This window comes from Pezoporus wallicus, unplaced genomic scaffold, assembly GCF_028554395.1.
Source record: "Pezoporus wallicus isolate ANWC-B61680 ecotype Strahan unplaced genomic scaffold, APGP_CSIRO_Pwel_v1 contig_593, whole genome shotgun sequence".
In the NCBI taxonomy this organism is placed as follows: Eukaryota; Metazoa; Chordata; class Aves; order Psittaciformes; family Psittacidae; genus Pezoporus; species Pezoporus wallicus.
The window spans coordinates 6,404,822-6,637,332 of record NW_026642342.1 but is presented as its reverse complement, the minus strand read 5'-3'; the positions used below and the strand labels follow the sequence as shown (position 1 = coordinate 6,637,332).

Here is a 232,511-nt window from a genome sequence, read left to right as displayed (position 1 = left end):
CTAGGGTGATAATCTGCTCTGAAATCTGAGCTGCAGATTTCTTTTGCTGATTCTACACTTGTGCCTTGCTGATGCTAGGATGGTCAAAGTGCAAGATATGCAATAGATGTAAGTGCCCAGGATCAGGTGGAATATTACTCATTTTAAATCAAATCTGTTACTAATCCTGCAAGCATTTATGCATGTGAGTAACTACACACCTTGTCCTTGCTAGTACAAGCACATGCCCAACTCTACATGTTACGGCTATTCTTGGAGTCCTTGCAGATGGTCAGTGTATAGAGTTGCTTATACCAAAAGTGGTTTATGTTACCAAGCCAATGAGCTGTGCTGGTACCATCAGGAGGATGTCATGAAAATGTAGTTATTCCCATGCTTAAGGGGATGCAGGATTGGCTCTGTTACGAGATGTTGGGAGGACGAGTATGCCTCCTTTGTGGTTGAAAAGGAAGCGCTTTGCCTAACCTTCAGCAGAATGTATTGTATAAGCATATTCTATGTGTAAAGTCTTTAAAGATGTCTTCAAAGAAGACTAGAGTCTTTAAATTCAATCATAGCTATATTTTACTACATTAAATTTCTGTATAAAGATATATTTAAATGTTTTAGATAAATGTAAGTTACTCTATATGAAATGTTTAATTTCAATTACTGTGAAATTTATATATCTTGTAAATTCTTTTCCCTGTTTTAAGCCTTTCCTTCCTCAGATATTTTATTAAGTAGTTTCTCATAGGAAGTATTGGATTTGGTTGTTGGGATGGACAGGTTGAAAACTTTTATGTAAAATAGATAATTGTATATTTTTGAGAGAAACTTGCTGCATTATCGGTGTTTTTTATTAAAAAAAAACCTCTAATTTTAAAATAATTTACAGATTTATATTTACCTTTGGATAAACCAAAAATATAGAAAGATGAAAGATTCAATTTTTTGCCTTATGTTCGAAATACAATTTAAATGAACTGAACGTGGTGTACTCAGCTATTTAATTCAGACATTTTAATCAATCTGAGCTAATTACCTGTTGGTGGTTACCAGAACTACGTTGGCAGATGGAACACCCATTTCTGCTTCAATAAAGGCGGAGAGAGAGAACCAGACCTGGGCATTCCCAGATAATAGCTTTGTAATGAAAGTGGATAGTACTTCCCTGCAGCTGGTAGCTGCCTTCAGTTCAGAGTACTGATCCACCTATAAGCTCTACTTTTATCACAGCCATTTGTCTCTACAGCAGGTTTCTGTGTGTGGTGAATGTGTAACTGCAAAGCCACTGGCTCCTGCCTCTGTCAGACCTGGTCTCGCCATGCTGGAAGGGCAGCAAGGCACTCCTGTCCCAGCAGAGGCTTTAAAGCAGGGCTTCAGGAGGACGGGCACAGGGGTAAACTGTAGCATGATGGAATCAACTGCAAAGGAACTTCTTATGTAAGAATGGGAGGATTAGGCTTAAAAGGGACACCTTTTGTCTGTAAAAGCTATTGGTAGCATACTTAAACTCCAGGGTAGACTGCTTGTTGTGTCATGCATTGTCTAATCACTAGGTCTAACTTTTTACAGCATTTGGTTTTGGACATTACTATATTCATGTTTTGAGAAGTCACATCTTTCTGTGTTAGGCTATTTTTGTAGCATTTTACACATGGAAATGGATTTTGCGAAATGTTTGTAGATGCTGATGATTGTAACCTTCCCCCTGCCCTTTTGTAATCATTTTTTCTCCTGTATGTACTGTTCCTTGTGTTACGTATATCTACCTCATGCTTCACAAGAAGACTGTACTGTTGGTTTGCTGACAGCCCTTCGTGTGAGGTGACTGTTCTGCCCTATTGTTGTTGGTCATTTGTAGGGATGTTCATAGTGTTATGAGATCCTTGCTGCCATGTTCCTACCATTTCTTAACACAATATTCTCATGTTTGAATTAAATAAGTACATTTCTTTAGGATCTACATGCCAGATGTTTTTTAAATAAAAGAATGGGAGAAATTTACTTGCTAATACCTGTGGCCAGTCTGAACACCCCATTTGTATTTCATATTACATTCAGTATTTCAGAGACTTGTGGAAATGCGTAGTTGTACAGTTTTGATAACCACAGTGTCATGTCATCTTAGTCTCTTGTGCATAATAAAGTATATATCAATTTATTAATAATTGGTGCTGTGATTCATTTATTTGAAGTTGTGCAGGGGCAACAGCAGTAGATCAAGTTCTGTCTCACTGCTGTGTCCTCATGCCCCATAAACTTCAGTGGGACTTGTGTATGTTAAGGCGGTATATGATTTTGGGTGGCAACATTCGTTTTCCTTCTGTGTTCTTTTATCCACAGGCTTCTCCGTATCATGGCTTCTTGCAGAAACCAGTAGATCTATTTAGGTAAATGCTGCTGTTCTTCACTCTAATTTGAAGTTCAAAGCTCTGATTCTGCAGGCATTTAGTTATTGCATGTCAAGGCACAGCCTCAGTCCCGTCCTGCACAAAGCCTGTCTTGAGCGCAGTCAAGCCAAGGAGTCTGCTGATAGTCCTGTGTCTGAAGAGCTCCCTTGGGCTGTTGTACCCCTGACTGCAAGTACACTGGAGCCACGTGAGCAAGGCTGAGGTGTTTTCATTACTTACTGAAGGGTCTTCCTGTGCTAGAGCAGATAGTTTGGCCATGTGTCAGCAGGGCAAGGATTTGAGTGTTTACTGTCCTGCTTATTGCTTTGTTTCCTGTATTTCGTGTGCAAAATATTCTTTATGAGCACACTGGGGGAACCAGTCTCAGCGGTATTTCACTGGGTTATTCAAAGGTTGTGGTTATTAACTCAGGAAAGAAAGTTCCCCAAGAAAGGGTTCTGAAATGTTTAACGATTACTTGTAAATATCAAGATTCCTTCAGTACAGAAAGGGCCAGTAATTAGAAGCAGTTGTAAGCTTACGCGTTGCCTGTGACTTACATCTTGCAGAGGTGCAGAGATTTATTGCTTCATAACAACCATATTTCAGTTTCTGTGTAAAGACTTTTTTTTTCCCCTTTGGAAATTAACTCCATAGAGCTGACTCTCAGCCTGAAGATACTGGAGCTGTTCCTCACCTTTAAGATTTGAATTCCAACTGAAACATGACGTGAAAGCATGATCAGTGTTTCAAATGAGGAATCAATTTTAAAATGCAATTTTTAGCCATCAAATTGTGATACATTTGCATGATTATTTTTTGACATTAAGAAGCAAGAGTCTCCCCATATTACAGAGGAGGTGTCAGTGTTGGGCGTGTTTGTTCCCATCAAGCATTTGTGATTGAAGCAAACATTTCGGAGAGTCAAAAAATACCAAGTGCCAGTTTTGGCAAAAACACAGTCCAGAGCTCTTTAAATTCAAACAATCAGATTTATCGCAGTGTTCCGTCCAAAATAATACAAAAGGGGAAGGAGCCAATATTTTGATACATTTTCAGAGCTGTCACTTTGTAATTGTAAAGCAGATATTTATGAGGCTGGAAGTCTGTTTGATTTTTGTATTGTATTCCCAGATCCCCGGGCCCTCGCCCTGGCCTTGCGAACCTGTGTGCATTCACTCTGTTTGAATTCTTTGCTTAAAAAAAAAGATCAAATTACATCACTTCACCTTCCCAAAGAAGGATACGGCTCAAGTTACGTTTTTATAGTCTCTCCTTGCTAGAAGCCTTTAGGGACTCAAAGCAGCAGGTCCAGAAGATGATGTGCACTGGGGTGGCTCCGGGCCTGCTATGCAGCCAGCCTGGCATTTAGTGCTGCACTCTTCCTGTGTTCAGGATAAAGAGGTTTATGGACAGTCGAGGAAGAAAAGCAGCACGAAATTGTTCCTCTTGCACTTTCTTAAAATGACAAGGTTTTTTCCATCCAATTATTTTGGTGCTTATTGCTGGAGAATTGGTTAAAAGATATTTGGGTGGAGTCTCTTTTTCACTCTGACGTTACTTACTGCTGCTTGTAAACTGCCAGCTCTGGTAAGGAACAGAGTGTACTGACAAAAAACTGAGTTAGTACTGTAAAAATCAGGCTATTGAGTGTTAAGCACTGATGGTATTTAAATATGCTTTAAGTGGTTCAGCAAACTCCCTTTCTGTTTGGTCAGCCGTGTCCATTTTTTATGATATGCCTGCTAAAATTAAAGTGCAGTCCCCTGCACTTTGGTGTTCCCAGTTCTCTATAAGCATTTCACTTCCAGCTTTGCTTTGTAAATAGGGTGAAAGGCTCAAAAGAGTTCTCAGTCTGTCCTTCAGTACAAGCAGGCATATCCCATGGGGTCGTAAGCGCTTGGGATGTAGGGAAAGTCTTCGTTCTGTGCTGTGTTTTTATTAGCCTGTGATCCTAAAAGTGATTAGTAACGTTAGCTGTTAAGAATTGAAAATAAAATAAACAGGAAGGTTTAAGAGGCTCATACACACAGGGCACTTTCAGCAGGAATATTTAGGTTTTCACAGAACATTTGAGTGCCAAAACATGTCACAGAAAACTTAAATCATTGAAATAAAATAACATGAAGGAAGCAGTTAGGAAGTGTCTGGAAATGGGAGGCTGAAGACTCACACCACACTCTAATCCTGAATGGAGATGGAGCTGGCTGGCTCCCAGGGCCACCACACACCACTGCAGCCATGACCTGGGTGTTCAGGTGGGATGTTACCCATCACCAGGAACTCACAGAGCGTGAGGCATCGGCAACTGAAGCAGGATTATTATGGACAAGACTTGGCAATACTAACTTCGGGGTATCTCTTGTGATAAACCCTTTAATAACAGGCTTTTTCAGACAAATAAGGTTTTAGTGTAAGCTCTCTCTGTCTTTTGCTTCAGGAAGAATGGCTGTGAAATACAGAAAGCTCTAATTAGAAGTCACAGAACCAAATGACAAGCCACAGTGCTGGCACTTGGGATGTGCTCAGGTGGCGTGTGTCCATGGTGTCAGGAGAACACGTAACTGCTTCTGGGGAGCTCCTCTGCTGCTGGAAGCCATGCTCAAACTGAAACTAGATTGAATCCTAGTTCTAGCTAACAGTCTCTGTCGTGAATGAGAGCAGACTCCTGCCTCACGCTGGAGGGGAGGGGCAAGCGAGCCTAAGATGGCAGCTGGACCTAGGGGGGTCTGTGGTAGAGCTCAGACAAAGCAAGAGGGGAGGCAGCTCCAGCACAAGGGGCCAAAGCTGAGGGTGTCCCTCTCAGATGGGCTTGAGATGGCAGCCAGCCCAAGGGGGTTCTGTGGTGGAGCTCAGACAAAGTAAGGGGGAAGGCAGCTCCAGCACAGGGGGAACAGTTGAGGGGTGTCCCCCTCAGGTGGGCTCAAGATGGCGACCGACCCAAAGGGGTTCTGTGGTGGAGCTCAGACGAAGCGAGGGGGGAGGCAGCTTCCAGCACAGAGGTGCTGGGGCACAGTCGAGGGGTGCATGGCAGTGATCACAAAAGGCTCCTCAGGGTTTTGATGGAGGTTTGAGGGAAGGTGCCTCACTTTTTAGCTCCATAGTTACACTGCCATCTAACTGAACCACCATATGGGGAGTGATGAGAGCCCCTGTGCCCTCCGGAGGCTCTGTACAGCACCCCTGCATGGTCTGCGGCTCTGGTCACAGACCTGCCTTCACTCTTTTGCTTTAAGTGGAAAGAGACCCAAAGGTGGGGTTTGGATCCCAGTCCTCTGACTACATGTTTCAAACCCTCTCCGAGAGCCATAAAGCATGGCTCTCTTGTCAGCAGCTCCAGTGCACAGGGCCGCATGAATAAAGCAGACTACTGCAAGTGCAAGATGGTGAAAGGTGCTGAAGATGTGGAAGATGGTCGGCAGAGACAGAGAAGACTGAGCATGGGATGACAAATATCAACGTTAGGAAGAAGGTAAGGCTGTGTTTTTATTTCACATAGACTAAGTTGGCTCTGCCCTCAGTGGGGAGGCAATGTTGGTAATTAAGGGTGGAAAAAGGAAGGAATCCATGATGAGGTTATTGTCAAGTTGTCTGACAGAGAAAGTTGGATCAATGCTGCAATTACGAGTATTGTAGCACAAGAAGCAGAATGCACTGGTTCTGTCTGGGGAGGGTTGAGGGACGATTACACTGGAAAGCGTGTACCCTGCTGACATGCTTTGTACCATTACAAAGCCAGAGTAAGAACGCCCGTGTTTTTACTGGCAGTGCTTAGTTAATTATTCTGTGACTTCCCTCAAATGTGTGTCCCTGAAGTGAGTCATGGTTTATTAGATGTCAGACAACAAGGGTCTGTCATAAACCAAGAGGCTTTTGCCAGGCTGGCTGCCTGGCCTTTCTCCTGTAGCCATAGGCCATGGAATGCACAGGATGATCTGCTCTGTGGACAAGTAGTGATTTCTCTGCTTGCATTGTGCTTGTCACCGGCATTATGAAATAGCCTACTGAGGAAACCATAATTGTACTGGGAACTTCAGAAATCTAACTCTGGCAAGGCATTGTGTACACTTGATTTTGTTTTGGGGTTTAATGGTAAAAGTAGGGTTATGCTAAGCTAATTCTAGAAGATTTCTCCATTGCTTGCTTTTGTAAACTTTCATTTGTGGCATTGCTTTTTCATTCAGAGGTAAAATACAAAAAGCTTAAATAAAAATGTATGTCATAGGCTAAGTATACAAGAGGCTGAAAGTCAGATTTCATGCTTCTAGAGCACATACTTGTTAGTCAATATCTGGTTAAGCAGCTGTGAACCAAGAACAAATTTGACATTCTCTCTCTTAGAAGCTGTAAGAAATCTTAATTACTGTGTTTATTTGAGTAATGACAAATAGTGTGGTTAAAGGGACCCCAGCTGTTATTTTTGTATTTGTATTGTATTGCTGTTATTGAGCAAAGACAAAACCGTGATACCAAAAAGCTTGGTTGTCGTGCATTTACGTTTTTAAACCCACGTGTATATACAAACACAAATCATTCCATCTAGTAGTGGAAGAACTCAAGAAGGGAAAGTGCCAATGTATATGCCAGAGGACAAATGCACATGGACACATGAGTAGTGCAGAAAGCATCTCGAGTATGCAAGCCAGCGCTGCAAGCAAGCGTTGTACATCTGGAAATATGGCTTAGTTGTGCTCTTTCAAAATCTTAGAGGTCTGGATTCCCTTTGCTTAGTTCAGACAGTTAGGGAATCATCAGCCTGTGCTTCCTGCGTGGTTGCTAGAGGCTGACTGAGCACACCTTGCCTATCTCCTGTATGGGCACCAGGGAGATCCTAGAGCAGTTTCATTCCTAACTGAGCACCTGCAGCTGGCCAGGATGAATCTGGACATCCATCTTCTCTAGATTGCGTTGCTCAGGCTGGGGAGTTCTCATAAAAATCATGTAATGGGAATGAACTCATAAATTCTCAGTGTTTATGTGTGCTGTGGTGCCGGTGTAGAGTTACAATGATGTAAGTTTATTTTGACACAACCAGTGAAGATAGCAGTTACATGGGATGAGGCTAAGAGGAGACCAGGGTCACTGCCGTGCAGCTTCCATCTCTAGGTGCGATAATTCAAGTGTTGCCTTCTGCTTACTAATCTTTCAGAGGTTTTTTCACATAATTGAAAGAAACCAACGTGTGTTAAACAGGAGGCACTTGCCCACTTGCCAGCAGCTAGGCTCAGTGCCACGTTGGAAGAAAAAAAAAGTTTGTTGTTACTCAGAGTCCATATTTCATTTTTAGAGCAAACTAAGGGCCAGATTCTCAGCTGGTATAAACCTGCTCTTCTGACTTCAGCCCAATTCTGTCTGTTTACACCAGCAGAGCATCTCTCAAGTGTATAAGCTGCTCTTTAGCACTGAATAACAGAAACATAATCTGGCAAGCAGCCAGTTTGAATAGCTGCCAGTGTACTTCAGATGCAAAGATTTCTTGAACCCCAGCTCTTCCCTCCTTCTTTAGACTTTAATTGAAAACAGGACCTGTTCCCTAGTCTCTGAAGTCATACTTCTTGCAACTTTACTTCAGCACGCTAGTTCAGCTGAATTTTGCTCTGCAGATTTAAAGCCTTTATCAGCATTAAAAGCTTTTATTTCCCACCGAGGAAAATTCTGACACTGCAGTGCTGGTCTTCCTGTTTGCATTTAGGTCAAGATGACCCACGTTTCAGATCAGCCAGTACAAAATGCCATGGTAATTTTTCAAAGATGCCTGTGGTCTGAGCAGGGATTGCAAGGTAGCAGTGCACTAGAGCCATTCTGGCACCAATGAATTGTGTGTGAATTCACTATAAAATAATCCCCAAAAAGTCTGAAGCAGGTGTTCTGGGCAGCACACATGCACATATGAATAATGTGTTGATTAGTCACAGAGATTCTCTACAGCAAAGCCCACAAGCTCTATCTGACACTGTAAAGTCTTTGGTGGTTCTGTACCTGTTTACTCACAGAGTGGTTGTGGGCTTGCCCAGACAAGTACACCAGGATATATTTGACACATTGTCTTTCTGGAGCAATGTCATTCTTGTAAAGGTAGAGAAATGCTGCTGCTGTGTGTCTCAGGTACTGTCACTTCGGAACTTGTGAAGCCAAATGGCTTCCTGGCTGCCTATGGGCTTGCTCCTGACAGGGGTGACAGCAGTCAATGGGCCACTGCTGCTCTTGTGTCATTCCTCTAAGCAACACTTGGTTAGGCTTCCAAGGAAAAAGCTAGCATTAGTCATATGTGATTCAGCTGTAACTATCCCACCTATTATAAATCCTACTCACATTGCCTGTTTCCAGATGTTTTTAACTAGCAATTACTTTAAAGTATGCCCATGCTCTGGCTGGGACTGGGCTAGTTAGCACTGCATGTGGTGAAGGCTGCTTACCAGTGAGGCTTAAAAACTGTTTAATTGATCCAAGTTTTTAGGAGGGTTTCTTTCTCTTTTTCCCTTGAGCTCATTACCATTCCTGCATTGAGTGCTGTCTCTTCATGCTTCTGAGCATGCTTTTTGGACAAAACAAGCACATCTCTAGCTTGACACTTCTGACATTGTCTTCTGGAAGTGTGTAAGAGAGGTGACCTCACAGGAAACAAAGAAGTAGCATTTGAGCCTTCAGTAATAACTATTTCCAGAAAGCAGCCTGCAAACAGCATATAGACTGCAACTTGCATTCAGGGCTCATCAAATGCTTTGAAATAGCAACCGAAACAGCAGAATCACACACTGCTCTTAGACAAGTCGTAGGTAGGAAAACAAACAGAAGAGCTGTAAGCACTAAGTATGTTGAACTCTTGGGGGAGGGTTTTAAGTTTGTGGAAAGAAATGACTCTCCAGTTCTGTAAATACAGACACATGAAGCTGTTGTACAGTGCTAAGATACTTTATTTTTTTTTAGGAATTAGAGTAGTTCTTTTATCAGTCATCAATTTAAGAAAACCACTCTTCATGTATCATGGGCTATGCTTTCAACATATTCTGTGATTCATCATCCAGGACTGAGACATTGCAGGGATGTTCTGTGAACTTCGCATTTTCACAGGACTGACTGCCACGTAAGTGCTCACTAGATGACCCTAACAAAATGTGTATACAACATGTGATTCAGACTGAGATTTCACCAAAGCTTTCATGGGAAATCTTGTATTTTCCCTGAAGCCTTGCTTTATTTTCCTGAAGATTTCTGGTGCTAAAATTAAGCCTATGTTAAACTGCTTTACTGAATTACGTCATACACCTTTATGCCTCTGGCTGTGAACTCAGATATGTACTGGCAGCCAGCTGAGGAAATTTCACACCTTTGCTTTATTCTTCTAAAGTAGTTGATAACTTCATGTGGATGTCATTGGGATACTAAAAACGTACTCATGGAGGAGATGCCCATGTGTTTTTTCTTGAGGGAAATTGGTTGATCGAAGCTAGCACGTACGTCTTGCAAAGCCATCAGGTTTTACTCTTATGACTGTGTTAGTCATAAAAACCTTTCACTGGTGATGCCAATTAAGAAAAATGTTTCTCCATGGCAGTGGTTTCTCTTTGATGCTCCTATCAGGCCGATGCAGACAGGCAAGTGCCAGGGAGCTGAAACTGTATTGCTTACTCGTATCTCAATAGTATCTAATACTGCAGGTCTGTTTTCCTATCAAGGCACGTGGGGGTTTGTGTATAAGTTGTTGGAGCCCTAATGGGAATTTCCCATGTTAATCTCTCTCCTGCAGATGAGTTGAACAATTGACTCTTTACTGTTAATCTCCGTTTATGTATCTTCCTCCTCTCACAGTTTGAGTTCATTTTGCAATAAAAGCACCTTGTGTTTATTTCCTTTCTAAATCCTGATAGTGACAAATAGGTCTTAGCAAACTATTTCTTGTTAGTTTTTGTTATTTCTGCATACTCCAGGTACTGCAATACAGTGGAATTACGTTTAGAATAAAAGGTTCACACACTGTAAATTAGACACAGAAAATATCTGTTTAGTCCAGCTTGTCTGCATGTCTGAGACATCTGGAGGTTTGATGTGGATTTTATAGCAGAGAATTAGTGCTGATTTCTGTGACACAGCTCCTGATTATTACCTGAGTCAGATTCTGGTACCCAGATGCAGGAAACTCAGAGCAGATCTTGATAGGTCTAAATCCAGGGGATTGGGGGTGTATTACTACATTGTTTGATATTTATATAATCTACTTGAAGCCCTTTGGGGGAAGTTCTTATCTGCTCTGTTTCATTTAGGTATTGGTTCTGAAGAATGACATCCCCTAGCCAAATGCCATTCAAGAAAGATAATCTTTGTACTTCCTATGGAGCAATGTAAACCACTCTGCAGGGCACAGCACAGTGGAGAACCCAACACTTCCAGTAGCCCTGCCAAGGCATTTAGCTTTTCTATGCCTCACTTTTCCTGCACATGAGCCTTTCACATCCACTTGAGCACGTTAAAGATCATGCACATCTGAGAGCTGGCATTCAGGGGGGGAGGTCTCTGTTCTGCTTTAGGTATTTTGGCAATCTACAGTAAATACTAAAGATTAAAACACTTTTCTGTAGGTGTTTTCAGCCTTCTTTTGCTGAAAGGCATATTTTTTTTTGGCAGGTACAAAAAAATGTAATCCTTCACTATATTTTTAAAGCAGTGCATCAAGAAGATTTCTCTAAAATTTTAAGGTGTGGATTTCTTGTTCCTATTGGTAATTTGTTTTCCCCATGCTATCTTCAAAGGTAAAACAGTGAAATACTCAGTACTGTTTGCTACTGCAAATAACACTATGAATTAGAAACAAATGAGGCAATTTTACCACTAACAACAGATATGTCCATGAAGAAATGGAACTTGGGAGCTGTTATTTTATAGACACAATCCCTTTCCTGACAAAGCTTGTAAATTCATAAGCTACAATAAAGGGTAGTACATAGGATGTAAGAGGCTGTTATCCCTCTTTCCAGTTATCATCCAGTGTGTTTAAAGCACAGTGCATCTGCCACATCATGCAGAATTTGTGGAAGAGTGGATCTACATGAGTGTTAAATGTCAGGCTGTAAACTAAACACTCCCAGGAAAGGGAGGCATCATGAAGGGATTCATGTGTGGAGGAAACATATTGTCCAGGGTAAACTTGAAACAACCGTGTTTTGTTGACTCCATATTTCAAAAGTAATTGAATGCTCTGAGATAACTTTGGCTCTGAGCAATGAATGCTGTGTCCTGTATTATTTAATAAGCTTTTCATTCTTGGGAAGGAGAATGTTCTGCAGATGGACACAGAAGATATTCCATCTTAATAAAGTTGATTTGTAGGTCAAGAGAATTAATCTAATAATCATCATAGATGATTAGAGGATGTTGAAATACACTGGATCCCACATTTCCACCGGGGCTAGTGTATTTAACAAGTTCTCATGCTGAGAGGATGAATGTTGTATCACAGCCGGGTGAATCACATCATCCAACGAGACATTAGGTACAAAGCACCCTCCTATTTAGAGACCTGTGTGACCACAGCCGGTGCCTCTAGTGTGGCTGAGTTCAGAACTGCTCTTCCCAGCTCCCAGGCAGAGGCTGACCACCAGACTGGGAGCTGGGATACCTTGGTCTGACCCAAAGCTCTGGCTGCTCTCTAATTTGGATAAACAGTTTTCCCTTTTTGTACCGCTGTTTTCCTTGCCCAGCCTTTGTCTTCAGGAAGTCTGAATGCTTGGCAGCAAAATCTGCCTTTTCCTTTGTCAGACTTTGCACTGTGGTGCTCTCATTTTACTAGGAATGAGGGATATCCTGACCCCTTGGGATTTGCTGGACTCCTGCCCTCCATCCACTGCTGCACCAGGCTGGAGCATCCTGCAGCACACATCTTCCTCCTGCTCTGGGACATCTTGCTCCATCTCTAGCCAGGCATATCCAACACACAGGAAGGGCTTCTCCCATAGACTGTCTTCTCCATTCTGACTTCTTCCTGCTGTGCACTCCACTGAGACTGGAGAGCAACTGCATTCAAATAAACAAGAATACTGGCCATAGGCAGCGAGGGTGTGCTTTATCCATGATGACTTCTTTAAGATTAGGATGAGAAACTGAAAGACATGGCAAGAGGCAGCTCAAACTGTTTTGGAGATTTCTTGGAAGCACAGATTGCTTTTTGAGACATTTATTTTGTGTGATCTGATTAGTGTATGCTGGGTGCATTATGGAGCTGACTCATTGCTTGGGTGCAGGGGGTGCAGAGGGAGACATTTTCCTGCCTGTGCATCCAGCTTGGAATAAGGGCTACAAGGGAGATGAGTAAATAGCAAAGGAAGGAGAAGTAAAGGGTAAAAGGAAGATTAATTAGAATCAGAACTTTGAATATATTGCAATTCATGGTTGTTTGTGGTTGCATAAATACTTCCCCTCAATGTAGTCATCCAGGTATTATCCTAACAGAAATCCATGCAGCCCATTAAATCAATAGGCACTAGAGTATGGTTCATGTATTTCTTTACTCCATTTAACTCTCTCATGCTGTGTATGCACTAACATTCATGTTTCTACTAGAGTATCTGTTTACACAGAATATTAAGTTCATAAATCTTACTTTGATTTCTGACCATGACAGAATCTATTGTCCACAAAAATCTGCCAAGCACAGGAGCCTGTACATGGAGATAGGACTCTCTAGAAGGAAGACCACTTCATTTAATCAGTGACTTTGGTGGAATAGGATTACATGAAGTTATTCTAATGCTTCTTTTTCCTCATCATGTCAGCTCATTGAATTGACTTGAAGTTTTGGTGCCAAAAGTAATGGTTTGGTTTTAAATGACTTAAATTGGATTTCTCCTATGTGCCTTCTGTTAGAGCTAACACAGCTGAGCACAGTTTGTTTCCCCAGCTCAGCTGTGTTAAATGCACATCAGTGAGTTGACAGCCTACACCTGCCACCAGAGTGTGTGGGTTGTGTGTTGCATGTGGGGATGTTGCAAGGGTCTATTTCCTGGTACAGGTGGAAGGGTTTGACCATTTGGGGTGTTGGAGCCTTTTCTGAGCTCTGCAGACTAAGGTAAGGCAGCTTAACAAAGTTTACATGCTGGGGTTTTATTTTTCAGACAGGCCTTTGAACCTAAAATTGCAGAGGTACAGTGAATATGAACCCTACAGTGATTTTGCATGTGAAAGTAAAGCTATATTCAGTAGTGGCGGGGGAAAATGCCCTTGAACTGTCTTTATTTGACTTACATCAGAAGTAGCGTATTGAGGCTAATTTGAAAGGCTGTGTGGACAGATCTTGCAGATGCTGAAATGGAGGGGTTGGTTTAGCTAACATATGGGAAATATTTACAGATCTTACACATGGTGATATATAGGAGTAAACAGAATGTCAGATAAGCACTGCATTCCTTTATTTCCACTTAAGACTCACAAAAGAGAATGTATGTGCTAGCAGGGAGAGAGGAATGGCTTGATGTTGGAGGGCAAAGTGGGGAAAAATGTGCATGTTAAGCAAAGAGAAATATCAGCTTTAAAATCCTTAATCAATTCACATGTCAGGATGTTTTCTGACGTCTGTGTAAAAACTGATTTTTGTGGAGTAGGAGCTTGGGTTATGGCTCAGTTTTCTCTCCACTTCTATTTAACTTGCAATTAAAAATGAAACCATCACAGTGACTTTCATCCTGGCCACGGTGGCAGGAGATTAAGTGAGTGTGCAGGCAGGGAAGGGGGCAAGTTAAACCTTGGGGATATTATTCTTTTCTTCAGCCACCAAGGTAATACCAAAGGGTTTCTCATGGAAGCAAACATCTGGGAGACTGAAAGCAGCAGGGTGTCCCTGTGTGGCTGCTCAAGCAGAGGAAACAGTGTGATATGCAGCACAGAGCAGAACCTTCAGCTCTTGCCTTCATAGTTGTGAGCTGAAGTTGAGACTTGGCTATTGAGCTCTCATCTTCTCAGAGCTGGGCCCAGCTGCTTGGGCTTAGGTGTGGTTCCATTTTCCTGCAGTTTTATGCTGTTTCAGTATTTGTATTACTGCAGAAATCTGTATTTTCCTGCTCCTCAAGCTCCTAGGGATTCCCTGGGAGCATTGAAGAGGAATAGAACTGTGACCAGGGTCCAAGCATCCCAGGGTCATTGCTCAGGAGGGGAAAGGCAGGAGCACACTGACAGCCCAGACGCAATGCAGCACAGCTGGTGCTGACTGTGCTCTGCCTTCCAGCAGCCAACAGGACTACAACAGGCTCACAAACACTGGCTGGAGTTGCAGAGTTTTCCTGTAGATTTATTAATATGGAGCAGGGTCCTATGCAAATGGTTTCTCATCCACATCAGCTGGTGGAAGGCTGGACCAATGATTTATTTATTTTTATTTATATTAAGGCATAAAAGATGCTTTCCAACATAAGCAATGTTAATACATAGGAGATTTAATACATTGCAAACTTGGTGAGGATAAAACACAACTTTGAACAAGTGTATTACTAAAGCTGAGAGCTAAGAAATGTTGGCTTGCGGAAAATATTGGTGGTTTGAAACAATGATTAAAATGTTGCTGACTGAGAGTTTTCTTAGACTTCATCTGTTGTTTTTTTTGGATATGCTTAGCTGTTTATCTAAGCAACTCTGGTCACTGAATGAGGTTTCAAGAGAAAAGGTAAATAGAGGAAAAATTAGTACACGCAGACATAAACAGCTTTGGCTATAGTATCAATCTACACTTCTTTCATTTTGCAACTCTGAAAATGTATTAAAATGTATGGATTCATTAAATTTCTCCATGTTTCTATATGGAGCAAGATTGAGGATACTGATCCATACCAAAATGCTTAGGAAGTACCTAAGACTTGTTAGCTTGGCACAGGCCTGCAAAGGCAGTCTAATGTCATCATGTTTGAAAGAGGAGGACAGTGGCAAAGGGTGATTCAAGAGCACCATAAACTTGGTTAATTTTCAGCATGGTCTTGGTTTGAATAAAAAACAGGGGAATTGGTATACGATGCTGGCAGAAAGAGCTGAAATCAAATTTAGCTGTAGATACCAATAGGGAATCATAGCCAGTGATTGCCATTGCTACATTTATTTATTGCTGCTTAAACTTCTTCAGATGACTAAATCTGTGTGTTGGCAGTGATTTTCTTTGCTTGTTTCATGGTTTTTTTTTCCTTTAGTCTGTAACTGTGTCTGAGGTACTTTTTATATGACTGCAGTGTCCTGGTCTGCTCTAAGTTCCACTGACAAACAGGCACCAGATCACTTGCTGCTCAGTGCTCACTCATGTCAGTGCTGGGTCCAAAAAGAACCAGCTGTGAATGCATCTCAGCTGTCTCTGATACAGCTCCAAGTCTGGAAAAACTAATTCCTCCCTCTCTGTGCAGACAGTGTTGTGCAATGGCCTGAGCTCACTAAATACTTCTAAATACTTGTACAATGGAAAGTAACCTAGGTACAGCATCTGTTTTAACGGCAAATGGCTTGTTGAGGCAATAGATATTTGGGGGTATTTTTTTGCAACCTGTGCTCTGTTTCTACCAACTAATTTTTTGTTTATGGAGTTACAAGAGGTTGGTACAACTATGCCATCTTGGCCGCCATTTTCATGCTGTTTTGTCTGCTAAGCAGACCTGAGAGACTGTTTTATGGCAGATGGCCAGGAATAGGTTAATTCTCTCTGCTGTATGCACAGAGCCAGTGTTATGGAGTTTCTGTTACCTGCTTACAAACTGCTTTGAGGAAACATTTTATAACAGATTTCCTAGAGACGTTAAATGGTACTACGAAATAAGGTGGCTTATTACTAAACCATATGGAAAATCAAACGGTAAATCAAGGAAAACAACCCTAGGGGGCCTGTAGGGATGCTGGGGAGGGACTCCTCATTAGGTACTGTAGTGACAGGACAAGGGGTAACGGGTTAAAACTGAAACAGAAGTTTAGATTGGATATAAGAAGGAAATTCTTTCCTGTTAGGGTGGTGAGGCACTGGAATGGGTTGCCCAGGGCTGTTGTGAATGCTCCATTGCTGGCGGTGTTCAAGACCAGGTTGGACAGAGCTTTGGGTGAGCTGGTTTAGTGTGAGGTGTCCCTGCCCATGGCAGGGGGGTTGGAACTAGATGATCTTAAGGTCCTTTCCAACCCTAACTATTCTATGATTCTAACCCAGGCACTTCAGTATGTGATATTGTAATGTTTCCTGAAAATGGTGAGCTTGGCCAGCAAGATTTCTATCATCATCCCTTTCCTGTGCTACTCCTGATATCCCTTGGTTCTGTAGTGCTCTTGCAGGTGGTGTTTGTTGCAAAACACTTCTAACCCCCAAGGAATCTTGAGGACTACTTCTCAATATACAGTACGCTGTTTGTGCCAACCGATCTCTACTTCTGCTTTTGGAGTCAGAAGTTTGCTGTAGTTTTTCTTGAAGAGGTTTTTGCCAGCTGCCTTACTTATTTTAGTGTTTACAAGTCTGCAGTTGTTGACAGCATTAACAGCATTGTTTGTTCCCTTCCCTTCTGCAAATAGTTCATTACATAGAAACACTATCTCACCCACTTTCCTATTTTAGGACTCCAGCAAGCAGTGTAGCATTCCTGAGCTGTTTATTCTCTGGAGCCCTACTCCAGCACCAAAGACAAGGGTTCAAACTGAGGGATGATGGATAGAAGCAGTTAGAGCATTCAGGTAGTAGAGCAATATTTGTGCTTCAACTCATAAAATACTAAAGCTAAGACAAGAAAATGTCCACAAATACAGTTTACAACAGCACTGTGCTTACAGCTTGCAATGCTAGCAGACTGCAAGCTGGTCTGTCTCTTTCCTTCCCACGAAATACAGGCTATACTCAGGGCCAGGATAGTGAACTTCCAGAGTCAGTGGAACTGCCCTAAGATTAGCAATGATCACAATGCAGGACTAGGCTGGGTTTGCCAAGACTAATTATTAAAGTGAAAAAGAGCAATATGAATCAGCTGTTGATAAAGCTCCATTGGTCTTGGGGAATGTGGCGAAGACAAGTCCAGAGTTAGAGTAAGTGGAAAAAGCCAAGGGCTCCAGGTGGTGTAGAGGCAAAAAGTGGTTACCAAAGGAAGGGGTGGGCTGCATGAGGACTTTGTCCATGACAATTTAGGGGGTGACTGGTGGATGTGGAAAAAGGTTCAGTCCAGGTTTTATTATACTTGGGCTCAGGGTTAGCAGAGAGAAAAAGCCCAGGTAAACACTGACCCAAAACCTGAACCTGAACTCTAGTCATGGGCTGAGCCCATGACTCCCAGTTATGGCCCTGAAGCTGTCAGGGTTAAAATGTTTGCACAGCCTATCCTTCCCTCCGCAACCCTGGTGCTCCTAACCCTAGGAGTTCTTGCTTGCCCTAACACTAACTCCAGGTGTTGGCTGATCAGTATATAATAATGCCCAGTTATGGCCCAGAAAAATATGCCAAGAGTTCATTTTTGGTAACCTATTCTTTTGGCTGCCCCTTTGCATTCTGGCCCTGCTTGGAGCTGTGTGTCTCTCATAACCCTAAATGTGGGCTGAACATGAACCCATGACCACCAGGCATGGTCCAGAGGCCATGGCTGAAATCCTTGTGCAGCCCACCACTTGCTTAGGCAGCCCCTTTTAATCCCACAGCACTTGGAGCTATTCTTTCAAGGTAGTAAGCAGATTAGGTGGTGATTATCCAGTTCTGATTACATCGTGTACCTGAGGACAAGTACACTTCAAAGAAAATGTAAGACAAGATGCCTCTTCTCCAGGCCTATCCTACTTGGCAGCCATACAGCTTCTATGTGGGTCTGTACTGAGGCTTGTAGTTAATCTACTTGGCAGAACCTCTATCAAAACCTCCCTGTCATGGTCATGGTTCACATTGTTCTCAGACACAGGGCAAACGGCATCTCTGGGTAAGGCAGTTCGGTATGTCCTTTCTCCAAGGCCACAGTTTCAAAGGTTGGATAACTGCAATATTTCATCACTGTGATTCTATGCTCGGAAACTTCATTTTATATGTAGCCTTGATTACTGTCCATTACAAGCCATGCAGCTAGGGATAGATTTGCTGTCAAGCCCATGGAAATACACTAACGAATGTAATGCTGACCAAACGTCTAGTACATCGTAGCACATTTTTGAGAACAATCACAAAGTAAAATACTCATTCTTTGGCAAGGGGAGATCTCAATTAGGAGGTGCCAAAGGAATCCACAAAGCTTTGGAAAGCTCTATGTATCCCTTCCTCTAGGGAAAGGGAGAACTCAAACATTATTTCCTTGACTGTTTACAGCTGAAAATGAAAGCTGGAAGCCCATCAGGGACACAAGAATTTCAACACATTTTTTTTGCCACAATTAGCCCCCTGTGGAGTATTGATTTTGAAGCCATTGAGCTTGTTCTCAGGAGGCTGTTTTGTAATTTACATTGGAGGGTTTGCATTTTATAATCTCATTGGAATTTGCCAGATTCTCATGCATGCTGAGAGTCAAAGCTATGTACTGAGATTTTTAGATCTCTACTGTGTTAGCACAGATAAGGGTGAATTCAACAGTCCATGCAGTGTTAACTCAAGGACTAGCAGACCACATTGCCTGGCCTTGGATAAGGAAGCTAAGATCAATTAAGATACAGAAGGTCATTAACAGCAACTTCTCTTTGTAGTGTCCCTGCAATAACAACTGCTAGAAGCAAATGCTGATGTGAAAGAATACAATTTGTTCAGCAGTTTTCCCTAGTATGGAACTTATTATACTATTGGCGTTTGGCTGTATAAAGAATCTTACCCTGAATCTGGTGGTGTGTTTGGTGTAAGCACAGGTACAGTATCTAAAGCAGCAGTGTCTGAATCCTCTTACCATCCCTGTTGGTAATGAAATCTACTCTACCTTGGCAAATAAAGTGGATCTGAAGGTCTAAAGATCCTTGAGTATGCTGTACAGTACCCTGTTCACCTCTTGTACATGTGAGGGGTTGTTATAATCTGCGCACCTCCCAACCTCTCTCTCTTCCTCTGCCTGTGTTTGGGTGGAAGGCTGAAAGGATTTTAATTTAAAAAGAGAGGAAATCATGGTGTCTGGGGAGATTCAAAACTTGTCCTGCTGCCGCTCCAGGAAGGAGTTGTCATCTTCTGTATGGATGAATTGGCCAAAATGAGCACCAGCAGAAATGAATTTGCCCAGATAGCTGGACAAGGCAAGTTCTTTTGTTTGAATTTGCTGTGAGCATTTGTCATGTCATTAATAACATGGCAAGAACTCCCTCTCATATACTTGTCCCTAGCTGCTTTGCTCAGGTATTCCTGCTCTTAACTAGGCTTAGTTCCCCATACTTCCAGCTGTATTTTCTGCTCACCTGTCTGTCTGTCTTTTTTTCCCTGTTTTTTTCCTTATTTCTTTTTTTCCTCCCTTCCCACAACACCCTCTTCTTTTTTACCCTCATGTCCCACTGGATATGGCATGCAGTTAGTGCTATATTTCAGGCCTTCCAATCACATCTAGTAATAATCTTGTTAAGTTGGGCCTCACACTGTCAAGTTTGCTGAAGCTTTGTGGTGCAGGATTTGGAGCACAAAGCTCAGAGAGAGCAAGCTACTCCTGGTACTTAGCCTGCTTCTCTAGTAGGTTTTGAAACCCATGCCAAAGCATATACTAGGAGAGAAAAGTCACTGCAAGTCATGTTCAGTGGCTAAAACTTGGCATGGATTTCTGGTCTCTTATCTGCATAGCAGTTACTATAGAATTAAAGAAGACTTCTCTCAAGGACAGCTACAAACGTATTATTTTTAATGAAATCTGAGGGGTTTATTAAATAGGTCCCCAGGACAAAATTGAAGAGTGGTGATAAAATTGCAATAGTTGCCAACATGGACTTAAAACAAACTCTCAATCAGTCTCTTCCTTCCTCTCCCCTCTTTATACAGCAGAAATTCAAGTTGGCATCATTTCTGCTCTGGGAGAGCAGAGTCCGTCAGAAAGCTTTCTGAGAGGAGGTCTTCCCTGCTTGCTCTTTCAGAGCAGTTTTAGATATGAACAGTCCACGATACTCCATTTCCAAAGTCAAATCTCCAGGGTAGCACACAATTTAATATGTAAACTCTTTTTATGACAGTCACTAATTTGTTGCTTTTGATGATTTATATCCTACTTGAGTGAATAATGTACAAAAATTGAGTGGCAGACTGCTGGTTATCGTTAATCTCTTGCGTTACTGAGGCTGTTGAACCATTAGCAATGCTGGGAAGCAGTACAAGTTAGGCTGGAACTGATATTTCATCATGTTGATATGGTGGTAGGAGCTTGCTGACACAGTCTGCAGCGACGGATCCAGACAGTTGGCCTTGGAGAAAGTCTTGCCTGTTTAAGGGCTAACCTAATGAGAGGAAAGATAGCTGTCATGCCTCCAGACCATTCCTGTTTAAGAGAAACAGAGCACTGGACTGTTTTGCTAGTTAGGGTGGAAAGTGTGTTTGGTTTATGTCTCAAATAATAAAAGTAATAAAAAGACACAAATACCTCACAGCAAACAAAGTGGTCAGGAGCAAACTGACGAGAAAAACAAACAGCTGACCAAAGCACATTAACCACTCAGACTGAAATCTAACTTCAGTCTTCAATAAAAAGCTTTATTAGCCTCTACACTTGATGTACTTAGTTGATTTAAGCACCTAGGTGGTTTTTCCTGCTTCTGGTGAAACAGGAACTGATGGGGATAATTATGCTCACAAATGTCACTAGCTGGGGAAGAGGAGAAGGGTGCTGGGCCTCCTTCACTTGTTTGCTCTTGTCTCTGCCCAGGAGACCAGCCAGGGCAGACACTGGCAGGAGCATGTGTTTCCTTGGCAGAAATGCAACTGCTCTATTCACAAAAAAAATAGCACACAGTGTCCTTGTTCCTCAGACCCTGGAAATGAGCAGAATGCTGGTTACCCAAGCCTGCCTTCCAGTGAGTGCCATGCCTGGGTCCTGTACCCCAGCTCTGCAAGCCGCTGTGTGGAATGGGGCTCTGTCTCACTCTGCAGCGCAGCTCCCATCACTGCAACCCCTCAGTGCTCCAGCTCATGTCTGTGCTCCATCTCTGAGAGAAGAGCTGAAGCCACATAGTTGAGATTCAAATAGCGCAAGCCTTGCCCTCTATCACCCCTTATCCTGGGCAGTAGTTTCTGGTTCTGTTTCTCTGAAATGCAGAGCTGTTTTATTTAGCCTGAATACAGTTTTCTGATGTCACATAGGTACATGAAGGCTATTGTCATCTCTTCATGTAGTCTTTTGTGGGAGGTTTTGATTGACAATGGTCAACTTTGTGTTCATGAGGACTAACTCATATTTAGGTGATGTCTTTCTTCAAAGATGCTGGATCTTTAAATGTTTAGGGTTTTTTCTGCCTGTTCATTGTTCACAAAGGTCTGAGTTATTCAGTGCTGAAGAAAACACTGTAGATGCCTTCTGCTGATATAAGTTGCCATTAGCAGAGGCCTATCAAACACATCAGCAGACAACAGCGGTTCTTAGGAAGGATTCCAATAGTTATTGTACATATTTCAGTCATTACTACATTTCTGAGCTTTATTAGATGATTAGTTCACACAGGAAAACTCACAGACCAGTCTTGTTATGCCAGTGTGGCATGTAGGGGCTGTTCAAACACTGCCACCATATTTAGAGGGGTGGGAAGGCAGAGGGAAGTACAGTGGAGCTGTCAGCTTCTGAAATAAAACTTATTTAAACTAAGCATTTGGTTGTGAAAGAAGCTACCTGGATTATTTCTGGAAGGACTAAGTCTTTGGTCCACAAGAAGCAGCAAAGGATTTTCAAATCCCTTGGCCTGATCCACCATGTGCCAGCTGGGTGATGCTGCAGGATGCCCTGCCTGGCTGCAGATGCTGGTGGAGAGAAAGCTGAGACTGAGCAGACTACTAGAGTTTGTCTGAAGACATATTTTCCAGATACCAGGAACTATAATCTTTCCTGACTTCCTTGAAATGCAGAGTCCTAAAATAAGTGCAGTAGATGGAAAAACTGAAGGCGAGCATACAAACAACAGACCAAGCAGAGTGAAGACACAAACTTTCACATTTCAGGAGTCCTTCAGAAAAGCAGGGTTAGGTTGAGAAAGATCTAGATGATGATGTATTATGAAAAACAAGATTTAAAATTCTGTGTGATGTATATTACCTCCAAAGAAACACGCAGCCCTTTTAAGTCTCGAGAGCAAAAATGGCTTTTCTGAATACGGTAAATCAGGTTTTCAGGATAGAAAATGTTGTCTTCAGAGTCTGAGGGAAGGAACAGTTCTGTGATACGGAAGACAGGACCAGTGCAGGATGGTGCAGCCTGCCCACCAGGACAGAGCTTCCCAGGATGGGCACCTTCAGCCACTGCCCAATTAGCTGTTTCAGTCTTCCCAAGAATGCCATGTGGAATGTTTATAATATAAACTTTTCTCAGTTTATACTGTAGTTGAATAGGCAATTATAATAACTTGCAGTTACAGCAACTTGTTCTCTAGTTACAATCAGTTTTACGTTGTAAAACTTAAAATGGTTTGGGATGCTGTTTGCAGAGGAAGTGCTGCCTTGCTGGAGGTTGGCAGTGGTGTTTGAGCTGGAGTGCCCCCAGAGAAGTGGGAGGGAGCTGCTGGTGGGGACTTCTTATACACACAAGACGGTGTCATTGGGAGCACACTGCTCCAGGAGCCTGCTGTGTGCTGGACACGTTGTTTCCGCGGACACCCTGCAAAGGCCATTTTCTTCCTTTTCCACCTGGACTCTTGGAGGGCATGTGCGAAGGTGGACATGTTCATGCTGTAGTTCTTAATTCTTGCTTGCACTGGGAACACTCATAGCAAGCCAGCTTGTTATGAGTGGCTCCTGGCTCTTAGGAGTCCAACTGACAAGGAGGAGTTGTGCACAATAGATGCAAAGATGTGGAGTTTGCAGAAAGTGTGAACTTTGTGAAAATAATCATGTGGATCTGATTCTTATATTCTGCATAATGATTCATGCTGGAAGTTTAATTTGAAATGAACAGGATAAAAAGAATTATCAATGGCTTGAATCTGATAGTTGCTGCATGCTCTCAGTTCCCTGTGGATGTTGCACAGAGCTGGAAAAGTTGTTTCCTGTTGCATGTTACTATTTCTTCTTTATTCAGTATTCTCTTGTGTAGTTTTATAGTATCTTTACAGGCCTGGATTTTTTTGTCTGGGATGTTAATTAAAGCCTTTTTTATAAACAAGGCTTGTGAATGTTAAGTACAAGGGCTGCTCACTCAGAAGGGCTGCAGTGGATTTTAAACAGAGCAGACTAGAGTGCCACCACTGTGCATGCAAGGCAGCTCTCTTGGGGAATGTCATGTTTGCTTAACCGGATTTTTGACTGCTTCTTGGGCAAGAGTGTGTTTGACAGTATGAGACCAGCAGAGTGCATTGAGGAAAAATTAAAACATAAAGGACACTTTCTTCCTTCATTTTAATAGAAAGCAAATTGATCTTCCAAAGCAGAATCAAGCTCTGATTGCAGGGATCTGCCCCATGGGACTTCATATTCTCTGCTCCCCTTGGCTATACTGAGGTGACCAAAATATTACTGGGTTCACAGTTTAATGTTGCTAATGAGAACTGATAGATTACAACATTTCTCTCTTTGAAAGCCTCTCATAATAACCTTGTACAAAACTCTCTCCAGCTTCCTTCCGTGGGTACTGAATCAGATAATGCACCACATCTGTCCTAGTCACCTGTGAATGTACATAAATAACATGCTGTAGAAGGTGCTAAAACTGTGCAATTCAGTTCATGAGTTTTGTAGAATCTATAAAATCTTCCCCCAGTACCAGAATATGATGAAATCCTAAAAAAAATAAAAAATAAAAACAAATAAAAACCACACACAGACCCCCAAACCCAAAACAAAACCAAGCACACACAAAAAAATCCATCTGGAGGACTGAATTATTGAAGGCAAATCTTGAAGGTTTGCTTTGAAGAAACACTCTCTTATTGTGAGAAAACTGGAGACGAAAAACAGTCAGAAGGAGTTTTGTGACATTAAAAGAAAACAGAATTTCCTGTTGTAATAAAACATCCTCGGGGAGCCTGTGGAGCACTGTGTTTGGAAAGAACAGGTATATTAGCAAATGGATAACAATTGCTTCATAGACTTGCTTGCTTTAGTGTTCTGAAGCTCAAGTCATCTCTATTGACAAGAGGTTTCATTACACAGATACCTATTTCCTGCTAATGTTAGTGAGTGGATGTTACTACTTATTGGCACAGGATTTAGCTTTATCTATTCCTGACTAGTCTCAAGAATGAGCATTTTGTCAGTAAGCTTAAAACTCTTAATAAATCTGTGCTTTTCCAGCAGTGGTGCAAAAAAGCAGTAGCAGTATTGCAGTGTTTTCATGTATTGGTTTTATAGCATGTGTGTGTATGCACATATGTATATGCAAAAATACAATTAATTTTGAAATGGGGCCAAGTACCAGAAAAACTCTTGCACATGGTGTCTATGGGCAGTTTAAGACTAATTTAAAGAATTACAGGCTTTCTCAAATGGATACTGCTTTTTGTGTGGAGCGAAGTAGGATGTTGGTTTTTATTTAGTGGCTAAGAAAGGTAAACAGCAACTGGTCTGGTGCTTTACTTCTCCTTCACTCTTTAAAACATGGTGCCTCATGCTTTAACTATCTTTTTTTCCTGGTATCTTCAACATTATTTCAGACCCATGGTCCTGAGATCCCATTTAGTAAGATGCTTGTGACTAGATGCTCATGAAATCCTTGTTAGAATGATATTATCAGTCATCTTTAGAAATACCTTTTGAACCATTTAAGGTTATTCTAATGATTCTGTCAGCTAAGAGGCTGAAGGAGGCAGAGGGGCTGCAGCAGCAGTCCTGTTCTTACAGCAGGAACTAAGCTTTTTCTTGCTTATTAGCTGTGATATCCACTTGCTTCAGGCTCTTATTTTCCTTCCACATGATCCTGATCTTCTAAGACCTTTCTCCCCAGTGCTGGAGATACCCACTGACAAGTTGGTCTCTTTAAAATCTCTTTGCATGCTTTTTCAGCGCTGGAGTGGAAAACTTCACTAAATTAATGACAAGCTCATTTTCAGAAACAAGAACATTCTCCTTTAAACCTCTGCTGGGGGAGGGTGAGAGTTGATATTTTCAACTGTTATGGTTGACATTTGAGTCTTTTTAGTTAAATGGCTTGATTTATTTCAGTTGTCAGAAATTTGCACAGTCAGAGCTCTGGTAATATGTACAAATATTTACAGATGGCAGCAATAGTTTGGGGTAATGTCCTGATAAAGAGTCCTCTTCACAGCAGTTAGCAGGGTATCCAGAAAGAACTGCAACTACAAAAGGGTTTGCTAGACACAGGCAAGAAGAGACAAATAGCCTATTCAGTGAAGATGGCTTATCGCCATCACGATTTTGAGTTTCCTTTTTCTTCATCTTACTATCATCTTATTAGGTCACATATTGGAGAGAAGTGTCATCTAAACCAACTTTCTTCTGGCAGAGCCCTTTGTAGAGCAATTGAATATACACTCTGGATTACATCAGCTCAGGGTTTGAAGAGAATTTCACATCTCGCCTCCTATTTCAGGAGTTTTCACTATGATAAAGTAGACATTTGTATGTACATAGGGAGGTTGCTTCTGTCCGCAGCTAAACAAGTATGTGTCACATTGTGATTTTTGTATCTTCATGTTACACATTGTGTCTTCTCCAAAAGAAAAAGGGTTAGTCTAAAGAGACTACTTGTCTTTCTGTCAGGAAAAATAATAGCAATGGCAAGATTTCATAGTCTAAAACATGATCCTCTTTCCTCACTTCTTGAAAGTCACGAGCTGCAGAAAATGGTCTCTGGATCAGTGACTGTGAAGCTTGGGTCATGGTGACACTGACGCTTTCATCAGATGAAAGACTGCTGCTGTGACTGGGGCAAACCTGCACAAATGAGAACAGAATTGGGGGGGGGGGGGGGGGGAAGGAGAGGAGAAAAAGGTTAATTTTCAGCCAGATAATCTCCATTATTTGTCTCATGGTTTCTCACTGTTGTTGCTACTCATAAAGGAAAAGGAGAATGTACAACTGTCTCTTCTGACAGCAGCCCATGCTTTTGTCAGAATACGGCAAGTGGAAAACGATGGCTCAAATCCTGGTCTGTATAGCTCTCACATCTGGCAGGAAAATCAGAAGCACGGTTCTCCACAGCTTTTAGTTTGCTGTTTTAAGCATCTGGCTTAGTCAAAAACAGCAAATGAGAAGTTGTCTTATCATTGCTTGTAACTATGAAGAGCACGTGTTACGGAATTAATGCAAATTATTGATATTTGAAACAGCCTCAGATGTCCAAAGGGCCTAACATGCTCTGAGGGCATAGCTGTATTCTGATTAGAATATGTCCACAAAATCCACAAATAAGATGCTACAAATGCTGGTTAATTATTGAGTGTGGCTTTTACAGCCTTGCCCCTTTACCTCCCTGGAGGTGAAATTATAAACAGATGCTAACAAGAGCCAGATTGTTGCAACCTGAATGGGTCCTGAAAATACATCTCTTTCTGGAAGTTGCAATGAGCTTCCTAAAATCAGGTAGCTCAGTTCATCAGTAGGAGGAAAGTGCTTGGGATGTGGAGGTGACTGGTTATTGAAGTCGAAATACACCGTTATTTATATGAAGGCTTCTTAGTCTGTTGTAGCATGGTAGACCTAAGTTCCATAGACATCCAAACAGTCGTGTGTCGGTCTACTTGTTCTTCTTTCCAAATGCTCTTTTGTTTGTTTCTTCCTTTGAGGAAGTCCATTTCAGGTTTCTTCAATCCTTTTGACATTCAATACCCATGGGCCATCAGCTGTACTTGTCTCTTATCAGCACCCAAGTGTTTGCAGAGACCATACCCTGCAGTCCCCTCATCTAATTATAAAATAAACATCCCGATAACTGTGTAAACATTGAGTATTCATAAATAGTTGCAGAGCAGCTCCAATTCATCACAGCAGGATCTTGATAAGGCTAAAGCTTGTCCACGTGAACTGTGTTGCAGCAGAGCTTCTTGACTACACTGTATTTGTAATACGAATCAATCATTACCCTAGCATGGATTTATGAAATCATTTTGTCATATGGTAGCCACTGCACACTCTGAAATAGAAGCCACACTGGTACCTTGCTAGCATGAAATACAGCAAAATGGATGGACTGGCTTATGCTCTTGTTCAGTGCTCTCTGACCAAGTTCTTCCAGATGTGCCATATGTGGAGCATTTGTTTTTTATTACCAGCTTTACTTATTTGAAGTTACTGGACATTACAAGCCGAAAATCAATTGTAAAGCTAATCCTGCACTTCTTATGCATCCAGTATTTGTACTGAAACTGGTGCCTTTGTGTGCACAGAATGAGAAAGTGAGTTTCCACTTTTACAAAGAGAAGTGCTCTACAGAAATCATTTTAAAATTCCTTCAGAAAAGTCAAGCTAAAAAACCTTAGTGGAGTGCTACATTGTAGCCATGCCTAATATCTGGGGCAAAATGGTGCTGTGTGGTAGAGCTGGAGATGATATGTAAATGCTGCACACGCAGCTGCTGCTGCCTGAGGAGTACAGGATGCCTAGGTGCTACTGACTGGTATGTCCCAGAAAACAGCATGCAGATGATTTCAGGATGCATGGTAGTGCCTTGCTGCCTTGCACCTCTGCAGCACTAATGCCTAGATCTCTGTTGATTTTGATACATACAAGTCACTTGGAGACACTACATCAGGTAGCATGCCATGGGGATGTGGGCTCTTTCAGTGTCTGAGCAGAGAAAAGAGATCACAGCTTCTTTCAGAGATCAAAAACAGCCTCTAAATCAAGCCTTGGTATGGGAGTCAGAAATGCATTTGGTGAAGAAACAAGAAGTGACCATGCTGTTCTCCATGTAGCACTTAGCACTAAGTTGCTAAGAGTGATTTCAGCTATAAGATGTCTCTATAAAAGCTTTTTCAAAGCTCTTTGGTCACTTAACTTAGCAAATCCAGTCTTAACCAAGATAGGAAAAAGTATTACTTAACCTAAAGATATCAAAAAATCATTTGTGTAGTTAAACCAAAATGATGGAAGATTAGATTCTGACAAAAAAACATGTTAAATGAGGGTCAGGTTGCTCTCTTAATCAAATGACTTTGCCAAATATTTACTAAAATAGGACAGGCTCTTGTAAAAGTATAAATAGTTTGTTAGTTATTTAAATAAAAGATTCTTACAAACCTTATTTGGTATGATTCTTTAATAATGTTTATGACAGGCTTTTTTAATAGCAGGATTTCCATTGTGATTTTTCACTAAAAAAAAAGTCACTTTTTCCCCTGGCAAAGTAGATTTTCCCTATAAAAATTTGATAGAAAGCATACAACTTAGTAAATGATATATTATAAACACTCCATACATGAACTTTATCACTAAATAAATATTTAATTATAAAGGATGTTGCCATCTGTGGGATTTGAGTAGATATTTTGTTTCTGCACAGTAACTTGTAATCAGTAAGTTCTGAATCCCTGATAAGAAAGGACTTAGAAATGCAGGGAGGAGGGGAAATATTCTGGAAGAGAAGGCTTGCAGTCTTTTGCCCAAGCATGTTCTTTGTGCAGGCTTGTATTTTGCAGAACAAAACATATCCAGAACAAAGAAGACAGAAGTTTTTAAAAAACAGTATTAGACAATAGGTATAAGACAATGCAACATGAATATTGAGAGCAAATGTGCACATTTTCAGTGTCCTTCATCTTTCAGGTCTAAACAGGATCTAATCCTTTTGACCTCCACTATGCATGGGCCACCAGCTGTACTTGTGTACCAGCTGTGTACTTCTTAACAGGAGTTAGAAAACACAAATTATCCTTTCACAGTCCTGTATAAGGAATATAAGCACTTGTGACAAGTCAAGTGTAATTACAGCTTAGGCACTTCTTAATATGTGGGAGATAGCAGAATTGTTTGATTAGGTCTTGGTGGCTTAGACGTTAACACCCCATATCTGGTGTAACTACAAATGGGATGAGGATGGAAAAGTAGTAAACGTTACCAAATATGAACACATGGGGTTTTGAAAGCATCTCTGATGAATAGATTAGGCAATGATTGCTCACCAGGAGGCTAACCTGAATCTTCTTCTTGGTCATCTTCTGTCTAGTATATTTCAAGATTCAGCAACTATAAGGCCATGGTCCATTTTAGCTGAATGGAGGATTACTTAGGGTAGAAAAATGTCATGTAAAAAAGGTTGGATTGTGTTGGAGAGAGATTAAAACAGAGACTCAGCAATTTTTTTCAGCCAATCTGTGTATGAAAAGTGATTTGGCCTGAAATCTTGAAGGCTGAACTGTCTGGGTCAAGATTTGAGAATAACACTATGTCTGTGTAAATTTTGCTGCTATTTTAGGATTCTTGATTGTGCAATCTGTAGTTCTGACGGTGAACGTTTGTGTAGGTCATTTCTTTGGCCCTGGTGGAGTGGTCATGGGAGTAAGATTTACAACACTACCAACTTCTACTTTCTAATTTTCCTATTTCTGTCCACCCTTGCTCAAAGCACCTATAGGAAGTAGGTGCATCTTGTACTAAAGCACTGACCACAAGTATAGAGACATTCTTTTCTTTCTTGATAAGAAAATGGCCTGCTTCAAAGGGATTTTCACACAGGACTTCATAGTAAGTGCTGGAACTATTGGAAGTGACTTAATCCAAGAAAGGATAGAGCCTGCTGTTCTTCAGGCAAGGTCAGAAAACCAACCAGAGTCCCAGTTGGAAGCCACCAGAAGCTCGACCCATGGAATAAAATGGTGGCTGCAGAAGCTCCATCCTGAGGTTCTGCCTGTCTGCACATCATAAAGAGTAATAGGATATAAAATTACTTTCAGTTGAAAACAAAAGATTATTGATGTGGCCATAAAAATGTGGAGTATGTTACATTCCTAAAAAGACTTGCAGTCACCCAATAGAAAACTGAAGGTAGCTAAGAGCTAGACTGCCATCTAACTCAAAGCATAATCTCCTGCAATGTTGTTTTAAAAGTCTGGATATATTCCAGATATGCGATCAGATGGTTTGAGTCCAAATGATACCTAAGCAAGTGAGGCAATAGAGAGATTAACCGTAGTTGAAGCAACTAAAAACATGTGAAACAACTGACAAAGGACCAGTAGAAATGGAAACAAACGTAAGGGGTACAAAACCATAGCAACAGTCAGTGTTGCTGGCTACAACAAGCTTTTATTAACTGAAAATAGAACTAAGTAATGGAAGGGATTGGAGAATAAAAGATAAAGGCTGTTTCAGTATTTTCTGTTGTAACCTGTGCCATTTAGGGAGGAATGCAGCAGAAAGCAGTGCATTTCAAACAAGCAATGTAAGAAGATGGCAGTAGATAATTCTGTGAATTAAATGCATTCTGCATTTAAAACTCTTCAGTGAAAGAAAATTCAAAGCTTTAGCAGTTTGCGCTTAACAGGGAAAATCCTGCTGATGTGAGCAGATTACACAGGCTCTTTCCTGTGCAAACGTCTGCAGAATGATCAATCACGATTAAATGGCAGTTTTTAACCAGCGACACTGTTTATGTGAAAGGCAATTCGTGCCCTGAAGCCATGTGAAATATAATGGCAAAGTAGGAGAAAGGAAAGATAAGCAATAGTAGCAAACTTGCAATACTTGAAAAATTAGCGAAAAAAAAATCAAACTCAGCCCTGAAAATAGGCAACAGCAAAGAAAGTGAACAGCAGGATTATGCAATTCTGTTAGTGTATTTCAAGGGCTTGGGAGTTTGCCAGTACTATGTACTATATGGCTCTACTTCAGCAGATTTTAAAGCATGAACGTGCGTTATACTTGTAGGTATTCCTGAAAAGCTGAGGTTGTGCATGTGGACATCCAGCTGGGCGCTGATGTAATGCTTCAGGCTTTGTGCTCACGGGTTTCCTAGCATGCTTGTGGGTGGATTTCTTGCTGTCTTATACTGTGCTGCCATACATGCTACAGATGGTCCCCTTGTGGGCAACAAATCTGGGTCTCTATCTATGGGCCAGCTATTAACAAATCTTAGAGATTTCTACACTTTAGCAGATTTTGTAGAAGAGGTCAAAAGTGGTTTTGTGGAGAGGGGTAAACAAGTGATAGGTGTACAGACAGTACAATCACTAAATCATCCTTACTGTAGGAAACCAGACTAGTAAGCTAGGCCTATGAATGAATGCAAGGGAGAATGTATCAGTTCTGTAAGTGAAGGGTGTGTTGAGTTGAGTGAAAGAACATGTCGGATGGGGGGATGAACGGCTGGGACTCATTTGATTGTAACACTCAGAGTGCCAGACAACAGCATCAGGATTTCTACAAAGCGGAGAAATTCTCAAGAGGGCATGTTCATCTGCTGACTTGAATGAAATAGTGGGAAGAATAACATCAGCCAAATGACTTTTATCTAGATTTGCTCCAAAGAATACTATTTGATGAGGCAAATTCCAGCATATTTGCTATAAATAAACTATTTGAGCAGTGTCAATTCCTGTCTTCTATTAGTGTTCTGCACCCCTTGTACCACAGGACACAAATCCAAGTATTTGATGGACACACAGTATGCTTTGACCAAAAAACAAAAAAGCAGAAGCACACCAAAGCAGTATTCTAAAACCTGTTGTATATTTGGAGCTGCCTTTAAACCACCTTGGCAGTGTTGTTACTTTTCCAAAAATCAAACTATTAATCAGGTATTTCTGCTCTGAACTTCAGCACCAACATAGTTGAAGTTGTAGTACCAGCAAAAGAAAAATTTCCAGCAAATACCACTTCAAAAGCGTTGAGCTGAACAGAAGAGATCGTTTGTGTTTTAAAAACCTATAAACATGACTGCAGTAGATGTATGTGCTATATATATGCTTGGGTTGGGATTCTGGTGTGCCCATTTCAACAGCTATGTTAAACATGAATTTTGATTTAATGAACTTGAAATTATAGCTTGATACTGGCTTTCCCACACCCCAGTCCTTTCATGCCCCTGTGCTTTTCTTACAGTTTACTATCCCTTTGGTTGAATTCTTGCAAGTGTTGGTGTGGTTGTGCACTGATTCTGCCTCTCAAGTGGTGCACCAAAGTCTCCCAAACAGTGGAGGCTCCTTTGTTTCAGTGATTCACTTTGCAGCAAGGACAAAAAACAAACTGTGCCAGTGTGAGAGAAAGGGGGAGAAGGAGCGTAGAGGATGCTGCGCTGCAGGAGGGGTCCTCTTAAACCAAATGTGTTTTGGAAGGAAAGGTGTTATTGCTTCATTCTTCCCCCATTGCATTCCAAGTGTTTGAAGTCTGTAGATTCCCATCACAATCTGGAAGGTAAATGTAGTGAAACCAACAATTGCTCATACTATTATTTTTAAGTGATCCTACCAGTGATTTGAGGAAACTCACAAAAAGCTGTGTGCTGTATTCTGGCTGTAAAGGCCTATGCCTTTTCTCCTTAGGACACAGAGATTATCTGTCAATTCCTACTTTATTTAGGTTTTAACTTGAAACTGAACTGTTATTGGGGACCACAAATAGCTCAGTCAAGTCTATTCTGCAAAGAGCCTCAGAGCAAAGAAGAGATTAGTCACGCCAGCTTGCCAGGAGGCTATTGCCTTATATGTAATACAGAAATTGTGAAGGAGAATTTCTGAACTATGAAACTGTGCACACTTATAGAAATACATTAATAGCAGCAACAGCATAAGGCACAAGTGAGTCAATGTTGGAGTCAGCATTGCTTCACAAAGCCAGGAGCTCGCAGCTGAAAGACTATGTTGTTGCTTTGTACTTTGGATCAAAACTGTTCTGTCATGGCTGGATCGCAACATGCTCTGAAATACCCAAATTCTGAATGGCTTGTTCAGAGAAAGGGTTTTATTCAGAAAAAAAACCCCTTTGTTTATTGCTCCTCTTTATCATCTAAGAGGAAATGGTTTGCATATAGGAGGTTGTACCCAGCCCAGGATACCTGGACTGAACTGCAGGTTTCGTGGCCTGAGCCTGGAGATGAGCCAGTGCGGGGCAGTTTAGACAGTGGCTCTGAAGTCTTCTGGTTGTACATAACCATGACGATGACCATCAGAGAGATGAGGCTTCTGTGACAATGTGCATGTGGTGTTATATACATCCCATAGTGGGGTAAAGTAGCCTAGTCACTGTTAGGGGAATGGGGGAAAAGAGACTGTTCTTCATCTGGTAGCTGCTGGCATGTATAAGCTGGCAAAATGGGTTGCCTAATGTATGCTGGTATCTTATTTAATATAGGTCAAAATATTTTCAATTACACTAGTGAAGGAGTGGTCTGAATATATCCACATATTCCCTGGACTTGTTTGGGTCTTTTTTACAAAGCATGGTCAAATATACTGTGCTTTGAAATCTAACTTTAAGTGCTTGTTAAAGTTAAATGCGCGATAAAAGCCTATTCTGTGTTTGCCTCAGTGCTCAAAGATACTCAAAACTTTACAAGCCCAGATTCTAGTTTTTAGTATCTATATTATTATTATTGTTGTTATTTAATTTAGATTTAGAAACACTAAGTACTGAAAAATACTAGATTTCTGTGATGTTTTCCTCCACACAACCACCCGCAGTCCTCTGTGTAGTATAACGCCACTTTCCATTAGGGCAACCACTGTCAGGAACAAAAAATCACTATGGCCAACTATTTCCCACTGCCTCCACCTGGTCAGAAAGTGGTTGGATAAATGTGATTTAGCCTGCACACAAATGGAAGCAGGATACTGCAGGAGTTTGGGGGTTTCCTCCATTTCATTGGTATGTCAAAGAAATAGACTTGTTAAACTCTAAAAAGTTAAACTGTATTTGATTCCAGCTTCAGAAGCACAAGCAAAGGTCTAGAGAAGTAAAACTTTCCCCTCTTTGACGTTTTTCTCTGTGAGACATTAGATATAAATATTCTAATATTAATAATATTGTAATAATAAAAATCTAATTTTATGTAGAATTTAATTTTTTTTTAATGTCAATATAAAAATAAATTCAGTCAATGACAGTATATATTTTGGCCTTTTAAATCCATCAAGTAGTACAATGTTGGACCCAAACTCTTCTTTCTGAGTTAGACATACCTGATTCGGACATGTCAAAAAGGTTTTGAGTTTGGGGGTTTATTTCTTTATTGCTTTTGGGGATTTTTTTGGACATTTTTCAAAACCAGCTTTTCCCTATGAGAAATTTTCAGTAAATCAGGATATTTTTTTATATCTTTTTTTTTCTTTCTCCTGAATTGAAAACTTCCTACTGAGACATTGGCCAAAACTTCTCACTTCCAGGTTTTGGTTCAGGAACTTGAGCTATCCCTAAGCTTACAGCTATTTGACAGAATGCATCCTCAAAGGAATGCTATAAAATGAAATGAAGGAAATTTAACTGAAGAAGTCCATTAAAAAAATTCCTTGATTAAGGGATAAATTGCCAATGCTAGGGAAAATCGGCCCTGAAGTTTTGCAGCTATTCACTGGGAATCTTGGTAGGGTACAAACAGATTTGGGTGAAAAGCCAGACATAGAACAGCTGCTGCTGGAAAACTGGGAGATCTTATTCTAAATACTTTAAGCCAAAAGAAATGTTTTAAAAAAAATCTGTTGTGTTTCAAAACGGTCTCATGTGTGCAATCCCATTATCTTCAGGGGAATGAAGACTATTTAACTGTTGCTAGATCGTGTCCTTAACTGGTGATGTGTTTATAATCCTGATTCAGGAAGGAAAAAAGAAAATGGAGAAAATGCTGAATTCCGGAGAATATCGGAGTTACTTGGATCTTTCACAAAAACATCTTGTTAAAAAAACAAAGGGAAAATGATCTGTCAAAAACCTGAGAGGATTTGATTTCTAAATTTATCATAACAGATGTAACTATTTCTTAATAGTTTTCTAATATAAATAGTTTTTTTAAATGAGTAACACACATAGGGAGGAGGGGTCCTGCTTATATTTCACTTTCCACCACCTTAGTGTGGGGAGGAGCTCAGTCAGTAGGAGTCCCATGATGGTGGCCCCTGTGCCAAGTTAGAGGGAAGCAGCAGAAGCGTGGATGTGAGCTAAAGGGTCAGAGTGCTGCGTTTTGCTTACAGCAAATGATGAGCTCCTTTAAAAAATGGGAGAATATACCAACGTCAGTTGTTAATCATTGACTCATGGGCAGCGCTGAGCAGAGGTGCTGTGTCTACCAGTAACATGCTGGGTGGTACAGAGTGATGGAACCCTCAGACAGTGAAGAAATGATCGTACCTTGATCCTGATACAAACACTTCAATTGGGAAGAGCTGGTTTGGGTTCTAGCTCTTAAGGAAAGTCATCTCAGCTAGGAGAGGCAGAAATGAAGAGGGTCACTAGTGCATGCTTACTAAATAACAGTTTGTGTCAAGCGACACTGGTGGTAACTCAGGCACCTGCTTGGGTATCAGTTGGGATGAAATTCAGAGAGCAGTGGGATTCGGGAGGTCAAGTCTCCTGGGAACAGCAGGTATGGGAGCTCTGCCACCAACACTGTCCCTTTGCAGGGACATTTCTGTGAGTTGGACACTTTGGTTCTGCCTCCTGTACTAGCTGAACTTAAAAGAACTTACTGCTCTCATAATTTTGCATGTATAAATTGTTCAAAACTATCCAACTAGAATCCTTTTCCAGAGTTCCCAGGGGTAGTGATAACACTGCCCTAAATTACCAGTATGAAACTTACTATCTCTGTTATACTTAAGCTTTCATGGAAAACATGAACCACAGGCGTGGGGTGGGGGAGAGGACGTGTGTGTCTGTGTGGGCACTGAGAAACGTAGCTGTCCCTGTTTTGGTGCAGCAGTTCAGCCCAGTTCCAGGGGATTTGCAAATATTTGACCTATCTGAATTTAGCCTATTGAATCCTCTATCGAATCTCTCTTTGCTTAATGCGCTCCATTTCCACAGTGCTCCTGAGTATTGGGAGAAAGCAGGTAACATTCACAGTCAGCGGACCTGCTCTGGGACTCCGGGTCTGGGCAGCCTGTCCTGCAGCAACATCTCCTGGAGACTGGAAACATTTGGGGTGTATGGTACCAGAGCCTGAGAACAAGACACCCCTCTGTAGATCCAGTACTCACAAGAGTAAACTCACTCTCCTTTTGTTACTCAGAGCAGCCATCTGGTTAGAAATGAAGCAGCTTGGAAATATTTGGGCATGGAGAAGCTGGGATAGGAGTTAGGAGAAGAGAAGGAACAACGGAGCTGGTTCGCTCTTCTGAGTCATGTTGAGTTGGAGTCCTGCTCTTGTATGTTCTGCTGCAGCCCAGTGACCCACAGGTGATTTGACTAGAGTGACCACTTACTCATCTATGCAGTGTGGTGTGCTAACCTACTTTAAAACCCTTGATTCCAGGTGAGTTCCGCTCTGCAGACCTAGCACTAGGCTTTGTTCAACGTCTGCCTCATTTGCCTTTCCCGGAGTAACTCTTTAGTGGAATAATTACTGTACAAAAGCCAAAGCCCAGCAAACTGCTCTGCATTCCAGTTTCACAGGAAGTAAAATCTGAGCTTGCCAAGAGTGCTCGCTCATCCGCGGCCACTCGGCATCCGAAATTCCCGCTCCTGTTAGCGTGGCTTTACGTAACAGGAGCATGCTGGGCCTCTGACTTCTGTTTTTTATGCAGAAAACTAGAAATGAATGTGATGTGGCAGGAAGCAGCTTGTATGAAAGGCATAGAGATTGAAAGATGACAGTAATATGTTTTCAATACTAATTTAAAGCAATGAAATACTCGCTTGAACAGCAACTCTGGGGTCCCTGAGGCTGAGTTTAAAAGGTATAAATGAAGTAAACCTCAAAAATTGCATGGTCAATTTATTTGGCAGCATAAGCTTAAATTACCCAAACAGCTGGTTTAAAAACTGGCCTCTTAATAGAGAGTCAAAGTATTGGGGAAGCTGCCTTTCTGTTTCGAGAACATGACAGTAAAAACAATAGGGTGACAATAGTGACCTCCTCCTACAAGGAGGTGAGCAGTTAAGATTTGAGCCATTCTGCTGGGGTCCCCAGTGCAGCACCAGCCCTGACCAGTGCCCCTGAGCCTGTGCTTCAGGTCAAGTTTATTAGTGCTCCTGCCTCCAGTCCTGGCCCTGCCTCCTGGATAGGTCCTGGGCCTGTGTTGTAGCCTTGTCTCCAACTCCATCTCCTTTTGCTATTGGCTGGACCCTCTGCATAGATACTGGACCCAGTTTATATCCCTTTTGCTTCACTTGTGACTGCCCATGTGCCAGCACCCAGCTCTGCCTGTCCTGTTCCCATGCTGCGAGATTGTGGCATGTTGGTGAGGGGGCTGTTTGCACTGTGGTCACCTCCGCTCTTGCCTCCCATCCTCTCATGGAGCAGCACTGCTGCTACTGCTCCTACTTTTTACTGGCCTTCAGTAGGCATTTCCTTGCTGCTGAATTGCAGATGATGCTGGTGCTGGGAGGTACCAAGCAGCTGGCACGTAGCAATACATACCAACTGTGCAGTCATGTGCCTGCTGAACTCTCCTGTGCTTCACCAGACTGCAGAAGCTGATGGAAACCAACTTCATCCTGAGCAGGACTGTGCCATTTATGCATCTCAAGGGGTATCAAAACTTCTGAAGTGGCTGTGCATATACTGAGACTGAGCTGATTGCCCGCATGTTTCCTGACCTCTCTTTCAAGGTCGTATCTTTTTCCTGTGTACTGGGGGCATTGATTGCTTCTTGGGATGAGATCAGACTTTTGTTTAACAAATTTCCTGTTGTTGTAGGGACTAGAGCAGGAACAACGCTCAGTTTCGTCAGTGTTCTTCCTACAGTGTGCTACCAGGCTCTGGGGCTCTTGCTGCAACTCTGAACTTGCCAGTGTTTTTTGAGAAGTGTTTTACAGCCTGGGGTGATATTTGGAGCCCTTCAGAGCTCAACAGCTATAGTGCAGATATCTTAGACTGGAGCAAACAGAACTCTTGAGCAAGATGATGTAAGGAGGAAACTTCTTTTTTCCCCTGTATACCAGGTGTGAATGATGTTTGATGTCTGATGGGTAGGGTTGGGACTGTTGTGATCTCCCCTGCTAGAATGCAAAAAGACAGTTCCTGCGTACTTTTTCTGGTATGAACAACCTAAAACAAAAGAAAGGAAATAAAAATCCTAGCCAAGCAATAAATCAGGACAGACTGGGATCCTGCCTCCCCTGCTGCTGCAGTGGAGGATGAGGTTGGTGATGTGGGTGCTGAAGAGTAGGCTGTGCTTTACTAAAATTTGGTGTTGTGTGCATGTTCCCTTCTATCCTTCCCTCATCCTGGCTGGCCCTAAATGGCTCTGACCCAGAGGGTGAAACCTCCCCTGGTAGAGCCCACCTGAGCATTGGTACCTCCATGCTTATCATGTATCAAAGACAGGCTAACCTGACCTGAAGCAGAACCTGCAGCTCCAGCAGCACTGTAATGACTGGAAACAACCAAACACTATCTAAAAACAAACCTGTGTTTTGAAAGAAATATATAGTAAAGTCTTGCTAAAAATCAGCGAGTTCTGAACTGGGGTGTGGGATGGTCCTTTCTAAAGATGAACTAGAAATGGGAGAGGGAGGGAGACCGTGTGCCTGTCTATAGCATTAGAATCAAGATACAAAAAAGATGGAGGGGAATTGTGCCATAATTAATCTACCAGGATGCTATAGATCTCATTTCACTGTGCTACAGTAATAACTAAATGAAAATCCAGATCATGGCTGAGCACATGAAGAAATAAACAGTTCCTGTGTATTTCAGAGAAGGATGAATTTCACGTTGCTGTGGTTCCCAGTGGTTCCTCAGTTTGCTTAGGAGATGGTTGTTATCAGGATAGTGCATTCTTTAGAGATGAACTAAACTTGTTTTTGTTTTGAAATTGCATACTTCTATCATCATCAACACCTGAAGCAAGACACTTTGTAAACTTTTCTTGTATTACAACTTTATAATGACAAACCCAGGCTAAAATAGATGTATGAAATTTAGAAGGTCATGAAGTACTGCCCTTATCTTTTGGGGTGTATTTTCTGGTTCCTCTGAAAGGATCTTTAACTCAATGCTGCAGAATTCTGGTACCTCCAGAACTGCCTCATCTGAGGGATCACTTAAAAACTATGGCTCTCTAGGGAAGAGAAGTATCTTATACACTTCTAGTGCTGTTTGTTATTATGAAAGCTAATGGGAAAATCAGGTTTGGAAAAAATATTATGTAGATTTGTGCTACTAGAAATCCAGCATTTTTATAAGGAATTTTAATCCTTTCTGCTATGGATCTGCTGTCCTTTTCTGTGTGCTTGCTGTGGGCTCTGTCTGTATGGAGGCTGTGGAAATTATGTGAAAATCCAAGCAGGGCTTTTGTCCTTTCTGCTGGCCTGACCAGCAAAGTACAGCGAAGACTCACACAGGTTATTGATCATCTTTAGATCAGATTTCAAAATCATGTGTAGAGTATTTAATAGAATGAGTTTCATAAATGTCATGATATAAAAGCAATCTTTCATAAATTTTATAATCTTTTGTTGTTGTTGATATTGTTTAAAAATTGTAAATGAAAATATTTCCTAACACATTTATCTGCTTCACACTGCATTTGTTTCTGTCTAGGGCATATTTCTGATTGCCTGCACTTGTGTGTGCATTCATCACCATGACAGCTGAGTTTTTTGGGGGACCAGTCTGTTTCAGCAAACTCAACCAGGTAGGAAAGGAAGAATCTGTGAATATCACTGCAACTCTCACATGTGAAGGGATTAAATTCATTTAACCTTTTAAGAGAAAGGCTTGGGCTTTCTCCCATGGATTCTTCTTAAATGGATCATTTATCTTGCTTCTGCACTGCATGCTTCAAAACCTAGGAAGAATTAGGAAATAATTCCTTTTTTATTCTTTTTTTTTAGCTGTGGCAAGACTTGAGCATTTGTGACCATTTTACCTCTTCCTCCCACATGACACGCACATCTGAGGCTTTGGGGACAATAAAACTGTAAGAAAAAGGTATGCTCACTGTAACTTGATTAGCAAGTCAGTTGCTGTGCGTCTGTAGTGCTAGTGAAGGATCTGTGTGCCAGTTTGTCTTCATAGTCAGTAACACTTTGCAGGAATACGCTCATTTATTCAGACTGCTTACGTACCTCTGGCACAGACACTTTCTTTAACCAGCAGATCTTGAAATCTATTTCACAACCACTCTTTTCTCTTATATGTGTTGCTTGCCAACCATAATTAATGGACTGAGTTTTATAGGCAATGCATGAGCATGTTCTCTCTATATATATGCCCTAATTCTGGCAAAAGTTGAATTGCCCAGGCCTCCCTATGAACTGTATTTCTGTATAAAATCCTAGCATGCGTGTGTGTACTGAGATGGCTGTTGGAAACTTATCTTTAAAGCTTTATTGCAAGCCAGAATATTCTGAAACTTGGCATACTGCTTTTGGAGTGGGTGCAGTTCATTTAGTTAAATCTGGGTCTGTCTCCTGCTCTCTTTTTATAGCCCAGGTTCCTCAGGGTAGAGGGAAGTACCTAATTGCAAATCTGTCTTGCCAAGTGCTTGGCAACTAGAGCTTCCCCCCACAATGGAGTTTGTCTCTAAAGCAGATAACGTCCATTTGGAATAACCTGATGTTTTAGGCTAAAAAAGGGCAGAGTTTTGAAGAATGGTTTAGAGATTAAACCCAAGTATGTGTAACACACTGATTTGTTTCCAGGCCCTGTGGATAAAATACTCTTTTAACATGTCACTACTTGAAAAGAGTGTCCTGTAGCAACCTTAACTCTATATTTTTTACTTTCTCTTGCATTTCATCCTTTCCCACTGTTGGTTTAATATGGCATTATAGGATATTTGGGTCAACAATCAGATTATGAAAATATTTTGTACCTATTTAGCACACAAATACCTATTTCATTTTCAAGAAATGTATGTGCTTTATTTGAATCAGGTAGAGTGCTCGAGTTTGAGAGGTACTTTTATGGCTTTGTGTACGTTACAGAGGTCTGGCATCTGGGTCAGGGTTTGCAGTATGTGCATACCAAGGATCCCCTATCAGCAAAGCAGAGGTACCAGCAGAATTCAGGGCCTGCGGTTGCTGCTAGTCAGTCCTGTAAATCTGCAGTACTGCAGAGTCAGCACAGGCCCCACTCGGGCAGAAACCTAAACATCTGTTTAACTTTAGGCATGAGCTTTAAGCTTCTCTCACATGACCTACTAAGTAATGGGGGGGCGGGTTTGTTTGTAATCACTGTACTGGGTGCTTTACTTCATCAGGTTGTGCTGTCGAAGCACTTTTCAAGCAGGATGGAGTTTGTTCCTTACCTTCAGACTGTCTTTTCATAGTGTGGCAAGACATAGGCATGCAGCCCCAAAATTTCTCTCTTCCTTTTCTTTCTCTTTTCTGTCTCTCCATATGTTAGGTTTGCAGAGCAGGGGGAACCTTGGGTGCCCCAGCCTAAAAGAGAGCTGTAGCTTGTTCATATGAGTCTCCAATCTGGACAATCAAGAGATGGGGACTGCAGGGCTGCTGCATGCACACCTGCCCCAGCATACAAATAGCCTATAAAATACTCCGAGTGTTCTCATTTCATATTGAGGTAGGGTGGTGTGCCCAGTAATACTTCCGTGCGTAGGCTGACCAGCAATTCCTGCAATTATCTGAGGAGTCTGGCTGTGAAAACTTGCAGTGGGCTTGCTCCTTCTACTCCTCCAAGCTATGAAAACAAATTGCTCTTCCTTTTGGACTGAATTCCCTTCCCATTTCATTCTGTTGCTGCTCCTCCTGTGTGTTTCTCTCTCATCTATTTTCTTCTGGGTTTTGCCTGTCCAGACTCTTCCTGCATTCATGCTGATCATTAGCTGGAATAGGCTGTGTAGAAATATTCTATATATTATTTATAATAAAGGTCTGAATTAAAACCTCAGTTGTCCCAGCAGGGTTATAGGGAACCTTTTGAGAAGAACTATGGCTGAATATGTTTGGAGAGGATGACATTCTTGCTCTGACACTGATGTGATACCTGAAAAACTACTGACAAAATAGCACTAGTCTGCTGAACACTTTTGGTTGAGCTCTGTTCTCCCAGACAGTGGAAACTGTTGCTTTGTTCCATTCAAATGATAGAACTCAATTTGAAGGCCTCTTCTGACTCTTTGGTCACTAGCAAGTTTGGAAAAGTTAAATATCCCTCCTGTGCTTAGGTCTGGTATACTTAATTATGCATTATCTATTTGATAAACTCATTTTTGGGAAGATGAATGTAGAAGTGAAAGGAAGGGTGCAGGGGGGAAACATCTTTTGCTTATTGCCATTAGGAAGACTTCATTCTGAACCAAGGGAAATATGGCTTAACAACAAATGACATGTTTCTGTGAACAGACCAACAGGAAGATCTCCCTCTATCTGTGTGGGGGATGTTAATGATTCATTACAGCCTGTTTGATGGGAGTTGGAATTTATTGTGGTATCTGGTAGCATCCATCGTTCAGTTCTTCATCTGTTTTGATAAGGAAAAAATCCTGTGCTGTTGTATCCAGCTCTGTTCCTCCTGATAAATAAGCTGCATATCTTTAAAAGCCATCTATTATCCTCTGTTTGTCAGTTTTATAAACTGGAAAAGATTAGTGGGAGCAGAAAGAGAGGATTGCTGATTATCTGAACCAGTGTTAACTGTTGAAGAATGATTTCTTCTGCTGGGCCATAAGCAGTGCCCTGGAAGAGCTGCCCTCGTGGTAACCACCGCCTCAAGGGCCTGTGGCCAGCAGAGCTCCTCCTCTGCACCCACAGCTCCCTTACTCAGTCATACAGGTCACTTTAAACTGTGTCAGCTCCAGTGCTTCTGGGACATGAGTTGCCTGTGCCCCCAGACACTGAAACTAGCAGAGGTAGCTTAGCGCTGTGTCCTGCTTTCCTTCATCTCTTCCTTAGCAGACTTCCAGAAAGTGATGGGCATGGGATGCCTGCCATCCAGGCACATAAAGCTGGAGAACAATCACGGCCATCTAGAGCTGACCTACTCCAGCCTTGGCATCTGACAGTGCTTCATGAAACGTACGTACACACAAAAATGAGCCTGTGAAGCCATCTCAGGGCACTGCTGATCAGTGTTGTCCTGCTCTCCAAAAGGTGAGCACTGCTCTACCACTGTCTGTAATGATTGCAGGTGTTGCGCTCCCTGAATTTTCTTTTGACCTCTTATTTAATGTAGTCCTTTTTTTACAGAAGCTTTTACAAAATCCTTTCTCGTAATTCCCAGAAAACTCATGAGGAGGAATTATTTTCCAAACTCCAGTTTGTTGCACTGGAAGATACAAAATAGACCTGCTGTGATTAACCCAAACAACATGCACTTGGCTGAATCACAGCACTGAATTTCTCCCCTGGATATTCTGAGGCTTCTTTGAACACTTCAAATTAGCATTTCACTTAGGCTGATACCAGCAATAGGAGATGAGTGATGTTAACATTTGAAAGTTATGTGGTAAATCTAATTTTCAGGTTTGCATGCCACAGCTTAGCATGTACTGAGGCACTTAAAACTGACATATGGATGTTGTAGCTACAATTTAAATGTGTGGTATATCTCAGCATTTCATGGCCCTGATACACAAGTCTTAGAGGTAAAACTAATGAGTAATAAGCATGATGGTACAGCTTCCTCTTTTGAATGAGTACGTATTTGTACTTACTCAAATACCACCTCACAAACTGTGATTATGGTCAGTCAGCATGTGAAAAAGAATTGGTTTGGTAAAGGAATTTTAAGTTTTCACCTCAAATTTTACTGTGAGGCTGTAGGCAGACTCAAGCATGTCCAGAGGATACTCTCATCTCCAAGGATCAGTATGTAGTCCTAAAGGGGGTGTGAGAGCAGGACCTGTGTGGTTTAGCAGCAGTCAGCTGAAGTGGCACAGTGATGTCCTACCAAATTCATGAGGATTCAAAATGGGCAGAAGCAGTTTTATTAAACAGCTTAACGTGTTCTATGGAATTTGTAGATGATGGATCTTCATGGGAATGTCTCAAGGAAAAGCGCTAGATTAAGTTGCATTTTATAAGCTCTGACACAAGGCCAGGGAATGCAGTTCTGGAGCACTATTGGTCCAGTGTATTTGCATAGACGTCCAAAATAATTTAGCAGGGATTCTGCAGTCCTCATTTTGCTGGCTGTTGGGAGACTTACTGTATACCAGTCATAATGCATCAAATTAATCAGATCATTGATACTTAGCAAACAAAAAGCATAGCAATCAGGAGGTAACCCGAACCTCTCTCCCCTCCCAGAATAGGCTGCCTGTAAGTGAAAATTCCACAATACTGTGATTCTTTTTAACAAAGGCAACGGGGGTAAGTACCTATAAATCCAAACTATACACTGTTTTTTCATGAAACAACTATAATGAATGTGGCTCAAGTTACAGAGTTAGTTGCAAGCAGATCCACAATGGAAAACATATGCCAGGTTACATGTGTGAAGGATCCCAGCAGGCGATAACCACTGGGCTATAAGCTGTGTGCAGGACAGTTCTGCGCCATGGTGGATTTACTGTGGTAAACTCCCCTGGTTCAACCCATTAAACCAGAAAGTACTAAAGGAACAAAAAGATTCCTGATCTGAGCCCACAGGAATGGAAAGTACAAGAGATTTTATCAATGAGCTGCCTCCTGCTCGACGTGACCCATAGCACTCATTAAACCAAATTATATAAACTTTTTCTCATAAAAAGGGAATTTCCTTAAAATATTCCCATTTTCAGGCCACATCCTAGCTCTTCACATGAAGAAGTAACACTAATTATGCATTGTTTGTTACAAGTAGTTTGTTCATGCCATATGAAAGAAATGGATTGAATGGTCACCTTGGGTAAAGCACTTCTTAGCACTAGTATTTTTGGAACAAAGGTATAATTAGAGCTTAGATTAAAATCTGACTCTTCTGACAACCATGGAAGAACTTCCTGCAAGAAAGCAAATAACATGTAACAAAACCACCCTCTTCCCTGCCATAGCCCCACAGGAGAATTTAAGTCTTTCCAGAAATGGAATAAACAATACTCTGGGGATACTCAGGAATGTTAGTAGTGGTTAGTTTTTAACATGATACACTAAAGCATTGTATAGGGATAAAATTCCTGCAGAGTCAAAGGACATGAAAGTGAAAAGGGCTGAGTCATGGAGAGGCAGAATTAAGTATACAACAGGCCCATTTAAATCCCCTCTGTTATCTGGGTTACGCTGTGCCTTCCTGTTGCAAAATACCCAGTTTACTGGACCCTCACCTCAGTGGTACCAGAATACTTTTGTTCCCAGGGTAGCAGGGCTCTATAGACTGGCCTTCAGAAGCATACGATCAAAGGGACTATCCAATTTCCACCCACTGTGCGCAGGCTGCCAATTTAAATATTTACTACCCCTTGAGCTGGTCAGGCAGGAACGCAGCAGCAGAGAGGAGTATGAACAACGTATGTACTGCCACTGACCTGGTACATGTTCTGCTCTCTGGAAAAGGGACGAGGAATTTGAAGCGAACGTTCTGTGGCTACATTAGTAGAAAAACTCACTGTGTGTTTTAAGAAAACCCCAAACATACAAACCCAAAGAAATTAAGCCCCATTTACAAGTCTGCTGCAGTAAGAACACTGCTTGAGTAATGCCTTGGGGAACTGTCCTTGCTATAAGCCTAACAACTGAGATCTATTGTTCCATTATAGAAAAGGAATTCATTAAGCCATTAAGTATTAATTTCCTTTCAAACACTGTTGTTCTATGAGGCACACTCAATAGTTGGTAATTTTCCCCCGTAGCTGAAGCAGCTTTGAAATGTGGTGATAAACTGAACAAGTGGGAGAAAACTGGCTTGGGTTATTTTGCTTCTCTTGTGTGCTCTGCCTTCAGAAGGCAGGAAAATTTCAGGTGTGTGCTAAATGCGAACGCTTTCTTTTCCATGTGTTACCTAGTTCAGAAGAACATACCTCTTCATCACCAACAAATAGTTGAGGCGAGCGCTAAAGATTTTGTCTTTTTCTGTGTATTTTGCAGCCTGGTAGAAGGTAATGGTCAGAGATGCTAAGAAAATAACACATCTTCATAAAGGGAATATTTTCTTGCTTGGCAGTTATATCCAAAATGAGCTGTTGGACTGTAGCCAGAACAGATTAGAGAGTCCACTGTGAGTTCGATGTGTGTTTTATTTCTGAAAAACCACACTGCACCAATTGCTAGATTACCCACGCCAAAGGCGCTTTGCAATGAAAATCTCCTTCGTATTCTACCTTAAGGTCCAACATAGCTCCTGACCATAGGAACTTGGCTGGATATTGGGCAGTTATGGAAACACTTTAGGATCCCATCACACCTGGTAGCCTCAAGAGGCTACTTGAGGATAAAGGGGAGCCTTTTGCACCTGCACAGGAAGTCTCAGCTGCATATTGCTTTTACTTTCTGGAGAGCAGAGTATCTAAACTCTGCCTGTGGCAAATACATGAAATAAGGAGCATACTGATTATTTCCAGACGGAATAATGACTCCCCATTTATTTTTGTTTCATCCACATAGTACTTTGCTTTAAATAAACACTTGGGTACAATCTCAAAAGTGATCTGACTACAAACTCAATAGAATTTTGTTTAATTTATTCACTATTATCAGTATTAGCCAGAAAAACTTTATTGTCTTGCACGCATTTCCTCGAGCACTCTTTAATAGGATGCCCTCCCGTTTGCTAGTTTTCATTTACAATTAGGAAAAATACCATAAACTTAATGCATGCCACTATTTCCTAACCTGGTCTGGCTTAGCACCGAGACTAATCTAGTGTTCTCTCCGGTAGATACACAGATGGATTTAGATTTGCTCCCAGCATTCTGTTCTCAGGATTTTAGGTATCAGTTTCTCTTCATCTTTCCAAGTCTGTGCTGCTTTTTGCTGCCATTTTTGCTTTCTAATTGATTAATATCGCTATTGTAGCATGATGGCCAGCACCTAACAGTAACCCAGCAGCTGCCTCACCACCACTGAACATGTGTTGCAGCAATGGCATTTCTATGCAGTTTCTTCTAAATGCAGCTCTCATGGTAGGAGATTCACATCCAGTTTATAAACATCTCAAATAGTGTAATTAAACTTTAAAGGAATATGGTACTTGGCTCTTCCCTATGGCTTTGAGGGATTTGTAGAACCATAGGGGAGAGCAGCAGAAACTCAGTGACAACCACTGCTCACCTCTAATGTTTCCTTAATTCTCTCTCTCCATTGAGAGTCTATTGCATTTTATTTCTGGCTTTCATTCTTTTGTAGAGTGCTACACTAAGTACTTCATAATCATATGCTTGTTCAAACAAATTATTCTATTCACTTTATCCTTCTCCTAGAAAAAAAAAACCAAACCTCTCTGGATTTTAACCTATTTATTATTTAGCCTATTTAATAGGTATATGGAAGCAGGAATAACAATGTATTCTTCTAGCACATTATGGAACATATAAAGCTTAGAATTGTTCCTTACAGAATTCTGTTTACCCCTAAAGTTTTGATAAACACACCATCAGCAATGATTTTTCCCTGTTTGGCTGTTAAACTGCTGCAATGGTAACGTTTGCAGTGCCGGCTGCAAGGAGCTGCTCAGTGCTGTGCCTGGCAGGGAAGCTTGAAGAGCTGAAGCCCTTTAGAAAGCTCAACAATAGATAGTTAACATATTTTTGCTTCTTGTCAGCTAGTGCTCTCATTAGAACATAGACAGCGTGAGTGAACGTAGGAGGAAACAATACATCTGGAGACACTGGCAAGACAGCATTGCTTGCCAAATTTGGCCACAGTTCTTTTAGACAAATAATTTCTCAGTGACGTGCTGTGTTTAAATTACATAAACAGCAAAAATGACCAAGACCTGGGGCTTGTGGGCTTCAAGAGTTTCTGCAACCAATATTCTGACATGTGCAAGGATTTTTCTCCAACAGCTGATGCCAGGAACACAGCAAGGTTACCCCCACTTTGTGTGTGTTGTAGGGTCTGAATAGACTGAAATGTCTCTGGAGCCCCAGCCCTGGTCAGGACCTTTGCACTATCAGAACCACCAGCTCATATGATAGGACTTATGTAGGAGTTATCAAAGCAACGGTTTGTAACCTCTTATACCAACTCCATTAGCATTTCAAGAAAGGCACATGGAAAAACACTGTATAAAGTTTCAGCCTCCAGAATTATCAAGGGGATTAGAGTAACTTTTGCTGAGCATAATGTAACTTACTTTGCACATTGAAAGTATGGGGTTATTGGTTGGTTTTTCTTTTTAGGACCAGAAAATAGCTCCTAACTCTGTGGTAAGACTTCCTTGATAATTAAGATACTTCCACTTTAACAGTTGAATACACTAGAGCTATCTGAAAAGCGTTTCTATCACTGAGGAATTTATGCAGGAAACAAACGTGCACGATTCTTCCTGAACAGCGCCATCCCACAGGAAGACCCTACCTGACTTTTATAGAACATCTCGAGACAATCTTCTGAAGTTGTAAAAACAAATCCTTTATTTAAAAGATATTATTTTTAAAAAATCAGTTTCCATAACAGAAATCAAACCTATGTACATCACATGAGACATTCTGAAGGCAGGAGCTGTTGAATATTGACAGTTACCCATGGCACTGAGGAAACATGGGCTATGCAAAATTACTAACTGCATTTATTACTATTGCCTGCATAGGAAAGCCCAGACAGGAACAAAAAATGCACTTTTAAAACAGTTATGCTTTCCTTTTGATGATACAACCCCCATCACCTGGCCTTTCCTCCAGCAACACTCTCAAAGAAACCCTGCTCTCTGAAAACGGTCAAAATGAACACACTTTGTTCCACTGTCAGTCCCCCATGTACTAATGGGGAACGAGGCAGAGATGCAAGTACGGCAAAAAGTCTCTCAAGCACTTCCATATTTCAGTTGTACCTTAAGGCAAGTTTGTAAATTTTAAGGGAATATCTTGAGAATTAAGCACAGAGCTTGTGAAATCCTTTTTCTTTGTAGTTTTTGATCAAAGTTAACTTTCTCAGAGAACAGGTAAGCATAGCAATAACCCCTCACAAGTGTCTTAGGATAAGACCGTTAGTGATGTTTATGTCATTTTTACATCTGCAAGTATTAAACTGACATTTGCAGTCCAACTGTACAAGGCAACTTCAGTAGTTGTGTGCACAGTGTGATGGCATTTCACAGAGTGTAAATGTTGAGAGCAACGAGGCAAAACTATCTCAGTATCCCATTTCCACATAAAATGCGCAAAAGGAAGAACAGACCATAGGATCTTCTCAGAGTTTCACGTCTTTAAAAAAAGGATGCAGCAAAGCCTCTTTTGCAGTTATTCTTGTTGCAGGGTTTAAGTCTAGTAGCTTGTCAAGTAGGTCATATGCTTCATCAGGAACCTGATCCCATCCTTTCATGACTGTTGCCTTCATTTCTAAAGCACCATCACCTTCCGGAAAACTCTTTAACTGTTGAATTTGCTTTCCAAGTGGCGCAGGAGCACACAATTTGTCTGGCAAAGCTGAGTCATTTCCAGCTTTGCCGGGCACTTCATCCTGGGATCTCATACAGCTGCTATGTGTTCCTCTCAGCTTCTCACAGAGGGTTCTTAAGTTTTGTGCTGGGACAACTTGAGTACACAGAACTGATTTGCCTAGAAATAAAATTACAGGAAGCAATGTTATATCTTCTATGCAACTGTAACAGAATTCTAAGTTTGTTTCAGAGAAACTTCATGTCTTACACCTCTGGAGAATAAAATTACATGCTGTGTTACACTGCCAGGTAGCAAGTGCTGCAGCATTTGGCCTGCAAACAATTAGGGGAATGGTTATTTCGGTTCTTCGTGTGTTTGGTGGGGGTTTTGTTGTTTGGGGTTGTTTTTTAACAGGCCATCTGTTGGGATTTGGTTTTGTGTTTTCTTTTCCTAGCCCTTTGGGGAGGGGAGGTGGGCAGGAAGCACGGTTTACATCATCTGAATATTAAGTCATATTGACATAAGCCTCCAGGGCAAATTTTGCAGGAATAGAAATGTTTCCCTCAAGAATTCTAACTAAATGCCAGCAGAAAACATTTAGTTGGCATGTTTCACCTTGAGTGGCCTTGGCTTAGTGAAAAGTAGTAGAAAGGTTGGGAAACCTATGGCAAGAAGTGCCCTGTATGGGAACTATAAAATATAGAAAAATACAAAGCTTTCTTAAAACTCTGTACATATAGACCACTGCTTTCAGTATTTTACATGCAAAAAGCATGATTTACCCCCAAGATGACTTGCAAACCTATAAATGTATTTATATATATATTAAAAACCTCATAGATTGTAAGTCACTGCATGAAACTGTGGACCAAGCACACATTTTCCCCTCTTCCCCATTAATTAAGGTTTGCATACCAAAAGTTTTAGCAGCCTGAATGGTTTCTCTGGATCCACGAACTGTCATGATTTGTGCCAAAGCAGTTAAATCATCACTTGCTTTGTAAAACGGATACCGTCCACTGAGCAGAGAAAGGAATACAATTCCTGCAGACCACATGTCAATAGCTGGAATAGAAAGCAAACTTAGTGATAACTAAACACAGGGTTTGATCACAAACAAAATCATAAGTTTCTGTAGAATATACTATGACCTGAAGAGCTTCTGTCAGGAGAAGGTTCTGTTCTGAAGTGCTAACTTTGGTCACACAGATAACACTTCAGCAATGGAAATAGCTATTGAAGATGCAAAGGGACTGTTTGAGATTTTCCATAGAATTCATGTGAGTAATTCCATTAACTTGCTAAATTCATAATGTGCCAAAGCAATGTTTGAGGTTGTTTTACCCATGGTGATGAGAGGGGGCAAAAAAATGACTAATTTTGATATGAAGAAAACCTTATCCAAGGATCATAAATAAAAATTAACCCACAAATGAATGCAAATCTGACTTTTTCTGGTGCTGAGACTGCCACAGTTAGGCAGTACTAGAGAAATTTATCTTGCTATGAACTTTGTTCCTCTTGAATATGAAATCATTTGACAAGATAGCCAGTTTAAGAACTGTAATAGTAGAAGTTATTCATCACTTTCATTGTGTTATGAAGAGTACAGAGAGTGCTCTGGGGATGGACGCCAAAGCATGATGGAAACTTTAATACTGAAAGTTATGAGAATACCTGTCTGCCATAAGTTTTTGGCTCACTGAGGTGCACGGTTTGTGAGATGGCAAGGAAAGTGCAGGAGAGAGTTTGAAAGGTTCTCAAACTCTGAAGAGAAAAAAATAACAATTGAGAAATAAAGTCATAGTTATTCTCCTCTAACTAGTAAAATAGGCAGTAACTAATTTGAATGCTTTAGTTAGAAATACTATTAGCACAAGACTTAGGGGGAAAAAAAGAGTATTAGGCTGACTTCGGTTGCAAAATCAGATTCTAAGTCTTTCAAGGAAAAAATAACCCCCAAGTTAATAATTTGGCATAATTTACGGTGGAAAAAAGTTGTATCTTCTTAGTTCCTGTAAAAAAAAAAACACATTATACTATTACTGTATCACTGTTGAAAAGACCATACTCTCTGTCTGAGGTGGTGTACATCACCCCAACTGTGTGGTAGGTCAGGATCTTTAAAGAAGCTTAATTACTCATGCTGAAATTAATAGCCATTATATATCTGAATGGCTGGTAAATCCTGGCCCTACAGTTCTGGTAGAGCTGGGATCATGAGCACACTGCAAGATCCTGTGCAATGACATCAAAGTCATGACTCTATGCTTTGGTCTAGTGACAACCAGTGGGCAGACTGAGGAAGGGGGAACAGAGGGAAAAGCCGAGTTAAAGTGTCACTGGTGCCGTATAACGTCAGTTTTGGGGTTTAGGTTGTATTCCCTGCACTGTAAGCCTGGATCAGACGCACTAAAGTAGCTCTGGATAGAGTCAGCTGGATCCATCTGGTAACTTGGTCTCAGCACAGAGACCAAAACTAGTAGTAAGACTGGCAAAAATACAAGGAGGTGACTGCAGGAGCCCCAGATGGAAGTGGACAAGACTTGTTAGTTCAAATACAACATCATCTCATAAATATTAGTATTAGTCTACGCAGCTTTAATGAAGGCCTTTGTTGACATACAAGAGCTTGGGACCAGTGAGTCAGTACTTTCAGGGCTGTTTGTGCCACACCCAAGGCTTTCCAGATTTATCCATATTCTTTGTAATCCTGCTCTCCGTTAGAGAATAGAAAGTGGTCTGAAAGCGTATTTAGCACCAGCATGCGTCCAAGATTTCCTAGGTATGTCTTCTTTCTGCCTAAATTCTGTCTAGACAGGCTCAGAGATCGTCTAAACTTGTCCTGGATTTCTGGATGTCTTCTGGCCCATAAAGCTGGCTGTTACAGCACAGGCATACAGACTCCAAACAGCCTGCCGTGCCTCTCGAAACCCCAGTCATGCCCCCAGCACAGATGTTGTTTCAAACAACATTATGCTATTTGGGGATAAGCTGATCAAAGACGTTGTATGCACACTCAGAAGAGACTTAACACATTTTAAGTACTGCAAATTGACAATTTTGTCAAAAGATATTCAGCAAAAAAGTAGCTAATTTTATTTTAAATCAAATTTTTTACAATGTTTGTATTTATTCCCCAGGAGTGAAAGCTCCTGTCATACACCAAATGTTTAACAAGTAACTTTGCTTTTCTTTGTCCTCCATTCTCCAGGTAGGCATAATCTCTCCCATCCTACTTGTATCAGTTAATGCATTAAAGCGTCCCTCTGCTCTGCACTGGTATTTTCCCAGACTATTGAAACTTCACTTGATAGTTTTTAACCCTGAGAAATTAAAAATGCAGTAAGGAAAGAAGCTGTCCTTCACAGACCAGCTATTTAAAGCAACAGCAAAAAGGAAAAAATCTGATAAAAAGTATTGAGCAACGATTTCTAAAACACATTTGTAATTATACCATTAACTGCCTGCTATGACAGCAAACTACATGTGACAATCTGACTAGAGAAGTCTAAAGTTACGAACTCTCCCTCAGATTTATTCATGATTTTATTTGAATAAACAAGCCTGTAAGCCAAGAAACTTGAGAAAAATTACAGCTTAGTTTTCTTTTAAAATGCACTGTGTTCAACTCCTGCACACAGCACTGCCCCTAAAGTGAGTAACGACACATTCAGGTTTCAAACACAGGAAAAACATTCCTAACTTGTTCTTACTCTGAATAATACTTTTAAGTAAAATCAGGAAATGCTTCATGAGTGTTAGAAGGGATGATAAAATGAATCTCACAGGTAAACAAAAATCCTCCCATAAAAAAGACAACATAATATGCGTAAGTAACAACGATCAAAAGGTGAAAATGGCACTGGCTTCAGTCTGTGGTGCATTACCTGTGGTCTGAGTGGGGCACTTTGTTAATACTTCTGGTGCTCTGAATCCTGGTGTTCCTGCCCTGGGAGCAACTTGCTGACACCTTTTAATAAGAGATAAATACGTTCAGAATATAAAAGTTGATAAATAGCTCTAACTATAGTAATGCTAAATATTACTCGTGTAAGATATGCAAACAGCCTAACCCAGTCTTACCCCAGTTGTATAGGAGTTTGAAGTGTCTTATAATTACCTAGTATAAAATTATGTTGTATAAGATAATTATAAGCCTTATTCTATTATTGTATTATTTTTATAGTTATTATCTACCATAAGGTAATGCCACAGAAATACTTATTGCGTACTTCACTCACAATGACCTTTTTTAGTTTCATTCAACAGCGGCACTGTTTTTGCTAAAGGCTTCTTTCCATAGGAAACCTTATAGTTGAGACTGATTAACCAAAGGCAAAAATATGCACTAGGTTCTTGAATGAGGCTGGTCTCGCCTCAGGACTTTGTATTAGTCCACAGCAAACTAATGTTCACTATTTCTGAATGCTGACAAGAGATCACTTTTCATTAGATTACCTAAAAGGTGTGAGATTGTCGTTATTTAAAAAAACCCAAAATACTTTCCAGAGCTTTCTTGTATGACCTCCTTCTATGGCCACTTCTGAGTTGGGCAAATTCCTCAAGTTTGAAGTTGATAACACCGTATTTTGACAGTCTGGGAAGAGGGGACCCCACAATTTCATGGCTATGCCTAGTAAGCAGAATTCTCTGCCTTAATCTGTGTGCCTTAATGTGTAGATAAAAGGCAGTAGCAGATCCTAACCAAAGCTAACTGCAGAGGGATGTAGTTGAGCTGAGTTACTAAGATTCTCTAACCTATTATTAAAAATTATAAAAAAAGCATTATTTTTAAATGAACAAATACAAACAGTCAGATTTCCCTTTTAAGTTCCATGATTTCCACAATCCAAACCATTGGCTGATTCAGGCCTGTTAAACAGGTAACTACTAATGACAGATTGATGTATTGTCTGCTTTAAGTGTTGTAATTAATTCAAGCAATTTTCTACAACGCATGAAGGTGGATAATTAAATACAACAAAATCATTAGCAGTGAATCCTTCTTGCTGCAGACAGTGAACCAATTAGTCCATGAACTCCATGAATGTTTCTTGTTTAAAAAGAGAATGCTCAGCGTTTTAAGGGTTGCACAGATCAAATGCGTTTTTTTACCTACTTAATCAGCTGTCCAGAAATCCACGTTTCTGACCCTGCTTGACAGCACACAGGCAATTTTACAACGTTATCAAAGCAAATTACCTTGAAAGGCAAACACTGCAAACTCTGTCTGTTGCGTAACAGTCACAGGTCAGGTTTGAGGGACAGGCACTGGCAGCTTTCCTGGCTGCCCCATTGCTCACTGCTTTGGTAGAAATAATCTTCTTCTTTGTTACTAACTTCCTAGATGAAACATCTATCATCTTGGATTGTTTTATGAGCTGCAATGTAGATATTTCAGAGAAGGTGACATATTTAAGAAACTTCCCTTTTACATACAAATAGGCCAGTTCCTAAAATACTAAGACTGAAGAGATGCTCAGGAGCAAGAAGCTGCAATTTTAGAACAGAAAACAGCAAACCTTTTCAATAATATCACAACATCTATAAAACAGACACTGGAGCTTTCTACGTATCCTGGTTTCCTCCCATTTCCCTTCAGAAAACATTTTCCAGTGTTTACCGAAAAACAATATACATTAGATATTCTGAAGCTACAACACAGGTATCTCTCAGGTTAATATAGTGCTTCACAAATTCTTTTGCCTCAACATAAGAATAAAATAACAAAGTACATGAAATGCCACAGCAATACACAGGCAGTACCTCTAATTTAGAATAAGATGATCACTGTTGGCCAAACCTTCTAATTTAATTGGGTTTCCCCCCTGTCATATTAAATACTAACAAGAAAAAGTGCAGAAAAATATTTACTACAAGTTTTATCTCCAGCTTCAACTGCAAAATAAAAGAAAAAAGTCTGACAAGATAAGTGTATCTTAGTTGTACAGGTACACGTGTAGCAGAAAAGACTGATTCCACACACAAGATCAGTTCGGGGGACAGCGACATAACTAGCTCTTGAAGAATTTCAAAGGGGGCTGAAACAGACAGGAAAAATTATTCAAGCCTTTCACCAAGGACAAACTTAATAATCTGCTCCAAAACTTGTAGTTTCACAGCATCCTGGAGTATCTAATCTTACAGAACAACCAGTTCTGTAATTTTTCAGATATGTAACAGATTGCTCTTACTGGTAAGTCATACTTCTTACTTTTGTACTCGAGTTCTCTTGGTATGTGGAACTATAGACATTGAAATTCCTCTCTCCAAAGACAGAGCGCTGGACAGAATGGTGCACAGAATCCTCCTGCAATACCAACAGAAAGGACAGTGAGGATCCTACCTAACACAGCTGCACAGCGACAGTTCAGAAAAACAAAGCGTGAAGTGACATAAAACAAGAACAGCGGCATGGTAAGTCATTTTCAGACATCAGTTTACTGGGAATGAGGAAAACATGGTCTAGACAGAACAGCAAACATGCTTACAAAACCAATCACACCTCAGAAGCGCCCCAAGACAATCTGAATGTCATCTGTGCTGTATTTGTTATGCAATTTAGAAACCAAGCACAGATGAATAATTACTGGCTTGGAGAGGAATTCCAAAGCACATCACTGAAAAGTTAAGGCTGTCTAAATAGAAACCCATGCTAGGGTTTTTTACACAGCCTTTGGCACTGTATATCTAACAGGTAATGAATGATGCCAGCAAAACCAGTCACTTTGATGTGAAAGCTGTAGCTCTGTGCATCACATTAGGACCTACAAGACACGCACGTACAGCTTTTATTCTAGTATTACACCTCCCCCTGATGGATGAAGCAATACATTAAGCATACAACAATATTAATGAAAAAGTCTGAGAACCTTTCCTCCTCTTCCTTGTTTAATATGTATTTTTGATAGGGAGCTGGACCTTTTATCAGCTGCTTTTGAGGCTGACTGTTGAGCTATCTGTGTAGGTGCTGTGACACTGACAGAAACCCCATTTCCCAAGGCTATGGTGGGATTATTTTGCGAACAACTTCCCTGCTGATCTTCACAGTGGGCAGTTTTGAGAAGTTCAATTTTTGTATCAGGGGTTCCTTGTGCCAAGCCAAAATCAACCAAGGCATACCTGAAAGACACAAACTTACTATCAGAAACCACAAAGTACCCATCAGTAAGTTCAATTTACTATTCATTACTTGGTTACTATCTTTCTTTCAAGCTTTACTCAATATATTGCTTATCTATACTGCGGCCAGCATCAGAGCCTTATTTTCCTCCTCTTTCTCTTGCCCTTTCTTAGCTATCCCCTCAATGTTTTCACCCTATACCCATTTTATTTCACTGTTTTTTTGCCTCAAAATCTGCTCCACTTTCTCCAGTGGTGTTAAAAAAATATTCCAGCAGCTCCTTTATGGGATTCTTCTAATTCTACAGCTCCAAGCCTGCAGCCAAGTCAAGTGACTTGACCCCTGCAGGACTCCCATGGTCAGAGGACAAATGCAGGAATGACGGAGACAAGGCTAAAAATGCTGAGAGTTTTGTCAGACTTCACCCAGTACTACTGGAATTAACTTCAGTCTTCAAACAGGTAAGACCACATTCGCTCACACTTCAGATCTGTCTTTAAAAGAATTATTTTCTGCTACAAGCAGTACAGAGACAAAACCCCTGTCTCTGGGTCTCAAACTTAATTCCATGGCCTCCACACCTGAAGTAGAGATTAAGGCTCAAATAAATGCTGGAAGAGGAAAACACCACTACAAATTCATTTTGACAGATTGAATAAATAAACAATCGGTACTTCTCCACTTTTTAAGCTTACGGTTTGGCAAAGTATAATCAAACCTCCCTTACAAACTTTTACTACATAGAATTATAGAATCATTACCTTGAATCCCTAAACACAGAAAGAAAAGGTTTACAAATGAGTACTTTTTCGCTTTATTACTTAAGCACATTTTATGCAGCTGGAAGGGAAAAAAGCCCCAAAAGCTTAATTGACTGTGTTCTGCCAAGGCACACATCCCCACCTGAGATCACAACATGGGCATCTGGACAGACTTACTGCTTTAGCTGCCTGTTGTAGAGGAAGTTACTGGGCTTGACATCACGGTGAACAATCCCAAAGTGGTGAATGCGCCTCAGCGCTTTGAACAGATTAAACATGTATTCCCTCACTTCTTCAAAGGAAAGAGAATTCAAAATGTCCTGAAAGATTATACGGATACTGTAATTATGCAACTGTTTTCAATTAAAAGGTTTTAGTACACGTAAGAAGTCTGGGACTCACCAGGAAGGATTCATGTTCCAGGTATGGCATAACAATAACCACATGATCATTCTTCCTAAAGCAGTATTTAACTCCCATAACATTATCTTGTCCCCTAGAAGATAAGTAATGCCACTGAATAAAGACCAGAAGCTAGATCTTTATTTCCATTTATTTCTTAAAAACTTCATCCAGGCTTTCTTTTATGATCTAGTTTATATATTTGACAACAGTCAGTTGACATCCTGGTGCCACTCATTGCTATGTTCCGTTTGCAATTTGCAGTAAAGGCTCCAAAGATTATTTCTGGGGCCATGGTTTGTAGTTACAGCTGTAATTAAACATAGGGCCTAACCTTTATGATATCAACTCCTTTAAGAAGGTGTCATTCAGCACACTCTGGTAACAGTTATTTATACCTGAAACCACATTTTCTGATGAAGACATTTTTTTTTCCAAGCATTTCAGACCTGGAATTTTTGTTATCAGAGATATCTCATAGAACTTCTCAGATGGAAAACACATCTGCAAACTGAGACTAGCAAAAAAGGGCATCCATTACAGGTAAGACATTCCATTTCTTATTTGCTCTTGATAAAAGGAATATACATTTCTGTGCTTATAAAAAAAAAAAAAAAAAGCAAGTGAAATGCCAAAACTTAAAGAACAGTGAGACAATGTTCAGCAGCTGAAACAACCACTGTTTCTTTGTTTATGTACCCTGCTACTGTGAGGCATTGAAGTTCAGCAGCAATTCGCAGAGGGTGGCTGGTTGGAATCAAGTGTTTCAGAGCCATTTTTTCCTCATGTCCTGTTTGTAGTTGTGCTGTGGCCAAGTAAACAGAACTAAAAGTACCTGTAGGGAAAGGAGAAGAACACTGTCTTCAGCATTTTTAATTAGGTCAATTCAGATTTCTACAGAAGTGATCTAACTGTTCACAATCCTGCTGCTGTGTATTTGACGCTACATCAAAAGCCAACTCGAGAAGAGAAAAATGCAGCTCCTTTTTTCTACTCCTGAATTCAGTGATCTTGTATACAAGTTTTTTATGTCAGTAAAAATGCAAATGTAACACTGTCTAACTTGCCTGAGACACAGAGCTCTTTGAATGTAAATTTCCTATCTTTGATTTGCGTTCTTGTTTGGGTAGCTTACTTTCATCTGACATCTAACTTCTCTCCTTACAATGTAAGTGGGCTATATAATGCTAGCTGGAAAGCACTGCCTTTACTATTCAAAGCACCTCTAAAATTGCTATATTTTTCTTAATTCTGTTACCTATAAAGTAAGACTTCTCACATGATGTATAACTTTACTATTTGTTTGCCCAGAGCATTGCTGCATAGACAGAATGTGACAGACTCACTTGAGAAAGGAAGTATTCAGACTCACCCATTTCCTTTTAAGTATATCCTAACATACCTCTTGGAAAGTTAATTTATCCTAATGATCTGAGATACCTGAATACACAAGTTGAAGCATTCTTCCACATGAATAAACACTACAAATCACGCTGATTAAGTACTGCGTTTGCATCATGCCAGTTCAACATTCTGTAAGTGCATGCATACATGCAAAAATGCAAGCAAAACCTCTAAATGCTTCTTGCTGTGACAAAACCCCTGGAGTCCGCTACATTCAGTAACACTGATTATAGCAACAAGGGTTACCAAGTTGACCTAAGACATTATTTTTGGTGGTGAGAACTGCTAAAATGAAAGTGACTCCAGAGTGGAATCCTAAATTGTTTTCCCATAATGCTGCAAACTGCAAATGGTACTTCTTAAAAGCACTGTTTGCTCCCAAGAGCAAAAGCAAGAGTACTTAAGAGTACAAAAGCAAGAGTCCTTAACCAGAGACTTACTTTAATTATACTGTCTTTTTTCATGACAGGCGGAATTCCTTTTGAGACTGTTTTGGTCTTGAAATTGTTATTGCTGCCGTGAACGGAGCTGGGTTTGGGAGGGTTTTTTTTGAGAGGATTTGAGACAAGAACTTTTAGCCCTGCAGCCTGCCATCACAGGTATTCCATCATGAAACAGCCATAGAACAATCCAGCTTCTCATCAACATCTTTGTTTAAACTGTGGAGTGTCATAAAGCATTTCAGAGATCAAGTGGGTGAAGTTCCAAAAAGTGCTGAAATCCCTAAGCATCTACTTACAGTCCTGCCTAACATTAATTGAAGGTATCTGCAGTAGTGTCTGTTGAAGGCAAGGTGTACACAATCATCCTAAAATTTGATACCACGTCTTTAAAAGAGAAAGTAAGTTTTTGGTGGTTTAAATAAAGCAGCTATAATCTTTCAGTCTCCTCCACTTCTGCCTACAGGGTTTTGGGAGAAACAAGGCCACCTTAGGGAACAGTAGTTAAATATGTCAAAACTCAGCTGCATATGAACAGATTCCTCATGTAAAAGACATAAAGAATGGAGCGCTAAGGCATTTACTCAAGTCTACCTCAAACTTTGTAGTTGTCAAAACTGGAATGCTGTTTTTTTGAAAGGCTTTAATACCCCAGATTGTCAAGAAAATACCTTGCAAATATCCCTATGTAACATATATATACCGGCAGCAACATATATACAGAACTAAGAAGTAAATCAAGTAAATTTAAGTAAATGTTTAAATTGCATATACTGGCATCCTAGATTTATACTTTTAAAGTTAGAAATACCAAAATAAATCTAAGTTTAAGGTAGCTAAAATAAAACGTTTACCTTCTCCAATTTTCTCCTTGATTTTAAACACATTCACAAGCTGTGGCACTGCTTCGTAAAGCTTTTCAATATCTTTTTTGATTCCTGCTTTGGAAAGAATGGGGAAATATGAATTTTATTGCTTGATTCAATATTCTATTTCCATTTGAGATCACAAATCATAACTTGAGTTCATAGGACAGTGAATTTACATACACAGAGGAAAAACCAGCAGAGACAGATATCTGTCCCTGCTGGCATTGCCATTATCTGTAGTTCCTGGCAGGGCAAAAGGCTCCTGGTTAGTCAAACATTACATTACAGCTCACTGATAAATGTTTTCATGAGATTTGCAATGTCAAGTACATTAATAGACAAAACTACAACAGCTGCTTCTGTGAGCACTGGAGCACATCCATCGGATGAAAATCCAAAATGCAGGAAAATCCTTTTTTTAAGCTCAAGAATGCAGTCCTTCACACTGTTATTTAAAAGAGCAAACCCCATGTTTGCTCTGCATTGAAGCTGCTGCACTTCGTGTTGCGATCACTAGATGGCAGGACAAGGACGTTGTACTACAGTAGTGCAAAAAATGAGATAGTTTTCCATTCAGTTTACAAATGCTTGTACTTTAAGTGTTCTCTATCCCCTGCATAACAACTCACTTCTTTTGAATCTATCAGGTAGGAAGAGGCTGTGACTCATTTCTGTAAAGCAACGGTAGGGAATGTTTGATTATACAGAACTAAGCACAAACTGGTATTTGGAAAGTCCGTCAAATGGAAGGAAAAAAAAGTGTACAGATTTTTTCACCCCCCCCCCAAAAATAAATGAAGTTTAACATAAATACATAAATTGTATTGTATCCATTAAAATGTGCTGTTGCACCAGGTCAGAAAACCATCCGCAATGGGAATTTTTAAAATATCACTGATATGCTAGAAACAAAGTATGGGTTAGCATGAAACCACAACCTCCTGTGTTAGCTCACTTCATACAGCAACAAAAGCTGAAGGATATCTAAAGAACCCTTTCTTCTTGGTAAAAGCACAAGAAATCAGTTGGTAATTCAAGCTACAGGTAACTTCTGACTGTGACTTTTCTTGTTTCAACAATTTATAAAAACCAACATACTAAAAATACTTCTGAGAACTGGAGCCCGCTGCCTCTCTTGCTATATCCAGTTACTTATTGTTTTCCTCTAAGGTGTTCCCTCTGCTTCTCCAGGTTGTTTTAAGTCATTTCAGGGGAGCTATTTCAGGAATGGAAGAAAAAAACAAACCTCTATACTACACACTAGAACCTCCAACAGTCATTTAAGATGCTTTTGATCAACAAATACAAGTAAAAGGATAATCAGTTATGCCAGGAATCATACCTAAAACTGCAAAGCTATCCTAGGATAAGAATGACCAGATTTGACTGTTAGTACAAGACGTACAGGGCCCTGCATCCAATAATCCCTGCAGGAAAAGGCTAAGGTCAGGCTGGACAGTTATTCTGGGTATTCCTCAGTTTTACAGAGAGGAATCGCTTCATTTTCCTGTCAACATTGTAAAAAATTCTATTGAAAGTAACACTGAAAATTCAGGAAGTTACTACATAACATTTTTTGACTTGACGGTATTCAGATTGCCCATGTGCTCAGAACTCTTATTAAGAAATGTATCCAGTATTGCCGTAATTCTTGTCACTTTGTCACTAGAAAGTTTTGTCATTTAAAAAGTGGTATATCCAGGTAGTTTGTGCAGTAATTTCCATTTTTTACACAAATGCTCATGTGCTACTTGCCAAGTATGAGACACACACAAAAGCTTTCTGAAACCTTCAGAAAGGAAGAGGAAAGGCCGAGATTTGCACTATGCTCCATTTTCCTCACAAATACTCAAAGACATCAAAAGATGAAACCATGTACCAGAACTATAAAGAACTTCACATTGAAATGTTATTGCAACGCTCAAAGACATAGGCCTTTCCCCTCAGGAAGATAATCCTGCTGCTGAATTCTGAAACATCCTACACAATCTTCATCCCAGAAGGTCAGCAGCTACAGGACAGAGGTTGTTTAATAGCAACACAGTTCTAACAGGCTCTCAGTATACTCATCACCTATTCTCTTCCAGGGCCTGAATCCCCAGCTGGGTATAGAGAACATATAGTCATTATTCCATCAGAGTGTAAGAATAAATCCTATCCAACATTTCCTGTGAGAAGATTTTAAAGTAATTTCCTTTACTTCCAGGAATGAAAAGCATTTACCAGAAGTGAGACAGTTAAATGTTATTCAGCATCACTCTGTAATTCCAGACATGGGTGTGGCAGGGAATGACAGGACTACCTATTTCTAGGAAAATCAACAGTCATTATATATACAATTTTATTCTCAAGGGCTGTCTTTTTTGAGTTCCGCTATTTTCTTAGAACATTTTGTAATAAATGAAAATAAAGGGTGAGCAAATTGTGACAAATTGTTGATGATGATGTTCTGTAACATACAAAATATGCAGGAATAAACTTAAAATCAAGAACCACCTCAAATGTTTTCATTTCATTACTGCTTTATACAACAGGGTCACATATAGAGACGCTTACAATCGATGCTGAAACTTCCTGAAGCGATGAAGAAGCATGTCAGCAACAAAACGTAGTGTTAGCAATCCCTGCTTTAGCACATACCTGAGAGCCTGCCGTTCTCCTCGCGCTTTCCATGGAAGTCTTCAGCCTGATGAGGGTGCTGTTCATCACAGTGAGACCTCAACACTGCCTCCATCACACAACAAACCTGAAGTGAAAAAACCCAAGACTGTGAGGACCACGTTGGGACACCCTGGGAAGCCAGCACAGCAGCAGATCAGGTAAGACACTTTCTGGCCCCACACTCAGTTCCCCACATGAGATTTAATGAGTCAGAGGAGTTCTTCTGTGCTACCTAAAACAACAGAGCGTCACCTATCATCCCAGAGACAAACCAGTAAATCCACGCATCTCTAGTAAGAGGTAAAAAAGGGGGAAGGGAGGGAAGACTGCAGAATAAGCTTAGGCACAAGTGATCCTCTTTCATCTCTTGTGTGTTTCCTCATTCACATAAAAGCATTATCTTTTCCCTGAAGGTTGCTTTGAAAGGCAAAGAACTGAGGCACACAGAAATAGCTGCACTGCGTTCCGCAACATACAAAGCCAGACATCCTGAAAGAACTGTAAGAGAAAAAATTATCTTCTCAACATGAGAGATTTTCCTCTTCTAGGTAAGATTAACAAAGGGGCATAATTAGGTGTCATTCTCCCCACTAACAAGAAATCATAGAATATGCTTATTTTGAACTGCTTCTTTCCAAATCTTGGAAACACTGTAATAAAACTGTAAATTAGTAAAGTGTACTCATACTGTACAATCAGAAACCATTGATAATCCTATTTCATTAAGAAAAGAAAGGCAGAGAGCCTCAGGGCAGGATAACGGGTGATCGGTATGCCTGGAAGCACCACCTCTCACAGCTGCCCAGCCTTGGTTCCATCCAAAGACCTTCCTTGCTTGCCACTTCACCAAACCTTCCAAGTTCTGGCTGAACTTTTCCACAAGGGGGAAACATATCCTGAAAAACTTCAAATCAAAGGATTCATCTGTTTGAGCTATGGAGCTAGAAATGTATTTTATCCCCGAAGAATTTGAGCTACCTTTAGTCTGTCATCCTCGTGCAACAGAATAGGGACAGGGAACAGCCTCTTCTTTTGAAGGAGCTTTGCTGGAGAGTGGGACTTGGAAACTAAAGGAATGAGATTAGAAGGATTTTTGGTCTCTCACGGGTAGACGCTCCCTCTGCTACTGCTGAGTAGGCAGATAAGCCTGTTCCAACCATGAAGTAGCATGGCCTCATTAGCAGAATAAGGAGAGCAAATTAACACAGACATCCTCACAGCCTCCTTGCTCTATTCGGCCCCATGCCAGCCCCAGCTCTTCCAGTTCAAAGCTGGCTGCAAGCATCTTGTTGGGGAAAAGCACGTAAACGCTTCTGCCAGCAAACTGCCATGGGAACACACTCAGGGCTTGCTGGCCATGAGAGGGTGAAGGGGGCTCAAAACCCCATGTATCATTTCCATTAATTTATGGTAAACACACAAGCTACAAAATGCAGAACTGAATACCTTGACTATGAGCATACATTAAAAAATGGTTTACTGATTTGGATTTGGACTTAACAGGTATAAAATGGAACATGAAATCTGATTCAGTCAGGCATTTAGTTTTATATTAAAAAAACACTTAAATGACATCATTAGACATAAAAAATTAAGACAAAATGATCCAAAGTTTCAGCTCAAAGAACCTTCCTGCAGTTAAATCACATCTCCAATGAAATAAACCATAAACCCCACACACAACAGATAGTGACAGACTCAAACAGCCCACACGGCTTCAGCGGTTTCTGAGTCAGGTACCTGAACCTTGTACACAGAAACTGGCGATCCTGCTGCTGAATCCTTGGCTAAAGCAATGCTGCTACTAAAATGCAGAGCTCCTTTAAGTGGGAACTCCACACGGACACCCCTGGGAGAAATTTCAGTGTGACCAAAATAAAAGTTGATATCTCTACTTTGTTGAATCCTAGAGTGGTCTGTGTTGGAAAGGACCTTAAAGCTCACCCAGTTCCAGCCCCCTTACCACGGGCAAGGACACCTTCCACTAGAGCAGGTTGCTTCAAGCCCCGTCCAACCTGGCCTTGAACACTGCCAGGGATGGCGCAGCCACAAAAAGCAAACGCTGTGGCTGGGTTAAAGCCTTGCAATGAGCTGATGTTTTGTACACATGCACAGTAAAACCGTTTACTACAAGACAAGCGGCAGAAGCCGCACACCAAAACTTCGGTTTGCCACAACGATGCCACTACCGCCAGGCGGAAGGGGAACATGTGGAGCCCGTCACCGCAGCTGGCTCAACAGGGCAGCCTTGGCAGCGAAACCCTCGTTCTCCGAGCTGCACTCTGAGGGGGCGCACCAAAAGGCGGTCTGGAGCGCGAGCGGTTATAACGGGGTCAGGAGGGGCGGGAGTGAGGGAGAGGGGAATCTACGGGGGCTCCCCAGCGGGCGTGGGGCTCCGACCGGCACGGCAGGGATGGCCGGGCCCGAAAGGGGGAAACGGGGCCTTCCCCACAGCCGAGCAGGCCGCGCTGCGCGGGTCGGGGCGGGCCGGGTCGGATCCCTTCTCCCATCTCCCATCCCCCATTCCCCGTCCCCCATCCCCCATGCCCCATCACCCCCCCGACAGCCGCGGCGGGGCCGCCATGGCGCAACCCACGGTGCGGGTGTGGGCTCTCGCGCCGGGACTCACGCGGAGCGCGGGCTGCTGTCGCGGCGCGCGCCGGGGTTTTTGCCTGCTGCCGCCTTTTGCCGACCGCCCCTCCGCCACCAATCCCGGGCCTCGGCGGAAACCGCGGCCTCGGCCAATGGGAGCGCCGATCGCAGGAACGCGCGCTGCTATTGGCTGGAAAGCTCGGAGAGGCCCGCCCAAAGAGGTGCGGCGGGCGACGTGCTCGGGCTGGAGCCCCAGCCCTGGTACCGCATCCGCCGGTGCGGCGGGGGAGAGGCCGGGTTGGGGGATACATCCCCCACAGCCATGCCTGGCTGCCTGGCATCGTACCGAGCGCCGTGCGGTGGGGCCTCAGCGGGTCCCTCGGGCCCGCTGTAGACCGCGGTGTCGCGGTCGCCGCAACCGGCGGCAGGGGACCCTCAGCGTCCCGGTGGGAGGACGCGGCCGGTGGCACCGTTAACTGGAGCTGTGCGGGAATAGCTGCTCGGGATACTCGTGCTCTGAACAGCAGCACCCAGCCCTCGGAGTGCTTGCTTTTCTGCATGGGATCGTTGTGTAGTGATTGCAGTCCCTGGACAAGAGCTCGGTCGCGTTAGCTCTGCCATAAATTATGCTATGAAATGGTCGATGGTCCGTGAGACACGAAGGCGCAGAATACAACAAGAAGTATCTTATTTTGACTTGTGCTATAGCCACTGACTAACAACGAGCACGAGTAGGAAAAGTGACTGTTGGAATAATGGTTTGCTGTTGTTCAAAGTAGTTGTTGGATTTTACTGAAGCTGATGAAGTTGCATGGTTGTAAATAAAAGAATTTAGCACTTTCTGTCTTTATCCGATTTTGGTTATTGTTTCTTTTAAATCTAAGATAAAATAACACTGCTCTTACTAGAGACTCGCTCTCTGGCATTTGATAATGAATAGAGCTCTTGTTCACTAGAATATAATGCTCTCGTTTAATGCATGCTTCATGTAGAGGTATCTAACTGCACCCCTTGGTAAGTAACAACAAGCAGGGGTTGCCAGAGTTCCCAAGGCAATGCTGGAGCCTGGCTATTTCCTTACAATAACTGTGCTCAGGTTAACAAAGATGTTAGAAACAAGTTCCATCACTTTTGCTAACCTGTGTTGTTTCCCATTACACAGCTTAGAAGGATGGTGCAGGACAGAGCTATGAGCTGCTGTGGTGGATTTTGTGGGGTTGTTGTGATGTGGGGGGGCTTTTTTCCAACAGTTGCTCTAATTTGTGCTTATTTAGACCTCTAATAAGCCCCATGCAGCAGCTGGGATTTCCTGAAGTACTCTCAGAATTCCAGTTAAGGGTGACAGTATTTAAAAGCAGATTGTAGCAAAAATGAATTAAATGAAGGATCATGACAAAATAATGCAGGACAAGTTCCCCTCTTGCTTGTATCCAGGTAATCTTACTGAAGTCGCAAGGGCAGCATAAACATTTGTGAGCGCTTGTCTTAGTGCTGGTGACAGGTATGGTCACTCTGAATTAACCTCTTGGGAAAATCTGACCAGCAGTGATACCTGAATCCTCTACTGAACCATCCCATCCTGTGCAATATGGAACTGTCAGCATTTCTGTACAGCTCCATTACTGGCACTGCTCTGTCAGTCGTATCCATACCACCTTTCTCCCCATCGTTTAGGCTGCATTCATACACAGGGAGAAAGCCATTTCATTATGTCTTTGGATCTAAACCCTGCCTAGTTGTGGTTTCTTTCCCTTCAATACCTCAACTTATCTTGGTTGGATCTGAAGGATGAGAAGCCAAATGACAAGCCAGGCCCATGCAGAATGTTCTTTACAGCCGACAAGCAATTGCCAAACCCCACCTCTGGGAGCTTGCCAGGAAAGGTTCCAAACATGGCTGTGGATTGCATCCACTGCTGCCAGAATCCACAGCTCAATCCAACTTTTTCTATCTGCTGACAGATCTAAAAGCATCCCTGCTGACACTAGAGCACATCTATTAACCTTTCCTGGGTCAGTTAAATCAGTAGAAGAAGCCTAGAATTAGAAATCAATCTATTTACAAATGAGCAAATGAAAGTGGTTCTTGCCCTGACAGCACTAAAAATATTTATACTTACATACATGTATATAAAAAATCAATTTTAGTGATAGTATAGACTGTTAAATGTATTAGTCTTCATTAGCCTAAATGCCACATGCCTTCCAACTTTTAATTCCTCTTTCTGTTAGGCAATACAAGTCCGCAGCAAAATTTTGTTCTCTTTAGCACCAGGTTGAGACAAATCTCTTCATGCTGTTGTGCCCTTTAGGAATCCTGTCAAATTCAATCACTCAGGACTCATGAGTCTTGCACTAACATGAAGAGATTGATTTGAAAACCATGGGACTAAAGTCCTTTTTTCTGTTTCTCATTTTCCATTTTCATACCTTAACCACTTTGCAGGAAGCTGAGATTGCCAGCTTTGCTCTCACATGCAGATGAGCACTTCCCAGAGCTCTGCAGCCCTACAGTAATGCACTGGGATGTGGCAGTGACTATCTCTGCCAGTGTTTTCTGATCACTTGTATCTGAAATGTCAAGAATTACTGTGGTGTCAGGAAACATACTAGAACACAGCCTATTTAAAGGGGTTAAAAATAGATAGAAAAATTACCTCAGGCAAAGATGCAGAGGAATTCTTGACCTTTTCTAAACTGTGCCTCATTCAAACAAAGTATGCTGTAATAAAATCAATAGAAGACATACCTGGGAATAAAGAATGCAGGCTCTCCTCCACAATGCGAAGTTTGAAAAAGACTGATAAGCTTAACTGTAGCAAAAAGGGCTTATGCAAACCTTAGCTTATAGCCGGAGTGCAGATGTTCATGGTGGCAGTTTTTACCTGTCTGTGCAAATTCTGAGGCTGATTAGGGCATGGTGTGCACAGTCATGATGCTCACATTGCAAGATGGATACTGAGTGTAGAGAAGGGCTACAGTATGATCTGGAGTCAGAGAAAATGCCACGTAATTGAAGATACTAAAATCTTTACCTATTCACTGGATCAGAGAGTTGATAAAAGTGTATACATTAATGCACAGGAAAAAATACTGAATATAAGGGCCACCTGAACCTACCAAAGAGTGCAATATGAAGGGGTAATGCCTAGCGACTGGAATCAAGCAAATGAAAATAGAATAGTCTTCAGTACCTGATTCAGAACCACTGACGGTAAATAAATCCTTGGAACAGTCAAGAGCTGTGGTTGGTTCCTTGGCTCTTGATGCCTTCAGACTGAGGCTTGATACCTCCCTGGAAAACACAGGCCAGCCAAATGCAGGCTGTATTGTGTTTGAGTGCAGCAGTCTCAGTTTAGGCTTAGATGCAGCTGCTTGTAATTTACAGGAGATCAGACCATATGCTCCCATAGTCCCTCTCTTCTAGGCTTCATATATAAATTTCTATACTTCAGACTCTTCAAAATCTCTATAAATAATTATGTTCCTCCAACAACCCCAGGTTTAGCTTTCCTTCCCATTTACACCTCTTCCCTATTTGACTATTCTGACCCACCTGCACAGCACTGTGGCCAGGAAAACATCACTGGCAGGTAATGGGGATTTCCTGTCCCAGCTGCTGAGCTGCTCAGCAGTGCTCAGAGGAGTTTCTGACACAGTGTCCCCGGCCCTCACCTCTATTTGTCCTCGAGGAGAACACACTTCATCCAGCTTAGCTCTCTCCAGCTGCACTTTGGAGACTTCTTCAGCTTTTAGAACAAATCAGACTAGACAAAACCCAAACTTTACTCAGCAGCAACAAGCCATTCAGAGTCATTTGAATGTTCTTAGAGTTGCTGCAGGTTTTGCTCACAGTCTAACAGGAACATTAACCTTGGCTAAACTGGTACTTGGGTAACTAAGGGGACAACTGGCACCTTATAGCTATGAGCAATTGCTTTTCCTCTCCCTTTCCCTATGTTGCCTGTTTTCTTGGAGCATCTGTTTGAATGCAGAGCTACAGTTTTCTTTGTTGTTGTCTGTATTTTATCAACACACAAGGTTTTTCTCATGGTTAAATAAGAGGTTCTGTTCTCCTAATAGATCTGTAGATAACACTGTGCTTTTGCTCCATCTATCTGACATAAAGCTGACTCTGGTAACCTCACTTACTGAGTAATTGTGTTGTCACTGGGAATACTCACACATGTAAAATGAGCAGGACTTGGCCCTTTGGTCATATTTTTGTAATAAAAGATAAAATGAGATTTTTAGAAAACTGCAACTTATGACCATAATATTTATGAGGCTGTCAGGACTGCACTGTAAAAATTCCTATTATTTAATTCCTCACTCTGACACTAAAGCATCATTTCATTTATATGCAAATAAGAATATACTCTACTGCTGTTTCTTCACTGAAGAAGCTGTTTGAATTATTCAGATTTTATTAATAAAGCTTCATAAATAAGTATTTTTTCTACTCAATTGGTAGTAGCCAGGGGAAGTAATCTATTTATCAGACTTTGTTATTATGAGCTTCATAACAAAATATGAAGATTTATGGAGTACATAATTAGACATTATGTGATTGTAATGGAAACGTTGGGCTATCCAGATAAAATACTCTTTCCTTATGTATTTCTCCTTGGTAGAGGCACTTTGTGGAAAATGGCAGAGGAGCTGCTCTGCAGACTGAGGACTAACTGTGTGTGTGACAGCACAATTCACAGCCTGACACAGCGGGCTTTGAAACCACCACTAAGTGTCCAGCACTTGATATTCCCTTCAGGTATAGACCACAGTCAGTGTGCTCCTGTAGTGAACTCAGTTCTACCTGTGCTGTGAAAGAGGCTGAGCCCTGGCAATGAACCCTGGTTTGCGACAGCCAGGTCTGTGACTTCCAAATGGGGTCAGGCAGAACAGGGATGCCCTGATGCCCTGCTTAGTCAAGGCATCAGCCTCTTCATGTATGCAGCAGGGGGAATTTAGGAACCGGACCTAAGGATTTTCTTCAGCAAGTCATAGAGACTGAAGTGCTTAAGTTTGTGTAAATTGCTTTGTCCAAGTTAGGTCCCTATACTGCAGCTAAAATAGGCACTTTTTGAAATACTGGCTCTGAATTCTCCCTGTGGAGTTGAAGCATGAGACCTATAGAGCAATACAGTCATGAGATAGATACCCAGTGCTGTGGCACCTTAGGATCCTTGTTTGGTCAACAGAATCAGGAAGGCAAAGGATATGCCAAAAATGTTCAACTCTGCATAGTCATCATGAACCTAGTGCTGGTCAGAGCAACATTTAATCATGTATGTTAATTCTGTGCTACTTTACACAATGGTTAGCATTACAAAAGTTCTAAAATAACCACTGTTTATGATACCTTGGAAAACCAGAGATTTCATTTATGTTGATAACATTAAGTTCTGAAAGCACTAACCTATAAGTACTCACTGCATTCATTTCTGAAGAAGAATCAATACTGAAGTACTCACTTCAGGAGTTTGATTTAAAAAACAAGCATTACAGTAAACATTTTTCTGCAGACTCTTTAATCTTCTGCATGTGGAATACAGAACTAAATCTTCTAGACAACAGTGTAATGATGTTATTCCTTTAACAGTGTCTATTTGCTGCCTGTTCACGGTATTGTTCACAATTATTCACAATAAGCAGAGGCAAAACAAGAAGTAAGTATAAATGTCTGGTTTGCTGAGGTGTCTGTAAACAGCATTATAGCCAAGAATAGCAAATTTTTAAGGCTACAGACATTTGATATGCCAAAACCAAAATCCTCTTTGAAAGTAGACTCCAATTCTAACCCCTAGGACATGTTATGAAGCTTTATTTACAAAGAAAAAGAGTAGTAAAAGGAGCAGAAAAAAAGCTTGCAGTGTAATGTGAATTTTGGTATGTCTGGTGCCCTCATTTCAAACTGAAAATTAAAACAGTTTGTATGTCATCTAGAAAATAATGCAGACTATGTGCAATATTCTAGTAAGGCTAGAATTAAATGTAGAGTGAGTTCAGAAAATGTGCACACAGTATTCTTCAAGTATAGTTTCACCTATGGAATTCAGTATGTACTGAATGTGGAGGCATGAGCTGTTAACCTGCACATTACATCATTTTGTGGGCCTGAATGGAAGGGATAAGCTACTGGTCCAAAAATTCATAAGCAATTCCTAACTTGCCGCCCCTGGGAGAGGACAGATGCTAATTCTGAGTACTGAAATGGATGGGAATCTTAATCCTAGCTCTGCAAAGGGAGGAAACCAGGGATATGTTGACTTTTCACCCTCTGTTTTTGTTGGAAGTGGTTACACACATTTGGACTTGCCACGGCCCTGGATGCACTGATGGGCCTCATCAGCCCTGATCAGCCCCACCTGGGGCCTCTTCCCACCCTGCCCAGGACTCTTATTTAAGCCCAGACTGGGGCCATCACTCTGCTTCAGTGATGCTGGAACAGTGCTGGTCTTCTGTTCTTCACAGCCTTGCATGGATATGGGCCAACCTGTGGGTTTGATGCCTTGGGCTGCCCTGTGCCCAGGGAGGCCTCAGATGGGTGCTGAGTGCTGCCCCTAGTTGGGGCTGGTGCGGTTCTGCTCACCCTGGGGACCCCTCCCAGCATGAAGACAGCTGCCACCTTTTGATGTGCCCTCACAAGACTATTACTATAGCTGGATTTTAGTGAATTAAAAATCCAGCAATCCTCTCTCCATGACTTCTCTCCTCCATTACAGAGATGTACAGCAGAGACTTTCCATGAAAACCTTCTGGACGGGTAGGTCTTGACCTGTGCGTTTCCAGCCTGGCACCTCTTTGCATGTAACTGTGTGCTTCTGGTTCAAACTCCCCGGTCAGTTGGCCAAGGGCTAAAAACACAGGAATTTAAATCAGGAACTGTATATCCTGGCATAGGCAGCTAAGTAACCTGATTTTTAGGCTTTACTGGCTCAGCAGTAAATAAGAACAATTGGTCAGAGTTGTGATATACTTGTTAGCTTGCTTCTGTTGCCACTTCAGTTTTTCCCTGGGGCAACTAATTTCCTGCGATCTGCTTGTGCTAGTAGTCATCATACCTCTAACTCAGCTGTCTCCAATACTACAGCAGTGCCTACCAGCTACTGTAGGGATAACAGTTATTGAACTTGGATATTACAACCTTTTCTTTCCTTCAGTAAGAGGAGAGGATAGCATGCCTTGGAAAGGCATTACTTAGGTATGTAGTGGTGCATTGCAGAGCTTGTTCTGTATTAAACTCCAAGGATGAATTCTCTTGTGAGTAGTTTCCTATTACTTGACTGATTCATTTATTTTTAAAGAGAATTGTCTGAGTTTTTTTCCTTTCCTTTCAGCTGCAAGTAATGAAATGAAAATGAGCTTCATTGTTATGAGAAACTACAATGAGCTGACTTTCTAATTGTGTGAAAAGATGTCAACATCTATGGACTGGCAGAGGATAATGTTTAAGTTCACTGTGGCTTCCATCCAGGTGAAGCTCTGCGTCAAAATACAGAAGGCCCTGTGTGGGTTCTAGCAAAGATGTGACATGAGAGGAGGCTGCTTTTTCTTCTCCTCCCTGCATGGAAAAGCATGCCATCTTTTTAGTCTACTGTGGCCCCTGGCAAATAAATGGGAGCCATGCTTCCCTTGCTGTCAAGTTACACGCTTGGATGCATGAGACAAGCTCTCTCCAGACAGGTAAGAAGCAGCACATATGGCTGCATGTTAGATAGGCAGGATGGTCATTTTAAAATGAAAAATGAACCCTTTTGAGTCCTCAAATGCCATAGTTTCTAACATCCCTCTAAATATAGAAACTAATTGAGAAAACCTTACTATGTCACGTTGCCTTGCCTGAATCTGCTTGCCTGCTTTCTGCCATAGGATGGTTTCTGGAGGGTGGTGTGTAGTACAGTTTTTTTTCCAGAAGTCCTCCCACACATCATTTTTGGAGTTTGTGGATCATATCTTCTGTGAGGGAACACTTCAGCGCTGTACTTTGGTGTGGGCATGCTCCAAGTGGAGGGTTTGGCTGCACATGAACTTTCCAGGGTAGGGTTTTTAGGATTACATTCTGATTTTATTTTTGTTCTTCACTCTGGTATGCAAACCTGCTCCAGCAATGTACAAGCTCATCATGCAACTGCTCCCTGTTATAGCCACAAAATATGGAAATGATGAGTTAAATAGATCAAAAGTAATGTCACACTTAAGAAAACAGCAAGCCAGAGAAAGCTGTAATACCACTGTCCAACAGGCATTTCTAAAATACCTAACATTAAGAACACAACCGAAAATAAATTTATGAATAACACAGGGAGGTATTTGAGTTCTTTTGCCTAGCTGGAAATGGACTTGCTACTAGCATCCCTGAAAGGGCAATGAAGGAGACAATGGTGGCTGTTCACACTTTGTCCATATGAGCTGCAGCTACCTAGTGACTACCTCATGTACTCAACAAACATGAGGTGCAGAGATGTCGCTGGCTTCCCCACAAACGTGGTAGCAAGCTGACATTTGTGCAAGTCCATGGCATTCTTCAGATGTTGCTCATTGTCACAGCGATCTCTTACTCTCTTTTGTGCCTCTGTTAACTGGAATTTGTAGCAAAATAAAAGGAGTTTCTCAGAAACAGTATTATTGTATGAAGCTTGAAGACAAATGCAAAAGCAGTAGGACTGGATGGAAGGACTGAGAAAAGTGAGGTGATTTTAAGCTGTTGTGGAAGCATACAACTTAGCAGGGTGTCTTCTTCAGAGATTTATGAGTAAGGGAAAAGAAATAAGGCAACTGTAATGGCACCCTTCCCTATGAACGCTGCTTTTTGTGCCAGGAGAAAGGCTGAGATGAATACCATCACAATCCCTTTATTATTATATTCATTATTCTTGTAGCCACAGGCTTTGTGTCCTAATCATTCCTTCTCAACTGAAACCCTATTTTTCTTTTGTTTTGGTTTTTTTTTTTCCATCCAAAATACACCCTTTGGACACAGTCTGTTTATCCCAGGGCACTCTTGCATAGCACTGACCAATGGGACCTTATCTGCCACTGACTTTATCTGCATTCATATATATATATATATGTATCAATGCAAATAAACTTGTGTGCAATGCTATCTCTTACCTGACAGCATTTGGTACCCACACAGCTCTGATGAAAGTTACTTCCTAAGGAAAAGTGGAATGGAAAGTCAAGCTTTTAGACTAAAAGGAAGCCTCAAGAAAACCCGCGGAAGAAACAAAAGGAAAGACACTTCCTAGCAGATTTTTCAATCGAAGAGCTGGTAGGGATAGCTGAAGATGAAAATGGTCATATTTTTACACTTATGTGGCTTAAGTGGATCAATTTTTAATGTTTCTGCTGGTTGTTTATAGCGAGAACCATTAAGGTCAAAATACAAGCATTTCCAATTAGGAAAGCAAATACCTTCAATTATAACTTTAATCAGATTTCTCAATGAAAGATTCCAGTGAGGATAGAATTAAGGTAGCAAAATAGATGGCTAAAACAGTGAGAGCAGTAAGATCCAGCAATAGGAGATACAGAGAGTGGAAGAAAGCTGGGGTCAAGGATGAAGTCAGCATCACAGATGACAGAGGCAACCATTAGGCCACAATAGAGCAAAACAAAATAAGCACTGTATAATAAGAAGTATAATAGAAATAAGTATAATAGAAGCTCAGGTAGAATTTGGCCCTGCCTTTCATATATATCAGTACAACTTCATTGGCTGAATCCTGTTAATGTCACTTTCAATATGATCTAATGACATACATGCAGGCTTTCATTTAAAATGATGCAAAAGGCTAGATTTTGACTCTTAACGCTGTTTCTAAGCAATTGTAATTTCATTGTTGCACTGTTGTTACTATTATGGCCCTTTAATACTGCTGAACTTCTGTGTATGTTCTATGAGTATTTACCTGTTTCACATCTGCATTCTGCTTTAGCAAGGTTAAATTCTTAAAAGATCATTCTAGGAAAGCATGATACTGTACTCTATTGCTTGAACTGTACAGTATTTTATGCACACTTTGAAACTGTGAATTCTGTCTACATTCTACCCACTGATGCTCATTTAAAAATATTTAGGGCTGGTTTTTTTTACGGTGTTAGTATTCTTGTTTCCCATATTTTGGCATCAGTGGTGTAAAAAGGAGGGATAAAGAGGAGAATCGGCTCCCAGAATCAATAAGCAGGAAAACTGACTTTGTATGAAACACTTTTCTGATAACACCTTTCATACTTGTAGTATTTATATTACTTTTTGAAGCTGTCACTGATGTGAGAACATGGTTTTGCATACTAGTAAAACTCTGTCCACTTGTCTGCTATTTAGCTTATGCGTATGTGCACGCACACAAGGTTTTACTACTGTAAAACCAAAAGAAACTATGCATACTTGTGCTTTAACTTGAGCTCTTTCATTCTTGTTGCTTGGCAGAAATCCCCTACAGATGATTTTTACAGAGAGCCAAACAAAACCAGCAAGCCTTTCTAAGCCCACCCCTCCCATGATGAAGAGACTGGTATGGTTTCAGTCTTTGCCCCCACTCATGAACCACAGGAAATTGCCTCCAACTTCCACTATTTAAAAGAACAATTAAAATTGTAAATCTCTAAAAGTTTCTACCTTCCTGCCCTGATCTGCAGGTTTTTTCTTGTTCATGTGTATTTTATCTTAGTTTAGCATTATAGACCAGACTGTGTTTACTCCTTGATTACAACAGTGTAACAGAGGTAAAATTAACCCCACAGTTCACCAATTAATGACAAGCAGCAGTGGTGCTGTCTGGTATTTTCCATGTGCCTACCATACTTCCGGCTCTGAAGAGCTATGAACCCAAGAACAAAGCCCCACAGCTTGTAAGAGAAGTGTTCCATACCCCATGCAGAAGAAAGCAATGCATACAAAGGAAGCTGTGCTTTACCCTGCACGGCAGCAGCCGTAGCAGAGGTGTGCCGGGGTCCCCATGGACTGAGCAGACAGCAGTGCTGGGGCCCCCAGACCAAAGCAGTCTAAGAAACTGTATACTGAAAGGAAATACATATATCACTTAAGGCATGTAGCTTAAAATATTAAAAAGGAGGACAGAACTATGGAAAAGGAAGTTCTTTTAGAAAACTGCCTGTGGACTGTATTTTAATGTTCTGAAGCTGTTCCCTCAAGCTATTTTACACAACACCCAGTTTTCTTAGTTTCAGAAGTACTAATGATTCAACGGATGCAGAATCACAGAAAGCTCCTGAACTCGTCTTATGCTTCCCACTACTGCCTTGAAGTCCTATTTCTAGCTAGTGTTTCAGCACTATAGCATTGCAAAGGGGCAAAAATCCCTCTGTAGTGTTAACTGTTACCTTCTTTGAAAAGAATTCATTTTAAACCAGAAAAACTGAATGTATATGATTGAAATATTTTGTCTTTTTCCCAAGAACTGGTAGATTACTGACCTAGAAGCTTGGCTTAATGTAACAATTAGGAATAAAATGCATAAGCATCTTTAGTATTTAACATTAGGGTTTTTTCTTTTCTCAATATCTCTATAGTATTTCTTGTGGGTTTTGATGCTTAAAATAGCAGTTACTTGAAATGCTGTGGCTATCCAGTAGAAATTTGCTAAGTAGCATGTCCCTCTCCCCCCATTTAATGAATATTTTTTAATACTTTCCAAATATATGGTCAACAGTTCTTAGCATAATGTCAAAATTTAACATTAAAAAATACTATTTCATGTAAATTTCAACTCGATATGACTTCAGATGCACACTTCCTGCTTTCCAGCTATGTAAGTCAACGTGTTAAGGATATTAAGCAAATAACACTGCCAAGATTTCTGCTATTAAATTAAAACTAGGAAAAAAATGAAGATAATGCAAAAATATAATTTAAATTTAAAAACCTGTACCTGCAAAATCTCATTTTCATGTGGTTTTCCCACAAGACTGCTCTGAATGAATTGGAAATTACTGAAATGTTGTTAAAGCAAAGCCATGTTCTGCTAAATTTTCACATCAGAATATTCCACTTGGAGATACCTGCCACCTTTGCCTAAGGTTTTGATGGAAAGTCTCAAAACAACTGGGTATTTTAAAAGCAGTTGGAGTTATTAGAATTTTAGCTAATACCTGTGTCACTTTAATGATGATCATGGTATCTCATGAGCTTTTATTTCCCTGTTCTCTGTCAGCAATGAAAGCTGCCTTCTTGGTCTAGAGAACAGAGCTGATTCTGTCCTATTCTACCACATCAAGTGACATGGTCTTCAACAGAAAGATGGCAGTTCTAACAAAGTAAAGCAGAATATTAAGGTAAATGTCTCAAGCATCACCTTGAATCTGTACCAAATTGTTCAAGTGTAAAGACAAAGCCAACCAGACTTCCTAGTGCTAGGAGCATGTATCTTTGAATCTCACACTTCTGTGATAAGGCCTGTGGAATTTCCAGAAATAATCAAAGGAACCACCAGCTATAACAGTTAAAAATAGAATTACTACCAGAGAAAGTGACATGGCATTTACTGGGAACGCAGTCTGAATTCTTGGAATTCTTTGTATTACAGTGACACATTGTACAACTGCTGAATTATCAGGAAAGGGGTAATGGTTGAACACTTTTTTTTTGGTCCGGACATGCAGCAGTGGTGATTCCAAAGAGGGAGCTTTGCTGCTCTTTTGTTCCCAAAGATTATTGCTGTATATTTTTTATTGCTGTTTGCTCTTACAGCTATGTATACTAGTCCATGTGTCTATTTCCAATACATGTTGGTCTGTATTTAGTACTGGAGGCATGTTTTTGTGTTTTCAGTGTCAGATAGGAAGGACAAGGTGACACCCAAGCTGCATTTTCAACCATTAAAATACACACAATGCCCGCCCCATGAGCTAATGACAAAGCAGAAAGTTTCTATGGAAGACCACTGTGAATTCCCTTTAGTCTTCATGGAACAGATGAAATGGTAATGACCCTGTCAAAAAGCTAGGAATGCATTCGAGGAAATAAGAATGGCCTTTTGAAGCACAAAATACCCACAAGTAAATGGGACCAAATCTTTCTTTGGGAACTGACCAAAGCAGGTGCTATCAAAGTTGAGATCCAGTTGCCCCTTCTTCCAGGAGTCTCAGCCATTCTCAGAGCCTTTCCCTATGCTGCTTTGCTGGTTTGGGGGCTTTTTTGCTTGCTTGGTGGCTGTTACTGTTACTGGTTAGGGTGGTTTGTAGGTTTTTTTATTATTTTTGTTTGTTTCTCTGTTTGGTAGTTTGCATTTTTTTCTTTCCTTTACTGAGTAAACCTCCCCCACTGAACTGATACCTACTATTTCATTGCATGGTTTGTACTGTGATGATAGTTGGAGCAAGGCCAGAGGAGGCCATAAGGATGATGAAGGGCTGGATCACCCCCTATATGAAGACAGGGTGCAAAAATTGGGGCTGTTCAGCCTGGAGAAGCTACATGGACACCCAAGAGCAGCTTCCAGTATTTGAAGGTCGCTACAAGGATGCTGGAGAAGGACTCTTCATCAGGGCTGCAGTGACACGACACGGGGTGATGGGTTCAAACTAGAACAGGGGAAGTTCAGGTTAGATACAAGGAAGAAGTTCTTTACTGTGAGGATGGTGAGACACTGGCACAGGTTGCCAAAAAAAGTGGTAAATGCCTCATCCCTGGCAGTGTTCAAGGTCAGGTTTGACAGAGCCTTGGGGAACATGGTTTAGTGTGAGGCATCCCCACCTGTGGCAGGGGGTTGGAACTGGATGATCCTAAGGGCCTCTCCAACCCAAACTATTCTATGATAGCTGCATTATAGTAACTGCCTTGTGTTTCTTGCTCTCCTTGGCATCTGGAAAGCAGTGGTTAGACCTGCCTAGCAGAGCTCTCAGATACAGTGCTGACTGGCAACACAATAAATGTGCTCTAAAATTGCATGAACACTGGGCTTGTCTTAACACTCTAGAGCATTTCACCCATTAGGAAAAAATTACTGTTCTTTCTAATGAATACTGTGAGTTTAAGTTAATTCTAAAGTTCTGTAGATCTATATTCTGTACCTCATGTGCCGGTGGTTAATATTCTTCCCTTATATGTATGTATAGCTGGGAGGAATAGCTTGGCACTGTGACTTCTTTTCTTTTAGAGGAGATTTACCCTAACACTTTGATTTCCTTGGGACTCTTGCTGTTGCCACTTCTATTGCCCAAGGAAATATTTCTGCCTCAAATCCCTCTGCTTCCACAGTCTAAGCAGCGATTGTGAATACAGGCCAAAGGTCACACTTTGGAGGAAACAAAAGCGTGGAGAGAAAAGTTACAGGTCTCAAAACAGGGATGATGAGGTAAAATTTTATGGCTTTTTACATGAAGGAGCTCATGTTGGAGATTTTTAGGACCTCCCTGGTCTTACAACTCTGGCTCTGTAGAGGTAAAGTCATAAGAAAAGCAAGAGCTAAAACAAAGTGACAGGATTGAAATTTATTTTTATATCTATGTTTAATTAAAATACTATCTATCAAGAGAGTGTGATCAGCAACTTCTCAAGCTATAACTATTCTCTTCACAAAGAAATGTGTCTTTTTTCACACTAGGTATTCTGTAGTTAGCTCATGAAGACCAAATGTTAAAGTCATTTGCCTAGAGGTTGCAATTCTAGCTTGACAGGAAAATAGTTGCTTAAGTGAGTTTGAAGTAAGGAATGCTAGTAAACACCCAAAACCTACAGCTTCTAACACTTTGTGATGCTGCAGCAACAGTTTAGGTTAAAACTGACCATACTATTTTTTTTGTTATGATTTGCAAAAGATCTGTTTTGTACTTGTGGCTGTTAAAGTATCAGTTCTTAATCTTTACTTTTTTTCATACTGAAACAGTTTTAAAAGTTACATAATATCCACTCCTGCAATCCAGTGTTATAAGAATGTGAACAAATTACATTTTCCACTTTTAAATATTGATTTGACCTTTTGGGTCTCCTTGCAGATGTTATCCATGCATCACTGATGTCATTAGAAATGCTTTGCTTGCTTATAGTAGGTATTTGGTTGTGTTCCTTTGCATGAATTAAATAACTGGACAAAAGTGCACATGACTATATTTTCCTGTAGCCCTGGGGAAAGCAGTGATTTGGTTGGGGGGTGAGGGTGTCTTCAAACTCTGGTGATTTTCCTGAGCCATATGGTTGTGTTGGCATATATGTACTTTTTCTATAAAAGGCTTAATTATTCCATACCATTTCAAATGCTTTTACCCTGACAAAGCTGAGAGTCCTGGCCCACAAAACCCAGTGATCGAGTAATTGGAATTTTCACCCAGAAGGTGGGATCATAGAATCATAGAATGCTTCAACAATTGGTGTTGGACAGGACCTTAAAGCTCACCCAGTTCCAACCCCTGCCACGGGCAGGGACACCTTCCACTAGAGCAGGTTGCTCCAAGCACTGTCCAACCTGGCCTTGAACACTGAGAGGGATGGGGCAGCCACAGCCTCTCTGGGCAACCTGTGCCAGGGCCTCACCACCCTCACAGGGAAGAACTTCTGCCCAGTATCTAATCTAAATCTCCCTTCTGTCAGCTTAAAGGTGTTTGCCCCCTTGTCCTATCACTACATACCCTTGTGAAAAGTCCCTCTCCAGCTTTCTTGTAAGCCCCCTTTATATGGATTGAAATCCCTTCATAAAAAAAGGAAGGGGTCTTGAATGAATGCTATAATGCTGTCTGAAACATATGAAGGAAGAACAAAGCACACTATATATTTTGTAATGACTTGCTAGACTCTGTAAGTTCCCAAGTCTTCCCCAGAATTCTACAGGAAACCAAGACTTTCAATTTCCCACAGGACATCACCACCTTCCAACAAAAGACACATAAAGCATGGCGGCATCTTGAGTTCTTCTGTAGATACAGTCCACTGCCTAATCCATATTTTCTTCATGTATTTGAATTTATATATCCTCTTCTGAGTATCTTACAAAAAATTAACCAGTAAGTCTATATGGTCTGAATTAATATGTGAAAGGGCTGATTACTGAATAGCTGGACTAAATATGCAAATTATAAAGTTTTCTTTGTGCCTTTATATGAGATGTTTTAAAAACTTTTATCAGTGTCAATGCGTCAGCCTGCATTTCTCTGTGAAATCTTGAAACTGCTCTTTCATCTATGTTGTAAACACATCAACAAGTATGTAGAATGTCTTGACTTTGAAATGCTGTCACCTACTTTCTGTATCGTTGTCAGTAGTCAGCTTGTTATAAAAGTGTTTCATATCTAACTCTCTTTCTTTTGGTAGCATGTCGACATCGACATACTGCGTTCTTCAGCTGTGTTCCTTGCCGCGTCTTCCATCTTTATCAGAAATTGTGTGACAAGTTTTCCTCTTTCTTCACAACATGTTGGTAACTCAGGTTCTCCACTGTCACCAAAGCAGTTGTGCTACTTTGAGGATATGTTGAGTCTGTGTAAGCTATCTTCAGCCTTTTGTGCCAAAGTGCAGTGGGATTTTGAACTCAAATGTTTTTGTGATGGTGAGAAGTCCCTAAACTTCAGTCATTGTCTTTACTTCCTGGTTTGGAGGCTTCCAGAACATGTTCAGCCTAACACAATGCCTACTCCAGACATGATCTGCATTGTGGAGTCCACAGTTTGCTAGGAACATGTCTGACAGACAATTTCTTAAGTATGAGTGTACTTGGGCTTTCTATTCTGCTGCTTCTCATGTAATTTTCTGTTTTATTCTGGGTTTTGTTTTCAGAAGATAGCATGTCAGGAACTGGTACAATTGCCTTAGGTGCCCAAACTGAAAGTTAAACACATTACTGCACTGCAGAATGAAAGATGCTTGCTATTTTTTAAGTTTTGAATTATACTTGTTTCACAAGGATTTTCAGTCCACTGCTGAAGTTTAAAGTTACAAATTTGGCTAAATTTGAAAATATGTTCAAATGCTTTCAAGAATTCTGCAACAGAATTGCGCAGATCAGTACATGAAGGTCAGTGAACCCAAAACCTATGTTGAAGTATTCAATGTAATGAATACTCTAATCATGGAATTGTTTAGGTTGGAAAAGTCCTTTAAGATTGAGCTCAACTGTTAACCTAGCACTGCCAAGTCCAGCACTAAGCCATATCCCCAAGTGCCACATCTACTTTTAAATACCTCCAAGGATGATGACTCTTTTAACCCTTTCAATGAAGAATTTTTTCCTAATATACAATCTAAATCACCCTGGCATGATTTAAGGCTATTTCTCTCCTACTATTAGATACTTGTATCATTCTTGTGTATACTATAGTGTCAACATCTTGTTGCGTGTACAACAGTACAGTTTCCTTGCACCTTTTAAAGGCTCACATCATGTTAATTTCTGAAACAATACAGTCTGAGCGCTGTAAAATACATTTTCCTGGTATCTGATGTGGAGTCAGGAGGGTTGGCTTATGTCTCTTCCATCATCTGCAAGGATATGTAATAGTTCTGCACTCATACTTCCTATTGTTTATTACTTGCACTGCAATGCTGCAATGCCCTAAAGCTCTCCTCGGGACTAGATCAAACTTTATTAGCTGTGTACAAGAGGTGCAGTTTTGCACATCACCTTTTTGTGATGCAATCAGTAAATAATATTATATATAACATATAATCAAGCATAAAAATACTAAATTTAAAGTAAGGCTCAAGGCAATGTTCTTTATGATCATAAAAGTTAAAATAGATAGGTATGGGAGAAAATACAAACTGAGGAATGTATGCTTTCTACCTTAATGCAAGAATAAACATATCTGAAGAAAGATCACGGCATGAACTCCCCCCCCCACCTCCTCCATTATAGACTGCATTCCTGATAACTAAGATACCATAAAGAAATACCTTTCTAGTTCAGGTGTGTTTCAAAACCAGGTTGACATGAACCAGAGATCAAACAAAACCTGTATACATGGACCTACTTTGAAAAAGCTAAGGATCTGTAGGGTGTTCAGATCATACAGTCTGCAGAAACTTAATTGGCATGTTGTTGCTGTTTAACTTAAAATGCACAGCATAGCTACAGTATGGAAGATTATTAGAAATAACGGAGTAAATAAGCAGGCTGTCATACTAGGAAAGGCAGTTTAAAATTATGAGAATTATCTCTAGCTCACATAGGTGTCTTGGCCTGACTGAATCAAGCTATTAATCATATCGGCTGGACCACATTCACTTCACATGTGGATCACACTGCTGCTTTATCCAGTTTATGTGACTGAATTGCTTTATTCCACCTTAATCAACCTAAGTTTAGCAATTAAGGATGGGACTAGGGAAGGAGGTGGGAAAGATTAGCTTTTCTAGAAATCTTGGGATAAGCATTTCAAAGTGGACAATAGCTAAGATTATTTCTTCCCTAAAGAAAATGGAGTGGACACAAAACCAAGTTCCCTTGAGGAAGAATCAGACACGTAGATATTAAGCGGCCAGTGTTATGCAAAGAATCAATCTCTCCTTACCTCGTCTCCTCCTCTAATTTATTATCTGCTAGGATAAAAACACTTCAACAGATACAAATTCTCCTGGAGACTAAAAATGCTCTGTGTAAAACAGAGCATATTCTAAAAAGTCGTATCAGACCCATTATTTCAAAATTCACAAATTCTCTCCTGTCTCTGGTATGTGGATAAATACTTCCATCATATTAAGATTTCTGTATTAGCAGATTTTCCAAGATGATTTTCCTGAGAATTACATTTCCTGACTTAATCTGTGGAAATTTTCTTTCTGTGTGTGTTTTTTGCTGGTTTAATGAGCAGCAGCAAGTTAGCAGGCTTCCACCTACAATCCTAACTAAAGTCAACTGGTCTGTATTACTGAGGATTTGGAGTACAAGTACTTCAGTCATTTATTCAGAGTGATACATGAAAACTACTATGAGTAAATATTTTTTTAAACTGACAAAACTGTACACAAAGTGAAGTTCATGACCAGTGCATGTTACTTCAAAATACGGGCAGAAGAAAACTTTATTTTCTCCAGGGAATTAGTTTGATAGAGTGGTAAATAGCCTCACACTAAAATAGGAAAACATTGTAACTTAAGTTCCTGCACAAAGCCCACCACAGAACTAAGGCTATTCATAATATTAATTTTTATTAGAACTATTTATATTTCTAACAAATGAGAACTATTCTATGAAAAAAAATCTGTAGATTTTAAATTTATCTAATAAAAAGAAATCTACAAATGTCAGATGTTTCTGAATAATTTTTTTCAACTACAGAATTAGAGTTTCCACTCCAAAGCAAGAAATTATGCTGACGGGAAACCTTGTTAAAGTGCATGAACCATCAGAGGATCTGGAATCCAGATGTTAGCCATTGCATAGAAGTAAGTATCAATGATTCATAGTAATTTAGAGCAAAAAGCTGATAAGAGCATTTTGTTACTCTTCTGTGGAGGTCTGACTTCAACAAAACAGCTCCAACTTATAAAAACATCCATTCCCCTCCTACCTTTAAAAAAAGTACAGTGCTAGAACTGATAGGATGAAAATAGCCAAGTATTTTCCAAGACAGTAGTTGTAGATACAACTTTCGGGTTTATCTGTCATTTGTAAAAAAGCAGACTCCATGGATGTTCTATCAATGAGACCTTCCTCATGTTTTACTTTTAAGGAAGTAACAATGACTTACCTCCTAGGAGGTACTTGCCAGAGGAACAAGTATCACCACAGCATTCATTTCCTTTCTTTCTTTCTGCATGTGTTTCATTTTCTCAACTGTGCCTATGTTTTAAATACACAAGAATTAGAGAGTATCTGCTATGAGAACTGTAAAATCTATACTCAATGTTATATTATCTCCTTTGTCTACAGAATTGTTAACGTCTTTAGTATATGCCATAAAATAATGTGTTTCTACATGAGATTTGTGCAGGGTGGAATTATGAACATGGCATGTGCTTGCTTTGTTAATCTGAAGATGTTAATACTATACGTAATGAAAACAGCTCTTGGTGGTTAGTCTATACTCAAGGGGTTCAGTGGGAGTCCATCTCTTAAAAGAAAAAAGCAGATGGGTAAGGGATTGAAAGATGATACAAAGGTAAAATAAGCACAGAAAAGAACCTCACCATAGCAGGAAAAAATAGTGTTAAAAATATTTTACTTTAGCCACATTAAAACATCAAAATTCAAGAGCTCAACTTCCCGGGGAAGCATATGTTACGGGCACAGCAAGAGCAGGCTGCTTGCTGCAGCCCTGGGGAGCAGTGCCTTGTATCAGGACTGGGAGATCCCCTCCAGCACACATGCAGAGCAGTATTGCCAGGTCCCAGCAGGAGCTGCATTTAGCTCTCTTAAGACCCAATCTTGCAAACACTTATGCACATGAGTAATTTCAGCTGCCACAAATCAGGTTATTCACCTGGTTTAAGTTTTTGCAAGGCTGGTGCAACATCAGGCCAATGTTTGTAAATGCTAGCCAACAGGATAAAATGGAAGAAACTGCCTTTGCCTCATCTCAGCAATGTGGGGTTTACTGTATTTTTATTTCCCAAATACGACTGGGAAAGGTTACAGCTGCAAATATTTAATTCTTGAATTTTACAGTTTCTTTAATAAATGAACCATTGCAACCATCTCAAGTATAGGGTAAAAAAAAATCATACAGTTCAAGAGTAGCCTGTGATTTTAAGAACTTCTAACATTTCATTGTCATTTCTGTTACCAGTTAGGGCCCTTTTTAGAGACCAATGGTTTTGTCATGACTCTCAAATTGTGGATAAAGCCAAATGAATGGCACAGAAGACATCTACACGTCTCAGCTTACTGATGTCTTCATACTTTTCTGCATTTCATTTGTTTGTAGCTGATTTCTTCAGTTTGTAAGTTCTGGAGAAAACTGAATCTTCTAACAGATTTGTATTTAGTAAGTATGCGTATTATTCTCTTATCATACGGATCACTGACCAATGTCTGGTGTTTGTGATTTTCTAGTTGCATTGCTCCAGAACATGCAGGTTTATGACTTAATATGTGATCTCCATGAGCTGGAAAGACTCAGAACATATGGCAGATCAGATGTTAGGCTTGGGGAAAATCAAAAATTAAACTGTCTCCGAGACAGTTGAGAGACTGCTTTGCTATATATTTTATGTGATTTGTGTGTGTGTGTTGAGGGAGATGTCACCTAGGGAAGGGAACTGAAGAAAAAAATAGCTTTAAAAATGAACTGTTTGTATTACGGCTCTAAACATTAAAGTCTGGTCAGCTAAAAGCACATGTTGTGAACTAAAATGGAAACTTGCCTGAGGTCAGAATTGAAGAAAGCGTTCTCTAATGCCTCTCCTTACTAAGGAGTAAAAAATGCTTTCTGGTCTTGGAATTTATTATAAGCACAAAATGAATGCTTATTGTATGCTTATAAACACATCCATTTTCCCACTTTTATTCCAATTACTGTGTAACACTGGCAGCTTCAGAACTGAGTTTCAGACAATGGGTTCATAAGCAATCCTGACTGCATTCTATGCTCTTTATCATCAAATCTTTTGTTGTTCTGTGCTGGCCAAGATTCTGTCATGTTGGAAATAGGAATGAAGTGCTTCTTACCCTTGGCTGTCTGCCCAGTAATTAGATGGTGGATTAAAGCATCCAAACATGTGGTGTAAATTTGGGGATACTGTAATATGACACAGTTCTGATGAGAGACTTTTTAAGGTTAAGAATAATAAAGACCTCATATATGTTCAATTGCAAAAATGATCATAACCTTTACTGCATTCTTTTAATTGACCTAGGCTTGAACAACCTGAAGGAATACACTTACATTACGTACACGTACAATGTCTAAGAATTTGAAATGCAAAGTTAAAAATCAATATTTGCCAGAAAGAAAAAAGGTGATTAAATAAAAATTATTTATGTTAAAATCAATCAATATTTGAGAAAATGTCTCCTTTTCATCTATTTATGTATGAGGAAATACATATTTACAGTAGCTGCCTCTATAGTATTTGTTGACTGGCACGAAGCTTTGAACCAGCTTAAAACTTAGTCTTTCTGAGACAGTTCTGCTATTTATTTTAAATTTAACAGTTCACAAGCTTTGCTCTAATGGCAAGTCCAGAACTGTAAGTGGAAATAAAAAAATAAAACAACCTACTTCTGCATTTTACAGTATTTTATGTGATACTGTTTCAGTTCATGTGAACTTGAGCTTTGTTGCTCGAGATTAGCAGCAAGGAAAAAAAAAACTTTCTGAAACCCACTAGAATGTATTTTTAAGGATCAATATGTTCAGTATATTTATCTCCTTTCTGTAGGAACCCCTTTGATAATGCAGTCATACAGCGCAGGAATGAGCCACCTCACCTATCTGTACCACGGGAAGAGTAATACGCCCCCAGAAAACATCCATGTTTGCACAAGCTGTAAATCTGGCACCAGTGGAGTCCCTCCACATTCCTTTCTTACCGTTTTAAGGGGGATTTAGCCCTTCCCCATGGGTTTCCGCACTCGCGAGTGCAGTTGGTCCGTCAGGTGCCACGGCCGCCCCTGACCTCAGAGGAAAGGCGGCCAGCGCGGAGCGGACCTGTGTCCTCCATTTCGTGACACCGGGAGCCCACAGACCCTGGCCGGCTCCTGCGAGCCGTGGAGGGCGAGCGCTGCCAGGGAAGGATCGCCACTGATAGCTTCTCCCGCTCGCTTGGCTGAAGGGCGCTGAGAGTGCTGCCGGGGCGCTGCTGCGGCACCGCCTTGGCCCCTCTGTTGCCGCCATTTCGCGCGGCGGTGGTGGGAGGCGCTGTTGGCGAGGTGGGAGCGACTCAGCCGAGGTCTCTTTCCTTGCCGGGTCGGGGAATGAGCGCTGTGAGGTGGGGATGGCCCCTGGCCCTTCAGGGTACCTAGTGCACTGTTGGAAACTGAGCAGCTGTAATTGGTTTGGGCGGATACCCTGGAGGTTGTGACCGTCACTTGGCCCCTTGGAGGGAGCGCTGAGGTGAAATACAGGGGTGTGAGGAAACGATTTGGTTTTAGGAGGGAGATGAGAAGCAAACCCTCTTGTGGCCTGCAGTGTTTGTAGTAAGCTGTCTTAAAGTGGATGCATGAGAGGACTTTGCTTACAGCATTTGGCAAATATAAATGTGAATCAGTGGTCTGTGCTGCTCTGCAAATGCCTGCTCATCTCCCTCATTCTGCTATCTTGAATATGCATTTTTCCTGGGCTGTCATACCCCTGAAAGTATGGAAAAGACTCCTGGATTCGTGTCCATCTTGGACATGTGTTCCCCCACGTCATTATTATTGGTCTTTAATTTTTCTTCTTTTAAAAGTCTGAGAGACTTCTCACTATTTCTTGGCTGGGAATTTTGAGGGGGATGTCTCAGCTGACTGCCAGCAAGCAAGTGGATGAATGTAGAACTGCCCAAAGGAGAGATGTACCAGGGTTTTCCAGTCTCTTAGAATGACCTTGACATCTCTTACCATTTTTATTTACATTATCAAGCAATTGGAATTAATACAGTCAGACAAAGAGTAAATTATGCATAGAGAGTAGGGGCCTGAAGAGCTCTGGATATTAAGTATTGTATATAAAAGACTGTTCAAGGATGGGAATCCAGATTCTTTAAATGGAAGTTGGGTAATCATAGATTGACAATACCTAAGGTATGAAAAGCATTTCATACTGGTGTGCAGTGTTTGCAGCTCCTAGGAGCTGATGGAGCGGTGGTTATTCAGCTGGATAAGTGCTTAACACAGATACTACTACTTGAATAGCAACAACTTGATAGTACTAATGACAGATGCTTTCTGCTGATACTCAAGCCTAAGAACTCCTGCTTTGGATTACTGACGTTGAAAGAGTGTGTGAGCATGGTGGCAGATTAACCAGCTTTGTTAGATTTATGAATGTGATTTCTAAATTCTAGGTTTATTAGTATGAAGGAAAAGAGTGGCAAACCCTGGCAGTGGGGGGGTTGGCAGAAACTGGCAGAAGTGGTGGTGCTCAGAAAAGGAGTATGAAAGGGCATTGACAGATTTTAGGTTTTAGAACTTCAAACAAATCATCTTTGCTGTGCTCACAGACAGTTTAGATTACATGCTCTGTGTTGTGCTGGTACTGTGAAATGTTTTCTGGTTTCAATTCGAAACACTTCTCTGGAATATTTGAAGTTTTGCAGCTTCTGTAGAAGAAAAAATGCTTTTTAAATGTTTGCTTCTCAGCTGACAGTATGCAGTGATTAAGTAAACCTGAATCCTATTTGCAAAGTGCTCTGAAGGACTTTGTTCATGTGTTACTAATGAGATGCTAGAGTACAAAAGAAGTGTTGCCTTTGGTGTATCTCTGCAGGTAAAGAAGATAGCTTTGTTTTGTTGTTTTACCACCAGATTTGGCCTTATATTGAGTTGTGTAAACTTTGTTGGTTTGATATTTTACCATTTGTTTCAGTGAAATTAAGATTTTTGAGTCATAAATTTCTTTATTTGGTATTTTTTTAGTGAGATCTTTGATATATAAAGTTGTTCTTAAAATTAAGAGCTCTGAAACTTCTCATCACAAATACATAAAGAAAACATGTCTAATGCCTAGAGTTGATTATAATTGAAAAAAACTTAACTGGAGTATTTTTAAAACTTGTATATGATCAATTTAGACATAACCTAAGGTCTTGGTATTTCAGAACAAACCTGCTAACAACATTAAGGAGTTGGGCCCGTACTCCAGTTACCCAAGTAAGCAACTTGTACATGGGTTACAAAAAATAATCTGATTTGCTTATAAATTGAAATGATTGTTGGGATTTTTTTAGATATTAGAACTATTTTGTTTTGCAAAAATTGATGGAATATGTTCATAAAACAGATTGTATTTTTCCTTCAGAACAGAAACAATCTGGAAAAAAAATAGTCTGCAGTTGTACAAGAGAATCTTAGCATTATTCTTAGAAGTTAGATAACACAAATTTTATCTGCATCTTCACTGTTCAGCACTTTTCCCTCCTGACATATCAGTAGTGTAAAGATTGTTTAGGCCTCCCTACAGTATTTTTTGGTCATAAGTAATAGGATCCATATTTTATCAGGAGAGAGATTTTCTTTTTTTTAAAAGAATTAAGGATGTAGGCAAGAGCTCTAAAAGAAAATAATCTAAACATAAAATATTGGCACTTATAGCTAATAAGATTTCTATTGCTTATACAGGTTCAATTCTAGTCACTTCAGTTTCATGGTTCCTTGTGCTGCCTTTTACAGATTAAGAAACTTCATACTTGATCTAAAAATGTTCAACTCTGCAAACATGGTCTTTTCACTGGATAATTTTTTTTATGAAAGACCAGATAAAAACCAAAGGTAAATCTTCATTGTTAAATATATATAATTGTTTTCCACAGTCTGAATTGTTTTACAGCAGAATAATTTTTTGTAACTCCCTTTTCTGTCTACCAATAGAAATGGGCCAGAAATTTCCAGGTTCATAACCCATACTTTGAAATGTTTTCCCAAGCACGCTGAAGTTTGAATGGTGCAGGTGTGTCTTAGGTTATAAGAAATATGGGTTAGCAGAAGTTTTGCCTGTTAAATTTTTCTATGATTAAAAATCATACAAATTAAAGAATATCTTTTAGCAGGAGAAACAGTAGGTTGTTTACAATTAGTGATTTTGAACTAAATGTTGTGAAGGGTGTTTAAAAATGCTTTGACTTTACATTTGTGTGTAAAAAATAGGTATCTAGAAAATGAAGAGCCTAAGGTTTGGTGTATTGCACCTGCTCCGTCTATTTCTGAAATTCCAGCTGCAGAAGAGTTGCAGAGGGAACTGGAAAAAACCACAGCCAACACTCATAACGGTAAAATATCATACAATAAAATGATAGAATCATTTATGTTGGAAAAGACTTTGAAGATCATGGAGTCCAACCATAAACCTAACCTTACCAATTCTTGCTAAGCTATATTTGACATTCATTTTTAATAGTTTAAGAAATGATTAGCTTTACAGATAATTCCTCCTCTCTTTTCTATTGCTGTGAAATATGGAATATTCTAGCTATGTAAATACAGACAAAGAATGTATTTTAGTTGAGGGTGAGGATCTTACATATGTTTGGAGTGTTAGCAGTCATCTTTGGGCGTATGCAAGCTGCATGATTACTGTTCAGAAGTGGGCAAGGTAAGAAGTATGGTCAAAATTTCAGCTACTCTGCATTGTTCCATGAACACGGTGGAAAGCAGCTGTAAGAGCATAATGCAACACATGGATGTGATAACCTGTCTCCCACCCAAGGAAGAGAGATACTGCTTGAACCTAACTTTCTTCCCTTTTGTGGCTTTTTTTTTTTCAAATTGCTGTTCAGAAGACCAAGTTTGAATCTGGCCATTGCTTTCTGCTAAGTGAGGTATTCCTTCCATCTGGACATTGAGGATCACCTTAAGGAAATTTATTTTCAAGAATTTGGTTACTTTATCTCTGTTAACTAGATTTCTGCATTTCTCAGCTGCTGTGCTGATTTATGATAGTCTCTGTTTAGGAATTATATTGTTAAGACAGAAGGGTTTTTTTCCTAGTTTCTAGATGGATGATACTGAAATTAATAGGCTGTGTAATACAGCTGTTCTGTAATCTTGTTGCATTCAATTGCTCATTTCTGCTTTCCTTCTGCTGACAGAAATGCTTGTTTGGGCATCTGTATCAGGACACAGATCCTACTGAGAGCTAACCTTTCAAAATGTGATAATTAACCAAGATGACTATAAAACCATCAATATGAATTTTGACTTTTGAGATTGCAGGCTTTATCTCATGGCTGTTTGTAGTAGGAGCTTCAAGCTTGGTCTCTGTCAGCTTTTTTAAAGACCATCTTTATTCTGGGACAGGGTGGAGAGTTTCAATCTTACAAACTACTTTGTAGTTCTGAGGAATAGTTTTGCTCCATTAGTTTGTATATAAGGCATAGAAAGTGACCATGTTTTTATAACTTTTTAATTAACAACATGCATTGCATTCATCAGCATGAGTCATAAAATATGCACTAAATTTCTTGCAATAAAATAGAAATATCAGTTCATGTAAGAGACATGAATTTGTCTTATTCTGTGTGGAAAATATTTACTAATATGAGTATGAATAGGAAGTTGAATATTAATAGGCATACTAATCTATTGTTTTTACAGGAGAGAGAAAACATAAGAAGTTTATACAACAATGTAAGAGTACCTATGAGGAAGGACATGATACAGCACCAGTACCAGCACCAGCTCAGTTTGGCATAGCCTCTGAAAAAGAAGTGCTCCAATTTAGTGTAGGAGAAAGAGAGAAAATTAGTTTTTGTCCTGAAAGTCTGAAAATAGTTTCATTGTTTCTCTGTTCTGATGAAAATAAAACAGGAACAGGCGTTTCTCATCCACCTGGTGCAAATTTTTCACAAAACAAAAGAGAAAGTAATTTTCCAGAAAACAGTAATGATGATGACGAGAGTGCCCATTCAACATTAAGAAAAAAGTATGTGTCTAGTCAAGTCTGATCATTTATCCACTGTCAGAATCATATTACTCTTTTAGACACGTTTATTAAACAGAGAGCTTTACATCCTTCAATTGAAGGTATATAAACAGGATTCCAGTCACTAGTTCTTTTCAGTATAAGGAAGAAAGATGTTTCCTTTTGTCAGTGTTTCAGTACTGTAATTAAATGTGTCCTGAGCTCATCCTCTTTTATAAGAAAAGTAAGGATGAAGTTTGTTGCTTTAATTTTAAAGAAATTGTTAGATAACAAAGGATTTTCAAAATACTATTTTGAGTTCTTTATTGACATGGTAATGAGCAACACATTTCAGAGCAGAGGTCTGCCAGCCAGGAATACCTTGATCAGTTCTCAACATGTGCTTCAGTGCTTCCTGGGAGGAGAGGTTTTACAGATAAACTCATCTTCTGCCCAGCTCTTCTCATTGCTCAGAACCTGTGTGTTTCTATTGTTCCTTATTGTGCAGAGATTGACAGTTTATCTCTCATTGCAATTCAGAGCTCATCTGGACAAGCAGTTAATTTGGGTTCTTTCTGGAATTAAAGTTAAAATGTATCTTGGAAGGAGTCTTCTTTAGGTAGAAGGGTGTCATTAACTAAAGTTAGAGACAAACTTTTCTTATGGATGTATCTTACTAATTCTGCTTCTGATACAAATAGATGTAATTTTAAAATGTTAGAGAAACTGTGTAACATTACAACAAACTAATGAAATTCTTGATCTTTTTCAGCTTATTTAAAATGCCTGGTTATATGCACACAAAAACAGAATTGAAAGATAGTTATGTTGATGTGAAAGGAGTTGATACTTACTTAAATACAACTGAAAACATGAAAGAAGTAAAAAAAGAAGATTTATGGAGAAATAATCATCATTCCTCAATAACTGAAGACTCAGATTTAACTCTGTGTAGGGTAAATAATGGGAACATTGCATCAAAAAATGGAATGAATATGAAATCATTTCCTAATGCTTCAGAGATTCTGGATATGACAGGTGACTATTATTACTCTCTTTCAAGAAAAATAGTCCACTGTCTGTCTTTGGTATGTAATAGTAAGGGATATCCATGATCTCAGGTAGAGTGAAGAACATTTTCCCACCAGCTCAAGGTGAGATAATTGGCTCAACCTGGAAGAATATACCGCATTTTTAGGTGACTTAATTGCATTGGGTTTTAATATGAGCTGGGTAAACAATTTAAGAAGTCACATTTTCAAAAGTGCCAAGTCACTCCAAATCAGTCCCCTAAATTTGAGAAAGAGCAGCCTCATTCCTTCATGTGGTAAATAGTCTCATCTTCATTTGAAAATGGAATGTTTCTTTGTGATGTGGTTTACGTCTAGATTTTAAGCTTTTTGGGACAGGGACTCATTGTGTTGGTAGAATGTACCTTGTGTACCTGGTTAACTCCTGCAGAAATACAGAGTACAAAAATAGTTCTAGCAGAAAATTGTAGGGCAGAGCTGTGGCTTAGGATGGGATTTGGAAGCTGGTCAGGAGTGGAAAACATGATTCCTCTCTGCCTGTTGAGCAGTGGTGACTAGCTTTGTGTATGAGTGGAGAAAAGTGGATGTCATGTACTTTGACTTAAGTATGACTTTTCATAGACTCATAGAATGGCTGAGAAGCACTGTCTTCCACAACATTCTCGTATCTGAGTTAGGACTCAGGATTAGCAATGGATGTCCAACTGCATGGGTAGAATAATGGTTGAATGGTCGGGCTCAGAGGTGAGTGTTAACAGGTCACATATTGCCCACATGCTGGCTGCAACTGCAGGGGTCTGTCCGGGGGGAGGGGACTGCTAGTGATCTCATGAAATTCAGTAGGAACAAATGCAAAGTCCTGCCCCTGGGCAGGAGAAGAACTTCTGTGGGTTCCCTGGGATGGACTGACTGGGTGCAGCTCTGTGGAAAATGCTGGGGTCTGGCAAGCAGCTCTCTGAACATCAGCAGTAACACAGGCCTACAGCATCCTGGGATTTGTTAACAGGAGCAGAGCCAGGAAAGTTGAGGGAAGTGATTATCCCCTTCTTGGCACTTTTGAGACTGGATCTAAATACTGCACAAACTTTTGAGCCTCTGGTACAGATAAGACATCCTTAAACTGGAGTGGGTTCAGCAAAGGGCCACCAAGATGGTCTTTCCAGATGATGAGCTTATGACCTCTTTGTCCTGTCCTCTCGGCAACTTCTGTAAAACCTGGACCTTGTTATAGCCTTGTAGTGCCTCACAGAACACACAGCTTGGGGTCAGGAATGTACTTTTCATGGGTATTGGTTGAAAACAAATCTGATTTTTTTGTACATTTACTACTTATATTTCTTTAGGAGTTACAGGAAGAAAATTGGAAATTTTGAGGGCCGTTACAGAAATACGTATCCTTCTATTTGCTGTATCTGATTTACTGATTTTAATACAATGCTTTTTACATTTACAAAATTACAGTTTTAATTTGTAGCCATAGGCGCTCTTGCATTACACTGTAATAGTTTTGATTCGTAACATAATGCTGGGAATCAAATGATGAATAGGTGTTTACCCTTTGGACTTCCAGAGCTAGCAGGAAAATAGGACAACTTACGGCTCATTCATTGCTAAGCAAATTTATTCTTATTTCAAACATTTGAAATTTATCCTCAAAACTTTTATTTTTATAATGTAAAATTTTTTGTTTGCACAATATATATATTTCAGGCAAGTTTTTATATGCAAACATGTACATCCCCATATACTTTAAATAAAGGAAGAGTAAATTATTATTTACGCTTATTAGGAAAACCGAATTTTTTTTTTTCCCATTTTCTCAGGAGAAAATAAACTTCACCTGCTCCTTATAGGTCTGTATTTATGTTGTAGTGTGCCTAAAGTGTATTTCCATTCTTTAAGCAGGTTTCACAATAATTTTCCTTCTTGGCCCTGCCTTGAACCCATAACACAATTAACCATCCATCTCTAGATGTCAGTTTACTTCTTTTTCTATTTTTACATTGTCTCATCAATATTTTGTTTCTAGTAAGCTGTCAAATGGTACGTTAAACAGCAGGAAGAGGAAATATCTAAATTTAGGCAACTTAAATTCATGTGAATAGCTTTAAGAAGTGTCATAATTTCCAAAATTAACAAAGACTCAGTTGGTCTGAATTTGCCGTAGTGAATGTTCTTCATTTTGAAAATACAACACTTACTTAAGAAATTTTAGAGAAGTTTTTTAAAAAAATCCTTATTTTATTTAGTGTAATACTTGCTTATCTTCACCCATTTTTAATGGTTATACTTAACTGCTTTTGTTTCATGTTCTACTCCATTTCTTTTTCATCTTTATTTAGTCTCTGAATGTAACATAAATTTGAGGCCTCAGCAGTTCATTGTTCTTGTTATTGGAGGTGTTATGTCTGACTGTGTGTGCATCCTCAGCCTGATCAGACGGTACAGTTAGCCTGCTTGTGGCTTCAATGCAAGTCCAGACAAGGATCAACTCACTTACTGGATGTGTAATGTAACAATGCTCTCTTTTCCTCTTAATCATTTTTGAGATAAGAATGTTGTTGTTTGATGAATACATGATATTAGACACTGGAAAATATCTGTAAAACCACTGATGTAGGTGAATTTTCTTTGCTACTGTTATGACCAGACAGACAAGATTATGCCAATTAATTTTTGCTATAGTACAGATATAATGTGACCATTGACACGTTAGATATGCAAACAGCAGTGCTTTACTTCTCATGTCTGGTTTGCAGTGTAGAATAAAGCTTTTATCGCTTACAGTTTCACTCTCCATAATTGTATGCCATTCCAGGAAGCCTATGCCAGGGAGCAGGTTCTTGATTATTGGTATAATCCTGAGACCTCTCAAATAGGTAGTGGATTTTTTTGGCAAAGTGGAATTATATGGCACACCAAGAATTTAAATAAAGCTACTAAGTAGTTTAATAGGTTGCCCTTTGGTAAACTTTCCCAAGCCTGTATCAGTGAAAGATTGTTGCATATGTTTTGATTTGCATTTAAATTATAAGAAAGATATTAATTTACAGTTCTAAAATAAATTTTGTGACTTTCAACTGTTTTAAAGTCCTTAATGTTGTCAAGCAACCCAATTTAGGAGTATTTTTAAGGAGTTCCCATATTTCAACTATGCACAGTCTAAAGCTTTGGATGATGTAAGTATGAAACATTAGATGCAGTACAGAGTAATACTTAGTAGATAAATTTAAAAGGGGTTAAAGTAGATAACTTAAAGGGGTTAGAAAAAGTAGATAACTTAAAAGGGGTTAGAAAACTGTGATATATCTAGAACCTCTCCTGGAATAGTTGAGCAGGGTTGTGCTTAGCTGGGAGAAGGGACTAGAAGAGCTTTTAAATAATGTTGTTGTCAGTTTTAAATAAATTTGTGTGAAGATGTGAATTCTGTGTGGATTTCTGCATACAGATTAGTAATATTTTTAAAGTTATTTTCATAGGAAGATTAAGAAAAGCAGAACTTTAGAGAAAGTTTTACTTTTGGAAAAGTGATGTTTATCCAACGCCTCTTGTATCAGCTATGCTCTCTTTAAAACCAGAACTTCTTTTGAAAGGGACCAGATAAAGACTGTATTATAGGTATCACAGAGAGGAGATACATGATCCATCAGCCTTCATCACAGCATTTGAAATCGTTATTCAACACTAGGGGAAATCCAGTGTCATTTACAAGCATTTATAAGCATGTGTTTTTCAAGCTACTTTTGATGTTGCAAATGTTTTAATTTCTTATCCACTAATTATAGAGTGAAGTCTTTAAGAATGGTATTTATATGAGCAGAATAATCTTGTATTAAAATTATACAAGGAGTTATTATACAAGCTTTCCACCCCCCTACATTTTTAGTTCTGTGCATAAATTTGGGTTATTTTTTGCTTTCTTCCAAATTTGCATTTATTTGCTGAGGAGAGCTATACATCATATTGGCCTGTAAAATAATCTTGTGTGACTGTCCCTAGAATAATGGGAAACAGCATGTAACCAAGATTTACTTTCACAGAAGCTGCAAAAACAGGGAAATAGTTTTAGTTTCCAGGGAAATAGTTTTCAAAACTTAACATTCTATTAAAATGATAGCTATTAAAATTATACATATTCAACACTGTTGCAATTTTGACTGCAGTTTGCATTACAGAATGCAAACAAATTGCACTTGGAATTTGAGCACAAAATACCTCTTTCTGATGAGCCTATGTTTGGTTCCAGTCAGATGTTGGCAGTGATTCTGTTTTAATGTAATATAAAGCTAGACACTGCTTCTTTTGTTTGCTGCAGAATGGTAAACTTCATTCCATAATAACCTTAAGATGAACAGTATCTCATTTATGGTTCCGTGGCAGGTGTGTGGCAGAAGATGATGTTCTTGTGCTGTAACATAAAGTTCACAGCTAATGCAAACATTTTTAGAGGAGTACATATGTCAATGTAATAATAATTTCCCTGTGTGGTTTTTCCCTAACAATGCTTTTGGAATGTATGAATAGGTACAATGGATAGCTGTGCTATATTTACTACTTTGCAATTCTTTCCTAGCTTCTGTATACAGATAGGAATTTTGTGATTTGTGCTCCGACTGGCTCTGGAAAAACTGTAATGTTTGAGCTAGCAATTACCAGATTACTCATGGAAGCCCCACTGCCTTGGCTAAACATTAAGGTTGTTTACAGTAAGTATTATGCAGCTTTAAGCCTTTTGGTAACAGCAGTAGAAAAGGTCATTCTCTGTTGTGGAGATCTAGAGTGACTGCTTGAATTATATGGAAATTAAATATGTTAAGAAATTGTGGCCTACCTTATTCTTTAAGTAGTTGTTTGTTTTAGGGTTTGTTTCTGTGTGATACCATTGTAACTCTTACTAGTGTTTAACAGCACTGTATAATTGTAGCGTTCAGCATTGCCTATACAAATAAAAATAAAGAAATCTTGTGAAGAGTTTGTCATCTAGGAAGGCAAGATAGACACTAAAAGGGAAGAAGAAAGCAAAGAAAACTAAAATTCTTACTGGCAGATGCCTGCTTGTTGCTCTAAGATGAGGATCAAATCTTCCATTTTTATTTACCTGTCAGGGTTTCTGTTTACTAGTTCAAAGGTAACAAAGCTATGATCTTTGAGTTTAATTGATCTGTGTAGGAACTAATGAAAATACTTGAGAATAGTCACAACCATTAACACCTTTTATTTTTTTTCCTTTCTGGAGAATTGAATTCATAACACGTAAATCAGGTGAAATTGGTGGCTTTGTCCCAGTTTTAATTAATACATACAGTGATATATTTGTCAGTCTTCTATTAATGGTTAATCTTTATATTTACAAAAGTTTCAGCTTGATGTATTTATCTTAATTCCAAAGTGTTCAAGTTCTTACAATAAAGCTAGTGTAGAATTTACTGTGTATTTTAAACAGGAGGTATACAAGCAGGCATGTATTACAGTTTCTCTGTCAGCATATCGAGGTGAAACATTTCAGTGAACTGTAATGGTTTTGATTGCCTTGGTAGAACTGATACAAACTGTCCGGTTGGAACTTCAGTAAGGAAGCCAGTTACCTGCTGGTGGAATTAGATCTGCTGACTTTTCCAGGTTTGACAGTGGTGGAGAAAGAGACCTAGTTTTCCAAATGTTGGAACAGGGGTGTTAATCAGATTCTGTACTGCCAGAGCATGCTGTGATACCTACTTCATCAGTGGCCCAATCTGTATGAAATAGCTTGCAGTAGTTTTGTAAATTAGAGTTGTTTCCCAAGAGCTTTAACACATGCTGAGGATTGGTCACTGAAGTCACCAGAGCAATCATAAGCTTCTTGTATTCTTCCACAGCAAAAGATCATTACTTTTGCAATTTTGAGTTACTTTCTCATAGCTTAATCTGTTTTCTGGAGCTGGTGATTTCCATGCTTTATAGACCACTGATGACATGAGATTTTATACCTCTTTCTGAAGCAGAAACTGGTTCTTTAAATCTCTTCATTTTGGGAATCACTTGTCAACTGGTATGATGCTGATGGGTCATATTCCAGTTGCTCTAAATAGCGTAGTGTGTGATCACTGCAAGATCTATTTCATTACTGCTGTTTTCAGATCATGTGTAGATCACTTCTTTTACTTAAATCACTGCATTTTCTGTATAGATTACCCATCCAATATAGACTTACATGTGTTGCTGGTATTAGTCTGTCTAGAGAATTACTTCTGATTTCTAGGAATCAACTTCCATCTGCAAAACATAGTAAGTGTCCAGTGGAAAAAAAATATTATGAAGAAATAGGTTGTTCTAGGAGTCTGTTTTTATAAGGCCCAGCATCAGAACTGCTACCTGCCATGTTAGTTGCTACTTGCTTTGTTAGCTGCTTGGTGCTGACTATGTTTAACTGTACATCTGGTTTAGATAGATTTTGATTTTTTTCTAGCATACTGTCTCTTGCTCATGGATGGTTTCTCACTTATGACCCTTTTCCTCTCTGAATACAGAGTGTTCAAATCATTCTGAACTGGCAAAAGGTTGGTATTTGTATGATCTTCTCTTGGAAAAGATGTCTTTCCTGTGGTTTCTTCCATGTGTGAGAAAACCTTTGGTAGCTGAGTAATTGTTTCCATGTGGGACTGAGGAAAAAATTAGGATTAAGAAAGGGCATAAATAACTGTAGTAAAAGGGTTCTGTTTCTGATTGCTGATGGGGAAGAACTGGGGACCAAAGCTCAACACCAATTTGTGCACATGGAATAGGATAATAAAGTTAATATCAGTTACAAATTTTATGGTTCTGGGAGCAAAGCTGAAAATTAGGGAAATTAGATTCAAGAAGACATCTTAAAAATCTATGCATTTAGCATCTTTAGCAATACAGTTGAAGCTTTGGTTTACCTGATATAACATTGATTATTTTGTGTTGGTTTTAGTGGCTCCAATAAAAGCTCTGTGCAGTCAGCGTTTTGATGGTTGGAAAGAAAAATTCGGACCTATAGGACTCAGCTGCAAGGAACTGACAGGAGATACAATGGTGGATGACTTATTTGAAATACATCACGCTGACATTATTATTACTACACCTGTAGGTTTCAGTCTCAACTCTTACCAAAAATTAGAATAAGCAGACAGTAGTAGTCTACTCATTGTATTCTAGTAGGACTGCTCTTTTTTTATGATCCTTATACTTGCTCACACACTGCTGTGCATACTATTAGTTCATAGAAACAACAGCTAGTAATATAATCATGTGCCAGATGAAACAAACATGGCATTAGCTTGAATTAAACTGATTTTGTTTCAAGACTAATTGAAGTTTGGGCATGTCTGCCTGTACTGTACTTTTGGCATATGTTGGCCTTTCAAGCGTCTTTTGCCTTTTGTTGTTTGTTACGGTTTTTTTTTTCTCCTAGGAAAAATGGGATAGCATGACTAGAAGGTGGAGAGACAACTCTGTAGTCCAGCTTGTACGACTGTTTCTCATTGATGAGGTAAGAAAATTAATGTTTCATATGCACTGGTTTTCTTCTTGAAGATAAAAGGAACTTAAAAATATAACATCTATTTAACACATGTATAAATTGTAACTGGACAAGTATTTAGCAAATCTTTTAAAATTCCTAATAGGTGCATGTTATAAAGGATGAAAGCCGTGGTGCAACATTAGAAGTGGTAGTCAGTCGGATGAAGACTGTTCAGTCTTCTCTTTGGCATCTTTTTGAGAATCATGACACTGTTCCTCCCTTGAGATTTGTAGCTGTTTCTGCAACAATCCCAAATGCTGAAGATGTAAGAGCTACATTTTAACTTTGAGTTAATGTAGTTGTATTTTATAAAACTTATCTGGACTAATAAATTCAGATTGATAACAGAGTTGTGTCATTTTGAAGCTGTCACCTGAAGGCACCTGTGAGGTAGATGTTAATGTACCACATGACCTACAACCATATGGAATTATTAGCCAAGTATGGACATGCTTCAGTTTTAGATTTGTGTTTTTTGTCTTTAAGTACAACTCGCAACTGACTTGAGATTTCAGTACAAGTTATATTGGTCCTGTAGATAGCAGCGATTCACCTGTGTTTTTAATGATAAAAGCAATGTCAAGTGTATTAATAGTTTACATGTGACAAAAGCTAAGTTAATTATTGTGTGATGCAGTTAGAGCACAGGGAGATTAGAAGCAGAAATTTTTAATTTCTGTTCTATTTCTTCTTTTCACAGATTGCAGAATGGCTTTCAGATAGTAAGATGCCAGCTGTATGCCTGAAAATAGATGAGGATCAACGACCAGTCAAGCTACGCAAAATTGTTCTTGGTTTTCCATGCAGTGACAATCAGACAGAATTCAAATTTGACTTAACTCTTAACTACAAGATAGCTAGTATTATACAAGCATACTCAGAACAAAAACCAGCACTTGTGGTATAACAGCTTTTCCCTTCATCACATTTGAAACTATTTCTTTCTTTTAAAGTATTGATTAAAAAAAAAACCTTTTATTTACAGTTTTGTGCCACAAGAAAAGGAGTGCAACAGGCTGCTTCTGTTCTTGCAAAAGATGCTAAATTTCTACTGAGTGGAGAACAGAAACAAAGGTATTTGTATGTTGAGTTGTTAATAAGTGTTTGCGTGTTCTAGTAAACCTGTGACTTCTGTGAAGAAAGCTTTTGAACTAATACAGTTTCTAGCAGAAGAGTGTCTGCAACAAAATCATCCTCACAGTTGATTCTTTTTGGTAAACTGGCACTTCTTGGGAAGTTTTATTTGCTTCTCGGATGTTTAGGGTACTTCATACAAGCATTCAGTTATTTCTGAAAGCTGCCTTCTAAGTATACAGATGTTAATTGCTATGGACCTATAAAGCCTTGTATTGCAAAGGTTAAGCATTTGAATAGTTGAATTGGATGTGGTCTTACTAGTGTTTTAAGTTAAGCTGTAAGAAGTCTTTGCATTATCAGGAACCTTTAATAAATGCAGCCCTGACCCATATTAGTTATTATTTACTTCAGGGTTGCTTAGTCCTGGCAGCTGCAGGAGCTACTTCCTGATTTTGGACCTCAGACATAGTCTTCTTTGTGTTATGTGAACAACATCTAGATTGTACGTTGTGAAGTGGAAAGATAACTGACCTGGAAAGGCTGCAGCAGCTCCCCCAGAGAGTCAGTTTTGTTCCCTTTGCAAAGATGGGAAAGGTGGTGGTTGAAAATATCCAAAGAATATATTCTTTAAATGTTATTTTAAGACTATGTCCTTTTGATAGTCTAGCATGTAATTGGAAACTGTGAACATCCTTAAAAAGCACAAATGCAGTAGAAGTATGGGAAAGTATGTAAAAAATGTACATGTCAAGGCATACATCTCACAATCTTTAGGCGAGCTAATGGTGTATCTAGTTTCATGTGAAGCTTTATTTTTGCATTTTAAAAACATACTTAGTCTTTGTATATTGCATTTAGATTAGTGAATGTGGTTTGTGATTTTAAGTATTTTGGTTTTTCTATGTGTGTTGCATAGATTACAGAGGTCTGCAAATTCGCTGAAAGATTCCAAACTGAGAGGTAAATATAACCTACTACTTCTCTGCTTCGTGAATGAATACTTGCTTGAGTAGTATTATTTCATAACTGTAATTATTATTATAATTATTTTACTATCAGATCTTTTAATGTATGGTGTGGCTTATCATCATGCGGGTATGGAGTTATCTGACAGAAAAATAATTGAAGGAGCCTTTACTGCAGGAGACTTACCAGTACTTTGTAAGTAAACGTAACTTTGAAAGTCAAAATGCTGTTAATGTATCCTGAGAGGACTGCAGTTTGGAAGTGGTAATATTTTATGATTCTATGGTTTGTTTAACCTTTGGAATTATTACTTTGTGAAATCCAGATAAAGAGGTGTTTGTGTTTTAGATACACTTTCACCCTGTGAGTATGCATACACACTGTTACTGAAGACTATAGAACTTTTCTTCTTTACAGTATACATAGAGGTCATCCTTCCTCATATGTCTATATAGGTCTGCCAATGTCCAGTTCCTTTTCATACCACTGAGCCATCCTGTTGAGGTGAAACTCTCTGCTAGTGTGTCTTGCCCCAGAGTTCACATGTTTTTTGTTTGTGTCCTTTGCAGCAGTGATACATGTTAAAATACAGTCATAAAGGTAATCCTTTAGGTTTATGCTTCTTGGATTGACAGGCTACTGTGTTCAAACTCCCATGCAAGGTGTTTCGACTGATGGGGAGGTTCCTCAGTATTCCATCTGCTGTTACCCAAGATGAGAAGGTAACTGTTTGAGTCATGAGGCTTTCATTTCATCCAGGCTTTCTTTTTCTGTAAAAAAATTCAGACCCTCTGGGAGTTGTCTGTGTGGTTCTTGCACAACACTGAAAGATTCATGGATTTTTTTCTTTTCTACCCAATGGTCATGACTCACTATGAAAATTTAAGGTACATACCCTTACTGTGACCTGGCAACCTTGCTGGAGTTGCAGTGTCCATGACATTAAAAAGTCTCTGCATCCCTGCAATCTACTGTACTTTGGCTGCCTGGTGCACTGCGTATGGCTTTGCCAACTGCAGTGCCATTTCTGCATTCTCAGGAGACTGGTTCGACAATTGCTTTTTGCAAAAATAACTCTGAAAACCTGTGCCACAGCTGAGCACACCATGAAGGTGTATGTAGGCTACCACTGAAAGAATGCAAGGTTGCTGACTGGTACTTTAGTCATTTGAAATTTGTAGTTTGTATGAATATTTTGGAATCTTCTGAGACACTAGAATTACATTACTACAACTGAGGGGAAACTGAAAGAGTATGGGGCATATTCCACTTTATATATCTGACGGAGAGTTTTAAACACACCTTTCACAGATACTGCAAAGGAGAAAAATTCTTTGGTCTTGAAATAGAGTGTATGTATACTCACAGTGTGTGTGTGCATACATGTATGTATAAACATACACCTATATGGACTGAAGTATGATTGCACTGTAAATAACCTCTCTTTGGACTTTTTTATGGTTAGCTCATTTTGCTTTGACAAATATCCCATTTTGCAACCAACACAGTATGACAAAACATAATACATAATACTCTCACACGATGGGGTGGATATGTCTTTAAACTAAAGTTTTCCTTCCTGATGCACCTGAATTTTAGTTCTGCTTTTATTTCAGAAAAGAACTGAAAAATTCATTGCTATTTTGTTTTCCTAGAGCAGTAGTTTTATCATTTGGCTTTTATAGGTATTTTTCCATGTTCAGTTCCTGCCACCCCATATATTTGTTAGAGAAAGTGAATTAGAAAACATGAGTGTGAGAGAATTTGCCACCAACTTGACTGGGGTTTTCTGTGTGAGAGTGTGTATTGGTAAAGTAGTGTGATAGTATTGGTGGTGATTCTGGTTTGGTACCATGGTTATGAAGATGCTAATGACTGATCACTTAAAATACCTTAAAGAGATTGGTCACTACAAGGCAAGATGTAGTCAGGCCTGTATTCAAATATCTATCAAGAAATATGAATAATGTTTCTTCAATGTGTATGTGTCATATTGAAGATGGATTGGATTCTGGATTATCTCCAAATGTTAAGGAATGTTTAAATAAAAATATCTAGGATGTAATTTGTTAAAGATTGTTGTGCAGTGTCTGCAATCTGTGTCTAAGTCTTTGTGGTGCAGAATGCCCACTGCCTTCACTAGAAGATAAGAGCTCTTAGGAATCAAGAGTTAATCACTTACTTGCTGCTTTTGGATGTTTTTCGTCTTGCAATCGATATACTTTAATCTGATGTAGTTACTACCAGCACCTTAGCAATGGGAGTCAATCTACCTGCACATCTGGTGGTTATAAAATCCACAATGCACTATGTTGGAGGAGTGTTCCAAGAGTACAGTGAAACTGACATTCTGCAAATGATTGGGAGAGCAGGAAGGCCTCAAGTAAGTTAATGCTATATTAAATTGATGCTATATATGAGTGGATCAGTAGAAACTATTCATGGCAAAGAAACTACAACACCAACAATCTTACTGCAATATTTGGGTTTTAAAGGGTTGTTATTAATAGTTAAATTACTGTTGGGTAACTTCATAAAGGAATTCTGTTTTCTTTTGTATTGTTCACTAAAATGTACTGCTTCACCTTGCTCTGGAAGAAGATCTAAAGATCACATTTGGGTTACATAATGAATAAGGAGTAGAGAAAAAGTAGGAGGCTGGCATACAACTTACAAATGACATGATAAAGATTGTGTAACATTGAATAGTATTGAATAATATCATGGAGAGCCATGTGCTTTTGTTCTCTCAACATCAGACTAAGAAAACATATAATTAAGTTAGATGTGGAATTAGAAGGGGAGGGTCAGAAACAGTGCCTTCAAAGAGTTCTAATTCATTTTGCTTCCACAAGAGGTTGCTGATGCCAAGAATGCTGTGTGTTAGAAAGGCTTTAGACATTTCTTTAGTTGTAAAAAGGAAGAGGGGGGTGGGATTTAAAAATGATTATTTTAATTTTGCCTCTTTCAAGTCTTCAAATCGTTTATGTTAAATCTTACACTTTTAAGCCTTTCAATATTTAGAATAAGGATAGATAAACAGATAGCTAGATAGAGCCAATATAAAGCCTAATACAGGAGATAGTTAGGAGATAGGCTGCGTATATTAGCCACTGTGGTATGTTGTGTACATGACACAACAGTATATTATCTGGACTTAAGATCTAAACTAGTATGGAAATGCCAATAATCCTCACTTTCTTAACTGATTGGGTTTGTTTTTTTTTTTTTGCTAGAGTAAATTCAGTAAGATTTTAAAAGTTGTGACTCAGAATCCTAAGGCATTTCAACTTCCTGAGTCAAGACCTGAAATATTTACCAAGATCTGCCTTATAGTAGTACATATATTAATCTGATCTTAAAAAAATGCAGACATTAGGAAACTTCTTGTATCAAAAAAAAAAACAACAAATCAGTCTAATAGTATTTTTTTCCCCTCACAAAACAAAATAATGTGAGGTGGTTTGAGAGTAGATACGAAGATTACAGAAATTTACCATAAAAGGGTTGACTTCTTTCAAGACTTCCTGATGTTTGGAGATGATGAATAAAAATTTGTGTCAGAGAATTATTCTCTGTGCTTGTGGTCAGGAATCCTTTCTTAGCTGTGGACCTTGTAAGAAGGTCATTAATAGTTCACATTTGTGGTGTTTCTCAATATGTTTCTGTTATGTACATTAGCACATAAGGGCTGGAGTCTGCCAGCCAGCAAGGGCTGGAATCCAGAGTCCTGCTTGCTACCCACAGGAGTTGTAACTCACCTTTAAATTAGAGAGACCTTGTCATTCAACAGCCATTTCAACAAGGATTTTAAGAAACCAGTTTTAAGGTTTTCAACACATATGTGATGCATATTCAACTGAAATTTCTTTGCTAAGAGCTAAAGAGCAGGTTTTGTTGTCTTATTTTTCAGTTTGACACTACAGCTACAGCAGTTATTATGACTCGTTGGAGCACAAGGGAAAAGTATATGCAGATGTTAAATGGTGCCGATATAATAGAGAGCAGGTAAGTAAACATTTTTTACAAGACTATATAGATGGTAGCAATGTCTCATAGTTTCTACAGAATGTGTAGAAAGTAATTTAAGAAATGTAATCAAATCAAGCTATACAGAAATTAACAGCCTCTGTTTTATTACCTAAAAACATCTTTTGAACATCTTAAACTAAATAAAAATGTTGTTGATTTCTGCTGGAAAACTGAAGAAACTGAAATAGTACATGTTGCAAAGACAAAAAGCAAGAACTGAACCAAGATCGTGTCTCTGAATTTTTAGATTATAGAGTCTGGATAATACCAGGCTACAGAATTCACTTGACATGAACAGAGTATCAAGAGAAACATGTAGGAAAGTTAAGACTTTGAAGGGTTAAACATGAAATTTTGCTAAGGTTTAAATTTTCAAATATATTCAAAATACCAACACTGTGCTGTGACTTTTAAATGTATTTGAACTTTCAAAGCTTTATTTTCTAAAGAATGTGGAACTTTACAGTTGACAGGGTTTTTATTTTTGCTTGATGGACATTAAGCCATAATAACCAGATTACATTGTTGATTATTTACATATTCTTTACAGTGTTCTGTTGATTTTGCTGCTTAAGGTGACAGTTGACAGGAAAACAAAAAATAAAACGAACCCAGAAAATTGTTGTGAGCTGGGGAGGGTTTTGTTTTCTTTTGGGCACTTTTTGTACTACTAATTTGTAAACGTACTTACCATTTACTTTTTTGTTTCACTAGCTTGCACAGACATCTTGTTGAGCACTTGAATGCAGAAATAGTGCTGCGTACTGTCACGGATGTCACTGTAGCTTTGCAGTGGATACGATCAACATTCTTGTACATCAGAGCCTTAAAAAATCCAACTCATTATGGTTTGTTGGTTGTTTTTTTAATTTGTCTAAGTTATGACACTAGTATGTGTTAGATCCGTGTTGTTTCTTTCAGTTCTTTATGCACTATTATTTCATAAGGGCTTCAAAACAGGATGTGTAATATGGCTTGTGACTTTTTGGGAACAGTTTCAGCTGCTTTAATAGAAGTAATAGGAGTTTCAGTATGGTATATCATTAAAAAACTATGAAAAAGGCATTTACAGCTTCTCAATGATCTGCTTCTTTTGAAATTAATACACTTTACTATGTATTAATGCAATATTGAGCCACAATGTACTTTTCAGCGCTGATTAGATAATGTGCTGCTAAAAAAAAAAACAACAAAAAAAAATATCTAATTTTTAATAGTTTTTCTGAAATTAAAGATTAACTGATGTCCTCAGTTTGTCTTGCCCAGAACAGCCCCTTAGTCCCCAGCCCTGACCATGTCTTTGTTCCTGGTCACTTGCTCTACACCTGATTATGAAGTGTCCTGGTTATGTTGCATTCAGGTCATTGGGCACTTGCTGGAGACAACTTTTTGTAAGGATTTATAGATGGGACTGGCACACAGTACATCTAGTGCTTAAAGGGATGTTATGATTTAGGTGGCTTCCTGTATTCTAAAATAGGAAAACTACATGTGAAGTTCTGACATTTCTGCAACTTTTAGGACTCTAATATTTTACATAGGGGAATATCTGCAGCTTTTACCTCTGTACATTTGCTTTAACAGTCACTTGCTGATACTTAGGTACTTATGCTATGTAAGGCTTTCAACTTGTTCCCAGTATAATAAATAAAATCTACCAATTTGAGGTATTCTTCTGGCTCCTCAAAATCAGTAAATCAGTTTGATGAGTAAGGATATCAAGGAGGAGTATATCATTAGGTTAAAAAGCATATTGTCTTTTCATGAAGGTTTTTCATCTGGATTGGATAAAATTGGAATTGAAGCAAAATTACAAGGTAAGTGACTTTAAAGTTTTTTTGGGTAAAATGTTACATTTTAGGGCAGGGTCATTCATGTATATTATATTTACATTAATTTTAATAGGTTCGTTCACAGAACAAATGTAATTCACTATGTTTGTTACTGATTTTATTATAATACTTTCAAAACATCAGTACATTTTGACTGGTGGAAGGGTTTTTCTTGTGTAGAGAAAAAAACACCTTTACTTATCTCATCTCCATACATATACTCAGAACTGTGTGTGGAGCATAACAGTTAAATTTTGGCTGCTTTTCCTTTGATGGTTCTCATTTGCTTTCACTAATTTCTGTTACTATACTTGCCAGTTTCTGAAAGAGCTTTTTTGCATCTTCCCTTCATCATAAATATAGCCTTGATAACAAAGGATATAAAATACAAACATCTTCACCTTGTTCAGAACCAGTTTAAAATTAGAATTATAGGATCATTGAATGGGTTTGGTTGGAAAGGACCTTAAGATCATCTAGTTCCAACCCCCTGACATGGGCAGGGACGCCTTACCCTAGACCATGTTGCCCAAGGCTCTGTCACCTCACCTTTAGCACTGCCAGGGATGGAGCATTTACCACTTCTTACTTCTCAGTAAGAAAAGTTACCTAGTTCCTATCTTCATTCAGTTGTTTTCTACCTTTTCCTGTCTTTTTGATCAGAACACTTCTATTTTTGGTGCTTAATGAAGCATGTTACTTCCTAAATAAGCTTTTATGTGAGAAGGCATGGTTTGAAATCACCTCTACATATAGTGATAGAGTAGAAGGCTTCACTTATAAATGCTTTGTAGGTGTGGATCGTATTTCTTTGAAGTACTCTGATCTTAAAAACCTCTTTTTACAGTTCTTGTTGTAACTCCCTTTCCTTGCATACATGAAGTATTTTGTATTAATGTATGTAGTTATGTTCTCATACATTTCACTGCAATGTGAATGATTTCTGGCTGCTTTCACTTTGAGCACTTTCCCAACATACTTTTAAATTTTGAACATTGTTTGAATATACTTTTTGCCTGAAAAGGAGTTGTGCTGTCCTGTAGCAGTATCTTTCAGCGAGCTTTCTCCAGGCAGAGGTTAACCACCAACTTCAGCAGAAGCAGTTTCATATTCCAAAACCTTTACCTGAGTTCTATAGAATTAGTTGGGTATGCATTCAGTGCAATTTGATAATGTTTCTGGTTTGTACATAGTTTTTCTGCATATACTAAACCCACATATATTTTCAATTTGTTGATAGAACTATGTTTGAAGAACTTAAATGATTTATCATCTTTTGATTTGATCAGAATGGATGAAGAAAATAAATTCAAACCAACAGGTAACACCTTTTTAAAATAAACTGATTTTCAGCAGTGCTGTTGAGATTGTAGTGAACTACAACAGGTCACAACTTAATAGGACCCATTAATAGAAGTACAGAAATGTAGGAGAGAGTAGAATCTGAGAGATTGTTTGACTAGAATATACTAACAGGTTTCCTTATCAAATCATAGAAGTTCATTCTCTTAATGTTTATCCAGGAACAGATCTCTTGTTGCTGGTAAATTTGCTGCAGATTAGGAGAAAATTACAGAAAATTATCACAGAATAGTTGAATGTGACACAGTGCAATGAAGGATGGGTTTATCAATACCTGCTCTTCTCTACAGTCCTCTGCTAGAGGTGGTTGGCTTCTCAGCAACCACAGTTCGCATTCTGGTATATTAGTGTGAATTCATCTTCATTGGAGAAAACTGTACCTGGCACATGTTTCTTTCTGCCACTCTGTGATGGGGTCAGTAATGTCCATCAGGCAGCTGGGGGCAATAATATACTGAGTCAGTGGTGGTAAATGTCATAGACTCCTCCTATAAGAAAATCACTTTGATTTTAAAAATGCATGAAAAACATTTGGCATGTTTATCTTTTAAGGTATGTTCTTCTTTTACAGAGACTGGAAGATTAATGGCGTGGTATTATATTGCATTTGATACAGTGAAACAGTTTTTCACTATTAAGGGAACAGAGACTTTAAATGAATTGGTAATTTAACTTTTCTAAGAAAATTTACATATTATCGATTGATTTTTAAGCAGAAGTTTTAATTTAAACAGCTCACGCTTTGTCTATGTAAAGTTTCAGAGACTACATCTAAATAAATTCCTTTTGGAGTATTTTTGAGGCTTTCTACTCTTTGAGATCTTTTGCTTTCAAATTCTTTCTACCCTCACCTTGCTTGTGAAGATTAAAGTTGCTGAAGCTGTTCTCTTTATGTGTCACTGTACTGTATTGTGGCTTAGTAGTTATGTTTTAGTGCCAAAACAAGCAGCATGGAGAGCACATTTTGCTTTTAAAGGAATGTTGCTGTCTTTCTGGTTTAAATAATTTTCCTCTCTCAAATAAGAGGTTGTTATTGCCACTGTTAAGTCACAAAAGGCGTGTTGTTTTCATGCAAATACTATAGCAGAACAGATTGGTCATGAAAAAATGGAATGCCTTTTCTCCTCAGGAGACTGTTTTGTTATGAAAGTATGAAGAAAGTAAACTGAAATACGTAAGAGGGCAAAAATTACTTATAGTTGCTTTATATGTCATGACGTGTTAGCTGTGTGGTTGATTCTGGATAACTTCAATTGGGATAGTAATATAAAACCAAAGAAGTCTTCCCATTTAATAGCCTTTATAGGAAGATGAAGTTGGTCAGTATTAGAAAGAATCAACTGAACTTCTTTCCATGGTATAGGGTTGACACAATAATGTTTTTTTTAAAAGCTTTTTATTTTTTAAAAGAAGGTAATTGGAAGAAGTGGTAAAAAAATGACAAAGAAAAAGAATGAGTAAAAAAGTTAAATTGTTACAGATTACAATGATATCCAACTGCACAGAATTTCTGGATGTCAAGTTAAGAACTAATGAAAAGAAAATACTGAACACATTGAATAAAGACAAGGACAAAATAACTATCAGGTATAAAAAATAAGTACATTGAAAAGGAAAGTCTCTTTTTAGTAATAAATAAAATAAAGAGCAGAAAATCTGTCTATTTTCATTCATAGGTTTCCAATGGAGGGGAAGATAAAAACAAGAGAAATGAAAATAAACTGGTAAATATGATAATTGTTTTGTTACTTTCCATTGAAAAACTGTCATTTTAGATGCTGAAATCTGCATCATTTGCATTTCATTGTTTCTATTCTGAATTGTTTTCAGTAGAAAGTTTTATGTTGTTATACTTTGCTTACAGTATGGCTTATATACCAAAACAGTCTGGTTGGTTGTTTGTTTTTTTTTACAGTCTTATACAGGCTCAGCTCGGATGCATTCCTATTCAAGACTTTACTTTGACACAAGATACTGGCAGAATATTTAGAAATGGCTTAAGAGTCACTAGATGTATGGTGAAATTTAAATCTTTTTTGGTACATATAATAATCTACATTTTAGTTGATTTATACAAGTCAATCTTATTTTTACAGGGTTAACTGACTTTCTGGCATCATGTAAGGACAACTTTTCTGCTTTATTAAACTCTTTGATTTTAGCAAAGTGTTTCAGATGCAGACTTTGGGAAAATTCACTTCATGTGTCTAAACAACTGGAAAAAATTGGTAGGTAGTAGTCTCATAAGGGTGAATCCAATAGAAAATCAAGACTCAGAATTAGCCTGCTAATTTTTGAGTTGTCTGCATACATAATTAAATGAGTCTCCTTACTACTTACTTTCCACAATTGAGTACCACAGTTGTTGGAATAGTCTGTCCTAAAAAGTAATGCATTCAGTAATCTTCCAGGCTTTCAAAGTACTTCAGAGTTGTTCTTCTTTCTTAATGTTCATCTCAGTATCTTGGGCATAGTCCACATTTGTGTGATTGCGTATCTCTAAATTATGCCTTTCTTTCCAAACAGCTTTCACTATAGGTCCTGTAACACGTATGCCTGAAAGCCTTTTAATTTATTTTGACCTGGATAGGAATCATGAAATAGAAATAGTTTACTGTGGATGAGGTGCTTACACAGATGAGGATCACAAGTTTCTTCCTATCAGTCTATTCAGTTAATAGATGAACGTCTGTCTCGAAGTAGAAACTTGTCATAATTATTTATGAAGAAGTTTGGAAATTTTGGAGTGCTCTGTATTACAAAAATGTAGTTATACTTGTTTGAGGTAATAGTATAACTTACTGATTTACGTCCAATCTTGTAATTTCTTGCTTTTAGAATTCACTGCAGTGTTCTCTGTATTTCTTCTGTGAAGACACATATGTTCTGTACAGAAGAGCACAGTACAGAGATTTGCAAATTAGAGAATAGCTAAACCAGAAGATCCACACTGCACAGTACATTACAGCCTTGCCAGCCCAAGTGCAGAAGCTATATAGCTTCATTCATGTGGATTCAAAGGAAGGGACAGGGTTTGATAGCTTGTGTGCAGTACGGTACAGCATGGTAGGAACCCATTTCCACCACTTCTGGATCTGTGCTGATATGCACATGGTCATCTGGAGGGTCTGCCTCATGTTCAGCATTTCTGGGAGTTAGGATCAGTGGAACAAACATGGCACTTACAGTGTAGTCAAATCCTTTCCTGTACACTATATTGAATAGAATAAAGACAGTTTCTTTTTCTTAATAATGAAGTGCTATATATACTCATCTGTCCTGTTTTTCTTTTTTTGCTATCATTGCTCTCCAGCATATATTACAAAGAACTGCTGACTTTCAGAGTTCCATTTGTTCTGCTCACAGGCTTCTTGTGAACCATCTGCTGAAAGTTCACTCTCTTCTCCTGAATCAAATATTGAATTGATGCCTACATTAGTATGTCTGATTCTTGACTTCTCTTGTGCTATGGCTGCTAAGTCTATTCTATGTTGTTATGAAGTTAACTGCTTGAGCACACAGAAATTTATTGAGAACATGTAGCATATTCAGAAATTCTTGATTTCTAAAGTCTTATCTCAGTATGGGGTTTTTAATCTTAAAAAGGCCTTGGTAACCTGTATTTCTTTTATAAGAGTGACTAACTGAGATTTGGCCTTACTGAGGTTGAGGGTTCAGCTGAATTCTTAACTGCTGTTAGTTTTGTCCAGTAATGATACTCCCTCTTGTTTGCTATGCTTGATTTCCGTTTGCTTATTCTGACAGATGGGTTAACAATCACTTGTCATATAGGATTTTATCACCTTTACTACTTATTGAGTTTGATTGCTGCCTCTGTTTTTTTTTTCCTTGTTCAGAAATAAAGGACAAAAAGAAAGTCTTACTGTGTTTCTTATTCTCTTCACTGGCAAAACCCTTCTGCCATTTTAGGAATTATGCCAAAAGAACTAGTATTCAAGTATTTATAAAGAAACAAGGCAACAGCTTTAACTGAAGTAGCTGCAGTAGCTGAGACTCTTTGGACTGTTTTCAGAGCTTTGGCAAAGGAGAGGGGAGGTGGTAGGAGATGCTTTCCCTCAGTCAGAACCAAAACGTATTCAAATATATATAAGAGGACAAAAGGTCTTCTGTTTCTCGAATTGTTACATTCTTGAGTTGAAATGAGTCTTTTCTTGTAAGATTGCAGTCATGTCTTCCAAGAAGCAACTTAAAAGTCTTTTGAGAGGTTTCCCAATTAACTTTCAGATCTCTTTTACTGTTCCTACAGAATTACATGTGAAGAATCCACATACTTATTCTTTTATCTAAAATTATTGTAGTTATTGTAGAAAGCTGTAGTGTCAGGTTAGGGAAATGCCTTCTTCTATGCTGTGATGACTTTAAATCTCACTGGAAGTTTGAAAGAACTGGGAATAATGGAAACAGGAACAAGATTGTATGGAATTCTCTGCCAGTTTGCTTTTGTGGCAGATATGCCAGAGAAAAAATTTTTGCTATATCTGCAAAGACTCCTAAAAGATTATAAGAAGTACTTATTTTTAGTGTATTTTATTATTAGCTTGCTCAAAAACATTGAGATCCTTATGACTTTAACATAGGTAAATAATTCCTTCTGTAGGGAAAAATATTCTGAGACAATGTTGTGTGATGTGTTTTTTTTCCATCATATCTATGTAAAACATGTTTCCTGGCTCTTGCAGAAAGTGATCTAAAATCTGGTTTACTCTAGAAAACGTATCTTAAAGTTGTCAGTGTTGAAACAGTCAATGTTTTCATGTTTGATTTATATTGCATTTATTTTTACTAATGGATAAGAGAAATGATACTAAAAGCAATCAACTGGGAAAAAGTTTGGTGATTTACTGGGCAAAATGCTGGGACAAACATACTATTAAGTGATTTCTGCTTTGGTTTTACCTGCTATAATGAAGCTGTTGAGAACAATTTGAGGTTAGTGATTGTCATTTAACAGAATAAAACTTCCATTTTTCCCAGGTGTATCACTTGCAAACGCTATGGTGAATGCTGGGCTGACATCATTTAAAAAAATAGAAGAAACAAATGCAAGGGAACTTGAATTGGTAATTGATTATTTTGTATGAAAATAAGTATAAGGAAAATAATGAGTATTAATACTGTTACCAGTAAAAGCGGTATGGTTAATATATATCTACTGTATGATTCTTAGCAAAATTGAGTGGTTTAGAATAATAGACTCAGGGAATAGTTTGGGTTGGAAGGGACCTTCAAAGCTCATCTAGTCCAATCCCCCTGCAGTGAGCAGGGACATCTTCAACTAGATAAGGTTGCCAGAACCATATCCAGCCTGGCCTTGAATTTGCTTATACTGGTGAATTAGAAACTTACATGGCTACTGCTGCTTTTCCTTGAAAATATGTATGATCTTTTATTCTAGCAAATTAAATGTGGAAGATTTCACTGATTTGGCTAGGTTTGGAAAACAGTTGCTTAAATCTGTAGAATTTCATCATTATATGGTTTGAAACAAAAGACAATATGCATTTCCCTTTTACAAGTGTTAGAAAGAGAATATATATTTAAAGTTTCTCTTCATGTATGTTGAGAATCCTGAATTTCCATTATTTCTAGTTTTAGTTAAAGATAGTCATAAAACAAAGTTCTCAATCATCTATAAAGCATTTTTTATTTTACGGAAGTTAGACCCCAGGACAAGTTCTTTAGCTTTTGGCTTCTTTTCTGAGGAAACTCTTTTTCCAGTGTTCTGGAAGATAAAACAGATTTCTAAAGGAAATCGATCTTACTTGGGTTTTTCTGTTTTGGCTTTAGGAATCTGAGTTCTCTTTTCTGCCTCCTTCTGCAGTTTTCCTGTCATTTGTTTTGTTTTGATAAAAACTAGGGCAACATAAAAGAGTCACCTCATATAAAACCTGAGTAGTCAGGTTTTGAGGTTATTGGCTAGTTCACTGGCTGTTACCTGATGAGCAGTGGTAGCAACAAGAAAAATACTGGAATTTTCTTTTGGTTCTGTTGCTACTCTGGGCACTGCTGACAGGAAAGAACCAGGAGTGATAAGGGCTTTTGTTGATAGTATAACTACTCTGGTGACTTTGATTCCTTGCATTTACATTTCTCCTGGCATCTCTGATCAGCTGAATGTATCAGAAATGAAATTAAATCTTTGCAGATTTTAAACAGACATCCTCCTTTTGGAAACCAGATAAAAGAATCTGTTTTGCACCTTCCAAAATATGAACTTGACATTGAACAGGTAAATGCTTTTCTATTTAGTTTATGCTGATATTATTAAATGAAAGAGCATGATATTATTAAATGAAAGAGCAAATACTGACTTAAAGAAGTTTTGAGCCTCTGCTGATAGAAGATAACACAATATTAAGGCCTCTGTCCACCTTAGCATCTATAATCAAATTCTTAAATATTGAAGGAGAGCCTTGGAATAGACATTCCATGTAATACATTGGCCTCTCATTAATAGCATTTTATGTTCCAGATGCGAACCAGTATATTCCACATTCTAGCATTATACGTAAGCCTGAGAGTTCTCTTCTGTCTTAATGATAAATCCTAGAGACAGAAAAAGCATCTATATAAAAGTTACTGAAGAAGCATTAACTGATGTTTATTTTCAGTGTCACATTTAGGAATACAGAGAAACACTAAATGGTTACACTAAATCCGCCGGTACCCTTTCAAAGGAAGGGTGTAGTTCTATGTGCAGCCAAGAGCTTTGAGGTTCTGATACTCATTTTGCCTTTAAACAGATCACACAGCCATGCTACCTATCTGAAATGCAAAATTTGAAACATAGCCTTAAAGTGTCTCATGAAGATACCCTTGAAGTTAAAAACTCAATATTATGTGTGAAATCTTATTGTTGCAACAATCAGTTCTATTTTAGTTTGTCATTTGACATAATACCACATGAGTATCTCTAAAGTTATTCTCAGAAGGAAGATTTAGCAGTTAAAGGTATCTTTTAGAGGAATGTTGTGATGTCAAAACACGCCTAGGTTTTCTTCTTGTATCTTTCTGTTTGCATTGAACAGAGGAGAATTTTTTTAAGGGCTTAACGTAGACTGTCTTTTACTCTCAATACTTAATCAAATTTAGAATATTCAGCTATGGGCAAGTTAGTACTGTATAACAATGTCTCAGAACAACAAATGAACATTGTGCCATAAACTGAAATTGCTTGAGTTGAGATTGTGTTTGCATCAACAGTTAAAAATCTACAGTAGAGCACATACTTTGCATATTTTAGCAGTTATGTCTTCTTCTATATCATTTTTTCCTAGCTTCCAAAATACAGTGATACATTGGCTGAAATCTTAGTAACCATCAGATTAACAAACTATGAGCAGCTACAAACGAAGAGAACAGCGACAGATTTCCACTATGTTACACTGGTTATAGGAGATGCTGACAACCAAGTCATTTTTAATCAGAAAATTATGTATGTATTATCAGGGGGGTTTGCCTTACATCTTTTAAGGCTATTGGCTTTTAATCCTTACTGTGATTCATGAGTTTTCCCATACTTTGTATTGATGATAAATGGTACAAAATCACTCTTTATCCTACAGCATTTTTTAGTCACTGTTGTCATTTAAAATGCTGCACAAGATTCAAAAACCTCCAAAACATGCCAGTGTATTTGTCAGTACAGAGTATGTGTAAGTATCTGTACAAGACTGATGTCATATTATGGAAGTCATAATAATTTCCATATCAATATAAACCATAAATACAAGCCTATTTAAAAAACAACTTCTCAAGTTGTTACTTCCTCTTCATAGCTGTATTTCTTTAATTATATCATATTGTCAAAGTTGTTTCACTCAGAGATGGAATTAAATTCTCCAGCTGGCTTAAGGTATGCTTGGAGCAAATGGGAAAGGAGAAACGAAACCTTTTCCAACTGTGTGACCTTCACATGAGTTCACACTGAGGTCTGGCACTTTTGGCAGAACTGAAACTTACTTGCAGGATCCTGGCTTTTTTATGACCATGGATTGTATATTATTGGAAGGTTATTTTTAGGCCACTTAGCAAGCAAAATCCAAGAACTAAGACCAAAGAAAGGCTCTTTCACTTGGTTACAGATGTCATAGTATACAATCGTGTTTTCACTGTCCATGCCTAACAAAACTTCACTGATACATTACAGGGATTCTGTGCTGCTGAAAACTGGCAATTGGACAAAGAAAATTGAAGTGAAAAGAGCTCTTAAATCAGAAGAAATTAGTATAAATTTAATTAGTTCGGATTACGGTAGGTTGGTTGATATGCTTTTAATTTAAAAACAGCTGCATAACATTTTGAATAAATGATTAAAACACTTTATATCAAGCCAAAAATTATAATAAAATGAACTGATCTGGAAACAAAATTATATTACATGAGTATTACCTAACAGTCCTAGTTACATATCTGTTTCATTTATTTGTGTATTAATGAACTGGGAAACATCAAAACTGTTACTGGGAGATATTTTACTCTGATACAGATTAGGATTCTCTTTTGCCCTTTGCCTTGAAGTTGAATTAACTTTCAGTTGGGATAACCTATCATTTTGATAAGTTATTTATGCTGGGAGGAGCTGTCTTTGTGAACGGTTAGGTTTTGCATTGTGATAGAAGAAGTATTAAATATGGATTCGTCTTCACTTTAATAGCAAGACAGTTCTACAGTGGAAAATTTTGTGCTTTAATGTGTGCTGATTTAAACACAGGTCCCATCAGTGTCAATCACCATTATATTGGCAGTGTAAAGCCATAGATAAATGTTGTTTTAAAACAATTCAGAAAAAAAATCTGTTAAAGGGACTAATTTTGTTACTTGTCTAGTAATCATGTCTTTAATTCTGAAAATGTTTGGGTTTTTTTAGTCGTGATCAGAAAGAATCCATTCATATAATAGTGTGCTTTTAATGGTACATTACCTTAATAAATCTCCATGATCCTTTAATAGCATTTATACTCTTTAGAAAACTGAAAGTAATCAGTAGTTTAGAAATAGTTTATAGCGATTTTAAATATTTTTGTCTTTTTCTTTTTTCTCTAAAGTTGGCCTTGATATACAGCAAGCATATACAGCCTTTTACTTAACACCAAAACCAGTGGGAAATAAGGTGGTTACAAATCAAAACCTGCAGGCCAAGTCTTCACTTGATACACGTTATGGCTCACCTCAGAGTCTGTCAGCAGCAAAAGTAGATACAGGTAAACAGTCAGATCATAACATTTGGCTAATACCAAAGTCAACAGAAAATTGAGGTTTGCTTTCAGTAGAGATAATCTTTACCCATACTGTTTCTTTCAGAAGTGTAACAGAAATACAGTGGCACTGCTTTCACTTGTCAAGTGCTGCAGTGCAAGTCTTTCACGAATTGGAAAATAAGAAGAATTAAGTATTTGGTATTTAATATTATCATTTGAATGTGGGAATGTGTACTGCCTCTGTCAGTACCACTGATTAATATTAATATTATTTGAGCAGCCCAAAGTTTTGTTGAAGGCAACAAAATTCTAGTGACCCAGATTACTTCTAGCCTGTCTTTTACTGCCTGAAGTACTCTCTCAACAATACATATGAAATAAAAAATGAGCATTTCTATATGTATCTAGGAGGCAGATCTAAACAAGAGATTACTTACAAGAAACACGGAAACAGAGAATGCAACCACCGCTGTAAAAACAAAGACATGTGTGGACATGACTGCTGTGAGTTTCCTTAAATCTACTATTTCTGTTAATTTTAGACAAATATAATTTAAAATAGCTTAATTTATAGCAATAGCTACATTAACAGAAGCAGTGTGTCAAGAGAGTCAGGCCTCAGCTGCTGTTATCATGCAGTCATAAAAGCACGAATAACAAGTTTGGTCTTTTACACTTTTATAGGAACTACATAATTAATAATACCTTTCAGAACATGCAGCATTGGATTAAAGAGCAATGTAAAGCCTGTTACTCTTTTATATAAATATTGGTGTGTTATATCTTTTAAGATCTTTTATTAGAACATACTAAGCTTAGTGGCAAAGTTCCCATTGATCTGGGAAGAATTAGGATTTATCACTTCTAAATTAATCTGAACAGTATTTTAATTCCTTTTCTTCTCAGGTAAAATTGGAGTACCTCCAAAGTCTGAGATGAATGGAGATGCAAAGTTTTCTTTGTACCTAGCTGATTTAAGGAGCAGGAACTCAATTTCATGTGTACCCCCAGTAAAACGGTTAAAGGTTCATTTGAATACAGTCAGCCATTGAATAGATTTCTTTTAATCTGTTATGTATTTTGTATGTATTGTTTGCAGACAGAATTTTATAACTAAATATGAACACTCAAGTTTGTCTTTTCTGTGTGGAATGCAAAAAGCAAAGAAATACAAAGGTACCAAATGTCCAGGAATCTTTGAGAGGTTCTGCTGCTGTTTGGAATACTTTAAATGATCCACTTCTGTACATGTACTCTTTGGTTTTACTTGTTTTGCATTTGATATATTGTGGTGGGTGAGGTACAGAGGCATCTCTGAAAGGTACAGTACTCTGACTTGGTTTGGGCCAAATATGACCTGAATGAAAATAAATAGTGGTATTTATCAGAGTAATGCTACAATGAGATCTTTTTGCATTGATAGGTAAATACACCTATTATAAAAAAAACCCCACCATGTTAGTTTTTAACCTCTGAAGGGTTTCATGGGTTACACTTTTTCCCTTTGAAAGTACTAAACTAGTTCTTTCTGCAACAAGAATGGCATTTGAGATATTGGAGTGTTTTATTTCCTCCTCAGTTTTGTTTGCTTGTTTGTTTGCAATAGAGAATGATTTAGCCTGTAGCTAATACAGTTGAGAGTTAGTGATAACCAGTCTGACTTTGCATTGGTACTTGGATAACTCCACTAGACACAAGTAATTCAAACCTTTTTAACTGATTATGTTAGATAAGCAAACATCAGATTTTACATATGATCTTTAAAAATTATGTTAACTTCATACAGTATTAATGATGTCATTAAAGCTGTTAAAAAACAATGGTTTTCAATATCTTTACGTCTCATCAGTTACAATAATCTGCTTTCTTTAGATGCAGATGTTAAATCAAACTCAAACTGTGGATCTCAAGCAATTTGTTTTTACACCTAAATTTTCATTGCCGGCATTGCTGAGGTACTGATTAATATAAGTAACAAAAGAAAACTGCCTTATTTTAGATAATATTAAGTTGTAACAACTAAAACCTGTTCTCTGACTAAAACTATTTTGCAATTTTTTGCTACTGTTTTACTGGCATGTGAGTGATTTCTTCCTTTTATTTTAATAGGTCTAGCAATGGACAGCTATCTTCATTACCTTCAGTGGACCAGACAGATAATATTAATAGCTTAGGGGGATCTCAGAAACAACTGCAGTCCTGGAACTATGGGAAAAGTAGTAAGTTATTGCTAATGTTTGAAATTACAATTTTTTACTGTTTTGATTTGAATGTATTTGTAAATTCAAACTTGCTGAAATTACTATGACAACCAGTATAACATTATAAAACACTGAATGTATAGGGGAGATATAGTGGTCTTAATTGGGTTTCTTTCTGGTATTGCTAAGAATTTCTAATGTGTATCTAAGTGTCTAAATGTACCTTTAAATAAAACAGTAATGACTCGATCAAATATATGAAGTTCTAAATATATAATATTTCCTGAAAGGTATGACTGTAATATATTTCTACTGAAGCTACTTGTAATACAAGAAGTATTTTACCACTATATGTATATATTTTCTTCTTTTCCCTTTCTGCTGGAAGAAGTTAGTAAAGAATGAGCTTTTGTTTGGTAGTTGACAAAATGTGACCATTCAGTAACTGAGTTCATAATTAGTAAAACATCCTTATCTGGAAAAAAAATTTCTATTTCGTCTCCACTGGAAAGGCCACAAATCTTCTTACACATGGTGTTAAATGATATGTCTTCATTATCAGTATATAACTATGATGTTCTCACTGTGTGCCTTTTGCCTTTGTATTTGGTGACAGCAGATCTATGTGAATGAAGCTTTGATTAATTTGGCTATTAAATTCCAATGTTTAAGTCATACTCAGACATATAAGAAACACTATGCTGAAATGAATGGAAACTTTTTGGTCTGTACTGCTTTGAGTGCTGGCTGCTATACTGTGTAATTTTAACATCCTTGTCAACAAGGACAACGGGATTGAGCGCACCCTCAGCACGTTTTACGACAACACCAAGCTGTGTGGTACCGTCAACACTCTGGAGGGGATGTGAAAGGGATGCCATTCTATGGTTCTGTAATTTCATTTTTGCTTAATATTTTGATGATGGGATTGTAATCCTATTTCTTTAATGCTTCATATTTTCCTGCAATACTAATTTACCTGCTATAGTTATCTAGTCTTAAGATGGAAGACTGTTGCATAGGTGTATCATGGTTTGCTGGGAGGAGAGAGCAGGTTGTTCATGTATCATATGATTGTGTTAAAAGAGTAAAGTCATGGGATGACTGATGGATATTCCAGTATAGCTATAGTCTGTGCTCAAGAACATCTTGAGGCAAATCATACAGGATCAAGGGGATGTAGAAGATATTGCTGACTAAAAACCATCTCTGTTGAATAAGCAGCAGAAAAGCCAGCCTTGGCCAGATTGATTAGGCTGGCTGGATTTTACAGAAATGCACCAAAAATAGTTCTAATAAAGGCATCAGTTTATATAATTTTTAAAGGATTAACTGCATCTGTAATACACTCTCTTTCCATTTCAAACAAAAAAAAAAAAGTGAGAAATGTAATTAAGAATATACAGTGAAACTGTAGTAACCTAAACACATGATTTAAAGTCTGTGTAACTGCAGTAATGCGCTGTGCTGACTGCACATCCAAAATGACAACAGCAGTCCCTTCATGGTGTTGCCAATGTCTCTGGAACAGGATTTCTGATTTGAGCCTGTCCTGCTCCCCCTCTGTTGAAAGGGAGACCTGGATCAGGATTTTTTAGGCATATTAGGGCCATGGCAACAGAATGAAGTTTCCAGCACTGTCTGATGCTGGAGGGTAGTTTGGCAAAAGAAAGATGAAAAAAATAGCAGAGAGAATGGCACTGGTGATGAAAAGAAATAACACAACAAACAAAAGGGAAAGAGTTAAAGGAGACAGGAAGGTCATTTTTGCAACAGAAAAAAAAGTATTTTAAAACATTAACTCACATTTTATTTAAGAATTTTAACAACAATGCTTGAAAATGTGTTTGTCATGGTTGTTCTTAGGCATTAGATCTGTGTGGAGGCAGAGAGCATTCAGTGTGTTGAAAACTGGGGAGAAGGATGGACTGAATTAAAAGTACTAAGTTTGGAATCAAGCAATGCTTCTGACAAAGGCAAAGAATGATATAGCAGTGGTTTTCCTAGAATCTACGCTGAGGGTGACTTTTCTCAAAACAATGCTGAGAAAAGTTGCATATAGTACAATCCTCCTTTCAATAGGTTGAGCAAGTGGTCATAAACCAGACAGGTTTTGTTGTACTTATCCATTACAAATATATTACAGCTTTTCCTTGGGAACATTCAGTGTTTGAGTGTGAGAAAAGCTGAGACAATGGCATAAAAAAAAAGTTTAAATCATTAATGTGTAACTTGATGGATGCAGATAAAAGCAGATCTTGTTTTTCAGATTCTTTCGATGTGGACTTTGACATGCAGGATGATGTTTGGGATGATATTGATGATGAGAAATTAGTATATGCTAGCAATTTTGACAGTAGAGATATAGGTATGGTTTACAAAATTCTTTGTTTCCTATGTAGAAATTATTTTACAGGCTATTATTTGACAATAATTTATAACAGTACACAGTGAAGACAACTACCTGAATTTTTTTGGTTCATTGACTTTACCACCCTTCAATGTCACCTATATTGAGATAAATGTAATACATAAGGGAGAGTTGAGAAAGTAATAATGAAATATCTTTTGGATGGCCTGCAACTGCATAGTTGTTATTTTATTTGACTGCTTATCTCTGCTATCTTTTCATTAGCTCAAAACCTACAGAAGAAATATTTTAAGTGTTAAGACATTTGTATAATTTTCAACCTATTATTTATCATATTAAGATATTTAAGATATTTAAGATATTAAACTTTCATTCTTACATGGAACATGGAAATATCTGTCTTTAAATTCCAGATGAGTGTGAACCAATTGACCAGTATATAAGAAGCAAAGCCACAAATGACATTTCAAAACAGTAAGCATTATATTATTTATTACCATTTTATTTAGTTAAAAATATTGTAGCTTTATAATTAAATGTAGAGAAGGATGTTCACTCATAAAACTGAGTGAAATTTCAGCTTTTAAAAGGCAAGAATTGTTGAATGATTTTTTTCTTTTTTTTCCTGTTTAAGTGTGAAGGGAAATAAATAGAAAATTCTGAACTGAAAAGTAAATAATTTTGCACTTCTGTAAAAATACTTACATTATTCAATTGGTATTTTCAGTTCGTGCATATTACAAGATGAGACAAGTGTTCAGAACTCCACGGTTTCTGTGGTTGATAGCCCATCAAAAGTGAATTTATCTGCACAGCATGGAAATACAAATATGGTGAGCAAAAATACTTTTAATAAGAGAATTTCCTAGAATTTCCTAGGTGTATAAAATATATTTACCACAGCTGACTTCTGAGTCAGCTTGGACATAATGATTTTCTGAACCTTTGTGTTGTCCAGATATGCATGCATGGTGTGTTCAGTGTGATATTCATGATACAAAAAACTAGGACCTGAATTTACTTCATATAGCATGACTTCAAAACTCAATTTGATTGTGATTCTGCAAGTTATTTAATATATAATTAGATTTATAATGCGCATGGACCTTGTCAAATACAAGAATATCAGTATAAATATCTGTACTACATACTACAGCAGTCTAGTATTTTCTCTTTTGGATTGTTATTTTAACCAGATACCCTTTTCACCATTTACACTGCAGTTCAGTTTTCAAGAGAAAAACTGTTCAAATCTTTCACAAGAGCTGAAAACTGCACAATGTTCTTCCATCTCAAAAAAGATCCCAGACTCTTCTAAATTCACTAGGAAAGAGGATTTCTTTATTTTCACAGAACAGGAAAAGGAAGCAGATCCCAGGTAATAAAAAGTTGTGTTCTTCTGTTGCCTCAGCATTCCAATGCTTAGTTCCTCATGGAACACAGACTTTTAGGCAATGTGTTAATATATAACCTTAATTGTATAAAGATGAATTTTCATAGTAATAGAGGCAATTAACTTATTTTTTTAGAAAGGAAATACTTTAAAGTTATTTTGCTTGTCTTGATATTTCTTGACTATTCTTTGTATAGTGTTCCTGATTACATAGGTTTTGATGTACTAAATGTTTTTGTTTGCTTCATCTTCATTAGATACCTTCTTGATGATGAAATCAATGATGTCAAGCCCTTTCTTGGTATATTTGATGGCATTTTGTAAAACATATAAACCAAAATACATTGTAAGAGTTGGGGAAAGAAGTTACAGTCATCTTTACAGAGGGAATCCTTCAAATCCAGTTAAGTGAATTATCTCTGTTGTATGCCTATTTACCAATAGCTAGATGGCTGCACAAAGTAGATGGTAACACAATTGATGTAAAATTTATGGAATTCTAGGTATATTATCTTGTTCTGAAATGTACTTAAATACTTGTTTGTTGGCTTTGCTGTTTTTAAGAAAATACTGGAATGTGTCACAGGAGAATAGGTTTCAAACTGAGGGTGCTGTTATAAACTGAAAAACACATAAGGGGAAGTGAGCTGTATATGACATGCCCTGCTTACAAGTACACTTTAAATGAATGAAAGGCTCTTTCCTCAGAAATTTCTTAATGCCTTTTGGTGTTATCTTTCAGTTTTTCTAATGCTGATTTTGTTTATAGCAGTGTTTCTGTAAAAATAATTAGATTTACAAATAAAAGGAACAGAATGGTAAGCTACTCTAGGCTTTTGACATTCTAAAATGTCTACAGACAATACTCAGAAGTTGTGTTTGCCTGTGCACTTTTACACCAAAGGTCATAAAATGGACATTTATGCATCTTAGTGCAGTTTTAGGCAACCAAGCATTGGATTTGGTTATCTTATTGTAACTATTTTTTGAACAGTAGACCTTGCAATTTCAATAGTTAGAAAAAATACATGATATTGCCTAAAGTCCAAGCAACTGCTAATTTTCACTGTTAATTATTCAAAATGTATGGAATTAAAATGTTAGAAAGTCATGCCTGGAACTTTAGCTGTCTGTTCTTGAAACCAAATGCAACACTATTTTGCTGCACTACGTGGTTGTATTTTTCTCAGCTAATAACATTTTACTTGACTCTGATGTTTCCTTACACTTTTTACTTACTCTCTCCATATGAAAGCATGGCCTAGCATGAGCAGCATCAGTACCCACCACTTGGTATGGTTTTGACTGCACAAATTCCAACAGACCAAAGTTTTAACTCACTTTGCTGTACTTCAAATATTTCATTGCATCTGGAAGTTTGTAGTATGTCAGATTTTTTTGTCTCAATTGTTTTTTACATTAAACTTCCAAACTACGGTAACTCAGAATTATTATTCTACTACATTTAGCCCTGCAGTCCTAGTCATATACTTCCTAGTCACCTCCCAGTTCTGTGTCAGAGTGAGATTTAAGAATGCAAAGTGCCAAATATAATTTTAGGTGACCCAGAGAATCTTCCCTCAGCTCCATCTACTGTGCCAAAGATGTTCCAGATCCTCTAGGGCGTCTAAAATGTACTGGATGCTAATGTTTAAATACCTGATTCTCTCCCTGCTACTTGAAATACGTGGGTTGTTTTTTTTTTCAATGTATAGTTCATATTTACATGGCATTCTTTAACTGCCTTTGTATCCTGCCTTTCCCTGGCCTTTTAGCTTGCAACAACTAATTGCAACAACTAGTTGCAACAAACAACTAGTTTCTTCATGTTGGCCAAAAGCTTTTACACAGCAACACAAGGCTGAGCTTCAAACATGGGAAAGAGGAGAGGAAGGAAACAATTAATGTAATCTTGAGATTATACATCATTTATATCATATTGTCGTTATACAAATTGCAACTTTCCAAAACCTTACTCACCTGCTGGTTGCTGAGGCCTCACCTGCAGACTGGGAGAGCTTCTGATGGCAGGTGCTGCACCTTTTCCTGCTGCTCTGCATGAAGCTCCTTCTAAAGGTTCTTGAGCTGTGAGGCAGAAACTAGTGGAATTTGATTGTGCTTAGGTCTTCATAAAAATGAGTAAGGTAAACTTCATTTATTTCTCTGTACTAAGGAAGCATCCTTCTGAGGGGTTTTTTTGCCCCATTACTACACTGAAGGTGTATTTCCATTTTTCTGTGAGGTATTTTTGTAGTTTATGTAATGTCAAAAAGTAATTGATATTATTGCCATTTTTTGCTTCTTTTTTTTTTTTGGTATAGTCTAAATATAACCACTTGGCTTTATTTACTTTATAGGAATAAGTTTATATCTAGACTACTACTCCAAAGAAAATGACCCTTGCAGGCAGGTATTTTATTTTCCTCTTATTTTTCACCAGTGCAGGAGTTCAGAAGTTATTATTGGGGTACTTCAAGATTTAAAAGGCTTTCATTTTCAATTTGACCCATAGTCAGAACACATGATAACAGAAGCATTTCAGTACTTTTGAGACTATTCAAAGCGCTTTGCAGATGGTTTATCAGGTTGTTTCCTGTCTCTGTTTTTCACAAGACAACCACATCCTGTATTATCCTTGGAAAATTACAAACTTCTGCTATCGCTGCTGATAGCATTTCAGAGATTTCAGACTATAAATCTTTCAATACTGCTATGTCTTTACAGGAACACTGAACCTCTGGTGCAAAAACATTTTTCTAGAGATAAGGGCTTTATTGGGCACTGTTGTTTCTCTTATTATTCATATTAGCTCTATGACTCTTTAATTCACTTTCAGAAAACCAGTCTGGAAGTACTTAAATGCTGAAGCGTTCTTTATCTCAGGAAAAGGAATGACTGTTCATATGGCAGCATTTGTTATTGTTCCAGTTTCAAATCAGAGTAATTCAAAGATCAAAAGTGATAATCATAGTAGGTCTCTATGGCAACAATTACTTGCAGATACACAATGACGATACTTCAAAACAAATACAGGCAGAAAAAGCAAACTGACTACAAAATTAGAAAAATCTAGTACAATCTTAATTTTTTTTTTTTAATTCAGTTTCCAAACTAAGTAGCTCAGAATTACGATGCTACTACTGAGTCCTACTCATGTACATCCTAGTCACTTCCCAGTTCCATGTCATGGTAAGGGTTAAGAATACAGTTTACCTCCATCATCTGACTTCCATGGCAATCAGATGGCTTCCAAGCAGGAACAGTGGTGTTTCTCCACAGATGCTTTATATGAATGGCCAGGGACCAAAATCCCATCTTATGCGCCAAAAGTTAAGTACAGACGTAGCTACAAAGAGCTGTAATTTTAGTAATTTAACTGAATCACATTAGGTGATAACCTAGTTCACCTGGGCTCCCTATGTAGTCATTAGAAAGAGGCAGACACTGTCAGAAGATCTTTCACATTGTAAGTGGGCTAAATTGCTCCCAGTTCAGGTGGAACTCACCAAATTAGCTATGATGAAAGTGACCACATACAGTTAGCTTGGAGCAGCTGGTGTGCTGTAATTTCACAGCCAGGCTCACTTGAGTATTGCCTTTCTTGTGCACATGAGATGCCCAAGTTCTTTTATCCACATAAGGATTCAACTTTCCTAAGTTGAGTAGTCTTATTTCTGTACAGCAGAAGATGGCTGTGCTCCACTAATGTTGCTGTGTGCGGCTTCCTTTTAGTTGCTGCCCAGGTGATAAAACATACTGATTAAATTCAACAGGATAACATTGGACAATATCACTAAGCTACTACCAATAGATAAAATACAAACTAAAATACATAAAAACATTGTTAAAGTCTGAAAGGATCCTTGTTTTTAATTCTGCATAGAGTTGTAACATTAAATGAGTGGCTTGATTTTCAATCAGTGGGATTGTGTAAGTAATTCTTTGGGGATACAGCAGAATGCCACAGACTTTAGTCTGGGGATGATTCTATAAAATTTACATTATAAAAATACTGTTTCCCATAATGGAGTAGTGAAAGAAAATTCAATGTGACAAGAAGTCAGATTTTGCTATCTTACTTGTCTGATTCTCTGTAATAAAATACATGCTTATACCTGCTTTTAATTTAACTTCAACTTCCTTATATAATTCCTTGTCCTATCACATAAATTGGTTTCAAAATATAAACTGAGGTCAACCATATCTGTGCCTGAAGAAAATGCAGTATCCCTTCAAACCCCATGATCTTAATGTTAGCAGGAAAATAAGTATAGTGTTTAAACATGTTGCCAGATGCATTTGTGTTTAAGGTACGTTCACAGCATATGGAATACTGTAAACGTGACATCAGTATAATTGTATGCAGCATGTCTTGTGATCATTTTAACTATGTAGACCTTATTCATGTATTTGAAGACTTTAATGGGTTAAACATTACCATAATTACTAAAATAATGATAGTGGTTACAAGTCAGACTCTTGTTATTTGGATGTGGTTTTACTTTGATGTACCTTCACAGAATAGTTATGTGAGGTATAAAAGTTGGTGCTCTTAAAGGCAGTGAGCCTGAGGATAAGGAGTGAACAGAAGTCACTGTATGGAACCAATATACACCTGAAAAAGAGTTAAAATCTGTCATTTTGTAAAGCACAAATAATACATCTCTAAGGCATCATTAGGACAGAATAACTGGTATCCCTTCTAAAAGAAGTATTTTGCCTTACCTTTTTATGTCACTCCTTCTGCTTTTTATGTAGGAGAGCAGTATCATGTGAATTGTTTTACCAAAAGAACTTTCAAATTATATCCATGAAAAGAGACCCATGGATGCCTGTTGGGTTTTAGGGGTCTTTCCTACCTTCTTTGCTTGAAAAGGAAAAGGAGGTGCTAGTCAAGATAAAATTAACTTCTTTCAGAGGATTACCAACACATGGAATTTATTGAAGGCTTAGATGAGAATAAGCTGAGGCGCACACTGTGTGCTGATAGTTTGCACTGATGATCAGCTTGACTGAAAAAAGTCAGATAGAAAACGGGCAGTGGTTTATTTGCTGCCACTGTTTGCCTGACATAAGGGCCACGCTGGCTGAACGACATTTCTGTATTCATTCCTGAAACCTGAATGAGAGAAACTGTACCTGTCCAAACCATCGCTTTTTTCCCCCTGTGTTGTAACTCTTAGTCTCAATGTGCTCTTGACAGGTATTTCAGATGGGGTGGGCTCGGGTAAGGACTGCATCCTCGTAAGTCATAGAGCCTTTGGGGCCCTTTTGTCTCCTGCCTTTCAGTGGTGCTGATCACTGTTGCTCTCTCCTATGGTTGTGAAGTGACTGGAAAAGCTGTGCTGCTCTTAACATGCAGGCCTGCACTCCACGTCCTGTTCTTAACAACAGGTTCCAACCCAAAAGTTTATACCAGCTGGGGGAAATTGTTTCCCAATTCACTTTAGTATGCTACCTACCATGTTAAACAGTACACTTCCACACTTCCATTCTTCTTTCATTCTAGTCTTGTGGGATGTGGTTTGAGTGTTCCTGAGTCTGTCATCCTGTGGTTTTTAGATGGATTGTTTGCATGTGCCAGGACTTGAGGGGCACATCTGACTGGCGGTGTGTGAAAATGTCACACTGCAGAAATGCAGCAGATTATATGGGGCGGACATACTTTGTATAAAGAAGCTATATTTCCTTCAAATGTAATAAAAGTGCCCAGACCCAATAGCAAGGAATTTCTTCCCTTATTTAAGTTATAATAAATGGAACTAGCATGTAATGATGATCTAGATTGTCCTTTTGCTTGATGCTACATGACAATTTCTGCATTTTTAGATAGTTGAGCATAGGGAAAAATGCAAAACATTTTGCTTTGAAGACTGTAAGGGTATTTTGTTTATATAAATTAAACAATGTTTCTTTTGCAGCTGTGAAACTTCCTATTAAAGGATGCATATAACTTTCAAAATAAGAAGATGCTTGTAACTGTAAATGGCTGTGATATATTTGCTGCTCCCCCACCCATTTAGAGACAAAACCTATTTATGAGGCTTTATTAAGTGCAAATAATTCCCATGGCTTCAGCACAAGAGAAACAGCTGCAGAATATAGTCTGATTTGCATATAAATGACATGATTTCTGCCCAGAAAAGGATATTGAAAAATATATCTTTCTACAGTGAAAAGCTGATAGTCACACGTATTAAGGTCAGCTTGTGTAACTTGTTTTTAGCTGCTGCATGTTGATACCTGATCACACTTCCAGCTCGATTCAGGCTCTATCAGTTGTGTCCACTATGAAATTGTGAATTTCTGCTTTTGAGCTAATTAAGCTATTGTTTGTGGAAACAGATTCCAAAGCCATTTATCTCAACAGTTTAAGCACTTAAAACTGTTCAGAATATTTATCAATACAAGCGGACAACTCCACACTTTGCACTTTTCTTTATCTTCAGTACTGTGAATTTGTGAGGGAAGGAATTCCTGTTGTTTGGGTAAGACAGTCCTGCTAACTGGCTCTAGTCACTTTACTACAGGGTACGATATAATTAAAGCAGACACATGGGTATTACTTTTACTGTCCCAAATACTTTCCTCAGGTTATCTTTTCTATTAAAGATAAGTTCATACTTCTAAAACTTTTGCCTGATGTAGACCACCACTGACCAATTGAGATGCTTGGCCAAAACAGAAAGTAACTGTTTCAAAGCTAAGGCTATATTATACCATTTTATCCCAGTTGTTTCAGCTCACAGATTCTCTAAAATACAATATTTCAGTAGAAGTGTAACTCTAGAGGATTTTAATAATAAACTGTAGTAGTCATCTAATTGCTGAGCTTGGATGTTGCACTATCCAGCATGGCTTCAGAACCAGTACTGAATACAGAGCTTAGGCACCAGCACACAACAGGCAAGCTGGCAGAGCTCTCCCAGATCCTTGAGGATACCCTTGGGAAGTCAGTGTGAGAGCACATAAACACAGGGTTCCAGTCAACTAGCCACTTCCCTCCCTGAAAGGCTGTGATTGTGACTTTGCAATGTACTGTTCATTTACTAATAGGTTCTTGCTTCTACTTAGATACATAACATAAAAGAAAGATGTTGGACAGCCAGGCAGTAAAGGTTTGGAAGAGACCTGCAAAACCTTTGTTTTCAATCTCTGCTTGGCAAAGGCCTTACTGAGCTGAATGCCGTTGCCAGAAGCAATAGCTGTCTACTGAGAGTGAATGATTGGCCACGGTGAATTGTCATTAGTCTGAACGCCCCTTGGAGACACTAGATACTGTTAAGAAAATGTGAAGGTAGTGCTGTCTAGAAGCTTGGATGTGCAGGTCAGAACTTCCTTTTTAGCAGTTTCAGTTTATAAAGGCTATTAAGTTATCTGAATGGAAATGGGGCAGTAGAGTTCAGTACTAGGACTCTGTTGGGTTGTGTTGTGTTTTTTTTTTTCTCGTTGTGTAATATTTTAGCTGTTGTAATCCAGACTTGTTAGGTTACTGGGTGAAGGAATAACATACATGCATAACATACATGTTATGCCTAGAGGAGGTTTCTCTGTCTAGATTGGAATTTCTACTCAAATAATAGTCACCCAGCAGCTGGATCATTAACATTTTCAGTGTCTTCTCAATTCTAAAGATTTTAGGCTGCGAGGTCAGTTGGGTGGTTTCTAAAAATTATACTAATAGATGTAAAAAGAGCATTCACCAAAGCACCAACACATTATCAAATAGTTCTATTTCAAGCATATGGCAGTAGAAGTGATTAAGAAAGTGTGGGCTATGAAATAGATCTGCTTATCTCGTGGTACATCGCAGAGATGCATTTCAGACTGGAGGCTTGCTTAGTGCAGAAAATAACCTGTATTACGAAGATAAGAGGTACAAGTGGATATCCCTCCCTCCCACTCTCTTGGGTGTGATTGTCTCAGGCAACCATATTAGCAGAAGCTTAGACTCATTTTTAACTTCTGGAACAGATTTGCCAAAGTAACAGTGCCTACAGAGAATGACAGTAATAAAATGGGCAGTGTATTGTGGAGGAAAATAAAGTTGGCAGCTTGGAATGGTGGAAAACAGCTTCAGATAAGCATGTGCTTCAATAGAAATTAGTCTCTGTCCATAGACATGATAGCAGCCAGTCAGAACTGCTCTTTCAGTTCAAGCAGTTAATAATATCTTGGCATTGGAGCTTAAGGGATACAATTTGCAAAGTTATAGTAGTGTGGGAGCGATAAATTTCAGCACAAAGCAGGCAGCATTCCATATAATTTATTTTAGGTTTCCATCCAGGGTATGTTCTGACACTCCACATGAAAGTCAAATTGTCCATGTAAAATGGTTTTCAGGTGATAAGTTGACCCCTGGGGTTTTAGTAAAGTAATAGACTCCAAAGTCTCTCTGACTCTTCAATCTATAAAAGGCAGTTATCAGCTGTTTGAAGGATTTCAGAAGAAGGAGAAAAAAGAAAAAAGAGCTTTTGTATACTGACATTTTTCTCATTAATGGGGACAATGTTTGAATTACAAAGTCCTTCTGGATTTGGTAGTAAATACTCTGCTGACGTGTTTTGGGAAGCAGTTGTTCTGCATGAGGACTGTATGTGTCTAATCTACTGTGATATGCATATAGAACAAAGAATATTTCTATAGACACATACAGCCCTTCAGAAGAGGGGCATTTGCTGTGCCACCATCTGGCCATCATTTCTAAATGCATTCTACCACCAGAGCCTACCTCTGCAAAAGTTTTGCTGGGGAGTGACTGTCTTATGGTGCCTACAGAAACACCAGGAGAGTAACAGCAATGACAGCTTTCCTGCCAGCATTCTGAGTTTAAAATGTAGTGCAAAACAAGCAGTAACCCGAAAAGAAACAAGGCATCACTTTAAGTTCTTGTCTGAATATTCTTGCAGGACCTGCTGTGATTTTTCTTTTTCCTAGTGGTACTGTTTTATTTAAGTATTGTCTTGAGAATACTTTCAAGTACTTCCTATTGTACCCTGTGGCTTCACTGACAGTTCAAGCAGATCCACAGTTGGGTAGAGCCTTTGTTGCATTTCAGTTTAGTGGATGGGTGTATCTGCATATACATGGATTGAAATGCAGCACTAATAAGTAACAAGGGAAAGGTGACAGTAAGATAGGACTAGTCATAGTGACAGTAGAAAAAGCTTACCTAATAAAATGCTAAAAGCATATTTATATTTAGTTCAGTTGAGTGTCCCTTTGAATTTTGAGCAAAGAAAATACCTCCTGCTTTTATAAAGAACTCTGCCCAAGAAAACAGGATTTTTCTACAGTCTATGTAAACAAAAATTATTGTCTCAAAGAAAAGCCCAAGTCCCTCTTCAGTTGTTTCTCATGTTAAGCAATGCCCTGGATTTTCCCTGCTTGTGTCTGTGATGAACGTCTAGTTCACTGCAGAAGTACTGCCTGTTACACCCTGTTGCTGGCACTTCTGCATGGCATGAAGGTGGCTGCAGGGAAGGCATCTGTTTGACTTCTGGGTTACTGGGGGAAGAGGCAGTTGTCTCCTCTGAGAGGAATGGAGCAGTGCTTAGGGGTGGGGCATCTGACACTCCCAAGTGGGGTAGAGAAGAGGGGAAATGCCGTGAGCTAAGATCTTGTAGGCAATGCTGTGGAGGAGATGGGGGTTTTCTTATGAGACAGAGCAAAGCTTTGTAAGCAATGGGAGGATGGAGAGTTCCCTAGAGCAGGCTGATGGTGTCTGTGGTGCTCTCTGAAACATTTGGAAATTTTCAGGTTGGAAGTAAAACTGGAGAGAAGGATTTACCCTGCAGTGATGCTATGGGGAGAGTAATTTTCAAGCATTTCTATTTAATCTCACTCTCCAACACATCAGACTTCTCATGTTTTAAAGAATAATTGTGTTCTGTCATTTTAATAATGCCTGTTCTTAGAAATCTGGATTCTGTGGATGTGCTTGTCAGAAGGAAAAGCTTCTACCTAACTACAGTTGTTAATTAAGGGTCCCTGCAGGTAAGATTAAAAAGAACTAACTACTCTTAAACCTTGCCTTTCTGTGGTTTTGGTTGGTTGGGTTTAGCTTTACAGAGGTAAGTGGGTGCTGGTGCTGCAAGTGGGTAAATTGAAACACATGTGGGATAGTCCTATTCACTTGAGTGAACTCCTCACTCCCATATATGCTCTACTGAGGTCTGCTGGAGCATGCTCAAAAGTAAAGTGTCTGTCATGTTCTTGAAGTGCTTTTCTTCTGGAAGAGAAGATCTGAGGACTTCTGACTTTTGCTAATGACTGGATTTAATCTGCATTAATGCTTTCCAGAGTAGGTATGTATTTTCCTTGATGTTGTTTGTCACTGAGGCTGATTTTGAAAATGTGTCATCCTATGTCGAGGTTGCAGGTGTTAGCACTGAAATGTTTACCTGTTCATTGAGCTGATGATTAAAATGTTTGTATTTGTGGCCCCAGTTAATTGTAGGCCACACCTTTTGCTTACTTGAAGCTCTGTGAGAAATTGTTTCTTTTGCTGGGGTAGGATGATGCACAGAAGGAAGAACTTTATCTGTATTGCTCCATACCCTTTATAGCTATCAGGAAGAAGTGCTAGGCTGATCCAGGGTCACGTGCTGCAGCTGTGTAAGTGCTCACTGTGACTGCAGCTGTAGGTGGAGCTGGTGTCAGACATGGAAACATGATTCAGGCCTGCAAGGAGAGTCACACACGGGGCTCTGGATCAGGGAAGGCACACAGAGCAGCCATTTGGCCAGTGTCAGCCTCCCCACATCAGCTTGCCCTGGACAAAGACAGCAATCCATTCCCCCAGCAAAGTAAAATCACTAAAGAAGCCTCTCTCACAGATATGCCTTCATGAAAAAGTTCCTCCCATAACTTTTAACATGGGAGTGGGGCATCTGGCCCAAGACTTTAACTCAGTTCATCTTGTAACTTTAAAAGAGGAAAAATAACAGGCCAAAGTATTTTCATTTTATTTTTCAGAGGCTTAGCTTTAGGAAGCACCCTTTGCTTACATGAAGCCTCACCTTCATTGCCTGTACTTTGCCCTGTCTCTCCTATGGATAACCTTTACACAGATGCTATGTTTCACATGGCTAGACAAGGTGTGCTGCCTGGTCAGACTTTTTTGGAAGTCAGTATGACTGAAACATGCTTGTGGAGACCTGTGATGAAAGTACTCAGAGAGTGTGATTCTGTGTTAAGCATGCAGGCTGGCTCTTGACCTTTGCCACCCAGCTGTTCTGACAACCCAGTTGTTCTATAGGGTGGTTGTGTGAAATTAGGTAAAACAAATGCATGAGTAACCACCACCCCACATTTCCTGTTCAGAAGCTTGTGTCTTACCTCCTGGCAATGCTGTTACTGCTAGAAAGAAGTGTGTATGTGCAGAGCAGAGCAGACTAAAGCGTTATCTTCTACAGTTACATTTCAAACTGGAAAATAGCTGCATGTATATGGCAAGTGAACTACATAACATCAATAAAACAGATATCCTAAATCCTACTTGGAATTGCAATTGGCAGCTGTTAACGTGTTTTGAATTGTATTTGTTATTTGTAGTTTAGCAATAATCCACCACAATGTAGTTCTGCTTGTTAGCTTTGGAGGAGTTTGAAAGTGGCTGGGACGCTCCAAGATGCTCCCAGCTTCACAGCCTTCCACACTGCCTTGAAACCCGGGCTGGGGTTTGTCTCTCTTGAAAACAAGAACAGCATTAGATTTACATGCCCAGTTGCTATGTGGATGGAACAGGCAATGATCCCTTTGCCACCAAGCGGAATTCAAAATGTAATTCCAAGTACCGGCTAACATCTGTAAACAGCTGTGCCTTCCCACGCACTCCGACAGGAACTTCCAGAACGTTTTAAAAGGGTCACTGAGGAATACAACCCCTAGGATGCACCGCACACTAAGTGTTTTAACGTGCCTTTCACACAGGCCTCATGTTGGACGTTGCTCCTCCTTGATTAAAGATTAAATGCAGTGATTACACTGGCCGGCCTGGGGCACACTGCGCAAAAACGAGCCACTGCTGACTGGAGCAGTGCTGCGCCGTCCCTGCCCGCACACCCGCAGCTGCCAGCGTGGCGAGGCTCGTGACCTTGTCGCTCCCGCGGCAGGCAGGGACCGGCGGAGGCCCCTGACTGAAGCAGGGCCGCTGCCCCTCTCCTTCAGCCCCCATCTAGCGCGGCCGTCGCCATGGAGACGGGCGGGCCCGGCCTGGCGGGCGGGGCGCGGGGCGGCAGCCATCTTGCCCGCTGCCTGTCAGCGGGTGGCCGACTCGGGGCGGGCTGTGTGGGGCATAGCGTTCTCGTGTTCCCAGGCCCCCCGCCTCAGTGGTAGTAGTACCGGGTGCAAGGTGAGTTGGAGGCGGTGCAAAGCTGGTGGTGTAACCGAGCCGTGGTGGTTTCGGCTCTCAGGTCACAGCAGGACGAGGCGGCAGAGCTCTGGCCCGGAAGCTCGCCACAGCCATTTGCCGCAGGGCCCTCCGAGGGACCCGCTCCTGGGGACGCAGCTGGCCTGAGGCAGAGGTGGTCCTAAATATTCAAAGCTCGTACAAAAACGCAAATTAAAAGCCGAGTTGCCAACTTACTACCACAGCACCAGCAAAAGCTGTGATTTTAAAAGGGGGAAATCCTTAAGTAATAGAAGGGCTGGCTATGTTGCGTGTGCTTGAAATGTATTCTAACAAAATTGATTAAATCATTAAACGAGGGACTGACGTGCGGTAGGGGGATAGTTAACATACCATCCTCTCGGGGTATTTCCAGATGAGGTGACCCACCTCAGAGCTGGAGTTCCCTAATGGCTGTTCTGCACTGTCATTGTGCCAGCCAGGAGGGGAGGGCCACCATTCTGTCACCCTCTTTTCCAGCTGCTGCTGCACGAAGCCGTCTTGGTGTGTGCCTTCGTGTGCGTTTTTTCTCTGCGCAGAGCCCGTCTGTGTGTCTGCCTCCCCCCAGCCAGCTGATCATCCTTTATCATGTGGAAAACAGGAGAAGTGCCCTTTTGCCCTTTATTTAATGCAGGAATAGGTTATGGGATTTCGTTCATCTCCTGAGAAGGAAACTGCATGCCCAAAGCAGCTGTTGGGCTGACCTCCCTTCCCTGCATGTGTGGCCCCACTTGCATGCTGGTGGGGGAAAGGGAGATGTGGTAAGACTTTGCTTTGCTCTGCTCTGTGCTGTCCTGACCGTGATGGAGTTGGTTCCACAGCTGAGGGCGAGTGGCTGGTGGTGACTCTTAGCCTGGGGAAGGTTTGGTTGCGGCTGTAGGGGGGCTGTAACCAGCCACTTCCCTTCCCTCTACAGGAGAGCTGTGTCAGCACCTCGACTGGTATCTGGCTTCGCATTCCCTTTCAGAGTTCACGAGACGTTAACTTTGAAAAGGGAGCCCCCTCCCCCCCTTCTATATTTATGTCAGTGATTTTGGGTTTTAAACTATTCATGCATGAAAAATGACTGTAGGAACTGAATACTCCCGCGTATGAATAATGACTACACAGGAACACAGATTACAGCAGTTTTGCAGTGAGACTGCAGCAGTTTACATGCTCTTTGGGAACGTTATGAAACGCTTTTAAATGCTGGTGCATGTAAATGCATTGATTTCAGTCAGCCTTTTTTTTTTGTCCCATTTGGATTTGTTCAGCTTAACAGCGTGTCTCATATTTGCTCTTAGATATGCCCAGCAAATTAAGGAAATTAAAAAATGCATGCAAAAATATGGTGCTATGCACATGTATCAGGGTTTTTATTTATTAATAGACTCCAATTTCCATATGATAGCCTACTTTTTTTTACTCTGGCTGAATGGATAGTTTATGCCAATTACATGTAGTTCAACAGCTTTGAAATCTGATTTTGCTTTTGTTATGCATAAAGACATGGGTTCTGTTTCAGGTTTTAATTAAACTCTACATGGACTTTAAAGATTCTATTGTCCTTTTCATTTAAATAGGATTTCTGTTAGATCTTTAACAAGACCTCAGTGGGGTTATAAATCTAAGCAATTGTCCTTATTAGGAGTAGATTATTCTCAAGAGATGGAAAGTTACAGAAGTAACTAAAACCATTTGTAGAGACTGAACTAAGGGTTTTTCTTCCTAACCATTAAACAGACTTGCAAATGACTTGCTTGGGTGCTCAAATTAAATTAAATTATACTTTGTTTATTTTTCACAGTTTCAGTGTAGGCTATTTGTGTTTACTTAAACTTTTGAGTTTCGCTGAGCAAAATTCACTCCTGGGTACGGATCCTTATTTTCAGTATGCAGGCTGCAAATGAAATACGGTATATCCTGCAATTTCTTTTGTTAGTAACCCTTGCAACACTTGCCATTTACAGGGCTCACTAACTTAGTGTATTCTTAATTCATTGTATTTGCCACAGTAGGTGAGCTGTGCATGAAGAATTAGTCCTGCACCCCAGCCAGGTAGATCTGCAGGTTATGTAGCAGTGTGCAACTTGTCCAAAGATCTTCTCACGTGCTGGACTAAAACCACAAATTCTTAAGTCAGAGAAAACTTGCCACAAAACCAACAGTCCTGCCTAAGTTTGGCCTTCACATATTTACAGCTGCTAAGAGGTGAAAGGGAATTTGACTCTAATGGTTCTCTTAGATTCAGCTGTCTGCTTCATTGGAGGGTATTCTCTATCCTGCAGGTGCTCAGACCTTGCTTTGTTCCTGGTTTTAATCACAGGGTGGTTTCTGATGGGACATGGCCTCCTTTACACACACAGTAAGATTATGAATTTCTGCTTTATGTTTCACTCCCACCTTTGTTAAACACATTGTACTGCAGTATTTTTAAGCATCCAGTTATTTGGAACTCCATTTTGGGGTGCCAGGTTTGAGACACTCATTCCTAGGACTTGGTTCTACCCAGAAACCAAGAGGCAGAGGCAGAGGTGTTGCTCAGGGACATCCTCACAGTAAGATGCCTTGTGAGACAGGCAGGTTTTTTTCCCTGGCTTCAGTTCCTGTCTGACTGAGCTGCTGCCCTCTGCAGAGCACGCTGCAGGAAGCTGGACTCCAGGGACACAGCTGCACGTGACCCACCACGTCCGCCTCCACCGGGAAGGAGCCCACAGTCCTGCTCAGCAGATGAAGACAAACCCTTCTTGGTTGCTGCAGCTGCATCAGCTCTCAGCCACCAGGTATTTAATGTCTCAAAGCTCTTCTATCCGTGGGCTTCTCTGTTCCTGTCCTGCAGGCTGGTGTCTCTGTAGAGTCCAGTACTGTCAGCTTCTAGTCTGCTTCTGCTTCCCACATGGTACTCTGCTGCGTTTCTCTTAATAGTGATCGCACCTCCACCCTTACTGTCTTCTAAGTGACACTGTAGTGCTACTTTGGGGTAGAACAAGTTAAAGTAGAGGAGCTTAGCTGATAAATACTAATTTATAATTACACATTTGCTGCATATTTGAGGTAAAATGGCAGGGTTTGAGCCTTCATTTTCTTCTTATCACTCAAATGGCAAGATTTTGGTATGACAAGTCATCGAGGGAGGTGTAAAATCTGGTAACATAGTTCTTAAGTGTTATGGTTTCTTTCTGCCCTTGTGGGAAACTTAGAAAAAATAGAAGGTGCTGACAGCAGTTAAGTCACCTGGTTGCTGCTCTGCTTTTGGTGTAAAGCTGGGGGAGGGCAGGGGGAGGAAATGCATACCCTGGCTTTTAGGTTCAGATTGCAACTCTTCCTTCCTCCCAGTGTAGTGCACATTCATAGAGTGGCAAACCTAGGCTGAGTCCAGCTACTGATTTGCACAAGATTATGAGGATGCTAAGAGTGCTTAGTCTTTGAGGTGGATTCTGGGGGAATTAAGAGATTCTCCATCCTCTATTGTGTGGCAGTTAGACCTGATCTAAGTAATGCTGTCTCTCAGACAAAAGCCACGGAGCACAATTTTGCTCTGGATTCTCACTGGGATGTGGGATTTTCCCTTTGTTTTCTCCAGCAGCAGGGCCAGGAGCTAACCTGTTCTTGGCTCTGCAGGGTGAGATTGACAGGGCCCACTCTGCCAAGGGGTATGTCTCAACTCGTCCCTCTACCTGTTTTTCTGGGGATGCATGCTGTAATCATAGGCAAGTGCTGGGACTCTGTGCCTGCAATATGGAGGTGATGATGTGCGTACAAGAAATGCAGGGCTCGCCAAATGTATTTTCGTTGCTTGCTGATGTGCATGACCTGACAATTAAAAGATTCCCTCCTGCCTTGCACTCTGAAGGAATGTGTGTTGCTTTCCAATACCAAGTATACCATAAAACATGGCTATATGCTGTTTGCACACTGGCCATGAGGTAAGCCAGCAGCATTCTCCCCTGCTTGGAGCAGCTTCCCTGGAGGGGGAGCAGGCTGCTCAGAAGGTCGGGGGTGGGGGGTGCACCTGTGCATCGCAGGCGTGAAAAGCTGCCCTCTTTCTGCCTGGAGGCACAAACCTGCTTTCACTCAGTGAAGCAGAGCGGAAAGCCTGAAGTCCTACAGTGACAGGTATCCCCAAGTATCTGCAAGATGAAGGGGGTGTGTGGGTATAAGAAATCCAGTTTGTTTCTCAATGTAAGTAGGTGAGGTTTGGGTGGGAAAGTAATGGGAATGCTAAATGATTGCTGGTAACACTTAGTAAGATGACAGCAGATCTCCTTTATATTAATGTTCAACTTTTGAGGCTAGTTTGAATCTTACTTTATTAAAGAAGGTAGGAAGCCTAGAAGTAGCTCTTTAATTTTCAAGTGGAAAATACAGTTTTGAAATCCATTATCTTAGGAATGCAGTAATCAAACAGAGTAATAACTGATGGTAAACCTGCTTTGAATGTTATTTAAAGTACTCTTCAGATGGAAACAAAAGTTGAGAGGATGGTGGCAGGTTCGCGTGGAATATGTTTTGCTTATGCAGTTGCCCACATAAGGAAGAAAGGTTGATCAGCATGTATTTTCTGGCTGTGTGATTGTTTGGAAACTATCAAAAGCTAAAAAATAATTATGTGGTTCAGAAATACTTCCGTTTGCTATTTGTCCCAACAGAAGGCTGTTGGAACTGAATCAGTGTTATTTTATAAGCACAGCTCTGCCCATGAGGCCTTCACAACAATGGGTACCCAGCATCCTGCATCTTTGGAGATCTTCAACATTAGAAATGACCTGTTACTCAGTCTGTCCCCACTACTGCTGGACTGTTCACCTTGGCACATTTTTGATCTCCCCTGGTCAATCTGTACCTGATGCCGTGGTGTACATGTGTCCTGTTGCTCCCTACACTGTAATGCTCTCCTGTTTTTCCCAAATGTTGTCACATTTCCTTTATTCCTGTGTTTTTCATCTCTCTTTGCCCATTTGTATAACACAACTGCTCTCTGTTGTTTTCAGCTTCTAATTTAATACTGTTGGTGAATTTATCAGTCTCTCTGCAGATCATTAAAAAGAGGCTATGTGGAACTGCATGTAAAAGAAAACACTGCATTCCCAAGATAGGTCACAGGCTGATGTGTAGCAGTGGTCATTGTTTTGGAATATTTAGCTTTGTTTAGTTCTTTAACAGATGCAAAATGATCTCTTGTTTGCCACTTCAGTGTGAGACTACCAGGAACACAAATTCAAAACTTGCGGGACTTGAAAAGACCTGTGCAGCCCTAGGGAAAAGGCAGTTTGCCGTGTAAGCAAAACAAAAACCCAAATGAACAAAATCCCAGCCCAGCCACAAAACCAGTCTGCCCCAGCTTGTGAGCAGGTGAGAGAAGCCCTTTCCTCCTTCTCACTCTCAGTCTGTTTCAACCCACCATTGTGCTCTGTGGCTCAAGAGTTGGCAGAAAGGGATATGTGTGAGTCCCATCTCACAGTGAAAGGCAGAGCTGGCACGCCCGTGGTGTAAGGTGAACGGAGTTCTGCTCTTTGTTGCCGTTTTGGTGCTGCTCCTGTGAAAAGGCAGGAGCCACGTGATTGTTTTAATCCAGCAAAAATCTGTGCCCAGTGCTATCAAGAGGAGCATTTGTGTGCTGTGGTGGGTGGCAGAGTTGGATGAGGGAACAAATCCAACTGCAACCAACTTCGTTGCTTATTTGGGCGTGTGAATGGTGGTATTGGCACAGAGGAGGGAGTTGTTAGGGCGTTAAGGGAAGATGGGCTCATGCAGACTGAGCAGTGTCGCCACAGGGTGAGTGGAGAGGGAGACTCTTGGTGCGTCTCTTCTGAGTGCCTGGTCCTAGGCTGTGGGTGGTACTGCTGTGCCCATGAGGGCTGCACAGGTCAGGGAATGCCAAAGTGTTAAAGCTGGACCAACAGACCCATGCCTTCATTTCATTTGTGCTCCCTGCTGGAGTTTTTCACTGGGAAAGCTTTCATTGTCATCCCAGTGTTAGGCCAGGGAAGGTGGACTCGAGGTTGCGCTTCTGACTGGGTTAAAGCACGGCCTTGGGTAGTGGCAGAATTTCTGCAGTCGCCCTTGCAGGCTGCATTTCCTGGCACAGACTCCCTGCACCCTTGGTCCTCCTTGGCTGCCTCCACAGCATTGCCAGGATGGTTGTTTTAACTCTTTTTTTACCCAGAATTCAGACAGCATCCAAGCAACACAACAGTAAATAAGCCACTTGCTCCTTTGTACAGGGTCACATCCTTCATGTTGCCCCTGCTATTAGTGTTAATAATGTTGTGTGCATCTTCCCAAGTGCAGACTGGCAACTGGGGAGTGTAAAGCGTGCCTCAGGGGGCAGGTTGGCAGCAGTGGGTGTTTGAGGCTTCATGAGCTCTGTATAGAAGATGTTCAGCCTTGGTCAACAGTAAATTGGAACAAATAGCTCAGTCCTGTTTACTGATGTTTCTAGAGGGGATGAGGCAGAAGGAAATTGAATTAAAAATAAACTTTGAAATGAGCTCGCAGCTTTTCCCCAATTACTTACAACTTTAAAACATCTGATAGTAACAAAAGAACCTATTTAAAATAATGGTAAACTGCCATCTGCTGGTAAAAAAGTAATGCACATAATGAGCAGGCAGACTTTCAAAGTGATAATTCTTTTGTATTTGACGTGCTACAGTCAAATATATACATGACAGGGAAGCTGCATATATTTATTTTACTGTTTTTCATCTCTATTTGCATTTTCATATAGAATATGCTAAACAGATGCTTATAACATAACTAACTTTAACGACAAGTGCAGAAAACCAAAGACAATAAGAATAAAGAATGAGGACTAATAAAAGCAGATGAGCGATCAGGATGGTGACAGCCTCCAAATGTGTCCTATTTACATTGCTAATAATGAATCACAAGCACTTCCTTTCTTGTTTCCCCCCCCCCCCCCCGCCACCAAACCCTCCCATATGACCACAGTTGTAGCACTGAGAAGCATTTCCTGGCTGCTTCAACTTGATTTTTGTGTGTGTGTGGTTTCTTAGTCAAGCTTCTAAATAGGAACTAGGTCTTTAATTGTTCCTGATTTAAGTAGGTCATCTTCACCAATACACAAATCTCTAGTTGTCTTGTAAGCCAGGTCAGCTATTGAAAGGATATGGAAAATACTTATTACATAAACATGACCAGAGAAAATAATTTAACAAAGGACCACTCCCAGATTATATGATGTTACCAACCAGTTGCCATAAATCATAACTATGAGTGCACTACAGGGGAGAGACTATCAGATGTCATGTTTGTATAGTGCTTACCAAGTAGGTGTGCTGAGCATGACTGGGTCCCTAAGGTGCTGCTGCACTATAAATAGCAGCATTAGTGTGAATTACCTCCAGTGCAAATATCTCGCCACTCGCCTTCTTCATATGCATGCAATTTTCTTTTATGATTGTGGTTATTCCAAACAGAACCCATTGTTTTAGCAAACTGATCTTGTCATAGGAAATGTTTAAAACGGGCAAAGAAAAAATAGGTCAGTTCTTCCTTTGAAATCAGAGAGAAGTGTGTATTTGTAATGTTTCCCAGGTTTTATTTCCTTGGAGCAGGTTTGGCAGGTGTGAGAGGAAGTTAAAGATTTATTTTTGGTGCTATGTACCAGATGTCATACCTGCTCTTCTGAGACAGTTGCTTTTATCTCCAGCAGTACCTGCTCTAATAGCAATGAAAAAAGTGACTTGAATCCCATTTAATGCATGTAGTGTGCACTGTTTGCATGCCACTAAAGGAAAAGGAAGGCTTGTTCAGGAGACTCCGAGCATAGTCTTTATACGTCGTCATAAAGCAAACATGTTTGCATCCCTCTCAGCAGTTTTTTTCACCTCTTTGAACAAGTAATGAATTAATGTGCCCAAACCCAGGGTTTGTGACCCCAGCAGAGGCTGGTGTTTTACGAAGATGTCCAGTTTAAAATGCCATTGTATTTATGGGGTCTCCTTATGTGGCTCATTTTGTACCATCCAGGCAGTTCTTTGTAAAGGACTGTTTCTGGGGAGTGTGTGGTGCTGTGTGTGCTCCATTCATTCACACTGGTCTTAATCAAAAGCTGCTCAGCATCTTGCCTGATGAGACCCTCCTTGGTGGCAGAGGAATATTAAGAATATAGGGCCAAATCCTCAGCTCAGGAAACCACCACAACTTTTTTTGACTTTTAATCTGTGAAGGATCAAGCCTGTGGTACGTATTCACAGAGGCGCATATACCCTGCTCTGGGCCCAGTATACTGAAATGCTCCAATAGCAACACAACATGATCAAAGGGAAAGAGAGTCAGGGGAACAACAGTGCCCATGGATACCTGTTAACAGGCAGGAGCTGAAGCACATAGTTGCCATCAAAGATACTACTGTCCTCTGCTTTGCTCTGTAGCACTTCAATCTCCCTGCTGACAGGACTTTGCCTTCCAGCTGAAGCGTGACTGACGGTTGAAATAACAGTCCCAGTTTATTCCAGGTATGCCACTGACCTCTATGACCTGTAAGAAGGATAAGGTAAAGGTAATCAAAGCAGCCTCTAAGGGTTGTAAAAATGGGAACATGGGAAACAAGCTATTAGATATGTGAAGGGAAGAAATGAGGATGGGGGTTCACTGTTCTCTGCTAATAAGCTAAATCAGGAGTTCAGTGAGACTGAGATTTGACCTAACAAGAGAAAGGAGATGAGTAAGAAGCGATCAAAAGGTAGAGCTGGTATTTCCTTCATGTTATACTAGAATCACTCTGTTCAAAAAGTCTCCTGAAACATAGAGAGCTGGGGAGGGCAGGGGTGAAGAGGTGGGTTGCAGGGAAGGACAGGTATTGCCATTACATAAATTGGAACAGTTCAGGTCTGTTTATGTGTTTAGTGCCATATCCCAGTTGTTTTTTTTGAGCTTACTTTGCTATGGGATGGGGGAAACCATGCTGACACTACAACTGGTTGTTTGGCTGTTCCCTTCCTCTCTGTTTCCAGAAAATTAAGCACTGTGGCCTGCCAGTGTTCTTTTCAAGGTTTGGCAAGGCCTTGTCCTGGGTTCAGCTGTAACAGTGGTATAGAATACCCCTTTGGCTAGTTTGGGTCAGGTGTCCTGTCTCTGCTTCCTCCTGGCTTCTTGTGCCCTTCCTCACTTGCAGAGCATTGAGACTGAAAGGTCCTTGATCAGGATGATCACTACTAGGCAACAACTAAAAGATTGGTGTGTTATCAGCATTGTTATTGGGCTAAATCCAAAACACAGCACTGCACCAGCTACTAAGGAGAAAAATAGCTGTTACAGCTGAACCCAGGACAGCTTTTGATGGATTTGCAATCCTTTTGGCCACACTTAATCCTGTTTCTTTTTCATACTATCCCTCCTGTACTAAAATCGAGTGGTCAGGCTGTGTAAGAACAAAGCTACCAGTGGTTTACCAAGGAGCAGGAATACCGTTAGTGGCGAGCATCTAGCAAAGTGTAGTTCTCAAGGTGAATTGAGATCCTTGTCTTTGCAAGGATTGCTGCGTGGCAGACTCAGAAGTAATACCTAGCAGTTAAGTGCTGTTCAGAAAGCAATGAAACATTCACTTTAAAAATCAAGAAGCATGAAATAGATAGTATTTCACTGTCGCAGCGAAGGGGGGATGCTGTGAGCATCATGTAATGGCTGCACAGTTGTTCTTTTCTGTGAATATAGCGACATTTGGAGACCTTTGGTATTTGTTTACAATAAACAATGAAAAAGACTCATATTCTACATGCTTGTCAAAGCCAGGCGTAGCAATCAGCTAATATGCTTATCAGTCAGGCAGTGTATATGGAGATACTCTGCTTTCAAACTGTCTGGTGAATGGACTTGGGCCCATGAAGAAGCCAGGTGATTAATCTACAGGGGTTTATTTTTTTCTGAACCGTTAATGTCTTCTGTTTCAGAACAACAGCCCATGGCTCATTAAGCAGGGAAGATTTGAATGCAAGTGTGAAGGCAGCACACAAAGATTCTCCACACATCTCTTGTTTGAATCTTGGAGATCAGAAAACTGAAGTAGTGGAGAAAGTTTGTTGTATGCTGGGGCTGATGCAGTCCTTTCTGAAAAGCAATGCTACTGTTAGGAAAATACTTATGTATTTCAACAGGGATAAAATCTAAAGCCAGAAGGCTGTTGTAAGGTGGTAGTGGACACTTGGTACTAGTCCAAAAATGCACAGCTGCCAATTCAGCTGACCTGCTGTGAGAACCATGCTCTTTTTAAGTCTGTTGCTCCATTTCTTTGGTGATTACATCACTCTCTTGCTGTGTTCTTTCCACCCATACTGTTGTGTACTCTGGTGTCAAATGCTGAGAAAGCAAATGGGGCTGCCGAGTCCAACTGCCTCAACAGGACTGCAACAGGGGAAATAAATACTCATTCTGAAAGACTTTGTAATATTAGATTAATCTTAAGGGGACCATCTTGATGTTACTAGCCACCTTTTATAGTCTGTGTTGTACCTGTTTGTAAAATTAATTTCTGTCATCAACTGAAATACTCAAAACCATGTTGATTTAGGAAAAAGATTTTTCTGACATCTGGTGTTCTGTAAGTGTTCATTAATCTATTGAACTAGTTAAACCCTAGTATCTTTCTTGAGAAATGGGGGAGTATTTCAACATTGTTTTTACAGATGGGGAAACTTAAGGCTCAGATGTATAGATTTAGATCGCATATTCTGGTGTTTCTGATAGGCATTTGGCCCTGCTGACTTTCACTCAAGTCTTTTCCTCATCTGCATTCCTAGTCATGGAATAGCTGTGTCCTATGCAGCTCCTGGTACCTCTCTGCATCCTGCAAGCAAGTCCATGCTGGAAAGAAGAGTAGCTTTGAAGGTAGGTTATTGTGGAAAAGGAGAGAGGAAGATGAGTGAGCAAGTGTCTTGCTTGAGGCTGTAAGAAGGATATGCTGAGCTCCCATGTTGAACCTGGGAACCACAGAGTGGCTGCACGGGAAGGAGCAACCTGAGGCTCTCTGCTTCCGCTCACACACATTCAGATCAGACAAGCAAAGACAATAAACCAGTATTGGGAAGACAGACTGGAATTGCAAAACCATGGGCCCAGTCTAATTTATTGGTTCAAAGGAACAGGAGACTATTGTAAACCGTTGTAATTATCATGGACAACAAGGTCATTGAAAACAGGAGTGCCCAGTATGACAAAACAAAACAAGCCTCCCAAAAAAATCACTCAGTCCTATGTTGCAATCTTTCCCTGAAATATGAACTGCCCTAAATGTAACATATTATTAGATATTTACCCATCATCTGGACTTCCATGGGGCTGTGGAGATGCAGTGACAATAGGGAAGGAGTGAGGATGCTTGTAAGAAGGGTTTCAAGCAGGTTTCAAGGGCTTCTGGGCTTTACTCTCTGCTGAACCTCTACTGTTTTTTTCTCTTTATTTTTTTCTCTCCTCTTATGCTTTAAAGTTCTACTATAAACAATTAGAGGAAACTTAGCAATAATATTGCCTGTGGAGACTAGGAAAGTAAGAATACATTCTACATCACCACTTCCCTTTGTTTGTCTTTTTTATCTTGTTTATCTTTGATCAGCTGCAGATGAAATAACCAGCTAACAGATTTCCCATGCAGGGCTGCCACTTGTGCTGATGAAACTCACTGACATGGGAGTATGCTCTGTAGCAGTCTAACAGTATCCATTTCTTATTCCAATACACTGACAGGTCACTCAGGGAGACTAAGAACTCTATTCTGAAGTGGAAAAGAAACTGCAATTTCAATTTTGTTTTGATTTGAAATTTTCCAGCTACCTATCAAAGCCAAATCCTTGAACTATTTACTTAGAGTAACTGAAATACCCCTATTTGAAATAGTGGATATGCAAGATTTAGCCATTAAAGAGTTGGGGTAAAATTAAAATCCCCTTCAGTAATAACTAAAGTCAGAGAAAATCTTTCAAGAAAATTAACACTTGATCAAAAAGAGAGAAGGGTTATTGTTGAGAGCATAAAGATTAAACAGAAGAGTTGTCTCAGAGAATAACCATCAATGATAAGTAGCAGGCAGTTAATAATATCCCCTCAGGGATCTTCTTTTACTCATGTAGGTTTTTGGACAAATACAATATTACATTTCTTATAGTTAAAGCATGAGAGAGCTTCATGTCGTTCCAGAGTAGCAATAAAACTTCAATAGAATAAGGGCAACTGGAAAGGTGAGAAAGGGGGTGACCCAGAAGCTGAAACAGTGGGAAACCAGTGATGGTTCTGTCCAGATAACTCCGTTTAAACCCCAGATTCTGAGACCTGTCCTCAGTCTCCTTGATGTGCCTCTTTTTTTTTCGTATCCACAGCACTGTGTTAGTGTTGAGATTTTATATGGAATTGCGCCCTCATTATATAGCATCTGAAAATGAGAGACCAAGTAGATTAAGCGTGTGATTCCCTGTTGTAATTAAGAGCTGGTTTAAATCTTGAACATGCAAAATGGTTGAATTGTCAGAATTAAAGGGATGGTAATCTGCAGCCAGGGTGAAAAGGATGGGGGCAGGAGGGTCTGGAGAACCTCTTAAACCAGCTCTGCAGCTGGAGAAACTGTAACATGAAACTGCTCCCTTGATCTCTCATTTTTCTTCTCTTATTCTCTCCTCCTATGTAATTACAGTAATAAATCTTTTTGTTCCTTAACCATCTTGTGGCCATTGCAAACATTTAAGAATTAATGCAGTTCTCACACACAATGCACATGTTCTTCATGTCCCCTTTTGTCCCTCCATTTATTCATTTATCATGTACACACAAAATTCTCATAAAATATTAATGTGAAATACAAATCTCTCTTTGCATCCTGGGAGCATTTGCATATAGTAATGTTAAAGAGATTATGAATTCTGCATGCACAGCCTGTGGACTGCATACAGGGCCAAATCTCTTCTCAGCAAGTGTGCTGAAAGCAGTGACAATTTCAGAAACATTGTCATATTACAGGTTCTGAGTGGAAAATGACTGTTTCCTGCAACTGAAGTATTGTCCTTAAAACTCAAACAAGAGGATTTGAAGCCTAGTTTTTAATTTTTCCTCCTAAGAATTCCACTACAGAAGGAATTTTATACTGCATTTCTGCCCAGTGGTTCCTCATAGATTAGTACAGCCTGGAAACAAAGGGATTTGTTGGTCTGCTTTATTTTTGGATTTTTTTTTTTTTTTTTAACAGTGCTGTAATCCATGGGGAATTGGAACATACCCTTTGCCTGTCCTCCTTGTTGGGAACATCAGGAGTAGCTACACTTCTGCCAGTTGGGGCTAGGTTGCCTTGGAAAGGGCAGAATATGCCAGTGAGGTTAATTTTCTCAGGAGTAACAAAGAGTGAAAACTGTCTGAGCAGGTGCTTAGTGAGATAGAATTGCCAGGAGGATTCTCCTGCAGTAGGAAAGACCTCTGCAGCTCTCTCCAGGCTGCAAGCATTGGCAGGGTAGTGCTGTCCTTTCTTCCACAGAGGTGAATCCTACAGCACCTTGGAGGCCTGTGGGAGCTGTGGAGGGTGGCTCTGGGGCAGGGACATGTCTCCTGGCTTTACTCAGGAGGAAGGGAAGAAGGGGAACAATCTTGTTTCAGCCTGATGGTCTGAAACATTTTATTGGGAAAGGCCCTGCGGCTGAGGTTGGACCTTTGCTTCTGCAGGGACAAGGAGAGGGTGAGAGGCAATTGCCAAAGCAGAGCAGGTCGCCCCTGCCAGTGCTGTGCCCTGTGGGGGAGCCAAGGCTCTCAGTGGGTCCCAGGTTGCTGCTTCTGGGTCTCGCAATGCTCGCTCTGTGCTGCAGTAATATCAAAGCCCTTCTTCATGTTTCAGGAAACAGTGTATTTTCAGTTTGACTTTATTTCTACTCTAATATTTAAATTTAGATGTCTGTACTTTGTGAAAACAGTCAGTGCTTTACTGTCTACAGGAACAATGCCCTTGATCCCTCAGCTCCTAACTGTAAAGCATTCATTTAGCTATACAGCTTTAAAAAATACTCTAAATGAAGCGTGTGAGACAATCTCCACAGCTGGAGTTAAGCACTTCCATGTGCTTGCTGAATCGGGGAACCAAGCTGTTAGATCTTTCAGGACTGACTGGAGATCCATAAGAAATTGTCTTGACTTAACCAAGCCATCATATTTCTCTTAATCTACATCTACTACATCATCTTTTTTCTTTCACTTCCTTCTTATTCATGCTTAAATGAGAAACATCTGTTTCCATTTTTCACATTGTTCTGTTATGTGAGTAACAAAATCAAACATATTTCTTTTTTTTTTCCCAGCACTGCGAAAGAATAAATTAGTGTTAAGTTTTGTGAAGTGCTTTAAAACACTAAAGCAAAACATCTGTTTCAGCTGCAGGTCATCAAGATGGAAAGTCCCAGTCTGTGTGCAGGGCAAAAATGCAAAAGAAAATTAGCAGCCCAAGTGCATTTCGTCACCTGTCTTTTCCTGCAACAACTGAAGATGGAGAAAGGACAGTAAATCTTGTCTTCAGGGATGGGGCAATTGAAAGTGCTCAGTGCTGTAATCCACAGCAGCACTGGGTAGTAAGGTATCCTGGATATCTGATCTGAAGATGCCTGAAGGTTACTCCAGTGTCATAGACTTCTAGCTGAGAATCTCCTTGACCTCCACATCTTCCAGCCAGGCACAGCATTGTGCAGGATTGCCTAATCCCCTGTAGATGTTTGTGTTACTGAACTTCAGCTGAAAATCCCTCCTACCTCCAATCATTTAAGATTTGGAGATTGTTTCCAGGGCAGGGGGCCAGAGTAAAGCTCAACTAGCAAAGCTGCTTTACAGGTGATCTGAGATGCTCTTTACATTGGGCCAAAGCCCAAATGTAGGTGTCTCTGTTCTTTTGTTGATAATGATCTCCTTTGTAAAGCACTTTGAGGTCTAGAGATGAAAAGCCAACAACTGCCTGGGAGCTTGGCTATTAATAGATACATGAATATTAACAGTGAGTACATTCCCTGGATTCTATAGGAAATGCCAGACCTTTCAGACAGGTCCTGGCAGGCAGGTAATAGCTTATTCCTACAAGAGGCTGGGTCCACCCTTGTTTCCCACTGTCTTTAATTAAAAGGTCCAGATCCTTCCTAAGTGTAAAGGAAGTATTCAGCATCTGGCAAGAATGGGCTTCAAAACTGGATGGGGCTTTCCTGGCATCTTTAGAGGAAATACTTGTTTGTTCTCCAATCTCTTAGAGCAGCAGCCAGTGCAGTGTTGAGCAGTTCTACTGCACTATGCTCACACCCTCCCTGGAGCAAATGAATAGGATGGTCTGGGGTCTCCAGCAGCCCTACGCACTACGTATTTTGGCTGCCATTTAATTTTAATGCTGAGGTTTCAAGCCAGGAGGCTGTATGTATGTTGCTGCACTGCATCTATTCACCTGCAGCTCTCCCCACCCCCAGCTTATGAGCATGATTTCTTTTTATGCACTGCTCTGTCACAGCTTGGCAAGTTTCCCATGACAATCCATACCAGAGAGGAGAATATGGCTGCTGAGCCGCATAGACAGGAGAAATGCCTTATGCAACAGATTCATTTAAATACTATGAAATGTTGAGACAGAGTGAGACATAACTGAAAGCAAAAGGCAGCCCTTAATCTCTAGCATCAGTTCTTCTGCTTGCCCTCACCATCATCAGCATCTAATAGTCACTGACTGTCTCCATTCACGTCTCCATCTTTTCCAAGCAACTGCCTGCGGCAGAATGTACAAACAGCTTGGCAAGCAGTTTTAGGGGCAGGGGGTTTATTTGCTTTTTTCCCTTCTAATTCCTCATGAGCCTCATGAGCATTTCCCCACTAATATGCCTGTGGCATCATTAGGTGTTTAATGACAGTGATGATGCCTGGATATTATTGTTTTTATGGTTCATTTTGGTTTGACAAGTCTTCAATTTTGTGGCAGTTTCTAGTGTGCAGACTCCTCCATCCTGTATCTGATTTTTAGAAATATTTATGACGAAGTATTGTCATAAAACCTGAAATAATTAATTGTCAACATTAATTATGTTTAAGTGCAATATGTGTTCAATGCCACAGTAGTTTAATGACATCAATTAATTATTTTAGGGTATAACTGAAGCACAAGGAATAGCCCAATAATGGCCATGTTTCAGATCACAGTTCAGTGCAGTTCTGCAGATGAACAATCCTGTTTGGCTTCTTTTAGCAGTTCCCTGAAGAGACCAGCATGGATCATGGTTGTGGATCACTGTCTTATTACGCTTCTTCCTCACATCCAGAATCTGGATCATTATATCTGTGCTCAGACAAAAAATGCCAGCATTGTACCTGCAGAAAACAAGGCTGCTAAAATTGTAGGCCTTGAATAGATGCATACAGTGTCATTTTACCCCCTGCATTTTGTCTACACGTTGGCTGTGTTGCATCTATTTCTTTACTGATTAAATCAAATGGGTGCAGTTTTTGTGTACAGACAAGACTATAATTCTTACTTAGGAATATGCCATCTTCATTTACCATGTCATCTGGATTATCAATGCTGTGCAGTGCATTTACTCAACAGCTGTGTGTGCAAGAAAAGCAGTGATACTTTTAATACACTTAACTAATGCCCATTAAGGTCTCACTTTATATTATCTTCCAAGTGATTTTACCCAGTTTAGGATGCCAGTGCATGTGTCTGCCACCGTGGCAGAGCCTTTACAACAACTAGCTGCTGTAATGACTTTATTTTGCTTGCCTTTACTAAGATGAGGAGAGCTACTGGGGAGGACAGTGAAGGTACTCTTGCTGCTTCCTTGTGTAATGCATGTCCTGCATGACAGTAAAGGGGAGGAAGCTGCCTCTCTCTGCAGTCTCTTTTCTCCTCCCACCACAGCACAGCACAGCATGACTGCGAAACTGTTCTGCTTTTGGGATTCCCCATTGCTGGTTAGATGCTACAGGCCCCATATAAAGGTCTATGCCTCTGTTCCCAGCACAGATGCAGCCAGTGGCACTGCACAGCCCCAGGAGCAGGCGATGGTAACAAAACTGTAATTGTATACATAGCTGCTGTTTCAGATGTTCATATCCTGGCTTCCAACATCTCTATGTCCTTTTTTATATTTAATAGCAGTTACAGTGGTTAACTGGCTTTATTTTGGAAACCTTGGCATTTCTCTTGCCAATACTGAAGCTGTGAAGATCAGAAACAAAGATGTGCCTTTTTACTCTGTTTCTTCTGATAGCTTTTGTCATTTGGCAACTGTTGTCCTATTAGGCTTTGTGGAATTTGGACAGGATTCTGATCTCCTACAAAGTGACACACGCACTTATTAGAATGCTGGAGCAGGTTTGGGGCCTTTTTTCTGATACACCATGCTGAGTGCATGCATGAGAAATCAGAGTCTTATCTTTTATTATGTGACCAAACAGCTGCAGGAACTTCTAGTGAGTACTTTTAAATATAGGTAAGATAAAAAACACAACAGTATTCCCATAAACCAGAATGTAAAGCACAGGCTCTCCTTCTGCAAGTCTCCCAGACTCTAGAAGAGAATGATCAAATCTGGACCAAGCACTGTTACACTTACAGTTCCACTGAAGTTAAATCAGAAATAAGGAGAAATTTTGGATTCTTCTACAAGCTATGTCATGATAATTCCTATTTCCACAGTCTCTTCTCAATCCCAGCCCAGTATTTAAAGAAAAATAATTGTAATTTATAAATTAAATTATACAAAAGACTTGATATTTCATTCTCTGCCTCAAAGGCATATTTTTGGAATCATATAACCTTTGAGAGAAACAATCCCATAGTCAGGATGCATTGCAGTTCACTGCATTTTATATTAAGTTATTTTTCCTTCTAGGTGCACAGGTAGTCACATTGCATTTCCAAATAAGCAGTGAGCAGCTCCCCAACCCGTTTAGTTTTACTGCTCCGTTTGGGAAATGGCATTTATTCAGTCAGCCTCCCCTTCCTGCAAGTAAAATATCCTCATTCTGCTCAGAACAAAAGAACTGCCAAATGTAGGTAGGCCAGCTAGCTTTGTCCTTCTGTCCAGTGGAAGTGCACCTGTGCTACCATTCGGGCTCTACTGCCTGAGCATCATACGCGCTCTGGGGCTCCACGGGAGTGCTCCAGCTAGGATGCTGCAGGAAAACTCCTCGGAAACCTTTTCTGTGCCTCCCAGCCCCCACGTATAGTCTGGACCATCTCCACGCCTTTCCTTGGACCACCCCTGTACTTGTCCAACAAAGCCAGATGGCTTGGCCCTTGCACCACAGCTTTGCACCTGTATGTGTGCCATACCTGCCCAGACCTGTTGAGCACCATCTGGCCATGCTGCCCTTCAGTTTACAGTGACATACCCTCATTGCCTCCCAGCCCAGTCCCTCCACCTGGCCCTGGGATGCCATCTGTAAACAGGTTGGCCTTATCACAGTCTTCTTCCACACTTGGGAGGCCACAGCCACAAGCCAAGCCCTTCTTGCTTCTGTTAACCAGGAGGATCAGCCACCTTGCTTCCCAGAAGGAAGAGTGACCCTGTTCTCCATGTACTCTGGAAAGCCAAAGGAGAGCACTACAGAGTCTGTTCTGAAGTGAAGGCCTGAGTGAGTCATCTCAGAATGGGCTGTGAGAGCACAGAGGTGCTGGCTGTTCCCAGGGAAAGGTTCAACAGTCTGCTGCAGCATGATCACAAGAGTGGTGACCAGTGAGGTCGGGTAGGTAGGGGTGTGTAGGTTGTGGGTTATATGTGGTACAAATGTGCTGATGTGGCATGAAGACTAGAAAGGCTTCACATGGTATTCTGCTGATGTTGGGGGGAAAATGTGCCTCATTTGCTTTGCCATGCAGATGTGTCCAAGAGACCTGGAGACCAAACAGTATGTAGGGGCAGCCCCTGTGTAGCTACCTTGATAAACTGTAACATGTAAATGATGGAAGTGAGTATACAATTCATACTTAGTGAGTACCTGTTGTCTTGAATCCTAATAAGCACTGTTTCCCACAGCATGTGCTATTTTAAGTCATTGTGAAAGCCATGCTTCTTAATGTACTCTATCACAAATGGGATGACACCCTCCTCTTAGAAACCATAATTGATAAATGTGACAAAACATGGTTATTGCTATTCATAAGTGGAATACTTTTAAAAGTACTCTCAGTCTTACGTTGATTGGGTTAAATGACTTGCTGATTAAGACATCTACATGAAACATTAAAACACCATTATCTAGCTCCTGTCAAGATTCAGAATCGAGATTCTCTTTTGCACAGAGTAAGTAACAGCCATTCTGCTGTTTTAAAGCAGAATATAAACATAATAAAGAGATATATTTGAATGACAATTCATACATAACTTCTGAAAAAGGAATTTTAATATGCTTGGGATGGAATTAGATACATCTGATACATTAGCAGATAGACTGGAGTGCTTCCTGAGACTGTTCAGATATTGCTGCTTTTGCTGAAATTCCCAAAATGAAACTACTCTGCCAACTATTTCTGCTCTTGCAGATACCCCATTTTTACTTTATGAATTACGTCCATGGTGTAACTATAAATACACTTCTAAAGCCTTACCTTAGTCCATTTCCACACAGTGACCTATGAACGCCTTATTGGAAACCAGAGCCAAGGGCTGTGAAACTGGGACAAGTTTTAAAAATGAACATTACAATTGTTCTAAGTTTCTTCATTCTTTCTTTTGTCTGAGAACCCTCTACCCAGCATGCATTTCAGGATACTGAAATAACCATCTTACAGTTATTTTAAATATGTAGATTTCTATTACTAGGAAAACTAGTGCTAGAATTTTATTTCTTTGAGCCTCGTTGAAAGCTCATTAAAGTCTTTGCAGCTATCTCACTGAGTTTATAATGAGACACTTTATGTTCCTCTGAGCTTCGCACTAAAAGCAGTAGTATTATAATACAAGATCTGCCTGCAAATCCCAAACCTAAGACAGTATTTTCTGAATGGGGTAATAGCAAATGAACTGCTGTTCAAAATAATTCAGCTGAGAGTTTAGGCAGGATGTGATGTGGAAATACTGGATAAACAAGAAAGTAGCAAAAGTTTTAATACAGCTTTGATCATTGCATGGAAGATACTTTTTGGTACTTCAGTGGTAATGGATGTGGCCTAGGAGATGCTTCTCCTCTGTTGGCATAGAGAGGGACAAGGAAGGATGCTGTAAAGAGGAATGTTACTGGGTAACAGAAGTTACATTGTAATAACCCCAGGTTGTAACTTGGTTTTTAATTTTTGTCAACTTCCCATATAGTGATTCGGTACAACCACAGAATCTGACAAATAACTTCTCAACATTGCATATTAACTTGAAGACTTCATAAAGCTGTCATGGTTTTATACAGGTTTTTTTCACCTCCTTTTCAGGATTCAATTACAAAGATGTCTGTTTGCATGCCCTGAAGATACGTACTTATCTATACAGTACAATATACTCTAAAAAAAACCTTTTGTAGTTTTTTAAGCTTTATCTCTGATGTGAGAAAACTCAGCTATATTCATAGTTAATTGTCTTGATCAAACCCAAACTCTTTACAATTAAGAAACAAACAGAAGGTATGGCATATCAAACAGACTTTCTGCTGCTGTGATCTTACCTAAATACAGGCTCCTCAGTATTTCTACATTAATAGTAATAAAGTGCTCTTTTGCTTTCTTTGCTTCTTTTTAAAATATTATTATATTTTCCTGTACACAAACCTCTGGTGCTTTACAAACCAACATTGATAAAGAGTTACATAATTGTTTGTGTTAAGTATATGGACAAGGGGATGTATGTCCATCTAACTTAATGAACTTACAACTGCTGAGGTAGCAGTTGCCTACCAGGCAGAACAGTAAGGGGTTGTGGGGAAGGGAAGGCAGTTAGAAATCCTACCTGGTGTGTAGTTACGTACTTACACTGATACAGTGGCAAAGACATTGACAACTGAGAGATGCTGTTCATTTTTCAAGTGCATTTGCTTCTCAAGGCAAAGGTTTTTGGTGAAGATGTCTTCACTTGGATCTTTGTCCTGACTTCCACCTGGCCAGATGACTTTGAAACACAGAAGTTGTGGGATTTGGCTACTAAAACCTTTCCTTTTTGTGAGGATGTTGAAATGGTGTTCAGTTGAGGAAGGTGACTTTCCCTGTGTTATGCTACCTGTGTCCCTCCCTGGGACATGGAGAAGTCACAAATTCGAACATGGAGTATGCCTGAAAGGATTATTGTCACTAATTCTCCACATTAACATTGCTCAGGTCCCTAATATGTGCTGTAGATGTGGGTGTGAGCTTAACGCTAGTCACAGAGGTTGGTGTAGGGACAAGCAGGGTGTGACACAACTAGGAGACCAGAACATGGCACTCTACAAGTCTCATACCATTTCCTGCTCATCAGTAACACTTTGCCAGCACGAGACAGGCATGTGGTTGATAGTCATAGCTAGGCTTTTCCATGCCCTGTCTTCTACAGGGATACACTAAGGTTATCAGAGTGATACCTGAAACAAGGAACTTGAAATTACTATCTCGGTCTTCTCTCTGTCATTTTGGCACTATAATATGAACTGAATCATCAGTCTGGGTTAAGCAGAGCTACGATAATTTATGTCTGTTGTATCTAGGTCCTTTCCATCATCTGCTGAAGGTCAGGTTATTGCTACAGATTTCTTCCTCTTCCACTGAATTACAATGCATCAGCAGACTAAGGAAGAAATTTGTTACGGTTTTGTTGCTCATAGCATATTTTCGTATATTAATACTTCCTGTGCGTGATGCAAATGGCAACCCTCCAAGGCAATACATTGTTCTTAAGAGGGTCAGTGCTATGATATATGGTGGTGTTTTCCTATACTGATCTGCTTACTTCTTATCTTTGAATTATGTGAGACTTGAGTTCAGTAATACAGACATGAGAAGAGAGATGTCAGATCCTCCTGAAGGGAACAGAGATGTAGGCTTAACTATCATCTTTTTATTGTGGGATGAATTAGACCTAATGCAAGATAAAATGCAAGCATAAAGAGCAAGGTTAATTAATTACTACTGACAATCCAGTATTTGTTAATTGATAACATTTATTATGGTGGTTACCTGAGGAGCAGCTAAGAATGGAGACTCATGTGCCAGGCAGATAGTGCTGCCCCAACAGCTGCTTCTCTCTGCTCTGTGGTAGATGACAATAACACTCCTCAGTGGTGAGACCGAAAACAGGGGACAACTGTGGGAGGCTGGGTAAGAAGCTGCTTCCTCCTGACAAAAGCTGTGTTGTAACTGCTGGCGCAGGCCTGGCCAAGGGGAGCAGGACTAAGCAACAAACATGGGTGTTTTCGTCCTGGTGCCTGTGGATAGAAACCTAGCAATGGGAAAACGGTTGTCTTCATCATGTAATGTGGGAAATTCTCCTAGCTAGAAGTGCAACAGTTACAAAGGCAAATCACAGGGGCAAGTGGCAATATTTAGCCAGGGAGACCTTCTGAATATCCTTCTGTTGCAAAATATTTTATCTCGGGACTCAACCTTACCTTGGTTAAGGTTGTTAAAACAGGCATAGGTTTTAATGGCTAATGGGTTTAATTTTATCTATATTATTACTGTCATCTTACTGCAATTCTGCAAGTTTCATTGATGCTGACAAAGATGACTGGAATATCTTGATTTGTGGCAGAGACTAAATTCATATTATACATAAAATGCATTTTTGTTCTGCCTGAAATATAGACAATACTAGAGAATCCTCTTTAATTATCACTGACAGCTGTATTTCAAAAGAGCCTGTGAAACAAGCAAGCCAAAAACCATGAATCAACAGCTCAAACAACAAAGAGTTAAGAAATTTTTCTTCTTTTAGATTTTTAGCGTTGAAATAAATCAAGCTGCTCCAATTCATTTCATTATTCTTCTAAAATTTAAATGGAAATAATGTTAGTTACTGTTTGTTGAAACAGACAGTGCACTGAGTTCCTAAATATGTTGAAACTGGTGAAATGAGTACTATATCTTTGTAGGAAAGGCCAAGAAACCAAAATATCTCTGTAGGGTGGAAATAAAAACTCTGTGGCAAATTGAGCAACAACACAGAGATACCTTTCACATCATGTTTATGGACCCTTGTTTTTGTAGTTACGAGAGTCTAAGGGCAAAGACAAGATGAATTTTGTAGGTAAAGGCAAGATGTTTTATTCAAACAACCATCTTAGCTGGAAAAAGAAAGCATTATGTCCTGTGTACTCAAAAACTCCTCTGCTTTCTCAATTTCTAATAGTGGATTTAAGAAAAAAATGCTACTTTTTCCTATAAACCCCATTTTTGTCTGAAATTCAGACATCAAGGAGCATTTCAATTTTGAAAATGTTATGGAAGACACAATTTTCTACCAAAGGCTACGATGCAAAGATGAGATCAAAGTAATAAATGGAGAGGGGAAATGGATGGGATAAATTCAATGTATCCATTACATGACAATCATACAGGCTTAAATTATTCTACAGCTCAGAACTATACAGTTTAATCTTTTATATGTTGGTGTTTCAGTTGCTATATATGGGATAAGCAGAATATTTTGTTATTGAAAGAAATGTGTCACCTGGAAATGAAACGTTCAGAAAATCATGCATATACTGGCTGTATTTCTGCAGTGAAGCTTTTAGCATAGAGCTAATGAAGTGCTTGGGGTCCTAGGGAATAAAAGGTGCTATATAAATGTAAGAAATTATCATTAAAAAGTTCTTCCCTCCAGGCATTTGGGATTTTGCTGTGTGTGTTACAAGGAGGCATTTGCAGTCTTTCATTCCAAATGCTTCAGCTTAGACCTGCTCCAACTCTCCCTCTGCAGCTTCAGCTACAAAAATGTTTATATGAAGAAACCATTTCTAAATGGGTTTCAGTTAATCATATTTTGCTGCCAACATGAAAGAGCCTGCCTTGGTTTAAGCTTTTTATAGCCATGTTGAAGACCAAGAGGAACTAGATACCGTTTCCTCAAGAGGTTTTCAAATGCTGTTTTAATCATTATTAGGCCTTGTCTGCATTGGTGGATACAGGATATTGGTGGAATACAGGACACAGCCAGAATTCCTGGAAACAAAAAGCCAGCTGAGCAGTATCTGGCTTCATTTTCAGAACTCATGTTGTATGGTCCTTTACTGGTCACATACTTTCTTTCACAATCTTCTATTTCATGCACTCCAGTTTTGTGTCATTTTGTATGTATTTCTCAAGTCTTCCTAATCCAATATGCAGCCTTTAAGATTGTCTACTACCTTTCACATATTATGAGCCTAAATGGCAAAACTGGTGAAATTAGGAATCAAAACGAGTTCTGACACCACTAGACGTAATCCTTTACCACACTGTCATTTTTTTGGAACACTGTAGCTATGTGCTCCATGAATTCACACCAAATGTGGATTTTAATTTGGATCCACGCACTCTGTGGATCATAAGCATTTTTTTGAGTCTACTGCTGCTTATGGAACTGGGCCTTTTAGCTCAAGTAGTAAGGTGAGGGATTAAACTAAGGTATCTTTAAACTCTTAATAAGATTGTGAGATTTGGCAGCATTAGAACTAAAGTTCATATTTCTTTATGCTGAGCATTTTACTTTTTTACTTGTTTAGAAACAGATGTGAAATATCATAAACCACTGCATTTTCTTCTGTAAGTTAATGCTTTTGTAGAATTTGGTGGTTTCCTTCAACTATTAATTGCAGAACTGAAGGAAGAATTGTTGCATAAAAATAATCTTCTGGGGGACAAAATATATGTAAGCTTGATGAGCTTTAAAATGATTTGGTATAGTAAAATGATATTCAGGAAGAAGTATAGGGGTAGAATTAATATTTGCAGTTTCTGTTGTTTGCATTTTGGCTAGGATGGAGCACATATGACCAAAAACCTTAGAAGAAATCTGTGCATTGCATGAAGTGATAATCTTTCTTGTGTTTAATTAAGTGCAGTGCAAACCTGTCCATATGTGCTCCAAAATACCAGAACTTGATTTTACAAATGTATCTTTTCAGAAAACAAGCTTAATTCTCAGAAGAATAACATTAGCACTCATTAGGGGATTGAGTGCGTTAGGGTACTGTTAATGAAATTCATAGCCTTTTGCCTATGGGCTATCAGTTTGAATTCAGTCAAACTCAATGGAGATTAAAAACTGGCCTATTTAATGGCCTTTTAGTCATCTCTAATGAGATGAGTTTGGTGGGTCTCAGTTGCATTACATAAACCATTCACACCACCTTTTCCTAACTAGAAAGCTCTCCAGAGAAACCCAAGTATTTCATGGATTGTGGGGAAAATTAATATCTGATACCATGAAAATAAATGAACCAAGAAACAAAGAAAAGAAAAAGCTGTGATTCAGACTAACAAAGACATTATTTTTCCGTGTGGAATTTATAGTTCAGTATAAAGTTTGTAAGTTAACAAATTACCTGAGCATGTGACATACATTGCTATACAGCTATACAGAATGTATCATGACAGGGACTCCCAAAGGAGATATCTACACCTGTGCCTAAGATCACACAAACACATGAAATGTTTAAATGTCTCTGGGATTTATGTCTATCAGGAAAAACCAGGATCAGAATAGCTATCTGGATCGTAACCGCAGTTATGATGCTGGAAACAGTGATTACCTGCTCTGCCGCCATTATCTCACAGCAGAGCAAATGCTTCTAAACTTTTCTTAGGGATATTTAACTTAGTCTTAAAAATACATTAATGATGTTTCCAGAACCCTCTAGAGGATATACTCCATCCACTTATCCATGTCATACAAAAACTTTTCCTTATGTCTAACCTGAATTTCTTTCAATTAATTTTTGCCCCCTCTGCAGTGCTTTGAGAACAAGGTCTTACTCTCCCCATACTCTTTTCTTCTCTGGACTAAAAAACCTCAAGCATGCCTATTCTCAATTAGGGTCATGTCTTTTAAAAACATTGTTATTTTTTTCCCCTTCCATGTATTCCCTTCTGTTGGACTTTTATGAAAGCAATTTTTCTGGAAATGCAGAGCCCAAACAGAATCTTACAGATGAGACTTTACCAGTATTAAGTAAGAGAAGAACTTCTCCGTATGTCCTAGATATAACAGCTCTGTTTACACATCTCTCCTGTACTGCAGCTTTTTTCCACAATGGTGTGACATTGTTGATGCATGTTCAGTTTGTTATGTATTCTGATTCCCATTCCTTTTTCTGAAGACCTGGTGTTTATTTGTCTGTTCCCAGTCTTGCCATTGTGCAATTGTTATTTTCCTGCTTAAATGTTGAAGTTGGCACTTGTAGTTATTCCATTACATCCTATTTCTGCAACCAGTTTGTCAGGAGCATTTTGAATTCTTTTCTTGTCTTGTGACATGCTTCCAGCTCTGCTGGTCTGGAATTCCTGCCAGAGCCCTTCAATGTAAACTGTACTTGGTCATTCACACCATTAGATTTGGTACCAAACTCCAGACATACCCACCTCCAAGGAACTGTATTTGCTATATCCTGTTGTTTGTCACAATGAAGCACTGCTGATGTAGTTTTGTGTAGTCATTTCATTACGCTATGTCTTTTGCTTGCTCAATTAAGAGTTCTCTGAGATGGTGTCAAAAGCCTTACCTAAGTCAAGCCACAACAGATACTGCTACTCCCATCCAAGGCCTGTTACACTATCACAGTGTGACAGGATGAGTGTGGCTTGATGTGATTTTCTTGACAAATCCATGTTGGCTGTTAACTTACCACTTCATTAGCTACTATGTATTTAAAGATGTGCGATTATTTGCTTCATTCCTTTTCTGGGAATAGAGGCTGGAATGATTGACAGCTCCTGGCTCTACCTATTCCCCCCTTTTGAATTCTATGTGCCGTGTTTCTCCTTTTCCGCTCTCCTGAAATCTCAGTTGTCTTTGAGTTCTTGGTGATGACTGCTCGCACCGCTGACTAGTGTGAAATCCTTCGAGCCCAGCAAATCAAGGAAAAAGATACAGTTTATCAGAGCAGTCTCTACACATTTTTTCCCTCAATCGGGGTTTGCCGTCAGTAACGTTAATAAAAAAAGCATCGAACGCTTCTCCTTTCCCGGTGTCCCCTTATGGCTTCCCCCCGCCCCGAGCGGACTGAGTGCCCAGCTCGCCTCCTGTCCGCTCTCCGGTTCCCTGTTCCCCTCCCGCACGGCTCTCCGGGCAGCCTGCCTCTCTCCGCGGCCTCTGCACAGCTCCCACGGCACCTGACCTAGTTCTGCACTCTGTGTGGGAAAGGTACTGGCCAGGGATGCTCCGGCAGCCGGCTCCCTACCGCGCGGGGGCGGGGACAGGAGGGCAGGGCAGGGCAGGCCGCGCCGGGCGGCACTTCCCTCTACCCCGGCGCCGCGCCGGTTCCGACCCGTCGAGGGCCGCGCTGTGGGCGCAGGCGCGCAGCTGTGACGGCCACCCGCCACCGGCGCGGGAAGTACTCACGCATGCGTGCTACGCACCCTCCCCTTCCCCGGGACGCGTGTGCGTGCGGTATTCTCTGTGTGTGTTAGTTAGCGGTGTGGGCCGGGCAGCGTGCGCGGTGACGTCACTCCGCCGCGCGCACGACGTAACCCCGGCGTGACGCACACCCGCGAGCCCCGTGAGTTTCCCGTTATGCTGCTTCTATTCTTTTTACACCCCTCCCCTCCTCCCCCCGCCGGACGCCGGGAGTTGGGGGGGGGCGGGGAGGAGGAAGAAGGACGGGGGGCGCGAGCGGCATTGCGGCGGTGGCACGGGCTGTCTGCGGGCGGGGCGGCACCGGGGAACATGGCGGCCGCCTACCGGCCCGCTGCGGCACCGCCGCTCGGCCGCAGCCGCCCGCGCCGCGGTAAGTGGCCGGGATGTGGCGGCGCGGCCGAGGGTAGGGTGGGTGAGAGAGAGAGAGAGAGAGAGCGCGCGAGGCGCTTCCCGCCGCTGCTGCCATCCCTGCCCCGGCACTCTTCATCGACTCGCTCCGTACTCGCCGTCGTCCTTCGCCCCCTCCCCGAGCCGGCGAGCGGCCTTCCCGGTGCCCCGTCTGTGTAGGACACAAAGGGCCGTGCCGAGGAGGTTTTTGTTCAGTCACATGAAGCGGCGCAGCCAGTGAGCGCGGAGCTGGGAGGGGGAAGCGGGGCCGCCGCCATTGCCAGGCGCGGAGTTGTTGGGCAGCCCGGTGCCGCCGCGGCGGGGCCTAGGTCGCGGGGAGAGCCGCCCGGGGCCGGGCCGCCAGCAGCGCGGGGCCGCGGGGACCCAGGTAATGCCGCGCGTGTTGCAGCCGCGGCAGGAGGATGCTGTCGCCCCAGGGTGATGGCCAGGGTCACCCTGGGGGGCTCCGGGAGGCGTCGGTCCCTTCCCGTCGCCTGCCCCGATGTGTCAGGGCGGCACGGCGGGTCATGCTGGGCGGACCTAGGCTCTGTTGCTCGCCGCTTCGCTGCCGTTGGCCTCGCTAGAGCGGCTTGTCACACGGTGCCAACCCGGGCTCACGGTCACCTCGGGAAGGGCTGCCTGCTGCTGTTCTGGGGCATGGGAAGCGTGCGGTGTACTCCCTCACCCTTCGTTCCCTTCCTTCTTGGCATGAAACAGGGCGGCTCTGAAGTGCACGGTAGTGTTAAAAACGGCTGGCAAGTTCCTCTCCCGCCGTAGGGCTGGCCGGTGTGCCCTACGTACCAGGGCAGTGCTGCTGCCTGTAGGACGCGCGGACCCGGTGCCGAGGTGCTTTACAACAGCGAAGGAAAAGTTAAGTGTTCAGGTATAGAAGCCATTTGTTCAGGCTCCCGTCTGCTTCAGGGTCTGGCGGGTTTTCTGGCAAAGTTCGTGTTACGCCAGGTTGCAGTGATGAGCATCGTCTTGACCAATGTCATTTGTCTGAAATCTGTAAATTTTTTTCTTTCTTTTTACAGCTTATATGTAACCTTTAGTCTGCTGGAAATACTTGTGTTGCGGTAGTGTGGGCTGTAAACTGACAAGGTTGTAATGAAAACCGAGCATGTTATATCAAAATAGGTTTCTCTCAGTGTACACAACTCTGTCCCTTTAAGCAACATCTCATTGGCAGTGATATTCTGATTCCTGCCTCCCCTCCTTCCCTTTCTAGCACATAATTTAATTATGAAGATTGTGTCATGGAACTTAGATTTCAGGCACATATGGGGAATGAATGTGCACCAGATTTTAGAGTAAGAAGCCATTTCACATTGTATAAACTAATGAATTAACACATGGGACAAAGACACTTAAGAAGCTGATAAGCATCTCTGGAATTGTACCTTTTACTGAGAAGTTTCAGCAATATATTGGGTTTTTTTGTATAAGTGGCAAAATAATTTTTCATTCCCATTATAAAACAGATCTTTAAAGAGAAGATTCCTCACAGTTGAGTGTGAATTGCTTCAGCGTTCTGGTAACTTAATGTGATTCTTCTGCATAGAATTCTTCATTACCTGACTGGTGCAAGGCAGGTAATTTGAGGGCAGAATAAATGGACTGATTAGACAATGTAGAATAGATCTGGAAAGCTTTTAGTGGGTCACTTATATGCAGAGAAAATGCAGCAGATTTCTTATTGGAGAGGAGTTTAGAGTGTATGGAGGAGCAGCGCAGTGTAACAATCCTATTACACTGACTTACAGTCAGAGCTGATGCTGCAAACCTGTCCAGTGTAACTGCAGGGGATGTGGTGCAGAGTTATACAAGAATTGAAATTAATAATCTTCAGTGTGTTGTCTTAAAACAGTTTCTTCTGCTCTCAGGCATTTATTCAAATAGATTTATTTTTAATAATAAAATTACCCAAGGAGCAGGAGTTCTATGGAGTAAAAAGTTGCTCATGTCACCAAAGAAAATTTGCTTTTTAAAGATACTTTTGTTTTCTCTACTCTGTATGGTATCTTGTGTATATATAATTAAAATTATATCTTTGGCCAGTATTATTATATCAAAATCAGAGCTAAGGTGTACTACTATGACTCTTTTTTTTTTTTTTTCCCCTCCCAAAGTTCCATGAAGTCCAGAATCTTATTTTATACTGAACAGCACTAGAAGGAATGTGCCTAACAAAACGTGTATGAGAGTTCCTGAATGAATGCTAAAAGGGAATACTGCTGTCTTGAAATCTCAACAGGTGACCTCACTGGTGGGAGGAAAAGGCACAGATCACTGGGAGCATCCTTGTGAGGTTATTTACTACAGCAACAATTGATTGAAATGGGAGTATCAGCAATTGGATAAACAGGATGTTAAACAATAGGGCAATGCCTTCCACTTTAAAATAACAGTGCAGGCTGAAATTCAGTATGGACACTGAGTTCAAGGGTTGTCAGTGGGATTTCTTGTGGAATAGATGGTGCTTATACTTGCAAGTATTACCAGAACCTACTAGCACATATACTTTTTTTTTTTTATTTGCACCTTTTGAAGTCACTTCTGGAGAAAACAGCACTGCAAAAGAGAATTAAATTCTCCATGGTAATAAAACACACACGTGCTCACACGCTGTTACTGATTTCAAACACTTTCAGGCTTTGTACCAATCTGCAAAAGATCTGAGAACTCCATACTGGAAGAAACACAGACTAGTGTCACTTGCTGTGAAGTTTCACCTGAAGTTGGTTTGAATTAAAGGTCTCTGAACAGTTGTTGACTGTCTGTGTGTGTCTGGCTAGGAAATAACTCACTTTCCACAAGTTTTTACATTTAAAACCAGCTTTTTGTAATCAACAGAGTTCCAGTGATGCAGCTTTTAGAGGACTGCCTTAAGATACTTGTTTTATTCCCTCTATTATTGTAATACCAAATGCACTTCACTAATGTTACAGTTATTTTAAGGCCGATTGAATTAGTTCCCTGGGTGCTCTGGGTTGTGAATGTACTGCACTGTGTATTCAGAGATGGGGAGGAAAATAATTTAATAAAATTAGGTTATATCTGAACAATTTTGCACTCACTTCAGTTGACTTTGAGACTGATTTCAGTTGTCATAGCCTCCAAAGCTCGATTCCGTCAGATGAAAATAGTGTCCACCCAACTTGAGAGTGTAAAGAAATCCCTGGTGAAATAAACCAAAACAAGTCTGTCTTCTCTAAAAATACGTCAGTTTATCTTCTTGAGCACTCTAAATATAAGCTGATTTTTGATAGTTAACATTTTTCCTTGGTGCTTCTTTTTTTTTCCCCCTGTGTAGAGGAAAACTTCATATAGCTACTGGAAGAAAAGCGTAAGCTACCTGAGGAAACTGTGAATGTTGGTCATTCTGGATGACATATGTAAAGATACTGCCTGGGTTAAAGGATTTCATGTGGTTGGTAGTATCAGGAAACAATATCCTTTTCATGCTTAATTAAAACCCGAACAAACAAAAAAATCCCATACACTTTTATGCCTGTATACATTGTGTCCCCTAAATCAAAACTGGTGTTAATGAGAACTGTTCACACAAGCAGTGATGGTGTAAAAATCCTGCCCATATTGTCCACAGAAATGTAGAAAAGCTTCTCTTTGATAGGCAGGGGTGTGCAGTGGTTGCTCAGGCTTTCCTGGTGGTGTAATGATGGACACAAACATGATGTGCCTCTACAGTACAGTCATACTGTGAGCTGTAGTCTGATTGATGCTCAAATCACAGCTGCCTGTCAGGAAAGACCATGTCATGAGTTTGCATAAAGTTCTGAGGTGTGTTTTTTCCTGGCTATGGGAAGGGACATGATAGTCATGGGTCAGTCATGTTACCTAGCTTGGGATGCGGTGTCAGGTAATGGGTGTTGTGTCTTGGTACGAAGGCTGCCCAGGTTTCTTGGGATTTTCTCGTAATTGGAGTCACCTCATTGAAGTAGAGCAAGCTTTTTTAAGTGTAAGGAACGGAAAAATCCAGAAGTGGGTTGCGCTTCATTTCTGTCCTTGTTCAACTCCACTCAGCAGCTGTTACGTTGACAAAACGTTGCAGCAACATCCTTATGTGTTGCCAATGAGGTTAAAGAGGGAGAAAGTGTCTTAACAGTGAGTACGCATTTTTTAGTTTTTGTTGCACTAAATCTTAACTCAGTATTTCTAAGTGAACTTGGTAATACAGACAAGTCTCAGTCCAGGAGATACCTCTGGCGTGGGAACTGCTGGTTTCAGATGTGACTAAATCCAGCTACTAGAAGTGGTTAATCTTTAGTTGACATTTATTGATTGATACTGAGTGCTTAATCTTACATATGAGCGACTGGTTGAAGGATGATGGAATATTTAGTAATTCATTATTTCTTCAGACTTAATCCAGAGGATGCAAAGTTCATGCTCAAATCAGAATGAAGGTCAGATTGCTGGGCTTTGGAATATTTCAGGCCTACTGTTAGTGTGTGGTAACTTTTCATTATGCTGATCATTGCAAGTTAGATACTTGCCATACTGTTTAGGGTACGGTCTTACTCTATTCTGAGTGAAAATAAAAAACGTAGAAGTTGCAGTCTGAGATATTTGCAGTCAGAAGTTTTGTATATGTAAAGGGACATTATTTTGTGAGGATGGAGGGAATTGTAGGTGCTGTAGTGATTTGCCCAATTGCACCTGAAGACAAGAAGTGAGATGATTGTAACTTTCTTGGGCCAACTGCTAGCCTTTGTAAAGGTACTTTACACAGCAAAGTAATGGAACATAAGAAAAATAAGGTGTAAGGTGTATGTCTCGTATAATTAACCTTCTTTACAGGCTTTTACCTGATGTATCCTTTTTTAGTTTGAGTGGAAAAAAAAGAGGAGTTCCTTAACAAATGTAATCATTCTAATACTGAAAAGTAGTGATGAATCCCTCCTGCATGCCTGTTCACAGAACAGTAATTTGGTGCTTTGATAGCATGAGTTGTGTTTTATCCCATGTACTTTCCCACTGTGACTCTGACGGGGACAGGGATGGGTTTTCCACTCAAGATTTGCTTCCAGAAAAGGCAAATAACAGTAGGTCAGGGGACTACCATTGGAAAAATTGCTTACATCTGCTTCTAAAGCATGGCAGCTCTGAAGCTGCTCCTTGCCGCTGCTGGTAGGAAGTGGTAGATACCTGTTTCTTGTCTGGCTGCAGTCAGGGGGTGATGGGTAGTGGTTATGGTTTGGGTTTGGTTTGGTTTGCTGCTTTTCATTGAATATTCTGGTTGGTAGGTTATTATTAATAATATTATTATTATACTTCAGGTTTTGTTGTCTTGAGTGGCTGTCTTCTGAATAGTTCTGTTTGCTTCTGATGCTGCTCAGCTCTCCTAGGAATACTCTGTGATGTAATTCTTCATAACTACTTTTTGAGAAAGTCCTTAATGTTTGTAATACTTGCTGCTGATACTTTCTCAATCTTCATTGTAGACTTGTGCAACAGTTTTGTGGCTGTAGAGTTTCAAAAACTGTCTCTTAATATTAACTTTATTTTCCATATTTCTCTTTTTCAGTCAGAAGAGTCAGGAACTTCACAGAATTTGTATCTTAAAATTAGGCTTCAGCAAAACAGTGGTTGTAGTTATTGAAGTGTTTATTGTGTTTGTAATGATTTAGTTTGCAAAGAAACTGTATTCTTATAGATGTTCTTAGGAGCCTTCACCGGAGACACCAGATTCTGTGTTCCCTTGTGATAATTGGTGGGGAGGAAGGAGAAAGGGAAATTTTTTGTTGTTACTTTTAGTTGGTTTGGTATTAGAAATGATATTTTCAAGAGGACAGCCTTTGCCTGAAAAATGCCAATATAAATAAATCTGTTTCTTCACACAGAAGTGCTGCTTTTTGTTGTCTAATACCATAGTTGTTTTGAGTGTATCTTCTGTGAGAAAGTCTTGATTGTATGTGCTGTCACAGGGAATGGGAAGTGACAGTTCTGCAGCTGGCTTTTCCCAGCTCTCTCATAGAGTGAAGTGCGTACTCTGTCCTCTTTTGCTTCCTTTTTCCTTCTTTAATATATATATGTATTGACATAAGTGAAATCACCTAATCTGTTTTCGAGAAATACTTAAAACCTAGAACCTGTGGCGTCTAATGAAAATAACTGCATTGTATGCAAATTATAATGAATGTTAGAACTCTGAAGTGATTTTTAAAGCAGTTTTTTGTCTTCTGGGAAGTTGAGAACATAATAGCAGTTAGTGCTCCCTATTAGGGTACTTATAAATGGAAAAGATATATTTTGGCAGTTTTCTTCTGAGGAAAAAGGGAAAAGATAAGTTGGGGGAGACACATGATGATGAATTAGCCTAGGTAAGCTGCAGTGGAAAAAATTAGAGGCTTTGGAGCAATTACAGAATGGGAGGGAGTGGAACTCACATGTCTGGTATGCAAACTGAACTGAAATGCTGATGGAGCTGAGGTGGAAATGTTGCATGTGTGTTACATAAACCAAAGAAGACTGTAGATATTATTGTATATTCTTTCTGCATCCTTCCTTTGGGAAAAGCTCTGAAGGTTTGTTTTGCCTGACTTGTTTTCTTTGGTACTTTGGGATAGTGATTGTCTTTTTCTGTGTCCTTAGAAAGACTTCAGTGTATTGGTCAATAGTGACACGTGTTGTGCTGAGAAGTGATAGGCTTGCTGATGAGCTACTTTAGCATGGATTCTCACAGACCTTTCTTTTGTTAGTGTTTTGAAGGTAGATAGGTACATCACTAGCATTCAGTGCCATGTTCCTGATGAGACTTTCTGGCTAAGTTCACTCTGATTGTTGTTGCTATTACCTGCGGGTGAAAGTGGTGGTACATAAGAGAGCTTCTTTCCTGGCCTGTGTGAGGCTTGGAGAGGAAGAGAAACAGTTTGTCCAGGAAAAAAAATGTTCCCTAAGTGTACTTTTACTGTGACTGTAAGGCTGCTGTTGCTTGTCACAATTTTACCAGCAGTAATGTTGCATTAGCAAGCATAACTTACTTCTGCATAAGGGAGAGAACCAAAATAGTAATGAGACTTGGGAGAAACCGTTCAGGTTCCTATGCAACCACAATGTCAGACTCTTTCTACAAATGTCATACAGGTACTGTGATAATTCATTCTTAGAAATGTTTTCTAGACGCTAAAAAGAACTTGGGAATTTGTCTTCCGGTTTTGAATCCAGTGAAGTTCTAGCAGAGGTTACCAGAGAAGGTGATGTGCAAGAGGTAGACGAGCAAGGATTTATGTCAAAAATAAAAAAAAATACTGCAGTATTATAGTGGGAGAGGGTTTTTTTTTAATAATTGCAGGAGTTTTGTGAGTGTATGCACAGTTTATGTGTGTTCCTTTCCCATCTCTCCAGACAGATCTTTCTAAACATTTCATAGAATGATATAATCATAGAATGGTTTAGGTGGGAAAGGACCTTAAAATCATCCAGTTCCAACTGCCTGCCATGGGCAGGGATGCCTCACACTAGACCATATTGCCCAGGGCTCTGTCCCACCTGACCTGGAACACTGCCAGGGATGGGGCACTTACAACATCCTTGGGTAGCCTCACCACTCTCACAGTAAAGAACTTCCTCTTTATATCTAACCTGAACTTCCCCTGTTTTAAGTTCAAGCCCATCATCCCTTGCCCTACAGCTACAGTCCCTGATGAAAAGTCCCTCTCCAGCATCCTTGTAGCCCCCTTCAGACACTGGAAGCTGCTCTGAGGTCTCCATGGAGCCTTCTCCAGCCTAAAGAGCCCCAACTTTCTCAGCCCGTTTTCATACAGGAGGTGCTCTAGCCCCTGATCATCCTCATGGCCTCCTCTGGACTTGCTCCAGCGGCTCTGTGTCCTTCTTATGTTGAGGACACCAGAACTGGTTACATAGAAACAAACTAAATCTTCTTTATTGTTTTCCAATGTAAGAGTATTGTGTTAGGGAACAAGATACTATGTTCTAAATTCAGGCTATACTGAGGGTAACATATCGACATTTACTAACATTGGGACTATATCCGTGTTCTGCAGTCTCTTTGGTAGTCCAGCAATGTCCATTAGGGAATTACAGAGGGTTATACTTTTGCATGAAAAGTACTCCCATATCCCAGCAGAACATTTCTTCATGTCATTTGGAACATTAAAGGTGAGTTGGGTGGTTTTTGTCTGTTAAACTGTTTAGAGAAAAGTGGATTTGTTTGACTTCTGCAGAGTGATCATTTTGATGTTTAGGATGTTGAGCACTGATTTAAATGAAGTTCTGCTTAATATAGTTCAAGTAACTTGGCTTTAGATCTAGTTAGTAAGCTGGTCCTGAGGCATGCTAATGCATTCTGTTTTTCAAAGGATGTAAAAATAAAGGAGGGATGATTAATTAGTGATCCCTTGCGTTGTGGTTTCAATGATGATCTTAAAGTCTTCTTCCAATTTAGTAATATCAGTACTAGGATCTAGGGTGATTTTGTACACAGTAGTCTCTCTGTGACTTCACTTTCATTCTGGCCAACAGTTTTACCTTAACTTTCCTTTTGTTCTTTTTAAGTCATCTTCTGGAATGCCATTTTCAGCAGGTGAAAGAGCATTGTTTTTTACATTCCTTATAATGTCTTTTTTCTTCCTGTTTTTTGTCACTGTATCTTCATTAGCATTTCTTCCTGACCTTAAAGGATATTTTAGCATTCAGAAATAAAAACCAAAGCTGTGTGATGTTAATCAACAGCTTATTTGAAAGAGCACAAACATAAAGTGTTACCTTTTGTTACCAGTACTCTTCTATTCAGAATTCACACTTTGTTTTTTAATAGGGTAACACTATTAAGGTAAAAAACCAAACACCAAACCAGAAAACAACAGAACACCCTACTATGAAACGCCTCTCCCCTTCTCTTCAGTCTCACCTTCAGTACAGATCTAAGAGTTTTATGGTTGCCTATACCTCATAAAAAATTAAAGACGCAAATATCACACTGTTTTCCTCTAGATACTGTAAATTCCCAGCAATCTTCTGTTAGGCTTAAACATAGTCGAGGAATACCTTTGGTTAGGGTATTCTGAAGCCTAGTTGGGTAGAAGTTGACCTGTTCTGTGCTTTAACTTATTTTGTTTTCTGTTTTATTTGTTCTCTGAATTCTTTTGTGAATCTGGCTAAACACATGTTATTTCTTCAATTTGTAGCAATACTTTATGTATTTCTGCACTTCTAACAGAGTTCTGGAGAGTAATTCCTGGCTTTTATTTTCTCAGAAGCTGTTTAAAGTTCATGAAGTAGGAATTGGGTAAGTTCTGAGCATTCGTATCAGAATTGCCCTAATTAAGTGTGCTTCTATGTGTTGTCCATGAACTTAAGGAAAAGTTCCTCTCTCCTTTAAGCCATTTAAACCAGAAGATTTCACACTCAGATATTGTCTAAGCATTTTGTGTTGATCAGAGTTTCTTTGGTGCTCCAGCTGAAAACAAACACAAAATACTAACCTTGAAAATCTTAACTTGTATGTTTACAAAATCACCAATACTGAGTTAGCTTGGGGGCCAGTCAACAGGCAGATAGTCAACTCTTTATGGGCCTAAAAGTAGTCATGGAGCCTCTATTGATGAGGATGACTTAAGTTTTTGGGACGTAGTCAATATCTGTGTGAGCTTATGAAGTCTTTGCGGGAGGTATTTTGGTGGTCATTGAAACTGTGGGTGTCCAGGACAACAGCAAAGTTTCCTTTATGTTGGGGGCTTGCTTCCATTTGTTTTAAGAAGCTTTTTACTTGCTGTTTACTTGCTAGAAGAAAATATTTGTGTCTCGGGGTTATGTGCTTTTTAGGGTGCAAGGGAGGCATGGGAAACATACAGGTTTCTTTGCCTCCGTTAAAAACCCTGTCATTTGTATCTGTATTCTGAAATGGAGTAATAATGTGAATGGCTTATGCCAGCTGTGTGTGTATTAATTTTATACTCTCAATTGTATGCAACTTCAGCCCATGCAGATCTGGTTCTTTTGTAGTACCCCTGTAATCCAGTGTAAAGCATATGAAACAGTCTTAGACTGTATGTCTTGTTTCTTGAGCTACTTTTGAAACTTTGATTGGGAAATCAGTTTTGGTCAGGAAAATTGACAAATCAAGTTTATATGTTATTTTTAATCCCCAGCCAGATGAGGTGCCTCAGGACAGCCAGTTGGCTGGATGTGTACAGGTGAGGATAACCAATATGCTTGTTGCTGTTGTCATTCCTAAAAGTCTTAACAGCTTCTTTGGGGGTGTACCAGAAGGGTGCTTTCCTGTAGCCAGAGCTACTGCTCTCATTCATCATATGATGAAGACATCAGCATTTTTAGCATGAGGTCAGCATTTCGTATGACTAGCAGTGTTATGTTACATGACCAAAATGGTGGTGATGAAGCGGCCAAACACATCCGATATAATGGATTTTTCTTGTTTTGTTGTGTGGAAGTTATGTTGTGACCCTTAAATGTATTTGTTAGAAGCTGCATGCCCTGCCTCAGTTTATTGGCTGTGTGTCACTACAGCTGGCTAGTGAAAAGTAGGCCGGTAGTTACGTATTTGCAGGTGTGACAAGGTAATAAAAACCAAGATACTTTGCTGCCTGTATCCAGATGAACAGAGATAAGTCTCTGCAAGAAACACTGCACACTTACACCTAAAATCCCAGACATCTTAATACTAAAAAAATGCAAATTGGAAGGACTGAGCTTGTCCACTGGTTGTTACGTGTTTGGAAGAATTAGTTTAAATAGTAAAAGGATCAAAGATAGAAATCTTCTGATGGCTAAGCAAAAGGAAGTGAACAGTGATACAAAATCCACAAGCATTTAAAGCATTCAAGTTTGAAGAGAAAAAGATTGTTGAAGCCCTAACCTTGAAGCCTGCCTAGGTCTGCTACACCATCTTGCAATCTGACATGGAGACTCCATAGAAGTTTATTAAACTGTGTAGAAAGAGACCTCAAGATACTGTGTAACCTGGGTAGAGAGACCTTGGGGTAGACCTTGAGAATATCTGCTTCATAGTAAGGAGTAATTTTGAGCAAAGGCTTAGTAACTTTCCAAAAACACTTGGAAATGGTGTTATAGGAAACAGCCCTGTATGGAAGTTAATTAAATGTGTTAGTAATAAAACTCGACACAAGGGCCATGACTAGGAGCTTGCTAATGAGACATAGATGTGTCAGAGCTGATCTCTGATTGTTGTGGTTCAATGGAGTGTTCAAAATGGTAACTGTTGGTCTCATTCTACATTTCAGAGAGGTGTGTGGAGGCATCTGCCCCAGTTTGGTTTGCATACCGGGTAGTATGACCTGGGTTGTAAGACGTGGGTTGTTCCTATTAAAAGAAAGGGGGGGGGGAATGACACAGACAACCAATGCAGCTATCTAGCATAGTGATGTAATACTAAAACACAATTGGTTTAATTATGTTGCATTGCTACAGCTTATCTAAAGTAGGAAATAGGTTTTCCTACATAAGTAGATGATGGACAGTGTTGGAAGCCTTAAGTGCCACCAGACCAAGAGTGAACACTGAGTAGCTTAGTGAGGAATGGATTTTTACTCTACTTAAAAAAAACATTTTCAATAGTTATCAATAGAGAGCACATTCTAACTTTACTCCTTCACCAAAACCAATCCTCTGTCATCAGTAAGCAGGCTCCTGCAAAATGAAGGACAGGCTTTATGTTACTAGTTATGTATACGTGACTCCCCAAAGTGATCTTTCATGGATGATAAATAATAGCATGTATATGAGCCCAGTTAGAAAGCAGAGTATTTTGTACCTTCACTTTAAATCTGGTAAACAGGAGTTGAATCTTAACTGTATAAAATGTATGTATATTTGGACAAAACTATTGCAGTGAGAATACCACTAGATTTTGTATTTTTAGGTGATTATTTTATATATGGTTATTTTGTCATACTAGAACATTCCTTGTAATGATAGCTTAGTCCTCTGATGCGCAAGCAGGCTCTTTGGGAGTTAGCAGTGCTGTTTACAGATGCTAATACTCCAGAGTGTCTGTTCTGTCCTCTGCTGGAGGTTACTGTCATAGGGGTATCAGAATAACATCTCAGCCACAGCAGTTCAGAGTTCAGCATAAACCTGTCTTCATTTTAAGCTTAAGCCCTTACATACGAGATATTACTAGTTTATAAGCAGAGGTTTACAGATACTTATGGAAATGTAAGTGTGCATGAAAGCTCTAGGAAATTTATGTTAGAGTTTACATTTTCACATGCATAGAAAATACACTTCTGCTGGGGCTATGAACAAGGAGAATCCCTTTCCTGCCACGGTCTACAGGAAGAGTCAAAAGCACTGTCTAGACAGACAACAGTGGGCATTAGAGCTCGTGATCCCAGCATAGCTACCTGTTCAACTGGAACAAACTTGTGAGGAACTGAATTTGGACTTGGGATCCTGTTCTGTAGGATGCTAATAATACCAGCTCACTACTTCCTCCCATTGCTGTTCTGAATGTTTATGTACTTCACTTTCTTGTTAGTGCCCTGCCGCCACATTGCTTTCTTTCAAACTGTCATGATACAAGATAGGGAGATTTTATAATTTTTTAAGAAAGAAGTGAAAACAGTGTCGTTTATCACTGATTTTGAGCTGTAGAACTTTAGGTTTAACCTGTTTTTCAGAACTGCATTGCAGTATTAAGCAAGCCTGGAAGGTGTTTCAGGTGTTGTAATTTTAAGACTGCAGAGATGTAGAGGAGGGGATAGAAATGAATGTGTATGTTAGTTTTGTCTTAAACTGGTTTTCTAGATATAGAAAAATCAGAGATATGTCAATCCACCAAGATAATGCTTTCAGCTACAGCACTTGCTTTGGTTTTCTAATCTGTGATCTGAGAAGGGGCTCTCTGTGACTGCTGGCAATGCGATGACCAGGGCTATAAAGCCTGTTAGCTCGTGATCTTGTCTTGAGGTGCATTCTTAGAGCTTGCAGTTTAACATCATGAATTGCATCACTGTTCTGCTCTTCAGAGTGTCCTGCAGACTGTTTAGTCTCCAAAACATAGATAGGTTGTTTGTTTTTAAATGGACTGCCATCCTGTTCCGTTTTCATTGTAAACTGAGACTGTGGGGAGTCCAGCATTAGGGAAGAGTGTTAGGTAAGTACATTAGGCTGAAGAGAGACTCGAGGGAGGTATCTGAAGTATGCAGGCAGAGAGAAAACTGCTAAGCAGTTTGCCGCCTTTGGGTTTAAACAGAGATTGCAGTAAGGACTGTTGGCTTTGAAACAGTGTTAAAGCTGAAGAGAAAATGGCTACCAGAAATCATTGTTGCTACAGTAACAACATGGCTTGACTATTAATGTGCTGCTTTAACTACTCTTAGAAAAATTGTGCGAGATACTGCTTTTACATAAAAGTGTCCCTAGTGGGAGCAGAGATTTAAATCCATTTAGATATTAATGGATATCATCAGGCTTCTTGGTTTAGAATCTGTTTATTGGAAAAACTAATTTCTATTTTCAAACCTTATTACTGCTTTTTCTACCTCAAAAAATAGCTTAATGGTTTTACTAAACTTAATACCCATATAAAACAACCTGGGGAGGGGGAGGGTGGTGAAAAACAGAAACAAACCCTCAAAATACCAAACAGTACAGAGAATTGATCACTTCTCATAATAATTTATAAAAACAAACAACCTGATACTATTTCACAAAAGATGTGGTATCTGGGAACATAATTCTGGTGTAAAGAAATGAAGTCTGTAATATTTGCAGGTATTTTGTATGCAGCAATGCTTTTGTTTAAGATATTTTTATATTTTGGGTTCAAAATAAGAAAAATATGGCTGACCTAATTCCTGCTTGAAGATTTATAAATAAAGATCAGATTTTAGCGTGGAATCTACTCAGGGATCTGTATTGTATTTTCCTTCATAAGGATGCAAGTGTATGTATTGCAGAGTAAGCTCTTTGCAGTTGTTTTTTGTTTTTATTAATAGAGAAGAGTAGTGACGTTGAGGAAGTTCAGAGGTGTATAATGCAGTACATCAGGAAAGGGAAAAGTGAAGTGCAGTGAATGTGCGAAGATCAACTGATGTATTTCTCTGCGTGTCAGGATTCCACAGGTGGCAGATTTGATGGCAGGTATGGCCTCTGCTCTTCATCAAGGTCCCATCTGTGTGCTGTGTCCTGTATACCTATAGCAGATCCCATTTTCTGTAGTTTTCTGGGAGGAAGGTTGGTGAAGTTCTCTGTCAGACTTCCCAAATGAAAAGGCATTGAGCAGAGATGAAGTTGATAAACTGTTTTCTATTCAGGAGACTTACAAAGGCTTACTCAGTGGTTAAAATTAAGAAGGCGTTTACTTAAAGTATGCATCTAAAATACATGCTTGCGTATGACTTGAAATGCAAGTATCTATACTTAGAACATGATATTTCTCAAATAGCATGTATGTTTTATTTACTTTGATTGTACCTGTATAGTATTTTTATGGCACAATCTTATTACACAGTTTCCTTCAGTATCTTGTACAAAACAGTCTTCTGACTGATTTCAGTGGAATCCTGCCTCATTTACAGGCATCTGTACCCCATACATAAAATACAAGTTTCAAGTTCTAGAACAATGCATAGTATGTAAAGAGAGTAATTTGGACAACAGAATGTTGCTGCTTGCTGGTACACAAAAGGGGATGCACTGATTTGATGTGCACAACCTTAACTTGATTTTTTTGTTATGGTTAGCCTTGCCTCCTTCATGTTTGTATTAAAATTCAGTGGGGTTTGTAGTGTAATAACACTACACAAGTCTTAACACCACTGTACAGATTGGTATTTGAAAACAAACCTTGAAATGTAACAGGCTGTTTTCTTACAATGAGCACATGGAAGGTGCTACCTCAGATATTTCCAAAAGCTTTGTTTTGCTTTGTGGTTTTTGATTTTTATTTCGACACAAAATGTTTTTTTATGCGAGGCAGCTGGTTCCTTAGGGAAGCACTTCAGTGAAGAAACTTACTGGTTTGGATTTTGGATTACTTGGTTTCAGCTGAGAAAATGGGTGTGCAAACTTGGACTAGGAATTTGCAAGGAACCGTCATCAATTTCTGTGAGGTGGGCAAGATCTCCTGTAACTGTATTCTGAAGTGCATTCATGTGGTACTTAAGTAAGAGGGTGTGCCAGTGTATGTTGGTGTCCCTTATATAAAGCTTGTGTAATGATATGGTGAAGGAATATGTAGTAAATAAGACTGGTGGAGAGAGTGATTCTGTAACTGAAGGGTAGAGGCAGTTTCTGCACAAGTGATGTATTGATGAGGTTTTGCTGTCTGCATAATGGAAGGAGAAGTGTTCACTGTCAAGGATGATGCCAAGGTTATGTACAGCACCATTAGTATGGAGTGGAATGATGTCATTCTGTGCTTTAAGCTTTCCTGTTTTCAGAGAAGCTGTTCTACTTAAGGTATGTAAATGCAGCCAATGAAGAGCTAGTTTGTGTGGTCAAGAAAATCAGGCTGAAGGGTGACTGAAAATGTGCAGGTGTTTGTTATGCAAGTGCTGTGTTGATCCATAGCTTAAAGTGGTAGAGAAACGATAATGAAGGTGAATTATTTCTCTGCAGCTTATTGCTTATGGAAATTCTCATTGTGAAGAATGCCAGTCAATTTAGTTGGATATTGATGGACTGTAAAGTTATTAAATATCAGTAATAATTAGAGTGTTACACCTAATCTTAGCTGAGGGAGAAACTGCATTGATAGATAACCTTCAGAAACAACATCTCAGTATGTTCTCTTAAGGCCTTGAATTTACAGATGTTTGCAGAACTCCATCTTTAAACTGATGTTAGTTCAGTGCTTTTTTTATGCTTTCATTTGTATGTTCATTGTTGCATATTTGCTTACTAAACAATGTATTCTTAAAGTACACAGCTCTTAAATTATGTTAGTTTCCCCCTGCCTCTCTCCAGACATCTTTCCATTTTTACTGTGGGCCTGTTGTGTACGTCTTTAAATGTTTGCTTCTTTTATCTGTTTAGTGATGGAGAGGAAAAGTAACCTTTTTGGCCAGTGTATGTTTTGTTAGTCCAAACCACACTCATAGGATATTTTTGCCTCTGATGGTCTTTTCAGTTGTTTCCATTTGCATAATACAGATTTTCTAAATAATAATGAAATCTGTTGTTTGACTTAACTGGTGGTAAAAACACAAGTTGTTTTTTTTTTTTTCTATTCAGGCCACTCTCTCTGACTGCTTTTATCCCTGTAATGATACTCCTGTTAATGTTGCCTTCTTCTAGTTGTAATCTTGTTTGGACTGAAGCAGCTTCACAGCCTGAGGTGTGATCAGTTGTGTTCATTCCTAACACTGTCACACTTCTCCTTGAGGTGCTTCACCGTCCCATACGGTGCTGTCAAAAAGCACAACTTTCTCCAAGTAGCAAAAGAAGAGATTTCAACACTTCCATGTGAAAGCCCCACCACAGCTTTGGGAGCTGTGCATGTAGCTTTTACTGTGATGACTCCACAAAGGAAGAGCTGTAACTTCTTTGAACTGATTTCAGATAACTCTCAAAATCTGTCAGGAGATTCAAAATGCAGGAAGCTGTCTTCTTTCCTGTAGTCCCTTGCTTGCTTTTGTTCACTCACTGAAGATTCTTTGAAGTCAGAAGCATCTCCATTAAAAGGACTTAAATTTTATCTCTTCATATTGTGAAGTATTAAGTTGTTGCTTAATTTGACTTCTGGATAATTCAAGCTTCAGTAGGTTATCCTGCACTTGAAGATTGCTTTTCATTAACTATTGTAAGAAGAATGATCTCTATTTTTTCCTTTGCAAATTAAATTTAGGTAAATTTCCTTGTTGCATTTATAATTCAGTTGGTTAAGCTGAAGTTTGAATAGCATAAATGGAGAGAACTTCTACAAATCCTCAAAGGGAGTTAATTTTGTGGTATTAGAAAACCTCATGTTTACATTTGAGTGATGATTTAAATGGAGCTACACTGAATGTTAGTTCTAGATATTTGTGGGTACTGAATGTAGAAGAAGTTATTTTTATACTGTTTAATAGAAATCAAAGAGCATCAAAGCTTCTGCAAACAGAAAGAAGGAAGCTACATTTTGTACAGGCAAGGTCATTGCTGACTACTTGTGAAGAAAATGGCAGTATATCTTGTATTTAAACAGCTTTTCAGCTGTATTAACTGATTTAGGATACTATTGTCAACTAAGCTTTTGCCTTTTTAGTCCTTTGCTGAAGTGATTTTATCCTTCGTAGTTGTGTGTAAAATTTTAGCTGGAGCTTCTTCTGGGTTTCTTGTAATAGCCTTTTCTTAGAGTAATCTCTGCTTTCTGCTGGCTGATTTTTCCTGCATTGATTCTTAGAATTGCTAGATTTCTGTAAGATTATGGACATTTATCAGAGCTGCATCAGATATTAGAATGAAATCATCCCGTTTCCCCCCCCCCCCCCGCCCTTTTGAATTTAGCAGATTTTAATGCTGGGATGGCAATATCCTAATAAATGTAAATGCTGCATCTCAACCAACTAATCAAAGTTTGTAAGTCCTAGAAAGCACTTGAAAATCAAGCCTACAGTTGCAAGCTTTTTGCTGTGTTTTTATCTTGAGCTGGTGAAATGCACTGTTCAGCCACACCTTACACCAGCAAAAGTAGTTTGGACAGTATAGTTTGTTCTACCCTTTGTTTCTTCCTCTTCCGTCCTTCTCCCACAAGCATATGCGTCTGTAGGGTCAAAAGCTTGTTTTGTATTACAAGTCTCTTTAAAAGCAACTGACCAGCAAAAGAAAAAACCACACCAAAAAAACATCTCTATGAATTACATTCCTGACTGCAGCCATTCCAGGAGAACATGGTGATTAAAGATGGTTAAGTGTCTTTTCTCAAATAGGTGTAGATGTGTCAGTTAGCAGAGATCTGTTAGGAAACTATTGTGAGCAGTTGTTTTTCCTCTACTTAATACCGGCTGATGCCAGCCTTATGAAGTTTAACCATGCCAAGTGCAAGGTCCTACACCTGAGTTGAAGCAATCCCAGGCACAGCTGCGGGTTGGGCAGAGAAGAGATTCAGAGCAGCCCTGCAGAGAAGGACTTGGGGGTGCTGATCCATGAGAAAATGAACATGAGCCTGCTTCAGTGTGCACTTGCAGCCCAGAAAGCCAACCGTATCCTGGGCTGCGTCAAAAGGAGCGTGACCAGCAGGTCGAAGGAGGTGATCCTGCGCCTCTACTCTGCTCTCGTGAGACCCCACTTGGAGTATTGTGTGCAGTTCTGGTGTCCTCAACATTAAAAGGACATGGAAATGCTGGAACAAGTCCAGAGAAGGGTCACGAGGACGATCATGGGACTGGAGCACCTCCCGTATGAAGACAGACTGTGAGAAAGTTGGGGCTGTTCAGCCTGGAGAAGAGAAGGCTGCGTGGAGACCTCATAGCAGCTTTCCAGTATCTGAAGGGGGGCTATAGGGATGCTGGAGAGGGACTCTTCATTAGGGACTGTAGTGATGGGACAAGGGGTAACATGTTAAAACTGAAACAGGGGAAGTTTAGATTGGATATAAGGAGGAAATTCTTTCCTGTTAGGGTGGTGAGGCACTGGAATGGGTTGCCCAGGGAGGTTGTGAATGCTCCATCCCTGGCAGTGTTCAAGACCAGGTTGGACGAGGCCTTGGGTGATATGGTTTAGTGTGAGGTGTCCCTGCCCATGGCAGGGGGGTTGGAACTAGATGATCTTAAGGTCCTTTCCAACCCTAACTATTCTATGATTCTATTTACCCATGAGTGAGATGCTTGTGCTTCTTTAAGCATTCTCACCTGTGAGAATCCATCTGTGTTTCCTTAGTACCACTGGGGGTACACTTGACATATCTCCTGTCTCCACCACTGCGGTTTTCTTTCTCTTCCTGTTCTCTCCCCTTATCAGAACAGCAGCTGCTTATCAGTGATCAGAAGCCTCACCATTGCACAGCAGTCCTTGTACCTGCTGTGGGCCCCTTTTGAGTGGCAAGGCCTCAAGGTGAATGCTCTGGAACTGTATTTCCTACCTGCTTTTGAGTCTCTTGATGCTGTCTTTATTACTGGTGAGGGAGACTGCCTTTCATTCTTGTTTCCTGTTCCGATAATGAGAATTAAGACAGAAAAATCAGAGCCAAAGCATTTGTGATTTTGAAATCTTCACCTTTCCCTAAGGAGTCTTGGAGAGCTACCCCTCCTGGATCTGATGGTAAAGAATTTCAGGTGCTCAGTTATTCCAAATGTCAACACCCTTGAAATGAAGGGTAGGTGTTAGAGTTTGATTGTACTGGCATGAGAGGAATCTTCTCTGACAGCAGAATGACCTTTGAGAGTTGAGTGTTGCTTAAGTACTGTAGGTTGGATTGCTTTAAGCAGTGAGAGTCTCAGTGCTGTCAGTAGTTTGGGCTAAAATCTGGTGTCTTTCTGTGGATTGCATTGACTTCATTAAGATGTTTGCATGCCATGGCATGACCTGTCACCCATAGGGTGGAGCTTTGAACACAAGTGGGTTTAAAACCCTGGAAAGGGGAGTTAATTCTGCAGGGCCCTTTGAAGTTTGTAACACAGGGCTGCAGTGGCCAGCCCTTTGGTGCTTCAGCAGTTTGCTTGCCAATCATCTTCTTGGTGAGACTTCTGTCACCTTTCCTTCAGCGAGGCAACATCCCAGTTACAATGGCCCATCTTCTCTCTTCACTTCTCTTTCCCTCTGTGCTAACAGGGAAAGATTTATCCCCCAAGTGGTCTGCGAGCTCCCTATGAACCAAAGGGTACTTGCATTTAAGTTTTCTCCAGAGCACATTCAGTGAGTACAAGAGTAGCACATACCCTCGAGACAGGCAGTGTAGGGTAAGACTTCCCATCTTATGTCAACAGAGTAATAGACTGCTCCAAATTAATGTGTTTTCATGAAAAAGCTGTTAGAGTGAGTAACTGTATTACCGCACTGATCTACAGTTGTCCGGGCTAAATCCTTTGATGCAAAGATTTTGTCTGCACTTGAATCACAAGCCATGAAATCTATGTTGAGAACAGTTACTGCTGATGTTCAGCTAATTGCAGTGTTCAGAAGATGTGAGAATTGCTACAGTGGTGGTGTGAGATCATTTTGCAGGGAGGAAGACGTTGATGTAGTTCTTACCTGCAGTGAGAGAACTGTTTGGCTGGGATTGACTCTCCCCAGACAAAGTGCACACACAGGTTTACTGAGGTGTCTGGTTTAGTGCTGATATTAGTGTTTGATAATGTTAAAGCCTGTAAAGACTTTGGATCCCATTTCTTGAAAGGTGTTATGGCTCTTCAAACATGCATGGTATTTTGTGGGTGTTTTTAACTGTAGCTTTACATTTACCTTCTGTAACACACAGCAGGGCTCCGTTACTGTTTGCAAATAACACTTCTGCTTCTCCAGGCACATGAACATTACTCTGAAACCTGACTAAAGAATTTTTGACTTTTTTCTGTAGTACATCTTACTTGAGAAATGAGCATATATTTTGAATAACAATAATGCATAAAGGCAACAGGTTTATGTGGTACTTAAGAAATGATCCTGGGGCTAGGGAAAGGAGTTCGGAGACTTGTCTTCACTTACTTTATATTGCCAGAAAGACTTCTTTGAAAGGTCTGTCTTTTCTTACTCTTTGTAATCTGGGGAGGTGGCTTTGACACAGTTACAGGTTAACTGGGGAACTTGGAGTCATAAAGCTGCATGTGATCAAATTGAGGGAAAGAATCTTCCGCAGTATTTGAGGATGGATATCTGTTTCAAAGTTACTTCTGGTGATAAATACATCGGTTTAGGTACAGATAACCTTCCCTGTAAAGCTTTATGCTGGTAGTTGCGTCTTCATTAGAAGTAGACCCAGAGATGCTGTACCCAAATCCATTCTTGCTTTTTTGCAGCTTCAGTGACTTGGGGTCTCTTCCAAATGTTATATACTCTGATTATCTCCAACTAGGAAGTGAAGTACTTCCTCTATAGTTAGTTCTGTTAAAGATCCATGAGCAAAACTGAGATTAGAGCATTTAATCTTAATTATCTTTAATGAAGACAAAGTAAGTAATGATTTTAAAATGGCCCAGCCAGCCTTAAAACAATAATCACAGTTTTGTCCTAGGAAAGGCAACGGAGTAGTGAGGCCCAGGCTTAAAATTGTCCAACACTTAATCTTGGATATGTTCATCATTTTTCCTTGAAAGATTTAAAAAACATTTGTAACCATTTCCTTTATGTGTTTCATTCCCCATCCAGGGACCTTGAAGGCAGAGCTTTTCTGGCCTGTAACTCTTTTTCTCCTGTCCTGCTCACTTAGTTTAATAGCCTGTGTGTATTTGACAGGATTTCTTGATGGATCTTTAATTGAAGTACCAACATCTGTGTTATTTGAAGATTACATCTGTATTTGGGTGAAGACCACTGGAACTTTGATATTTCTACACTGAGACAAAACTGATGGAATACTTGTTTAGCTGTGAATTTCTTATCTCTGTGCTTTGTCTGTCTTGTCTCATAGTCTAGAACACGAGCAGGAAACAGTGGTATTTGTACAGTAAGTTCTTGTTTTATTTTGCAGGTTTGTTTTAATGTGGAAGTGGATCTCACAGCTTCATGTAAATCAAACAAAGGTGAGTAGGAGTTTTGTGGATGCTGCTTTTCTTGGGGGGGGAAATGGGTGTTCTTTCCCCCCTACCCCAAATTCCTTAGGTCCATTAGCGTATACTGCTAAACACTCAAAAAGCTGTCAAGGAATTCTACTAGCTATTGGGAACCAAAATGGTGAGTACTTCAAATTAATTTCATCCTCTACACATTATCCACCTAGTTTCAAAGTACTGAAAGTGTACTTTGCATTGTGAAAGCAGCTGTTAAACTTGCACTTACTCGATTAATAAATAACTGTGTGGGAAACTTGACCAGCTACCAGAATAGCATCTCAAAATTTTAATAATGAAATTCTCTTGAGTTTAGGTTTGGGTTTTGTTTATTTTTTTCCCCTCAGGGACACTTCTGGGTGCTATTTGAAAGACAAAAGTCTATGAAGATTTACTGCTGGTACTCATGAGCTGTAGAACTTAGGTGTCTATTTGCAAATGCAAAGTGTCAGTCTGGGAAAATTGTTCTGTAACTTTGGCATTTGTCCCACCCCCCCATTATTTTGAGGAAAAAAAGAACTTAGCCCAGATTTTGTTTCTCTTCATGTTACTTGATATTCTACTTCAGGAAAACCTTGAACTGTAATATTAGTCTCTTCTCCATTAAATTCTGTGAAATATAACAGGGACCAGTTTGCTTTAGTCTGTTTTAGCTTGAGTCTTTCAAGAGTATCTTTAGGTAAGGCACCACAGTTCAGTAAATTCTCTGCTGTGAAAACAGGGCATGATGGACTTGTGTACACAGGCTTCCATACCAAACAAAAGCTGGCTTCTCGAGTTTCCTGCTTGCTACTTGACCAATATGCCATCTTTGATACAGCTTCTTGTGGTGACCTGGTGTTTTGAAAAGGTGAGAGTAAGATCCCATTTGCTCAGATGGGCTTGTTCTTTAGCTGTAGATGTAGTTTTAAACATCATAGAATGTTTAGGGTTGGAAAAGTCCTTAGGATCACCCAGTTCTAACTCCCAAAATGTAGTATGTGCATTTTAAAATAGACGTGTCTATTGTGTCTTCTGCTCTGCAAAGACTTTTCTTAGTGCTACTGCTGTCAACTTTAAAATACTGATTACAGCAGAATGCTTTGTGGGGAATTTAAAACAACACTTTGTTCAATGTTGTTCCTTTGTATAATGTACAACTGATTCAGGACTTTTGATTATGGATTGCCTTCCGTACTATGAACAATTAAAAGTAAGCTGTACTACTGTAGCATGCATATAATCAGATGTAGATGATGTTTACTGCCTTAGCTTGACTTTGCAAGTTTCTAGAATGTGTTGCTTTGAGAAAACGAATAAATACAACTCTGCAAAAGGAAATACTTTATCTGAGGATGAGTGCAAAACAAGAATCATTGTTACAGAAGGGACTTATATTCTCAGTAAGATTTAGATTGTTCCCTGTGCCTTCTAATGCTTTCAGTACTTCATGCTTACAGTTTATGTTCTGTCTCTTCTTAATTTATTGTTATCTCATTACTGGTTTAAATGCAGAAAATTAGTTGAGAAGTCTATATAAATAACTGAGTATGTTCTTTAAGCATGAGATCATCTGAATGAAACTCCAAAGACCTTTCATCTTAATGGTAGTTGTCTGTGTATAATAGAAAAAAGCTGGTCTCTGAGGGGAAAGCCTCTGCTCTTGCATACATAACAAGAGGGCAGAAAAAATGTGTAAAAGAATACATGGAAACAGTGTAATGGCGTTTGATCAGTGTTGTTATTGCTTGGAGGAGATCTTGAGGTTCTGACAGTTCTGTAAAGATGACAACTGAATAGTCAGTAAATCAACGCAAATATTACGCAGTTATCAGGGAACAAAACAAAAACCAGAAGAAAACAAAAACCAGATCTGGTTATACAAATTTGTGGTGTATCATAGATGCATTGCATTGCTATGTGTATTGCTTCTTGAGTACTAATCTAGTTCTGGGGCTGAAAAATGGCACAGAACGTTCAGAGAAAGGCAGCAAGGAATGCAAACTTGTCCTTTTGCGTAATCTTATGTCATTTAAACCAATAGCTGAAAGTGGGATTTAATGATTCACTCATTTTACTTGTACACTTGACCAGGATGTATTTCTTAATGACTGACAGTGTGCTTTCCATGTAGGTTTTCTTTGAGTAAAGGATCTGGGGTTTTTGTTCTTTAATACAAATGCAAAAAATATGCTATCCTGGGGTTTGGAAATTAAAAATAATAACCTTTTGCTATTTAAAACACACAGGTATAAAATCCTGTATGCAGTGAATGTACTTTATTGGGATTGCTATAATTTTTATTCTTTAAGTTTCTGACTTCCAGGCTGTGTCTCCTGAGCTCCATATGAGGAGCTATCTTGTATTAAATATGAGGAAAAGTAAGGAAAAAATAATCTTGGTCTCAGCGTGTTAATAGAATAGTGGGTCACGCTTCTGTGTAACCAGAAGGTGACAGAAGGTAGGTGCTTGAGCTGACTTGCCTTGTAACAGTGTGTAGAGTGAGGTCAGATTTTAAGCGTTTGAGGTATCAGGGAAAAACACTTTCTTCCAGAAAGTGTCTTGAATGTATTGCTGTACCTAAAAGTAGAGGATGTAATAAATTAATAATAGTACTGTGGATGCTGAAGAAGGATAGGTTATGTACAGAATTTTGCACAGGGTAAATTTGAGTATGTGGGATGTGTGTTTCTTTGGCTCGTACAATGGATCTCAGACAATTTTCATCTTGTTCGTATTGCCTTGGTAACATCAAGTTGAGTTTTCTGCCATTAAATCACTTATGGTGATGACTTTTAAAAGAAACAAAAAACATTTATGAGGGGGGTGACATTATCTTTTCTTGTCACATGGAATTGCAAATTTTCTCTGTTCATCTGATCATGTACAGAGTTATGTAGCTTAGGGTCTTTTAAAAACTCTTTATTTCATGTTTGTCGGTAAAAGTGATCTTTCTCCAAGTTGGCAGAATTTTTTGTTCTTAAACTGAAAAGGTAACAAGATAGTTTTTTGGCCTTAACCTGGCACTGCTTCTTTCAGTCTTACTAGGTTTTTAACCCTTGATCACTGAAAGAATATAGAGGAGTATGAGAGCTACTTTGCTGGTAAGGATGAGTGAATATCACTAATATAATTCATTACACTAAAGTTCTAAATTAAATGAGTGAAAACAGAGTGTTCATTTCAAGTAGTCTTTCTATATTTGGGAAGGATAGCATGCTTTAGGAGTTAAGAAGTCTTAACATTTGTGGTGCTATTAAAATATGGACAACAAATAGTTGCCAGCCAAAAAGCATGAGAAATTGCTAAATGTGTTTCAAATTGTGCTGGATGAAAAGGATTTCAACTTTCATTTAATATAATAGGAAATAAGATCAGAATATTTCCAAAGTTGAAAGGTTTTAAAAGATCTGCCTCAATAAAATCAAGTTAAACTGTTCTTAATGTTGTCTTTAAGAAAGCTGTACTGTAAATCCATTGTGCAGCATCATTTTGTTGTCATGCAAGTTTTCATCTGTGGTCTGTAGGACTAACACTAATTCATGCAGGTAACTAACAATATAATGAATAGAGAAATATTCCTGTAAAAATAGTCAAATATACCTGACTAAAATCCTTCCCAATCTGTTGTGATCTTTAAAAGCTAACAGAAGTACATAGAATAGCTTGTCCAAATAACAAGCTGGAAATTTATACTTTAAGAGGTCTTTTGCTCAGTTACTGAATTCACCTTTCTCTGAAATTTGGGTCTGTGGTGAAAATAAGACTTCTTTGACCTTGTAGTTAAAGTTGACTGGGGATTTGTACAGTTACGGAAAACAGCTAATTATTAGAGTCAGTTTGTTGCTATGTATTTGATTTATATTGGAAGAAATAGTTCTTTACCCAGCTTCTCACAAAAGGTGCCTGAACAAAAAGACCGAATTGCAGGAAAAACCTTTGTTCTAAACAGAAAGTCGGTTTTAGATTTGGATATGAAAATTCTGTAGGTTTTGCTTTGATTGATGAATTTTAAATACATTAAATACACCATTGCTCATAGCCACTTGGTGGCTAAGGGAACGTTTTCAGTTCTGTGTGTTCTACACGTGGGGAGTAATTAGATTTGCATACAGGATTTCACCACCACTTGGTGGCAGTACCTGGCTTCAAAAGGACTCGTTTTTGAGCAGATGAAGTGACTGATTCTGTACAGCTACAGGTTAAGGGGTGTAGATTTGTCATAAAATTTCTAAAAGTTAGTGATGTGTTTTAGAAATCAGAATACTTTTTATTTAACTTACTGGAAGGATTTGCGTTTGTAAGTCTCTGTGGAAAACCAAGCTATCATGCCTAATAGAATCTGTAATTTCAGCCTATTTCTTGAGTTAATACTATTCTCAAGTGATGTATTTAATATTCCCCACTTGAATTATTCTAGCATTTACTTCTAGCATTTTACTTTGATTGAGCAGTGTACTTAAAGTAATTTTAGAACATAAAATTTGCTTCATGGTAGTGTTCTTCATAAGGATGTGTTTTGCAGTTAAATAGAGGACTGCCAAAGCTTTTTTTGCCTTCTGAAATGTTCTCTGCATTTTCACTTTTTCATTTATTAATATAAGTTTTAGGAAAAGGTTCTCCAGTAGATTTTTCTGTCAAGAAAGCTGCTAAAAGTTTGTGCCTTTACTCATAGTTGTTGCTTCTTGGTTGTGCCGATTCAGCAGCGTGTGGGTCCCAGCTTTTTTAACTGGATAATGAAATGGTTGGAAGTGTGAAAGAAGGAACCTGGGGGAGTGGAGGAAGGCAGGAGTACTTTAAATTGGCTTTGCTGCAAAGAAAATCATTATTCCAGCATATAGCACAGTAATTTGACAGCATTTGGCTCCATGTTGAGACTACTTCCTCTTTCTTTAAACCAGAATCTTGCAATGACAGCAAGTCTTTCATTTTAGTATTATCCCCCATGTAAGGACTGTATGAGCCTGGAAGAATGCACTGAACATGTGCTGTTTGTGAAGTGTGTCTCTCACTGTGACTGAAGCTACAGCAGAGCATTGCTGGTAGGAGAGGGTTCTGTGAGGAGGAAGTATTGCTGTCTTGCCTGCAAAGCCGACGCTGAGAATCCAGCATCCTTAGGCCCCTCTGAGATGTGACATGTCAAGAAGGCATCTAAATAAATTGTGACATAGAAGAAGGATACATCCTGTGGAAAGTCCTGAATTGTAGAAATACTAATAGAAAACGAGGTGTGACTTGGGAAATGCATTTGAGTGTGATAATATTACTTACTGGTAATATTATTTTATGCAGTGAGACAACTCTGGAAAACAGCAGCACTGGAAGAGAGAGAGAAGATTGAGGGGCATCAAGCTATAGTTTTGCTGTGAATGTGTTCTGTATAACCTGGGATAGAGAGAATGTACTTCTGTTATATACCTAATTATTTTTGTGTCATTTTCTTAAGTTGAATGATAAATCCGAAGTTGGTGGTTGGAAACTTTAAAAAAAATAAAAATACTCTTGTAGCTATATTGCTGGTATTTGAAATGAAAGGAAAAGGTGGATAGTCTGAGCATATGGAGCACTCTAAAGAGGAGTAACACAAGCAGGAGTTGGGATTCCATGTGTCAAAGTGTACTAAAACAGAATCAGAGAATAATTGAGATGGGAAGGGACCTATAGAGATCTTGTCCAATCCTCTGCCTTAAGTGGGTGACCTAGAGCAGTTTGACCAGAACCATGTCTGGACAGCTTTTGAATGTCTCAAAGGACAGAGGCTCTACAACCTCTCTGAGCAGCATGTGCCAATCACTGTCCCAGTAAAAAAGTTTTCCTTGCTTTCAGATGGAAACTCAGGTATCTCAGTTTGCACCCATTCTTCTTGTCCTATCACTGAACGCCACTGGAAGGAGTCTCACTCTGTCTCTTTGTACCTTCCCATCAGATGTTTGTACATGTTCAACCCAACCTGTTCTGTGATACTGTGTTAATGAGATCATACTGAGCTTTGTCTTCTCCAGGCTGAAGAGTCTGAAGTCAGTCAACCTCCCCTGATATGAGATGCTCCAGTCTCATAGTTGCCTTAGTGGCCCTTTTCTTTACCCTGTCCAATAGCTCCATATTTCACTTGAACTGGGCAGCCCAGAGCTGGGTGCATGACTCCAGATGTAGCTTTACCAGTGCTGAGTAAAGGGGAAGGCTCACCTCCCTCAGTGTGCTGGCAGCACTCCTCGAGGGATATTATTGGCCTCCTTTGCCACACGGCATGTTGCTGGCTTGTGTTCAGCTTGCTGTCCAACAGGAACTCCAGGTACTTCTCTGCAAAGCTGCTTGCCAGCATGTACTTTTGCATGGGATTATTCCCGGTATAAGACTTCATACTTTCCTCTGTTGAACTTCATGAGGTTTCTGTCAGCCCATTTTTCCAGCCAGTTGAGGTCCATCTGAATGGCAGCACAGCCCACTCAGCTGCTCCACTCAGCTGTGTCATCAGCAGACTTGCTCAGGGTACCTTCTGCCCTGTCATCCACATCATCAATAAAGATACTGAACAGTGTTGGACCAGTACTGACCCCAGTTTATAGCTCCAGTTACTGGCCACGGGCTATACTTTGTACTGCTGATCACAACCCTTAGTTTTTTGGCAGCCAGATAAAAAAACTGTCTCGCAATAAGGTTTTTCTTTATAGACTGTAATGAGGAAAAAACCTTCTTGTTTTGTAGCTCTGGTGGTTAATAAACTAAACTACTTGTATCATGTCTGGATAAAAGCAATTTTTAGTACCATACTTGGGACTTAAGAATACATTTGGCTGAAAAACACAGGTAATGGTGGTGAAAAGGATGAAAGGTGTTTTCTCAGACATTTAGCTTCTTTAGAGAGAAAAATTGTGTGAGCATGTGAGATTGAGATAAATTATCTCTGCATGTAAAAGTGCATTTTGGGGGAGAAATAGTGTGTCTTATCACAGAGCTTTAAATCTGTATTTTTTACATTTCTGTGTCTCTTACTGGAATGCTGCGAAGTCATGTATGTCTGCATTGAGGAAAACTCACACTGTAGTTCTCATCTTTAGTAGAAACTAATGGCACTGCAAGTCAAACTAGATCACGCTACTAGAAATCCAAACTAGACAAAGAGCTGCAGGAACGTGGAGATTTAAGTGCGTGGCTTTCCTCTATGAACAGGGTTCTGGAGTGCTGGGGGGAGTTACGGAACCTGTGAATTGCTAGACAATGTGTGACTGTTCTTCAGTTACCAGATTCAAAGTCATGCTTCTTTTGTACTGGGTAGGCATCTTTTAGAAATTACCTAACTCACATTGAAAAGTCTTTACCAATGAAACCACCTTAAACTGCTGTGTTAGCACTTCCAAGAGTATTTTTTAAAAGTCATACATCTGATTCTTTTGACACTTAAATTGTATTGTAATTTATTTTATTGATTGCAGTATTGAATTTTAGCATGATGCACCCTGTTGTGACAAACTGGTTTATTTTCCCAAGCAAATCAATATTAGAGGAATAAGATTAAGAATGGTTGGTGGCAGTAATGGGATTCTCTCCTATAATTTCATTCTTCAGTTGTATACTGCTTCCTTTCACATGTGAGCTGTTAAAGTATCACTCTTTCAACATTCTAGACCAGAAGCAAAGTTTCTGAAATTTAAGGGAAGTTTATTTTGTTTCCTTAGTACCTGATACACAGCTTTTGAAGGTAAATGAACTTTGAGAAGTGTGTTTCAGATCTGTTCCTGAACATAACCCTCCTGAAAAGACAGGCTGCTTGTGTGTGGTGACTCCTCTATAACTCAGTTTCTCTTCAGTCGATTTCTTCTACATAGCTGTTGACAAGTCAGAGAATCTTTCAACAGTATAGCAAAACGTTAGAGGCAATAACTTTGTGTTTCTTTTTTTAGGAATAATGTAACTTCTTAGTGTGGCATCAGTAATTTTTCTTGGTGCTTTAAAAATACGAGAGTCTTGATTAGCTATGAGAATATGAGAATGAGAGTTTATGTTTTCATGTGAACAGCTGTGGATGTGAATTGAAGATAATTCAGTTCAATGGAACTCCTCAGACTGTAGTTATATTAATAACCCTATGCTTGTATGGAAAGTAGCTGTGGGAGGGCAGTAGTCATGGTGTTGTGCGTATTAAGCTGTCTCTTACTACGGAGGTTTTCATGAAACCTCAGAAGTGTTGAGGTGAATTTGTAGGTTTCAAAGCTAAGCAAGGCAGTCTGCAAATAGTGTTTCTGCTGTGCAGAAGGGAATGTATTTTCAACACCTCAATTTGCAGGCACAAATAGAAGCTGGAGGAAGGCACGGTGGTCACTGACTCCGCTAGCTGTCAGGTTTTACGGTTCTGTTTCCATCTGAAGAGTGGATCTGGATAGCTTTTGAAAAGAGAGAAAGTGGAAAATAAGTAATAGGTATTCTTCTAATGATCAAAGTATTGTGATTTTATTGACTTTGGGTATTCATATTGCCAGATAACATCCAAAACTCAGGTAGTGTGAGCTGTGTGCGTTACTGTATGTAAGAGGCAAAAATAATGTGCAGCTGTGTTCTAACTTGGGTTTCTTGTTTGTTTTTCTCAAGATATGGCTGGTTTATGCTAATACGCTACTGGTTCCTCTATTACTCTGTACAAACCTTAATTTTCAAAGGTTTTTAAGCATCTCACCTTTGAAGCAAGCTCCATGACTGTGTAATGGGCAAAATGGAAGGAGATGCCTCTCTAGTCCTGTGCCACGATGTGCTTAAGCTCTCTGTGGTCTGCTGCTTGATGCCTAAAAATCTGTGACTTTGGTTCCATCACCTTTAATATAATGTGTCATTTGAGAAAACTTTATTACAGGAATGCTTGTAAATAATATTATAGGTTTTGTTGGTTTTCTCTATCTACATAACAAAGTCTTGAAAAAAGTCTAAATGGGAACAGTACAAATGTGAGACACCTTTCCTGATTCCTAAATATTTGAATAATCCCTTGAGTGTCCTGGTTATTCACATATCTGCTTAAAGAATTTGATTTATGAGGAGTTACTTAGCAAAAGATAAGTATATTTTTACCTTCATGACAACACTGCTGAAAGATGCTGTATTTCTTCATTATTTTAACTAAACTGGTTAAGTTCAATCCATTTAGGAGATGGCTTCTGAATTTTTGTCCTACTTAATACTTGCTCTTTTAGCTAATTTGAGCATTTTTATGAATTTAATGAGAAACCTGATACCAAAACACGTAAAAGCACTTAATGCTTTTCACAAACTACACCGACTTTTTCTGTGTTAATTTTTCAGCTCTGGTATGCTTTCAAATCTGTTCTAAGTCCTTGTAAAATAAGGCAGGCTTTTTTGCAACAGAAACTGACAGATGTCTAACTACAACTGCTTGTAGGCAACAGTGTACCACTGGAATGTAAGCTTTAATGAACTAGTATTACATGAAACAGTACTCTTAATTTGGTGTGTGACCCTGTTATGTAGCAAACGTTGACTCTTTGGAATAAGAACTTGGAGATGCTGTAAACCTACTTGTAATAAATACGATTAATAAGGTACATAGAACAATGAAATTAAGTACATTTCTATCAAAAAGAATTCTTAATGAACAGAAAGTGGGCAGCATAGATCTGATGACAGGAAGGTTGCATCTAATCTAAATTACTGAGTGACCCAGGAAGCTTGCTCAGAGGGATTGCCGAATAATTATGTTAATATGCAATTATCACCTCATTTCTGCTGTAGTAACCTCAAGATGTAGTGTAGTAAGGGTGTTATAGCAAGTGCTGGTAGTTTGCAAAAATACTGATGTTCAAGATTTTTGAGACAATAAGATTAGCTTAAAGCATTTAAATTCTGATCTGTCAGCTTGAAGATAGATCTGACCTTACACTTTTTTGGTGCTTAGACTATCTGGCCACAGGCAGTCATATCTGAAGAACTCATTATGATTTTAAAAACTGATATTTTATGAAGAAAACCAATATTAAAAATTATGTAAATTTAAAAGTACTTAATTAAACAGGGTGGAATGTGTCTTGGCTGAGTAATTGATTGTTTTCTGCTTTTGAATATGAAATCGTTTCTATATAATAAAGTGTATCATGTAAACCAGGAATAATGCTGTTAACTGCACTATGGTCATTCTAGGCTTACCTGACAAAACTGAGTTAAATTTGGCCTGGCCTTTTAGATAAAGTGTGTTTCAAAGGTATGAACCTGGGATTGTGTGTGCTTGTGTTGGCATTTTAAGCATTGGCATTTTTACACTTCATGTGTCTTAGGTATATAGCACTAAAGTGCTTAAATAATTGTATGATGTTTGCCCTGGTAGAGGATATAACAAACACTATTGGCAGCAAATTTTAAGTTCTATCTCAGTGTTTAGTTTTTCAAGTACACTTAAGGAAGGATTAATTACTGTGTTAGGTAGTGTTTCAGTTTGGGTGCTGCACTTCCTCAGTGATATGAGTTAGATCATGTTTACCCCAAAATTACAGGATTATGCAAAATATTTTCTTACATGTGTCTAGTTACACCTGTCATTGTTCCTGCATAAATTTCTACACATGGAACAGATAACGTAAATGAAGTATTGCATCTTGGCTAGGTGTCATCATACATAAGACTAAATTACTGTCGTTTTATGTGCTTTCTTAGTACCACACTGTTAAAACTGTTTTCTTGTTGTCATGCGCGTAAAACAGTGAATTGTACCACCCTGATACCTGGAAAAGTATGACAATTAGTAGAAAATTAATAAAACATTAGAGATATTATTGATACAGTAAGCATTTCAGGCTTCATTCAAAGATTGAAATCTTGTAGGAACAGCTGATTACCAGAGAAGACTTCTAATCAGATCCATATGGAATAGTTCACAATCTCCATAAATACACAGTATGGAAGCGAGTCTCTTACAGGATTGCACAGTGTAATGTTTTAGATACTGCTCATGATAACTTTGAAGAGAGTCTCCGTTTAAAGGTGATCGTATGGTGCCCCAGCCACCGTTTTAATGGAAGCTTTAACACTAATATTTAGCATCAGTATGGTTTTGTATGAAGAGCAGCATGGTTTTGTCTTCATCACATAAACCTGTGAACAGTGTTCAGGAGCCATTCTGATAATGAGGATTGCAGCCTCCAAGCAGGCACGATATTCTCAGTTTGCCTCCCTGCTGTTCAGGGGGTAGTAGTGAACTTGCTTTAAATGGGAAGCGTCTGTTCTTCCCCTGAACCCCTCACACCAGAACAGATGGGTGGAACTTGGAACGTGGAAGGTTTTACCTCAGAGGTGGTAACAGTGAAGCCACTCATTAACACTGAATTTACCACTTCGTTAGCAACATTGCTTCCTGTTGGGAAAAGCTACTACAAGCTCTCAGATTGACTGAGCATATATTTGTCTACCTCTGCAGTAATGGAACAAGGAATACACGTCTTTTAGGCAAAACTGTCTTACTAAATTTCTTAACTTTCTGTGACCATGTTTATACTTTGCTGCATGATACTGTGTGAAGCTCACTCAGTTCAGCTGTAAAATTGATGGGGCTGTTGTGCATCCTTGGAGGTTTCGCTTCTTTTGACTTACGCATTACTGATTCTTAGTGCACGTTTGCACTACCCATTTTTAACTTGTGTACGTGATGTAAAGACTCCTGCTGGGTAGTGCATTATCACCATTTTAGGGTGATAGCTTTGAATGTGATCTTATTGGAAGTCTTTATTATGGTAGAAAATGACCCATCTCAATATTTTTTCTTCAGAATAGTAAATAAGTTGTATTACATTCAGGCTTAGGTTTTACAAATGTAAAGGAGGTTAAAGCATTTGTTTTGTCCTTTTGCCAGTTGTGAACAAAGCAAGCGCAATAACAGAGAATTGCCATGAGGCCATAGCTAGCTGTGAATTGTTTGAATAGCTGTCATAATGTTGAATTTAAAAACTAATACAAATGCTGGATTTATTTTAGAGTGTGACATACAGAGGTGAAAGTGGTGTCGTTTAACCAGGTTGTTTTCTCTCCTTAGGAAAAAAGGATGTCAAGAGTGATTATCCTTAATTTCGATGAAGGACCATTGCAGGGAGCCATGGATATTACTTGTGAGTTGTAACATCTTAATTCAGAGAGTCTAGGTAATGACTCCTTTTAACTGAGATCTATTAAAAATGTTAATTAGTAACTGAAACTGAGTATGTGATGGCAGGAATCAAATCCCCCAAAAGATCAAAGCAAGTAGTACTCTTTAAGGGTAAAAGATGTGATTTCTGTAAAATATGGATGTTTCTGGCTCCTGGATGGGAGTTTTAATGCCTTATGCTTACTGTGTTCTAAGGTTCTGTATAAGAGGTAAATGCCAGGGTAGAACTGAAGTTCACGCTCCAGTTTATTATATGCTGATTTTCATGTGTAGGCAGTTCCTTTGTGCTCACTAAGCATTGGGTAGATGCTTTTGTGTATGAATGTAAGTCACTTGTAGAAAGACATACTTACGTACACAAGGTCTCCTAGAGGCAATTAATGTGTAGTAGTTCTCAGTATTAATGGATGGTGTTATTGTCATGCTCTGGATTCAACATTTTTTCTGGTAGATAAATCCTAATTATATAATTCTAATTGGGGGGAGGGGTGGAAAGGGAGTGCACCTTTGAAAATGTGCTGGCTTATTTGATTATAATTTAAAATGGGACTTAGAAGCAGGATTTGACTTATTTTAAAGCAAGAAGAGCCCTTTTGTAAGAAGGGAATGGGAAGACTTGATTTCTTCAGTGAGTTTGATCCTTTGCTATGTCTCTATCAGTAATCAGATGTTCGAAGTCAGCTTAGCTTCCTCTTTTAATACCAAAGCAAGCACTTCCTCAGGCTTATGTATAGCATCAGGTCAGTTGTATACAAGCACTATGAAAAAAAGTGCTACCTTGAGATACTTAGAGATTATTTTAGTTTCGTAGGTTCTAAAGGGAAGTATGTTTAAAAAGCAAACAAACAAAACACTAAGATGTCTAGTAGGTATCTGAGTAGCCTTTACTCTGAACTTGTTTTACTTCTAAAACTAAACTAAACTCTGTTTATGTTAATATATATGTAGAATATATTTGCACAAGTCTTTGACAATCTCATTTCCCCCATCTTGCTTGCATGTAGGTGTTTTTGAACTGGGGTACTGGGCAGTCGCTAGTTTGCTGTATGGTTATTAGTACAATATATGTATATGTAATTTTTATAATTGCAGTACTGATTTTTTTAAACATCTTGAATATCCTAAATGAAAAAAAAATACATTTCTAACAAGTTCAAAACATATTTTTAGATTACAGTGTAAAGAAGGCTGTCAATTAAAATTAGCGGTATTCATTTCTGTGATTGCCTGATTCTGTTCTTGTTTGGTTTTTAGTGTAAATATACTTAATGGACAGACCAGCAATATGGATGATTTAGAGATAAATACTGAAGTCACTGGTGCTAAAGAAGAAGAAGAAATCCTCTGTGATGGTAATTTCATATCTGAGGAAGAAGGTGGCATTCTTAAACCACAAGAGAGCGACACGTCATTTCAGAACAATACATTGACTCTGCCTGAGGAGCTGTCAAGGGACGGATCTGAAAAAGCCTTAAGTGGAGGCCAGGCTTCTCTATTTATACACACTGGTGCTCCTACTGTTTCTAACGAAAACTTTATCTTGTCTAGAGGAACTGCTGTTAATGGACCAGTTTCACACTCCACCTCAGCTAAGACTTCCATTATGAATAAAGGCAGTGTTTCATTAACCACTGGACAGTCTGTAGGTCATCACACAGATTCCTGCTCAACTTTGACAGTGGTTCATGATCTTCAGCTGCCTGCAAAGAGTACAACACAGAAATCAAATCAGCACCAAGTTTTATTTTTGTTACCTGATGTAGCACATGCTAAGAACCTGACTCATTCCATTAAAAATCTACCTACCTCTGCTTCAATTGGTTGTGATTCACAGAAATCAGTAGGAAATAGTGTAGATAGCACTTTAGTAGGCCAAGTAGAAGTTTGTGAGGATGATAAAAATTTACTAGTAAAAGATGATTGTGTCGATACATTAACAGGCATTTCCTCAGGTACAGGTGGTTTCAGATCGGGGTGTGATCCCAGCTGGGATCCACAAAAAGAGTTTATCCAGTTTCTGATGACAAATGAAGACACAATAGAGAAGTCTCCCATTCACTGTAAAGTAGGCTTAGAAAAAAAACGGAAAAGGAAAATGGATGTTAGTAAAATAACACGATATACTGAGGACTGTTTTGGTGATACCAGTTGTATTCCTAGTAAATCAAAACTGTTAAATGTTGACTTTTTAGAGCAGAATGAGGAGCTGCAAATGGTAGAACCACAAAAATACTCATTGAGTAAAGTAAAGCCTGAATCCCCAGATGAAGAGCTGGAAGCTGTTGATGCTATCCAGCAGCTCATTTACAGTCCTGCTAGTAACTGTGCAGAAGATACTTCTCCTGTTCACACTAGCACTTTTCTTACCAATACTTTGCAAAATAAATGTGAACAGGATGAATCTGAATCGCCATCCACTTTCAGTACTGATGAACCATCCTTTTATCCCTGTACAAAGTGCAATGTGAATTTTAGGGAGAAGAAGCATCTGCATAGGCATATGATGTACCATTTAGATGGGAACAGTCATTTCCGTCATCTCAATGTCCCCAGGCCCTATGCGTGTAGGGAATGTGGAAGGACATTTCGAGATCGCAATTCACTTCTTAAACATATGATAATTCACCAGGAAAGAAGGCAGAAACTGATGGAAGAAATCCGTGAGCTAAAAGAACTTCAGGATGAGGGTAGGAGCGCACGGTTACAGTGCCCACAGTGTGTATTTGGTACCAATTGTCCCAAAACATTTGTGCAGCATGCAAAGACCCATGAAAAAGATAAAAGATACTATTGCTGTGAGGAATGCAATTTCATGGCTGTGACAGAAAATGAACTGGAATGCCATCGAGGGATTGCTCATGGAGCAGTAGTCAAATGTTCTATTATCGGTAGCGACATGTCCCAGAGGAAAACACAGAAAAAGGCGTCCTTGAAAGATCCCTATTTAGGATCCTCAAAAAAGTCATCAACGTATATGTGTAAGATGTGTCCTTTTTCTACATCAACTAGAAGCATTTTAAAAAAACACATGGAATATTTGCACCCAGCGTCATGCATTGATCCCTTTGGTAGCCATCTTAGACTAGACAAAAGAAAAGGCAGCATCATAGAAGAATCTTTAGATTTCGGTAGCAGGACAAAACAGTTGATCAAACAATCTTCTACTTTTCCAAAGAACTCTGTTTTAAAACAGGATGTAAAAAGATCATTTGGCTCTACTTCACAGTCCAGTAACTTCGCAAAACTTCACAAGAGGCCCTACAGGATACAGAAGGCTCGGAAAAGCGTTTCACAGACATCTGTAAGTGTGTGCAATCTAAATTCCACAAACAAGACCTTTTTGATTAGAAATAGCATTGACCAGAAACCTAAATATTTTCATCAAGCAGCAAAGCAGAAAGCTAGTGTCAAAGCACGTGGTAATAATTTGTATAGGCACAAATATGAAAACTACAGGATGATAAAAAAATCTAGTGGCTCTTATCCTTTGCATTTAAAAAAGGAAGAGTCCAACTCTGTCAGTTCTTTACATTTATTTTCCTCATCAAGTAGTCCCCGTAATAATTGTTTTTACATGGATTCAAATAATCTTGATTGCAAAAGGGCAGAAGGCTGTAAAGCTCGTAGGCGTGTAGCTGTAAAGAGAGTGGTTAAAGAATCCAAGAGGGAAGGCTCTGTTAAAGGAGATGATTTGGATTGCTATCCAGATTTTCTGCATAAAATGACTGTTGTTGTTTTACAGAAACTTAACTCTGATGAAAAAAAAGACAGCTATGAAACGGAGGATGAAAGTTCATGGGATAATGTTGAACTATGTGATTACACTACACAGTCTGTGGAGGATGAATCTTACAGTGATATTAATCAGGAGCATGTAAACCTATTCCCCATATTCAAAGGTAAAATGGAAGATCATGAAGCTGGTGATAAATCTTCACTTAGTTTTGAGCAGAATGATGGCTTTTATTTTGAGTATTACGAAGATGCTGAGGGTAGTAACTTCCTGCATGATTTGCATGATCCTCAGAATTTAGAAAACGTAGGATCAGCGTTGCCAAAGCATAATTCAGTTTTCCATTGGACTGATTTGTCGCTTGAAAAGAAGTCCTGCCCATACTGTCCAGCAACCTTTGAAACAGGTGTTGGATTGTCTAATCATGTCAGAGGACATCTTCACAGAGCTGGACTAAGCTATGAAGCCCGTCATGTTGTTTCACCAGAACAGATAGCCACAAGTGACAAAATGCAGCATTTTAAAAGAACTGGAACAGGAACTCCTGTTAAACGTGTTAGAAAAGGTAAGTTTGGGGGAGTTCTGTGTTTTATTTTGGTTTTTAATTTGGGTATACAGTAAAGGGGACAAAGGGATTTACTGAGCACTAAGCAAGACTTGCTTTATCTTGTTGTAAAGCCCCTTGTCGTCATGATTTGCTGTTGTGATGTCTCACTGCCTGTAGTTGTCAAAAAACATTATTATTGTTTCCTTTGTAGCGATTGAGAAGTCTGAAACTTCCTCTGAGCATACGTGTCAGCTCTGTGGAGGCTGGTTCGATACTAAAATTGGATTGTCTAATCATGTGCGAGGACACCTGAAGAGGCTTGGCAAAACCAAGTGGGACGCGCACAAGTCTCCAATCTGTGTTCTGAATGAGATGATGCAGAATGAAGAGAAGTATGAAAAAATCCTAAAGGCTTTGAACAGTCGCCGCATTATTCCCAGACCGTTTGTTGCTCAGAAATTTGCATCAAATGATGACTTTTTATCTCAGAATGTTATACCTCTTGAAGCATACCATAATGGCCTAAAGACTGAAGATACATCTGTGTCTGCATCAGAGGAAGAAGGGCTGAGTTTCCTAAATGAATGTGATGAAACAAAAGCAGTACTACATAATGAAAAAAAAAATCAGTCACTTACACTGATAGAACTCCTGAAAAATAAGAGGTTAGGAGAAGAGAGGAATCCTGATATTTCTCCTCAAAAGATTCATAATCAAACTGCAAGAAAGAGGTTTGTTCAGAAATGTGTTCTTCCATTAAATGAAGACAGTCCATTGATGTATCAGCCACAAAAAATGGACTTGACTATGCAGTCAGGTAAGAAGATGTTTCTAGCCATCTTGACAGCATTTCCAAAGAATCTGTTAATTCCTAGAGAAGGTACAAGTGCAGAGTATTTTATTTGGGATTCTGTTCATTTAATTCTTATTTCGTTTCCAGAGGACACTGACTGCGAGCAGTAGCACAGCAAATTATTCTGACATGGTTTTACTAAAGTGAAAAATAACCCACAGCAGCACTGAGGGGGTTTTGTATGGAACAGAGTTCCTGTTCTGCATGTGGCTGGGCATACAAACTCAAAGCGGACATAAAATGAGCCTCAGTAAGGAGCAAGACACGTCCTTCAATACCAAGTTGAAGTGTCCATGCATATTTGGTAGACTTAACAGTTCTGAAATGTTTGGGCTTCTAACCCTGTTTCTGGGCATTAAAACAGCTGGTTTGGGAGCTACTTCACTGAAGTCTTTCAGGTTTGTGCAAAGCAACATCTGCTCAAACTAACAGAACTGTTGATACTGTTATAAACACATAATATTGCAAAATGGTGAATCACTGTCAACTAATTCTGATGGTTTTAGGCAATTGTACTCTTACAACATAGGTTAATTCTTGTTTGTTTCGAAATTGCGGCTGCTGTGAGAAACTGATGCTTGCTTAGGGCCTGTCTGTCCTGAGTGAAGACTGTGCTGGTTCAAGCTTTGTTGGAGTACAGTTGTAGCCAGCAGATTCCTGATGCACAGCCCCTGACCCATAAGAACCTAGATTGCCCCTCCACTGAGAATTGTGCTAATGAAACAATTCTGTAATCAACTTCCTTGATACTCTGTATACTAATAGAGCAGGTTTTCAGAGTGATATTTTTAATCTACTTCGCATAGTAGACATTCTGGTCTTGGGGAATTCTTACAACATCCTTTTTAACATGTACGTAGAGCTTGTATTTACCCATTTCTTGTTTGGACACCTCCTTATAGTGCTGCAGGAATCTTTAGATTGAGGAGCAGGATCTTATTTTTATACTCCTGAATATTTTTTGTTCTGTTGGTTTTCTTGTTGCTACCCAGTGCAGGTTAGTAAAACTGGCAGTGCCTAGTACTTTTTCACCTATATTCTTGTCTTTCCTTAAACATATAAACACAACAACAATCTGACATGCTTGGAAGTTCTTTTAGGGGACTACAGAAGTGTGGCAGTCAGTTTCTTAACAAAGGTGGCTTTCTAAAATGACATAGTAGAGGTGGAACAGAATTACATCTCTTGTCTTCTGGACATCCGTGGTTGTCCTTTAAGACAGAAAATTGCTTAATAAAGGAAGTGTATCTTTGACAGGCTTAATGATTTGAAAAGCAATGCTAAAGGAATAGCTTGCCAAACCTGACACTCTGTATTGCTTTCTGTTTTAATATTTACTGCTGAATACTAGCTAGTTCCTGTTTGGTTGTGATGAACAACCAGGTAAAAATAAACACGTGCTTGTATAGTACTAACAGTTATGACTGGGGGCCTATCTCTGGCTGAGTTAACAGAATTCGACAACTAACGCACTGCGCCAGTTGAGTTAATACGAAAATACTTAACATAAGTTGAAATTCTTCTGTTTTTCCGTAAAAAAGGCAAATGTTTCTAATTCTGGTTTTTAGTTTTTATAAAGGTTTTTACCAGCCAAGTATTCGTCTTCTGTAACTTGCCTGAAAAAACAGCATGTCTTCTGTGCGCTGCTGGAGAATAGCATTCTTTCTTTCCATCAAACACAGGGTTTCCAGCTGAGTAGTTTTAGCTTTTTCTGTTTATTCTTCTAATAATTTGTTGATAGAGAACTTGAAATGTTCGTTGACCAAAACAATGTATCTTCGGTAAAACAAAGGGAGAAACATTACCGTGAAGGTGAGCAGGGGATAAGTTATAATGGTTTCTTGGTTTCTTTGTCTGGTAAGTGAGGAGTTCAGTATTGTTTCACTGCTTTCCTGTGATAATAGCATGTTACTCTGTTGATCATTTATTTAGCACAAAGATCTTAGCAAAAAACTTCAAATCATTAACTTTCATTATTGATTGTGCAGCTAAAGTAATGAACAGAAAATGCACTGAACAAATTGTTCTGTCTTAGCAGCTGTTCAGTGCTGTGTTTTACCACCTTTTTCTCCAAGCCTTCAACAGCAGCCTAATTTAGTGTTGAGCTCTTCAGTCTTGTGGGTAAAACACTTTTAATTACCGCCTTGTCAATGAGACTACTTAAATTCCCTTTATGAGAAATGTTGCAAGCTCTGAAATTTCTCAAAAGAATTGTGCTATTCAAATTGCAGGATTGTATTTTGGGACTAGAGCTTCATAATGTGGAGATCTGTAGGAACATGATAGTAGGTATTAACTGCAGAGTAGCCTACTGGGCTCAAGTTGCCTCCTTTCTGTTCTTTTTCAAATGACATGGTTTGGCTTAAAGCACTACATGGAAAACTAATAGTTAACTTGGATCCTTCTAATATACTAAACAATTGCGTCAATGCAGTGAATATATTTTAAACCATCTTTATTGCAGAAAACTTTTTACAACGCTTTGAGAATTTCATTTTTTTGAAGAGAGAACTGGATTATAGTTTTCTTTTGAATGATAGGTATGCCTGTGAAGCTTAGAACGTGTGTGCATTGCAATACGACGTTTACAAGTGCTGTTAGCCTGTCCAACCACTTACGCGCTTATGCACGAAAGAAGAGTGCTGGACTTTTGACTGGGACAGGTATGTTTTGTTACAGATGTAAAAGCAAGTCTGTCTATGATACATTTTCCTCATCAGACTGGACAAAAGCATATGTTAATTCAGAATTATTTTGAAGCTTCTACTGGTAAACAGTTGATTTGCCATGAAACTTCAGCAACTTGTAAGCAAAGGTATGTTGCTGTTGTCCACTCTCATGCCTGATTTTCATTCTTATTCATTTATTTTGGATCCAACACTTAAGGTATGTAAGCAAAACTGAGGGATGGTTGCTTAAATTCATTCTCCTACAATATCACAACTTCCAAACCAGCCTTCTAATGAAGTGTTTAAAAGTACCTCACTGATGAGAGGGGGGGAAATAAAAACCAACCCCACAACAAGCCAACAAGTAATTTTTACAATCTAGCACATGAAATTGCTAAAAGTACTGTTGTTCAGATAGGAAAAGCAAGTAATTCTACAGTTTGTGTATTTATGGCAACATACTGTATGTAGCTGGTTTCATTTCTTGTTTGGCTCACAACCCCAAAATTACCTGGTCTGATGTGGAGTGAGTGCAGTACAGCATTTGGCACTGCTATTAATGGTTTTTATTAAAAACCACTTCACTTTGAAATTCCTTGAATAGTGCATATTTTGCCTGATTTCCAGAGGCCTGCAGTTTGGTTGGCTATATAGGCAGTTTCTGAGTTCAGTTAGATTATTGCTCAGATTAGTGAGACTTTGTATGATTGTGGAGCAGAGGTGGAATATAGAGAGGAAGATTTGGAGACAAGAAATCAGGGATATTCAGTAATTAAGAAGGGCAACCATCAGTTTTCTGTGTCATCAAGCACAGATTTTAACTGCAGATGTAATTCATTATGCTAAGAATGACAAACTGAGTTAGGGGCTTTCTCTGCAGAAGGGTAAAAGAAATACTTCTACAGACAGGTCCTGTGGCTGCCAGGTCTTATGTTACATCAAGTTAAGATACAGCGTAATAGATTTAGAAGGAAGTCAGCAGATGCAGTAGTATCCAATGCATAGGAGTATATGCCTTTAGTTAGTGATTCTGAAAGTTTTCATATTTAGTCAGTAGAAAGATGATGACAGTGGGCATCATTTACCACTGCTGTAACTGTGGTAAGTTACTTTGCTTATATACCTACTGGTGACATACTTTCCAATAGCTGTATATTTAAATTGCATGTTGAAATCTTCAGTGGAGGAAGCACTGTGGCACATAGGATAGTACACAGAAATTGGATCCTGGCCAAGCTCCTTGTAACTCAGCTTTCTTTTTGCTAAATGGGAAAAGTGAAGGAAGCTTGTTAAGGTGCTTTCAGGGATATTTGTTTTATTTAAAATATGTATTTTTCTAGCGAAGTAGTAGCATGCTCATTGGAGCAGTGGCCACTTTCTTTAAAAGAACTAAGAGAAAACTCCTGAGGCTTGTATCATTGGACCTAGAAGTTTGTTTAAAATTAGGTTAGAAGCAAAATGAGGTTAGAAACAAAGCTGAAAAAGAAAAAAAAAAAGGTTAGAAACAAGAATTTAAAACAACCCAAATCTTTTGATTGCAGAAGCTGGAGCTGATAAATAAATTTGGATAAATTTGGAGATAAATAGCCTGTACCATGTGGTTAAAGGCCCGTCACTGGAGCCAGTCAGTGACTTAGGCTTAAGTTCTAGCTATAACTTCATTAACTTCATGCAATCAATGTTAACTTAGTCATTACTATTAAAACTGCTATAACTGCAAAGTGTGTAAGCTTGCTTGTTGACTTTTCATTTGAGCAAGCTCAATGCAAGGCTCATAGACCAGAAAAATAAGCTTTTAAAAAGTGGTTTTATTTGATGTTCCACTTTATATTATAAATTTTAGTGAAGATAAATGTTTTAATGAAACATTTCAATAGCACACACTACTTTTAAACTTTGCTATGAGTGTTGCTGTTGGGGAATCTCAGGGTTTTTTTATTAAAAGGTGGTTGCAGTTGAGAACAAGATGTCTTTGGTTTGGCTTCAGCCTGGAACCTATATGGAGGCAATGATATGCTCATACAGAAGGTCCCTTCTTCTGCTTTCACAAAGCCTTTGTTATATCTTCTAAAGTAAACATAACTACCAAAAAGAAATCATGTTGGTTGAATACTTATCTCAGTTTCTTGCTGTAGGTCTGTAATTGTGTGTAAACGCAAATTGCAGTTCTGTTAACTGGCAGTTGTTACAGAAGCTGTCTAGGCATTAGTGTTTAGTAACAGAAGTGCAGTGATCTCTCTGTATCACCAAAGGGAGACCTTTCCCAGCACTACATTAGCTAGCGTACTAGTCTTTTGCTCAGTTTTGCAGTTTGTCTGCATGTGGTTTTGATGTTGACTATTACATTGCTTTCCTAGCAGATGCCCTGCTTCTTCAGAGTCAGTAATTGGATCACATTTAGTTTGTTGGGGGTGGGGGGGTGGTGATGTTTTCTTTTTACTCCAAATACAGCCTGACAGTTTTAGCAGTGTAGTACACTATGTGTATAACACACTATGTTAAGCATAATGGGAAGATCTTAAGAATGGACTCAAGAAAAACATCCTAGATGTACAACTTTCTAGGCTGTTGGCATTTCCTACGTTAGTGTTTATTAAACTTAATTTGTGGCTGTAGTTACCTGGTATGGATCCACTGTATAGCAAATCCTTGTCTAGGTCCATTTGGATAGTTCCTTTTGTATCTGCTTGCATCATGGTCTTCAGGTGTCTGAGTGGAGCATGAATTTGTTGTTAATATGGTCTGATTTTGAACAACATAATTATTTAATCGCTCATCTTTAGTAGATGACAATCTTGTATATCCGTTTTGGTTAAGAGCAACACATCAGTGTTTCTCAGAGGATGTGGCAGACTTGCCTCTTTCTTCTGATTAGAGCACTGGACAGATTTATGCAAGATTTTCACAGTGCGTCTTGCTCTTCTTGGTACAGTTTTATATCCAGGCTTCCTTTTCTTTTCTCTAGGTCTCTGTGGACCCTTCCCCTCCTCCCTTGAGTCTTTTGATACTCTCTTGCACCCTGGCTTTTTACATCTTCTCTTTGCTGCCTATTTTCACGTTCTCAAGTCTCTTCTTTACAGCTGTCATCTTCTGGGTATCACCATTCTTTCCTTCAGTCTTTGCTTCTGTAGATGGAGACTGCTTTTTCAGAAGTTTGGGGGAGAACAATAGAATACAGAGTGAGGAGTTCGGCCTTTGAGCCGGTAGTATGACTGAGGTAGCAGTTCATGCAGCCATTGTGCTTCCAGATAATTTCTAATACTGCTTTGTCAGAATTGTAGCTTTGGGAAGTTTGACTGGAAGCATATGCAGCTACAGCAGAGACCTGAGATCCACTGGCTTTGCATGTCTGTATTCTGTGCTGCTACACTTACAACTGATTAACTAGCACAATAAGCTGATATTTAGTATCCCATTAAATCCTTCAGGTAGTAAATTACTGGAGGGGGTTTTCAAATACATTTTACTGTGCAGTATTGATGAGAATAGATTGCAAGTGATTGAATCTGAACATTCATTATTCCTTTTTAATTGGCAATGTTTTTAAATGGTTAATTGATCCATTTATGTGTGCAGTTATTCTGCTTGTGTTAGCTTACATATGCTGTGGCAAAAGTAACAAAGTCTGGATAAAGACCCAGCTTCAGTCTTCCTGAAATGAGAAATGTTCCGTGTTGGGGGACGTCAAGAAGTGGAGCATGATTCTGTGCAATTTAGCATAGATGCCCTTTAATTGTGAACTACAGACCAACTGTTATGACATGAAGGACCCATAATTGTGACTTTCCTAGTTCATGTTGTCTTAGGCATGCTCATTTAAGCCTCCCATCTCCATCTGCTTGTAGTCTTCATTGATAAGCAGTCACAGAGTTAAAGAAGGGGGTTATGTGCAACGTTTTTACTTAGAATGTGTTTTTTGAAGAGGTTTGATGAAGTGGTGTAATTGTTTTTTTACAAAAAGGTTTTGGAATAGCAACCAGGAAACACTGGGCAGCCAAGCTTGAAGGAAGGAGGTTTTTTCCAAAAAGAAGCCTTTATGGAGAATGAGGATAGTTTGGGAGCTCTGATAGCCACAAAGTAGGCTTTAATGGTAGGTTGTTCCTGTGTCTCTCTGGCAATTTGCTGCAATTTCCATGCTGCTTACTGGAACTGAATATCCTTGGGCTCTTCCTGAAAGTGATAAAAACATTTTCTTAGCAGGTCATGCTTTGTTACAGTAAAGGATTGGAAGAACAGTAATTTTTTGGTCAGAACATGGCTTTCTTACAGGTGAAGCAATAGCGTGATGTACTTGATGCTTGCTTGTAAGCGTCGTATCAACAGAGTACTTAAATGTGTGCATGCGACTTCATTTCAACTTGTTACTCACTGGATGGACACTGGATGTATGTTACAGTTACTGGTACACGTCTCTGATAACTGGCATTGGAATTACGTTTTTCGATCAGCTTTACCCAGCTGTTACTCTTTCTCCACTTAATTTCCTGCTTCGTGGGAGTAACTTCAAAATGTACTAGTGCTGCTTCGTACCCCCTAAGAAGTGAAGGAATACGTTCAGTAGATATAAAATGAAAAGGGAACAAAAAATATTCTTGCAGAACACAGGTTTAGTATTCTTAGTGCTTGCTGTCTTTTGGTAACAGCTTCTTGCTCAGGCAAAATCTACTTACAATCCTAGGGAAGTTACTGGAAGAGTGCATTGAGTGATCTGAATGTTTTTTTCTTGATGTCTTTTATGGTGATATTTTCTGTCCTTTGTTTTGTGATTGCTTTATCTGGAGCTTCTGTCCTAAATGGTTCAGAGAAGATGCACATTTTTTTATTTTCTTTGTTTTCTTATTCTTGGAAAAGGTACCTTTCAAGGAAGTAGAAACTACCTCCCAAACATTATGGCAGTTCTGTTTATGTCACTGTCTATTTGCCTGCACAGTACCTTATAGGGTTTTTTTCTTAGAATATTACACACATACAAAGCCATTAGGTTTCAGGAACTCTGTTGCAGAAGACCAGTTCAGGTTTAGCAAGAAACTGAAAGCTCCGTGAAATGCTTGGGATGTATGTGAACAGAATCTAAGTTCTTGATGGGAATTAATGTCTTACTTTTGCCAGTGTGAAGGAAGTAAGCTAGTTCTTGTTTCAAATGCTTGGAGGCTGCTCTAGAAGGAGCCTGCTGTCTACTGCCCTTTTTTTTTACTCATATCAACTGACATCAGCTAACTGACATCAGACGCAACTCATGGATGTGTTTGCATTCAGATACTGACTTCTGTTCCCTCCTTCCCACGATGTTCTGCAAAATGAGCAGTAATGGCAAAGCTTTTGCTGTAATAACTGCTTCAGACACGTTGCCTCTCCTGCAAGTATTTCCCTTCCAAGAATGGGTATCTGGGTTTCAGTATTTTATGTGCTTACATGTCTGGTGGTGGTGTTAGTGATGTTGCAGTATGTAAAGTATTTATACTACTTGGTAGTTCCTACAGCCTGAAAGTTAGTTGGATTTTTTTTTCTTCCTAATTATATGAAGAATAAGCTTTTGATAAGAGCATAAAACATTAAGAACCTATTGCTTGTTCACTTTTCCAGAAGTTGTCTTGGCCATTTCTGTTTCTCTCTCTCCCCCGCCACCTCAGGTTACTGCCTTTATATCCACACTGCTTTCATTGTTGCTATCAGAAAATATGCCGTTGAGCCTCATCTTCCTAATGATGGCTTAACGCAGGCTCTGAAGGAAGTCTCTTCAGGTTGATACCTGCTTTCTACTTGTTTGATTAGTTCTCTGGTACCTTCAAACCTCAAAAATTCATTCTGAGTTTTCTAGATAATACAGAAATCTTCAGATCTGGGGATGGAACTGGGAAATACCGAGTGTATCCTACAAGTTAACAGTTTTGGCTACAGGGGTGTTCATTTAGAGGGCACAACAAATGCAGGACGTGTGTTCTTTAAATCAGCATGTTTTGCCTCACCAGATGATGTCTTATGCTTCAGAATACTGGGATTTATTCTTCTGTTTTGTATTACAGGGCTCAAAACTTAGACAAGTGTAACCATTACTTTGTTTTTATTTTACTGTTAAGATGCTCTAGTAGCATAGCATTTTACCTTTGTGGTATCAAGAATACCACTTGTTATTGTCTTTCGGGTTTCTGTGGAGTTTTAGTGTCAGTGTCTTAAAGTAGAGCTAGATTTACTTCTCAGTTCAAGCAGTCCCAAACATCTTGATTTTTTTCTTGAGCTTTATCAGCTGTTTTCATCATAACAATATTAACTCAGTTTAATTCCCTCATCCCCTAACTTTGGCTGCTGCTTAAAGTCGAACTTCAGGTTTTGTTACAGATTTCCATCGCATCTGTTTATGGGAGGTACAGACCTCAGTGCTAACTGAACACAGTGGCTATGTGCTTCCTGTTCACACACATTAATTTCATACATAGTTTCAAACGCTTAGACTGAATTTCAGAAGTGGCTTTGCCATCCCTGTTGATTGTCCCACTGTGAAGGATTAACACATAGTTCTTACAAGATGCATTAGAATTCAGACAGGAGTGAGGGAAGCTTCGTTTGAAACTTAAAATAACTAACTTTTGCTTTATGTTGAAAACAAATAGGTGATTTATTCAAACTAGAAATTCTTGATTGTATTGGCTGAAAGCTGCAACTTTATGAAGTTGTAGACTGGTTGAAAATGAGTGGTCTTACGATGGTCCTTGAAACACAAAACAAGTTCCAAGATTTTGACAGCATTTTATGCATGAAAGGGAATTTCCAATGGTACTTTGCTTCTGTTGCATTCTCTAATAGGTTAGTAGGTGCTTGCTGATACTAAAACAACAGTTTAATGCCAAATGTCAAATTATCTAGGCTTCTAAAGAGCAAGCACTGTGCTAAGCTAAAAAAGCTTCATGTGTTTTGCCAGTAAATTTCTTAGAGCACACTGTAATTGTTTTCAATTTACATTATAATTAAATGTAGAATAAAAAGGAGGTAAATGTCTTTTCACTACTGCTATAGGGGATGCTTACTAAATATCTCTGTTTGGTTAACACTTATTGAAGTATCACTTTCACATACAGAAATTTCTCTTCCTAGCTTTAGACTGTAAGCAAAAGAAGTCAAGATCAAGATCTGGAAGCAAGAAAAAAATGCTGCCATTACCTCATAGTGCTGATGAAGTTTACATACTCAGATGCAGGTACATAGGATTATTTTATTGAACAAATAAAATAATCTTTAGAGCTCACTAAGTTTAGTCAGAAGAAAATTTAAGATTATATCCTGTAAATGTGTTTGTATTAAATTTAATAATAAGGGAGGGGGAAATGGTTGCATATTTTAATTAACTTAAGCAAGAGGACTGGAATCAATCATACTCAGGCATTAGGTTGCCAACTTTCTCTAGCTAAAATCTCATTGGTCATGTCTGAGTAATATTCGGTCCTTCAAAAGAAACCTTACGTAAGGACAGACTGTTATTGCTAGTGTTAAAAATGTAAGGGTGTCAGCTGTATAAACTGCAGGGGTTTGTGCTCAAAGTTACTGTAAATGAACTCAATTACTAACATTTTCAGCTAAAATACATAGAAACAAGCTTCAAGAAAATTCAGGCTTTCCACTTAATGTCTTGTCTTTATAGTTTTGCAGTAGAGCTAGATATATCTTGATGGAATAACTTTAATGTCTGCATAGGTTTTGTGGTCTGGTCTTTCGAGGACCTTTGTCTGTTCAAGAAGACTGGATAAAGCACTTGCAGCGACACATTGTCAACGCAAATCTTCCACGGACTGGAGCTGGCATGGTTGAAGTCACATCACTACTTAAAAAGCCTGCTTCAATTACTGAAACTTCGTTTTCTTTACTGATGGCAGAAGCAGCATCATAGAACAAGGAAACATTTTAAATTTTAATTGGATGTAAATTTGAAATACTTTGTCTTTTTTTAAATAAATTGCTACACTAAATTATGTTTATAAATGCTAAAGACAGAAAAATAGAGGAAGTGGATTACAGTAACATCAAAAGAAATTGAATACTTAACAGTTACAGTAAGTAGTCTTTATATTTTATATAGGGTGGAAGATGTGTTTTTAAGGTTTATTATGTTTTTGTCAGTTACTGTGTTCACTATCAATACAAGACCATTACATGTACGACAGCCATTTTTAAATTGTTGCACATGGGTACTTAAAAGACAGATTTTAATAAAACAAAGAATCCATGTTCTCTTCAGTGTTACCCAAATCAAGGCTCTGTTTATTCCAAAAAAGAATTACATAGTAAAATAAGATATTATTATATTTTGTTTGTATGTATGTAGTGTTTTGTATAATACCAAGAACTGCTAATACAATTTACTCAACTTAGGGCATTAAATATCATGTACTTCATAGTTCAAGAGACTGTTTCATTCAAATAGGGCAATTAGTACTATTCTATCTAGGTGTATAAGTGTTTTTTTTAAATCACATGAGGCTTTTTGTACTAAAAAAGTGGAGGGAAACTTGTTTAAACAAATTTCTAAGAGAAATATGTACATAATACTGGAAATTTGTGGTAAGGAAATATTCTTTACTTCAGTTGCATTTCTCACTGACAATAAAGTGGTGCATCCATGCTACCTCCTACTTGTCAACAAAGATGGTATTTACCCTTGTTTTTGTAACATAGTAGATTCAATCCAACTTTCTTTATTACAACGCATTTTTTTGTTAACAAGTTTGTTTCTTTATGATGAGTTACTTAAAGTCTGACTTGCTTACAGAAGTTTGCCTCTCTACTATTTTATTTAACACTGTAGAAATGTACTAATAAGCATTGCTCACTACACGGTTAGAGTAGACTTCTCATTTATAATTCTGTTTAAAAGATTGATCATTTTAGAGAATTCGAACACAGGTTGAAATGTTTCTACATATGAAGAGAATGTTTACAACTTAAAATTTAGAGCTTGTTTTGGATGTGATTATATGTATGAAAACTGTAACACTATGCTCATGCTAAGGACCTACTTACAGAATTACTGAAATAAATGTGCTGTGAGGATGGAAATATGGTGCAGGTGTCTTGGTCATGATAAGTTGTGTTTGTTCATTTAAACTGTCTTCAGAACATGATTTTTGTTCAAATTAGATTCCTCTACAAATCAATTTTGTATGCGAGTAACATTTCATTTTACTCATATAGGGTAACAGATACTGTAGTTAAGCCAAGGATATGCATTGATATTTTCTTTATATGTAAATAAAGCTAAAAGCAGTTAAGAGGAGTATTTTGGTAGAGTATATACATACCTCACTGCCAGTGAAATTGCTTTCCTATGGTATATCTCCTTACCAGAAAAATCTCTAAATAAAAAGGTTTAAAGAAAATCTAAATGTCTATAATGTGAAGCATTTATTTGCATTGTGTGAATTAAGTTTGTGAAATTGATTTGTCTTGCTTGAGATTAGAATCTTCTCATGATCTTAAGTGAAAGTACATTTACTTGCAATAAACTGACTTGTTCACAGATGCATTACATTGGATTGGTGGAAAATGTGAAGGGAAATGTCTGTCTTCCTGTATGTGCACAGCTCAGAGTTAACAGACAAGGCTTGTGAATGTTCTGGTGAAATAGATGGGCTGAAACTGCTCAGCTGTGCAGAGCAGGGTCTTGAGACAAAGCCATCCGAGCTCTGTCAAGGCTTTCATTAAATCAGTGCTGTCAGATGTTTTACCGTACAAGTTGCTACAGATAATTTTAGCTTTATTGTCAAAATTTATTCCCTTTTTTTTTTTAGCTCGAAGATCTGGATCAGTACTGGAGAAAAAAAATAGAGATTTTAGGAAAGGTAACTGGGGTGTTGAAGTGTGTTGCAGACAAATTATGTGTATGCGGACTAACAACACAAGTTTAAAATCAGTGGGTGATTGTGGGATTGTTTTATAAACAGTGAAAATGGAAGTTTGACAGCAGTGTGTGAAAACGGGATAGAAGGAAGTGATCAAATCACCTTGAATGTTTATAATGCTTTAATAGAGTGCTTGTTTACCTTCTCACCAAAAAAGGTGCTTGTGAGAGCACCATATTTTGTGGCTATTTAACAGATAAATCAATTAAGTGCAAATGATATTTATCTAGTATTGTTAAGAATGCTTGTAAGGTAAAGCCATACTGTGCGGAATTTCGCATTAGCAAAGATCTCCATTAGGTTCATAATGATAAAAACCCTAGTTAATTCTGAATTACTTAATTCATTAAATCCCAATAGTGAGCTGTTTTATGTAACACTAAAATGCAAGGTTGTGTCTGAAGAACAGGGAGCTTTAGGGCTGATTAGTTTCCAAATGAGATTCTTTTGATGAGGAGCAGCAGTTTTCAGTGGCGGGCTCGCATCAGATCCTTGACAATCTAATTTGAAATAGATACAGAAGTTCTAGAACTCTTCTGATTATTAAATTAATTGCATATATGATTGATATGGACTGAATGGTCTTTAAAAACTACTGGTAGTTGAGTTACCCTTGAGCTTTCTTTAGCCTCTAGTCCTCTGTGGAGCTCTTCTTGTTTTCTGGTGTTTGGAAATACAGATCTTCTGTCACTACCTACAAGGAGGAAAAAAAAAGTCCCCCTTTCCAGAGTTACAGACATTCTAAATAATCTGGTAGAAGCCAGTTAATTAAATCAGTTGCTTTATGGTATGAATCTCATGTTTTGAGATGCATGGCTTGAGAGGCTCTGTGGCAGTCTCTGCCACAGGACTGGACTGACAGAATTGCACATAAAAACACAACTGTTGGTCTCTTCCCGTTAGGTAGTTTGCTTTGGGATGAAGGCTGCAGTGGTGTAGCAGTTTTTGGTAGTGTGTTTAGGCTGTATGTGTGGGAACTTGGAGATGGAGGCAAGTGCTTAACAAATGTTGATTCATAAAGATCCCTGGGCATTTACTGCCATTTGCCATGTACTGCTTCCTGTGCACTCTGTGAACTGTATTAGGTGGGACGCTCCCACAGGTTGAGGCAGTCCAGCTCAGCCCATAGATCCAACTTTTGCATTCCTAGGGCTCATCTCCAGCCCTGGTGCCAGAAGTGAGCTGCTGACTCTTCTGTGTGGGAGGAAAAGCACAGACCAGACAATAGCCACTGGGGAGGGAGGGCAAGCATGTAACATGCCAAAGGTGGGGATTGTAACAGTTGGGGCTTATGTCCTGGGCGGACTTTTCGTGTTTGAGCTATGTGTCTGTCTAAGGTCCTGCCTTTTCAGCCACATTCAGGGAAATCACCAAGGTCTCTGAGGTAAGTGGATCCCAGGAGGAATGTGAGTCATGAGTTGGGGCTCAGAGAAGTTCATCCATCCCGAGTTTGAAATGGTCAGCAGCATGGGACTGAGAAGGGGAGATCTTTTCCTGCAGGGCTGGTTTGACTCCAGTGCTTTTTTTGGGCCAGGTGTGGTTCTGGGTTTCCTGTGTATCATTAGTGCTTTAAAGAGGGGTTTCTCACTAAATCTTCTACCTGACTCTGAAAACAAACGTGGGGCAAATGAACAGCAAGTATCAAGTACTTTCTTTGAACTGAGTGGTAAGGGCTGCATGCAAAGGCTGTTTAGCTGAGCACTATGGTTAACAGACTTTTCCACTTTTTGTCACAGTAGTTAATGCCCTGGATACTTAAACACCAGTTGAATATTTAAAATAAATTTGGTTTATATAGTTTTGACTTTATTTTTTAAATCCTGTTAGGATGGTAATTCCTTAAAAAAACTGCCTGCATTATGATTTCAGATATTTCAATCCACCATGCTTTGTAGGTGCTGTTGCCTGATCCATGGGTAGCAATTTTGGTGTAATGGAAACATGTGGCCATAGTGCCAGGTCTGTAATCTCTTGCAATAAAATGTTCCTTTTTAACACTGCAGGCTGCTTGGTGTTCTTCCTGTTGTTCGGAGCTGAGCTGCATGGCACACCTGGCTTAACCCGGGGACTTCCACCCTAACGTGAATAGTTGCATGGCGAGGTGAAGAGGACAGGTCTGTTGGCTTTAGCCTTCTGAGAAGTCAAGAGGTGAGGCAGAGAGAGGCTATTTGCATTGCAGCATTGGGGAACAGAATGAGGACTGGGAAGGGAGGCTATTGCCCAAGACAGGAGCCCAAATCGGATGACAAATCACGAATGACAAGAGATCTCATCTGCACATATCCTCCCACTTCTCAGGCTGCATAATCTATTTTTTTCACCTGCTTTCCCGATTAGAAGCAGTTTGTCCCTACAGTGCTAGCTGCACAGTGCCTTCCATGTACTCCTGGACCCAGAGTACTCAGAAAAACCCAACCTACCTGGTGCTCTGCATCTTCTCCTGCTACAGCATGAAAGAAGTCATTGCCATACCACTATGATGTGGCACACACAGAGAGCATAAATGCAGGGGTTGGTCAAATTTGGCATGAAAGAATATTGGCAGTGTTTACTTGTTTAAACAAGGGCTGGAGTGGGGGTTACCTCCACGCTTTCTACTAGGGTTGACGTACTGGCACTGCTCATTCTTATTTGTAGTTGCACTATAGGCTGATGAACTTGTATTGAAAAAAGCAAAGCAGGAAATCCCTGTAACTTCAGTGCTCTGGTCCCCTGTTAGTGGTGGAATCACCATCCCTGGGAGTGTTCAAAACCCATGTAGATGAAGCCCCTAGTGACATGGTCTAGTGGTGGCCTTGGCAGTGCTGGGGTAATGGCTGGACTTGATGATCTTAAAGGTCTTTTCCAACTTGGTTGATTTTATTATTCTATGATTAAAATTTTAATACAGGTCAGCTAACAGCTTTTTATAAAACTTGTTAGTAATATTCAAGTGTAGCAAGTAGAACAACCTTGTGGTCCAAGTAGCTGGTGCCTGGCTGCACCCAAGCACAGGCAGCCCCAACCTGCCAGAACGGAGGTGGAGGAGTCTGTATTGCTGGTTATGAAGACGGTTTGCACATGTTACTTGAAGGCTGACATGCTGCTATTTTGGCTAGAAATAAACGGAGTAAACGCATCCCTGTAGGGATGCTTTTCTCTTGGAGGAGGCAAAGTTTGTTATAAAAGCCCTGAAAGACCTTTCTTGTGCAGGCCCTGCACTCATTTTGCTGCAATTAAAACTCAAGGAAGTAGCATCCGTCGTAACTGTGAGCCCAGAGACCTCATGATTACAAATCTTACTGTCCAGTGGGGGAACAGAGGGAGCCCTGGAGCCTTCTCACAGCTTCCAAAGTGCTTATACTGTACATATTGTATAACCTGCAGCACTTTTGGGCTTTCTGTCCTGTATCTTCACTTAAAAGTACGCTTTTAACTCAAGATCTGAGGGATGAACAAGAGATGATTTCAGGGTTGGAACTAGATGATCTTAAGGTAATTTCCAACCCTATGATTCTATAATCCCTCTGCTTTTGTGTCAGAGACCTGCAACGCAAACTGCTTACATGTCATGTATGGTGAGTATTCCTAAATATATATACCACTTCTTAAACAGCTGATTATGGGAAACTGGAAACTTCACAGTTAAACATCTGTTTACGTATCTTTAAGCCAGCAGCAGCTGTGAATCATGTTTGTAGCTCTCTGTGAAACTCCTCCAATCCATCCTCACTGCTGCAGCAACTAATGCTGTAACTCTGAATCCCATTGTACTCTTTGAAACAGCTTCAGAACAGAAGTGGCTTGACGAAGCAGCAAGGAAGCCAACGCCATTAACCTGTGTTTTAACCAAATAAGGAATTCCATGTCATCCAGGTACAAGTCTTGCTGACAAGAAATTATACTTTCATCTGTCTCTTGTCTGAATAAAACAATTGTGTGAAAGTGGGAGAAAGAAAAGAGCCTTATTTGGATAAAGCAGCAGGGAAAAAATGTTGTTTTATTTTTAAACAAACAAATGAACAAAAACCCCATAGGTTGAAACAGAAACTGCAAACGGAGAAGACAGTGTAAGCCTGAGGTTGGCACTTGTTTTTGCAGTCCTTGGAATCCTGCTGATGGCTGCATTTGCTGTGCCTCCAAATCTTCAGGGGTGCGTTTGGGTCCCTGGCACAGGGGAGGTTAGGGCAAATATTATCCTTAGCTGAGCAGCCAAGGAATACGTTAAACCCAAACTGTTAAAGAAATGGGTAGTGACAGGGAAAAGAGGTTTTAAATCCCATTTCTTGTGTTGAAAGTCAAGTGTACCATTCCCTTTGCTACCTGGAGTACATTTACTGGTGCTTTTTATGTGCTACGTACAAATTCATAGGCATTTGGTCCAATCATGAAGGAACTTTAGCTGCTCTTCCCACATGTGGCCTCAGTCACAAATTTGATGCTGAGATCTGAATATTCTGGGTTCTGTTCATGCAGGAATTACCATTCACTGCCTACAAAAAAATCACTATTTTTCGTCCATAATTTGACAACATCCTCTTATTGAAATAACCTCCGATACTAAGCTCAGTGTTCTCTGGCTGCAGCTGACCATGAGTGCTAATGAATGACTAAAGACCTTGACCCAGAATGTGAGTGTTCTTCCAGGATCCCAAACTCATTTCTTTGCCCTCAGGCCCCAGTTCCCATCTGGGGATGGTACTTAGCCGCGTCTCACTGGGCTGCTAACCTGACCATTTTCATTATCTTCATTCCTAGCTGGGTCTGTTTTCCTTTTCCTCAATTTTTGCTTATATCCACATTTGCTTTTTCGTCTTCGTTTTTCATCTCTCTTGTTCTCTAGGACTTTATTTTACCTCTGGCTACCAGTGATGAAGCTTTTTTGGAAAGTCCCATAAGCTATATCACTGTGAACACAGATAGAGTACTGTTTAGTATTCTTAAAAGCATAGCTAATGGCCTGATTTCTGATTTATTTTATATGGAGGCAGCAGCCTCCAGTGATAGGGGAGGAGGAGATATTTAGGTTTTTGGAAGAAGAATTATACAGAACACAAGTCCCAAGTTATAGAGTTGGTACCAGCCCAGGACTGGCGATGACTTTGCTCTTGGGAGCTTATGGGCAATCCACGTCCATCTGGACCAAGAGTGCTCTGAAAAACCCAGTATACTTGGTGCTCTGCAACTCCCTCATCTCCTGCTGCAGCCCATGGGCATGAGCCCATCTTGGAAAGGGAACATTTTGTACCCTCTTTCTGGTTTGTCTGCATAAACATGGATTCCTGGCTTTGCTTTGCTTGCTTTCTTTTGGGTTTTCCTTCTTTTTCCTATTTTTTTCTTCTCTGTTTTTTTGTTGTTGTTGTTTTTCTTTTTTTTCCTGACAGCCTTTGTGAAACCATATAAGTATTTAGAAAATGGAGCATTTGCTTGAATGATTTTTGTTAAGAAGCAGCTGGTCAGCTTCTTCGAGCAATGCAAAACATGGATGTCTATTAAAAACCGGTAAAATCACATTGGAGAATCCTAGCCCATTTACTGAATGCAGTAGATAACATGAAATTCTTAGGAAATTGTGATTTCAGGTCTAGGTGTAGAAATGAGCCAAGAGTACATGAGTAGCCCCCTCCACTGCCAGCAGCAAACAAAATAAGCAGCCTACAGGTTTCTGTAATTCACTGCAGTATGCAGCAGCTGGCACAGAATTCCCCCAAGGAATGGGAAGAAGAGGGGGAAGCCCTGCTTTTCAGTTCTCCTGATGTAACATGTTGTGTGTGCTGGGCTGTGGAAGTTGTATGATGGTCCAGACTACATTTCCTTCACGTTACCTTAGGAGTTGGAAGCAGCAGGTATGTTACATGGGAGTATCTGCAGTCTAGATGTGGATGATACCTACTACTGAGGCAGCCAGATTTACAGTGTCTTAGTCTCTTTTGAAGCAGTAGGTGCTTATCTTGCTGTCGTCTTCCAGATTTCAGATGTCTTCCCTACCTTAACAGACTGAAAATGGCTATCCTGGCATCATTGTGGTGTTTAGGTACAGTTAGTGCTGTAACTGGAAAACAAACCATGGCCAAGGGTGCTGCTGGGGACACACCGAATGAAGCCACATCCTACTCCTTCAGCTCTCCTGAAGTACTCCATTAATGTTCAGATGACCTGATTATTGCTGGAAGCTCATTGGATAGGAGAGAGGAATTGTGCCTACTGCTAGAAACATTGCTCAGAAGCTACTAGTGTAATTATTTTCTGGTATATTCAAGTAAAAAGTATAATTTTACTATTATGATAGTAAGTATACTAGTATGTTGGTGAAATGCACCTGCTTTAAAATACTCTCCTTGAGAAGTTAGTAGGAGGAGAATAAGAAGTGCCAAATGTAGTATCTCTGAGAAACTGGTGCATCTGACATGGAAAAATGTATCTTTGCTTCAAGATCAGGTATTAGGTAAGAAAATAGCAGATGTGATTAAACTACTTTGGGGAGCCTTAACAGATGTATCTGCTGCTTCTAACAAAGCCTGTAAGCCTGAACGTTTTGTTTTCTTCCATGCAAAACATGGATTACACACTATAGAATGGGAAATGCAAGGTAAAAAGGAGAGAATTATCTCACTGCAGTATTTTCATTAGGATTGTGCAAGGTAAGTCATTTCCCATAAAACAGGAGGGGGAATGAGCTGTGGAACCCGGGTGTGCTGCAGCAAGGCTGGTAATTAGAATGTAGTCAGGCAAAATCACAAGGGGGTATGTAATAAAAGCAAGCTTTAATGTGATTTAATTACCATGACGGAGTTGCATTCAGTGAGAGTCTGGTCACCCAGTGCAGTGTGACATCCTCCTCTATAGAGATGTGTTCCTGAAGAGGCTTCCACCTCAGCCATCTGGCTCGACCACAAGTGCAGTGCAGTGAGGGACATGGAGTCCAGTGGGACTCACTGAACTTGCTGTAATGTAGGCACAGCATCTTGTAACAAAAGCGTGAATACAGACCTCATTCTGTCTCATGTGGGAGTATGTCATTTAAAAGAGATTAAAGCCTAAGATATAGTGTGTTCTGGACACATGCCTATAAATCTCCTTCACGTGTATCACTGCTCACAAGCACAGTGGGTGAGGGATGTGCTGGGCAGCATGGGCTATGGCAAAGCACTGCACTCTGGCTCAAGGAATTTATAGCACTTATCATGCACAGTTGCAAAAGCCCAGTGATGGCAAGGACACGTGAGCTAGCTTTTTTTCCTCCACAGCTTCCATTTTGCTTTTAAGGGCCTTTATTTTACCGTTGCCCATATTTTAACTCTGGTATTTTTGGTGTCTGGTTTCTTCTCATCAGTGCATAACTAATGGGGGGCAGTTTATTTGCTTCCACGTCCAAACTTTCTGTGCCATCTACTAAATGTTCTCTAAGTCTGGTGTAGTTGTTGCTGTCCTTTAAAGCATAATGGATCTATATGCCTTTCGCTGGTACTCGGAGACTATCCCTAACAGCAGGCAGGGCAGCTCCTTCTGCTGAAGTCCCAGCCCAAGCTGCCTTCCAGGAAGCAACTTCTTTGGGAGTGGATCTCAGTCACTTTTCTCTCTGCTTTTAGTGTCAAGCCTTGTCTTGGCTCTAATGGGAATTGTCCACTTATATCTGCCTCCCTCTGACAGCACCATGCTTAAAATTGGCTTTTTTTTTTTCCTTGCATAAATACATAGCCTGTATTTGTAAGGCTCTGTTTGGGCCACGCAGTTTTGGTAGCCAAAATTATTCTGTGAAGTGAACAAGTAACTGGCTGCTTTACAGACATAACAATTCTATAAACAGCTTCTATAAGTCAAATAGTTTTAATTCCAGTTTAATTATTTAAATGGAGGTTGTGGGTTTGGGGTGGTTGTTGTTGGGGTTCATTGGGGTTTTGGTTTTGTTTGTTTTTTTTGGGGGGGTTTGGTTTGTTTTCAAAAAGTAGGTGGATTTTGGATTGCTCACCCATGTAAAGGACAAACTACAGGGACAAAAGGCACAATTTGAAGGCAAATGAGATACTCGAGTTGCAGAAATCTTAACACTTCACCTGAACAGAGAGAAATGCCTAAATATGTCAGTAAAATAGATGCTAGCTAATGCTGGAGCTCTCTCGAAAGGTCTTGTCAGCTCTGCTGTGAATACTCAGTTCTGAGCACAGTTATTCCACCCAAATACATTTGGCTTGTGTCTTCTCTTGCTTGTTCACAGCACAAGAAAGGTAAAAAGAAGATGTTTTCTGCCCTGCTTGGGCTGATGCAGCGGAAGCTTTCACCATGTGAAACTCCTGAAGGCAATCAGTCTTAGTCACAGGTAACATTCTGATGATGAAGAAATTTGGGAAGTGATTGGGAAGTGATTGGTCCAATGAGATCAATGGTTAAAAGCCTCAGCAATGCTCACACTTAAGGGCTACCTATATATTCCCCTTTGTTAAGGCAATAGTAGGCAGAGCAGAGACAAGGACTTGAAGTTCCGCAAGGCTGATGATGCTTGTGGACCAGAAGGTACCCCATCTTGTTTGTTCTCCTCTTGTTTGCCCCAAATCCTGTTTGTGAAATGAAGTGTTCTGGAACAAATGTAGAGGAGCCTGGGTGGCCATGATGCCGCTGAGAATGTGAGCTTGTTTTCCTCATTTGGGTTGTTCTTTTTGCTTTAACCTGTATTTCACTAGGTTTATATGTTGATTTTCAAGCATAATGGATATTCTGAAATGAGTAGCATCAAGACAGGAATCAGATTAGCTCTCTGAGTTCTACTGTGTATGACGTGGAGTAAATAAAGAGGGCTGATGCTGAGTGTGTTAGAGCTGTGTGTCTCAGCTGATGGAATAACGGGCTTTCTGTCTCTCTGTGCGCAACTGAGGTGTTCAGATATTGCTGAACAGTCACTCATCACGTTGGATGTTACTGCTGCTGTTCTTAAAGCAGGTTGGTAGAGAGCTACATTTTAGAAGATTTCCCTATACTCCAAAGGATGGAGGCAGGCAATGATAAAATATCAACTATGAGAACAAAAAAGGAGAAGCTTGAGAACTGTCAGGGATAGATAATCAGTCCCTGGGGCACTGGGTTTCTAGTTGTCCTGGGTTTTGTTTAAACATGCCACCATGATTAAGGGGAAAACATCTGGTTTCTATAATGTTCCAATAAAATAACTTACAGACTTCAAGGTCCTTTCCTGCACCTCTATATAACCAGTGTAGATGAATCATTAAGATGACGCTGATACAGTAATCCGGATGCTGGATCTAACAGTTCCATTGGGACAGAGGCTGTATCAAGCAGGCTGATGCAGATATGGGCTCTTACCTGCAGCACACTGAGCAACAACTGCAGCAAAACCACAAGGCAACAGCTGACCACCTATAACTCATTCCCTGTGTTCTGCAATAAGCCTTACAGAAAAATTTATGAAGCAGATGGGCAAGAAATGTTCATGGCCTTATGTGCCTGGGACTTTTTTGTAAACAGATCCAAGTGAATACATCTCAGGAGTTCCTCACTGAGGCTCTTGGGCCATGCAAAACCATAAAATGGGCCTGCTATAATGGATTCTTGAGGTTTGAAATGAAACCATCATGGATGAGATTAAAAATACTACTTTTTACTGTTATAGAAGTAGCATTTTTTCCTCCTATATACACCTCATTGAAGATCAGGGTGATGTAATTAGAGCATCTGGTGCTGCAAGTGAGACTAAATTAAGAGTGCCCCTTGTGGGGATAGGAATAGGGGAGTTCTTAGCAGGGATTGTCCCTAGCCAATGAAAGCACTAACATTTTATGCTTTGCTTCAAAGCAGGATGCCCATAGGACCACACTAATGCATTGCCCATAATTCTGTGGATAGACTCCTGGGCCATGATCCTGAATCACATCAAAACTGCATTTGGGATAACTGGTGGAGATGTAAGGGAGTGGGATGAGCATGGCTTTCCTTCCCTTCTGGATCTGTTTGTGAACGTTCATTACAAACCCCCCTCACATTCCTTATGACTCAGAATAGCATGAGACCTTGGGGTTTTTTTTCCCTTTCTTGCACAATTGCAGATTAAAAATACCATGAGAAGAAAGACTGTTTCTTTTTCTGTACCATCTAATGTATTTCTGATTGATACAAAAATGAAATGGAACAATGAGCATACCTCTATATACACACACTTACACGCCCATTCACACATGCCCATGGAGTACAGATAATTTACAGCAGCATTTTCCCACTGACTGAAGTGGGTTTAAAAATCCCACATGTTTATTACTTTCCAGATGAAGGTCTAAGGTTACCTTGATGGATTGCGATTCATGTTATTCCCCAGAACAAGCCGTTCATTCCCTGTTTTCATTTCTAACTCCAGTAACTCCAGGTTTTTTATAGTTTCTAAAATCAGTGCAAAGGAGAGGCAAAGCTAACTCTAGAAGCAATGGTTTCCCTTGATTTGTGCACACAGTCAGCTCTGATGACTGTGCTTGTGGATGCCCTGCTCCTTCCTCCCACCTCCTGTCTCTTTAGAGTATTAGCTGTTTGAGAAGGGAAGCTTCTTAGTTTTGTACCTGCATAGCTTTTGGTAATAGGGATTTCATTTGAAGTTTCTTCTTGGTAATTCAAATAAGTAGTAATAATCAGAATGATGGTTTGTCCTAGGTAACAATAAAGAAGTCGCACAAGTGACATGCCAGTGGGGACTGGTTATCTCATGGGTAGAGGAGGTGACAGAAGTGGTCATGGGGAAATTCTCAGCCAGTTTTGTGCCTGGGGATTTAACTCTTGTTTGAGAACAGTATCAGAAGATTTATTTCATTTAGTTGTATTTGAGACTATTAGCTTTGAGAAGCAAGATACAGTAAATTATAACATGTACAGAGCACATGAGTCTGACATGAGAATCCTGTTACTGATGTATGAGAAGAAAAGGCCTGAAGCCCTGTTTTATTATTCTGTAAATACGCTGTGCTAGAGGCTCTTAAAGCAAGATGAAAGTAGAGAGGTTTTTAATGTTCATTACAAAGGAGTCCTCCTCACACTTGGGCGGGTGAATCCCCTTCTCTGACTGTGACTTCATGTGGCCACTTGTCTGAAGAGTCCCCAGAGGTCAGCCCTAATAAAGGGTTGTGGAATACCTAGAAATGGTGGACTTTCGGTAATCAGAGTCCACTCATGAGAAGTGCCAGACAATTCATTTACCTTCTAGAAACAAGAGAGCAAATGCTGAGTAAAGGAGTTCATTCTTTTAAATAAAAATACGGACTAGAAAACAATTTTAAATAGCATTATTAAAATAATGAAAGTAGTTTAAAAATTGGCAAAAATGAAGCACTGAGGTGCCCAAATTTCCTAATTAAAAATAAGGACGTGGGCTGATCTCACTGGTGATAGGAAAATGATGCAAATGAACTACTGTGTGCAAAGCTATGCACAAGGCTGAAGGTTTGACATGTTCAGTTCAATATGGTACAACTAATTCCTGGGCTAAGGTAAGCTGTTTATGAAACTAATTATGGTAGAAAGGTACAAAATAGAGACCAAGAAAGTAGTATGTTCATATTAGGAAATCCTTCTTAACATCAGTCCTTCCTAACATCCCAGGCAATTTGCAATAATAGACAAAAATTCTTTAGGGGGGTAATTGAAAAGTGTGGCAAAGTGTAGTTAGAAAAGTGGGAAGAGATTTCAGCTTAGAGAAATACGATTTTTATCTGAACTAGACCTTTTTTCCCTCTTACAAGCATATTGCTTACTTCCTCGGGGAAAGCCCTGGCATTACAATATGTATATAGGAAGAAGGGCCCACATTCTGCCTTATGGGATTGATACCCAGACCTGGTATCACCTCTGTGATCTGATCACGGATGTACCTTAAACATTTAGTGCACCTGAGAGTCATCTAAGCTACTGAAACCCCTCCACCTGGCACGCAGCATCATTGTGGAGCAGAGGTAGAGGAGTAATGCTGAGAACTGGGCAGTGCCAGGGTGACATGGGGCTCCTGAGTCACACATAGTGTGTACACAAAGTACCTGTACAGGGGAGACAGCAGAGAAGGGCCCCCCCCCGGCACCACAGCTCTAATTCTCTCCTCAGAGATGGAGGTTCAAATCCCTCCAGGCAGAGAAGGGATTGAACATGGATCTCCCACATCCTGGGTCACTGCCCTAATTACTGGGTTAGTGGATAAAAAGGGAATGACAGCAGCTGTGGAGAATCCAGCCTCTTATTTCCTTTGTGGGTTAGGGGGTATTTTCTGTTGCAAGTGCCCAAAATGCAACATTTTGGATGAAACAAAGCACTTTCTTCACTGCAAAATTAAGGGGATTTGTTCTGTTTCTGTGAAGGAAACCAGAAAATGTTTCAGATTCTCTCAACATGGGTATTTTTTTCATTTTAGTTTTATTCAGTTGCTTTACAGCAGAATCAATTATTTGCACAAACCTATTTGTAAATGTTAAAACCCACAACTTGGGCTTTGTCAGAGGACAATTGCCTATAAAATCTCAGCCCATATTGGTCAACTACAGTCCTCCCAGTGACAGTAACTCCCAGTACAGCAGCGTTGTACACACTGTGTACACACACTGAGGTGCTACAAGAGGCTCAGACCTGAGAGTAGGCAGGTATGTGCACACTCTATTGAAATATGGAATGCTATAAAATACATATTTACATTTATTTAGAAACTAGTAAAAATGTGGCAGTCTGTATTCTATTGATGCCTTTCACTGAAACCAAGGGTCAGCGAGTCCCACGGTGCGTATGTTTGGGAAGTGCAGTTATATACAAGTCAGAGTGGTCTCTCTCAGGTAAGAATAATGACTTGGTACAAGCCTTCCAGTGGCTCATTTTGGATGGCTGTGTTTGCACTGCCTTGATGACTGGGTGAGCCAGCAGGTTGTAGCAGTGCTAAGCCTTAGTTGTTGGTACTCACTGGAAGGAGGAGAGGTGTGCTGTGAGGACAGAGGGGGTCCACATCTTCAGGCAGAGAGAAGCAGAACCCTGTTGGGAAGCCTCTGTTAAGTGAGAGGGAACTATGGGCAGCTTTGCCATACTTTTTAAATACTTAGGCTTGTGTTTCTTTTCTACTACTCATCTGCTGGTTGGGAGGGGGTCACCACAGCCTGCATCGTTGTAGGAAGCAAGTGTACATGGTTACTCTACTTCTATTATTCCCTTCTTTGGGCCATTGTGGATTACAGTATGTCTGTTAATTGTATTTTATAAATGACATAAATGTACATGGAACATTGCAACAGGGAAAATATGACAACAGTAATACTACAGAGCATAATCCCTGCCTCAGGAACTTGCTATCCAAAGGCCTGAACATGTTCATTGTACTGAGGCAGGGAATAGTGTGGAGATGTTTTCTACGCTTGGCTTAACACAAGATTTGGGATTCCAAGAAATGGGCAGGAAGAAGAACTGATAACTGAAGTGAGCCTCTCCAGGGATAAGACATCTGGGTTTGAACATCACCCGAGAGGTTCTGGTGCTTTGAAAGACTCTTCTGTGACGGTTCTGTGAGATGGATAGGAGGGATTTCAGCTCCTCATTCTAGCTAATGGGAAATGTTTGGGAGGGTTGTTTTGGATAAACAAAGCAATGGCTGCAGGAGTTTACATTTCATTTAATGCAAGATGATCATTAAAAAAGCAAAACCCAAAGTGGAATCACCAATTCTCACAGCCTTGCTCTGGTGCGGCATACTCACTCTCACAGGATCAGGCCTTGAGGGGATGCCAAGAAGAGCAATGCTTGAAAGCAACATATGGAAATTGAAATAGAAGTAAAAGCTTGAGTGGAGGGAGATGGGTTCGGAGCCGTCTGCAGGAGAGGGAGCCAAGGAAATGTGTAGGAAATGCATGTAGAAACTGAAATGTCTTCAGCTGCAGTCATGTTAACGTAATCCATGCAGTCATTCCCTCTTGACGAGTGTATGTAGCACATCACAGTGCTGGGCCTGTTGTCAGAGGAAGGCAAAGGCGATACAATACACGCGTGTGCATATCATGGACAGAACAATGATGCGAGGGGTATGAGGCACGTATGGGGAGAAGGCACTGAGCAGAAGGCTGCAAAAGATGAGAACATTCAAGAAGGGCTGGTATCTTTGTGGTAGAGCTGACCAGTTGTTCATAACTAAAAGGAATGTTTCCCCAAGGTCACTTGGATTTTTGCATGGGGATCACAAAGCTGTTCAAATCTCCACTGGTATTAGAGCTTGAATTAAATGTGTGCTGGCATCTGCCAGGGTAGGTACCTCTGTTTTCT

General features: G+C 39.6%; 3 protein-coding genes and 1 long non-coding RNA gene across 21 annotated transcripts; 3 read left to right on the top strand and 1 right to left on the bottom strand.

The window, feature by feature from the left end:
• Positions 1 to 15,136: 15,136 nt before the first annotated feature.
• On the top strand, positions 15,137 to 56,247 carry LOC130609812 (uncharacterized). 2 transcript variants are annotated; one of them, XR_008974880.1, is made up of 3 exons: positions 15,137 to 15,284; positions 40,300 to 40,396; positions 56,165 to 56,247. It is a non-coding gene; the product is annotated as an uncharacterized LOC130609812 (long non-coding RNA). The 2 variants fall into 2 exon arrangements; XR_008974879.1 differs by lacking the exon at positions 15,137 to 15,284 and adding an exon at positions 35,605 to 35,818.
• CDC7 (cell division cycle 7) lies at positions 48,895 to 66,296 on the bottom strand. 4 transcript variants are annotated; one of them, XM_057429139.1, is made up of 13 exons: positions 66,179 to 66,240; positions 64,528 to 64,616; positions 63,529 to 63,634; positions 60,874 to 60,960; positions 58,875 to 59,010; positions 58,176 to 58,269; positions 57,951 to 58,093; positions 56,762 to 57,011; positions 56,104 to 56,199; positions 55,092 to 55,270; positions 53,777 to 53,859; positions 50,802 to 50,951; positions 48,895 to 50,063 (listed from the first exon to the last, which is right to left on the bottom strand). In XM_057429139.1, exons 3-13 carry the CDS (start codon positions 63,620 to 63,622, stop codon positions 49,696 to 49,698), a joined length of 1,680 nt encoding a protein of 559 aa, XP_057285122.1. In that variant the 5' UTR covers positions 63,623 to 63,634; positions 64,528 to 64,616; positions 66,179 to 66,240; the 3' UTR covers positions 48,895 to 49,695. The 4 variants fall into 4 exon arrangements, with proteins under 4 accessions (XP_057285122.1, XP_057285124.1, XP_057285121.1 ...); XM_057429141.1 differs by having other exon boundaries at positions 60,874 to 60,957; XM_057429138.1 differs by lacking the exon at positions 64,528 to 64,616 and having other exon boundaries at positions 66,179 to 66,296.
• Positions 66,297 to 90,772: 24,476 nt separating this feature from the next.
• On the top strand, positions 90,773 to 127,409 carry HFM1 (helicase for meiosis 1). 6 transcript variants are annotated; one of them, XM_057429147.1, is made up of 39 exons: positions 90,773 to 90,826; positions 91,346 to 91,444; positions 91,820 to 91,941; positions 93,266 to 93,593; positions 94,345 to 94,610; positions 95,956 to 95,994; positions 97,712 to 97,782; positions 99,177 to 99,309; positions 101,538 to 101,689; positions 102,018 to 102,095; positions 102,232 to 102,393; positions 102,829 to 103,029; positions 103,114 to 103,202; positions 104,122 to 104,165; positions 104,265 to 104,366; positions 106,409 to 106,554; positions 108,085 to 108,179; positions 108,918 to 109,051; positions 109,973 to 110,020; positions 111,276 to 111,356; positions 111,969 to 112,060; positions 112,878 to 112,984; positions 113,074 to 113,121; positions 113,313 to 113,410; positions 113,494 to 113,625; positions 116,393 to 116,478; positions 117,564 to 117,647; positions 118,696 to 118,853; positions 119,568 to 119,671; positions 120,466 to 120,621; positions 121,027 to 121,122; positions 121,525 to 121,643; positions 122,491 to 122,573; positions 122,728 to 122,837; positions 125,089 to 125,187; positions 125,604 to 125,664; positions 125,918 to 126,023; positions 126,414 to 126,568; positions 126,841 to 127,409. In XM_057429147.1, exons 2-39 carry the CDS (start codon positions 91,374 to 91,376, stop codon positions 126,905 to 126,907), a joined length of 4,323 nt encoding a protein of 1,440 aa, XP_057285130.1. In that variant the 5' UTR covers positions 90,773 to 90,826; positions 91,346 to 91,373; the 3' UTR covers positions 126,908 to 127,409. The 6 variants fall into 6 exon arrangements, with proteins under 6 accessions (XP_057285130.1, XP_057285129.1, XP_057285131.1 ...); XM_057429146.1 differs by having other exon boundaries at positions 95,947 to 95,994; XM_057429148.1 differs by lacking the exon at positions 102,232 to 102,393 and having other exon boundaries at positions 95,947 to 95,994.
• Positions 127,410 to 139,419: 12,010 nt separating this feature from the next.
• On the top strand, positions 139,420 to 217,888 carry ZNF644 (zinc finger protein 644). 9 transcript variants are annotated; one of them, XM_057429155.1, is made up of 9 exons: positions 139,420 to 139,735; positions 141,592 to 141,739; positions 188,382 to 188,433; positions 200,465 to 200,537; positions 201,830 to 204,873; positions 205,067 to 205,672; positions 208,249 to 208,371; positions 215,467 to 215,569; positions 216,064 to 217,888. In XM_057429155.1, the coding sequence occupies exons 5-9, from the start codon at positions 201,861 to 201,863 to the stop codon at positions 216,254 to 216,256; spliced, it is 4,038 nt and encodes a 1,345-aa protein (XP_057285138.1). In that variant the 5' UTR covers positions 139,420 to 139,735; positions 141,592 to 141,739; positions 188,382 to 188,433; positions 200,465 to 200,537; positions 201,830 to 201,860; the 3' UTR covers positions 216,257 to 217,888. The 9 variants fall into 9 exon arrangements, with proteins under 9 accessions (XP_057285138.1, XP_057285137.1, XP_057285143.1 ...); XM_057429154.1 differs by having other exon boundaries at positions 200,465 to 200,570; XM_057429160.1 differs by lacking the exons at positions 139,420 to 139,735; positions 141,592 to 141,739 and adding an exon at positions 166,479 to 166,562 and having other exon boundaries at positions 200,465 to 200,570; positions 201,830 to 203,876; positions 204,318 to 204,873.
• The last annotated feature ends 14,623 nt before the right edge of the window (positions 217,889 to 232,511 follow it).

What these genes read in the sequence shown, in the direction of transcription:
- HFM1 (XM_057429146.1), top strand. Translation starts at nt 91,374, where the DNA reads ATGTTCAACTCTGCAAACATGGTCTTTTCACTGGATAATTTTTTTTAT. An exon ending in AACAAAAACCAGCACTTGTG is followed by an intron (nt 103,030 to 103,113) that starts GTATAACAGCTT and finishes TTTTATTTACAG; the next exon opens with TTTTGTGCCACAAGAAAAGG. An exon ending in GCCGATATAATAGAGAGCAG is followed by an intron (nt 108,180 to 108,917) that starts GTAAGTAAACAT and finishes TTGTTTCACTAG; the next exon opens with CTTGCACAGACATCTTGTTG.
- ZNF644 (XM_057429155.1), top strand. Translation starts at nt 201,861, where the DNA reads ATGGATGATTTAGAGATAAATACTGAAGTCACTGGTGCTAAAGAAGAA. An exon ending in TGTTAAACGTGTTAGAAAAG is followed by an intron (nt 204,874 to 205,066) that starts GTAAGTTTGGGG and finishes TTTCCTTTGTAG; the next exon opens with CGATTGAGAAGTCTGAAACT. An exon ending in GTTTACATACTCAGATGCAG is followed by an intron (nt 215,570 to 216,063) that starts GTACATAGGATT and finishes ATGTCTGCATAG; the next exon opens with GTTTTGTGGTCTGGTCTTTC.
- CDC7 (XM_057429138.1), bottom strand. Translation starts at nt 63,622, where the DNA reads ATGGAGGCAGTGTTGAGGTCTCACTGTGATGAACAGCACCCTCATCAG. An exon ending in CAATGCCTCACAGTAGCAGG is followed by an intron (nt 58,270 to 58,874) that starts GTACATAAACAA and finishes CTTATCTTCTAG; the next exon opens with GGGACAAGATAATGTTATGG. An exon ending in AAGAGAACTCGAGTACAAAA is followed by an intron (nt 55,271 to 56,103) that starts GTAAGAAGTATG and finishes TCTACATTGCAG; the next exon opens with CTCATAAAACAATCCAAGAT.